Genomic DNA, 212,571 nt, shown 5'->3' on the forward strand with positions numbered 1-212,571 from the left:
TCATTGAAGAGGTTACGAGCGGGAGATGGAATTAAATGAAGCATTTTATATCAATATACGATTCTTCAGACAATTAATGAAATGATTTGCACTCTGTACATGAAAATGGAATATATTGCATTGCTATAAGCTGTTTTTAGTTTTAACAAAGTTTAAATTATTTATTTTCCATATCTTGCTACTTTTGACAGTTTTTGTAATCAGTTTATTTAAGTAATTAATGCACAACACTTACCTAAAAAAGTGCCCATAAATTTATCAATTGAATTACATTTTTTAATCCCTTAAAAATCAAAATTAAACATACAATTTTGTTTGTTTTCTCTCAGCTTTTATTTGTTTTTCTCGCATTCTGTTTTTGCACAGGCAAATATATATGAAGTTCAGAGATATACAGACATGTGGCTATGATGTAATGCTTAGAGCTACATATAATGTATAGATATAGGTGTAATATATAGCATATAGATGCATGTTTATAATATGATACATAGAGTTTTAAAAAAACACTTTGTTAATAGGTTTTCTCTATTTGTTTTTCTGTTTTTGTCTGGGCTTAGTCATAATTCGATAAGAAAACAAGCTTTTTAGGTATCAAAAAACATTTGCAGCGACTGCAAATGGGACATACATAGATTACTTGATAGATATCAGGACTATATATGGTATATTATATCATTATGCATAAGAGTGTTATGTGTCTATGTGTGATATTAGAAAAGGACTTACAAAAACTCTCGGACTTATTGATTATAATATATTATATGTGTATGGTAATAACTTGAAAAACTTCTTGTTTTAATTTTTCTATGTCTGCTTTAAAAATTTTCTTTATCAAATTTTTGTTGTTTTTGTTGTTTCAGTTACCTTTTCTAAATTATAGACGCCTAAAATGTATCACAGATAAATGTGTCAACAGATTGGGACACATTGGCATAACTTAGGCCTATAACAAAGGGATTTAGCTGGAGTTGCACAGAAATCTTGAGAGATTTGAAAGCATATGTAGCAAGAATATGTTTCAGAAATCATTTTAAATTTAATAAAATATTTTAAGATAAGAAAACACAATGTCTAGAGATTTGTGTGATACCCAGAAATCTCTAGAGATTTGAAACCTTCAAAAGTATATCAACAAAATCTATATAAACGAAAATTTCATTGGAAAATTTTCAATATATTAAACGCACATCTTTCTCTACCCTTTTAACACTTTCCAAAATACCTTCAAATCTCTCAAGATATCTGCTATACCCGAATCCTATAACTACTCCTACTAACTATGGGTTTATAGCTGGATCTCTATACTTTTTTTGGGGGGTTTTGCAGATCTCAGTTCTGCCACCAAAGGGCGCTCGTGTTCCAGATCCACGCGCCCGACCCTACTCAACGATGCTGCTGGGGATTCGGGGGCCCAAAGGCCTGCATGCTGTAGTACCGCTCGCTGTCCTCCTTGACCACACTGGTCACGTGGTGGAACTGGCACGGATGCGAAATCTGCGACTTGGGCGGCAGGGGAGCCGGCTTAACGCGCTTCTGCTTCTTCTGCTTCCTGGTTCCAGGCACAGTCAATGCTATATTCTCCGGATCACTGACCAGCCGCTCCACATGCTGCCAGAGTTCGCGGGCCGCATCCGTGGAATCAAAGCTGAAGCCGATCATCTGCTGGTGATTGCTCGACAGGCACATGGTGTGAAAAGAGGGACCCGCAATCCGGTAGTTCGAGAGATTGTCAATGCGATCCGACCAGAGCGAGAAGCAGGAGCCCCTCTCGGCCAGCACGAGGGTTACTCTGGGTATGGCCCTGGCCCGGCAGTTACCCTTATCGTGTAGAATCACTGGGATGCCGGTAAAGACCAGCCGCCAGTCGCCATCCTTGCCAGTGCCCTCGTAGAGATTCGCCAGGGCGCCACTCACATATATCTCGGTGCCCAGGCCGCCGAAAAAGCTCTCCACCTGACCCCGCTCGTAGTCCGACAGATTGGTGTTGCTCGTGGTGTCTGTGCTAATGGTGTCCGCATCGATGTCCGAGGCATTATACGAGAATGTGGTCCCATGGACGCTGCTCCGCTGTGCCGAGGACTGGGAGTGAGCCGACCAGTCGGGGTGCAGAATCAACTCGTCCCGCGGCTCCGAAGAGGAGCCGGTGCCCTCACTGGACTCCGATGGTGGCGCCGAATCGCTGACGGAGCCCAAGCGGCGACGTGTCTGCTGCAGTTGATGCGACATCTGCAAAAAAGAGGGAAAAGGGGGAGCGTGAGTGCGAAATTAGATTTCTGTGGCAAAAGCTTTTCGGCTGCGGTTTCTGCGCTTCGAGTGGAGTTAATGCAATTCTCCTTTGGCATCCGTCGGCACCTCGCCAAAGTTGGCAACCGAAAATGAAAACAATTCAGATTTAAGAGTTGAATAATGCGACCTATGAGGTACCCTGTACTACTGGTAATTTAGATAATAGAAAAAAATGCTTCTAAATAAAGTCTTACGATTTAAAATATAAAATATGCGTTCTATTTACGAATAAGTAATTTTTTTAAAGATATTTAAAGCGAAGGCCGATACAAAATCAATACTTTAAAGTTACGATATTTGTTGAAAAATTTTGTAAGACAAATAATGGAATATAAACCCCAAAAAAATATGTAAGATTTGTCGTACATTTTTGGATAATGAGATAGTTTAACTTTAAAATTGATATGCAAAATAGCATTAACTACAAGTTTACTATATTTTCAATACGAAATTGAGCCCTATAATTTCATCGATATATTGTAATGGAATCTTCCATTTGATACATGTTTGTAAGTGTATTTCTAGCTATTAGTATTATTTTTTCGTAAATTTTAATCTCTACATTTTGTAGTGTTAAATAAAGCAAGAAAACATTCGTATTTGTTCTCTTAAACTTTCCCTTAAACCCTTTGAAAACCCCTTTCCCTCCTTACTTATATACCCTTCCAGAAACTTACTACAGGGTACAAACCATTCCCATTCCCAACACGCGCTTACAGTTTTCAGTTTTTTGGCTTTTCCTTCTCTCGCTCTCTAATTTGTTATTTACTTTGTTTCTCGCTGCTGCAATTGCTGCCAAGCTAAAAACAACCAACAAAAAATATATAGTATATATACAACATTTCCATTGTGGTCGCTCTGCTGGAAATTAAATACAATCAATTTCCGCTCCAGAAACTGCAAATCGTCAACAAACAATAAAATTCGCATATTTATGCTCAACGAGCAATTTGCCAAATTTCATTTACTTAACCAATTCAGAAAAATGTTTAAATAATCATTGACAATGCATGAGTAATTGCTCATTCAAATAATTGGTTAAATATACAATAGATTTATGGAAGTACTTAATGTTTTGAGAGAATTAATTGCTCGGAAGCTTGAAAATAAATATCTTGTGTTTTGATAGGCTTTCTCTTATCTTTGAAGTATTGTTTGGTAAGGAAATTAGGCAATAAACCAATTTGCACTTCAAAACTAAACAAATAATCCTGCTTATATTTTATTTAAATTTAATTTGTCAACTTTTTAGCAGCCTACATTTCCTGCCAGAATAAAAACAAAAATACTTGGAAATAAACTAAAAGCAATTAGGAATTCCTGAACACACACTGTGATACATTTCCAGGCCCACGTGGCTAAATCTCCATATCAAAGAACTCACGTCCCATGCAAATGCCTTGCTAAAAAAAAAACATAAAGTAAAAGTCTAACCAAAAACTACGTGTATTTACAGGCAAAACAAACTTGTCGTGGGAGGACGAGGCAAAATGCAAAGCTAATGAATATAGAGCGTTAAAATTTCGTTAGCTTCTGCAGCTCAAATACCAGAAAAGTTAGTCGAGGCACGTGGACATTGGCACGTTTTAATTAGCGTCGCAAATTGCAGGTCACGGCGTAATTAAATTATTCAAATTGCTAATTTTTCGAAACTTAAGTGCTAAAATGGAAAGTGCTTTAAAGTGGCCAGCAGACAGTCATTTTGCCATAAATAATAATCAACAAATATTTGCTCGAGAAGTGGCCAACAAGGACACGCAGGAAGTGGCTGTGGAAATGTATCTCGCATCCGTCGTGGCACACTTTCAGTCGAGGCCAAAAAACTTCCGTCAACAACTTTGTTTGTTTTGGGGAGAAGAATATTTTCGGGGGGGCCGAAAGAAAATCTAGGACGCTGCAACATTAACACGGTTATCTATAATTTACACGCAACGGGGGAAAATCAGAGGGGGTTTGAGGAGTAGAGGAGCGGAGGAGCTGAGGAGCTGAGGAGCCTCTCCTTAACAGTCGTGATTTCTGACTGCCCGTTGCACATTTATTGTGCCATTACTTTTGTGGCCTGTATATGTCCCCTGCCCATCCCCATTTCCTTCCACAATTCCTATCTTAACATCCGCATCCCTGTCAGGATCCGCATCCCCAAAAGGCAGGCCAGTTTCCTCCCTTGAGTGTTTTTTTACGTGTCCTGCGTTAGCAGGCGAAAAAAGTTTATAGAGACAAGTGGGGCACGAAAAATAGGTGTTTATGAGTTAATACTATAATTTAATTTAAATTTAATAAATATTTTTTATAAAATAATTTGTAAATATTAAATAATTTAGAAATTAAAGCAAGCTATTTAGTTAAATTGTTTTTCAGAGAAGCTTAAATAATAATAAAAGTGACTCTAAAAAGGATTAACATGCTTTTGGAAATCTATTTGTTTAACACTGAATTTTCATTCTTTTTGGTATTATACAATTAATTAAAATTAAGTTTTTATTAGTAATAAATACTGTCATCAATTTGGCAACTATTAATTATATAAATTTCTAATTTCTAATACCGATTACAATAAAAACCACTAAGCCCTTTTATGATTTATGAATTATTAAATTAAATTATTAAATTATTTTTCTACTCAACTCTTTGCTATTATTTTACCCTCTATTGTCTATATATCAACTTGTATATATCTCGCAGCAAAAGATTAATTGCCTCACTTCGCCTTTTGGGGCTCTGGGCTCCAGAAACTTGGCAAATATATTTAGTGCCGAGATTTATGTGGCTTCATTACGAACCCCAGTCCCCCCCCCCACCGAAAGTGCCACCCCCCAAAGGACCCCCACACTCCTCAAGGGAACAGCAGCAGGACATTTTTAGGCGGGGACTCTATGTAAATATGTATATCGAACGCTTTTGGTCAAACAATTAAAAATGTTGTGCCTGTTGGGGCCACTTTTTATTGTCGCCATAGCAGCCGCCTGCCAAATGAATATTTAATGCCGCCTCTAAAGACCACCCACCAAATTGCACCCAATATGGCCTTGAGTATATCGAACGGAGAGCAGAAAACGGCAAGTTCAATGTCAAGTTTGTCCCGTACCATGCGGCGTATGCGTAATATTCGTTGTGCATGCTAGTCCCAAGTACGGTTCGCTTATTTATGGCCTCGTCTTGTGTATTTTAAGCTAATAATCGAGAAAAATCAACAGAGGACAATAAAGAGAAGCAGCCCAAAGGCTTGCTGTTATTTATGGCAATAATGTTTACCCATAAAAAATTTGCCAATTAATTGGAATTTGTGGTGGTGTGTGCCTTTGTTCGTGTGGAGGTTTTAAATATTTATTTTGTGGCAAAATGTAAAAAAAAAATGGTGAATAAATATCGAAGGAAAATACAGTTACCTGACTAATAATAATGTTGAAATGAAATAAAGAGATACAATTTATTTACATGTGAATAAATTAAATGTAACTAAACTGATTTTCCGAGTTTTAATTATTTATTTGCCAATTTAGCCACACAAAATCATTGACATAGCATTCTAATAAATTTATAACCCCAATAAATTCTAGCAAATCTACAAATCATTTTTAAATGTTTAAAGACTTTTATATTGAAATTCGTTGAAAGGACAAAAGCTCCAAAAATCATTTGCAGGTCAAGCGAGAAACACGCTCCTTTTTTTTTCCTTTTTGAGAGCAACTGTCATAAAATTTCCTTTTTCATTTTCTATTTTATTTGTGTCAGTTGACAAATGTTGTGAAATTGACAGCCACAAGAAATGAAACGGAATACAAAACAAGTTGTGTGGGGGTGTAGAAATTTTGAAGGCTTTTGTAGGAAAAAGTTATTTAAAATATGGTTTCAAATATCAATACTTATGTACAGGAACTGACCAGCACGGAAACTAAATAAACATTAAGCTTAAAATCAACAATAATTGATATTTTACGTTTACGTTTACATTTACGTTTAAAGTTAATTACTTTATTTTTATGCTCAAGTGTTTACCTGACCTTTCTACAATTTGAAATTAAACTTAACCTAACGAAAACCCATTAAATTGTATTTATGGGTCTCTAAAAAATCCCACAAAATTGTGTACAGTGCCCCCCAAAGAAGGTCGGAAAATGCACAACCAAATTGCGCTTTGTACTTTTCCATGGGGCAGGTCAGTGTGAGAAAATATGCTGGACATGCCAAGAGGGGGGCTGCGGGAAATCAAACAAATTGCCGGCCATGTACAACAATTGAAACCGTTAGCTTTGTGGGGGAGTTGTGGGCGTGGCAGCCGCTAACAATGCAGAGTTGAAAAAAAAAAAGATATCAACAGATACAGGTTGGGTTTGACTTCTGAGGCCTTTATGTTAATTTCTGATTCAGTTTATAGTTTCATTTTCCCTCCCCAGATCTGCGCTTTATGGAAACGCACTCAAGTGCAACTCAGCGCGGCAAAGGAGGAGGGGAGGAGTGTGGTGGCGGGGGAACCGAACGTGCTGTGATTTAATTTTTTTCCTGTGACTCCAGCGGAATGAGGGAAAAATTCAATTAAAATTCACAAAAGCCTCTCGTCTCGCCTGACCTCTGATTTTATGTATATAGTACATATATATATATTTTTTTTTCTGGTTTTCCTTCTCGGCAAGGACAAGCAATTATCGTGGCAGCGCGTATGTGGATCAAAAACTGCTTCAAGTTAAATTGAATTTGTTATAAAGAAAATAAGAAAAAAAGAAGAAAAATATACTGAAATATCATATGCAGCGCAGAGATCCTCTTCAGCTCAATTTCAAATGCAGACTTAACGCTTAACTTGAGGCTGCCGCAAATCGCGAAATTCCATTTTCTCTCTCCACTAAGCACACAGGCATTAGGGAGGGCAGAAAGATAGGGATATATATCTATATATAGATACATAAATCGGAATTTTAAAACTACAAATATGCAGGATAAACCGATATTATGTGATTTATCGAATCAATTTAATCGGAAAGAAGAGTTAAATAATATTGATAAAAATTCTTACACAATTTTCGATATTTCACGATAGTTAAAATTTCAATCTTTTATAGATTACGATGTTTTCAATATATTCTAAAAAGAATTTTCCTTTAGATTGTCATCCCTAGCGTTCACTCACATGGCAAAGCGAGACATTTTCTCTACCAACTCAATATTTTTTCGCATAAACATGCAAATTTGTCAGTCAAACTCAGGAATTGCCCTCGACGCTGCTGCACTCACTCATCTTTTCAATGAGTAATTTGCATGTAAATATATATACACACACGAACATATATATAGTATTTTTCCTGTTTGCTTTTTAGCATTTGTTCATGAACTTCAACAACAACCAACAAACTGTCATACAAAGCTTTGGCATTGTTCAAGGAAATTTTCGACGGGAGATAGAGGCAAGTTTTGGGTGGGTTTTCGGAAGGGAACAGCAGACGACTATTGCCTGACAAGTGACTGACTAACAAGTTTCGTTTTCCTTGTAAAAAAATACAGGGAAAAATAAATAGTGAATAAAAATTTTAAATTTTGATGAATTGAATTAAAGAAAAATATTGAAATATGCGATTTTTATAACAATATTTGTTGCAATTTTTACATAAACTTTTTTCAATTTTTTAAAGATTAAAAAAATTATGCCTAAGCTTCAAATACTTTAATTTTAATTTAAAAAGGGTTTCCTTGTGGATGTTTCTTTGATTTAGAAATTTAATATTAAAGTAAATTGAAGTTTTTTGTTTCAAAAATTTAATACCTACACAAAGACAATCCACTATTTTTCTTTGCCTGCATTAAAATCTTTCTCTCAAATTTCACTGCGCTTATGGGTTCCACGTTTTGATTTATGACCAAATGGAAATAGCGTACCAAATATTTACATAATATTTCAGTGGAAAAACGCACACACAATTCCATCGTATTTAGCTAAGGAAATATATACGCGACTATATCTATATTCACGAGTCGTGGAATAATTAGATTTTATATGTGGGAAACTGAACAGTACATGAAAGTGAATCGACACGTGTTTCCCTGGCTCAAATAATGCAAAACAAATGCTTTATGACTTCATAAATTTCCATATTGTATATAATGAATCACTGCCATTATGGCCAGTTGTTCATTTAGGTGACTAAAAAGCAATAAATTCATTAAAAATATCACCGCTTGAGTGGGCGGACACTTGAACGAGAAATATGGGTAAACTATAATTGAAAGGAGTTGCAAAAAAAGTTAGATAAAGGTAAAGTATGGGGTTAGGTAAGCCGATTAAGCTGATTTCTGGGAATTCAAAGGGGATTTGTTTTGAATTTTATTTTTTTAATTATCTAGAGGGGCTTATTATACACAACTTAATAATAATTAATAAGGTTTTAGGGTGGGTTATTTATTTTTATAATTAAATAATTACAAATATTATTTCTCCTAGCTGCACCTTGAAATATTCCAAATAAGTCATTTTGAATTAATTTATTTTTGAAGGTTTTCAAACGTAATTTAATTATGAATGCCTTTTTAAATTTATTTCTAAATTATTCGCCTATTAAAAATATTATATTTTATTATTTTACATTTACTTTTAAAATGTAGCAGACATTCTCTTTAACTTAATTTATTTTCTTGTTCATTTTTGAATGCAATTTAAAGTCACTTGTGCCTAAAAACGTCATGACTTCAGGAGAGTTCTTAGCCATTTTTTGAATAATTATTTTTCAACAATACAACTCCTGCTCCTATAGGATGTGTCAAGTCATTCCTGTAGAAGAGAAGAAGCCCCTGCAGAATATATTTATATATTTGCCAACTTCACTCAATTTCTGGCATGACTTGCTGATACTTCTGGCTGCTGGTCGCTGCTGCCAATATTGCCAATGTGGCTGATGGGCCATGGCAACAAGCTGTTGCTGCGCTGCCATGAGTTGGCAAAAACGGGATTGGAGTTGGAATAAAGCAATATTGAAATTGCTCTTGGCAAACACTTAATTGAAAAGGACCAATTGAGGAGGCTACGACGACGAGAAGAACCCAATGAGCTTCTAGGCCAACCTACCATATAAATGTGGGAAATTGTCTGGAATAACTACATATATAGTATAAAGCATGAATAAATATCGGGGTATATATGTAAGCAGATACTCGAGGTTCATTTAAATCAAATTCCCACAGGCAACGGCATCAATTATGTGAAGCAGCAGCAGCAACAAGTGGTTACCTTTTCCCCCTTCCTCTTTTGTGGAGCATACTGGAAAATTGCCTCCGGTGCTGCATTTTTTTTATGTCCCTGCTACCTCTCTACACAATTTACATTTTTTGCCAACTTTGGCATGCAATGGGCGTGATTAACAACTTCCCTTTTTGGCCCCGACCAGGGATTTTGCCTTCATTCACTTGGTTAGGCATTGAAATTGACACTTTCGAGGCAAAATGTGGCTAAAACGATAATTAATACCGGCAAATCTCAAAGTAAACAAGAAAGGAAGCTAACTTCGGCACGCCGAAGTTTGTATACCCTTGCAGATATCATTTCATTACATTTTACCTATACTTATTATGTTTACAGTTTGACAGTTACAGTTTTACATTCCCAGCCTTACATTTTCTCTACATCTACCGATCGTTTCTATGGCAGCTATTTGATATAGTTGTCCGATTTTTATGAAATTAATAACAAAATTCTAAAATAATAAAATAAGCTTATATCTCAGAGTAGATGAAAATGCGTTGAAAAACAACGAAGTTATATTTTTTTTCCTATTAATTTCCCGATCGTTCCTATGGCAGCTATAAGATATAGTCGTCCGATTTTCGTGAAATTTTTACCAAAATTTAGAAATAATATAGAATGGCCATATCTAAATAATGGTGCAAAAATGTTGAAAAACATCCAAGTTATAATTTTTTTTCTAAAAATTTATCGATCATTTGTATGGCAGCTGAGTATATAGAAGACTATGTGCAAAGTTTCATTCAGATAGCTTTAAAACTGAGGGACTAGTTTGCGTAGAAACGGACAGGTGGACAGACGGACAGACGGACAGACGGACATGGCTAGATCGACTCGGCTGTTGATGCTGATCAAGAATATATATACTTTATAGGGTCGGAAAAGTCTCCTTCACTGCGTTGCAAACTTCTGACTGAAATTATAATACCCTGCAAGGGTATAAAAAACACCGAAATTAGATTTTTTCTTGCAGTTCCCCGATCGTTCCTATGGCAGCTATAAGATATAGTCGCCCGATTTTCATAAAATTAAATACGAATTTCTAAAATAATAAAAAATGGCTATATCTCCAAGAAGATAAAAATACGTTGAAAAACAACGAAGTTATAAATTTTTTTCTGTTAATTGCCCGATTGTTCCTATGGCAGCTATAAGATATAGTCGCCCGATTTTCATAAAATTAAATACGAAATTCTGAAATAATAAAAAATGGCTATATCTCAAAGAAGATAAAAATACGTTGAAAAACAACGAAGTTATAAATTTTTTTCTGTTAATTGCCCTATTGTTCCTATGGCAGCTATAAGATATAGTCGCCCGATTTTCATAAAATTAAATACGAAATTCTGAAATAATAAAAAATGGCTATATCTCAAAGAAGATAAAAATACGTTGAAAAAAAACGAAGTTATAATTTTTTTTCTGTTAATTGCCTGATTGTTCCTATGGCAGCTATATGATATAGTCGTCCGATTTTCATAAAATTTATATAGAAATTCTGAAATAATATAAATTGGCCATATCTCAAAAATGGTGCAAAAATGTTAAAAAACAGCCAAGTTATAATATTTTTTCCAAAAATGTATCGAACATTTGTATGGCAGCTATATGATATAGTCGTCCGATCCGGCCCGTTCCGACATATATAGCAGTGAGAGTATATAGAAGACTATATGCAAAGTTTCATTCAGATAGCTTTAAAACTGAGGGACTAGTTTGCGTAGAAACGGACAGACGGACGGACAGACGGACAGACGGACAGACGGACGGACAGACGGACAGACGGACAGACGGACAGACGGACAGACGGACATGGCCAGATCGACTCAGCTGTTGATTCTGATCAAGAATATATATACTTTATAGGGTCGGAAAGGTCTCCTTCACTGCGTTGCAAACTTCTGACTGAAATTATAATACCCTGCAAGGGTATAAAAAGAGACGCGTAATGGAAATATTGATTGGACAAAGAGATTGTTATGAAAGTCTTTGGCTGCTAACGTGGAAACTTAAATCTAAGATTACATCATGGTTAAGTGGAAGGAAACACAGTCACTTGCGGGGCTTTTCTTTGATTGAGAAATCATTGAGACAAATCAAAGTTTTATTAGATATTTTAAATAATATTTCTAGCAGTGTGCATTTTTACATATGCAAACCTGAAACTTTCCATTTCATTTATTCTGTTGCCATGTGTCATTGTTCTACCCGGAGATGCGTAACCGCGTCTTGGTTTCATTGATAAAGATTCTTTATTCAAATCTATTCAAGCGTGTCTCATGACGCAGCAAATTTTTATATAAATAAATAACTAAATGCTGGCCACGATTCTTATCAACAAAAACAATACATCAGGGAGTGTATTTTACAGAGAGGAAAATGAGTTTGGAGAGAGATGGAATCGAGAATCAAGAACGTTGCAGCGGCAGCTTTATAAAGAAGACTAAGACTGGAACTAGTATAGTTTAAAGGTAAAGACTAATAAATGCCTATTAATATAATATTTAAAATATTAATTAATATTATTTATTATAAATTTAATCAGTTTAAGAATGGAAATTTAGAGGGAAAAGGTTTAAGATGACTTGGAAATATTATAATTTCAGTCAGGATATCCTTACTGAGTGATGGAGTCATTTCCGACCCTATAAATCATATATATTTTTGATCAGCATCAACAGCCGAATCGTTTTAGCCATGTCCGAAGGAAAAACATTTTTTAAGCAAATTTTTCAAAATTTGACACAAATTTTGATTTCGTAAAAACTTAAATTTAGTATGCAGATTTTTTAAGCTAGAAAAACCTAGCATAGAAAAGATTTCCGAATTGAAGTTAATGCTTTTTTGGCTTACTTATGAAATTTTTAACCTTAGATTTGTAAAATAAATCCTTTATTATAAATTTGCACATTTTTCCTTCTCCATTTTAAGACAATACATATTTTCTAAACCTCTAGAAGCCTTACATACCCTTTATTCTTTATACCCAGGGTACTTTTCGGTCACAAAAACTTGCCCAGACTTTGATAATGACATGGTACAGCCGCTGCTGTATAAATTACTATCAGGACGCTTCGGGCACAGCCCATAAAGAGAGCCAAAAAGAGAGATAACTGAAACAGTGTGTGATAGTATGCCCGGTATTTTTTCCAATATATATACTGTTTCTCCCATTTTTTGGATTTTCATTCCCAGTTTTTGCCTTTGTAATTATTCTTTTTTTGGACAGACAAGATTGACTTGCAGTTGTCAGTTGGCAGACGAGCGGCCGAGAAGAGCGACGCATCGATCGCTACTTTCGATTTCGTTGGGCATCGTCGTCGGAGTCGCCGTCATTATCATTCCCATCCAGGCAACTCTCAGTAATTATCTCCCAGGGCAGACGTCCTCAGAATCTGGTGTAGTTTTAGGTTTCGCTTTCGGTTTCAGTATCAGTCTTCCAGCACCCGTCGACGTCGCAACATCATCTTCAAACACCATCAACATGTGGCTGCTGCTGCCTATTCTGCTCTACACGGCGATCTTCCTCTTCGTTCGGCACATTTACAGCCACTGGCGACGCAGGGGATTCCCCTCGGAAAAGGCCGGCATCTCGTGGAGTTTCCTGCATCAGGCCTATCGCCGGGAATTCCGGCACGTGGAGGCCATCTGCGAGGCCTATCAGTCCGGTAGGGAGCGGCTGCTAGGTATCTATTGCTTCTTTAGGCCGGTACTGCTCGTTCGAAGCGTGGAGCTGGCCCAGACCATATTGCAGCAATCGAATGGCCACTTTAACGAACTCAAGTGGGACTATATCAAGGGTTATCGCAGGTTCAATCTGCTGGAGAAGCTGGCACCCATGTTTGGGTCTAAGAGATTAAATGAGATGTTCGGGCAGGTACAAAAAGTGGGTGATCATTTGGTTCAGCACTTGATGGACATGGAACAGGCGCAAGGTGGTGTTTTGGAAACGGATTTGCAGCAGATACTGAGAGTGTGAGCATCTAATTTTAACTCTAAATATTTTTAAATTAATTTATACATTTAATTAAATTAATTTCCTATTAAATCCTCTTTTAGTTATTCCATCAACATCATAGGCAATCTCATTTACGGCCTGGATATCAACAACTTTGAGCAAAAGGATCACATTTTCACTAGTTATCTAAAGCAGAGTCAGGTCACTATACAATCCTTGTAAGTAGGTCTTAATTAGTTGGATTTTCCTTTTATAAAATTCGAATTTCCTAGCACTTTGGGACGCCTGCCCCAGAAATCATCGTTTACCTACCGCCTCAGGGATCTCATTAAGCAGAGCGTGGAACTACGAGAGGATCATGGACTGATACGCAAGGATATACTACAATTACTAGTTAGATTTAGGAATGGCAATGAACTAAGTGGTGACAAGTGGCAGCTGGAAATGAATAATGGTAGATTTTTATATTTTTTTACATAAAAAAATATTTAAGAATTTATTTATTTTATATTTCCAGACCAAGAGAAATTTGTGTCTATCAAACGTTTGGCCAAAGTGGCTGAGGATCTCCTTAAAATATCTCTAGATGCAGTGGCTTCTACTATAACCCTTACACTCTTTGAAATCCTGCAAGAACCCTTGATTGTGGAGAAACTCCAAGCGGAAATCAAGGAGCTAAGCATTGAGAATGGTGAGCTGAAGTTTGAGCAGCTAGAAGGACTTAAATATATGGATATGTGCTTAAAAGGTAAGCTTAAAATATAAGAAATAATCTAAAGAATAGGTATTAATTTTTATTTTATTAAATTCCTCCAGAAACTGTACGCAAATATCCGCCTTTGCCCATCATCGAACGCGTTTGCCGCAAGAGTTACTCGCTGCCCAACAGCAAGTATACCATAGACGAGGGCAAGACATTGATGATTCCTCTGCTGGCCATACACAGAGATGAAAAGTATTTCAGTGAACCTCTGAAATATAAACCCATACGGTTCCTGCATTCCTCCAAAATGGAAGATAATTTGGATCAATTTCCCGAGAAGAGCAAGAACCATGCCTTTATAGGTTTTGGCATGGGAGGAGCGCAGTGTGTGGGTTAGTTACTGCTACAAATTCACCTTAAACAATATAATTAAGTGCTGCTCCGCCCTTAAATTACAGGTCAAAACTTTGCCAAGCTGGTAATTAAGGTGGCGCTGATCAAACTTCTGCACAACTTCCACCTGGAATTGGATGCCAACCTGGCCGAGGCCATGGAAGTAACGCATCAACCTGCCCCCTTTATACACACAAAAGACGGGCTGAAAGTCAGGTTGAAGAGACGCGAAATAAACCCAAAACATTATCACTAAACTAAGTTCGGTTTAGGGTTAGGTTAGGTACTTAGCTCTACCTTTAAGTTGTCAAGTTCTTTAATTTAACCAGCTTTTTGCAACACTTTGTCGTCTTCTGTGCGCGACACCTGGAATTATGCTATAAATAAAATTCGGTATATTATGCCTGCGTTGCTCCTGCTCCCTTGTTCTTGTTATTGTTTCTGTCTTGTTTGCTCTGTTCGCTTCGTTAACTTTTGCAAAATGCCAAAGGGTCCTCCTCGGGGCACACGGTTCGTATACGTAACAACGCCGTTGTCGTCACCAAACGCGACGCATTAAATTAGTCATTCCAATGTCTCTGTTGTTGTTTACGCCAACACACAGCTCAGGGATGTGTATATATATATATAGAGAGAGACCCGATTTAAGGATGGCAGACTCCTCGTATCACATCTCGAGCGGAAAAGACATGTGCTTCCATTTGAGTTTATCATTAAATTTGATTTGCTCTGTTGCCAATCCAACATGACAGCCGTGTCCGTATAGCTCTGGCCAAGCCTCTTCTTCTCTTACCAAAAATATGCAAAAGTCAAGTCTGTTTGTCCGTTTCGAAGTACACAGCTCATCTGGATTACACTGAGCCAAATGATATTGTAAAAGGGAGTAGTAGTTTTATAAAGAAAATATTTTTAAGGTAACTGCCAAACGCCCTTTTATCTATTTGATTTTCTTTCATAAAAATAGGTTTAAATATTCTTTTGCTTCTATTTTAATATAATTATTTATTATTCTTAGAGATAAATAATTTTACCTTAAATAAATGTAACTTTTTAATAAGTTAAAAGCTTTGTTTACTGTTTCCTATTTAAGTTTTGGTGACCTATCTCTTATTCCTTCTATATTTTTCTGCATTTCTGATTAAGACAAAAGGCAATTCATATTTAAAATAAAAAATAATTTATCAAGTTCAAATAAAATTATTATTATTATTATTATTTCCTAATTCCCTATTTCCCTTAATTTTCCGCGCGTAATCGGAAACCTAAGAAATATATATTTCTCCTGCTGACTATTACAATTTTTCCCCGAGTGTGCCAATCCACTTGGAGTGTATGCTCCATGAGAGGGACAATCAGGGCCAAGAGGCGCCCCTAATGATGCCGCAATTAGGCCGCATTATGGACACATTTATCATCCGCAAGGCGAGTCGGAGAAAAACGGAAGGAGAGATAGAGATGGAGATGTCACAAACAAACGACTCTAATGAGTGCGTAAAGTGTTTTACATTAATGAAAACTTTTTGGCCAGCCCCTGCCTCTCTCACTGCCCCTTCCTTATCCAAAAAAACTCATCAAATTAATTGAGAAGCCCAGCTGAAGAGCTAAGCTTTTGGGGATAAATGACCTGGAAAGTGTCCGAAATCGACGGCAAACTTTACGACTCTTGCCCTGACCAAAGGCATAAAAATTGAAATTCAATCAAACGAACTCGGCCATGGGATGTTGTCGGGTTACAGGAGCAGCCCAAGCAATTTAAAGCTCCTGGCAACGAGAATAGATATAGATGGAATCCACACAGCTAGAGAGACTAGAGAGGCGACAACAACAGGAGCAGCAAGTGGAGCTCTTCACATGTTCTGACCCAGTTCGCGTGGCGTGGCAAGTGTCGAATATAAATTGCATGAGATTCCACCACGGGGGATGCGAGGTATGCGGGGCAGGAGCGTATCCTGTGGCAAGTCCCTTCGGCACAATCTTCGCTGCCATTGTCCTGGTTACATTTAAACATTACTCATTCCACATTAAGCGGTCAAAATGGCAGGCACGCAGCCCCAAAACTCTCACAAGTCAAATTTAAAAAGAAATACGGCATTGTTTGTGAGCAACGACTATTGATTATCCATTAGGGATACGCTTTTGAGCTGATTTCTATAATATATAAGTATAAATACATAAATAAAAGGAAGAAAGTTGATTTTGTTAACCAATTTAATAAATTAAATCTACTAAAAGCTCTAGAATTGTTAGTGTAAAATACCCAAAGAGAGAGAGAGATGCATATCGATATTTAAAGGCCCTATTTTGTATGAAGAGTTCGAATATTAATCTTAAAACCCAATAACAATAACGTTTTAGTTGCTGATATCTATAATAGGTCAAAATGATATATACTTTGGTTTTATATATATTTTTTTTATGGATTATATTCGAAACATTATTAAAACTAACTTTCAAAATTCTTCATAAATTGTATATTTATCGGGAAAAATATATATCGATTTAAACATTTATCGCAAGCTAAAATATCGATTTAAATCGAACTTCGCTGTAGATAATCTGTGGATTTGTATACAAATCTATAGATAATCTACAAATTCAAAGAAAGAGCAATGAATAGATCATTTCAAATTTAAGGTACTTTAATGCTTTAATTAATAATTTCTAATCAACTACAATATTATTTTATTATTTATTTTTTAACAAATAATTTTATAACACTCCTAATATACTCCTCCATTCCAACTTTCAAATACCGGGTATCAAGAGTAAGTACAAAGTTGCTTTCATCGTTATGTTCTGCTTGGTTATAAATTATGCTACGCAGAAAGCATACAATTTTCATTTCTCCTCGCATAAATTATGAAATATTTTACCCATGGGGACAGGGAGACCGAGTGAGACCCTTGCTTTTTCGCGGCAAAACCCTGCTAATTTTCATGTAAAAGTTGTTGGCCAATTAGGCCTATTAACTTACCATAATTTCCAGATTTGTTTTTGGGGGTTAACTGCAATGAAAAACAAAAAGCAAAAAATCAATTAATTACATTTATTGAACTTTTGCCTCAGAAATAAAACGAGATTAAAAGCAAACTTGAACTGCAGCAAAAGTGAAAGATAAATTTGTTGTAAAGCCACAAATAAATCTCAACTTGAGACTGACACAAAAGGTTATCGTAGTTGCAGTTGCCTTTAATTAGCCAATTGACATATGACTTTTTTGTTTGGCTTTTATTGTTTTTGCTTGCCAGGTCTCGGCCAAAGTTGTGCAACATATTTGGCAGCTTAAATAAAGTGGTTTTAAATGCATTTAAGTGGCTTAACTAGGGGAAATAGAAATTTGAGCTTTTTGTTTCGCTTAGTATGTGAAATATTTGCATAAGAAAAAGCAAAAATTTCTTTGAAATGAGTTTTGCAAGACAAAGATGTTGTCATAAATTATAAAGGTATTATTTAAGCTTAAGGTACAGATTTTTAAGCAAAAAAGCATACGTTTGAGAGAAACTTATGTAATTTAAGTTGACTTCTGAATTCAAAAACTGTGTTTCTATACAAGTTTACTTCTTTTCTCCATTTGCTTGCTTTAATATAAATTCTTTTTAATTAAATACTTTTTCTTAAATACTTTTATGCCATCTTCAAGTCATTATTAAGTGTATTATTTCAAGTTTATTTTGCAGGAATTCCCTTGTCTCTTTGGTGCAGCAACTTTGAAATTGTTCTGCTTATCATCTCGTAACATTTACTTCTTGTTTTTGCTGACTCGCCCAATTATCTTCGCTAATTGGATGAGAACTTTGCTCGTCCCGAAATATTTTCCCACTTGCAGTGTGGCTAAGAAAACACAACACTTAAGTGGCGGCCATCTCATGTGTCTTGTCGCCGCAGAATTCATTCGCCCAACTGAGCTCCAAAAAAAAAAGAGAGAGAGAGATAAAACCCCAACTCGAGTAGAAGTAACCGTCGACCTCTGAGGGTCAGCAGTAGTAATAAAACCAAATAAGTGCTTGGCCTTTAATTGTGCTCTCTCTGGCACTCTTTTCTTTCTTTCTATTTTTTATGAATATTTGTTTAACAATTAAAGTCAAGCGGGGTGTGTGAGGAGTGTCTGTCTGTTTGTCATGTATGAAGATTATGATCATTAAGAGCTGGGCGACTCTCTGGGAGTCGAGGGAATGACAAATTGCAAGGGCAAATTGCAGTTGAGCATTTTGTGGAACAGTTTGACTTCGACAAAGTGGTTGGTTTCTTAATTTTAATATATTTAAAATTAAATAGAATTAGCTAAGGATGGAAAATCGATATAGCAATACTTATTTTGAATTTAGAATTTATTAAAATTTATTTTGAAATATTTTATAATTGTATTTTGTTATTTGAATGATCAGCTTTGAATATATTTATAAAATTTCTGTAGCATCTATCTATTTTGTATGAAAAGATACAGTATCTTTTATTTTTAGATACATTTTTCCTACTAAAGAATCCCCACTGTTGCTTGAAGAACCCGTCATGGTTTTGGCTTATGTTGGGTGGCAGCGACGGGTTCAGTTCAGAGTTGGTTTACTTTTTCAATTTGTGTGCACTGCATTCCCATAATTGCCGCATGGAGTTGCATGCTCAAACTGCAGACGCCTGCACACACTCCTCGGCTGCGTCACATCACATACATGGGATGAGCGACATGACGCGCAGCTTCTTTTTATTCCTAGGAGAGATGACATGGGAGGAGGTGACGGAGGAGGAGGAGGATGTGCTCTTGGTGCTTGCTTGCAGCTGTTTATTGTTGTTATTGGCGGCTCTGGTCCGCAGTTGCTTTAATTATTATTGTCAGCCAAACTGTCGCGGCTGCGGCGGCTCTTTCTTTGCTCTTTTCTTCTCTACTTGGGCTTTCCTCTTTGAATTATATATTTTTATATCTGCTTCCGACTTTTAATTAATTTATGTGTCTGTCACACAGTTACCAGGCTGCTTAAATAGTGCGTGGAATTCAGGGAGACATACTACATAGTGAAGGCGGTACTTGTAATTAATTCATTATCTCAATGGGCATAGGGGTTACAGAGTATACAATGACCAGGTGACCTGGTTTTAAATTATTTTTTAGCTTTATAAGGAAAGGTTTTAGAGGGAAATATAAGTTAAGCAAATATTTTATAATATAAGACATGGTTTCATGGTTTCTAAATTGCATTAAAAGGACCCAAAATGCAGCCATTACTAACAGGAAATAACTTTCCTTTTCATAATCTATTAAATTTAACCCAACTTGAACTCTAAAACTTGAACCCCAAAATGTAACCTTCTTAATGCCCAAAATCATTTAGCCTTCATTTTCAATTACCCAGCGTAACGAAGCGCCGCAAGCGCATTTATCAAAATGCCAAAACTAGATAACTTAATTAAAGCCCCCCGAAAATCAATCTGCATATATAAGTGTGTACATAATGTATATGCGAGACTGGAATCGAAATCTGTAAAGCCGCAAAAGCCCCTTTTGCCACCCACAAAGGGGCACAATTGGTGAGCAACAAACAACAACATCCGCTGCTTATCGCGATAAATCAAAGCCACGAGTGTTGTTAATTTTCCAGGAAATTTTTGGGGTTCCCCCCAAAATATACATATACAAAATAAGGCCGAAAAACGTGAGTGAATGTTCCTTGAATGCCTCATGGTAATAAAAACAACTTGAATTTATGTTTTCACGGCAAACAAAAAATTATCTCAAGCTGGAAAACTTCCTCTTACCATCCTCCATGCGTGTGTGTGTGTGTCTCATTTTTGTGGCAAGTTGCTAATTCTAATTAAAAGCAACAGTCTAAGGGGTTGGGCAGCACACTCAAGCAGAAAATTATCAACTCCGCGGAGAGATGTGCAGATGAAGATATGGCGGAGTTAACTAAACTTCTGCTTGGCTAGACCAAAATGATGTTGCTTGAATGGTGAAAAGATAAAAGAAAAAAAAAAAGGAAAACCGGAGGGGAAAATGAGCAAAGCCCTGGCAGCCCAGGCCAAAATTAAATTGTGCACATTTCCGTGGAGCGGAAATTGCCCGAGTTTGTCACTTGGAATGAGAGAATATCTGAGAGAGATGTATGTGCGGCAGACACACATACACATAATGGAGAATTCCCCAAAAACAGCATGTTTCCCCAAAAGCCTACCTTCCGCTTTCCGCCTCCTTTCCTCCTGCTGGCTCAATTTCAAATTGAAATTCACATCATTCACTTTAATGCGAACAGGTGTAAATTATGTGTATTAATTTATGCATTTTCTGGTCTATACACATTAAAGCCTCGCCTCACCCGCCGCGGCGAACAAAGCTTTTCCATTGCATTTAACCAGAAATTAGCGGATATATTGTGGAAAACTCCTGTGACCCGTGGCCAATTTGCACTGATAATTAAATTAAATGCCTAATTAATTACCAATAGAGGTGTACGTGTGTGTGTACCGCAGGGCAGCAAATGTGCAAAATGTAATACCCACGAACTGCGTCCAAAACTTATTTAATTTATGATCGATTATAAATCAAATTACATGCTAAATTATAACAATGCCACACCGGATGACCCAAATGCATAATGCACACACAGGTAAGTGGAGTCCAGATGTGGGTGGAATACTAAATTTGGCAGTGGAGGTAGTTTAGTATTAGAAAGACTAAATCAAAGTTCAATTTTGAAGAGTTTACCTAAAAGGAATTAAGATAAAACTAACATTTCATATGTCAAATTAATATATCTTAAATTTTAAATATGATTATATTATTATAACACCAAAACAAATGCTCTTTTTAAAGTACTTTCTTCTAAAAAAAACATGAATCCTCCTCTTCTTCTATATAATTTTCCTTGAACATCTTATAAACCCCTTCTGTTAACACTATCTTTCAGCTTTTCTGCTCATCATCCTCTCCCTCATTAATCCCAAAATCCAAAGCAACTTCATTTACTGTCTAAATTTACTCTCTTCCTTAGCCTCATAAAACCCAGCAGCAGCAGCATCTATATAGTCATCAAATTGCCTCCTTCATCGAGCTGAGCACTTCACCAGCCGGATGGAACCTTTGACTACCTAATTCCGGTTCTGAGCTATATATACCTCTATTACCCAGGGCAACCTCTGCAGCTGGTCCTGGACCTGGAAATATGCACAGCTTCTTCTCTAATTTACTCCTGGCTGGCACTCATAACTCAATCCCCGTCTTGGCCCAGCTGAGATGCATCGCGATGGTATATACTTAGACAAATGAGGGAGTACTTTCAAGGTAATGTAAAACTTTAAGAAAAGTAAAATTTAATTTACTTGTACAAAATCAAAATAGAGTTTTTGGCTATTTTTTAACTTACTGCACACCATATTTACCTAAACTTTCTAACAAGCAATTTTTTTATGGAAATTTATAGAACTAACTCTATAATTCCCAACTAGTTCTAACATCTCTGGCTTCTAGTGAAGCCTTAAGCTCTTACATATATTTTTGCTGCTCAGGAACTAGCAACTCTTTTCTAAATTGTTTTTTTCCCAAGTGTATACGTTGGTAGGAGTCTCTGGCATCTGGCTAACCCTTAAGCCACATCTAGTTGCATTGACAAAATTTCACTTTGGATGTCCCTGCTGTCTGCTATCTGCCTGCTGCTGTGGATTGCAAATGGCAAAGCTGTGGAGACTGCAGTTGGTTGCATGTTGCATGTTGCAGCTCTAACAAAAATGAAGGGTTTTTACAAAGAGTGTGGAGTTGGCATGAAGCTCTTCTACGTCGCGCTGTCACATGCCACATTCTGGCAACTCTTTTTTATATAGGGTATGAGAAGAAATGAAGGGTATGTTGGATTTTAAGAGAAATAAATACAAGTGAATATCTTAAACCAGCTTATTTGTCCTTTCTTGCTCTATCTAACACTCTAAAATAATTTTTAAAAAATATTTTATACAGTTTCTAAATTACCTTTTTATTATAGGTCACCTACTAGTCGACCCTAGCCTTTCTTAATAGTTTTTCCGTAGCTTGTCGGCATGATTTTCGCAATCAGTGGAAAGCAGCTTGAACCTCTGCAGTTGCTGCATTTGTTGCCGCTGATGGTTTGGCGTGACATTTGGCTTCCGCGCGAGGAGAGGACAAGCGACCAGGGATCGGGACCGCGTCTGGAGCTGGGAGTCATCTCCTGTGCAGCATAATCTGGCATAGCTTTATGCCCAAAGCTTTTTCTGGGTTTCCATGTCGCACGGCGTGAGGAGAGGGAGAGTCTGTGTGTGTGCCAAATGATGCGCAATTCACAAGTGAAACTAATTTGCGCCACAACAAAGTCAATTTTCCAACCCAACCGAGGGAAAATCGGGGGCGTGTGGAACCATGTTTATGGCTGTTTCGCCTTAAACTATGTCAAAAGCCGTTCAATTAAGTTTTTCGCTTGCACAATGATAAGGAACCTGAACCTCCACCTCCGCTCATAACAGAGTGACGCCAAAGGGTATTAACACGGGTCTAGATTGAGGGTTTCCGGGGGAAATCGAGGGTATACATATAGGGCATAGAGAGAGAGAGAGAGAGGGAGGAGTAAGAGTGACTGGAGGTGACTGGGGCATGTGGGGACATCAGATTGATAGCGTCGCTAAACAACACAAAACAGAAAAGACCCCAACGGGCATGTGCAGCTCCGGCTACTCCCTACTTCTAATCAAGCACGTAAATAAAGTTAAGGTTTATGCCTGCGAGGAGGGGCACCAAAGCACACACAAAGGGCCAGGCAATTTATTCCGTTAAAATGAAGTGGGGATACCCTAATTTGGCCAAGGGTTTTGGATAAAGTATATTATAAAGAATAAGAATAAAAGGTAATATTCTCAAGAGATACTTGAGAGCGTTGTTTCTTTATATCATTTTTTTTAAGGGGATAGATTTTATAGTATCCTTGGTCGCATTATTTTTTATATATTTAATATATTAAGTACACAATAAAATTTGTGGCATTTTTAAGCATGAAGAATTACCGTTTTCTGTGCAATTTTTAAACCATTTTATGGCTTATAAATATCTCTATTTTTCCTCCATTTTTAAGTACATTTTTCACAGATTTCTTGCATTTTTATTCAATTTAAATGTTTTATTTGAACCCTACATATACCTCTTAGACTTCCCTATACCCTATAATTCACAACAAATTGTTCGAATCTCGCTGGCGGGCTTGCCAGGATTGCCTTTGGGCCACTCATCATCAGATCAATGGGGTAAACACACACTGGCACACACACCCATGCTGGCCTCAACAAAGGCGGCCAAATGACAACCTCAGGTTCTATTCTCTATTCCTCTCTATATATAGAAAGGCACAAGTATGTGATGGGGTCGGAAAAGGGGCTGATGATGGGTTGTTGCTGTGTAGGGGGATCACCGGAACCGTTGTTGGTTACTGTTGCTGCCCGGCGGCGGCAAAGTACAATAAAAAAGTGCTCCAACGTTGCATGTAACATTTGATTAGCCCCGTGAATGGGTAGGAGATGCCTCCGTACTGCGGTTGGGTGCCATCATCATCCCAAGAACTGAGGAGGGAGTGGATGCCCAAGGAGAAATGAGCAGCATATTGCTGTTCAGTGCACTTGGGGCAATGGCAATTAGAGGTTAACTTGAAGTACTAACTCGGCCACAGCCCAGAACCAATAACCAACCCACTAAAGTCAACCAAAGTTCTTGCTGTAGTGGGAATTCTTTAGGTTGGAATATTTCTAAACCTTTGTTATTTTATTCAGAACCAAAATAATGTAGAAAAATCAGCTAAAATTTTAATTAAAGGAAGTTGAAGAGTAGAACAGAGCCTTTATTATGTACTTTATAAATTATAAACTAACTAAAAGCCACAAACTTAAGTTGACCAAGCTCGACTGTAATGTACTTCCCTTGGAAGCTGAGGAAGTAGAACGTTATATCGTTGGCTTGGTTAATATACGACATGTTCGGTTTCGGCCCATTTCCAAGCCAAGCACATTGTTAACTTCTCAGCCCTTCTTCGCCACCAAAAACTTCAACTTGGTTTGTGTTCAAGTGCAGTGATGTGTGCTCGGAAAATGTTAGGTGGGGGAAAATGGGGGAGGTGTTGCGATTGTGTAGTTTCTGCGGTCACAAGTGAAAACTTTGGGAGTTGCGTTAAATATATTTGTCAGCCAAGTTTATTACGGAAGTTTGCCAACTTTAAGCCAGGAGAATGGTTAAGTTAATAGCTAAATAAATGGAGGCGAACGTGGAATGATTTAAGATATAGTTTGAAGGGTATATATTGTTGCTTTGGTTTAATATGAAAAGTTGTAATAATAAACTCATTATACAACTCAAAATAATAATAGGAAGATTACCTGAAATTAAGGAGTTAATTTTTGAATCAGGGAATAAAATAAAATAAAAACTAAACAAAATGAAATGAAGAAAAAAGTCTAACTTTAGGTAACCAAATAAAACCCCAAAAGCTTAGTAATCTCTTCTTCTCCATTTGATGACACTTTGGCTTTAAAAATCGATTGAAAAATCCCATTTATCCCTTGCCAAATCCTTTCCTTCAAATCAATAAAGCATCACCAACCAGGAAGAGATCTCCGTGATTTATCCCCAAATATTGCTCCCTCACTTGCCACTTTCAATTTATCCCCGCCAGTTTCTATTTAGTCTGACTTTTCCTTCGCCCCTTATATACTATACCGCACCGCAATTTCTCAGAGCAGACGGGGCTCAAGTTTTCCACGTGAAAAATGGCATCATAAGAAAAGTTATTGTCTCTCTGTCGAGTTGCCCAACTTGGGATGAACTGCGTCTACCATGGTTGGACCCTTCTTCTACCAGCTGCAGCCTCTGCCAGTGCCATGCAGCATCATCGGCGGCAACGTCAAGAGTTTATTATGCAATGGTAAAAATTTACTGCCATTTGTTGTCAACGCGCCGAATGCAACTAAGAGCTATAAGCGAAAAATACACAGTGATGGCAAGAGTCTAGGTACAAGAAATTAGAATAAAATTTGAGCAAGTAAATATTACCTTTGATAAAATTTTAAAAATAATTTTAATGCTGATTTATAAATAGGAAAAATATTTTATGTTTTTTCGGTCTTAATTATAAATAATTATAATACAAATTAAGCGTTTAATTTTGGTCTTAAACGTTAGGAAAAATTATTTAAATAAATTATTAGATCAAAAGTAGTAAAAAATATATATTTAATCTTTTTAAATATTAAAAAAATATTTTATATAATTAATAACTTAATTATATATGCAAAATTCTTCAAGAAATGATTTATTTACTTGAAAATTTTTCTAAATTTTGTCTTCCTCCTTATCAGTACCTAGTACCTCACCTCAGGTAGTCTTCAATAATACCTTTGGCATCTCTAAAAAACAATGCCAAAATTCGACTCTGTGACTCGCGGTAGAAGCTTTCAAAGAAGAGGGCTTCGTCTGGGAGCTGACTATTCACATTTGTGCAGCCATTGTAATGAGTTTCTTGTACGAAAAGAGAGACAATCCTCAGGCAAGTCAACGTCAAATGTTGCAATATGTAAAATTAACATTGCCTTGGCTTGAGGGGGAGAAGTTGCAATGGAAGTTGAAGTTGAGTTAAACGAGATGAACGCCAGAAGATGAAGAAGTTTGAAATCGAAAAAAGTTCGGAAGCCGAAAAGTGTCGGCGGGATGGATGGCTGATGATGTTGCATGTTTATGCCACATCCCACTCCCACTTTTTTCCATTTGCCACAACAAAAAAAAACCCAAAAACTGGTTACAAACTGGCTGCTAATTGCCGCCAGGCAAGGAGTCTTTGAAAAACTCATAAAGGCAACTCGCACGAACGGAAAACAATTTTATTTCGACAATAATTGTTTCGTGTGATTGACTGACTGATTGATGAACTGACTAAATATCTGGACGTGTCACTCGTCTCTGTGTCCAATTAAAGACGAAATCTATGTTAATCAAAGTCATCAAAATCAAATTCAAAATCGAAAACAAAAGTGAAATTCCACTGGCAGCGGTCACTCTGATCTCTGCGGTTTTTGTCTTGTACCTTCTGAGGTTTCTCGTGAGATGGAGAAAGAGAGGAGGAGAGAGATCAATGCACGGGAAAGAGTGAAAGTCAAGTCCAAACATTATGTTTTATGGACACCGGGCAGCCGTCAACTTGGGACACCTTTTTTTTTGCGCCACCTGAGTGTGTTTCTTTGATTTGTGTGTTGTCTTTTTTTGTACAAAATTATTCACGCTATTCGGGCTTATTTAAATTTTATAAAAGAAACCACAAACAATTAGCTCCACCCACACTTAGGGGGGTAACATTGGAAGAGAAGTTAGAAATCGAGAAGGGGTAGGCACAAGAGTTCCAGTATAAGTTTGCATTTCAATTAATTAAAGTTTCATTACAAAATAATAATAACTACTAAATATTTCACAAATTAATAAATATTCCTTAATTTTCTTAGCTGTCTTTGTAAGTCTTAACTTAACTTAAAAAAATTCTTATAAAATTAATATCTAATTATTTTCCCCAGAACCTCATTTTCTTGGTTCTTCAACCCACATTTCCTCATTATTTTCCTTTTAGCAAACATTCTGCTCCAATAAATTCCATAAAATACTTTAATTAACTTAGAAAAACCCCTTGTTGACCGCAAATTGAAGGCTACGCCTTTGGTCTTGGTTCAAAAATAACTTTCTTTTGCCCGCCCCCAAAAGCCGCTTAAAAAATACAATAAAAACAAATTCATAATAATATAAAGAAGCGCGCATTGTGTGGCCTTTGCTGTCACTGTCACTGCAATACAAAAAACAAAATTATAACACAATATAAAAAGTGTATTTAAATTGGACAATGCAAGTCCAACAATGGCCTATCCCAAGTACAATTAACTTAACTTTTTCTGCCTCTTCAGCTTTGGCTTTAAGACCTTCAAAATGTTGAAAGCGAGACTCAAAAATCGCCGAATGTTGAATGCCGAAAAACATTTTGCCGACCAGCACAAAAATTCATCACCACCACCATTACCACCTCCATTCAACCAAGAGCTGGAGGCTTTAACCCAGTGGGTGTGAACTTATCTCTGTAAAGTTGGCCAAATGTTTGTAAGTCGCTCAAGAGACCTCCGCGTCAATCCATCAATCATTCCGCCGCCAATGCCTAATTAGCATGCAATTCATGGGAACAATTGAATAGTGTTGGTCAGAGATCTTAAATGTCATGCCCAGGCACTTGTTTTCGTGTTTGCGAGTGGCAAGGGGATTATATATGTATTATATAGCCACATTATATGGACTGACGGACTGCCGTTCAAGGGCCCCAAAGCCCCCTTCCGGAACGTGAGACGAATTTCGAGTGCGAAAATCAAAGTTGTTGTTCCTCCTCTAAGGTCGAATGTTTGTTTTGCAAATGCGGCTTGGAATTAGCATTAATTTTATCATTTTTATTTATCGAACCAATTCGAACTTTCCTTTTAGCGGGTTTGTGTGAACAGTAGAACAAGTTCTCGTTCACCTGCCATCACCAGCAGCATCATCTTTATTATCGCAGGAAAGTCAAAAAAAAATATAAAACCTGATTTTCAGTCGCGTGTTTCCTGTTTGCAGGCCTAAAAACAAGTTTCGGCAGGGAGGAATCGCATAACTCAAAAGCGGCAGGAAACATTCCTTTCCCAAAAAAAAAAAATCCTACACTCTCCAAAAAATATAATTAAAAACTCTTGTTTAAGATTTATCAGGAGATAGGAGCAGAAACCAATCAGTTACGCTTATAACTCGATGATAAGAAAAAAGAACGAATAACAAAAGTTTCAATTTACTTTAACAGAAAATCGAAATTCAGCCAAGCCTTGATTTTATTGATGTTGCCATGATAAATATGTATAGAAAAACTATATATATTTATAGGTACATGCTTGTGTATATCGTGTCAACTGCACAAGCAGAAAAATTGAGTTTGACTTTCATCAAATCACGTGACATGTCCTGAATATAGAGCACCCAAAAATTTATACGGCTTCACACATCAACTCCCCAATCTATGCAAATAAGTCGAGCAAATAGGAGGAGGGTGGTGGAGAGACCACCAAAACCAGTCACATACCGAGATTTATGCGTTTTTCATATTGACAAGGCTTAAACAATAGACTCTTTGCTGAATTATTTGCCCTTCTGCCATGGCAACTGTCGTTTATTACACTCTTCTCTGTCGTTGGCCATAAAAAAAGGCAAACCATTAACTTACATTCACCAAACTATGCTTAATGAAGGCCCGATAAAAATAGACAGAGACTTTAATATCTTTGTACAAGTCGATTTTTAAAGGTACAATATAGTAAGCATTAAAATTGTAATAAAGCTTCCTTTGAAGCAACTTTTTTATTGTCAAACTTAAAGTTTTTATTAGTTACAAAACTTCTCTGCTGATGACAAAGTTTCTTAGCTTAAATTTCTTCTTAACTTCAAGAAATGCATAATTTGTGTTACTTTTAAAGGAGATCTCTTTGCAGATAGTCATTCCCAAACAAATTTTCACTCTCTGCGCTGTAATTTCAGGTAATTTAAATTGGGTTTCAGTCATAACCTGAACAATTATGCTATAGGCCCAGACTTAAACCTAATGATGTGGTTCAATTTCGTAGGAAAATCGTGCCAAAGCGGCAATCTTGGCTTTAATTAAGGTTCAAACCGACCAAAGTTGGGACAACGCCTTAATAATAAAACACAAAAAATAGAAACCAAAAAAAACCAAAAAATGTTTATAAAGAAATGTTCACCGAAACGTTCAGAGACTGGGCTAAAGATATGGCTAGATATGGTACAGGCCGCATTCAGTTGGACGACTTTCGCCTTGTCCATGCAATTTGTATAAGCTCTAAATGATTATGGCCAATAAATCTGCACAAAAATAAAAAAAAACAAAATCATGTACTGAGAAACTGGTTAGGGTAGAAAGCCAGAAAAAACCAGGGACACCGCCCAAGCTGACCACTGACCACTGACTGACCACTTATAGCCGCCGTATCTGCGGATGATATGTAACCCAAGTGGCTGGGGACGTGCATACAGGTAAAAGTGATTTGTCTCTCTCCACAGCAAATATATATCCAAATAATCCAATCGTGTTTTGGTTGCTTGTTGCGTGAATTGAGGCGCCGGCTTCCGACAGCTTGTCATGCAAATGAACTGCTAGTCGATCCTTTCGAGTGGGAAATTGGACAGCAAACATGGCATATGGAGAAAATATCACCTGTGTTGGCCATCTACATATATTGAATATGTATTAAATACTTTTTAAGTGGCTTAACAACATGGGAATAAACATGGGAGACTTTGATTTAACAGCAGCTTGAACTCGGAGTGTTTTTAGGGAGCTGTTTTTACTGGACTATATTTATAAAAGTGTTAAAATGCCTTCAAATTTACAACAAAAAAATACTTTGCTTGCTAAATATATTATATTGTTAAAATTAATAAAAATAAACATTTTTTAGAGCTAATTTTATGTATAAATATTAAGAGTTTATTAATTTTAATAAATATATAAAGCATAAAAGACAAATTTCTGAATTCTTTTCATGAAAAAAAAAAAAATTTTAAGGTATTTTTAGAAAATGTATACCAGTTGAAAGTTGACGAAATATTAATAGTGTATCGATATTTCACCGATATATATCTCGAAATTGAAAACTATTTTCTACTTGATGTAACAAATTTAAATTTAGTAATTAAAAACAACATAAACAAATGATTTATTCCGCTATTTTTCGATAATATCAATATTTTAACTTTACATCCGATAATTTTCGATATTTTCAAATTTTAATAAAGCAAACTCTGTCTTAGTTTTGATATGAAAGTACGACTTTTTCTTATTATAAAGTACATATATATATTTATACCTGTAATAAAGTCATACATATTCTAAATAGTTTTTTTTTTTTTATTTCTTGTCTCTCCAGTCAGCAATGCTCAACTTTCTCAGCAAAGTCAGCGATTCTCCCACGTTGACACCTCATACCAAAAGACAGCAAAGCAAAATAAACAAATTAGTTGTAATGAGATGGGACAGTCTGGCCACTAGGGCGCTTCAAAAGTAAGTGTAGTCATCAGCATTTGGTCAGCTTTTCCAAAGATTTTCACTTTCACGGGCCGGCGAAAATCTTCGACCCACTTGGATTCTTGATTACCAACGCGACTGAGAGGCCTGCTTTCATTTTCATTGAGCAAAAAGCGAAACAGAAACGGAAAAATAGTGGAAGTGGATCTGGTGACAGATACGCCAACGGAGGAGAGACACCAAAATAAAAAAACACCTGGTTTGGCTGGCCTGGCCTGTGTACAGGTTGCTTAACCCAATTTTCAGCGATATCTGTTCAGGCCTGTGGGCTAAGCCAACTACGCAACTGTATTGCTTTTTTGCAAAAACAAAAAAAAGATTACTACAAATAAAACCAACTGCTAGCCGATTGCATTGAGGCGGCCTAAACGCATTTCTGTGGCATTTCAGACAAAAACTAGACTTAACTAAAGTAAAGCAATGCTGCGGTATGAATTGCACCTGTCAGTGGATATCTGGAAAAATGAATGTTGCACAAAAAAGGGGGTAATATCAGGCAATACCCATTAAGTGCAGACAGAAAAACGCTTCGAATTAACTCAATTACAAGGGAGTCTAAACCACATAATTTGGATTGGTTAAAAAACGTGTTAAGTAGCTTAGGCATTAGTGTAAATGCTGCTTATGTTTAATTTTATACTTTAAAGTTTCTCATAAAATCCTAAATTTAAAAAATATATATGATTTCAAGAGTCTAAAAATTGTAAATATTTTATTTATATATGGAAGTGTTCTATTACTTATATAAAATCATTTATAGACTCTCTAAACTGTATAAATAAATTAAATGCATCAGCAAGAACACTCAATTTATTTATAGAATATCATATAACCATATTTAATTGGTGCTTTGACCCTGCTCTCTCTCTCTCAATCAAGCTTCAAACGGATCTCCTATACACACAAAAATATAAAACCCATCTCAGCTATTTTTAAATAATACATCTCCTCTCCTAGGAACCCATCATACCCGAAAAACGTTTAAATTTTAGAAATGTTTGTGGTCGCTGCCCAGACACGCGTCGTATAATTCAATTTAAGGCCTGTCTGACTGCCATATTAAGCTTAAATAAATTGGTTTTTGGCACACAACAAAAAATAGCAACACAAAATGTATACAATGTTTGTGTTATTTGCTAAATCGATAGCTTTTGTTTATAATTTTAGGCAAACAGCAGCACAAATTCTGAACAAATAATGCCAGGGTTTAAATGAAAAACCCTTCCGCCGCAGGCGAATTGAGGCCACCCAAAAATAAAATGAATTGAAGCTTCATAAATCAAAGATTAAACGCTTAATTAATCTTGCTCACTCCCAAAGCGACGCAGAATATGTAATAAATGAAGAGACCAAGTTTTAACTGAGCGTAAAATAAATAAATTAAAATCCAGAAGACTGCTCTGATGATGATGTCATGGAGCCCAGAGAAAGGGGAAAACCAACAAAGCCTTTAATACTTGGATAAACAGAAATGGCAAAACACTAAAAAACACTTGAATAATATGCAACTTGGCAAACAACATTAACGTCATCATCATAATTATTATTTATGGTTCTCATATCATATCAATGCACAGTCTTGTTTCCCACCAAAACGGTGTGTATCTCTCGGATCTTGCCTGGTCACATTTGTATCTATCGAATGGCGAGACCCTCTGATCATCCATTGAAATATCAACGTGACACTAAACTCAAGTCAACTCAACTCATTTACAGTTATTTGCAAATGATTATTGTGCTTCCATAGAGCGAGTATAAGTATCTACAGGTTGGATAACTAGACAGAACGTGTGCGAGATATAGTATCTTCTACCTTTTTTGAGTTGTATAAGCGTGTCAGCAGGAGTGACACGTCAAAGCGATTGCATAAAGCAAAGGTTCTGTAATGTAAATTGCAAGGGAAACGAGAATTTCATGTGCAATCAGTGGAAAGCAGCACAAAAAAAAATATATGAAAATATTGACAGGGAACATATAGTATTGTAAATAAGAGCGTTGTGAAGGTGACATGAAAGTGGAAACGCTGTGACAATATCAGCTTAATAAGCCTTTGTTAATCTCAAAAATCATTGGAAAAGTTGTATAATTTATAAACGAGAGCAATAATTTAATAGTTTATTATATATTCGTTTGGATTAGGTAATTAATGTATTCTTAAAATATTTTAAGCCCAAATACCAAACAAACTTCTTAAATAGCCAAAAGTTATATCTTTTCCTTATACAAAAACCACTTCCTTTCAACTGGTTCACACAATTTTCATAACAAACCGCTTGCATAAATCAAAGTGGCCCCTTTTCGGTTTGAAAAATTCTGCTGCTACTCAATATGCAATTTAAAAATTCCCAGAATTTTCTGCCCTGACAGGTAGAAGCCAAAAACCAAAACTGCTAAGCAGCAGCAAAAATCTAAAAACAAAGAGCTACAAACAAAGAACGTTGAAACATCGTAAATTATGTCAGAGTGTTTGAGTTAAACTACAATTAGAACTCCCACGGAGGAGGGGCAAGAGACGTGTGCAGACTCATTTGAGGATTTTAAACGAGTTTCCAACCCGTTGCCGGCTAATTATTATTAGAGCCGTAAACGGAATTCAAGATCTTGTGCCTTGAAATCGCAACGATAATGGAAATGAGTAGCACATAAAATTACGCAATGAAACTTTCAAGTCTCGGAATGGGTTTAAGTCAAATGATTTTTATTTTATTTGAGAACTCACCGTTTCCGTTTTAGGAGGAGAACCAACTGCAAAGAAAAAGATCATAAAAATACAAATATTAATATTAATTTAATACAAAATTAGTTGACAAAGAATAGGAATTAATATAAACTGCGTCTGCGACTGGCACTGAAAAGATTTATCTGGGAGAAATTGCGCATTGTGTGAGGCGAAAAAAGCGGAAGCCTAGATACGAAATGAACTCAGCTCTATACTACATATAATGTATGTATTATATTTTCCCGGGCAGCAAACTCAAATCAAATGACGACAATCTCTAGACAAGTTCAAGGTGAAGCCGTCTGCCTCACTCACTGATTTATTTTTTCGTTGTTTTTTGTTCATTTTCAATTAAATTCACGGAAAATTTAAGTGTTCGCTGGGAGCAAAATTGAATCGTTTGCGCTCCGTTGGGCTGACCTACCGCAGTCATAACCCGGCCGAGCCGAACACCCCCCCTTCGTATTGCAATCTTCTCTGGGTATTAAATTTCCAACTCATTAAAATTTTGCACACTGTCTGGATGGAGTGGCAGCAGAGGATTGGACCCAGGGACTGAATATGGTTAAGGGTTGTCCTTGTTCCTGGGATCCCGCTTCCTCTCTGTTTGCCCTTGCGCTTTTCTCCAGTGGAGAGAAAATGGGGGAAAAAGGCAAACCGAGATGTGAAGGCTTGTCATTCATAAATGAAGTGCATAAAAATGCCTTCAACTGATGTGAGAAACGTGCAGGCGGACATATTTATAAAGAGTCAGGGGCCTAGAGATGGTCAGAAATGGAGGGAAATATATCGAAGTAATTATCGGAGCATTTCTTTAATCGAACGATAAAAAATTGCACACTATAAAATTTAAATTATGTATTTAAGCTTAGGAATAATCCTTTATTTAATTTCTGTTTACTATTATAAAATTTGTATATCGATTAAAATCGATATCATATTTATTATTTCATGAATTCAGTATATTTATAGATATATTAACAAAAATATACTACCCAAAATAAAATGTAGTAAAATGTATTATATACCATTTCTCTTCAGTTCCCCACTTTAAGGATTTCAGGATTTTTTTATACAAATCTTCATCCTTACCATCCCTATTTCTCTCTCTTTCTCTTTAAACTATCCCTCTCTTTCCATGGCACCCAATTATTCATGTCTGAACTTAATCAGAACCTTTTGACTTATCAATTAGGAATTCTAGGGTGATTCACTTGCCGCTTTAATTGATATCAATTGTTCAGGTTCCGGAAGGTCGCCCGGCAACGGAAGTACAAATTATTTACAGAATCTTATCTTATCCGCTCACAATCTGCGTCATATATACTACTTATATAGTCAGAAAGCATATATTGTAAATTTGGTGAGCCGCTAAAATCGAGAGCTTGCGTCAGTTCGTTGGCTCTCAACCCACGCGGAGTAAATAATAAACAATGAAACGAATACGATTCCGAGTTCGAAACCCAAATTGCGCCAAATTGAGCGTCAAGTGAACGAGATAGAGATACATTGAGTAGAAAAACCTCATAATTGGACGGGGTTCCTATACCAAAAGGTCAGCCAAGCAATTGGCAAACCACTCGGACAAAACAAAACAAAAAACAAGCCAGCTAAGAAAACAAACTGTTGAAAAAATAAAAACAAAAAGCTAATGACAAAGCGAAGCAATAAAAATTAGAAGTTTGTGGCAAGATTAAACGTTGTGTCTTGAGTGTGCGCCCTAAGGCAAAAAGGGTATAACCAGATTTCTTAGGAAGTTGGCAATGAGGAAGAAGAGCTAACCGGAAAGTACAGATTATATTTAAACTAAGTTGGGAAAACTAAATCAGGAAGAGTTGAAGCTTTAATTGTATTGCAAATTGTATAAAAAGATTTGAAATACCCTAAGATACAAACTTTTTTAAGTGAGTTATAATGGAGGTTTGTAGGAATTAACTAATTATATTTATTTAAATATTTATTGGAGAGTTCTATGCTTTATTGAAGGTTAACTACTTTTATAGCTTTAATGTAGATTGATTTGGCATTGTTTCTAAGGAAATTAGTCTAAATTTTAAGCTTTTTAAGTCAGAAAATAGCTCTTGATGAGGAAGAATAATTTATGAAATAAATTTTTGAAAATTAAATATGTTCTTAGAGAGGGTATTTAAAATTCTTCTTATCTAAAGTACCCCTTATTTTCCGCTTCCATTTTCTTCAGTTAGGTTTTCCTCAGGTTTTTTTCCAAGCCATTCTACTTGTTTCGCTTCGTTTTCTTGTTTTTACTTTTATTTTTTGGAACCACGACAGCTACTACAACGACGAGGACAAGCCCTTTTTTGCTGTTGTGCGTTCGTTCGACTTGTTCTTCTGGGGCGTTTCTGGAAGATTGGGGTGGGAAAACATTTAACTTGGCTAAAAGCGGCATTAGTGCGATGTATGGGGCGTGTTCCGGCCCCGAAGGGAAGGCGGCCAATTAATTTTTTAATGGCTTAGACGAAATGACTGACTTTTGGGTTATTACAAAAGGAAACGACAAGAAAAGCACGAGGCGGAAAAAGTTTTTCTTTCAACGGTTTTGGAAATTGTCAATTAGCAAAGTGCCTGCCAAGAATTGGCAATTTTTAAACTCCTTCGGGCCAAGCCCACACGCCCGTTCTACCATTCTTCGGCATCATGGAATCTGTAATTGACTGGGACTTGCATTTTTATCATGTTTAATCTAATTTCTGTTTAACGATCTGGGCATTTTTTACGCCGGTCGTTTGCCTAACGACCCAAGCTCACTGAAATAAGTTAACCGCAAAAAGATTTTGCCCCTGGGCTTGGTCAGCCAGGGTTTTGTGGTAGGTACGAGTGTATGGTATATTTTCTGTTCATTTTTATTTATTTAAGAGCGGAGCACCACAGGGCAGCCGCGGCGACGGCTCTGACCAGAGCAATTTGTTTTGATTGAATGAAATATCAAAAACGTGACCTGGACCCCGTGCACTTTGAGCAAACCAGCAAACCGAAAGCAAAAGAAACCAATATATATATTATTCAGGTAATAATTCAGGTAGATAGACAGCTATATTATATAGAGAGAGAGATGGATGGATGGAAATGCAGAGCAAAATTCACCGACTAAATGAAATGTATGCAAATTGAGCGTGAATAACCGCTTTAACCTCCGAGCACGTGCGAGTGATTGAGCTTAGAGCAAGGGAGGGTGGTTAGAAGGAGAGGGCTTATATACAATCGTGGACATAAGTATTTTGACACAGATTATGGGTATATTCCAGCGCGTGTCTCTTTGTACTCGTAAAAGTTACGGGATCCATTTCACTTTCCAGTAAGAGATTATATTTAAATCTTTAAAAGAGCAAAAGATGACACGGATAAGTAAATTAACTTCTTTGCTATGTCCCGTGATGTGAGAGATCATGCATTTTTGGGTGGACAAAAATATTTTGACATTGCATTCAATTAGCTCTCATTTGTTTCGTGCGCATAAAATACAGTTTATTATTATTTATAACTCGAGCTCATACATTTTTTAGCAGCTTTAATATATTTTTTGTAAATTTTCCTAATTTCTGTACCGTTATTTAATGAAAATATGGGTAAAGCACGGCAGCTAAGCCAAATCCAGCAAAACAAAATAGTAATTAAGTACCAAGCAAGTATTTCGGTGCAGAACCTCAGCATATTTTATAAAATACCCCGTCAAACAAAATTAACAAACATAAACTGACAAATTCGACGAATAATTTAGTCAGAAAAGGACGACCATGCAAAACTACGCCTAGACAAGAACGTCTAATCTTTGCAAAATTTAAAGAACATGTCCTTATTAAACCAAACGAAGTTTCAATGGAAGTTAAAAACGATTATGATATTTTAATTAGTAAAAAAACAATTGAAATATTATTAAAAGAGGCTAACTTTGCTACTTTGTGGCCCGTCAGATACCTTTCATTTCACATAAAAATGAGTTGAAACGATTAGCCTATTAGGTCGCACTTTCTTGCGAATATTTTTTGGTAATCTGCAGTAAATTTATTTTTTTTAACCATGGTACTCAAAAGGACTCTCATCGGTCCACAAAATTTTTTCCCAAAAGGACTTAGGCATGTTTAAAATTATTTGGCAAAGGCTAATCGTTTCAACTCATTTTTAGGTGAAATGAAAGGTATCTGACGGGCCACATTAGTAGCAAAGTTAGCCTTTTTAAGTCTTCTTTCAACTGTTTTTCTACTAATTTAAAAATCATAATCATTTTGAACTTCCATTGAAGCTGCTTTTGGTATAATAAGGACATTATCTTTAAATTTTGAAAGGATTACACGATCTTGCCTAGGCGTACTCTTGCAAGGTCGCCCTTTTCTGACTAAATTATACGTCGAAATTGTCAGTTTATTTTTGTTAATTAGGTAGTAAATGGTTTGTCGGGGTACTTTATAAAATAGTCTGAGGTTCTGGACCGAAATACCTGCTTGGTACTTAATTATTATTTCGTTTCGCTGGATTTGGCTTAGCTCCCGTGTTTTTCCCATATTTTCATTAAATAACGGTACAGAAATTAGGAAAATTGACAAAAAAATGTATTAAAGCTGCTAAAAGATTTATAAGTTGGAGTTATAAATAACAAACAACGTCCTTTAATGCGCACGAAACAAATAAGAACTGATTGAATGCAATGTCAAAATATTTTTGTCCACCCAAAAATTCATGATCTCTCACATAACGTGACATAGCAAAGAAGTCAATTTACATATCAGAAACATCTTTTGCTTTTTTTAAGTTTTAAATATAATCTCTTACTGGAAAGTGAAATGGATCCCGTAACTTTTACGAGTACAAAGAGACACGCGCTGGAATATAGCTATAAGCTGTGTCAAAATACTTATGTCCACGATTGTAGGTGGATAGAGAGGGGTAGAGTGGTTAGAGGGAGAGCCTAAAAAACATAGATAATTCCCCACCTATCTGTTTGAGACTGATGTTCATTGCCCGATAAGTACTCAATGATTAGTAATCGAAATGCTTCTCAATAACTCATCCACTCACTCTTTCACTCACTCTAGCTATCTCTATCGTAGACCCTGTATCCGTTTCACTCTTTCCCACATAATCGTGTTCAAGTGGCCAGTTAATCCTGCAGCTTCCTGTGCCAAGGAGTTTAGGAATGAGTGTGTTCTTGTGCTTGCTTTGAATACTTCATCATATTCATGACTTTTACATGCATTGCACTTCCGTGAGTGGCTTCTGCATATCAACGAGGGTTGGAAGAAGAGTTATTCTGAGCTTTAATTAATTTAATTTAATTAATATATATATAATTTTATAAATAGGTATTTTCGGTTTAAAAAAATGTGTACAATATTTAAAAAAAAAAAAAACAAACAAAGCCCATAAAACCACTTTATATTACCTTTTAATTATGACTTATCTGTATAGTTAAAATTAATAAGTTTTATGTATATATATTTCAAATTACTTTTAAAATAATGATTTTAGCACAAAAAACAACCAAGAAAACAAAAGTTTCCCTTTAAATCAATAAACACAAAGTAAATGCTTAATGTATTCACCATTTCAGAAATTATTTTTCACAGTTTGCAATTAATCTTTCCCCCCAAAAAAAAAGTCCCTATTAACATGCACCCCACTCAAAACGCAAATTTATCTTGCCTTGATCAACATCGCTGCTCAACAACCTCTCCGTCGTGTTTATCGACGATAATCTACATCCTTTGGCTGTCCACAGGTTATGCCAAAAACTTGGCAAAATTTATTCATCTCCAACGATGATAACTTCATCGAACCTCCCACGCGCCTGCTCGTTCCCCCCCCTTTTTTTCTTCTCTTTTTTTTTTTTGCTAAGCTCTTATGGAATGCTTTTGCCAACGCCATAACTTAACCCAAAACACCCGCTACGGAGACCACATCGCTCCAATCTTCCCCCTTTAAGGTCTGACCCATCTGTGTTGGCCACATTGTTTGGTTCTCTAGCGCGGTTTTTTTTTCTTAACGTTATTTGATACACAGAGGGAAATATTTAGGTTAGTTGAAGTGAAAATATTTTGGGGTAAGAAAATATTGTCTTTGAAATTATATACAATTATATATAATTCTTTAAACACTTTAAAATGATTTATTATAAGAAATATTGATATCAAAATTCCTCATTTTAAGCAAATTCTTCTAATTTTAATTACTATTTCTCTCAGTATTCATTTCCTGCGGGTCGCAGCTGCGGTCACACAAAACAGCGAACGAAATCTTTAGCCGCTGCCACAATTGGCAGCCAGTTGGAAGTCCGGGAGCGGTTCGGGCTTAGAGGATTGCGGATTGGGGTTTGGTGTGTGTGGTGTGTGGTGCCTGCGGTGCTGGAGGATTGGAGGACTGTTCCACTGAAGAGCTGAAGGCGTAGCCATTGGCGGAGGCCACTTGGTCGCGAGACCACAGAAGTGACTTAACTCGTTTTAAGCCTTCTCATATGTGGTGCCTCGTTTTTGTTCCATTCAACCAGCCAAGTTGCCTGCATCTATTTCATTTCAGACTCCACTAGACATGCCACAACGATGACACTTGACTGAATATTTATGGCCACAAATGGAGCGAAAATAAAATCGCCAAGTCATGGCGGCCAAGAGGGGTAAGCAGATAAAAAAATATATGTAACAGATGGAGCACAGAAAAAAGTGGACACACATGGCGATGATTTTTAGATGCGGATGGAAGATGCCATGGAGAGACCATGCCCTTTTTTGGGCCTGCCGTTAGTTCGACCGACTAAAGCGGCTAGTAAAGACTTATAAGACCCTGTCTGCATCCGACTTAAAAAGCGGGACTTTAAGCTATACGGCAATTTGGGTTTCAATTCTGATTCTTACACGGGGAAAAGTTAAAGTTTTAAAGATTCTTTAATTGCTGAAAAATATTCAAATTAAAATCAAATCAAATTAAAATGTTTATAATGGTTTATTAAAATATATAAAATATTTTAAAGGCTTAAACAATCTTTTTAATAAATTATTACTCTTAAAAAATGTTTACTTTTATTGAGACTACTATTATTTCAAAAATCTCACACACCAAACCAAGATCTTTCCCTGATAAAAGCCAAACCCTTCTGAGAACTAATTTCTATAACAAAAAAAGAACCCCTTAACCCACCTCAAGATCACAATATTGACCATAGAAAGTTCCATTTGGTTCACTGTCCAAACCTGCCTGTCTATTTGTTCCGTTGGAGTTGCCTTTTGGCGATCTCTATCTTTATCTGCTCCTAGGAGTATGTCTGCTCTCTCGTTGCCTGCCTCAAATATTTGCGCTTATTTATGTTGCTTTTGTTTTATCAGCTTGTTTATTCAATGATTATGGTGGCGTTGTTTTCCTTTTTTTTTCGTTTTATTTTTATATTTTTGTGGAGCTAAGAGCGAGCTGAGTCGACAAAGGCGGGTTCGACTACCGTATTTGGTTAGGTTTTTGGGGGGAGAAGTACTTCGGCTTTAAGCCTATCTGTATGACCGCCATGTACTCGCTCAGGCAAATATGTAATGAAGCATAAGCAATTATGATAATGTCGTTTGGGTTTGTGTTGCTCTGCTGCTCGGTTGCTTATCATCATCGAGAGCAGCATACTCAGATGCTGCGATGGGTGGTGGGGCGGTGACATTAACGGCCTCCAAAATGTTGACGGAAAAATACAAAGGGTCTGGCTTTAAGCGAAAAGTAAATACTCTCAGGGTGACCTTTAAAAAAGGGGGAAATTTATAAAAACTTTCTAAGAATATGTGGCTAAGAATTGTGGCTTAACCTAAAACGAATTTGTAGCGAAAGATTGGAATAAATTTCATTTGAAAATGTTTCTAGAATATTTCTGATATATTAATCGAATCAAAAATCATTTTATATATTGTAAATAAACAAAAGTTTCTTGTATTTAATTACATTTTGTTGACTAACAATAAAATAAATATTCTACACATGCCTCAGAGGAAATTCTTTGAAATTCAAAGTATCTTTTCACAATCAAAGAAGAAAACATTGAAGGAAAATATCAAGAGAAATAAGTGCCTGCCTGAGTCTGACTCACACAAATTGCGCTTTCATTTATCAATTTTATTCATATTTCTCTAGAAATGTTGTGTTTATTGGACATTTTCTCATGAATGTCACGTTCGCCCGTTGAAACACACAAATTGCTGTTCAAATTTACGTTTTTTTTTTGTTTCGGAGGATTGAGGTGTGTGCTTTGCCGCAGGTAGAAGCAATTTGAGGCAAAGTTTTGCCAGGAAAAGTTTCTATGGTAGTTTCGAGCAGCCTGCGGCAATTTATGCAAATCAAAATGAATCTATATCCGAAGCAATAACTCTATCGATGGCACTCGGAAAGAGAGCCTCGAGCGAGGCTAAATTAAAACTCTCGCTTTGTGGCACTTTTCACCCATTGAACCTCAGATGGCTTGACACTCGACACCCGACACCCGGTGCCTCTCATGAGCGTTTATCTAAAGTTCAACAACTTATGCAAATAATGCCTGCAGACGGGATTGATTGAACGAGTATGTGAGTGCGGGAATGAGTGTTGGATGAGTGGGCTTCAATCAATGCCAATGCCTCTGAGTCTTGTGTGTGTGCATTTAGAAGCACTTCTATGTGCAGGAATTCTCCTCATATTCCCACTCTCCCTGGTGATTACCAAACCGCATTCGTAATTCTCCACGAGCCATCTCAATCTTCTACGATTTCTGTTTCTATTTGCTGTTGGCTCTCTGCCTTTTCTCCGGATGATTAATATTTTTGATAGCTGTGGTCACAGTACATTTTGATGCGATTAGTCATGAAGGCTGTCAGTCTTTCACGTTATTTTCTTTTTACGAACTCGTGACCTCTGGCTTCATGATTGTAATAGAATAATGCAACAGCCAGACGTATGTATTTATAGAAAAAAAAATGCTTGTAATCAAATTACTTTTAAGCCCATTACATAAGGGTCTTTAGAGCTTACTTTAAAGTTGATTTTCTTAAAGATTTTTCAAAGCTAGAGTGTCACAGGTTAACACCAACTTGGAGGCTTCAAAAAACATTTGATAAAATGATTGTTTCTTCGGGTATTTGTAAATAAGAAAACATTGAGCTGGCAGCCGGTACCAGTTTATTTGTCAATAGGTAGAACAATTTGTTAAAGATATAAACCAGAAACAACACATCGAATATACAAACGTCACACTCTGTAAAACACATGTTGCCCGTAAGATTGTTTGCTGGGATAACATTAGCTTAAAGACCGGGAAATAATAATCGCTCAAGAGAAATAAATACAATTTCATATTCCCCTAGGAAATAATCTTAAACCAAAATTCTCCAAAAAAGCTGATAAATCAGAATCAAGTAAAGTAACCAAATATTTTATCAAATTTGCTTTTCTGGCGAATTCCTTTATCAAATGCAGACTCCAAATAAAAAAGGCTAGAATTACTTACAGCCTCATATATGTAGAATATATCACAAAAACATCACGTACAGCCGGCGCAGCGATAAAAACCAACCATAACTCATATATAGTAAGTACAATCAGCTCGAATTAATATTAAATGTTCGCATTAACCCCATAAGGCCCCATTATAAATTGAAGAACACTTGTCTAAATAGCGTCGAACAAGCAAAATAATTAAACAATAAATAAACAACAGAAACAGACATCAACGAGTGCGAATTGCGGTTATAATTTACGCTTGATTATACTTGGAGAGTACATACTACATATAATAAAAGCGTAAAGAAAATCCCACTTTTTTCTAATTAGAATCAATTAGAATAAAAGGGGGAAAATTCTGTGTTGAAAGGCAATAATTATACGTTTAGCTGGATATACTATATAAAAGCAGCCAACAAAATGCATTCTAAAAATTAAATGAAGCTTTGGAAATTATTAGATTTTTCCCACAAAAAAAGAGATATTTTTAATAGATTAAAGGGGTTTAAATAATAGGAATATGGAGCAAAAACAGGAAAGGAACTTCTTCAGGAAGCCGAAATTTATATACACTTGCAGTTTGACATTGCATCTTGGCATAGAATCAAAAAACGATCATAACTAAGCCAAAAATGCATTTATTTCAATTTTGAAAAACTTTTCTATGGTATATTTTTCTAGGTTTTAAGATATTACAATTTTTAAAATTTTAGCGATGTAATAATATTTTATTAAAGCTGATGAATAATATGATTTATGGGTTAAGAAATGACTCCTTCACTGCTTTGTAATCTTCTGACTAATTTTATATTACTTAGCACTGGTTTAATGAGTAATCAATTTATATATTCTAAGTATATTTTATTATCTGTTTGTTAAGGCTTAGAGATTAGTGGAAAAATAATTTATTTAAAAGTAAGTAAAACATTGTGTAGTTTTTGATTACTAATTAAGTATTTTCAGAGTTATAAATAGGAAAATATTACGATAAAATATTACATTAAGGCATGAAATATATTCATAAATGAGTTTTCTAAAATAAACAAAGAAAATATTAAATAAAAATTAATAAAAAATCAAAAGATTTGTCCAAAAGTATTTATTTCCAAAGAAAACACATTACTTTATTAATTTTTAGACAAAACCAAGCTCCTATAATACTAATTATCTCAACAGCTATATTTTCAAGAGGTTTTTCTTTTGAAAATTCCCATGCCCAGCAGAACATGACACCATTGTCTGAGATACAACTATGTATATCTAATATAGATTGACCTTGACCTTTTTGGACTGCAATCTAAGCTGCATCTAGATGCACATTGGCCGCTTATGTCACCATCTCAGCATTCAGCAGGCAACATCATTAACATCGGTTGCTAAGTAGCTGCTACTAAGCCGCTTACCCCTGACATGCTGATCCCCTTGCCTTGGGGCCCACTTTTTCCACCAGAAAACAACAAAAACTACAACACAACTGTCTCTCAATTGGTTTCGATTCGCACGGTCTCGTGCCACAAAGCGACCCAATTTCCTTTGGGGCACGTTTCTGGGTTGTGCAACGTCCACGTTCTATTACAACTACTAATTGGATTAATAATGACAGACAAACAATGGGGCAGCGCCATGTGCGAGAAATGCTCAATGGCCAGCGGGATTATGTAAGGCTGCTTTTGGCTGTCCCGACCGCCTTTTATGGCCAACAGCAGGGAAAGAAGGCAGGCAGCCAGAGGGAGCAGGAGAAAGAGCTGTCAAAATCTAGTCTTTGTTAACTGCTGGCCAGAAATTAGACAAGCCATCGCGAAAGACCAGACACAAGACAAGAAGACAAGGCATTTAGCCGCTCAAGTGATCAACTTTCGATAGGGTCTTTGGCCTAATAGGGAAATCTCTAATATCTTTTGATTCGATGGAATGAGGAATGAGGCAGATATCTGAGAGTATTTGGACATTTGGCAAATGGAATAGGAGAAACAATTGGAATATTTTTGCATTTATTATAAGTAATCAGCTTGAGTTTAGATTATGTACATTTCCCAGCTTGAAATCCCCAACTTAACTGTGATAAATATATATGAAAGCCAACCCCTTTCCTTGGTAAGTGCTTTTCTACTCAGCAAAACTTATAAATTAGTCTCTCTCCCCCCTTCTGCCAAAAAGACAATTTTCCACATCCATAGCTTCTAGCAATTTTTAGTGAGAGAAAGACTTTCCATAAAAAAGGGGAAACCCCTGGCTTCTCCCCTTACCCTCCCTTAAATCTTGTGGCACACAGCTGGCGGCAAGCTCACTTTGTCGTAAATAAAATGCATCCTCTAACCGAACTGAGTTCACTTGCCAACACTTTCGCCGGAAAGATGGGAAGAGGCCAGGGCCAGGCACTGCAGATGTTGGACGAATTTATCTCATAATTAGCCGAAACGCCTAAAAGGGGCCTAAAGTGGCAGGCAGCGAAAGAAAGTAACGCTTTGTCGCCTAATGAGCAAAGACAGAGGCTAAAAGCGAAGAATGCAGAATGCAGAATGGAGAATCAGAGTGAGCCTGCGAGGGCAAAATGCATAACAAACTAACTTGGCAAAATGGCATTCCATTATATGGCACACTATATATATTATATTTTATATATATCTACTACAAACTGCACATATTGCGGCAGGGACTGACTGACTGACTGACCCAATTTCGTAAGGGGACCCCAAAACCGCGCCCCAAAAACTAAGCATAATGAACGGCAGCAGCGGCAACCCATCCCTTAGCCTCTCCTTCTGCACGTGCTGCCAAATATATATTATTTTCGAAATGACTCCTCCTAGCTAGCTCTGCCTTACCATGTGGGCTCGTCGTTGTGTCTCGGCTGATTCCAAGGGTGTTGTTTTCGGTTTGGTTTAAAAAATTTGGGTCAACGGTGCGTATGATAATTCCTGCATTTGTCTGTGTGTAAGCCGCTGGCATAACAACAATAACAACAAAAGCGGGAACAGCAGTGGCAACAACAAATTCGATTCAAATATGCACGAAAAAGCAGCGGCAAGTGGTGGATATATATAAATACACATGTTGGCATTGGTTGCAAGGATGTGTGATAGGCTTAAATGCTCTTTTTTCTGGCTATAATATTGTTTTCTAAGGAATAAATAGGAAATATTTAAGTCTAAATATTACCTGAATTAATACAAATAATTAATAATTAATTATTTAAGCCTAAATATATTCTAAATGAACTAATCTGAATTATTTTTTAATAAAAAATCAAATATTAAAGGTTCCAAAAATATGTTAAAAGATGTCTCTTTATCATTTCCACTTGCTTTTTTTAGTTTCCCCCACAACTACTGACCAAAAAAGAACATTCGTTATCTTAAATCAAAGAAATACCCCATAATTCGCATTTCCGCTAACCGGAAGTCGACTCTCAACGTTGCCAAGCACAGTGACAAGCTAAATTCACCTTTTAAATGTAAGGATATCGCCAGGGAAACCCACGGTACGTGCAAGCATGTTGACAACGCCATCAGCTGAAACCTGACAGGATAACAAAGGCATAACAGCAGCAACAAGGACAACCAACCGTGTAGCAACAACAACAATAACAACAAGCAACGAGCAACCACAGTGTGACGTGTGACATGCACGTGCGTCAAATTCATCATACGCCATGGGTGACGCACCCCCACAACCCGAACGTGAGAGGGTTGCAGGCGAAATAAGGTAACTAAAGCATTAAAACATGAAACAATTGCTTGAAACGCACCCTGGCAAGGTCCACCTTCAGGGCAATTATGAAATTTGTCTCCATTTGTTTATGCTAATGCGGCAAAGTGTCAGGCTAACAAGTAAACTGCATGCGCATAAAACTTCATTCTTCAGGCTCTCTATATCTTGTCGTTTTTATCTTGCAGATACTTTTAGCCCGCTGCAACTTTAGAAGCTTTCAATTTGTTGAAAAACTTTACGGAAAAGTTTCGCCAGCTTCAAACAAACACACAAACAATCTGGCACGTGTTGACACTCAGTCACCTTCTATAAACCTCCTCATATTTCCCTGCCAACCTACCTATCTTAATCTTCTGCTCGTTCTCTGGTATTTTTTTTTCAACAATTTCCCAAGGATTTTAAGCGATTTTTAATTAAAATTATGGTGCGACCAGCTGACGCGCTCAACTAACTCGAACCAAACAAACAACAAGAATGAGATATTAAAACTCAGTCCGGGGGTAAGGAAGGAAGAAAAAGGTTTCGAAAGACGAAGAAAAACACCGTAAGACGATTTTTTATGAGCACAAGAACCCGCTCGATGACATCAAAATGATAAAAGTCGAACGGCAAGAGCCAACAAAGGCGGCAGCGGAAAGAGCAGAACATTAAGGAACTGACTCAGCGAAGAGTCAACAACAAACCGACTGCCTCAACAAATTGCTAAAAAAAAAATATATAATAACAATATAGAGGAGATAAACGTGGGGCAAATAAATATATATTTACACTTGGTAAGAAGGTAGTCCGGGAATTAAATATTTGGAATGAAGAATATCTTGCCTAAATTTAAATAAAATACAATAAAATAAATAATAAACTTTATTAAAAGGGGATCAAAAACATCATCATAACTAAACTTTGAAAATATAATTAGTACTACATTATTAATTTGTATTTATTTTATAACCCTTATAATTCCAAGTTCGTAATTTTTCCCCCTGTTTACACATTAGATTGCTCTGATAAATCCCTATAAATAAAGCTGAGTATTCAAATCGTTAGCGTCAACCTGTCGCTGCCATTGATGAGCTCATAAATTGCGTGGCGAAAATATAAATATAATATGGGGAACCGAATTTAATCGTATTTCTTTGTACGGTTTAGAGTCGATGGGGATTTGGAATCTTAAGGTGGCGGATTCCATAGGAAATTCTTATTTTGATAGCTTATCTAAAGCAAACACAGAGCCCCACATATTTGACTAGGCCACCAGCTCCATTGTTGCTATTGATACATGCCCATACGAATCCACCTCCATTTCCAATTCAATACAGTTCTATTCTTTGGCTGCTAACTGTTCTTCGTGTTTCCTTTTTTTTTTTTGCTGATAAAGCAATCTTGTGGTAAGTATATATACATACATATATGTACATATATATTGGGTATTAAAGCAGTTATGGCACACAGTGGAGCATGTTTAGTAATCGCTTTTGGGGTCAGTAATTTGGTAATTGAAAATCACACTAAGTATATACACCGAGCAAAATGGGTCACCATAATAATAATAGTAATACTTCTTTTGCGACGGAAAAAGAACAAAAAAAAGCGCTAGAACTGTTTATTGGAATGCCAGAGAATGACAAAGTGAAAGAGATATGATAAAGCGAAGCAGAGTGGCGAAGACATAACAATCAAAGAGCCAGACAACACTAAAAAACTTTGCTTAGAAATTGCTTCTTAACAAGTTTCAGGCGGGAGCAGAAATGTCTTAAAATTTGATTGGTATTAAGATTTTTTTTAGCTAAAAATTTACAGATCTTACTTTGCTATTATTCAGAGAAGTGGAACTATTTTATGATTAGGTATGCTCTAGATATTTTTGTTTACCAATTTGCATGGCTTTTAAAGAATTTCTTTAAGCAAAAAATTGATTAACTTTTCAATGGCTTTGATGGTGTCCAAGACTTAACACATAATTTGAGAAACTTTCTCTTTGAAATGATTGAATAATCTAACACCAATTTTCTGTTCATATTTTTATGGTTTTATACAGCATTTTATAGTGTTTTTGTATTTTTATTAATTTTTGTGGGTTATTAAATAACAGAAAGCCTTTTATTAATTTCTAAGAAATACTGTGTCTTTATAATAACAAAAATATCTCGTTTTGTGTTCATAAAGTTGTATATTATTCTCTTATTCTTGTTAAATTCATAATCATAAATATGAAATCAATATCTCTAAATATACTCTTTCAAATTAAATATTATATAATACGTAAAAACCCTCACCCTTCTTTAGTGATTTGAAAAAATTCATTAATTATTAATTGTAATTTTTCCTGACACTTGAGGAAAAGCTTTGAGCTGGCGCCTTTTCTAACCCTTTTGAATAATCAATCTCATTGACAACTTGAACGGTTTCCGCCTCCGTGGCGTTGATAGCCCAATGATAACTTCATCACCTCCAACATAATTCATTTCACTTTTCCGTTTTCACAGCCTTTTGCCTTTGCCATGTAAATGATATTTTTGGTGTGTAAGCCGTGATAAATGATACGGAGGCTTTTGGGGGGAGAGCCAAGATGTATCTCCAAGCAGCCAGAGAGATGTTTACAAAAGTTATCTTTGAGTGGTGGGGCGTGCGTGTATCGCTGGGGCTTGGGAAAGTTGTGTGTTTTTACCCAAAAAGCCCCTCCTTACCTCCCATGGGATTATGCTGATGAGGAGCCGATGCGATGCCACTCTGCTCGACCGTCTCGGGGTCAGCCCGAAAAGGTTAACGAAAAAAGTTTGGCCGGCAATCAAGAGTTGTGTTATTTTCTGTTTGCCAAACTTTCCATGGGTTATCCGAGATGTGGATCTGAATTGGCATTTAATAAACTGTCATTATTACTTGGCAGTCGTCTTGAAAAGGGATAAAGTATGGAAGGAGTACACACCCAAACGAAAACATTTGCCTCTGTATGCAATTTGTCATTGATAGGCGACACTGAAATCCGATTCCCCAACCATATTGTTTATTTATTCGTCTGAGAGACTGGGGCCAACAGCTGAGTTGGCCATAAAAGAAAGGAACGGAAGCCGCCACAGCTCACACAGCTCGCTTGAAGTTCTCAATCTCATGACCGAAAATCAATTTCTGTATCCTCAGTTTTAACACTTCAGCCAACATTGGATCGAAGGCGAACCCGAAGGAATCTAAAACTAATTTAAATAAAAACCAATCTGGCATATTTCGCTGCCACGACAAACTTTCAACCGTAGAACGATTCTCGTTTTTATGGTGACCCTCCTTGCCAGGCTTTCGCTTTCGCTGAACTTGGAGGAGATTAGAAGAGGAGGCGTGGATGTAGCCATGTGGCTCTGCATGCTGATGACTATCCGAAAAAAGTCCAAAACAGCGAATCCTTAAGCCCCAACACCCATTCAACAGAGTGCGGGAGACAAAAGCACAGCACAACACACATAAAAATGTGTAGGCAAAGAGATAAGCAAACATTTTCTTTTCGCCTTTCCTTTATTTTCCTCTGGCACACAAAACAGCGCACAATGGAAAGCGAAAGTGGAAAAGTCTGCGAGTGTTTGGGTGGTCGAGGTCTCGGCCTTTTGGATTTAGGCCTACGAATATGTCCAAGGCACAAATAGAATCACTTGTATGTATATAGGTCGAAGTCGCCAGTCGCTAGTTATGGGTCCGAAAAAAAGAACCATGGCTGGACCATAAAAAATTACAATAAACAGCAATAGCCATAGAACAGCACCAGACCAGACCGCAAAATCCAAATAAAAATGGCAGAGAGAACTCGAGGAATTTATATTGCCCGCAAATAAATGGATAGTATGTGTATACAGTGCGTATCAAAGGCAGAAAGGCGCAGGAATTTTTGTAATAATAATTGCAATTAATCTCAAGCCAGTGGAATATGTTAACAAAGTTATAGAGGGAAAAATCTGGTGGAATTTGGTTTCCAAAAATGTACAAATAATTGCCTAAATTTATTATTAAACTAAAATTTAGGAGGGTTTTTATGGTATTTATAGAAATTGTTATCAGAAGTCCTTTCAAGAAATGGTAAATAATTTTCTATATTGAATATTTATATATATATTTTCTCAATAATCTCTAAGCTTGTATATCTTTCATTAAATATTTATTTTTTACTAATGAACCGCACTGTTCTCTAGTACCTTCTCCTTGTTGATCTAACAGCTACACTCTGTCTAACATTTAACTGTCCGTCTGTCTGTCTGTCTGTTTGTCTGTCGGTGGCTCCTCTCATTCTCTCCGTCCGAAAATTAATTTGCGGCATTCTATGGTTACGCATTTCCATTTACTTGAATGGAAATTAATTAGCCACGCCGGGCTGTCGAATGCTGGATGCTGGCGGTTGGCCAGCTAATAACCACAGACGTTGCTGACTTGGTCAAGAAATTAGATTCTCCTCGGTGCAAATGAATCTTAATATTTGTTAAAGGTTGCAATTTGTGTTTTGAGGAGGAGGAACGAGATGAAGAAAGAGAAATTGATGCCCTTCGAGTTGGTATTAATGGAGCTAGACTTTTGGTAAATTATACCCAAGTGTGTGTATTAATTTATAGCTTATTTATTAAAGCTCTTAAGCTATAATGTTGATTAAGCTATTTGGAGTAAAATAAATTAGGGAAATTGTGAAAGAAGAAGGAGTTTTTTATATATATTAATTTAATAATTAATATTTGTTATCAGTTAGTATTCAGTGACTAATTTAAAAGTGCATATCATATTTATAATTTATTATTATAATTTCCATATCACAAATGTGTTATTCCCTGGCTGGCTTATCTTTTAATTTAATTTGTATTTTCACACCCCCGATATCTTTATCCTCTCTCCTTCATTATTGCTTTCAGTGCATCGACCCAACCCCTTTTCGTATTTGCATACAACTCTTATCGGGTTGCGACCAAAGCTACCATACAGAATTGATAAACTGGTCGTTACTCCGCTGAACTCTATAAAACCTTTCGCCAATTTGCAGAAACCACACACTCCCACACACACAGAAAACGTATCCTCACGCCCTCATAGAGTCCCGAAAGCCCGAAAAATGTGGCTGGCATTTGGATCGCCTCGTTTTATGGGCTGATAAAAGGACTTGGCAGCAATCAAAAACCGCAAACATGTTAACCGTTAATGCCCCCAGACACCTATAAGGGTTCCTGCCTATGTCCTGGAGTCCTTTTCCTGAGGTCCCGAGAACCGGCCTGTCCTGGCCATAAATGCGCCAAATATAAATTATATTTAAACAATATAAAGAAGGAAGCAACACCAGAAAGGCACCATCCGGTTACAGGCCGAGTTTCCCTCCGTCGCCCACTCTCTGAGATCTCAATAATTCAAAACAATTTCGTTTTATTGCCGAAAAACTTTTTTCGGAGGGGCTTTTCATTGTTGGCCTCGCATGCAGCAACGGCTGTGCGGAGGGGTTGGGGGAGCAGTAAGTGGTAAGTGGGTGTCGGCTGGCCTAAAAGGGGTAGCGGGATTTGTGTCCTCCGAGCACAGTTTAACCTCAACAAAAGCATATTGACCCTCGGCACATGGTCAACCCTTTTTAACTGTTGCGAGGGTCGCGTGAAAAGCCAACACATAAAACGAGAGTAGCGGAATTGAAGGTGTGCACAGGGAGAAAAATCTCATTTGTTCTTTGTTTTCAAATTACCGCTTTCAAAATTATAAAGATATCTACTTTCTTAGTTTATTTTCCTCATAGAAATTAAGAAATATATTTTAAGTGAGCAGGTTATAATTTTTTTTTCGTTCACATAATTTAAAAACGATCGAAAAATATTTAAAATCTTCAAGGTAATTATTTAATTCTTTAAAAAAATACATGAATACTATTCCAAGTGCAATTTGACTAATTTTCACTTATTTTCTTACACATTCAATATTTTTCAACGCGACATTAGTTCTTTAAATTCCCCACGTTTTCGCCAAGTGCAAATCAAAATGGTTGTGGGGGAATCCCTGCTAGCTTACCGTTATTCGGGCCGCTGCGGGTCTGATGACGATGAAGATGAACGGGTTCGTAATCCTTTTAGCGCCCGGTTTAATGAGAAATTCCTCCACAACAACTGAACACACACCGTAGCGCACACTCACACACACAACCACTACAACAGGCGGAAGGACTCTCTTCCCAAAACACAATTCTCCAATTTAATTATCCCAAAAAAAGGCAGGGAGCGACAGTGTGTGTGCAAAAAATATCTTTTGGCGCCCGATCAAAAATGTGCAAAAATTACCGCGATGGTCCGGCTTAATTACCGCTAATTGCACTGGCTATTATTGCTGTTATTGTGTTTTGCAACTTCGTATTTTAATTCAATCAAAAGTCGTACAGATTCAATTGACACACCGACACTTTGCCATTTAATTAATGGTCGCCGTTACTGAGCGATAAAGCGCGATAGAGCCAAGCACAAAGACGTAAAATCGGATATTTCGAATGGATTTCTCAAATCTCGGAGCAGCAGCCAAACGTGACGTCCGCACAGCGACAAGTTCGAAACGCGAATGCCAGGTCAAAGAGAAGCGGCGAAAACAAGTATGCGGCTGGAAAACAAGTATACGTAGCACAGTGGGACCGTTTGGGTTATTTTGTTGCACAAATTATTTCGTATAAACACAGGGACTTAAAAATTATAAAAAGTTTAAGCTATAAAAAAAATGTGAAATGATTAGTAATGGCTTCTCAAATTGTAAATTTGTAAATATTATTAAAAAATCATCCTTCTATTACGAAACCATTGTTAGCAATATTATAAAACTAAAACACAGAATAAGTGTGTGTTTTCATAATATTCTTAGCAAAGATGACATTTTCACAGGTTTTTACGGCTTTGCGGTCTGTTCTAAAGTTATTCATTTTCAATGGAAAAAACTCAAATGGGCTCCACTGTGCACTGTTGGCTGTTAACGGTCTGTTAGATAAGAATCCTCTGTTACGCTCTCTTTCTCTTGTTGCCATTTGTTATTGCTTGAGACCGAACCGTGGGGTTGAAGTGGAAACGCTTGTTAGTGTCTATGGATTACTAAAGCAAGTAATTCCTTTACCCACTGTGCACTCTCTCCGAGCGCTCTGTTGTTTCTCGCGTTGGCATAGTATGAGACAAAATGCGTAAAGAGAGCGGAAATCGTGTGAATGGAAGGCATGGACGGCGTCAAGGGGAGAAAATTTTGGATGTGGCACAGAAAGGGAAGAGGTAATAATAACAAGTATAACTAAAGAATGGGAAAAAACGTTTGTAAAATAAAATCTAATAAATTCCCATAAAAATATATATTTTAAAATGTTTTTAATAATAATAAAGAGGGTAAAATACTTTTACTTAAAAAAATATATTATGATACATTACATACCTATTTTAAATTTATATTTAATTTTTTTATCACCTTAATCTTAATCCACCTATCCTTGTAATTTTAAAATTATCTCTTACCAGTATACAAATATTTATCATGTGTTCCTCGTAATCTTTCACAACACAAAATACAATACCCTTTCTTTTTAACTCATTATCACTTAAAAGAACCCGTAGTTTAAAATATTCCAGATCTTAACTTGAAGAAATACCCACATATGCTCAGATCCTTCCGCCTCTGTGAAATTTTCTACCTCAAACTGATGCCGGCGGCGCCTCGTGTTAATGCAAACCTATTTGGTTAAGCCTTTCGCGGACCCTTTTTGAGAAACCTACAAAATTTTACATACCCATTAATGAATTCGACGCCATAAACCTTACACAGGAGCTACAAATTATTTAAATAAACTCTGGCTGAAAGGCGGTCAGTGATGGAAAATCGGTTCAGAATTGAATGTAATTAAAACCCTTGGCGTGAAACAAAGGACAGCCTTTACAGCTGTAAATGTTTTTGCAGGCCAAAAAGGATATGACAATAGCTACCAGCCAAAAAACAACAAATACCACCCAGTGCACAGGGAGAAATTTGTTGGAAATACGTATTTATAAAAAACAAGAGAACTTTAATATAAGAAAAAAACAATAAAATGTAGGGATGAACAAAACTCATGCACCATTACCTTTTATATTTAATATAAAAATTAATAAATAAAAAATATTGTACAAACCCAAGTAAAAAATAATATTATAATAATTAAAAGTAATATATGAGCTGTAGAATAGTTTTATTGCATGTGATATTGCAATATTTTATTTTTTTTCATCCTTTTATTTACGAAGGATACTGTAATTTCTCTCCGTGTTAAGGACTTTATAGCGTTGTCAAGACAACCCACATTGCCATCGACACCGACAATGGCCAAAGCAATTGACAACTTTTGCAGCAGCAGCAGGTAAGCAAGGAAAAGCAGCCAAAACAAAACGGAAAACGCTGGGAAAAACCCAATATTTCGGCATTAAGAAATATACGCGGTGAAAGGAAACAAGGACGACGCCTTGGCACCTGCAAAAGGAGCGGAAAATTGCAAGACAAGTGCTGTGCGGATTTTCGCGGAAAACCAGGAAGTGGGCAGAAAAAAGGAAGAAGGACCTCAAAGGAACTGAATAGCTCGAGAGTATACTCACAGCTGGAGAGCTATTTTGAATCTGAATCCCGGGCAGAGCTGGCCATGAACTTCTACGACGAGGAGATCACAATCAACGGACCCGACTCCAAGCACCTCAGCAGTGTCCAAATGGACCCGCGGAATGCCGTCCCAGGTGGCGGAAGAGGTGGTGCCGCAGGGGGAGCAGATGGAGGAGGTGCTGCTGGTGCTTCGCAAAGAGCAGCCGCAGGCAGGCATCGTCGAATGGTGAGTGCTGGTGGACGAAGTTGAGTCGAAAAATAATAAAAAAATAAATGCAAAAATAATACAAATTTAAAGTAAAGTAAAAATAAAATGACATTAATAAATATTCCCAAATATTATTATCCTTTTAGCAATTTCAAAACAACTCCACTGATGACGATGGCCTCCTGCAGGACATCATTGATCACGATGACGAGGCGGAGGACAGCGACGATGACGACGATAGCGAGATGCAGTTGCCCCAAGGCATGACCATGGGCGTGGGAATGACGGGTCTGGTTCCACGAACCCAAAAGCGACCAGATAGCACTCGCAATTCCAAGCAGTCGCAGGACGATCCCATGAGCTCCGGCAGCGATGAGGCAGCCGGCGGTGGAATGGGATCTGGAGGTGCCAGGGGAGGAACAGGAGCAACCCGTTTGCCCCACCAAAAGTTAAACCTTCCCATGAGGAGCAGTGCCGGTAGATCCGAGCGGCAGGAGGAGCAGCCCTTCAGCATTGGTCCGGAAAAGTGGGAGGATCTAACCCTGCCTGGGGAGCTCAAGGACCTGTTTCCCTATATCCTGAAGTACACACCACAAACGATCGATACACCGTTCCATCTGCAACCCTTTATCCCTGAATTTGTGCCCGCCGTGGGCGATGTGGATGCTCTGCTAAAGGTCCAGGCTCCTCCCCTCCTTCAGCCTCAGCGTCAAAGAGAACTCGATGAGCACCTGGAGAGATTAGGCTTGTGGCTGCTGGACGAGCCCTCGGGAACTCAGTCGGAGCCATCTCTTCTGAATATGAAGTTAAGATCGGTGCTAAGTGGCAGTATGGGGCGTAATCCCCGACACGCCTCCTCGGCTTCGCTGATTCCCACAGCTCGATCGGGCAAGGATATTGATAAGTGGATCTCGGAGGTGGAACAGGTGCATATGACTCAATCTATGTACGATGCTCAGCCCCGAAAGGATATCGATGCTCTTTTGGAAGATTGGCCAAGATCTTACGGCGATGAGGAGACAAAGAATGCCTTGGATCAGGCGTACAGATCCTGTCTACAGCAGAATATATCCTTGGCGGATTATGTGAGAGTGCTGTGCGAGAGGTTTGGGGTGGAGGGACCGCTGGAATCGCAAGCTGACTATATACACAATGTCCAGACACTTTTTGCTCTCTATTTGGCTGCGAGTCAAGCATGGGAGTAAGGGATTTTACATTATAAAAATTATAAAAATATGTATACCATTTAAAGAAAATATTTAATAAGAATATTTAACAAGAAAATAAAAATAACATTTAAAATATAATTCTTTGAAAAATATCTTACAATTTCCCTCAGTGGATTGGCCATACCTGAGCCCACTAATAACGCTAATGGCTTCGATTAAGTGACAGCCAGACGGCGTTTGTTTGCTCCTCTCCCTTTCCCTCTCTGCCTCTGTTTCAAAGGGGATGCCAGGGTTCCTTTATTCCACGTCTCTTTTCCCGGACCACGACACTAAATCGCTCGGAAAACGGAAAACGGTCAACCTGGAAAAGCCATAACCTTGTTTGATTTGGCGTTGTTGGGGGCAAAATGATTGGGGGAGGCATACTTAAGGTGAGTGCAGGTGAAAAAAGTACCTTTGCAGGCAGGACAAAAGTCCTTGTTATTGAGAAAATGAGTAGGCAATCAAACACTTGCCAGCATCACATCTGTAAATGTCATAATCAGTAACTAGGACCGTTCAATTTGTCAAACTAAGTCTGGGTCTGGGTCTGGAAAACAACTACTTGTATAACTACTGTATACTTGGAGAAAATAAAAATGTATTTAAGTACAAAATAAAAATGTAAATTATTTAAAGTCCTATAAGTAAATCACTTTTCCATATTTTAGCAATATTTTAAAGAAGGAAACTATTATCTCTTGACTTTTCCCTTCTTATATTATAATTCTCGTGCCAGTTCTTTATGACCCATAAATACTATACACTCATAAATACTTTAAGTTTCCAACCCCCCTTTTAAACTGAAAATTCTGCAATCCTTAAACCATAATTCAGACATATTTCAAGTAGTGTTTTTTTCGTATCTTTTTAATCTGCCGCTGGCAAAAAAAATTAAATTTATTTCAACATATTTTCCGTCGTCTCAGTTATTTTCCTTACTTGCCCCAGGACAGTCGCGAATGAAATGAAAACCATCTCGCAGACAAATAAGTTGAATGTATATTCGAGTTAAAATTAAAGAAATTATTTCATTCTGGGGGAAAAATACAGAATTTAATTTAAGAATTATGAAAATGTATTTGTTAATCTGAGAAAGAGTTTCCAGCATATTTATTGGGTTTTAAAACACTACGATTTAACCCGCGCTAATGAAGCTCTTGCCAATCCCGCTTGAACTCGTAAACCAATCATGCACTTCATTAAACATACATACATACAACAGCCGCAGAAGCAACAGAACCGTTCGGAGAAGGACCAAACTGGCGGCGATGGCTAATTAGGCCCGGTTAAGACAACACATTGGGCGGGCCGAGAGGCCAAGTCAAAAGGGGTGCAATGGGCCGATGGCTCCGAATCTGGCGGCAACGGCCTTAATTATGCGTAAGCCGTAAAGAGCCCATTAATGTCATTTTCGGTGCATTCGACATCGGTTTCTGGTCGCAGGACACTAGACACGGGGTCTATGGGAGGGCGGGATTAGACGCCTGTTTGATAATCCGACAATTTCTGAGCTCAGCAAATCCTGCGGATTCTGTTTGTGAAGGACAGGTAGGTGGGACTGCCATATTGATGTGTTATTGAATTCTAAACTAATATGGACAAATCATAATTTAGTCAAAAAGCCTTAATTTCACACAGTTGCATTCTACATTTTTAATTTTGAACATTGTAATGTGTTAATTTAAAAATATTAAAAAATTTTTTTCCGGACATGACTAGAAAGACGAGCCTGTTTATGCTGATCAGGAATATATATGATTAATAGGGTCGGAAATTACTTATGACTAAAATAATAAGGTTATAAATATTACAAAAATTTAATGGCTTCCTTTTTAATTCCACTAAATAAATGTAGAAAATTAAATAATATTTCCTTAATAAGCTTTTAAAATTATATTTATTTAAGGAGTTATCCGGGTTTAGAACCACAAAAAAAGGCCCATTTTCCAGAATTTTTTTTTAAAGATCCTATGACAATTTTGCAAATTTCATTTATTCTACATTAATACATAAGGTTTGAACTAAATTCTGTAAAATTTTGAACAAGAAATATTTACAAATGAGCCGTTGAGGGAGGGTTGAACTTAACCCTAAAAAAAATTATGTCCTTGCGGTAGGCAGGATTTCTTCGTCAATTTTGATCAGAAATCAAAAAACCAAACTTTTTCTGTTAGCTTATGTGTCTGGCTTGTCTTTGAACGAAGGATTTTTAAAAAAATTAAAAATTGAATTTTTGGGAGCGTTTCTGATGAAAAATGTCACTTTTTACGTCAATTTTGGCCATATTTTGGGTTATAAAATCGGTTCTAATTGAAGATATAAAAAATCCTTCGTTCAGAGACAAGAAAAACATGTCTAGAAGAAGTGTGGAAAATCTGAAGTCGATCGGTCCTGTAGTTTTCGAGAAATCTTGACTACCAACTTCAAGAAAGTGGTTTTGAGAAAAACGCGTTTAAAGTTTTAATTTCCAGTTGTGACTCATACGACGCGCTGGGCTTCAAATTTCCCCCATTTCTACAGTTTAGCTTCGATCGACTTGAAATTTTCGGACAACATTCCTGACACTTTGTACTATTATATAAAAAAGTTTGAAAAAAAAACATTTTTTGAAATTTCAAAACCCGGATAACCCCTTAAGTAAATTACACACTTGAAGCTACCACAGCGAACCTACCGCATTAATTAGGTACTAAGCACTGATATTTTTAAACGCGTTATTAGGCATATTCAACGAAGAGAATGCTGGGCACATAACGTAACATCCGTTTGACTCTGCAAAGGAGGATCTTTTAAGTTATTAAATCTCCTAAAAGTCGTTACTAACTGTAGGTGCCCTAATTTTTATCCCCCCGAGATAGTTGACAACAGTTGTACTTCTTTTTTTTTTAACTCAAATAATTTCATTCAGTATTTTATACTCAAACTCTACCGCCAGCTTGTGATTTAAATATTCAAAATAACGGATCTAAATAAATTGTCTTAAGTCTAAACAATAAAAACTTAATTTATAAAATGAAAAACTTATAAAATAACATAATTATATTGAAAGAAAATTACAAGCTTGTATATATGACCTAGCTGTTATCTTAATAAATCAAAGATTCTTAATCTCCTGTGTTTGCTCAGATATAAGATATAAGATTCTTAATGTAGGGGCACACACTTCGTTCAGTCCGAAATCTTCTTTGTTCTAAAAATGTTATCAATGTGTGCATATGTGCGCAATTACGAGAAGATATACATATGCACATCCATATCCATGAGATACGTATGTATCTCAAGCGTGCCGTACATGTGCTCAAGAACTCGGAAGATTCATTCGTGTTTATTTCTCTCACTGAAAGGTTCAGCCTCCCGTCCCGGCTTCCTTAAATAATTAATTCATTATTTTATTTTGATTTCGAATACAGTGAATACTTAATTCTGTCGCAGCAAAGATATGATAAGTAAATTCTTTTGGATTTTGTGTACAATATTAATAGCTGGGCAACATGTCTCGTTGGTGGCATCGGCTGGTAAGTATTATATATATTTTGATGAAAATATTGTGTGGCCAAGGGATTACATATAGATTTATTTCTTATCTACACATTGTCTTTGTGAACGTATCCTAATTATTACGGTTGGCAAAATTTGATAACGATTTGAGATATATATACAAACATCTCCTTAATATTTCTAGCTTTTATAAATTATCTCAAAACCTTGTCGCACAAGGCTGCCTATTATCTATTTATTTTCTACAGAAAATCAAGGCTATAAGTAGTTCTAAGTTGATTTATATCCCAAATTGACAGAATGCAAACTTAAAAATAAAAATAATCAGATATTAATATTTTTCTGACCTTGGAAAAATGTATATCACTTTAGGAATACTATCAAAATATATTTATATATTTGATATGATATTTATATTCCTTTTTTTCTAGGTGACATTTCGGAATATATTCGAAAATGCTGCATAAGTGGACTTCGCAATGCCCGCACTTCGGGCTCTTGTGCCACCAAGGATATGGCTCCAGCGGTAATCCCACAACTCTGGCTTGGGCTCTGCCACTCCACCTTCGAGGTGTGCTGCTCTCGGGAATTGGATCATCAGAATTGTGAGCTTGGTCGTTTGGCTGCCTTGGACGGAACCCGCTGTGATGGTGGAGAGAATGTCACCTCCCATAGTGCTTTTGCCACATGCTGCCGATCCTGTCAAATTGGTTTGGCCGTCAAGGCCAGCAAAGTGAACTGCAAGGATCCTTTATTCTCCTTTATATCCGCCATTGAATCGTACCGAGACTGCTGTTACGAAGATGGTTCTCCCTCATCGGGTTCGGAGTCTAGTTCTATAAAAAGTAATGACACTAACCCTCTGGGCCTTGATGATAATGAAAATAAGGTAATTCCTGAAACGGAAACGGATCCGGAATCGGAATCGGACCCAGATGAGGAGGGTACAATTGTACTAACTGGTGATGGTAAGTTGAAACTTCAAGTAACTCAAATAAATTTAATAAAAAATATTATTTTCAGATGACATTTGTGGCAAAATCCCCAATCTCTGTGCCCACATCTGCGAGAACACCTTTGATGCCTATCAGTGCAAGTGCCACGACGGCTTTAAGCTGGATTCTAACAATGTCACCTGCTCTGCTTTACCTGCTGGAGAAGCCAACAACAAAGTGTGTCCCAGTGGCTATGATCTGGATGAGCTTGAAAGCAAGTGCATTGACATTGATGAGTGCAAGGAATTATCTCACGATTGCAAAATATCTCAATATTGTCACAATACAATTGGCGGCTATCATTGTTTGAATGTGAAAGCTAAGGAATGTCCAGAAGGACAGCATTATGATGGTGAATTGGATGAGTGTAAAGGTGCGTTAAAAGTAAAATTATTAAATCTTTGTATCTTAAAACAATTTAGAGAATTTAGCTTATAATTTAATCCAATTTAACGGCTTAATTTTTAATATTTTCAGTTTCCAAAACAGCTTACTCTACGGAAATCAGAAAACAACCATCTTGTGACGATGGCTTCAATCTGAAGGATGGCAGCTGTACGGATATAGACGAGTGTGCCGACAATGCTACCAATAACTGTCATAGCATTCCCCACCAGGAGTGCAGGAACACCCTGGGCAGCTACCTCTGCCACTGCAAGGTGGGCTTCAATCTGGATGCCACCTCCAATGAGTGCGTGGGTAAGTGCCCAAGTGATTCCAACTTAGTTTCTTGGATTTTGTGCCTAAATTGTACATCTTATATGTGTAGACATTAATGAATGCTCGATTAACAACCACAACTGCCTGCCAACGCAGAGGTGTGACAACACGATTGGATCATATATATGCACGGTATTTCATTGATGACATTACACCAAATTGTTCATATTTCTTTTATTCAGGAATGTTTACCTATATATAATTAGCGCCTTCAAAGTTGCGGCACTGGCTACACGTTGAACGCGGAGACTGGGAACTGTGATGGTGAGAATTCTTGGAAGAAATAATAATATAATTTATACATTTTAAATATGTCTAAAGAAGCAGTTTAATCTAATTTGATTTACTTGATCTTTTCAGATGACGACGAGTGTTATTTGAAAACGCACAACTGTCCGTATAACTATGACTGCTACAATACCAAAGGATCGTTTCGTTGTTATAGGAAAACCACCACCACACGTTATACTACAACACCATCAACAACCACTACTACTACAACTACAGTGAAACCTTACTCTTGGGAAACAAGATATCCTGCTGCCAACTATGGCACCTCTTCGAGAACGCAATTGGATTGCTCTTCTGGTTTTTACAGAGACAGCTATGGGGCTTGTGTTGGTAAATATTACCTTAAATAAACTGGAAAATATATCCTTCTTTATTCTATTATTGAATTTTAGACATAAATGAGTGCTTGAGAAGCAATCCTTGTGGCAGCCATCAGCGTTGCATCAATACCAATGGACACTATCGCTGCGAGAGTCTTTTACAGTGTTCGCCAGGATACAAATCCACAGCGGAGGGAACGTCCTGTGTTGGTAAATAAAAACCCTGCACTTTTTACTACTTTTAGCTACTGCAGTCTCATAATTATATAGTTAAAATATTAATTTAAAAAATTCCCCTTTAATTAGACATCGATGAGTGCGCAACTGGCGAGCACAACTGTGGTGAAAGACAAATCTGCCGAAATCGTAACGGTGGCTATGTCTGTGCCTGTCCTACAGGACATGAACTCAAGCGTCTCTCTGCCGGCAGCAACACATGTGTGGACATCAACGAATGTGCCCTGGATCAGCGTGTATGTCCTTCGAATGCCCAGTGCTTCAATACCATTGGATCCTTCTATTGCGAGTGCAAGACGGGCTTCCAGAAGAGACCCGACGATGATAATAACACTCAATGCTTCGATATTGACGAGTGTCAAGTCCTCACGGGTCTGTGTCAGCAGAAGTGCATCAATTTCTGGGGCGGCTACAGGTGTACCTGCAACTCGGGTTACCAATTGGGACAGGATAATCGCACCTGCAACGATATCAACGAGTGTGAAGTTCACAAGGATTACAAGCTGTGCATGGGGTAATGTATTGAATCTTATAGATTTTCCAAGGATTTTTTAAAATTTAATTATTACAAATTCAAGGACCTGCATCAATACTCCCGGTTCCTATCAATGCTCATGTCCTCGTGGCTATACTTTATCAGCAGATGGAAGCACATGCCGGGATATAGATGAGTGTACCACCGAGACGGGCAGTCATGTGTGCACTGGTCGTGTGAGTGTTTTATTTATTTATTAATTTAAGATTATTATTTAAATTATCTTAATTTTATTTTTATAACCCAAAGAATGATATTTGCACAAATACCCGAGGTAGCTACAAGTGTACAACAATTAATTGTCCCCATGGATACACCATTGACCAGGAGCAGAAAAAGTAAATAAATAAATTTCTTATTTAACAAGAAAATAATTAAATCCTTTATTTCCAGCCGATGCCGTCAGAATAGTAACTTTTGCGACGGAGAAGACTGCTACACTAAGCCTTCAGCTTATACGTACAATTTCATTACCTTTGTCTCCAAGCTGATGATCCCTCCAGAGGGTCGTCCCATTTTCACGCTCAGAGGCCCTTTGTGGTACGATAACATCGATTTTGACCTCAAAATTGTTCGTATCCAAACAACCAACAATGTTCAGAAGGCCACCGATGCCAATTTCGAGTAAGTATTAGTTATAAATTATTAAAAACAATAATAAAACTTGTTTTCTTTTTTCTTACAGCACTTTAAAGAACAACAATCAGGTAAATGTCCTGTTAAAGCAATCTCTGGAGGGTCCGCAGGATATTGAGCTGGAGCTGAGTATGACAGTGTTCACCAACGGCATGCCGCGCGGAAAGAGTGTTGCAAAACTATTTTTATTCGTTTCGCAGCACACATTCTAGTACCTGAGCGAGAGAACATTTTTGTACATCAAATTTTTTATTTAAGAGCATTAATAAATACTGAGATGCCGTTGAAATAACAGAGGATTTAACAAAGTTAATTTAGTTATTAAAATTTACGTTAAAAAAAAAACATTTCAGAATCAACACTATAATGTTTCAAAACCCGTTTTCAGAGGATCATTTGACACCGCTCCTGTAGCCTTTTTTTGGTACTAAATCCCACCCGTTAGGGACGTTGGGCACACTGTATTTTATCAACAAGTTGCTTGTATCGAGTTATCGATAGACTTGCATCTCTATAAAATTTGTTTGGTTTCGTTTTTAAAAATTAAAACTTAAAAAAAATGGATTGCAGCAAATGCGAGTCGCCTGTGGAGGAGGACAACTACCTGGAGTGTATGGAGTGCCATCGCCTGGTCCACATCAAGTGCCTGCCACATGCCAGCACGCCGGGCGATTTGCTGGGCGACGTCTTCTTCGATTTCACGTGCGTGAAATGTGTGGAGGAGCAGCTGCAGGGCGGGCCCGTGCCCCCTTCCGCTTCCGTGATCAAGGAGCGCTTCATACGCCAGAGGATACCCTGGCTGCTGGTGCTCACGCTGACACTGTACAATCTGTCCATCAAGCAGAAGGGTCTCGGACACCATGGCTTCTTCCACTGGCGCACGCACATCATTAGTTTTGTGGACAAGAACTGGAACTACATCTTTGGAGCGCACGTGTGAGTGGTGTTTGAGTCTTGATTATCATTATGAGTGGATTAATATGTTTAGTCCTTCTTTAGTCGGCGTCGCAAGCAGTGGTTTGGTTCCGTTTCCGGTGCTCTCTCGCACAACAGCCCGGTGTACTTTCAGTCTGGCTTGGATGTGTTCCAGGAAAATGGCTGGTGGAAGCTGGCCAAGCCCTTCCAAACTCCACGAAGTGTGCTCAGGGAATGTGAGTTATTATAAGAGTTCAAGATATAATCCGAATTAACACCCAATTCCTCCAGATGAAAAGAAACAACTCCAAAGACTGCAACTGCGCAATGAGAAGCGCCTGCCCGCTGTGGATGAGAACAGCTGCAGCAGCGAGATCTCTGTAACCGATCATACCGAGGATAAAACCAAGATCATAAAGCTAGAACCGGAAGCAATTCAACCCGGCGAGGGCTGTGCCCGCACCATGTAAGTTATCCTAAACCACTCCACACCCAAGCCAGCTTTTCATTGAAAAACTCTTTCCTTTGCAGTCCCTATATGGGTCGCCAGCCAAAGTTCCAGGCTCCTGCCTCGCCAGTGGACCAGCAACCACCTTCTACTCCCGCTGAAGCTGCAGTTCCTCAGGAAATCCCTAATCTTATCACAGATGAGCAGGAAGAGGAGCCGCATAATCAGCCCCTGAGCAGTGTTCAGGCCAGTCTGATGGACTTCCTAGCCGAGAGTTTGGGCGGCGATGACCTGAGCATGTTCAACAATCTCCCTGGCATAATGCCAGCTCCTCTAATAGGAGCTGGCAAATCGGATTTCTTTATGACCGAAGCCTTGCTGGAACAGCCTCCAAGTACAGGAGGCTTCTTCGACATGGACAACAACTTTGGGATGCCCAACCTAGCAGAGGAAGTCCAGGAAACCAAGGAAAACAAGGAGGCGGCCAGCAAGAATTTAATGGAAGAAAGCAGCACAGAGACCGATGATGAGACCAAGGGAGGAGATGAAAATGGTCAGAAGGAGGAAGAGGAGCAAGACTACAAGCCACGCATAGTGCAGATAACAAACTTTCAGGCGCAGGAGCCGAATGTCAATGTCAAAGATGAGCCAATGGAAGAGGAAATGGAGGAAGACATCGGAGACGCAGGTCAAGCGGATGACCAGGATACCCTGATAGAACCCTGCCAGCCAAGTGGCTTTAAAAGGCAGCCGCGTAGAAATTGGCCCTGGTTGCAGGTAACCCAAGAATCCGATGACCTATCCTCTACCGGCGGGAATCTCGAACTTATGAGTGTCTACGAAGAGCAAAAGTTGTACCAGCGGCTCCACAGAATATGCTCCTTAGAGCAGGAGTGCCAGATAACTATACCCGCCTATGTGCGGCGCCTGTACCGAAAGCTTTGCCTTCGCAAGTGGAAAAGAGAGCACAATCGTCCCATATTTAACTTGGATGACCACATTGATCCCCTGGCCAGAGCCAGGCTGAAGATGCAGGGCCACCATCAATCACAGATACTGGACAGGTACCAGCTCCTAGCGCATTCGAGGCAGGATGCCAGGAGCTCTTTTCATGCCCGCCTGGCTGGTTGCACCCAGTACGAGCTATTTGAGTCGCCCTACTCCCAGAGAGTGCTGCATCCTTTCATTTTCCGCAGTGAAACCATGGTTCCTCCCTGGCTGAAGCTCATGTGCGAGCTGCAGCATCGCGTGAGTGGTTTGCATCCAACAAGAGCCACCATAGACTTTTGCTTTGTGAGACCACAGCACATACCAGCGGTGAATGCGCTTCTGCAGAGCTCCTTCTGGCCAAACATAGATGGTAATTACACTGCTATTTTCTTTTATTTCCTTTTAATTCCCATCCTTAATCCTTTAGTGAGCGAGTGCCTCAGTTACCCCGACTACAGCGTGGTGGCCTTGTACAGAAAACTGGTCATAGGCTGCGGCTTTCTGGTTCCAGATGTGGGCTACAACGAGGCCTATATCTCCTTTATGGCCGTGCGTCCCAATTGGCAGCGCAGTGGCATTGCTAGCTTCATGCTCTACCATCTCATCCAGACGTGCATGACCAAGGACATCACTCTCCACGTCTCCGCCAATAGCTCCGCTGTGATGTTGTACCAGAAGTTTGGCTTTAAAATGGAGGAGATTATACTGGACTTTTATGACAAGTATTTGCCTTTGGACTCCAAGCAGAGCAGGAATGCTTTCTTCCTGAGATTACACAGATGAGGGAGTAAGCCTCCAGGAATAAAGCAAAGCATTTCCAAAAAGAAATTTTGTAGAACCTTTATTAGTTATTTTTACTTATTTTCCTAAAAGTTTTTAAAGATTTTATGTCCAAACTCAGGCGAATATTTTCTCCTCCCGCCGCTTCTTGGTGACCACTGTGCCCGGCTTGTGCTGCGCCTCCGGGTGATTCGTCAGCTCCGGCGGACACACCGACACCGGACTGGCTGTGACGCACTGCTTCAGGTCGTAGAACAAGGCGCTGTCGTCCTTGGTGACAAAGGAAATGGCGCAACCCGTCTTGCCAGCACGACCCGTACGACCTATACGATGGGTGTAGTCCTCGATGGTCTTGGCCATGTCGTAGTTGATGACCAGGGAGACATCCTTGATGTCAATACCACGACCAGCCACATCGGTGGCCACCAGAATATCCTTGGCTCCCGATTTGAGAGCAGCCAAGGCATACTCTCGCTGCTCCTGTCCTTTACCACCATGCAAAGTGCACGAGTTGTAGCCCAGCTTCTCCAGACCCTTGGCCAAGACATCGGCGCCCTTCTTCTGGTTGACGAAAATGATAATAGGAGGATCGATCTTGCGCGAGAGGATCTCCATGAGCTTCTTGCGCTTGTCGTTCTCGCCCATCATGTACACGATCTGCTCCGTGCGCTCCGTGGGCTTGCCCACCGAGCCAATATACACCGTAGAAGGACGCCGGAGATACGACCTGGCAAGCCTCTCCACCGCCGGCGGCATCGTGGCCGTGAACATCACCGTCTGGCGGTACTTCTTCTTGGTGTAAAAGTTCTCCATCAGCTTGCTCTCGTCCTCGGCCTCCTCGGTATCCGGCTTGAGATTCGTCACCGGCATGTACTCCAGGATCTTCTGGACATCGGGCTCGAAACCCATGTCTATCATGCGGTCGGCCTCGTCGAGCACAATGTAGGTGCACTGGTTGAGCACCAGGTAGCGATTCTCCAGCACATCAATGAGACGACCCGGCGTGGCGATGACAATCTCACAGCCCAGGCGCAGGCGGAAGCCCTGCTCCTCGCGGGACAAACCGCCCACCACGACCACCGTGCGTATACCCAGCGGCTGGCCGAATTTCGTGGTCTCCTCCTCGATCTGCTGGGCCAACTCACGAGTGGGAGCCATAATAATGGCATATGGTCCCTGATCCACATCCTCCAGTCGCTCGATCTTGGGCAGCGACTGGATCCAGGACAGAAGGGGTATGAGGAAGGCCAACGTCTTGCCGGAGCCAGTCTCGGCCACGCCAATAATGTCCCTGTTCTGCAGGCCAATGGGAATGGCCTGGCGTTGAATGGGCGTGGGCTCCTTGTAGCCCACCTTGTCGATGATGTCGATGATCTCCTTGGGGAACCCGGACTCACTCCAGCTCCGGATGGGATTGGGTATCCGGCCGCCCTTGATGGTGATGTTGTAGTCCTCGCGGAAGATGCGCCAATCCCGCTCGGTCATCTCATCGTTGTCCTTCTCGGACCAGTGGCGATCGTCCCACTTTTGCTTGTCCTCCTTGCGCTTCATCTTCTTTAGGCGCACCTTCTCCTGCTCCTTCTCCGCCTCGGTCCGCCGCTTCTCGAGCAGATCCCCGTAGAACTTGCTCTGTGTGCGCTTCTGCTCCTTGATGTCGATTCCTGCCACATTGCCGCGTCCAAAGAACTGCACATGGTGGCGCTCCTTGTACAGATTGTTGTAGTCTATGGAGGTGTCCTCGCCGGCATCCCAATCAAACACAAATTTGCGATCGTTGAGACGCCGCACTCGTCGCTTCTTCTTGATGATGCCCAGATACCGTTCTCGAATAGCCTCCAGCTCCTTTTCTTTGTCCTTGTGGGTGAGGTCCTCTGCCCGCTTGTCATCTCCGCCACCGCCACGTTCTCCGCGTTCACCGCGCTCTCCTCTGTCGCCGCCGCGATCGCCACGACCACCGCCGCCGCCTCCTCCTCCACGCTCCCGACGATCTGGCTTGGGTGGCGGCGCCATTATGGCCGGCGGCGGTGCCCCCGAGGCCATGGCCGTGCCCATGGAGATGCTGACCTTGCTGGCGGCGGCCATTTGCTCGCGCGCAGCCTCGTGGGCGGCTCTTACCCGCTCCACTTCCTCTTGGCGACGCTTGAGCGCTTCCTGGGCGCGTTGCTCTTTGGTGAGGAAAACGGGCTTACTCCGGGCCTCCTCCTCGCGCTTCTTCTTGTCTAATAGTTCTTCCAGGGAGAGGGGCTCCTTCTTGAGCTTGGTGTCCTTGGTGTCGTCGTTGGGTTCATCATCCTGAACAATCAATGGCTTGGGCGGGCCACTGCCGTCTCCCCCCTCCAGCTTTGGCTTCTTCTCGGCATTGCCTCTTTCCCTGGATCGCTCACGGGCATTATCCCGGGGCCGTTGCCGTTCGGGTGACCTGCGCCTGCCACGATCCTCCCTGGAAACCACATTGTTATAAAACTATTTCATCATACCATAGAAAATAAGACTTACCGGGAACGCGACCGCCGCTGACGTCTGTCCTTCTCCCTGTCGTACGGCCTGTCCTGTCGCTCCCTGCCGCGTTCTCTATCCCGCTCCCGGTCCCGGGGATTGCCCAAGGCCGGGCGGTCGTCCCGGTAGCGTTCCCGCGACCGCGAGCGACGTTTCTTATCGTTAACCATTGTTTTTTCCGGAATTATTTTAATTTCTGTAAACTAGAGATGGGTTGAGCACTCGCGATAGTATGGATATATCGAATATGCCGAATATCGATAAAACAGCTGAGCAGTGGGTCTGTGAAAATTCCAATCAGAACTGCGTAGCAATTTTTCCCCGATACTTGTCTAGCCAAGTCTCAAACCATAACCGCTTCAAGGCGCGCTTTTTGAATCTGAAACAAAATTTTCCACTCAAGAAAACTCTCGCGTTTTGCATAGGTATAGAATTTATTTAATTACAGGTATAACATTAACATCTATATATTTTATGTATATGTATGTATAAGTTGCATTTCGCTATTGGGTTCGATTTGGGTATTACGGGCCGAGAAATCTATAGAGAGATAGAAATCGGTTTTTGTTCGGTTCTGTTTCGGTTTTGTAAACTCTATTTAAGGATTCTGGTGCAGTGTTTCCAGATCAGGGGGAACATAAGGGGGGAAGAATGTTAAGGGAAAAGATTAGGGAATATTTTTTGTAAATATTATGAAAAAATACAGTAAAAATTAAGAAATCTCAAAAATTATTGTATTTTTCTGGGGGGAAATTTAAAATATTTCAGATTTTGTAGGGGGGAAAGCCAAATTTCCATCTGGAACACTGTTCTGGAGCCTGGTTTCTGTCCTTTTGGGGGGATTTAAGAAAATTAAAAACAAAAGCAGATGTAAGAAATAAGTGTAATTTAATCGGTTTCTTCAAATTAACTTAGGAAATAACTAAAAAGTGTCTTAAAACATACAACTTATACATTAACATATTTTTAACAGCGCTTTTCCTCATCTGTTGTTCAACTTTGAAAAAGTGTGTGTTGGTGTGTGTGTGTGTGTGTTGTTTACTTGCTGCTTTCTCACTTTCTTCTCTTACTCCTACTCTCTTCCCTCTTTTCTTCTGTTTTATTTTTTTTTTTCATCCGTTTTTGTGGGCCCGAGAGAGGCTCTGATCTGCAGATCCCCCTCCCCTGGCGCCCCTCTCGTATCGTTAGTTGTGTTATATAATGTACAGTTGTTCTCTCTTTAGTTTAGTTTTAAAACATACAACTAAATACGCGCTAAACACTAATTAAACTGTATTTACATTTCATATACTTGTTTAGAGTCTAAATAATTTAAATATTTTACAATGTTGTGTTTCTTTCTTTCTCATTTAATATTTGTATTTGTATTTTTTTTTATATCTTTTCTTACTACTCAGCGATCGCCGGTGTCGTCGTCACATAATTTACAAGGGGGGCTGTGAAAACGTACGTGTGTGTGTGTGTGTTTGTGTTCTTTAAGCTTAAGGAGTGTACAGAGAGAGGGTACGGGTACTATATAGGTTGTATATTGTATCATCATATTTAGTCTGTGTGTGAGCCCGACATTCTACAAAGTTTCGCAAGCTTTCGCCAGGTTTGAAATCGTACAGATTTTAGTTTAGTGTGTTTTTGTGGCAGTGTTGTTGTTGAATTTTATAAAATAAAACAAAAAAAAAGTAGGAAAAACTAACGAAAAACAAAAGGCTTGGAAAGTTCAAAAAGCAAAGAACGCAGCTCTGTTGCAGAGCGAAAGACGTGTGTTGCTTTAAAGTAAAAAGTATTTGGCTTACAATATTCGATTATAATTAAACATACGCTTCTAGGATAAATGTATAATGTAATAATGCATAATGTATACGTGTTGTATGTATGTGTAATCGTAGGAAAAAGCCTCTGGGCGCATCGCTAAACCTATATAAAATTGTGCTTGGAACAACAGCAGGGATCAGGCCACGACTCCGAGCAGTTCTTTGGGTCTATGTGAGGTCGGCCTAGGCAGGTGGTGGCCTTCCATAGAGCCAAGGAACCGAAGAATCGGGCAGAAAGATTGTGGGCGGTTGCAGAAACTCTGTAGAACATGGGGCATTAACTATAAATTTCCTCTGAATTAGTTGAATCAAAACTTAAACTTTTGTGTGTGTTTAGGGGTTGCTTGGATTTGGATATTCATATTATGTATGGGATAGTAGTATGCATAGTACAGTTATTATGTGTGGTTTCTCTTAACATTTTTCGTTTCAATTTGTTTGCTTTTCGTGTGTGTTGTGTGTTTTACGTGTGTTTTTCTTCTTTTTTAAATTAAGCAAAAATAAAACTTTCTTTCTTGAGATCAAACTTAACGATACTTTGCAAGCTTCTGGTTAATTGTTTGGGTTTTCTTCTAAATTAGGAAAGGTTTAATTTAATAATCATCAATTTCGACAAATATGCAGCTTTCTTTCTTTACATTTACGTTGTGTTTCTGCCTTCTCTCTTGCATTTATTTTTATATTCAATAAAGTTTGCACGCGTGTGTGTCTGCTTCTTGAAGTTCTTTTAGTGTTTCGCTTTGCTTTTGTTTTAAACTTTTGCTTGTTTAATCGCTATTTTTAAAATTACTTAAAATACTAGAAGAGCGTAACTTGTTTTTCATTCTATCGTTCATGCTGGTTTCAATTGTAGTGACCGTGCAAAGAGTTTATATCCGGTTTTTAAGTCGCATCCGTTTCGGGTTTCTTTTACATCCAGTTTTTAATCTGTGACTTACACAGTGGCTATGACTATCAGGAGGTGGGCCAACTCGGCCACACGATTCTTGAGATCGGGCGCTGCACGCTCCAGGTTCTCATTGGCAAAATCACAGGCCGGGAAAATGTGCACCACATAGGCTGCCTGCTCGCTGCCTGGAATGGGTATATTCACAATGCCGGCGGCCATTTTCTGTTGCAGATAGGTTATAAATCCAGTTTGAAGGTTCCTCGAGTGCTGCAGCACATCGGCATGATCCCTACCACAGGGCAAGGCCAACAGCATGCAGTGTTCCTTGTCCACCTGAAAGGAGATTCATGTTTAGTAAATCCCTCAAAATTGATTTAGATTTCCTCCCTCTTACCTGCATCTTTTTGGCCACTCCTTCTAGCTGTGTCTGCTCTAGTCTCATTCTCTGGGCAATCCTTAGCAGCGGCGTGTTTGTCTCCGCCAAGCTGGGCAGCGAGGCTCTTGCCACATTTGGATTTCCATGCACAAAGTGCATTTGGACTGCTGCCTGATCGGTTTTCAGGGCCAACAGACCCTGCCACATCACCGGATAGCGTTGGAGTAAAGTCACCAGCGAGTCGCCGGGGGGTGGAGCCATTGTTGGCGGTGCCTGCTGCTGGGCAGACAGCTCCATGCCAGCGTGTATGACAGGTGGCATTTGCTCTTGTTGTTGTTTTACTAAAAAATTTAAAAAATAATTAACGTTAGCTTGTTCTTCTTGGTGTTTATGTTTTTTTTTTTTTTTTTGTTGACACTCACCCACAGCTGCTATCATGGACATACGCTCCATCTCTCGCTCCTCCAGCGTCATCTCCAAGGCCTGCTTGCTTCCTGGGTGCAGGACTTCGCGTCCTATAAACGGACTGCCCGCCGAGACATTGGGCATGGGTGGTGGCACCACCACGCTTATAGAGGCAGCCGGTCGATGGGCTGGCGGTGGCTCTAACTGCATGCCACCGCTCTCGTAGTAACCACCACGCGAGGCTATGTCACTGAAGTGGGCTGGCGGAATGCGGGCATTGTGCACGTAGACCTGAGCCATTTGCGGTGAGTCTGGGGGAGATTTGAAATACAAATTAATAAGGATTTCTAAAGGCACTAGATTTAGAAGAGTTTTGTCCTTACCAGCTGCTGTGCGATCTTGGGGACTCTGCAGGCTGTGCGGCACTGCTATGACTCGGGGTGGACCACTGCCAGGACGTCGCAGCTCTAGCGGGGGACTGCTGCTGATCATCTTGTCATCATACTCGCCGCTGCGCATCAGGTGATGCTGGTAGAGCATAAAGTCCCTGGAAGCGGTCACTCCGCGATACGTAGAGTCGTTCTAAAAGGGTGGAAAGGGGAAAACATTATAGAAAAAGCTTTATTTTATTCAAAATTCTATAGATTTAGGGTAAATTCTAGATGCTATCTCGATTGGTTTACGCTACTTGAAAGCTCCGCAAGTAAAACTTGTGCATTACCGGTGTGATGGGCGATGCCTGCTGATGGGCTGGCGGCGGACTCTGGGTGCGCCGTCCACTGACATAGGCGCCCAGGTCATGCTGCATCCACAAGTTAAGCAATTTTTAAATGGTAAATAGTTAAGAGTTAAGGGTTAGTAGGGGCTTTATGTATTCCAAAAAGCTTCCAAAGGAAATATATAAACTGAAACCAACTGAAAACTAATCCATTTCCCAAGAAATCATAAAGAAACTCACCAAGCTGGCATCGAAGGGCGGCACTCCTGCCATTCCTGGCGGCAGAACCAAAGGCGAGACCCTCGGCTGTCCCTGCGGACTGATGTTTGGTATGGCTGTGCGCAGCACTGAAAGAAAATCAAAGTTATTTCGGCTACAGAAAATCCTCAAAAGATGCAACTTACCCGCTGCAGAGTTAACCTGCTGCTGGGCCGACTTCAGGACAGCCGCGGACACGGGCGGCGGACTGCCGGGCAGCATCTGCGCCGCCGCCTGCAGGCTGTGCACCACGGGATTGGGCTTGCCAGGCAGCGGCGGCGAGGGTGTCAGTTGATGCTGCTGCGCCTGCAGATGTGCCGGTGGCTTCTGCTGCAACAGCATGGCCGGATGCGTAGGCAAGATCATGCCATGAGGTGGGAGACCGCTCTTCTGCTGATTGGGTGGCTTATACATTGCCTGCTGCTGTTGCTGCTGCACAGATGCCGCCGTTGCATTGGGTGGCAGGACATTCGGCGCATAGCCAAAGGTGGGCTTGCCCATCTGCAAGTGTACTCCCGATCCTGATGAGGTGGGCGGCACCACCGAGGCCTTGGAGCTCACCACATGCAGGATCTGTGGCGGAGCTGCCGGCGCCGCCTGCTTGATCACCAGCGTTTGTTGCTGCTGCTGTGGCGTGACCGTGGCTCCTGCTCCGCCCAGCTGCTGTCCAGGAATCCTAGGCGAGTGCGGCGAGTGAGCCGTTGGTGGTGGTGGCACATTTACCAGCAAATGCTGCTGCTGCTGCTGTTGCTGTTGCTGCTGCTGCATGTGACGAGCCATCATCTGAGGCTGCAAGAGCTGTTGGTTACCAACGGCATCTGTGAGCAACAAGTGGCTGCTTAGAGGCAGCTGCTGCTGATGCTGAGGATGAGGTGCTCCTGATCCTCCTGGCGGCTTGGTAGGCGTCATCTGCTGCTGTTGCTGCTGCTGCTGCAGATTCTTTTCCCTGTTCAGGACATGCGCCTTCAGTGGCTGCGGTGGCCTCACATTGCTGTGCTGGGCATGCTGCAGCACTGTTGGCAAGGGATTCTGCTGCAGGATTATGGGCTGCTTGGGTGGAACCGTCATCTGTTGTGGCGGCGGCTGTTGGATCACCAAAGGATTGGGGCTTCCCTTCATCAAGACACTCACTGGCTTGTTGAGCAAGGCTGCTGCTGCCGCAGCCTCTAGCTGCACGGATTTGCTCAAGGCTGTAATCGGAGTAGTGGCCAGAGGAGCAATCACAGTGGCACTGATCTGCTGCTGCTGCTGCTGCTGGGGAGGCTGATGATGATGTGGCTGCTGCAAGTGATGTTGATGCTGCTGCTGCTGGTGTTGCTGCTGCGGTTGGTGTGGCTGCTGCTGCTGTTGCATGGTAGGCGGCGTCTCATTGGAAGGAGCTGCTGCTGTGGCTGCCGGCAGATTGCCCTCCTTACCCTGCGGCATTCCTGCTGTGATTACTCCCGTGACGGGATCCACCAGAGCCTTGCTCACCGCATCCGCTGCCCCGCCAGTGATCTTCTGCGTGGCCGGAGCCGCTGTCTGGTGCATAGGCAAGCCTCCGCTAGGTATGGATGAGTTGTTGATGGCCTGATACGACTCAATCTCAGCTGCTGCAATGGCCTTCTTCTTGGGATGCTGTGGCATCGTAGGCTTGGCAGGCGGTGCCACGGGATGGGAGACCGCAACGGGCACAACAACAGGCGCTGGAGTGGGATTACTAACCGGAGCAGGAGGAGGAGGAGGAAGAACTGGTGGTTCCACCACTTCCTTGCTGTCCAACTGCGGCATATGTGGCTGCACAGGCACTGAAACCACCTCAGGCGCTGGTGCTGGCGGCGGCAGCAGTATCGAGCTAGGAGCCGCCGGACTGGGATTGGAGGCCATTGAATCCTCCATCATCATGCTTGCAGGCGGTTCGCAAATGGTCTTTCTGTCCTTGGAACGCCTGGGGCGACCCACTGCATTGGGTGTGGCCGTGGTGTGCGGCACTGCATCCGCCTTCTTGGCCTGGGCATTTCTGCCCGAGCGACGCGGCGGTGTCTGGGCGCCCTTTGGCAACTGCTGCTGCTGCTGCGCTCCTGTGGGTGTGTTGGTATTTCTTACCACATCCTCAATGATGTCATCCACAGTGCTGCGATCCTCCTTCTCTTGAAGGCGTCGCGACTTGCGCGTGTTGCTGGACTCGGCGCTGTCGCCGGCATTGGGATCCACCTCCTGTGGGGGCTGAGGTGTCTGACCTGACTGCTGAGGCTGCTCCATCTCGCTGCTGTTCTTGATCGAGGTCTGCGCCTTGTTGATGGTCATAATGAGACGTGGTCGCTGATCCTCGGTGGGTGCTCCAGCATTAGCGTTAGCCTTGGCCTTGGGCTCTTCGCCGGCATCCTCGTGGAACTCGTAAATGTCCTGGTTGGAGCCAGGAACTGGATTCTGTGCTTGAGCCTGCGCCTGAGCCTGCGTCAAGGCCTGATTCCTGGCCTTTTTCTCGGCGGCTGTGAGCACAGGAGTGGGCGGTGTGGGAACCGGTGCTGCCACTGGAGGAACTGCTGCTTGCGGGGGAGGTGCTGGTGCCGAGGCTGCTGACATTTCCATGGCCTTCCTCTGCAGATCCAACTGCTGTTGCTGCAGTTGCTGTTGCTGCAGGAGCAGGTTCCTCGGCGGGCGTCCCTTTCTGCCTCTGGTCACTGGAGCAGTGGCAGGTTTCCTCAGTCCTCTGGTCTGCACTCCATTGTCACCTGGCTGCAGCACCAAACCAGAGTCAGCGCCTGGAACTCCAGCTCCCACTGGGTTCAAGGGAATACCTCCCAGCTTCTTGGCTCCCCTTGGCTGGCGCCCTCGCTTGGCAGTGCCTCCTCTGCCCGGTGGTCTGCCCACTGTGGGAGTGGCTGGTTTCACGGGCGGCAGTTGTCGGGTCTCTGTTTCATCCTCTGTGTCATGGTCGTTGGATGAGCTGTTCACCACCGAAAGAGGTGTTGGTAGCGGCGTCTCCTGAGGCAGCTCCACGGGTTGTGGCGCTACTGAAACCGGGGCAACTCCTGCTTTCATCTCCAGTGGCCTCTTCTCTTCTTTGTTTACCATCGGTCCATCCAGTTTCTTGATCACCGTGTCTATATGCACCTCCTTGGCCGACCAGTAGTCACTGTCCACCTCCTTGGAGTCTTGCTCGATGAGCTCATCCTGCTTGGGCTGCGAGATCTTGATCACATTCTCCTCCGTCAGCAGGGAAGTGGGAGCTCCTGTCTTGGGAGAGATCACAGCCGAACTGGTGGTGGGAGTTGGTGTGCGTATCACCGAGACGCTCTCGGAGGTCTTGAGCTGGCCTGGCATAGTCTGTGGGGATGGTGGTTCCACTGGGGCAGACCCAGGGCTCTCCTTGCTTGGCTGATTGGTTGGAGGATAGTGTATAGCATTTGATGTAACCTGTGGCTGTGCAGCAATCTGGCTTGGTGGTGGCGCCACTATGTGCTGTTGGACTATCAACTTGGGTGCACTCTGAATTACATTGAGGGGAGAGGGATGAGGTGCAGACTGTGGCTGCTGCTGCTGGGGATGGTGTGGTGCCTGCTGCTGCTGGGGATGGTGTGGTGCCTGCTGCTGCTGCTGGGGATGGTGTGGTGCCTGCTGCAACAGTTGCTGTGCTTGGGGATTCACTCTGGTCAAGATTGCAGGCTGAGGAGGACCTTGGTTAACCGGCTTGCAGGGGGGACTGTGTTGCATATGTTGAGGTGGCAATCCACGAGGATGTTGCTGCTGCTGCTGCGCATGGTGTTGCTGCTGCTGCGCATACATTTGTGCTGAAGGCGGTGCCAAGTGAGTGGCTCCTCCCTGGGGCGAGGGCTGTTGCTGGGGGGCATGAATCTGCTGTTGCAGCTTCTGGATGTGCAACTGCTGCTGCTGTTGGGCCTGATGTTGCTGGTTCAACTGTTGCTGGGCTTGATGTTGTTGCTGGGCCTGATGTTGCTGTTGAGCCTGGTGCTGCTGGTTGAGTTGCTGATGCGCCTGAAGCTGCTGCTGCGATAAATGTTGCTGTTGGGCCTGATGTTGCTGGTTTAGCTGATGTTGCTGCTGAGCCTGGTGGTGTTGTTGCTGCTGCTGCATTTGGTGTTGCGTCATCTGAGGCGACATCTGTTGCTGCTGCTGCTGCATGTGCTGTTGTTGCTGTTGCTGCTGTCTTTGCATCATTTGCTGATGCATAAACTGCTGCACATGCTGCTGATGCTGCTTTTGGGCCATCATTTGAGGCGAATGCTGCTGCTGCTGCGCCTGGTGATGTTGCTGCTGCTGCTGAGCATTCACATGCAGAGCCTTGTGCGGGGGAAGACTTCCCAAAGGCGGCGAGCTGGCCACTTGGGTTTGGGTGGCCTGCTGCGGCTGCACTGTGACCACTTTGCTGATGATCGTGGGATGATGTGGCACTGCCATTGGAGGCATCTTCTGCAAAGGAATGGGCATCAACTGCGGCGAGGTCTGCAGCTCTATTACAGACTTGGGTGAAGGCATTTGTTGGCTCTGCTGTTGCTGCTGCTGGTTCCTGGGCTGATAGCTATTGGGCTTGCTGGTGGTCGGTGAGCTGTTGGTGGGCACGACTCGAGAAGTGGGACTGACCAGGGGACTTATGCTGCCCTGCGGGCTGGTCATCAAGGCATGCTGCTGCTGTGGATTAACCACAGGACGTCCTCCCACGGGGCTAAGTTGACCCACAACACCACGCGTTTGTACTCCACCTGCAGGTCGTCCTGGTGACAGTAGGGGACTGTGAGGCGATGGCGCTCTTATGCCCACCATAAAGGCTCCCGGCTGCTGCTGCGGATGCTGATGCGGCGACAACACCATCTGCGGCACCACAAAGTGTGGGGTTTGCTCTGGTATGGATATTGTAGGTGGCTGCATGATGAGCGACTGCGTCCGCAGTGTCTGCTGCTGCTGCTGCTGCTTGGGAGTCGAAGCCTGGGGCATGATGTGTTGGTTACCAGGAGTAGATGTGGGACTGCCAAAGGAAATGGAAGCTGAAGCTGAGGCAGAGGCTGTTGTGGAAGATGTGCTGGAGTTGGAGTTGGAGCAGTTGCTCATTACATTGGACAGATCCAGGTTGATGACTGGCGGTGGATTGCCAGAGGGATGAATGTGCGGAGGAGCAGGCAACACTGTCTGCACAGGTTGAACCAAAGGCTGTTGCAGTTTGCTGATGGTGGGTGGCTCTATCTTGGCTGGAGAAGAGGTGGCTGTGGGTTTCTGCTGTGGCTCCAGGGTTGGCAGCTTGGTTATCACCGACACCGTCTCCTGGCTGGCCTTGGGTTTGGCCTCCTTTGGACTTGTGTCCTTGACTGGCACTTCTCGGGCAGCTGAGCTGACCATGGACTTCTCCGGCGAAGACGAGGAGCTTTGGGCCGTTTCATCAATCTTTAGACTGGGTCCACTGCTATCCGCCTCGTCGGGATTCTCCTCGGTGTCTGTGTCAATCTGCAAGTCCCGCTCCGACTGCGGCGTGTCCGCCTTGATGTCCATCATGTCCTCGTGCCTCAGGCTCTGCACTGCCTTGTTGATCTCCTCGGGATCCAGCAAGGCTCCCGAACTAGCCACTGGCTCACGCTCACGCTCTGGCTCCCGCTCCGGCTCTGGTGAGGGTTCTGGTTCATGCTCCGGTTCTGGCTCCAGTTCAGGCTCTTCCAGTATACAGGCCACCGGCTCTACAGCTGCCTCAATGGCCTTGGCTGCCAATGCGGCCTCTTCATCGGGCTCTGCCACCACTAAAGCTGGCGTCTCCACATCACTCACTGAGTTCATCTCATCCATGCCATCCAGAGAGTAGTCTGCCGTTGAGGAAGTGCCAAAGCTTTCTCCCAACAAAGCGGAGACGGCACTCTCGGTCTCCTCTTGGGAAATGGTCACACGCGACTTGCTCTCCTCCATCTTTTCCTGGGGCTTTATGGCACTCGGTGGCGATGCCACCGGTATCTTGGGCTCATCTCCCAGATTATCCAGCAGCGAAGAGGTTGAGTTGAACTCTGCTGAGATGGATTGCACGGCGGATTCACTGATCCTATCATCTAGCTGACCATCAAATCCGGGTATGAAGATCTCCTTCTTCTTCTGACCTGCAGCACTGCTGGTGGGCGATGCTTCTGCTCCAGCGGTGGCACTGGCAGCTGTAGAAGATGTGGGCGTTGTGGCCAATGCCGAGGAGGAACTCACTCCGGCTCCTGTGCTCACAGGAGTCTCGGCGGACTGGGTGGAAAGCATAGAGGTGCTGTTGGTGATTGTGGGTGTCTTGGGTATGGGACTGATCAGGCGTGGTTTCTCCCGAGTAGGCGTAGTCAGACTGTCACTGCCTCGACTCGTGGGCGTGGTGGGTTTCGTGGGAAGCTTGGGCTTGTTCAGCAACACATCCTCGTCGTCATCGTCGCCCAGCAGACAAGGCAAGCTGGGCGAAGGTTTGCATAGAGGTGGCGACGAAGGACGCTTGGCTTCCATCTGCTCATCCGCAAGCTTGCTGGCAGCCTGCACATTAACCGTAAGCTTGCCAGGAGTGGGTGGCGCGGAGGTTGGTACACCAGGCTGAGGAGGCGGTGCCACAAGGGGTAAGGACTCGCGCCGATGCTGCTGCTTCTCTTCTTTGGAGCGCTTCTTTTTCTTCTTCTTGTCCTTGCTCTTGTGCTGTTCCTGCTGCTGCTGCTGTTGCTCTGGTTTAATGCTGCTGCTTCCCTGCTTGATCATGTCCAAGGAGTTGTCTTCGTTGTCGGAGAATCGGAACACATCTGCCATGTCGGATCTGTAGGTGTTGGCTGTGGATGGCGTGGCCTCCTCTTCGGGCATTAATTTGCTATCAAAGTCATTCATCAGTTGGGCCTCTAGAGCTCGTCCTGCCTCGTCCATGTCCACACTGTTGTCATCTTCAACCTTGGCATCTTGGAGCTTTGAGGATTGCTGCTGCTGCTGTTGTTGCTGCTGCTGCTGTTCTCGCTGCGACTTCTCGCGACGCTTCTTCTCGCGCTTCTCCTTGCGATGGCGTTCTCTGTCTGCATGTGAGGTTGAGCTGCTGCCTCCCGTCGCCTGGCGACTTCTCTCCTGCTGCTGTGGCTGCTGTTCCTCCTCTTGGACAGGCATTTGATTGCTTGCCTCTAGGTTCTTGACAGGTGTGGCTGGCTCCTGCTTGTAAGTCTGCAAAGCTGCCGAGACAATGGGACCTGTTGTGGAGACACAGGTGGCCTCCTTGTTGTTTTCCCCCTGTTCATCCGTGAACTGGGACTCATCCTCATCGGAAATGATGCCAAAGATGAACTCCATTTTGTCTTCGCCCCGCTTCGAAGGAGGCTGGGCAGCCAACAAGGGCGCTGAGGTGGGTGTAGCAGGCATGGGTGAGGCCGTTGGGAGCACAGAACCCGAGTTGTAAAGCCTGTTGGTTGAGGATGTGTCCAAACTCTTGGATTTCTTGGACTTTTTCAGTCTATGACGCTCCTCCTTGGAAAGTTTCTCAGAGCTAATCACCTCATTTGTAACCATTGGAGGATTGGTTGTGTTTACTGTGGTCACGCTTCCAACGGTTGCGTTGGTCTCTGTGAGGTTCCTCAGCTTCTCGCGCTTCTTCTCCTTGCGCTCCTTATGCTTCCGCCGTTCGCTGGCTGAGATGTCCACCGGCAGGGTTGCCGCAGGCTCTGTTTTCAGATCATCAAAGCTATCCAACTTGGGCTTGAAGTCCCCAACGGCGGAGGAGGTGGAATGCATATCGAATATAGAGGGTGTTGATGGAGCTGTGACCATGAGAGGCGAGGTCTCCACAGTGGATGAGGACTTTAAACGCTTCTTGCTCTTCTTGTGCTTCTTCCGGGTCTCCGGGGAGTAGTCCTTGCTGATTTTTCCCGAGTCGGAGTAGGCATAGCTACCTGTGGAGGAGTTGTAAAAGTCACCAAACTCCTTCTTGATCTCTCGCTCGGTCTTGAGCTTGCGCTCTTCCATCGAGGAGTTGGAATCGTGGCGCGACTTGAACTTTTGCTCGCTGTCTGAGAGCTGCTCCTGCTTGATCTCCTGGGGAGCGGGATTAGGCTGAGGCTCTTGCTTGATCACCAAATCAGGAGCTGGCTGGGACTGTGACTCCGAATCGGAGGCTATGCGGGTGGAGTGAGAGTTGCGCTTGCCGAGATGGTTGTGCTTTAGAACGTTCCTTCTAATCTCATCCTCGGAGCTCTCGTCGTCTCCATCGCACAGTCTACGCAGGTTCTGTTGCATCTGTCGCACCAGGTTGGCATCTGGCATGGAGCCTGCAACCTGCTCCTGCTGCTGCTGCTCCTGGTCACCCTCCTGCTCGGCATCCGAATCAGAGAAGATGCGCCTAGGCAGACGTCTCTCGTCGTCCTCATCATCCTCATCGCTGCTCGATAGGCCAGGATAGCGTCCATGGAAGCTGCTGCTACCACTGTTACGATGATGTCGATCCTCAAACTCGGTGTCCGAGTCCCCATCGTAGCTGGTGGAGCGCTTCTTCTTGGCCCGCGACTGCTTCAGCTGCGAGAACTTGGCCTTGATCTTCTTCTCCTCGGCCTGGCGTTGCATATTCTTGCAGCTCCTGGCCTTGACCTTGTCGTACATCGACACATTGGGGCAATCATCGGGAATGTCAAAGATCGAGTGCTTTTTGGAGGCATCATCCGTGTCGTCCGAGTCTGCGGAGCTTAGCATCATTAGCTTGTTGCGCAGCGACTTCGACGAGGAATGGTGACCCTCATCGGATCCCCGGGAGGATTTACGCTCCACACTCCGCCTGTGGTGATGATGGTGGTGCGGTTTCCCACTTGCCGTTGAGCTGAGTTCACCCGCTGAGCCACTGCCCGCCGCCGAGATTCTCCTGTGCGGATTATGCTGCGGCTGCTGTTGCTGCTGGGAGTGGGTAGGATGCTGCTCTTCGTCCGTGTTGGTGGACTCCGCCACCGAATGCCGCTTCTTCTCGCGATGGTGATGGTGTTCCCGTTTGCTCTTGTGCCTGGAGGAGGAGCTACTGCCGCCATGATGGTGGCTACTAGAGTGTTCTCTCTCCCTTTGCTCCTTGTCCCTTTTGGGCTGCTCCTCTTCGCTGGTATTCAAGTGCTGCTTGGCGGGATCTAGGGTCTCCAGGGAGGGATTCGTTTCGAGTGAGCTTACGCTGATCTTCTGGTGATGCTTGTCCCGGCGATGATGCTTGGACGAGGAAGATGAACTGCCTCCGCTGCCGTGCGACTTGGAGTTGTGCTGTGAGCTGTTGCTGGTCTTCTCCTCCTTGGAGCTCGTGCTCTTGTGCTCCTTGGAGTCGCGACGATCGTTAAGCCTTTGGTTAGTGTTTGCAGGATTTTGAGAGTTCTCCATGCGAATGCGCTTCACATAGTCATCGTGATGATTCTGATGACTGGGACCTCCACCACCACTGTGATTGCTATCCTGCGAACTGAGGCGTCGCTTGTGGAGGCGCACTGGCGAATTCCTGGAGGATTTGCGAGAACGATCCTTGGCGGGGTTATCCGATGGCGTTGAGGGAGTAGCACTAGCGGGTGTAGCCGGAGCAGAGGCATCCACAGCATTCTCCTTGTTGTGCTGACAGTCGCCAGAGGAGCCTGTTGAGGGGGGAAGGGTATTGTTGTGGGAATAGAAGCTGGTGGCTTCGGAGCTGGCCTCCGACTTGCTTTTGTGGTAGGAGGAGAGCTCGCGCATACGGGCCAGGCGAGCTTCTTGCTCGGCTTCCTGGGCGCGCCGCTGCTCTCGCTCTCTTTGTTCCTTCTCTCGGAGGAGTTCCTTTTCGCGTTGCTCCTTTTCCTTTTGCTCCTTCTCCCTTTGTTCTTTCTCCCGTTGCTCCTTCTCTCTTTGCTCCATCTCTCGCTGCTCTTTCTCTCGGATTTCCTTTTCTCTTTGCTCCTTTTCGCGCAGCTCTCGCTCCTCGCGTTCCTTTTCTTCCCTCTCTTCCAGTGCCTTCCTCTCACGCTCACGCTCTTTCTCTCGTTCGCGCTCCTTCTCCTCTTTGGCCTTGCGCTCCTCACGCTCTCTCTCCTCTTTGGCCCTGCGCTCCTCCCGCTCCTTCTCCTCCTGTGCAGCCTTGCAGCGCTCCTTCTCCTCGCGTTCATGCTGCTTGCGAAGCTCCTTCTCGCGCTTCTCCTTCTCCTGGCGCTCCTTCTTCTCCCGCTCTTTCTCTGCCTTTTCGGCTGACTCCTCCTGATCGGTGGAATCATCTTCAATGCGGGGCGTAGCCGACTTGGAGGATTGGGAGGTGGCCGAGTTCTTGCGCTTGTCGGAGGAGGAGGAGGATGAGCTCTTGTCGGACTTGTTCTTGCTCTTCTCCGAACGATTGTTGTGTTTGCCATGGGACTTGTCCTGGCTGCTACTGCTGCTGCTGCTCTTCTTGGAGCTGGAACTGGAGGCTTGACTGGCATTAGCACTCTTCTTTGGCTGCTCCTCCTCTGTGGAGTTTTGCGGCTGCGTCGTTGGCTTTTGTACTTGGGTGGCTGCTGATGCGGCTGCTGAGGAACTGTTACCGTTGGACGAAGATGAAGATGATGTGGTGGCTGATGCAGGGGTGGGTGCCACAGTGCCAATGTTGGTGCTTCCTGGCACTGAGGCCGACTTCTGGAGCTGCACTCTGGCCGGCGATTGAGGTGGCTGGGCTTCGGGTACGCTCAAACTCTTGGTTAGATTGCTGCCCGAAGATGTAGCTGCCTGTCTGGGCTGCTGCTTTACCATCTCCGGAGGAGGTGGTGGCGCTGGCTGCACGGCGGGCGGTGGCGCTGCTGTGTTGGGCAAAGGCGGGTGACTGGGAAACGGGTATTGCAGACCCTTGGTGGGTCCTGAGGAAGGTGAGGCGGTTGTAGAGGCATTGCTTACTACACTCGCTGCTCCTGCTGCTGCTGCTCCCACTGCCATTGTTGTGGGCTTGGCTAGCTGTGCTGCAGTTGCTCCACCCACCGAGGGCGAAGGCGATGGACTGTTGTAAGGCGACATTGAAGCCTGTGGGGAGTTCATGGGCGACAAACTGCTTAGCCTCTGAAGCAATCCCCCCGTCTTGCTTCCCGTCGACGTCGAGTTGACCACCAATCCTCCTCCACTGCTGCCGCTGGTGCTGCTGCAGTTCCCTATAATGGGCGTGGTCTTGGTGGCTGCCAGATTAGGTAATGCCGGTGAGGTGTTTCCACTGCAAAGGCCTCTCGCCACAGCCGATCCCAGTGAGGAGCCCACAATCAGGTTAGAGGAGGAACTCGTTCCCAAGGCGAAGTCCGAGCTGCTGGGCTCATACCATTGATTTTTCTTCAGCCGCTGGAAATCATCATCAAAGATACTCTTCTTGGCCAGCACGGATTTTACTATATCCGAGGGTTGCAGCTCATCAATGTCCAGGAATTTGTGACGGGAATTGCTGGTGGTGCTGGACGTTGTCCCGCTGGAACTGTTGCTGTTCCCGGAGCCAGAGCCTGAACCCGAGGAGCTGGTTTGATGGGAGTTTAAGCCACCGCTGCCGCTGCCCAGATTCATGTGCATGGACAGCTGCCAAGAGGGCGTAGAGGCGCTGGAGGGTGTGTGACTGGAGTGGCCGTGCTCCCTGCTGCTGCCTCCGCCTGACCATCGCTCGTAGTTCTCCTCAAAGTTGCGCAGGCGTTCATCCAGCGAGGGACTTCCGCCGGCATTGTGACCCTGTGGAACATCCGAATCACTCGAATTGGAGCTGAGTGATCGCGGACGCGCAGGACTGGCCATTAGGCCAGAGTTGGAGGAGGATCCTTGCTGCAACGACTGCTGCTGCTGTTGCTGGTGGTGATGATGATGCTGGTGATGATGGTGGTGCGAGGAGGAGGATGAGGAGGATGAACGCCAATAGCGCTGGAGCGAGGGGCTGGGCAGGAATGCCGATCCCGAGCCGGAGCCCACGCCCTGGCTGGCGTTTAGACTAGAGTTGCTGAGGGAGCATGCAGCATTAGCAGCGGAGGAGGCGCCAGACGACGCCCCCAGTCCGCTCAGTCCACCGCTGGAGGAGCCTGGCTGCTGCTGCTGCTGGTAACTGCCTCCACTGCCACTGCCTCGGGTCTGCTGCTGCTGGAAGAATATCACTCCAAACTTGGGCAGGGGCAGCCACATCACCTCGCGCACTCTCTCCCGCGCCCTCTCTCTGGGCGGCGGCAGGCGACGCGGCTCTGTGGGCAGTACTTCCGGTCGCTCATCGCACAGCGGCGTTCCAGGACGCGAACCATCCGCACTCTCGCCTCCGCTGGCCTCGTGCGAGTGATGGGAATGTAGCTGATGGCCCCTGCCCCGCGAGGCATGATGGTGGTAGTCATCTGTCGAAGCAAGACTTCCTATTCCCACCAAGCCAGATCCACCTCCAACCGAATTACTGCCCGAAGACGACGTTGTGGCCGACGTGCTGCTGCTGCTGCCTGGCTGCTGCATTGTGGTGGTCACCCGCCTCCGCTTGGCCGCCAGTGAGGCATTCATCAGATGATGCTGCTGCTGATCCATGCTACTGGCCCCCACCAGTCCATGCCGAAAGGCCGATGAGCTGGAGAGCGCCGTCAGAGCTCCGACATCGATCGAGGGACGCCGGCAGCTCAGCATCATGGAGGGCGGACCACCAGCAAGGGGCTGATGGCCAGGGAACTTCATGCCGGTCGAGCCACTTGTCGTCGTCGTGGTCATCGTCTCGGATACACGCCGGATCTCGCTCTTGCGATTGAGGGGATCGTGTATCACATCACAGTTGGAGGACGAGGAGGTGGAGGTGGACAGGGAGAGGGGGCTGGGCTTGATGCCGTGTTCGCCGCCAGTGGACAACTCTCCCCCGCTGGCATTGGAATGATGGTGGAGATGGTGGTAATCCATTTTGATGCGCTTTCGCGGACTGACCACGCCCTCGTCACCACTGGACGGGCATTCCTCGAGTTGTTCCGGCAAATGGAAACGTTGATTGGTTGGTTTACCGCAACGCCTCCGGTTAAGGGATCCCGATCCCGCTCCTGTCCCATCGAGCCCCTCTCCACTGGAACCACTCAAACTATTGACAGCCGGACCCAGGCGTGCAATCACTGGAGAATCGGAGCGTATCTCGTCATCCTGCGTTGGATTGTTGTACTCCTCGGAGTTGCGAAACCGCGACCGTGCTCCACCCACATCGTTGAAGTCAAAATCGATGGTATGCCGGGCATTTCTGGCCATTCGCATCCTTTGCGCCAAAGCAGCTGGCATGGAACTGGCCGAGGAGGAGGAGGACGAACCAACCACCAAGGGCAGTGCCGTTGCCGAGGTTAAAGCTACTCCTGAGGCTCCAGCTCCGCTTACAACAGCAGAGGCCAAGCTGGGAGCCGGCATGGCGTTGCTCGCAGAGGTACTGCTGTTGGAGATGCTGCTTTGGTTGGTTGTACTGCTGCTTCCACTGCTAGCTCCTCCTCCAGGAGTATTACTCGGCGAGCAGCCATCATTGGAGTTGTTCTGGTGCCGGCTAAAGGATGAAGCCCGCGAACGAGACTGCGATGAGGAGGAGGACGACTCGTAGCGAACAAAGCGCGAAGAAGAACCTGCTAGAGAAGTTTATAATTTAGTAAATAAATAAGAGTTAGCTTATGGAAAACCCTCAACTCACCTGCACTTTGCTGCTGCTGCTGTTGCTGTTGCTGCTTCTCCTGCTTATCGTAGAAGGCATCCTGGCACTCCCTCGAGGCAAAGTCCACTTGCAGTTTCCTGCCACGCATGATCGTGCCACGCATATCCTTCACCGCTGCCTGGGCATTCTGCACCTGATCGTACAAAACCAAAGCCAACTGCCTGTTGCGATCTATGCTGACCTTGGTAACAGTGCCAAAGCGCGTGAATTGGGATTGGAGAAACGACTCGGACACCTTCTCGCCAACGCCATCGATCCACACACAGTTGGTGGGCATGGACTTGCCAAAGCCAAGCTTGATCCTGTTGCTGCCCAGATGCTCGCCGTCCATTTTGCGCATTGCCTTCACCACCGAGACAATGTCCGAATACTGACAGAAGGCGTAGGCATTCAAACCCTGCTTCTTTATGTCGATCTCGATGATCTCGCCGAAGCCCTCAAAGTGCCCACGCAGTTCTCCAGCGGTTATGTCCTTCTCCAGGTTGCCTATGAACAGCGTACGCGTGGATTTTGGATGATACTCATCCAGCTCAGCTTCGTAGGGCCGGAATTCATTGTCCTCCACATCGTAGCCTTGGTACGGCTCCACCTCAATCTTGCAGCCAAAGAAGTGCTTGTCGTGAGACACCTCCAACGCCTTCTCCACATCATCGGGCTTCTTGAAGCAGACCAGAGCGTAGCGCTCTGAGTTCTGCCCCACCACCTTGACCCACGTCACCTTGCCGTGTTTTTTGTACTCATGGAAGAGACCATCCTTGAGGGATGTGTCCGAGGAACGGGCGGGCAAATTGCGGACACGTATCGCCAGCGGCCGGTTGTCTTCGGAATGCACCACGGGATTGGCTGTCAGGCAGGAGGAGGAGCCGCTCGAGCTACTGCTGCTGCTCGACGATGAACTGGAGCCGCAGCCGCCGGCGGTGCCAGCATTGCCACTGGGATTTGAAGAGTTGCCTGGAAGGAAGGAGGAAGGTAATAAAAAATTAATATAAATTCTGGATGATTCTCATCGCAAGGATATACTCACTTGTTACTGCCACAGATTGCAGGCTACGTCCACCCCGATTCTCCGCCATCATCATCGCACAATTGCCCGTAGACTGGACGGGACTGGACGCGTGCGAGTGGGAAGAAGAGTGCGAGGAGGACGAGGAGCTGTGCGAACTGCTGTAGCTGCTCGGCGAGCGCGAGTGCGAGCGACTGGAGGAGGTGGTGCTGCGTCCATGCAGGTGGTGTCGCGTCCGAATCGGATGAGACGAGGGTATTCCATTGTCCACAGAGGCAGCTGCAGCAGCGGCCAATGCAGCGGCCACATTTAGAATGTCACCGCTGGCTGCTGTCGATCCTGCTCCAGTTGCTCCAGTAGCTGCAGCAGCACCAGATGCTATCGTTGGCATCGTTGGCGTTGCCGTGTTTATTGTATTATTTAAACTATTACTACTAAAACTATTGTTTGTGATTGTACTTGTCGTCGTCATTGGAGTAGCTGCTCCTCCTCCTCCAGCTGGTGCTGCTCCTCCTGGCGATTCCGAACCAGAGCGTGCTCCGGCCGCTGATCCCGTTCCCGCTACCGCTCCCACTCCCTTGAGCAGCTTATTGAGTTTGTTGCTGTGCAGGAGCATCTTGCGCGTGGAGTCATCCGCAGCACTTCCCGCATAAGCCACACTTCGATGCACGGCCGTGGTCTGCGTGTTCTGTGTTTGTCCTTGGGCGGGAGATGGGCAGGTTCCTCCTCCTCCTGCTGCTGGACTGCTGTTGCTGCTGTAGTGCGGGTGTTGAGGATTCTGAAGATGCGGATGCGGGTGCTGCTGCTGGTGATTGTTGCTCATCATTGCAAAGCCACCGGCTGCTGAGGCGCCGGCATTGCCACTGCCACCAGGACTTTTCAATTGGGCCGTCGTCGTCGTCGTTGCAGCAGCGGCGGCTTCGTACCATGACTGTGGTGGTGCCACCCGCGCGCTCTGCTGATTCTGGTGGATATTGTGGCTGCTGCTCCGGTCGCCTAGCGCCTGCGGTGCTCCAGCTCCAACGCCCCCCGGTCCAGATCCTCCAGCTCCAGCTGTGGCTGCTGTCGTCGTCGTCGTGTTGCTGCTGCTGTTGCCGCTGTTGATACCGCCGCCACCGCTATGACCGCTGGCAGAACCATTCCTGTACAGGCGATCTCTATTGCGCGATCTCTCTGAGGATCCTCCTCCTGCTGCTGCCGCCGATGCGGATACTGATGCTGCTGCTGCCGCTGCTGCTGCTAGGGAAGCGGATGCTGACGATGGACTCGAGTTGGCGTTGGAATTGGATGTGGACAAGGAGGCGGAGTTGCCCGTCTGGTACTGACTGACTAAGCGGCTGCTGGTGCGGTCGTAGTAGTTCCTTTCGTAGCTGTTTGTCGGTGGTTCCTCTGTAGACCTGGAAACGAAATGAAAAAAAAAAGTCAGTTATTGCATATAATGAAGAATGCTATACTAGATAAAACTAATTAATAAATATTTCCTTAAATTTAATATATAAACAGTACATATTTCGTGTAATTTGTTTAAGCACAAAGCACATTAAAAGAAAAATCATACATTTGTTAACAGATTAATAAATAAATTTACAGTCTTATTTATGATTTATTTAGCACTCTTTTTTTTAGTTTTATTGTTTAAAGTTCCGCATTTAAGTTGAAAAATGAAGTCATTCAATAAAATATTATTACGTAATTAAAGTGTATTACATCACTCATTCTCAATTGTATTTATAGTAATTTATATATTTAAATAAATTCCGTTATAAAATAATAATTATTTTGTTTTCTAATATTTTTAGGGTTGCCATCACTGCAAGCGATCACCGTTATGTGGGCAATATTTGTTTTGCTTTCGGCTTGGGAGATTCCGACTATTTAGCACCGTTTTTCCAGCTTTTCCTTTATTATCACACACTTTTTATACACCTGGATACTTAACCCACCTCCGCATAATATTATTTCTCGGTTTTCGCTAGGAAAATCGAAGTCGTTTTCAACTTTTCGCGATCGTTTCGACGGCGGCTTCGGTCTGTTGTTTTCACAGACCCTGAGGCGGGCGCCCTATTAATTGCGCGTCTCATCGGGGATATCTAACCCGAATATCAATATATTTTATCCCGCGGAGTTGCTACCGACTTTGCAATGCACTTTAGAAATAAATATAAACGGCGCCAAATGGAAACGACCCAATCGCAGATTTCTTCGTTTTCTTCTTCTTGTTTTCGCTGGCCTGCGTCTGTTTACGCGGCAACACACATGCACAGATAAATAAACTCACTCACACATGGACAGACCTGGGACCAACGCACAAACACACACGCACGGAAACATGGGACACAAACACAGAGGCAGAAAAAGCCGGGACCGGAGAGCCACGTTCTTTTGCTTTTGTTGCTTTATTTCAAGAAAGCCAAGAACCGGTTTGTACTTCGCGTATTAGGTATTAAATTCGTATTTCTCTTTTCGTTTTTGCACGGCGTTCACGTTCTTTGTCGTCGCTTCGCTCTTTATTTTATTCCTTCGTCTGCCTTCTGCTTGTTTCCCACCGATTTCGCTTTGTGCCGATATTCGCGTGTAGCGCTGCCAGACTGTCTGGGGCTCAAGCAACGTAATGCCGACCATATGACGTATGTTGCCGCGCCATGACGTAAACCATGTTGCGTAGTGCTGGGTGGAATGTTTGGTATGTAAATATCGTGTAGAATGCTGAACTGTTTTTGTTGTTGGTTTGTTTTATTTAGTTTTATGGTGCTATTTGTTTATATGTTTTATTTTTTGGTTGTTTTTTATCCTTTAGATTATGTCTAATAATTTTATAAAATTTTTATTTATTGTTTCATTTTGATTTTAAGATCTTTTAATTTAAATAATCAATCTATTATTCCATTTGTAAATTTTCATATTTAAAGCCTTATTCAATAAATATATCATTTATCTTAAACGATATAAATAATGCCTAAATTTCAAATATTAATAGAAACAAATTTAAAATTTACTATTTAAACATAAAGAAAGGCACGTGTTAATATAATTTAATAATTGTTGGGTCAGATTTTAAACAATTTTCTTTTTTTTTTTAATTTAAATTAAAATCCTTCAAACCTTTAATAAATATTAACAATATTTTAATTTTATTTTACATACCAAACCAACACAATTTATAAAATTTTTAAAAATATATATAAAGTGTACGTTATAGTCCTGAGCAAGATGTAATTCCTAATAAATTTCCAGTTCGACTGTTTTCGATCGAAACCTATAGTTTATACAATTTCCTTATGGGTCACAACACACACAAAGCCAAATGTTGTTTTCACCTGGTCGTCTCCTGTGAGTGCAAGCAGGATGGATATGGGAAACGGAACCAGGTAGAAATAAGTAGAAGTTCTACCTGAGTTCCAAAAAAACAATAGAATGCCATTAAAGACGCAGAAAGCAACCCCTGGATAAATTAACGCGCAAAAGGCTCGGGAAACAAGGGTTCAGTTGAGCTCGACATATATTTACATATATATACATAGCTATATATGTATATGTACAATATATTTATATTTCGACGTTTCCCGAGGGAAGGAAAACAGGAAAACGCGACCTTTGCTAAATATTTAGGCCTTTGTGTGTTCCATTGTTGAGGCAATCGCGCATTTTAGCGAGAGATCCCTCAGGTTGGGTTCTGAATGTATTACGTTTTATTTATTATTATAATTTTTATAAATTACCATATGCTTATGTTATTTAGTGGCTGAATAAATTGATTTTCTTCTTTAAATATAATATGGAAAAATTATAAAAATATCACCAATAAGAAAATATATAATCTGGGAAATTCCCTTTAATGTAAAATACCATGAATTCCTTTACAGTCACTGCATTTTAAAATAAAACACAGCTATATATAGGTTTATATTATATATAAGTTCATCGGAATAGCTTCTTCGGAGAAGGTTTCCCACAGATTGTTTTACAATTGAGGCTTACGAACGCGTTCAATGGCATAACGAAGAAATTCTAGTACAACCTCAGAATAAGTATTTTATGATACATACATACATACATACGAGAGGCGTCGCGACGATCGATCGGATCGGATCGAATCGTATGGTATTTGATGTGTGCTAATCTCTGCTCTGTAGATAAGCAGCGACCTCGTCCCCTATTCCGCCCCTTTTGGGAACTGTGATCTGGGTTCGAGGGGTGTCATATGGAATAGCAACTTTGGAACTAATACCCAGAGGGTTGTTTATCTGCAGAATTATCTGAGGGGTATCAAACTGCAACTGCAACTGCAACTGGGAATGCTTGGGAATTTTAAAATTTCCTGTTTCTTATGTTAACTGTTATGATTTTATAAATCACATAAAACACATTTCCAAAAATGTTCTTCTGAACTCTTGAAGTTACTTTTAAAATTGTTATTTTTTTTAAAGTCATATATTTCCTTGAGTTTTACATGATTTCTTCAGACATATAAGCTTGTAATTTAATGACACTTCTCAAAACAAAATCTCTTAAAATATATTCAAGACCTTTTGTAAATCCAAAACCACATATAGTTTTAATTTAAGCCCCTCTCTCAACCAGAATGAATTTAAATGAAATTCCTGCTCCGAAACCCGTACGTAATCCAAAACCTCATTGTTATCTCATAATGCCAGAAGTCCATAGACAATAGCTGGTAGTAGTAAAGGTAATGGCAATTTTCTCGACAGCCTGCCTGCCCCCATATAATGCCCAATTTGATGAATTGAAGCCATATCCTAGTTTAGTCTGATCCCCGCCCTTTTCAAGGATCACAGAGAATGTTCTGCTCCTGGAACCAAGATTTTTTTAAAGCCGCATTAAGCGCTTTAAGCACAGCAGCAGCACTTAAAATATGGCCATATAGAACAACGCAGCCAGCCAGCAATTCACTTTACATACATACATATATGAAGGTGTGAGTGTAAGCTTATGCTGTGTATATAGCCTGGATCTGGATCTGAATCGGAAGGGGCATATATATGTTTATATATATATGTATATGGATGGGCTGCTGCAGTCGGCAGCTCTCTGCTCAGGTCACAGCTTTCATCGGGCAGAGCAGAGACAGCGACTGCAGCAGAGGGCATGGCAGACCAAGTGGCATATCTCCATCTCCTTGAAGCTCCAGTGGGTGGCACTTAAGCGGTGCACAGTGGGCATTCCTGCTAGTGGGAGTTTTACTTTAGTTTTAATTTAAAGAGAACCATTTTAGAAGATTTCATTTGACTTGAGTTACTTAATAAATGTGTATTGAATTATTAAAAATCCATAATTAATTTTTTATTTTAAATTATTTAAAAATGTAAAAGAAATACGGAATGTCAGAATTATAATCAGATTTTGAAATATATTAAATTTTGGTAGAATTCTAAAAAAAAAATCTAAAAAATAACCCGGTTCTATGAGCAGAAATCTTAGGTACGGTTTCTTTCTAGATTGAAGAAGCTCGTCTAGGTCTAGGCTCCTTTTATAAAAATGCCTTACAGAACTTAAAACAGTACTAAAGTTTAAAATCCAATATACAAATCGAATTCTCTATATATTTAATTATTAAAATAAATTAATGAAAGTCTTAATTGAATTAAATTTAATAAATAAACCCCTTCAATCAGCTAGAAAATGTAAAAGATGTATTAAACAGCTTTACTTCCGAACAAACCAAGCAACAAGTGTCTAAATGTATATTTAATAACAATTAAACAAACTAAAAGCTCCACAAAATTTATAAAAAAAACATAATTTTCCTTAAAAGACCTTTTAAATTAATTTCAAACCTACAGCGCTTTCTTTAAAACCTTAAAATATCTCCCAAAGTGCACTCTATACCAGCGACCACTGTATGTAACACCCGTAGTATCTAGGTGTGTTTCTGGGTTCGCGTTTGGGTTTGGGTGAAATGCAATCCGCAGAGGGTGCCGGAGGGGCTTGAGGAGGAGAGGTGCCTACAACATATATTGCCCGGCATGCGCAGTTGAGGCCATTGGAAAAATCAATTCAGCTAAAAGTGCGCCCAGTTCAGGGTATTGCAGGGCCAACATCCAAAACAAAAGCAACAACACATTTACTGGGCAACATTTGTTGCGCCCCACAGGAACCGAAGGATGTGGCAGAGACCAAGTAACGTTGGTGGCACCCAGATAACCACCCATTGAACCAAAAGGTGGGCGGTATACGTTTTTGGGGCGGACATTTTTGGGCGTCTGTAAATTGCATTACTGCCATGTTATGATGTGTGTGTGTGTTTTGGCCCGCTTATGTAATACATGGCCAAGAAGAAGCAGAAGCCGACCAAGAAGCGGTCGTAGTAAATGGCTAAATGCTTGCTTCCATGCACAGAAAACAAAAATAATAATGACATATAATGGCTCTGAATGGTTATTATTATTAGACTAGTTAGGGGGAAAACTTAATCACATTTTTGGCACTTTATTAATAGCAAATGAGTTGTGTTTATTAGAAGCTGGAATAAGAGGTAATAACTATTAATAACTTTAAATGCTTTAATTAAGTTCTTTGAGAGAAAGAGAACTATACAAAAGGAATCTGCTTTCCTTTTTACTTAAAAGTTTAGGATTCCTTAAATTCTTTCTGAACTACAAATAATATATACTAGAAAATATATATTTTAACTTTTTTACCGTCACAATACCCTGTAGTTTTAGCCAGAAGCTTGCAAAGCAGTGAAGAAGTCATTTCCGACCCTATAAACCATATATGTTCTTGATAAGGCGAGTCTTTCTAGCCATGTCTGGAGATTTGTTGAGCTAGATAAAACTGGCCTAGAAAAGCTTTCCGATTTGGGTGCAAGGGCTTCCCAAAGCCAGCTTTCTTTTTTTAAATTATAATTTAACCAAAAATACTTTATAAGACCTGTTAGATTATATTTTTCACATAATTTCTGATTCATCTGCATAATATTCCCTTAAAATATTTACCCTCTAAAAATGTATAAAGAAATTCCTTCCAAAATTCCCACCGAATTCCCTAACTTTGCTTATTTTTATATAGGAACCCTTACACATTCCTTCCAATTTTTCCTCACAGTGTATCCTCGCTTGGACCCAGTAAGTGTCCCCGTCGCCGCAAGTCTCCTCGTCTTTTGTCCTGGCAAAAGTTTCTCACCGAACGTCCTTGTTTGAGGTTATTTCTGTGTATATTTGACTGGGAATATATACTATATACACAGAGAGAGTAAGAGAGAGGGGCGTGGAGGAGGCATGTAGTACATAGCCAGCAGGATATACAGTACACACACACTCACACTTGCTCTCCTCTCTCCTAAAATCCTTTTTTAGCCTTTCATTCAATCATTGCTGGGCGGCGGCTCCCGTCCCACTTCTCCATTTCTCCACTGACTGCAGTCAAAGTAATTTGAGCTCGAGAGCATTCCCTGGCTGCGTCGTCTCCTCTAGGGCGTGAAATTTATCAACATCAGGGAGAGCTTGGCAGCAGCAGCAGCAGGAACAGGAGCCGGGTCAGAAGATACAGCCAGCCGGGAGCCAGGAGCCTGGCAAAAGTTGAAGGACACGGGAATGACAGGACAGAGGACGTAAACACGGCATTCTGGCCAAGGAATTAGATAAAACTTTTAACAAAAGAGACAGGACACCACCGGAGAGAGAGAGAGCCCAACCCAAAAAGCAGAGTCTACATTTTTTTTTTGGGCAAAAGGTTCTTAAACTTTTGCTGGAAACGCTCCAGGTTGTGTTGGTAAATGGCTAAAATTGTTTGGAAATCTTTTTAAAATGTCTGATTTGGGGATACAGATAAGCCGGCAAAACTCATTTTAAAGAAGCCCTCAAGTGATATGCGAAAAGATTTTGCAATATGAAATATATTTCATAGAGGGGACAATGTTAGTTTTAAATATTTTTAAGATGGTTTGGTTCCAAGAAGCTAGTAAATACAAAAATAAATTCAAATACGTTTAAAGAACTAAGCAGGAATTGATATTTTTTTAAAGAACGCTTAAAAAACAGTATTTTATCCTTTACTAAAAGTACTAACTCTTTAAAAACTCTTCTTCATTTTGTTTAGCAATCTCAAACCAATTTAAACAATTTACTTTGCATGTAAACTATTATTTATTTATAAACTTTTCACCATGTTCTGATTTCCTTTTTAGTTTCCTGCCTTATAATGTTTTTTCCCTCACTCTAATTCGTTTATCTGCCAACACATTTATTCTCTAGAGTCGCCCAGACTGCCATAAACATTTATTTCAGCACAAAAAAAATAAAGGGATATAACATTTTCCACTTCTCATTTCAAATCTGGCCAAAGCATTTGCTTTAACCGCATAAATTTAATTCTTTATGGTCGGTCGTCTCCCTCTCGAGGGAATCTGCACTTAAATTTGTTTCATTATTGTGCTCACAAAGTGTATGTATATATTTTACATAACATAATGCGATGTGCATTTAAAGCAGTGCGAATGACACGACATTTTGCTTGTTGCGAGTGGCAGCACGTTGCATGCTGCACGTTGCAAGTTGGACACGTTGCTCCTCGATGGGCTGCATTGTTGCAGCCTGGCTTTAAAATTATATAAGCCCTCCTCTAGAGGGACACGCCCTCAAGTGGGCCGCCGAGTGGGTGGTCGGTTGAGCGCGCCCATGGTTCGAATGCGGCTGTGGAATGCTAAGTGCAAAATGCCAAAAGGATATGCCACACATGAGGGGAAAAAATTCCAAAGGTAGGTATTAAGTTCTATAAAAGTTAAGGATATTATATTTAATATTTAAAATTTTTTAGGCATTTTTTATATAAAACAAATTATTTAAACAAAAAATTTACTATTACCAAAGAATTATTTATTGGAATTTTAGTTTTTAGAACATAAATTCAGAGGTTCTATTTTATTTATTAATATATTTTTATTTTCCTGTATATTTTTTAGTTTAATTTTAATTTTAAAGCTCATTTAAGTAAAATTATATCGGTGCTATTAACATATTTCCAAGGAAATGTATATTACATAAGAATTATAAACAATTTTTTATTCATAAAGAAAATCGTTCTAAGACACTTATATACTTCTAAATAAATAAAAAACGAGGTTAAAAATATATTTAAAATTGCATTAATAATTTGACATTTTATGTATTTTATTTCCCAGTTATTAAACGCTTTAATTTTGTATTATAATTCTACCTAAGTTTTTTATAATTTTCCCAGCACAATCATATAATTTTTCTTTCTGTGTTTCCTGCGGATTGCAGTCAACGCATCCTCCTGCAAACGTGGCTTATTATTAACTTCAGCTGGCGACCTCAATTAAAGTGCTGTCCTGCGAATGCTCCTGCATCCTATATACATACATATAAACATATAACCCTATACATATATAGATAGATAAATGTGTGTGCGAGAGTGTGTGTGGCCTGCGACAAAGTCAGAGGGCAAAGTTGAATAAAAGTTGAAGCTATAGGCGAAGGAAAAACCCATTGGGGGAAAAGGGAAATGGCGATGGAAATGGAACTAGTGGTGGGGGCAAATGACGCAGCGATGCTTTCCCAGGCCAAAGTGACGCAACCGGAAGCGGCAAAAAAAAAAAAAGGAAAAAGAGAAAAAAGGACCTAGGGGGAGGCCAGAAGAAGAACAAGAAAATAACGTAGTCTCTCTTTTCTCCCCAAAGAGCGAGTGCGGAGAACTTTCCCAGGCCGGCTCCAAGTATTGAATGAAAACTTATGCAAGACGAGGGCTAAAAACAGAGAACACCGAACCGAGGGGGGCTAGAGGGAAAATCAAGGAAAATCTGGGGAAAGAGGAGCTCCCAGAGAGAGGAAGAGAGTTCCTTCATATCGTTTACAGCGCCTGCGCGCTCTAAATTCCTGTACATAATGTAAAATACAAATCGCTGCGGGATACCTTACATACGCAAAATCCATATACACTTCAGGATATATATATATATATATATAAACATATATACAGGACAGCTCGGCACAGGACATGGCTTGTCTTTCATATCCTGGCTGCCACCCACAGCCGCAGGGCCACATAAAAACAACAACACAACCGAAGAACTACAATAAAAAAAAGGAAAACACAACAAACATAACATAACATAAATTGCAGGACTGAAATAAAGGAAACAAAAAGAAAATAACTAAAAATGTGCAATTGAAGCTTGCTTGGGAAACCCTATATTTCTCCTATTTCCCCTTTTACTATATAACCTAAACCTTAGAGAGGCTGCTGGCTGGGCTGGGCCGGGCTGTATGGATGGTATTGTCTGAAAACGAGGTCGTGGAAATGGAAAATGAAAGCAGTTCGAGGAGAGTGTCTCCTCTGGGCGACGCCATGTTGGTTTTTAACAGGAAGTGCCTGCCTGTCAGTCCCTCCTGTCACTGCTCTCGTGGCCCCATGGAGCTCTACATACATATCTCCCTGCAAAGCCGGCAAAAGATATATAAACTCTCATCATTTGTTGTTTGTTTTCAACTGCATAGTAGTTTTTCCTGTATTTTTTCTGCATTTTTCTTGTATTTTCCTCTGTTTTCCTGCTACTAATGAAGCTTTAGCTGGTGAATCCTGGAATTTTGCATCATTTGTTGGAAATTGCAAAACACCAATAACAACAATGTTATCTCTCTTGGGAGTGGCTTTAAAATACAGTTATACACAAAACAATGCCAACAGCAGCTGCAGAGGCAGCCGCCGAGAGTAAGAAGCAGCTAAGGGCAGCAGAGCGAAACAGGACAAAAACCATTTTCATTGCCTACTTTCCAGAGCGTGTGCAAATTATCACCTGCACTCAAAGAAAAAGTGGGATAAGCATGTAGGAGAAGCTGTAATTAATGTTTAAATTAAGGTTTAAAGTTAAAGAAATAATATTTAGATATTTAAGAAATGCAAGAAGACTTGGATATTGAGAAAAACAAATAGCAAGTAGGAATAGGGATGTTTATCGAGAGGAAAAGTTTTATATAATATATTGAATAATTTATCGGGCTCAATTTTATATCAATATTATATCATATAACAAGAAACATGGTAAAAAGCATTTAATTAGACGATGTTATTGTGGCCTCTTGTGTTTCTTAAAAAGTAATAAAGAAACACCATTAAAATTGTTAAAAAATACATATATTCTACATAAATATTGCCTGTGAAGACAGTCGCAAAATGAATCTTAATTCCGAAAAATCTGAAAATTTTAAATCTGATATTATTCAATAATTGCATATTAAGCATTGTAAAAAAAAATATATATATTTATATTCCCTGAAAGCGGAGACCTAAATTTAAAATATTCTATTTAAGGGGGTCTTCTCATTCAAAAGCCGTTTTTTGGACCCTTTTTAAAAAAATTCTTATTTGAAAACGCAAAGAATAATTGAAAACTTTTTTTATTTATTGTATTCAAAAATGTTGAAAGTAACTAAAAAAGTTGTTCTTGCCTCGATACGAGGGTTGTTCAAAGAGTAATGAGACTTCAAACTTGGTGGTCGAAAAAAAAGGTGTCGTCCTGGCGGCCACGATTCAGGGTCTCCAGAGTGTCCGAAATGAAAAATAAAAACGGGGTTATAATCAGAATAGATGTCATTTTCGGCTGACGGAACAGATTTTTTTTTTAAATTTTTAAAACAAAATGGCGGCCATTCAAAAAAAAAATTCGATTTCGGGCGTTTTTTTTTTTGTAGCTTAGTGTAAAAAAAAAATAGAAAAAAATTTTTTTTTTAAAATCTGTTCCGTCAGCCGAAAATGGTGACAATTCTGCGTTGATTCCACTTTGTTTCATGAAAATCGGTTCAGTTGAACTGGAGATATCATGGCCGCCAGTTCGAAAAACGTGGTTTCGAGATAAACGCGTTTGAAGTTTGAAAAAAGCTCATTTTGAATAGATCTTGCTTCACAAAAAAGGCTGTATCTTCTAAAGTATTTCGAATTTCTAAAAATCCTTTCGGGGACATATACACACCATCCCAAACTATAAATAAATGCAAAAAAAAAATCGAAAAAAAAAGTTGCCCAATGAGAAGACCCCCTTAAACACAAAATAGTTAAATGATTTTCTATTCCAAATTTTACAAAACTTCCCTCTTGTTTGTTCCATTTAATTCCAATTTAAGCCACATTTACTGAAATTCTAAAAATTGAGCCTGCTAAATTATTTTCGCTTGCATGACTCCAGCAATTTACAACTTAATTGGCCATTAAGCCTCCAATTGGCCGTAATTGCATTTAATTTCTGGCTGTGTAAAACGGAACTTTTGAAGGAGATAAGATACAGCAAGATGCAGCAGGGACAAAGGATTAATGCTACTGCTGCTGCTGCTGCTCATGTTATTTGTTGCAGCAATTTCCGGCACTCAACCCTTGAGAGGGAGAGAGTAATGCAAAGTAATTAAATAACAACAAATATACAATATGCATATAGTGTACACATTGCTCATGGAAATAAGTTGAGCCTAATGGAAATGGATGGGATAAAAGTAGAGATGCGAAATTGTTTCTGGCTGCATAATTTACTTACTTGCTGAATTTGCAAATAACATTAATGCATACGAAATTTTTGAGAGGAAAACTATAAAGTTAGGGAAGGGAATCTGCATAAAATGGTGGAGTTTCCAAGAAATTTAAAAATCGAACTTTAATAAATATTTTTAAAGCGAATAAAAACCTTTATTAAATTTTAAGTAATATTAACAAAATATTTTTAAATACAACCAAAAACCCACTAATTGCATTTTTGCCATATTTCATTAACCGAATTTAATTACAAATAAATCCGTATTATTTTTCCCTTTGAATTATTTGTGCTAATTAATCTTATTTGTGCGGTTTCCCAATTAAATTTGCCATCCTTAATCCATTTTGCCACGAGTTGAGTCCTGAGTTCTGAGTGACTAATTCGCATTTGCTGTACCAATTAGCATCATTTAAATGAGCTTAAATGCAAACACACATACACGAGGATGCGACTTTCATTTAGTCTGCTCTTAAATCCAATTAAATCCTGGATCCAATCTGACCGCGTGGCACGCTTAATCCCATCCACATTCGCCTCCATATATATCTGTATATTCCGCATTTAGTGTCACCATTTGGCGTCCTGGTTAGAGTCCTAATTTGTTTTGCAGCATTTAAAATGAATTCAATTTGGTTAAGGGCGAAATGGGAGCTGATGGCGGCTGGAAACACGAAGAGCTAACTTTGTATGCCAGACCCAATCAAGTGAAAACAGGCGACACTGCAATGTAATTACGCACAGAGAGAGATGCAGCAGATACATGCACAGGCAGATACGCAGATACACAGACTGGCAGATACACAGATACACAGCTACACGACTGTTCGGATACAGATACTCACAGACTGGGAGGGGAATGAATATACACATAATCACCTCTTTCGCTGGCGCTGACAATTTAATTAGAATTGATTTTCCGATCAATATTTTCCAGGGAAATTCACAGTTGCAGTTGTCTGTATATCCGAATCTATATCTGTCGCTCTTTCGGGTTATATAACTCATGTGTATATAGATTGGGGTGGAGGTAGAGGCGCCTCCCCATCAGAGATACACATTCATCAGTGTGTGAAATTTAATTGCATGTCCTCCCTCTTCGCTCCCCTCTTTCCCTTTGCAACTGGAATTTAATGAGCAATTTATTTTTCGAAGGGAAATACGAATTGTATCTATATATCTTTCCCTCTCTTCTGGGTCGTCCTGTTTTTTGCTTCAGCAAAAACCGCAGCAGCGGCAATGAAGCATTTCCACATGAAGATTGATTATGGCTCAAGTTTTCCCTCAATTTCCGTTTTTATTTTTATACCAAACACTGCTGCTCCTTTCTTTTAATGCATTTTGCAATTTATTTCAATGCATCGAAAAGGATTCAGCGGGCAGAGGACACGCCCAAAATGAAAAAGGAGCCCTCGGATGCCAATGCAGCAGCCACAGCAGCCACCGAGTCCTGGCATCCTTGTAATGGCAGGGCGATAAATAAAAAGGGGTATTGCCCCAGGAGACTGGGTACCACCACAAGGGGGTTTCTTTTGGGGGTCCTGAACCCGATATGGGAGAGACTCTAAGGCAAAATGAATCGCTGGGGCTTTCCCTTACACACCCCCCCTCTCATCTCTTTCTGGCTATCATCTGGCAGAGCCATCTCGATTCCATTCTCCTCCGAGTTTACTGCGGCAAATGGATTCTCGAAATGCAATCATTATTAATGATGAGCCCGGGATATTGTGGGTTAGATGGATATTTGAGAAGCCAGGCTTTTGGCCAAAAGCAGCTGCAAAAATATACAAGTGCTGGGTGTGAGCTAAGTGTTTCAGTGAGTTATCACGGACGTTACAGGGTTCAATTTCAAGGATTTAATTGAATTTAATTGGAAATAAAATGGTTAATCCATAGAAATTGATAGAGATTTAATAGAAATGGTTTGTAAGGGGTTTAAATATGTTGGTTTATATAAAATAATAATGTAAAGGCTTTATATATAGTGTCATACATCAAGTAATATGCCTGTCATCTTAAGAAACTTATAACTCTCCAAATGAATACTTAAAAATATTCACAAAAGTAGTAATAATAAAAGTAATAACTTGGTTAACATCTCATAAAGTAGAAAAATAAATAAATGCTTTATTATCATTGGCATAGCTTACATTTAATTCCCATATCAAGACAGCTACTTGGCATAGCCATTATTCATTCGTTTGCAGAAAACTATAACATTTAGAATGTCATAACTTATTTTTATTTAAACATAACCCGAATGTGTAATAATTTTCTCTCATTTCCTAAGAGCTATCTTCTTTATTTCTTTTTCAATTTTAAAGCCATTCTCCATTTCCTTGAAGCATCTATGCTTTTAGAGTGATTTCTCTCCACCTAACCGCAGAGTGTTCAATTGCAGTTCAAACAAGTTGGAGGCAAAATCTGCAATTTGCAAAAGCCTAAAGGGCCAAGAGGAGTAGAGAGCAGCCTGCAGGGAGAGGCAACAATTACTCTGCCAGAACCGCAACATTGCGGTCATCTTGTTAGCCCTCATTCTCATTTCAAATCTCCTCAGACTCCCTGCAATTGTGGTCATCATCTGGATGAAGCTGCAAGACTTGGCCACATCCATAAAACAGCATAGGAAACTCATGCATTTCATGCATCTTTCAAACGGCTCTAAGCTTGCTTTTAGCCCTCCCTTAGCCTTCCCTCTATGTTTATGTATTTATGGGGTCATCATAAAAGTTGGTAAAATACAGTTTTATGGCCCTGCACAAGGCTTGGTAGGTTGGGTTTCACCACAAAAGGGCGTGGCATTTTTATGTCATATATATTTTCATCATATATATAAAAATATATATATATTTCCTCTTAGTTTAATTGAATTTTTACCAATTTGTATAACGCCCTTTGCGTACATATTCATTTTAATTGGAAAGCTAAAACAAATAACAAATAAATCGAAACCGAAACCACCGATAGCCGCCACTGGGGCGTATGCGCAATGTTACGCATACGCAGCGTTGGCCCTTACTGGCTATATACAGGGAGAGATATATGTAAAAGTAGATGCACACACACACATATATATGTACATATAGGCATCGATATAAATATACGTTTTGCTGTATAAATTGGCACAGGCAACTGTCCATTCACATGTCCATTTTGAGGCATAATTTAAACTGACATTTTGCGCGCAAAAAACATTTTTCCAATTTTTGAGTCTCTCCTTCTCCCTCTATTGGAAAAGGCAGAAAGGAAACGAATCAATAGTTAAATGCACCAAGAGAATTTTTAAATATTTAGTGAACTATTTGCAGAGGTTAATTAAGATTGTAAATGATAGAATTAGTGGGTTTTTCTGGGATATATTTGAAACTTATTAGACTTTTATGCGATTTTAAAATATTTATTAACAAATTAGTTTCTTTTTATATTAAAAGCTTATATAAATGCAAACCTGCTAATTTCATGTACATTTCCCTAGGCCTAGCATATTTAATTGCAATTTGTGTGCCATTAATTTTTAAAAATATATTTAATATACATTTTATGAATCCAAAATATAAATGTAAATAATTTATTAAGCCAACTCTAGGCAAGTTCATTAATATTTCTTTCAGTGCCACCAGTGACATTTCCAGGTTAATGCAATTTTCAATTTTAAAATGCAGCCGCATTTGAGTTGTTAAATTTTTAATGCAACGCTTACTGCCGCCGCCGTAGTTATTATGGGCTGTCTCTGTTGGGCATTTTAATTAGGCGCCAAAGCTCAGTCAGTTTTCCCCTTTTTTCCGCCAGTTTTTCCATAACAAAGTAGATACATTGCATAACCGGGGCCCTCACACCCGCCCACCTGTGTTTCGCTTGATTTTTCTTTGCTTTATTTCTTATTTTATTTATTTCTTCTCTTATTTTTATTTTTTTTTGCGGCTGCTTGTGAAATATTTGCTTGGATTTTGTGTGGCTGTAGGGAGGCGTGGCAACGCCCTCACACATGCAAGAAAATAATACAAATTTTTGCACTTTTTGGCTCGCCGCCTGTCAATTATTCAAATATTTCGCGCAAAGCTTCACTGGCTCATTCATTCATTCATTCATTCATTTAGTGCCTCCCTCATTCAGTCACTAGTTTCCTCATGGTTTTCTGTGTTCAGCAAACTGCAACAAAATTTGCATACGCATTTGTTTTTCGCCTCTGGTTTTCGGTTTTTGTTTGCAGTTTTGGAGCTGCTTTTGGCTGCTGCCGGGGTGAAATTTAATGCATTTTTCGGTGGGCGCAGTTTGCAGTTGCATTGCGTAAAGCCTTAACTGGGTTAAGAGTCAGAGCTACCAACTACTACGAGAGTCTTGTGCCCATCCATTTTTTTTCCCCAGAGCCAACATATTTCTATCTCTTAACTCGGGGCCACCATCTCGGCCAAGTTGACAGCGGCTGTCAGACAAGAGACAGACTTCAAAAAGCTGATTTTTTTGGGAGGAGTTGGGGCTGAAATGTTGGTTGGAAAAATAATAGAAACAAGCCGGGGAAAAGGTGGGCATTGAACGTAAATTGAATTTCGGTTTGGCGCCCACGCAACTCAATGAGATTGAAAAGGTCCAAAGTCCATTTCCCAAGAGCTTCTACTGATTTCGTTTGGCAGATACGAAAATTAACTTCGGGCTTGTCAAGATATACAAATAGCAGAGGGGGCGGAACCTAAATCGATGGGAAATCGTTAAATCATCAAAGAAATTAATTAATTTATATGACTAAAGTGATACTGGTATTAAGTTTAATGTCATTAAGGAAGATATTGGGGTTTGTATCGATAAAAATATTGCTCTTAATATTATATCGAAAATATCAGGTGTGAATCTTGGAATTTGATATATCGAAAAGTATCAAGTTTTACAAATAGAAGTCAATAAATTATAATTACCAATATAATCGGAAGCTATAAACATTTTTTTTATCAGTATTATCGAAAAACATTAATTTTATTTATAAATCAGAAATACCTACACTAACTATAAATATCTATAGTATAGAAAAATACCCATATTATCAGAAAATATTTATATTATCGGAAAATATCAAAAATTTAATTGAAATTTTAATTATAACCGAAAAATGTCAATATTATCGATAAATATTAATGTTATTGAAAACTATCAATATTATTAAAATATGAATATTACCGAATAATATAAAAATAATGCATATTATTAAAAAATAACTAAAATGGTATTAAATTGCTTGAAGTTTTTTTATGTTAATCGTATCGATTTTTTCTGCCATCTCTAGCATATAAGTCATTAAGAGGCATTATTATAGTTATATAAACTATTTAGTTGATTATTTTCTGGGCACAAAACATACTAATAATAAAATTTAAAATATAATTTCAATGGAATATTCAGGATAAAGAAAAAGACTGATTTTTCTACTTGGTTTTTACGATATTTCCCTTTCTTTAACATAATAAAAATCGCAGTCATCTACAAAACAAGAAACTGATGCCTAAGAAACAAAGTCATTTATAGAAATACAAAAGTTTGTGTCACTAATCAAAGTCGAAATACTTGAGACTGTTTGGAAAAGTAAACTAATTAAAGGCCATACTGTTATAGCAGGAGAGCTACCAGCTTTCTCTTTGCTTCTCGTTTTCCAAAAATCTTGAGTAATTATTTTACAAATTAAAAGGATATCCACCCCAGCACCCTTACCGACACCCCCAAAATAAAGAGACTTGCACTTTAATTACGCTTGGTGTAATAAAAACATATGGCACTCCAATCCACTTCCCTTCCGCGGGAGATTTTCCATCATCTTCTTAATTCCAGCCGAAAAACTGCAGCTGCCAGAGGGAAAAACTTTTTGCGTTCCTCAACTTTTCACAGTGAATTTTCCACACAGAAGACTAATGAGCGGCAGACGCAGAGATGAGTCATGGGGGCGACGGCGACGACTCTTCTGCCCGGCGTCTAATTAATGCACAGATATTAATCATGTCGCGAAATTCGAGGCACTGGCTGTACTCTACTCGTAATTCTAAACGAACAATGGAGGATGCAACACTTGATGAACCACGAGGATGATGAGGCGGCAGGGTTGCTGTTTCACTGGCGTAATTATCAATCAAAGGGGGTTTTCAGAAGGCTTTCAAGGGGGTTTCCAAAGCATGGTTGCGGCTCTCGTTGCAATAATAATAACAAAAGCAACACAAGGCACAAATTTCATAATGCAAACACACAAAGCGTTCGCTGCGCGATGTTATTTCGGCCCATCGATTGAGTAAGAGCCCCCTTCGGGAGGGAGTGAGTTCACCCTTTCCACTGAGACACCAAGACTTCCAGCCCCTGGGTTAGTGCCACGTAACTAACGCCCCATGCTAATAAGCTGGGCGTGGCTCTTGGCCCCAAAGGAGCTTAGGGGCCGCCTTTGCTTCGTTAGCTGTCAAAATGCTTGGCACACCAGCAAGAGCTGCGGCCAATGAAGCCAAAGGATGGAGGACAGTAGAGCTTCAAATAAAAGAAAACCTTGAAAAATATTTTAAAATGGATAAAGGAACATCTACCTATAATAGCTTATAGTCGAAACTATTTTTTAATAATTATAGTACAAAATATAAACTCAAATCTTATTAAAATATTTCCATCGAGTGTTCACTGTACTCAAAGCCTGACAGAAAAGGGATTAGGAAGCCCAGAGGTTGAGGGGTTATGGCCAGAATCGCCTGGCAATCCAACAAGACCCAGCAAATTGGCTTACAACCATCATAGGAGCTCCTCTTTCCATCCTCTAAAAGGGGATGCAGGCTGTTGAGGTTTTCGAATCGAAGACGAGGTGCCATTATTAGAGCCCCAATACCTGTGTCTTTCATGATTGGCCCCGGACATTTGCCTCCGGGGATGGGGGATAACAAGGTGCCGGCAATTGCTCAGGTGCGCTTACATCCCGTTGCTGACCAATGAGGCGTATGATTAATGTCCACCCCCTTGAAGAAGCTAAAGAAAGAATATTCAAACTTTTTTGGCAAAGCTGAAAAGGCAGTTTACGCTTAGTTAGAGTTGCAAGCTAAATCCTTGTAGCAATCAAAAGAAAAAACTCTTGAGAATCAAGTTTAACTAGAGATTTGATTGGGGAATTTATTTGTTGAAGAGAAAATTTTATTTTTCGGGGGAAGAGAAATAAAAGTAGGAGAAACTAGAGACCTACTAATATTTATTAATTATGGAAATTCTTCGTACATTTTTGTGGCAAAAAACAAAAAAAAAAAGATCATTTATTTAAACTTTACTTTATATTTTTAACCAAGTACTCAATTTATTTTGAAATTGTTGTGGCCTAAAAACAACAGATTCTTTATATTTTCCTATAACTTTTAATTACTTAATTTATTTCATATTTTTGATGGCAAAAAAACAACAGATAATTTATTTAAACTGTCACAACTTTACCTTATATATTTTCATAACTATTAATTACTTAATTTCCCTAAAACCCAACCTTAATGATATCATCACTTAATTAAAAACCCTATTTCCTTCCGTTTTCTAAACCTTAATTACCTCACAACTTGAGCAATTTTCTTTGAGGTTTTACATAAACTATTATTTAATAATTACTGCATTCTCAGGTTAGTTAGTTCTAACCAGTTATTGTTAGCTGACACAACTTACATCACAAAAAAATGCAATTAAAATTTGCAAAATTCTAAAGCCGCTTATGTTACGTTTTGTTTTCAGTTTTATTCATTTTTTTTGCCACGTATAGTCGTTTGTTTAAGCAGTCTTTGTTTGCTTTATTGTTGTTAGCATTGTTGTTGTTGGCTGTGCAAATACACATCTCCATAGCTTTAGTTAATATTTTTTTTGCACGTTCTGTTTGATTATCTTGTTGAGAATTTGTGACGGCATGTAAAACCATTTTTGCCTTTGTCTTTATGCAATATTAAAGGGAGAACTTGGGGATTGATTTATTAATTAGGTAATACCTTTGATTGCTTATTTTTCTTTGTTTTAATTAATTTATGAATAAATGGGGGAGAGAGAGAGAGCAGAGTTCGAACCTCTTGAGTTTACTGTTAGGCATAAATTTTCATAATCAAAAGCTTTGGGTTCAAGTTGAAACTCCAAAAAAAGTCTATTGACCCAACTGAAAACGGTTTTTTTTTTTGTCATACTTTATTATTTTATTTTTGTTATTTTCCTGTTTTGTTTTGTTGGGTTTTTTTTTGTAGCCTCGAGCCATGACAACAACCTGAAGACTCCGAAAGAAAAAAAAAAGAAACCTTGAAACAGCTCTATTAATATTTGTTTTTAACCTTTTTTTTTTTAAATTTATTTAAACTGCGACCACACATATGTATCTACAAAGTCCGATATTGTTTGCTCAGATTTATTGACACTTTGGCTGCTCTTTTTTTGGGGTTTGGTCAACATTATTATTATTTTTCGTGTTTAATTTCCTTGTTAGAACCGGTTTTTTGGAAATCTATTAAAAACCCTAAGTGGGTCAGCCATCTTCGTGCGTTATTCAAAATTGTATCTGTCCACACAGCTACTATTCACTATTCGGCAGATATACTTTTTATGGACACATCTCCGAGTAGGTCTGTCATCAGCTGATCGCGTCAAGTGCAATCAACAAGCGAGAAGTGAAGAAGAGAAGCCCCCGAACAAAGCAAAGCCCCCGGAATTGAGCTCAATTGGAGGCAATTGGCCCAAAGCTCTCCAGCAAGAGACGAGACGGGGCACACCTCGTTGTTACATTGCATCAAGTTGACCACAAGTACCCTCTATCAAGGGTATTGCTTCTATGGGTTATCCCATATTTTTTTAAAACGACTCACAAAGGAGACAGAAATTGTTTTTAAATTCGTTTGGTTATGGCTTAATTTAATACCATTTATTTATAGCTAAATTTGCATTTAAATTAATATGTTTAACACGTGAGACAATGTTCAGGGCTGTAAAAATATTTAAATTCCCAGCCAAAACTGCATATTTAAGTTTTAAAATAATTTATTATGAAGTGACACAAGGTTTATTGATAGATTTAAGCATGGAAATTGTTTGAAATTAATCTTCATTATGGTGTTTTCTATTAGTATTTAGGTAAAGTATCCAAATAATAATAATACAAATTAGTTAAAGTGTGAAGCTTTTTGGTAGAATTTAAAAAATTTTCTTTATGATGTAAATAAATATTAATAAATGGATTTTTAGTAAGCTATTAATTTTCGTTCTATTTTTTTTTCATATATTTCCTCATTTAATTTGTTAAATTATTATTATCTACCCCAAACTATAACTAACTTCTCCTCAAAGCCTCCAAAAATATGACTCAAATCCGTGACAATAATTAGTAAACAATTTCCGGCAATCAATGACAACTTTTGTGCTCAAAAAATACTATATAGAACCCCCAGAAAACCCCACACAAATTAATATTCTCATTGACTATTTCAATATTTGAGTTTAATTTATCTCGAGTGCCAGGCAATAATTGCATAACATTGTTGTCTAGCCCACTACCACGTGTGTTTATTTGTTTGTTTCCACAGAAATTCGTAGGCATTATTTATATTGTATTTCATATAGACATAGCTTGACTAATACCTAACACCACACATTGTATAAAAATTAAGAAGAGACACTATAAATACGGCTGGTCGGAAAGGTCAACTTGATTAGCTAGTCTCTAGAGGGCCCTGCTGACCAACTGACCGACCAAACAGATATACTATATTTAAGATATATAGTTGACACGACAAAAAAGGGGACTTACATCACTATCATCGTCACTCAATGGCTGCCTCAATAATCCAGGACTTGAGGCAGGCAGTGTCGCTTCAAGGATACGCACCTGGAAATACATAAAAAAAAGAAACACAAATTAGAATTAAATACGAAAAAATTAATGGCAAACATTTGACATTCTCCATAATCCGCAAATAACATTTGCATATGAAAGAAACCATTATTGGAGGTATATATGTATATGCTATATATGTTTTCTTTAACGGAAACGGGAACACCTTTTGTCTCTATTTACACACAAAGTGCAAAAGTTCAAAAGCGTTAAATACGCTGCCAAGAAAATGGCAAAAACAGACAGATAAAAATAAATTATATGTATTTGCTTGTCATTATTTTTAGGAAAACAAAAAGCAAGAGAGAGAAGAAGAGAGGGAAAGCCAGAGGAAAACACACAGGGAAGAAAAGAAAACAAATTAGTGAAAATACCAATTGTCGAAGGAAAACCGCCATCAAAAGGTCGGAAACAGATATACTACTTAAAAAAAATCATTGAGCAAAACGTTTTGTAATTTACGAGGTAAATTAAGGTTTTGGGTTAAGATTTTTGTGGGAACTTTTGTCACGGCCATTTAGGGGTTTTAATAATTTAGAGCAGCGATGGGCACGAGATCTAACGGTTTGAGCAGCAGCTCGCTGAAAAAAAAAAAAAACAACAACAACCCCCAGCGTTGCGAACCGTCGCACCCACGCGACACACAGAATGTGCGAGCCGAGAAAATACACTGACAAAAACTTTTTGAGTAGATCAATATCTTCAGCCATTTTTACGTGCATTTATGTCCGCCTAAGAAAAACGACTGCAAAAGAAATCCAAACTTTTTTCTTTAGTGCAGAAGTCAACGCTAGCCGCACAGTTCCCTTTAAAATTGTTCTTGTTTTTGGGACGATGTGCGAGTTCGGGTCGCTTGTGTTTTGTTGTTGCAAACTCGGGATCGCGGCGATGGGCTCGCTACCTGCGCCAAAGGTCAGTGTGGTTGTTTTTGTAAATCTTCACGGTTCGCTGGTCGCGAGCACTGCACTTGTGCGTCTGCAATTGTGCGACATGCTGGCGCCTCCGAAAAAAGATAACGGTTTGAGCAGCGTGAGCAAATTGAGCCACTGCGTGCCCATCGCTGATTTAGAGGGAGGTTTTTCATTTTCCATATTTTATGGTGTTTTAAGTTATTTAAATTAATTTAGGAAAATAGAATATTTACTTTTTTTCAAAGGATTAACAAAATAAATGGAGAATATTCCATTCATTCGTTTTAGGGATAGCAGAAAAGAAGTATCGATACAAATCGATATTCCATCAAATCGATAAATAAATATCGGTCCAATAGAATCGGAAAAGGAAATAAATAATCATTTTATTGTTTGGCTATTTAAAAATTATTTATATTAAAATTAAAAACATTTTCTGAATGATATTGAGCGCCATATATACACGATTATCATATAGATAGATTGTCTAGGCTAGATAGAATTATATAATTTCCCTTTAAAATATATTATATTCCTTAACTTGCAGTAATCAAATTATAAAAAAGAATCTTCTATATTTCCTCCTTAACTCTACCTTGTAAAACTCAGCTTCAAACGACATCTTTAAAGTTTGATTAATGATTATTTTTGTAAAAAATTTTTAGCAAATGTATCTGCAATTGAACAGGCTTGATTAATGATGCCTTTGACATCTCTATTTTTCTATAGATAATGTACAAAATAATCAAAACAGCAGCTTCCTGTTAATAATAGTGCATCAAGAAATAAATAAAAGCACATATAGACCATATCACGTGATTCGCTTAATAGATGGATGAGTTTGTCATTTGGCATTTTCTATTTTTGGTTTAGAGCAGGATTTTCCTCATTATTTTTCTCCTTTGGCTTTCATCTTTCTCTGGACTAAAGATTGAAAGTTCCTTGGGTACATATTTTGGGGCAGATTTATTTGTGTTTTGCTTGCAGACAGAAGAAACTTTAATGATGATGACGCGGATTTTTCTTATTTTTTTTTTGCAAAAGCCAAAAATAACAAGAGAGAGAAATATAATATAGGAAGGAGGAAAGAAGAAAGATGATGTATTGTATATTATTGTATATATACTCTGCATGATGGTCTGTTATTATATAAATAAAGTAAAGCCGGGGCGATATGTTTGCCAGACGTTGGGATTTTTTTCCCCCCGATTTCCCCCCATCTCTGCCTTATTTATCTGTCGCAACTTTTGCTGCTTTTTCTCCGCTCGCTGTAATCTTTTCTTCATGCGCTTTAATTTGTTTTCTTTTCTCGTATTTTTTTCTTCGCGCTTCCATTTCTTGTTATTTGCCAAAAGTTTATTGATCTCTGGCTGACATTGGAGAGCAGCCGCCGCCGTCGCCGCACACAAAAGAAACAGCTAGAGGTGGCCAGAAAGAGAAGGGAGAAGAGAGTCTTATAAAACATAAAAACTTTTCCATGTGTGGAACCTGGGAACCTACAGAATTCCTTTCCAACATTTTTTTGTTGTATAAAAAAAAAATAAACAGAATGAAAACAGAAATCGTGTCAAATATTCCAAGGGCAGAGGAATGCTAAAAATATACAAAAAGAAAAAAAAGAAAATATATAATAATTGTTTAAAAAAGAAACAACATTTTCACGCAATCGTCTGAGTAGAAGGAGGCCTGTGAAAGATTGCATATGGCATAAGAACGCACTGAGGGGGGGATAAACAAAAGGCGGCATTAAAATAGCCAATTTAAGTCAAATTGGAAAATTTATGACCGTGGTAAACAAGAGAAAGGAAAAAAAAATGCTGAAAAATGTGTGAACAAAAAATGGGGAACAGCTTTGCGGTCAGCTGTTGTTGTCTGTTTATGAAATGAAAATCAAAATTTTAAGCGATTCGAAAGCCATAATACAAGGTATGCAAAAAGATGGGAAATGTCTATGTAGGAACAGAAAACAATAATAATGGAAAATGAAATATAAACAATTAGGAAAAGCTATAGTAAAATGTGAACCAAAGCATTTGGCTGTGAATTTTGTCTAAATTTATGAAAACTTTAATTTAACAGTGCTAAAGGAAGAAGTGAACATGTTGCTCAAATAAAGACAAAATGTTCCTAAAAACGTGTGAGCAACATTTAAATAAAAGCTTAATTTGGTAGAAAATATTTATTGGTGCTTTCAACAGAAATCTAAATATTGCAAAAATATTTTATTCCCAGAAAGTTTCTAGTTTTATAGCTCCCCTGTTTTTTCAGATTTTCCTTAAACTGTGACACTTATTTTTCTGCCAGTTTCCCCTCTATTTTTTATACCAAAAACTCTACCTAGTAAAATTGGTCAAGTGGAGGAAGCGACAGAACCGCTAGTTGACCCACAAATCAGGTTAAGCATATATTTTTTTTCAACTGGCAACTGACAAAACCAACAATCGGCATCCTTTTGGGGGACCCCCTCCTTTCCCCTTATAACAATAACAGTTTACAAGCAAACTGGTCGGTCAGGCCAGCAAACAAACAAAGAAAGAAGTCGAGAAACAAATAAACAACAGACACAGAGAACCCACGGCGACAAAATGCAAATGAAGCTCAGGAGAAAAAGGGGGTAAGGGGGAGAGGCAGGCCTTGCCAAAATGCAGAACAAACAAGCAGGGAGAAATCATAAAAGAAATATACCACATAATAAACCACAAACATATTAAAAACAAAAAGTAAAAACAACCAAATTTTTAAGTGCACGCAGACGGAAAAAGAGAGCGGGGACGGCGGCCACCCGCCCAGCAAAAGTCAGAAAATAAAATAAAAATCAAAAACCAAAAACAACCTAAAGAAAAAGAAACTTCCACTTTGAGCCCCGCAAAAAAGTCATTGACACGAAAAAATACAGAAGTTGAGCGGCAGCAGCAACAACAATCCGGCGAAGAAACAAAAATTAACCCCAAAGATGCAAGAGAGTTCAAACTTTAAACTCGAAGGTCTCTCTCTTTCGAATTTGCAGCTCAAGCTTTTTAATGCTTTTTGCAAAAATTATTTGCCAATCTTTTTTTTTATTATTTGCTTTTATTTGTATTTATTTGTGGTAATTTTTAGAGACACCTAACCTTTTGTTAAGCTACAAATTTCACTTGCTCTCAAATGAAAGAAAGTATCTTTTGGTTTTTGTGAGTTTTGTAAATGATTTTTGGTATACAGATAAGGAATAAAATAGATTTTTATATAAAAGAAGAAGTGGTTTTATTTTTTTTTTATTATTAATATAAAAAATACAGCAAAGATTACGATTTAGAAGAACTTTTTTTTTATAAATACTATACATAATTATTTGCTTAATTTTTTACAAAATATATAAAATATAAATTGTTAATTCTCTTACTTTTTTTAACGTCTCCTTAATTCCTATTTTAACCATATTTTTATTTCCACTTACATCTCTTTAAATTCTGCATAAATTATCCTAAACTAAATTTGCATTTTTTCTACCAATTTCTATACCAACTCCGCAACGCTGCTCCTTTTAACCGCCTTTGCATGCAATTCACAATTCACAGAGCCACATGAAAAGTTCCACAAAAAAAAAAATAGTTAAGTTCTGAACTATGCGCATATATTTTCTTTAGTTTCGTTGAACTCTTTTTTTTCCTCAATTTTATTTTTTTATGGTTACGCCCCTGGCACGAAATGCTCAACTAACGCCCACCTGCAAGGCCTGGCTAAAGCGTTTGTCGTTTTTTTTTCTGCCTGGTTTTTTGTTAGTTTTTTTTTTTGCGACAACTTTACCGTTTGGTGCTGCCATTGCAGTTGCCGTTGACAAAATTACGGTTTATTTTGGCACAACGAGAGAAACTCGCAGAAGGCCGCCACAGAAAAACAAAAATTACAAAAAAAAAACAGGAGCACGTTTGTGTACGTTAACATACAATTGGCGGAGACTGTCGGCAAGTTTACACAGTTGTAAGCTTTTTTTAAGAAAGAAAAAAAGAAACAACTTTTTTTTTTTAATATTTTACAAGAGTAATTTCAGAAAAGGTATCAATTTTTGAAAATACATTTGTTTTAAGCTACATTAAACCTTAAAACCTTAGATTCTGCAGTGAAAATGTGTTAAATTAATTCATTAAATTATTAATTAATAAATTAAATTCCTAATTTACTTTTTTATTTCAATTTAATATTTCATCAACATATTTTTTATTTATATTTTTTAATCACAAATTTCCTTTAGTTCTAATGCCTTTGTTTAATATTCTGTTTTCATAGGGTTCTATGAAAAAGCATATACAAGCTTTGAACTAGGTTTTGTATTTTTTTTTTTTTTTGGTAGCTACTACTTTAGTTTATCGGTTAATCTTTTGGTTTTGGTGTTTGCTTATGCAATTTGCACGCGTGTGTGTTTTTTACAAAAGTGTGTTGTAAAGTGTGAGCCAAGTCGCGTGCAGTTAACAACCACAACTAAAACCTACAACCTTAAACTGCACGAGAAGAAAAGGCATACAGAGAGATATTACTCGTATTACTCATACATTTGACTATATTTTAAATTGTTATTATTTATAAATTCTTTCTAGTTAGAATTGTATTTTTAATATTTTTATAAAGCCTTTCTTTTTTAATGGGAATTAATTTAGATTTTAATAATTAAATTTTTACAATTACTTTTAATTCCTTTTATTTATTATGGGCCTAAAATAATTTATATAAAACCAATAAAAAGAATTTTAAGAAATTAAATTGAATTTGGAAATGGTTCAAGTAATTGTTATAGTAATTTTTTTCTGTGCATACATGTTCGTTTTTCTTGTGTTTTTCTAGAAGTATGTATGTGTGTGCAGTGTATTGGTGAAATTGGGTTTAGTGTTCAATTCCAACACCCACGTTCTAGTTTGGGTTTGTTGGCCCCACAAACTGAACAAAATAAAAAACTAAAAAGAAGCCGGCAACAGCTTTTCGTGGCTGCAATTTTTCGTTGCAGTTGCTGCTGCTGCTGTTCTTGTTTGCAGCAATTTTCAGCTGCTGCCGTTGCCGCCACAACAAAACGAGACCCACCAAATGCAATCATGTTTAATTATGCATTCCACATTTGATTTGCTGTTGACTTTGTTGTTTACCTACTAGTTATTGTTGTTCCTCTTTTGTTGTCAAAGCTTTCCGTTACGACAAAAAAAAATAATAATAAAAGACAACGCCCCCAAAAAAAATCAACAAAAAGAATAAACTTAAATACCATCAAACAAACAGCAGGCAGCAGCTGACAAACAATAAATGATTTTTCATTTTTTGTATTATTTTGAAACTTATAATTGATTGATAAACCAATTTTCCAAGCCACTTCCCTTCCATTCGTTGACTTCCTCAATTATTGCCTTCTTTGTTCAGAAATTTATATATAGAAAAAATAATCTTGCAGGAATTTTTCAAAGAGACCTAGGTTCCCCTTTTGAAATTAACATAAAAATGTTGCACAGATTAGTTTCATAGATAAAATTGGAAAAGAGAAGCAGGAAAATCAGGAAGGGAAAAATAAGACGAGGTGGTTACGGCTAGATGGGCTCAGAAATGCATTTAATTATGGAAATTGCCTTGGGGGGGGGGGGGGAGTGGAAATAAAAGGTATAGAGGATGCGTGGGGACTTGGAGACACTTGAGAAAGCAATTTACATTGTTTTCCCAGCTTAAAGTAAGGGCTGTTCTTAATTTGCATATAAAAACTATTCCAAAAAGGTTCTTTTATTGATAGTTAATAAAGTTGAAGGAGGAAAAATAAGGATAACTTGATTGAAGAAATATTTATTGTTAGATTTTAGAAATTATGAAATAGTTTAAAGAAATTATTCTAATAATTAGTAAAACATGTTTTTCCATTAGAAAAATCATACAACTAATCAAAACAAATCTTGAATAATATAAAACTTCAATTTAAATAAATTTAACTTTAATCATTGCCTTGAAATTGCTTCAATTTAAAATCCATTTAAGAACTAGTTTCCTTTTCTTAATTAAAAACTCACCCCTCTGCTTTAAACTCAATTACATTTAAAACGTTTATAAGTGAACGTCATTAATCAGAGAAAAAAATAATTCCTAACAAGCTCATAGCTTCTTTTAATGGTGGTAATAACCATAAAACATCGACAGCTTTTCTAGTAACAAATTAATAAAAATTAATTAAGGTTTCTAATATCAGTCTCTATAAAATCAAATAGAACTGGCCAAGCTTTTGCCGCGGTTTTTATCTTTCGATCAAAGCCAGTCTTCTGCGTTTTTACTTCTTTTTTCCCCATTTGATTGTTATTGAAATTTTGGTTGAGCGAACAATTAGTTCAATGCTCAAAACACTGTACATTAAGAGGCAACATTATCATCATCATCATCGCCGTCATAACAATTTGTTTTTAATGCCACAATGATGATTATTGCTCTGTGATTGTTATTAGTGTGCAAATAAAATATTTGCAACACATCGGAGTGCGTTGCACCCGCCATTGCCGCCACATTTTGGTGGCACGCTTGTCTATCCAGGTGATACTGGAAAAAAAAGGGGGCGTGGTGGCAGCCGCATCCCACATACCACTACATATACACTTGGGAGAAAGCCACCGCTCAGATACAGATGCAGATCTGAATCTGAATGCAGATACAAGGTGGCAATTACTGCGACGATTTGCTGCAACTGTAATTTCAATTCATCCAAAATTGCATAGGGTTTGTCGTCGGGCCGTCAGTCCCTGGGATCACAGTGATCAACGAAAGTCAATGAACCTGACAATGGTCATAAAAATACATTTTTATATTTAAGAAAAATTGAACTTAAAAAAAACGGCCTAAAACTAAGAAAGTTTTTCTACAATTAATAATATATGTTTTCATGGATTTAAGGCACTATAAAATCAAGGCAAGCCACCCAAATTTTAGAGTTAATTTTTCTAAAATTAGGTAGTCTTTTCTTTGTTTAGTTTCTTTATTAATTTAAGGGCGATTTTTCATAAAAATCATGGCGGATTCGTCCTAAAATTTGGGGTAAAAAAATTTCACAAGTGAACATATAATTCCCAACTGGTTCTAACATTCCTGGATTGAAGCGATGGCCTTAGGTGGCAAGCACGTGTGGATACATGTTTGTGTTATTATATATTTTAGAAATGTGCCATTAAATATTTAATATTACATATTTTTTCCAAGATATCATTACAAAATAAAAATTAAAGCAAATACTCTACCATTAAACCTAACGAAACTGAATTCTACATTAAGTCCAAGTTGAACCTCTGAAAAAAATAAATGCATTCCACAGAAAAACACTTACTCCATTCAACCTAAAATTGAACCATCAATTCCAGCCACGCAACGAAAAGGTCCTGCCAACGAAAATGACCTCATCAGCGGCCACCTCAGCATCCATCATCAGGCCAGAGGGGGAAAAACAGAAGAAAACCTGCTGTAAAACAGTTGGCCAAGACAGGAATTGGCAAATGATTTGGCCCGGCAAAGATTTATGTGAGAAGCGAAATGAAATGAATGAAGGAAGCACACACAAAACAACACACACTCCTCAACCTTTTGCTTCCAAAAGAGGGAGAGAGACAGAGAGAGAATAAATAAATTGAATAAGTCACCAGTTGTGGCCAGTATTACTCGTTGGAGTAGTAACCGGTTCCAACTCCTTGAAAATGCAATCAGTGCAGCAGGTGGCCAGCTCAAGAAATGACAGACCAAGAACACGCGATCCGAATTCTGTCCAAAGAGTGGGACAATGCTTAATGGCAACCCACTCCATCCAGCCCCCGTCTGTGTTTATGTTTCTGTTTCTGTTTCTGGATCTCGGGATCTGGATCTCGTGTGTCTACGAGAGATCCGGTTATGCAAATGCCAGTGGAATATCATGAATACCATTCTCAGTGCAGTGGAGCGCATCTCCCAAAGAAATCCCACAAAAAACATCCTTATTTTTGTCCCTTCCCTCTTTTCTCAACCTCTGTTGAGCAATTAAGTTTGATTAAGGAAAAATATGTGAAGGGTAAATTTTTATGAGTTGAAAATGAAGATCTCGAAGGAGAAGAAATTAATTAAGCCATTTTAATTATCAAGAAGGTTTTGCAGAGACAAAGATTTGGTATTACAAATATTTTATAGAGTTTATTTAGAAGAAAACATCAACTTAAATAAATAAAATCATTTTTAAATATACATATTCGCCTCAAAAAAATCTTCAAATATGACAATTTTATTTAAATAATTCCTCAATCTGATAAAAAATCAAATTTTCGATTTTAACTTGAAATTTTATTAAACAAAAAATGTAACTCAATTAATTTTTGGTGAAATGTAGGAAATTATCAAGTTTTTTCATATAAAAATAAATAAAATCTTTAAAAAATAAAAATTCAACCTTAAATAAAAAATCAACATTTCTTTAAAAACCTCCTCAAACCCATAAAATTAAATCAAATGAAAGTAATATGGCATTTAAACTTGAAATTTTATTGAAGATAAAATAAAACTCATAGCCAGACAATTAATTTTTGATGAGAGGAAGGGAATTCTTAAGTGTTTTTGGCTCATTTCAAGTGGCTATCTGCCATAAAAGGGTCGGGCCCCAGCAGCACATCCTCTCAATGATCAGCAACTAAGTGGATCAGACAGGAGGGGGGAAAAAGGCATAAATTATGCAGCAGCCTGGCCACTCGAAAGGTAGGTAGAAAAGCCTTGGAACAAAAAATTAAAAAAATAAAACCAAGAGAAACCCATCAAGATAAGTCGTCGTCGTCTGCAGGGATAAGGAAATTTAGACTCCTCTTCTCTTCTTTTCTTCTTTATTTTCGAGTGGCCCAAAAATCATAAACAATTTCAAGGTTACGCGATTTTTTTCTTTGAGACGAACGAACAGACATAAGCGTACCTCCTTCAGTAAACAACAATAACCACTAAAAGAGTCTATGCCGAAAACAATTCCTTAAGCCAGAAGATCATGAAAAACACACTTTAATGACTTATGGCTCATATATAGTGCGTACGTGTGTGTGTGCCTGAGAAACACAAACAACATAAAATGTCGCCACTTAAGCTTTAAACTGGTTTACATCGCCAGACGAGAAGAGCTACGCTCTGGCAAGGCGAAAACAAAAACATAACTCAGTTGATACCTCTTTTTTTCCGGAGACCAAAGACTAAAGTGTTTATAGTTTAAGTGGAGAACCAGAAATCGAGTTTAAATGTAAATTTTTTTGGGGGGGGTTTGTGCATCTTGAAAGATCTAGTTTTTTCAAAGTGCAACTAATGAGGAGGATCATGGGAGAAAGAAGTTTTAGGTTCAATGAAAACTATAGCCATAAATGTAGAATAGGTTGAGATTAAAGGGTTTTCTATGTAGTTTTTGAGGGAAGATCTAAGAAGGGGAATATCTGATCTAACTAGATACAGAAGCTAGGTTTTTTATCTATTTAAATTTCTTTTTAAAATTTTATTTTTTAACCATTTTAAGATCATTTATTTTAAACAAGAAAGGAAGCTAACTTCGGCACGCCGAAGTTTGTATACCCTTGCAGATTGGTTTTCATATTTATATTATAAATTATAATGCCGAAAACAGACACTAAACGGAGTTTCATAACATTTTACCTATACTTAATATGTTTACAGTTTGACAGTTACAGTTATACATTCCCAGCTTTACATTTTCTCTACATCTACGGATCACTTATATGGCAGCTATATTATATAGTTCTCCGATTTTCATAATATTGTTACCAAAATTCTGAAATAATACTAAAAGCTCATGTCTCAAAGTAGATGAAAATACGTTGAAAAACAACGAAGTTATAATTTTTTCTATCACTTTCCCTATCGTTCCTATGGCAGCTATAAGATATAGTCGTCCGATTTTCATTAAATTTATACCAAAATTTTGAAATAATACCAGAAGCTCATGTCTCAAAGTAGATGAAAATACGTTGAAAAAGAACGAAGTTATAATTTTTTCTATTACCTTCCCTATCGTTCCTATGGCAGCTATAAGATATAGTGGTCCGATTTTCATAAAATTTTTACCAAAATTCAAAAGTAATATATAATGGCCATGTCTTAAAAATTGTGCAAAAATGTTAAAAAACATCCAAGTTATAATTTTTTTTCTAAAAATTTATCGAACATTTGTATGACAGCTATATGATATAGTCGTCCGATCCGGCCCGTTCCGACATATATAGCAGTGAGAGTATATAGAAGACTATATGTAAAGTTTCATTCAGATAGCTTTAAAACTGAGGGACTAGTTTGCGTAGAAACGGACAGACGGACAGACGGACGGACAGACGGACAGACGGACGGACAGACGGACATGGCTAGATCGACTCGGCTGGTGATGCTGATCAATAATATATATACTTTATAGGGTCGGAAACGTCTCCTTCACTGCGTTGCAAACTTCTGACTGAAATTATAATACCCTGCAAGGGTATAATGACATAAATTTGGGAAGCTGCCACTATTGAAATATATTTATATATTTAAAAATTATTTATTTATTAAAAAGTGCAAGTACAAAAACGTAAAATTAATTGCGATAATCACACAATTTTAGCAAGTTGTAATATATGAAATAATTTATAATAATTTTAGAACAATTTCCTGTAATTAAAAAGACCAAATAACGCTCTATTAAATATGTATAGACATTTTATAATTCAAATATAATTGTTATTTTATACACAATTGTCTCTAAAGGTGCAGTTTTTAATAGCTTAAAATTTTGTTTTTAAATGACAAAGATGCCCCACAATAATTCTTAGATAAATATATAATAAAAAAAAAGTGCCTAATATATTTTTGTTTTTGTTTTGTAAACTAATTATTTTGTGTTTATATAAAAATCTGACTCATTTCTAGCTCATTTTGTATTAAAACAAACCCTGAAAACTAAGTAAAACCTTTTATCATAACCCTCCAAACATTTCATAAGCTTAAAATATTTAATTCTAACTTTTTTGCACGCCTAATATGCTTTTTTTTAATTAACCTGAACCCATCGCCTTTCGGCCAGACATATGAACGCATTTTGTTTTAATTTTTTTTTATTATATTTTTTTTTCTGCAGTATTATTATTTTTTCTCTTTTATTTTTCTTGTTCATCGCACAGTGAGTTGGCAGCACCTACGTGCTGCTACGAGTGAGCCGCCAACCGGTTTCGAGACTCAAAGGTAACTTGAATAACATTTTAGCTCGCTGCTCCGTCGTTTCTTTATATTTCTTTTTTTTCTGTCTGTGTGTTTCTTTTGCTTTTTCTCAACGCACAACAGGTACATTTGTTATTGTTGTTATTGTAGGCACAGAGCTGGCTGGAGATATATACATACAATATATGGTATATACTGTGGGGGTCTGCTGTTTATATGGAGATTTCCTCTGTCTGTTCTTCTGTCATTCTTTCCGCTTGTGTGTTTGCCTTGGTCTTTTGTGGCTCCTCCAAATATATATATACAAATATATATATAAATCTGTAGAAATATATATATAAATGGGAATATATATATGCACGGCTTTGTATGGTTAGCATAACCAAAGAACTCGGCTCAAAAGCGTTCAGCATTTGCTTTGTCATGTGTTTGTTCATCGCCAACAGAGAGACAGAGGCTTATATAGTTTATATATATATATTTATATATGGCCATTATGATTTGTATATATGGGCTGTTTGCCATGCTGATTGAGCCTTTTATGAGCAGCAAGCAGCCAAAGTCCAGAAAAGGAAAAGCGCCAAAAAGGAAAAATTCTGCTAAGAAAAAAAATGTTCTTTTAGCTCTTGTATTGTATTATATTTCCCTTTAACTAATTAAAGCTCTAAACTAAATTTATTTGCCATATTTAATGGCAAATTATATTCAAATTTGTGAAATTATTTATTTACATTTATAATTTCGCTGGGCAGCAAATTAACAATACAAAATCCGGTGCTAGGCACGACTCAGAACCCCCCAAAAAAAAGAGAGATAAATAAAAATAAACAAATAAACTAAGACAGAACCCGAAATAGAATGGACAAACAAAGAAGCAAAAGAAACAGAAAAAAAAAACTAAATGTAAAAATCCCCCAAAGCTTAAAAGATTAATTGAGACAATCACTAGAAGAATATCTCAGGGGTTAAGTTTGCTTTCACTTGGAACTAGAAGATACTTCGACAAGAAGATACTTCGACTAGAAGATACCTCGACTAGAAGATACTTCGACTAGAAGATTCCTCGACTAGAAGATACTTTATTTTAAAACCAAAATGAAAGACTTACAAAAATTAATTACAAATAAAGAGTAGCTTAGTTCCAATTCACTTGAAACACCTGTTAATTTCCAAGCCTTTTGTTTTATTTATACTTTTAAATAAATTCTAATTTAACAGTATATGGCATTCCTAAACTCGGTTAATTTTTTTTTACTAATCAGTCCACGCTTGAAGGTCACCGAACAACCTTGACAAAGTTTCCTCCAGAGCTTATCAATAGCTGAACACAACAGCCAATAAACTACAAAATTTGCGAGACAAACTTAACGAGTGGTCGTGATATAATATTATTACTTCACTCTGACTAACTTGGAAGGGGTTTTTTGTATTTATTTTGTAAAAGATTCTTAATTTTCTTGTTTCTTTTTTTCCATTGCGCAGCATTTAAATATTTGCCTTTGCAAACATTCCGCAGTGCTTTCCCCTATTTCCCCCCGTTATTTTTTCTGGACTTTCGTATGAGGCAACGTTACTCACATGTCCAATTTTTCTTATCAGCCTTTTGCCTTATCTAATCGCCGCAGGGGAAACGCATTTATTCATCAACTATAATGTATGTATATGCGGACCAAAAATATACACGTAGGCTTTTACGAGCTCTAATATAAAGTACGTTTCAGTCATTTAAGGCAATGTGGGTGGGTTAGTACAGTGAGGAGATTTTAGTTAGAATTAAAAATAGGTTGGATATTTTCTCTAGAACTAAGGAAATCTGTTACAATTTTTTCTAAAATCTTTCGTTTGTATAATTATAGTTTTTATTTATTTTATATAGCTGGTTGATATTTTTCGGTCGGAAACACGCAGAATCTTGTGAAAAGTTGTAGTTAAAAGCGAAGAAGCTAAAGGAATTTGTCGCTGAATTTGCACTTGGGAATTTTAAAGTGAAAAGGAAGAGGAGATCGCTCTGACTTTTTGTAAGATTATAGATCACTTTTCATCACTAACTTGCCTTTATAAACCATTTATATTTTTTATTATAATTTTCTTAAACAATTCTCTTACCCCTTTTGCAATGTACTGTATGCACTGTATTTTTTTATGTAAGTCACGACAAAAAAAAAACGAACGCGTTAACGTCGTAATCTATCAAAATGTGCACATGTTTTCCAGTAGTGGGAGTAAGTAAGTAGTTTCAGATAGCAAAGGGGAGAAAAATGGTTCAATTTGGAATGCTTTTGTTGTGGTCCCCACAGCCCAGATAAGATAAAACTTAAGCTCTCAACGACAATCGGCTCACATTCGGCCCACTCAACACCTGTGGTGAATTAAATACACAACAATAACAAAAATCCCAAAAAGTGCCCTAGAAAGAGACAGAAATAATATTGTTTATCAGGCAGTGAAACGTATCACTTAGTCATAATACTCGGTTGCTATCAAAGAACGCTTATCGTGACTAGATTTTTTTCTTTTTTATCAGAATGGCACACATAGCACACACATTGTACTTATTTCGTATTTCGTATTTGGTATATTGTTCACTGTGGGCAGACAATTTACGGGCCAAGTCAAGATAAGTTAACTCAGCAATTAGACAGGAACAATGGCAGGCAGAGTGAGAGATAACAGCTAAAAGGCCTAGAAAATATGTAGAAGGCCTAAAATATATAGTAACCAAGAGTGATGATAAACTGGAGGGAGCACATGAGACTTTTTTTCGATTTCTGCCATATGTGGTGGCAGGGTGCGAATTATGATTAAGAGTGAGTCAAAAAAAATTATATGAGGAAGGTCAAGTCGCAGGTAAAGATACCTATTAAATGAAGGAATATCTTTAGGATAACGTGATGGCCTTTTTTATAAAGAGATATAAATAAGAATTACATTAAAAAAATCTTTCATATTCTTTAGACTTATAATCAAAATTTTGTAAGAAGAATTTTTAGAATGAAAAATACAAATTATTTAACACCTTAATTATATACCAAAATAAAACCTTATAATATTAAAACATTTCCCTTAGTTTTGGATTAAATACCTCTCCAGTATAAACCTCATTTTATCGCATCAACAATGCATTCCTTGGCCCCTCTCTCTCTCTCTTGCCAATCAATAAACCCAAACGAAAACCCATAACAAACGAATTATACAGCCTCAAAATCCATTCAGCAATTGACGTCAAAGAGAAATCGCTAAAATATCAAAACAAAAACGACTGTGAAAAATCAAAAGGAAAAAAAGCAAAAAATACTGGAATAGGATTCATTGTATCGTATGGAAATTAATGCATATACGGCGTATAATCACAAACACCAATGCCCCCAAAAAGAAAATCCATATAATGCTCACACACACATGTGTGTTATATGGAACCCTGATTTATATAGACAAAGCCCAGTGAATCAATAAAAGCATTTTAGATGCGCACATGGCACGGCATAGAGTAAATTTTCGGTTCTTGGGGTGGAAAAGCCCAGGAAATATAAGGGGGGAAAAACGTACCTCCAACAATTTGGGTTAATGAGTATTTGAATAATTGAACCATTTGGCTTCTATATAAATTCATATGTAAAGGAACCTCTCGATCAGGCCAAAATCAACCAAAAGATCTTATCTATAGACGGCGGTATTAGCCAAAATAAACTCATAAATGCCACAGATACAGATACAGTATCAGCACAACGTTCAAATGTTTTTGGACCTAAGACAAAAGCTAAAATGCTCAACTGGAAAATAGAAAAATAGGGAAAATAAACGAAAAATCAGGTGTTTTTTGTAATGTAGACTTTTATATGGTAATGTAGATATTTCCTATATTTTCCATACTATTTTCTACATATTTTTATTAAAAATATATTATTGTTTCTCTCAAAATTAGCTTTTTCAATTACTTAGCTTCAAGATATACAGCAGACAAACATCGTTGCTATTTGTAATCCTATTTAAGACCAAAACATGCCACACATTATTCAAAAGAACAACAAAAAAGAAAAAAGCTTTAAAATCCCTTTTTGGCATCGATCATAAAAATGCGAGCCAAAAGTATTCAAACAAAAACGAAAAATATATATATAATATAGTATATAGCCTGGTCATAAACAACATAAAAGCATATTTCCCTCCTCGAATGCATTTTGGCAGTTTTTTGGTAAATCAACAAATGCATTTTGGCTTCGAGGAGCTTAGGGAGGCAAGAAGAGTTAGCTAGAAAATTATTGAAAAATTCATTTGGCCCATGAAAAACTGGCGCACACACAAATATAACCACAATAAGTACGTACACAGATATAAAATCTGTTTGCTCATATTTACCAATTGTAATAATTCATGTACATTATTTTTGGCTGCATTACGACACATACCTGCAAGAAAAAGAAGAAAGAAAATGTTAGATTACTTGAAGGAACCAGAAAAATATATGTATATAATAATAGAAAAAATTAAGAAAATTTTAATATATATAAAAACACATTATATGGGTTACTTAGGAAGTATAGGATGAATGTTAAAGCTCAAACTGAATTAATAACAAAAAAACCTTTCAGTTCAAAGTTTAAATATAGATATATCGAAAGAAAAAGTCGAAAAGCAAAATATTATACTCAAAAATGAAAAAGTTTAATTTATCGAAATTTGATATATTGAAAAATATCGCATTTAAATATAGGTTTTATCGATATTAATTTATTTTATATCGTTTCTTCTTCTATTACATTTTTCCGATATATTAAACATATTTGCATATTTGTATATCAAAACGATAGATTTTAATTGTCAAATATCGGTATATTATCGATTAATATTATTTGTCATCGCTAGTCAGAAATAAGATTATTTTGTGTTTGAAATATTTACAAATCAACCAACATCTTTATCCATTCTTTAAGGTTTCTTGTCAAACCTAAGAACAAGGTCTCTCTTCTAAACCTATTCTTTAAAACTTGTCCTTGTCACATGTAAATTATTATTCTAGAGAATTCAATTAGCTTTTATTCAAGTTGCCTTTTGTGACAAAATAAGAAAAAGAAGATATCTACAAATAACAAAAGCGTTTTTGTTCAGGTCTTGAATTATGGCAGCCGCGAAGGATTGCCGGTGCTATCTTCACGCAACATTTGACAAAAATACTTGAAGGAGACCCTAGACTGAACCTCCCTATTTTTCTGTGTTGTCTGCCGGCTGCTGCTGCTTCTGCTTCTTCTGAATGGCTAAGCATTGTCTCCTCGGTTCATATATTATGTAAAGATACGCGATACGAGGCTATATATATATCGCACAAATACTATATAAATACGACGAGTAAAGGGCAAGCCTTTCAAGCAAAGGCAAACCGCAAGAAAGCAGCAAAGAGAGAAAAAAAGGGCAAGGTTGGCCACATTTGCAAAAAATATCATGTTACACAAGAGGCACAACAACAGGCAGGCAGGATGAACTAATAAACCATCAGGGATAAGGGATATATCATGTGTTATATGCCCAGCCATTAAGTATACGCCATGGTGGTAAGACAGAGAGAGCTCTAAAAACAATTAAGCGACCTCATTTGCAGCACAACCACCACCACCACCACAACAACAACAAGCAGAAACCACGACGACAATGTGGAGACATTTAGAGGCAGTTGCACAGCCACTTTGACTGACTGACAGCTGCACTTAAAGAGCAGAAGAAAAACGAGGAAAACACGGGCAAAAGATCTCCAAAGAGCCGAGTATCTCAAGAGTTGAAGCTGGGAAACAAAAAACAAAAACGCAGCAGCAGAAATCGCAAAAGAAGCAGAAAACGTTGACAGTTCACGAACCCAAAGACTGCAAACTCAAAGCTGAGCTCATTCTTCAGAGCCCCGAGATACAGATACAAAGATACGCCAGCTGCGCGCGGCTACAACAGCAAATAGCAATAATAATAATGAAAACTAGTTGCAACTAGTGCAACATCCAAACGAGTTTCACTGCACTTCAAGAGCTGGAGCCGTAGATGTAGCTGAAGTGGGTGTTCTTCGTTCTTTTCTTGCTGTGTGGGTGAATTCTTCGCCATTTTTTGTACATTTTTTTGTAGGTATTTTGAAGGAGAAACTTTAACCGGAGCTTGGGGGCGAGTGTGAGAATTCAGACGACTTCAAGATCTTAGATCTATACGAACACACAGCTGCGCTAGATACTGGAAGAAAAATCTAAGACAGTTTAAATACTTCCCAACATGTTCTTCTTACTCCTAATTTCCTTTCTCTCCGTGTACTTTGAATCCCCGTATCTGATGGATACACTTCTGCCAGCCGCCCGCATCTTTAACCATTGATGGATGTGCCTGTGTCGTGGCAGCATTATGGTTTTCGCTGATTATACCAAACGATTAAGTGCCACTCGGATTAAAACGAAAAATCCCGCAAGCCGAAAATTTAAATAATATATTTGTATGCAGATACATAAATAAGCCTCAGTCTCATAACCATAAATCTGCGACATTTTTCCGGACAAGGAAAAAGGCGCAACGAGTTTACTGCTTTGCAAAATACTTTGTGGATGAACATTAATTAATGAAAATAATAATAATGGCAATTAAAAAGCTTTAATTGAATTTAAATTGCAAGTTAATATCGAGACATGAGCACGTGAGTGTATTTAAACTGGTAGAGATTTAATTAATTGATATAGTTTCTTCAATTAATATAATATTTATAGTGGGATATTTATGCTTATTTATAGTAATTGTTGTGCTGATGACATATTTTCATTGAATACTTATTTTGTATTTAATATTAAACATTAAAAGAATATTTTCAACAATTTCCAAGAACCAATTCCGCTTTAAAAAAATACAAAAATAATAAATAATAATATTACTTTCATGAACAATATTTCTTTTTAAAATTACATAACAACCTTGAATCCCGGCTTATTAATTATCCCCCTATTAAACCAATGCTTTTGCCATAAACCATTACAAACTGTCTTATATGGCTTCGACGATACTTTCGTCACATCTTTAGCGTTTTTTGACAACCAAATATGGCACATCCATTGATCCATTCGATAACCGATAATTGCGACGCGTTTCGAACATCAGAACTCATCAAAATTCAGCGCAGAATTAACTCGCCTCTGACAGACAAGTGGCATAAAAATAATTTAGAAAAATTCAATCATCTTGACAACTATTTGTCAAATTATACAATTTTTATTTTGAACGGTTTGTCGAACATTAATCACGAAATAGCTGGCAATTTAAAAGCAATTTCACGATTGTATCTATGTAGAAATTAATTCAAATATACACATATATATATTGGGCAATTCGAGTTATAGAGAGGTGATATACGATAGAGGGTTGAGGTTGCAAAAAGAGCAGAGCAGTGGGTGTTTATTGCGGGTCTCGGTGTCTAGACAGCCGTAAAATAGATACAAATATGAAAATTGTATTTCAATGTGCATGGCGTAAAATATGCAAAAAAGCAAGCAAACAAATCACCAGCACACACATAGGTATATATATAGATATAGTGGCTATATTGGTTGAGGTATCTAGGGGGGCTTTGGCGGACTGACTGAAGCTAAAGCGAAGACGACAATTTCCGGGTGTCTAAATCGGTCGTTCTCAGTCCCGTCACAGTCGCTTGAAGTTGAGTGAAATGACGTGTAACGGGTTTAGCAGAAGCCATTATATAGAGTGCCCTTAGTCCCTATGGCTATCGGGGTAGATCCGGCAACTATATAGACACAGATGCCAGATGGTCTTTAGTTATTAAGGAAGTGTGAAGAAATGGAAGTAGAATGTTGTTAATTAAAAATGTTATTATTGTTAATATTGTGATTATTTAAAAAAAATATTTATATTTTATAGTATTTACTTGATGCATTAAGATACTTTAAAGATTTTTGTCTTTACTTTACCAAAAGAAAAAATCACAAATGGTTTTAAAACACCTATCTAACAAAAAATTTCCAAAATATTTTAAAAGTATCTTAAAGTTCATTTAAATATCTATATCTTTTTGCTTTTAAAAAGTATCTTTAAGTTTGTTTAAATATCTATAATATTTTTTTCCTTTCAAAGAGTATCTTAAAGTTCCTTCACCAGCTCTAGATACTTTTCGCATGTATTTTTGCATAGCTTTTACGTATTTCACCTACCACAGATAAAACTGACATTTGACTGCAGTTTTTGGGGTCAGTTTTTCCGCTGTTTTCGACTCGTCTATCTCAGATTCTAGATACACATCTGTTGCACTGCAAGAAGAAGCTAAAGTCAGGCAGGGCCTGGCTGTAGTTGCCGGCAATTAACCAAAAAATCAAATGTGAAATTTAATGCTACGAAATGGGATCTGCATAACTTAACATAAATCAAACGGTGAAGGCCCAGAAAAGGGGTTGAAAGTATGTGTATCTTCAGGGCGCAGCAAACAAACCGTTTCATTCATTGAATTCAGTTCCAGAAAAATACAAAAATAAAAAAACAGAAGAGGAAAATAAGTATTTCGCCTGTGCTGGCATATTTGCATTCGAGTATAATGCACAGCTGCCTGTCTGGTTGTTCCCATTTCCCGCTTCTTCCCCTCTACAGTTACTACTACATTTTTCTCCTGCTCATAATTTCCCCCTGCGCGGATTTCCGCTTGGGCATATTTTGAATGTCAAAGTTATTTGTTGTATGGCGCTGCATAATAATCAGGGGCAGGGGCATAAAAGGGTTCTATGACTGCATCCTGGGCAGAACAAGTTTGGAATTGTTGTTCCCTCTTTTAGCATTTGCACAACAAAGCCCTGTGCCAACCAGACGGAGAGGCTCAAGGTCCAAAGACCGCTAAAAGCGCGAGGAAAAATGTACAACAAAAAAATAAAAAATAGAAAACAGAATGTTGAATGTTGAATGTAGAATGCAGAAAGAGCTTTGTCTTTGTCGTCGCAGCACGCCAAAGTTTACACACTGCAGGAAGCCGCAGAGCCTCAATTTCGCATTCATATTCATATGGTTTGTGTATCTCTTTTCTCGCCTTTCGCTGGACAATTTCTGCCATTATTATCTTTGCCAGTGGCTTGGCTTTTCCTTTGTTCTAGACCCTAGACGTACGATATATGTATATATATAAATATATAACGACAAACTGGCGGATGGATATATATTTAGAGGGCTGAGCATGAAAGCGAAAGCCGCTTCAATGAGACACACATGTGTGTTCTTTAGCCAGCGCAATGAAAATGCAATTGAACTTTGGTCGGAGGGTAAAAACAAAAAAAAAAAAAAAGAAACTAAAAGATATTTACCAAGAAAGGCAGAACAGAGTCATTTCGAAGAACCTCTAAATTGGTAAAAGGTATGGTAAAAGAAAAAGGAATCCTTTTTGAGTTGGAAGCGTGTAATTATTGACGCACAAGGGGAATTCAGAGAGAAAATGAAAACATTAATGATATTTCATAAATACCCGAAAGGCTTAAAAAAAAAGGTAATTTATGAAAATCGAAAATATATATTTTATGGAAATCGAAAAATTTCGCAAATATATAATTTATTTTCGATATTATTCGATTTCACCTTTTTAGAGATGAAAAAACATGAGTGCAATCGATTGTTCCTATTTAGAAAGAAAGTCCTTAATAATTAATGCTTGAGTGGTATACATAGGATGAAGCAAATACATTTTGATACATTTATCTTAATAAAGCTATAGTTCTTAAAATAGAAATACAGAAATATGATTAATAAGTTATCGATATTTTTCTTTTTATTTATTTATTAATTTATATTTCAGAAATTTTTAAAAAACTATTATCAAAGTTTTTCAAACCATGAGAGATTTACCCTCGTAATAAATATTTCAAATAGTTACACTAAAAAAAATCAAACAAAATAAATAATTATATCGCTAGTAATACCGAGCAATATAAAACTGGCAAATTCATTTTGAAACGCCCATCGAGAGCGGACAGACTCGGACTTGTCTGGCAGTCGCAATCTTCACATTCACAGCCACAGCCAAGTCCATTTCCATTTCCAATCCCCTCACTCTCAAATGTCTGGCACGGATTGCCTAACAAGTGCAAAATATTTTGGCATTTTGCAGGTTGAGCTGGTGTCAGTCGCGTGACGTGTGCTTTTTTTTTTCTTTTGTGTTTTTTGACTGCAGATGGAGTTATCTATCTAACCGAGAGCCCACCGCCACAGAGGGAGAGCAATGACCTCACGCCGCCTCAATTCGCTTGAAATGCAATGAAAGACGGCCCTCTCATTGGCCAAAGAACCGAAGGAAGGAAACCGAACCGAACCGAACCAAGCCAAGTCAGTCATGCGGGTCGCAACGCCCTCTCACAAAACTAATCAAAAACAATTAGCAGGGGAGCGCTAGAAGAACTACAGTTGGAATACTTCTACCGAGAACTTTCTAACAAGACTAAATAAACTCCATAAAGGTAAAGGGTTTCTAGAGACCTTTATAATAATTTTCCCCTACCTAAACTCTCTTCTATTTAGATTTTATATATCATTCTATTATATTCCAATATTTTATTTATTTTATGTTCCTAATATTTTTATTCAAGAACCTAAGTGGGAGTGCCTCAAGTAAGAGCACGTGACGCGACTCTGAAATTAATAAGATAGAGGGAAATTTTTGGCTGGGCGAGTGCTTGTTGTCACCGATAAATAAATTCGATAATTGAGGGATTTTTATTATTATTATTATTGTTATAGCTCATGGGGTACTGTTGCTGTCTATAAATAATTAGCCAAACCGATTTATATCGCGGCGGAAGTTGGCCTAAAGGGAGGAGAATCTGCCAGCCATTGTCATTTTGAGATAAAAGTGTATATGATGGGTGAATGGGCGTAAGGGGAGAAAAATCAAAGTAATTTACGGAATAATTACTGAAATTATTGTCAATTATTGCAATTGCAATGGCGAAAAAACCACCTCGAGTGTGTGCCCCCCATCAGAATCCAAATTGTGGGTGAGTTTCGGTTTATTTATCATCATCATTATTGGTGCACGGGGCGTATGAGTGGATGTTGTTTTTGTCGTTAATTCAATTCTCGCTTTATGTATCTTATTTTATTGTGCGAATAAATAAATGTTCTCGGTTTTAAGTAAATAACAATTAACACACACAACCAGTGTTTATATAGAATATACTTTCCATTCAAAAATTCACGTAACAATTTAATAATCTTTTCTCCCCTTTGTATTGCATTTTTCACTTGTCAGCTGTTTCGTCGTCTGCGGGAATCGCTCTTTTGATGTAAAATACATTTTTAATCATTATTTTTAATTGCTTTGCTAATTGGAAAAGAAAAAATATATATAAAAACAAAAGCCATCGAGAACAGCGAAATGAAATGAAACATGCAAATTGCGTAAAGCGAAACATATACAATTTATGGAAAAAGTATAATAAAGAGAGATAGGATAATAAAAAAAGAAAGGCAAACGAAAGCACCACGCCTATTAAATATGTAATATTTGAAATTGGAATTGCCAAACCCATACGACTGCCTGTTATATTTGGTTTGAAAAGTTTTGTTTTATGCAATTCATAAATTGGGGAAATTGGGTTTTGGCAAATAAATTAGAAATTATATTTACCTAAACTTATATTTCAAATTCAATCAAAGGGAATTTATATTTTAATATTATTTGAAATTTAGAAAGTGGATTTCTTGGGTTTCCACTCTACGCTCAATTCCTTTATAATTATTTCCCTTAATTAATTGAATGCTTAATGCAATATCAACTTCTCTTTCACAAAAAGGAAAATAAAACTTTGTCAATTTATTTTCAATCCCCATTAATTCCCTCCAACAAAAAAAAAAACTATACAACAAATTCCCTTTTAAACCAAAGTAAATTCCCAATTTAAGACGAGGGCTCTCGACTTGACAAATAGCAAATTTGGGCAATTGCCTCAAAACGCTTTGATCTTGAGGCTTCTCTCTGTAGTGCGATTTCTTTATGCTCCCCAGATTTTTATTTGGATTTTGTACCAGCCGCAGGAGGGGAACACGAGTACGAATCTTTTGTTCCCAAAGGCGGAAACTCCCCAAAGAGGGGGGGAATGATACAGGATGAGATGTATCTCAAGATGTTGACTGAGCCTATTTATTTATTTATCAGAATACAGCGGTCGTGGGGTTTCCATTGCGGGGCTGGTCTTTAAGCACTTGTTTCCTGCCTGCTTCGCTATTTAAATTATTAAAAACAAGCCAAAAATACAAACTTTATTTTATTATTTTGTATAACTACCTTTTACTTGAATAGTAAGATTTTATTTAAATTAAATATTTTCTAAAACCTTTATGAAACATAAAAGAGTATAAAAGAACTTCGGCTTCCTGAACATAGCTTCCTTTCTTCTTTTTCCTGTTTTTTTTTTTTTTTTTTTTATTTTGTTCTTTTTCTCTTTATTTTTTTGCTGACCAAGCATGGACTTTGAATTATACATGTGTGTGTGTGGCGTTTCAAGCAGTTGCGTGTGTGGTGTTGTATGAGTGTGCATGACTCATTTGCAATTAAACGACAAAGAGAGCAGCGCTACAGAGCGAGAGCCACAGAGGGAGAGGGAGCGAGAGAGGTAGAGCGCCACAGCAGAGCGAGCGAGTGAGCGAATTTCAAGAGCCGCAAAAAAAATGCCAGCATAAAAATAAAGCAGTTGCTGTAAAAGAAGAAGAAGCACAAGACGGCGACGGCGACGGCGACGGCAAGTAAGAAGAAGAAGAAAACCTACAAAAGCAGCGACCACAAAAGCTGCTCACAAACACACACACACATAATGGCAGCAGCGACGCTGAAGCCAACGTCGACGGCGACAGCGGCTGATGTTTACACAACGTGCGGTATATTTGCAAGCTACAACAACAACCACAAGCGACTGCTTGTATTTTTTCTTCGTTCTCTCTTTTTCACGTTTCTTTTTTCGACTCTAATTGAAAACAACCAAAAGGCAAGATGTGTGCGTATAGAAAAAAAAAAAAAAAAAAAAAACAAGAAAAACAAGCACAGCGACGAGCGTCTACAGCTGGCTCTCTGCCGCCGCCGCTGCTGCTGACTCTGCCGCTATCTCTGCCTCTGCTTTGGTATATTATTGTATCTGTTAGATGCGAAATTGCAAACGAAAAAGCGACGTTGCCGCTTTTCACTCGCTCAGCTCAGCAGCACGTTCAGCACAAATTTTTTCGCTTTACGTTTCGCCCGTGTGTGTATGTCGCTTTGTAGCCATAGTTTCTTTAGTATGAATGCTGTGTATCTGTATCTTTGCAGCTCTCTGCCTGTATCTGTGTATCTGTTCTGTTCTGCCTTCCTTTATTATTATTTTTTTTATAGTTTTAATCTTTTTTTTTTGTATCTCCAAGTCGAAGCCATACGTTGAAAATTGCTGCAACAATGTCGCTTAATTTTCAGTTTGTTGCAGCTTCAGGCTGAGCGTTATTATTATTATGTATGCACCTGATCTCTTCTCGGGACTTTATAATGGGTCTTTCGGTAGAAAATAAAAAAAGGAAAACCGGTTAACAACGTCACCCGAGCCCCATCATCATCATCACCATAATCGTAATCCCAGGTCCAGGTCCACGTTCACGTCCAGTTCTAAAGTCCCAACTGGTTATCAATAAACAGAAACCGAAACGGCTACGGCAACAGAAACTACAACTACAGAATATCCAAAAAAACAGGTAACAGAACACTAAAAAAGTAAAGCAAACTCTACCCCAGAACCATCATCATCCTTCTCTGCTTTCTTTATATACTCCATTATAGCCGGGGTAACCGCAGATGAGGCTTTCATACTATACTTTGTAAATAATCTATTATTAATCATATTTCAGATACTATCCTCAGCGTACATTACTATAAACACAGATGATGCCTTGGATTACTTTTTAAATATTTAATACAGGCAGATATTGAGTTGGATGATTTATTATTTATTTAAAGAGTCATCATTCTTTTATATAGTTTTTTTTTTTTTTACATTTAAGCTCACAAATATATTATAAGCCATTTGTATCATATTTTTTGAACGAAAATATTTAAAATACACAATATATGTATTTAACTGTTACAGTTTTTTTTATTTTTAAATAAATAATCAACTTCAGTATTTCTGAAAATACATTTATTTAGCAAATATTAATTTTTTTTATAATATTTTGCAATATTTATATTTTTTAAATATTTTGAATACTTTTACAAATTTTATTAAAACATTTCAATGTATATATATATTTATTCATACATACATTTTATATTCATGTGTTAATTTCTTTATCATCTGACTTTTTTTCTATATTGTATAAAGACTCCTTAAACCTGTAAGAATTTTAGTTTATTTACCAATAAAAACTTACTTTTGCAGGATTTAAGACATTCCATTAGAATAAAATAATACCTGTCTAATTTCAGTAGCTTACTTTTCTTATCAATTATATCGATAATACAAGAAAGTCCCTACATTTTCTATAATATTAATAAACAAAATAATAATCTCAAACAACAAAGAAAGAAAGACACATTCCTGTTCAGAAGACCCTCAAATCTTAGATACTTGATTCTCCTTCTGTAAATCACAAGATTTCCACTTGTTTCGAGTTCAGTTCTTCCTTCTCCGAACGATTCTTGGCATTATTATAACCATATTCTTTCGAGCTGTTTTTTTCTTTTTTGAATAATAATCGATTTCTTGCTCTGAGCCCCTTCTTTGTCTTTCTTCGGTTTCTTCTCCGGCTCACGAACACATCCACACAATCGCCCCTTGATGATAATCTTTTGTGTGTCTGTCTGTCTGTCTGTCCGGTTCTTTAGCACCTTTTGTCACCGTGTGCCCGAGCAGCGTTGCCGCTCTTCACACCACCACATCACTCCCCTCAGAGATACATCTTCTCCAGCTCGGGAGGGGCAGGGCTAAGAGGGCTCAGCTCATGTGTGAAATTATTTGGGAATTTTCTAATTTCCCATACAAAAGCTGAGTTATCGCATCGTCGACAGACACGACGTCCTCCTCAGTTGCTCGTTCAGTTCCCTTACTTAGTAGTATGTGATATCTCTATACTCCTCCTATTGCATGGCATTTATTTCGTTTTTTTCCCCTTTTTTTTTTGGCATTTTGTTATTGTTTTTTGGCATTACGACACTGCACAAAAACACAACAATGAAATGTGCATTGCCAGGCATAAAAAAAAATGCAAAACAATAGCTATAACACGGAGCAGCACGGAATATGTTTGGCCATATGAAAAATAATTGCACAACTCGACTGAACCGCCAATAATATGACCCCCATTCCCAGTCCCCAAGTCCCCAGTCCACAGTCCCGGCTCCCCCCGATTCCGCCTATATTTGTATGGCTTGGCGTTCCTGAACGTACTGTAAATATGAATATATACACGCTTGGCGATATGCGATATGAAAAGGGGCTATAAAACGCTGTTAAGGCATTCAAAGAAAACATTGTTTAATAGAAAACTATAATAAAATTAATAGTTTTTATAAAAGTAACTAGAAACTAAGAAAATATCTTAAGAGTTTAAAAGATGTATTGTGTTTTGGGTTTTTTACTGAGATTATTTAACTGAGAGCATTTTGATATTTAATTTCCTAGGAATTTAATTAAGAAAAAAAATATATGCACAGGAAATATTAAAAGATAAGGTGGAATAAAATTCTCCGAAAAATTATTTCCTGGAAACAATTATTTATTTTTAATGTATAATTGAAAGTAATACAACCGTAATTTAATCATTCCATAAATTTTCTTATTAGTTTATAATTTTCTAAAAATAAAGTGTTACTACTTTTTTAGAAAAAAAGCTTTTCTAGTCTAATATAGAGTTTTTCCCATAAATGATTCACTGGAAAATATGGTCAGCCATGTGCTTCATTATAAATATAATAGGCAATTTTCAGATAAAATTCAAAGTCAGTGAAATAAATTATACACCCCAACCGGACCTTATCGCAAGCAAAAACAAAAATAAACAACGAGTAAAAATATATACTAACAATAATAACAATAATGGCGAACAACTGTGTGCGAGAGAGAGTGGTTATGGTTATAGAGTTCTGTTTCTGTTTCTGGATCGGGTTCTGTTCCTGGCAGCCGTCTCTTGTTGGGATATATGTATATGTGTACACACATAGATGGATGGATGAGTAACCCGAGTAACCCCCGTCCTTCGCCACCAGATCCCCCACACGGTGATAGAGCGTAAAAATAACAAAAACACGCCACAAGCAATGACTAAACATTTGAATAATTATCAAGTACGAAAGTACAATGGTATGGTAATTATTGGGAATAGAAAATAATTGACTTGCATTCTGTATTCGGCTATAGAGCCACGTATATAGATTTTAGATGTCGTGGGATAAGCACTTTTAATAACAATAAGCTACAAATTGAATACATTTTGGGATTTCCCTCAAAAAACTTGTATAAAATAATTTAAAATACAACAAGAAAAGTTGCAATTATTAGATAACTCTAAATACTACCCTAAATAGCCTCAAATAAACATTTCCCATTGCCTCAGAACGTTTATCAGTATTTATTTGTGCTTCAAAGTTTGTTAACAAGATTTTCAAAAATAGACTAGACACACAAAACAAATGAGAAAAAGTCGGAAAATAAAGTAAATGTATCTGTGGCAATTACAGGTTTCGTAGGACGCTCTGTTGTGCTCGATGCTGCCTCTATCTAATCTACTTTTTTGGCTTTGCTCCCCTCTCGGAAAATAAAGAGAGCCTCAATGCCAAAAAGAACAAACAGACACAACACAACACAGGCAGCAAAAACTATGAAAATCGAGCGCAGAATTCTCGTGTGCCTGTTGTTCGTTCAACAAAAACAATAATAATAAAAATAAAAAAATACAAAAAAAGCAGCATTAACAAGAGCAACAAATATATAAATGTAACATGACATTGAAACGAGTCAAAAGCACTACAAAAAATTGTCTACACAGACAATATACAAACACACACCTCGTTGTGTGTATAAAATGTGATATAGATCATTATTATTGTTGTTGTTTCTAGCTGCCTCGCTTGCCATCTCGTGTTAAAAAGCGAAACACGAAATTCAATTTAATAAAGTGATCCAAGTTGACGCCGGGTGTTCCGTGGGTCAGGGGAATCATCTCGGACGAGAGCGTCGCCCAGATGTGGGCCATTATTAAAACTAAAATCATTTCCAAATGCTGATCGACGGATCAAGGATTTTCTAAGAGGGGGAGGGCGACTTAAATATGTTTTTATTTAATCAATATCGAAAGTGAATTCCTGAAATGAACACCAAAAATGAATCCTTAAATAGAAGACGATAACTCAAATATTGAATAAATAATTAAAATTAAATTAATACCTTAAGTTAATCTAACTAACGAACAACTTAAATGATTAGAAAACCGAAATTGTTAAATTTAATTTAAAAAATGAACACACAAAATATAAGATATAAGCATTCTTCAAATAAATTCCAAAAATGAACTCTAAAGATGAACGCCAATTATGAATTCTAATAAGAAATGCAAAGGAATTCATTCTAGGTAATCTATATTGGAATTTCATTTATACATTAGCGGAATTTTATTTATTCATTCCGATATTCATTTTTGGGCTTAATTAGTAAGCATTCCTTTCTGGAATTTAATTTATATATAACATTAAACATCAACTCAAACAATACCTACATCCAAATTTAAAATCTCTCAAAATAGTTAAAAATACCTAGTATAATGCCAAATATTTTTAATAAATATATTTAAAGTGTTTAAGGAATTCTCTTAAAAATTTAAATTCTAAAACATACAAATAATCATTAAATTAACATAAAAAACCCCTAACAACTCATCTTAACAAATGTATTCGCTGAGAGAACTTGAAAGATTTGCACCTGAAACATGTAAAACGCACCTCAAGGTGAGAGACCACAGAAAAGCAAATACAAAAAATCAAAAACTACGCCCTAGAAAAAGTTCAAACAACAATGCTGCCTCTCTCTATTGCTGCGAATGTTACGAGATTACTCAGCTAGAAATAAACAAAACGTATCTGTGAGCTAGAGCTGGTTCGCCAGAGTGCAAAGTACTCAGCCAAAATAATGGACAAATAAAAAGAGTTAATAAAAAAAAGACCCACAGAAAAAGTGCGTAATTCAAGCTTGCAGCTGAAACTATAATTTATTTCGGGCCGTTTGTCAGGTTTTTGGGGCCTGGTTAGTGCTGGTGCTGCCTCACTTCTTGGCTTTTAGGTTCATTGTCAATGTCAGAAGCAACACAAAACAACGCGTCTGGTTTTGAACCGCGTCGATTCGACAATTTGTGTTGGTAATTACCGCAAAAACTATTAAATGCTAGGTTTGCCCGCTGCTGTTGTCTGACATTGATGCGGGTTTAATGCACCAGCAGCAGCAGCAGCAGCAGTGAGCACAACATGTGTTGGTCTAGTCTCGGCTTTGGAAAAAGCATTTCGGCGGTGACTGTGCCTAATGAAGCAATTAAAACATTTGACTTTTGCACTACACGAACAACAACAACAAAATAAACAAAATAAAATAGAGAAAGGAAGGAAGGGGACCAAAAACTTGTTTGACTCACAAACCGAAAAATATACACACAGAGAAACAGGCATAAGAACAAAACAAATTGCTCAGATAGGTTCGTTTGGGGCGCTCAAAATATAAGAAAAAATATTACGTAATAAAAAGGGAGATGGAAGAAAGAGGTAGGTAGAGGTAGAAGAGAGTATCTTCTAGGCACAGCAGCCATTGCCACATGTCCGACTATCTCTCGCCGCCTCATTCCCTTGATTCTTCTTGCTTCTTTCTATTCTCTATTCTCGGCTCTTGATTCTTTTCGTTCGCTGCTGCTGTTTTGTACACGTAGCAAAAGGCAAAAAAGCAGAAAGGTGGGATCCACTCAGGTAAAAGATACTTGGGATGCGAGTAGAAAAGCCAAGACACGACGACAAGTCAAGGTAAAAGAGTTACGCATTCTTTTTTGTTTCTTTTGGGCAGCTATTAGGCTTTGTATCTCAGGGATTGTCGCTGCTCTGACAGGCTGACTGCCTGGAAAAGCACGCTTCGTATCCCCACACACTTGATGATAAGAACGGCCTCGTGTGGGCAGCAGTAGCAGCAGCAGCAGCAGATACAAGTAGCCTACGCTGGCATCTAAAAGATACCTAGTACCATTTACATTCAAATAATATCTCTCGCTCGTCGCATCTCAGAGGTTGTTGTTATTTTTATTATTGTTTTTTGTAGCTCCAAAACTAAAACTCTGAAATGGGCAATCGTGATAACCAAGGCATTTAGGCAGACACCCACACACGCATCCATCGGATTGGCTTAGCTGCGAGTTACTGTTCAGATGCGAGTACAATCTTTTCTTGGGTCTCAGAAAAATGGTATTTTAAAAACAAAAACAGCTACAATAGGTATTCGCTTATAAATTCTGAATATTTTGAAGACCATTAAAATAAATATTTTTCTTAACGAAGAATATTAAAGATACATTTTAGAATTTTTTTATAAAAAACATGTTGATTGAAAAACAATAAGAAACGTGACAGTTCTAGTCGACAGGTGCAAAAATTCGACTCGAATTGGATTATACCCCAAAAAGCTTGAAAGACTGTGCCAGAAAATGTTAAATACTTTTGTTTTAAAGGAATAGTAACGAGAAGAGCAGAATAAAATATTATATATTATTATAGAACAGCGGAAAAGGCTCAATAAGATATGCAAGATACAATTTAAACTAAAACCTTTGTAAAAAATTAAAATTTTAGTACTTTCAAAAGAAATCCCTTTCGAAACTTACCTTTTCAATTTCTGATTATTGTTATTAATATTGTTGTTGTTATTATTATTGTTGTTATTGTTAATATTGTTGCTGCTGCTATCCACAACGAATTGTTGTTGTTGCTGCTGATGTTGAAGGTGTTGTTGGAGGTGCGGCGTCGTCGTCGTAGTTTCGGCTAATTTTCCAAAACAAATGTTACGGCTACTGTCGCGTACCATGTTTCGACAACGGAACACTCACAGCACAGAATCCACATCGATTTAGGATTAGCATTGCGCGATCGCGATCGAATGCCACGTATTTTACTTAGCGCCTGTAGGAGGGTGGGGCCCCCTTCTTCTTTTTATTAAACATTACGCACATTATATATATTTATATATATATTTAATTATATATATTTTGGATAGTTGGCTTTGTTTTGGATATTTTAAGCAGATACTTTTTTTAAACTATATTTTTCAGATTTCTTCTGCTTTATTTGCTTCACTTCTTGAACTAGATTTTTGGGAAGAAAATGAGGAAAGGAAAAATTATATTTCAATTAGATTTTTGATTTAGATATTTCCGATTTAGCCAAGATTTTGTATAGCTTTTTCTGGCACTATCACTATTTTCACATTTTACACTATTTGTGGGTATTTTATTGGAACAATGGGATTTTCTTTTATTAATTTCAATTTAACGATAACTTTACTTTTTCTCCTTTTGCGATTTTGCACTTTTATTTACACTTTTTGCTTGATTTCTCCTCTTGATTCGAGTGTGCTTTTTGTTGTTGTCACTTATGCCAATTTGCCTTAATTTAGCAACTAAAAATATGTTTTCTCATTTAATTCAACTAGATTTAATTTTTTTCAATTTAAATTTATTGAGAGATCTATCTTCAGGCTCGCCAATTTAAGCTGCAGATACAGATACAAAGATATTTTATCTTGTATAGGGCCATTTCCTCCCCGCTGCCAACAGCAACAACAAATACAATGCGAGAAGGTGGAAAATGCGAGCAGCGACGTCGACAGCACGTTATTATAATCCCCGTTCAGCTCGCCCGCTGCCACTGCCCACTGCTCGCTGCTCGCGCTGCCTTTCCACCCCCTGGAAGAAGTGGGAAGGGGAAAAGAGGGGATGGGGCAGGGGACTACTGGACTGGACTGGAGGTACAGCATGTTAAAATTCCATGCATTAAAGCAGCATGGAAACTACAAGAACAACACACGCACACAAACACTCACAACAGCTGAAGTGCGGCAACCGCGCTGAGCTCTGACTCCATGCCGCTCGCCTCCCGTGCGCCTGAGCTGAAAATCGGCAACGTTGCCCAGTGTGTTTGCTTATAATTGACGTTTGCACTGCCGCTGCGCTGCTGCCTGCCAGCCAGCCGTCTGACGTGGTTGTCAGAGCGAGATAGCCAGCCGTTGTTGCTGCTTCAGCGCACAAAATACATGGCACATGGGCGTTGTATGAGTGTGAGTGCTATGTACAGAGTGTACATAAAGAATTTATAGCTGGTACTTTTTTCGCTGGTACATGGAAAACGAGTATCTCTACTGTGCGGCTGTGTGTATATTTATAAATGGTTATGTAGTTTGTATGGGGTGCTAGCAGCAGCAGCAGCAACTTTGGCTTTGTTGTTGCACGTTCTTCCATAAATCGTGTGTAGTTTTGTAGCCCCTCTGTTTTCTACTCTGCCTCGTCGTGTCTAAATCTCCTACGTATTTTCTTTTTTGGGGGCGCAGCAGGAAATCACCCATACATTTTCTCTCTGTGTGCTGCTGTACAAACAGTGCCTGCGCACAGGCTGGTGGTACTGCTCTAACGCACGGGGGCCGTGGCCCCATCCGATCGCGCGAAAGTTTCACCCGCTGCCGGCGGCGCTGCTCGCGCCAGAAGAGCTGTTTTGTTGGGGCCGCGGAGCTGAGCGATTTTCAGTCGCTTTGTAGAACTGGTGGCGGCTCACAGCAAAAAAGAAACGGGAATAGCTGAAAAGCTGGGAATTGGAAACAAGACAGACACTTGCAAAAGAGAGGGAGGCACGGGCGAAATTCGCACAATTTCCACCACCCAGTCGCTGCCGTAGCGAAATACGATTAACTTTTGAGCAATAATCTTTGCAATTTTGCGCTGCAAATGAAATTTTCTCGTGTGCGTTGCGTTTTTGTCTCTGAGTTCGCCATTTTGAAAAATCTGAAGTAACAAATAACTTGAAAAGCCCTAAAAGGCATTTATTTTTCAGTTTTTCTTCTATTTAGGGGCGAAAAACCCCATTAAAGTCAGGCGTTTTTAACTAGAATTCATGAATATTGCCAGCAGCAGCAAGAAAAAAGAAAACCAGTTTTCGTATGTATTTAGTATGTATTTTTGTTTTTGTAGCTACGTGACCACACACCAACACGAATACATGCATAGGCAGCAAGAAGAAGCAGCCCAACTCGACCGCATTAGCCAGAAAGAGTGAGAGGGGGAGATGGATGGATGCCACCACATGCCGCGCCAACTTTGTAGTTTTTCTCTCCCCAAGCAAGCTCCATACACACACACTCTCAGTATGTGCGCACGCACACCAAACGGGTTAAGTAAGAAAAAAGCAATTTTACTGCATCGCTCTGTCCCACTCGCTCGAGCAGCAGCAGCTGTATCGATTTTTCAAAGCGACACGACAATTTCTCTCCACCACTCTTCGTCGCTCATCGGTTGTCCCGCTCGAACTCATGCAGCAACTGGCTCGCGTTCTCTTTCGCTCTGCTTGCCGTTTATTTTGCGTTGTTCGTTTTTGTAGTTTGTGGAGCTCACACACACACACATGGACAGCGGGAGCCATGTATATTCAGGGTTTATATATAGTCGCCATGTTACTTTTTCGTACGTTGGGGGAGCTGTCAGCCTGGATTTTTCGCTACAAATTTCCAACGTCTCTCTTCGCTGCCTCAGTCGGCGTCGCTGTCGTTCGTTATTTTCAGCCCGTTGCACGTCATCCGTTTCGTTGTATTCGTATACCAGACTGCGGATGTGTGCGTGTGGCTGTGTGTGTGTGTTTGAATTTCTGATGAAATTCTTTGCTTTCGAGTTAATTGCTGCCCGCTGTCGGCAGAGGCGTCGCTGCCGCGGTCGGCGTCACTGCTTTCGGGTCTGCTTCTTCTCAGTTTTTTTTTGTGCCATTTTCTTTGTACGCGCAGTACTGCCAATTGCTGTCGATCGCTAGCAGAAGACGAGTAAGAAGAAATGGAAGAATTCTTCCCAGCAAGCAAAGAATTCTTCGTGTAAATTACACGATTTTTAAGCAAGTTTTTAAACTGAGTTTTGTTAGATTTGCATTTAGGACAAATTTTATTTTTGTAGGGAAATGTAATAAAATAATTGTTTTGAAAAGTTGTTGGATTTTTGAAAGATATAAGTTGAACTTTGTTCAAACACTATACATAGCTAACACGAATTTGAATCCCAGAAAATCTTTATCTAAAACGTTTTTTAAGTCCGATTTGAGATTCCTTTCATTTAAATTGTAGTCAACACTAGTTTTTGAATGTTTTCAATTTTTCTTTGGTTAACAAAACATTTTTTTTTTAATTTATTTATTAACACTTTAGTTGTTAAATTATTGGCATCTTAGGTAATTTTATGTGATTGTTATGTTTTAAAAAATTATTCACATTTTAAACATTTTGGTTTAATCACTTTTTCATGGTATTTTTTTGTTATGTTACATATTTTTTCAGTTTAGTTGATTGTTACCAGCTTTCCTTTCTTACCATTTGCGTTGTGAGCTGCAAAGAAATGTGGAAAACACATGTGTTACTTTATATTGCGTTGCTTATTACTCCGAACTGATAGTACTGATCTTTCCCTGAATCCAAATCTATACCTAATAAGTAGAACCAGTCTAAGCTGCTGTTAATGATGGTGCCAATTCGAAGAAGACCAACTGGAAAATCGAAGAAAATCGATCCATTTGCATAGGCATTCGATTACTAAAAAACGACGTAGATATAGGGTTTCGCATTTTTACAAGTATTTGCAATAAAATCGTTTATAAAGAAATAAATCTTGACAACTTGGCAAAATATTTTAATGCCAAAATAAAAAACCATTTAGGTTTTGATTAATTTTAAAAAAGTTAGCGATAGTGATTTTAAATATCGTGGTAGTTTCTAGAGAATGTTATGCGTTACAAATTAAATGTAGCTTTTAAGCAATTAAGCAGTTTAAAAAATTTGGGTTTGGGTATTTTTTTAGAAATTGGTTTAAATAAAGCAAATTAATATATTATTATATTTTAAATGTATTTACAAAATTCAACAAATTTAGTTAATTATTTTTTAAAGACATTTCTTCTTTTAGAAAAAAACGTTAAAAATAAACACTTGAAAATTGCTCTTTGAATAAAAATAAAAAAACGAAATTGATAAAAATGTTTCATATTTCCCATAAGCTTTCTTTTTCTAGAAATCAAATGATCAATCTAATTTTCTCATAGTTTCCCTGCCTGCCTCTGGAAAATTCCCTTATTTTCTGGAGTTTTTTTTTTTTTAACTGTTGTAAAAAATACTTACACCATTTGAAGATGTTTTTCCAGACCGATGATCGTCGCGGATCCTTTCTTCGCTGGCTTTCTTTAATTTAATTAAAAACCGTATTGGACTGTATTCGAAAGTTTCGCATTTTCGATGGCTTTTCTTTTTCGAAAATCTTCAAAAAATAAGCCAGATAAACGACGCGTCGCGTTCCAAGTTCTGTGGTTCGAAAAAACCGATTTAAAACCGACCCGAGTCCAAAAAGTTTACCGATTTTGATTTATTGGAAAATTTAGTAGTGGTTGTTTATGTTGCTGTTGTGATTTTTTGGTTGCCTAATCCCTTTTCGAATTTCATTCGGCAGGAAAAGCATCACAAAAATCAATTGGAAACAATAAAAAAATTAAATTTTTATCATTTTTGTTGGCTGCCTTTGTTTTTATGTTTTTGTTTGTATTTTTTCCTTTTTTTATTGTATTTTATTTTGTGTATTTTTATATTAACTATTTTGTTGTAGCCGTTGCTGCTGCATCTGCCTTGGTATTGGTGTAATTAATGCATTTCCACACACAAACGCACTCGCGCCCGCACACACATACACACAGATAGACCGCTGCACATAGGCGCTCACACACAGACGCGAGGGGGGTATTGAAGCGAGGGAGAGAGAAAGAGGGGAACTTGCCTTCTTTTTATTTCACAGATAATAATAACAATATTTTTTTCTTTTGCTGTGTGTGTTTTGGCGGCGTTTTGTTTAATCGCCCCGCCGCCGTTTTTGTTGTTGTTACTGCTGTTTTTTTTTCCGCTCCGCAACCGACTGTTCGTTCGTTTTCCGTTCCTTTTCATCCACTTCTTTCTTATTTTAATAAATTTAGCTTTTTACACTTCTGAGAGCACTTGAACTTTCTTGATTTTTAATTTTGTGGATTACTTATTTTAACGAGACATACTGGTGATTTGTTATTGTTTTTGTTTTTTACGAAAAACCAGCGGAAAACCAAAACTCCGCTCCGCACACAACCGCCTTCGACGAGATGAAACATGAATGGACATGCCAGATGAAACTAAAAAATCTCAAAAAGAAATGATGAACATTTCCTAAAAAATCCACATCCGATATTCAAACCACACCCGATACTAAAACCTCTGGTCACCCAGACGCAGAATTATTGAGTACTAATATAAAAAAGATTTTATTAATCAATTGTGTGTAAATTTAATTTTTAAAAATCAACTTTAATTTTCTTTAATTTGAATTGAATTGCATTTTTTATTATTATTTAGTTTGTATTTATAATTAGTATTTATAAATTTAATATTTAGTAAAATTAAGCGTAAAAGTAAAATGTAGAATGTCAAATGTATGTAAAATTACCTTATCAACGAAAAGTCTGGTACTTTTGGACGGTCGTTCACAGACACTCTGGCAACGTTGGTCGGCCGAGGTGCAGTGTTGCCAGATGCAAATTTGGCTTTCCTACGTTGCCAGATCTCTGACAGAGCGCCAACAGCAGCAAGCACTTTCTGGCGGGACACGGAGCAGTGCTGGCAAAAACAAACAGTTTTAGAGCCGTTTCTGGCGGCAAGGTGGCAGCCTCGCCGAGCGGCGGTTTTTGCAGCGCGCATTTTCGAAAACTCAGCTATCTATGGCTGATCGCGAATTATACCGATATGGGTCGAAATCGCGAGTTTCCGGCGAATCATCGGTTACCTAGATTTTTTAGGGGAAAACCCGAATTTGCCCTTCACAACACTGCCTTGAAGAAGAGTGTCAGAAGAGTGAAGACGTAAACTTTTGCCAATCTCCAGAAATCGGGCTGCGACATAAAAGGATCTTTGGAAAACCCGGCCCAAGTTGTTTGCCGATCTCGTCGAAGAGGTGAGTTTTCGTCGTCAGATTTACTGCGCCCTTTCTGACGCGCCGTATCCAAACACGCCATCTTGGATGCGGTGCTTCCTCGAAAAAAGCTTAAGCGAACGATCCCCGTACAACCACGTTTTATTTAGGAAACAGGAGCATGGAGCATCTAACGGAAGAAGAGCTCTTCAACGCCGTGATCCAAGAAGAAGACGCGGAAATGGAGGAGCAAGAGCAGGAGGAACAACCCAAGCCACCAATAGTACCAGGAGACATTGGCGACGAGGATGTGCATGTAAGTGTTCTTTCAAAATTATGTCGGAACGGGCCGGATCGGCCGCCTATATCTTACAGCTGCCATAGGAAATTTACTACTGATTTTCACTGGGTTTGAGGGGATTAGACCTTTGGGTCTATTATTGGGGAACACATTTTGAAAATACATTTTGAAGAACAAATTTTGAATAACTAACCAAATTTCAATAAATTTTATTTTGAATTTTTGTGACGCAGTCAAAATTGGGTACATGTTTAATGGGTAAACATCAGAGCTTGCAAAAAACTGTCGACCGTTTCTAGTTGTCTGCATATATCTGTCTCTCTCTCACTCTTTACGAAAAGACTCAGAGAGCACCCGTTCATGAGTTCTTGGAATGAGCTCGCGCGCGTTCAGAGCGAACTCGTTTTTTTCTATTCTGCTTTGTTTCGGTTGTCCCATGAACCGTGGTCAGTGAACAAAAGTCTTTTGCGTATGTATTGGAATACATTCACACGCATAGGCAAGCAAATCCTTAAACGTTTAGTTGCGATTTAAAAACAACATTGTCTAAAACTTTTCTTTTATTTTTAATAGCATTTTGTTATATGGACACTTGTTCACAAAAATAAATAAATAAAAAAAAAAAAAACAAACAAAGGTGAAGACCGTTCGCGCTGAGCTGTTCGGTCCCTTGGTCTTTGGCTGGCTCTCTGTGTGCGAACGTTTCTCGTCCCGCTCTTTACGCACGGCTCATTGAAAGGCCGAAGTAAAAAGAGTTCAACGAAAAGCGTTCAACAAAAAACCGAAATCAAGACAGCAAAACTCCCTTGCTCTGAGCGAGAGGGAGAGAGTATGATCTTTTTCGGTTTTACTCGCAACGAGAGCACAGGAAAAACCCCGTCGACAGTTATTTGCAAGCTCTGGTAAACATAATTTAATTAAACAAGAGCTTAAAAATTCGATTTTTTAAGAAGCTAAAATAAGGCAAATTTTGTTGGAAAATAGCTATGTGCCTTGTGCTTTTGAAAACCGCCAGACCTAGCGGGGAAATTGCTAAACTGGCAACGCTGGCACCCACACTAACCACTTTTTGATAGGGAAACAAGCAAACGTTCCGCTGCGCACCACATCTTTTCGGCCCCAAATGCAAGTGCAAAACGCTCCAGCAGCGTCTGTAGTGCATCCAAAATTTAAGTGAAACCATTATTGAGACGTTGATGTGACCAGGAGCCACGAGTGATAACAGAAGTAGCTCTAGCGCCCAGTGCGTATGAAAATCGATAGCGGTTGCGTTTTGATTCAAGGTAAATCAACCGCGCGCCGTATAGATGAATGAAAACAGCCCTCTCTGCTGATTTTGGTTCACCTTGAACCCTTGAGCGCCCCGCACCCGATCAATCACTGTGCTTGTGTGTGTGTATACCTGTGCCCTGTTTCCGCTTGTGTGTGTACAAACATCAGTGCCGCCCGTGGAACAGCTGTTCGGTTTCCGTCTTGTTCTGTTATGTTTGCTGCAATCCAAACAATTCGCAAGATTTGAAAGTGCGGCGCGGGCAGGCAATGAACCACCTGACATTCTTCGCCTGGCAATCTCTTATCGATGCCTATCGCTGGTCGTGGCGGAGGTGGGGTGCAGCAAGGCGAAGGTGAAAGTCGACCGTCAGCTGGTATCCGATAAACTGGAAAAAACCCGTTATGCAGAGCAGCTGTTTGCCAGCAGTATTCCCAGTAGCAAGTGGGGCACCAAATGCCCCGGCGCAGCTTTTGGAATACACCCGGCGGGTACTTAAGAAGGCCTCGGACGGGTGTGATTTCCCAGTTATATCCGGGTAACCGCCGACGCCAGCGCTATTATCACGCCCAAAACACAGACCATTGTAAATTAGAAGCGATTGCGCGCACCCAGCTGTATAAAGAACCTAATTGATGTTCTCTTTGTTCGTTCGCAGGGTGCTGCACGGCGATTCGACTTTTATGTGATTATTACTATGAAATTGGATGAAATTGTTGCATGGTAAGAAGGCACTTTTATTTTATTGTTATCGGAATTATCTAATTCCCGGCTGCGTACCAGGTACCAAAAGAAAATCGGCACCTATGACAAGCAAGAATGGGAGAAGACCGTTGAGCAGAGGATCTTGGATGGCTTCAATAATGTCAATTTGAAGAACACAAAGCTGAAAACGGAGCTGATCGATGTTGACTTGGTGCGCGGTAGGTCCATGAGTCGATTCAACAAAAAACTTGATTACTCAATGCATAATTACAGGTTCCACCTTTCCCAAGGCCAAGCCCAAGCAATCGCTGCTTACCGTGATCCGCCTGGCCATTCTACGGTATGTGCTGCTGCCCCTTTACGCCCAATGGTGGGTCAAACAGACCTCGCCCAACGCCTTTGGCTTCATCCTGGTCCTCTACCTCACCCAGCTGGTCAACTGGGCCATCTACGTCCTGCACAGCAACAGCCCCACTGAACCGCTGCTCTACGACAAGCCCTTGAATGGCACTCTCCTCCAGGCCGGAACAGCGGGCGATGATGCCGACAAACAGGAGGAGCATGCCGACCTTTTGAGCGCCCTGCTCATCCCCTGCGCTCTAAGTCTGCTGATCAGCCTGATCCACTCGCAAATTGTGGCCACCAACACGGCGACTGGCGGAACCGGCGGAAAGAACAAGCTCCGACGATTTTCCATGACCAGTAGCATTGGTGACAAAGCCACGGTACGGGAGCATCGGTTAAGGCGGCGCAAGAAGTTTGTGAGTCGGTGAGTTCGGTTGGAATATAATTAATGGAAATTTTTCCTTACATTAACCCACTCACAGAACTCGGCAGCCGGATGCCGAGCCCAACAGCAGCAACATCTCAATACCAGCCAGACGTAACGCAAGCAGTAGTGGTCTTGAGGTGCTTTCCAGACCGGTCATTCAGACGCCAACAACAATTGCGAGTTGCGTTGTCCAACCAGACCCCATCTTGGCAGCCACCCCGCCGCGTCCCGTCGTCGTCAAGCGGAACAGCAGCGAGGAAACCTATATCACCACCACCGCCATCAGCTCACACCATCGGCCGCAGGCTACACCATCCGCAGACGGGGAACCGAAGGGCTTTGATCTCAGTAGGCAGACGGTTGGACCCAACGCCGCCGCTGCCTCCGCCGCGACTCCCGAAAGCCCCAAAAAGCGGAACGTCAACTGGCATACTCCTATCCAGATATACGCCACCTACGAGCGATCCGATCAGCCGTCCTCGAGCCAGTCTGGCAGGGAAGAAGACCAGATTGAGGCCATTGTCGATGAGCAAATTCGGGCTCTCAAGCCCTCCTATCAGACGCGTCGCAACATTGGCGAGGACGATGGCTTCGAGAGCTTAAACGGAAAAAGTTCCAGTGGCGAGGACAACAACCACTCGCCCTTGCCCAATGTGGCAGCCAGTGCGGTGGCTCCACCAGTTCCTGTCCAAAGCAGCCAACTCCGCCTGCGCTTAAACACCGCGAACAACAGCTCCAACAATAATAGCGCTCCTCCAGCGGAAAAGCTGGCACAGTCGCGAGGCAATGAGTCCACCACCAGTTGTGCCGAGTCAGACGAGTGCGACGAAGCGGACATCATTTCTAGCCCGGCTTCGACCTGCAATCAGGAGTGCACCACCTCGGCCACAGACTGGCTGGGTGTGACCACCAACAGTGAAGATTGCAGTTACACCTCCGACCTGGACCACTCAGACGGCGGCTTTAAGCATGCGGCGTGTAGCGATGAGGATCCTGGCGAGCTGGACATAACGCCAACAACCATTTTGAATCCCCACAGCAGCCTTGACCGCAGTGAGTGCCAAGTTCAAGTTGTAGCTATCCGAGGACATGAATATTTTATTTACTTTTTCCAGTTAGCTGCACCATCTGGGATCAGCGCGACGCGAAGAAGGCCCAGCTGTCCGTTCTGGAAATAGCCTCCTGCATCATTGAGCGCGTGGACTCGATGGGAGAGACCAACGATTACATCTACATAGGAGTGGTGTTCTCCTTTCTGCTCACCCTGATCCCAATCTTCTGCCGCCTGTGCGAGGTAGGACTCATCGCCGAATTGTGCCTCATTTTCATTCTGATCATGATTTGCAGATTACCCTCGGGAGTGATGCGGAGAAGGCCAGCGAAATTAGCTACTTGTATATGCCGCAACTGCTTTGGGAGAAGTCATCGGCGTCGCTGTTCAACCTCTTGAGCTTTGCCTTCGGCGAGGCTCAGTGGGAGCGCACCGTCCTGGCTCTGGGCTTTATCCAACGGCTTTGCCTGACCCTCATCCTGTTTACCATATTCGCCGTGGCTGAACGAACCTTTAAGCAGAGATTCCTGTACGCCAAACTCTTTTCCCATTTGACATCTTCACGGCGGGCACGTAAGTCGAATCTTCCGCATTTTCGGCTGAACAAGGTGCGCAACATCAAGACCTGGCTAAGCGTGCGATCATATTTAAAGGTGAGCAAACATGGTAGTAGTGAGGTTTTTTAGAAATTAGAAAATTATTATGAATGCATTAAAGTGGAATAGTTAAGTGTACTTAACTTTTCCACGAGTTTACATATGTAGTTGACATTTTTTTATTTATTATTTTTAATTGTAAAATGCGCTCGTTTAGGAATCACTATATTCCTGAATTTGGTATTCTTGATTAAAATGTCCAACGATTAGGTCAATGTTATTTAATTTTAAAAAATTTTATATTTCCGATGTCGTATAAGAGGTGAAGTACACCAAAAAGATAGATAAAATGTAAAGAACCTTAGAATTATAAATCTATGATGTTTATCAATATATAATTATATTATTTCCGTCTTCGATTATAATCGATTTACTTGTCGATTTTTTGAGAAAAAATCGATTCACTAAAAATCGATTTATTTCCAGCTTTATGGCGCATATCATAGAGAATACCGTAATTTTTAATATATACAAATTAAAGTTAAAAATAAAATCGATTCTATAATCGATTATTAGATTTTTTGTCAATTATAAGATAAATCGATTCCAATTTTTAAAATCGATAGAATTGAAAAAGTTCAATGCGTTTGTGTACTCGTGGAAAAGTTTTAATGTATCAGATTTAATTATAATTTGTGTTCTTTTTAGAGCCTTTTTTTTTCATATTATTTCATAATATTTCATATTTTCGATTTTTATTAAATACAAATATCGATAGAAAAAATGTGTAAAAGAATAATCGATTTATTTTTTAAAATTTATTTGATCGATTCACTGAAAATCGATTTAATTTTGGCTCTATTACAAATTAAATTGTAGGTTTACAAAAAATATTAGTTCTTTAAACAATAAAACTTTTTATGGTCTTCTGTAGAAACGTGGTCCGCAGAGGTCAGTGGATATAATCGTGTCCGCTGCTTTCATAGTCACTCTGCTGCTGCTGGCCTTCCTCAGCGTTGAGTGGCTAAAGGACTCTGTGCACCTCCACACGCACCTGACTTTGGAGGCGCTCATCTGGTCGATCACCATCGGAATCTACCTGTTACGCTTCATGACACTGGGCCAGAAGATCCAGCACAAATACCGCAGCGTGTCCGTACTGATCACCGAACAGATCAACCTGTATCTGCAGATCGAACAGAAGCCCAAGAAGAAGGAGGAGCTGATGGTGTCCAACAGTGTGCTCAAGCTGGCGGCCGATCTGCTGAAGGAGCTCGAAACGCCATTTAAGATCTCTGGCCTCAGCGCCAACCCATATCTATTCACAACCATCAAGGTAGTCATACTTTCGGCCCTCTCGGGCGTGCTTAGCGAGGTCTTGGGCTTCAAGCTGAAGCTGCACAAAATCAAGATCAAGTAAATCTCATAACGAGGGCGAGCGCGCTGAATGAGCATATTTTGTAGTACAACTTTTTCGAAACGCTTATTAAAAGGAAATCTACAATTAAACCTAACTTTAAATTAGTTTAATGAATACATTTAAGTGAGCCAATGTTCATGTTTGTCAAGTGATTGTTTAGCAGCGTTAACAAAAACCCACAACTGACTACGTAAATCAATATGCATTAGTATTTACCCACCCCCATTACCTTCTAGAGTCTAGAGCGACCTGCACAATCACAAATCATGTTAACTACCTAAATTGTGTAACGAATCGTATTAAGTTCAAAGAACTTTAAGCATCAAATCTATGCACCCTCATCCGTTGATCTGGTTAATCTATTCTCAGTCCCATGTTCAATTCCTACAGCGGTCTCAGCTACAGTGTTGCAATTAATAAATGTTAGAAAACCATTAAAAGTAGTTTTTATTAATAGAAGCTAAGGTCGATGTCAGTGTGAATGATATATGAGCGAAGTGAGGAGCGATATTTCGCTCAAAAAGCTTACCTGTGTATGTACAACACTCGATGTTTTTTTACGCCACTATATAAATTTCAAAATTTATTTATAGATCTAACTTTTTGAAACTGCAAAAACATAAAATATTTGGTAAAATGCTATTTTTTAGAAGTTTAACTAGTTTTTAAAGGGTTTTGCTTCTTTTTCCTCACACTTTTTTCAAAAGCTTTTCTGTTAATTTCAAAGCTGATTAGCGAATAGTCTCGGAGACCAAAAACTAATTTTCCCAATTTTTAAGGTATTTAATTTAGTTTGAATTTATTTGTTATTTTTTATTATGAATGGGCAATATCTTAAGAATATTTTGTTACATTTTCTAATCGATCATGGCAAAATTGACGAAGTTATGCGAAGGTCGTTTGGTGTTCAATGTAAGCGAATCAAAACGTATAAATCTTGAAAAGTTCTTTAAAAAATCTACCAGTTCTCACTTTTTTTAATTTTTAAATTTATTATATATTTTATTTAAAAAAGTAACTCAATATTTTACTTTTACTCTCAATATTTTACTTATTTTAAATAAAAAATATAATACATTTAAAAATTAAAATAGGTTTAAGAATTTATGTGTAAAATTTCAAAACGTTTCGTCAAAAAGCGAGATTTTGACTTCCGATTTTGATTTAAAAAAATCTATAAAAATTAAAAAAAAAAAAACGTTACGTGAGAACCTCAGGACAGTTATCCTTTAACGAATGCAATATATTTGTTGATATTGCATGATTCTGTGGTTGGGATGTGCACCGCAAACCAACTTTTTTTTAAGGAGCACGGGAGATTCCCAATTATTCCTATAGCTATTACTCTATATTTCTGAATAATTAACACAAAATGTTTTACCTCTTGTGTTATTATATGGTATTTAATTGAAAAAGCTAACTTTAGCCGTTTCGCCACAACAAATTTTTGAAAAGTGTCCCTTCTTGCACCGATATAATCATACCCCCACAGCGAAATTAAATTTGGAAAAAACTACGATTAATGCTTCACGTGGTAATATAATTACTTTACACTCAGTTGAATATTATTCAAATAACATTTTACTTAAAACTAATAAATGCAACAGTTTCGACATAAAGGCTGGCATTAAATGCCTGTAAATGCACCTGCTCCCCGAGTTCGTTTGGCACGTCATGAAAATCAGATTTACATGCGGAAAACTCCAAACTTGGTGTCCTGTCCGCCGTTGTTGAGGGCTGCTTTCAGGCTCAGTCCTAGGACCTGGCGTGTGTTGGCAGGATCAATAATGCCATCGTCCCAAAGGCGAGCCGTGCTGTAATACGGTGAGCCTTCCGCCTCAAACATCTCTACGATGGGGGCCTTCAGCTTCTGAGCCTCCGCCTCACTGAACTCCTTGCCCGCTCGCTTTCGCTGATCCTGCGTGATCTGGGCGAGAACATTGGCTGCCTGGACACCGCCCATAACAGAGATGCGCGAGTTTGGCCACATATACAAGAATCGCGGCGAGTAGGCCCGTCCACACATTCCGTAATTGCCGGCGCCGTAGGATCCCCCAATAATAACGGTGAATTTCGGCACATTTGCACAGGCCACTGCAGTAACCATCTTGGCACCGTTTTTGGCGATTCCATTGGCCTCGGCATCGCGTCCAACCATGAATCCTGATTGGGAAGATACAATGTAAGTTAGACTGTATCGTAGTAATGTTTTACGTTAACTTACCCGTAATGTTTTGCAGGAAGACCAGGGGAATCTTTCGCTGTGCACACAGCTGAATAAAGTGGGCTCCCTTGAGGGCGCTCTCAGAGAAGAGAACTCCGTTGTTTCCGACTATTCCCACGGTGTGGCCATAGAGCTTTGCAAAGCCACAGACCAACGTCTCCCCATACAGCTTCTTGAACTCCGTAAAGCGACTTCCATCGACAATGCGGGCAATCACCTCGCGCACATCGAAGCTCTTGGTCAGATTGGGGCCCACAATGCCGTACAGCTCACGAGGATCGTAGCGCGGTTCTTCCACAGCCAGTGGCGGACTAGCATCGCGGAAGTTCGATTGACTGGAGTGCACCAGTTGGTCATTGTAGGCGTTGGTGCTGGGCAAATTTAAGTTGCTCACAATCTGGCGGGCAAGGTACAAGGCGTGCTCGTCATCGACGGCATAATGATCCGTCACGCCTGAGGTTTTGCAGTGCAGATCCGCTCCGCCAAGGTCCTCCGCGGACACCTCCTCTCCGGTGGCTGCCTTTACCAGCGGCGGGCCAGCCAAGAAAATGGTTCCCTGCTTCTTCACTATCACGCTCTCATCGGCCATGGCTGGCACATAGGCTCCTCCGGCCGTGCAGCTGCCCATGACCACGGCGATCTGTGGAATTCCTTGGGCCGACATGGTGGCCTGGTTATAGAATATACGCCCAAAGTGCAGTTTGTCCGGAAAGACTTCTGCCTGGCGAGGAAGATTGGCACCACCCGAATCCACCAGGTAAATGCAGGGCAAGCGGTTTTCGAGAGCGATCTCCTGGGCACGAAGATGCTTCTTCACCGTAATGGGATAATAGCTTCCGCCCTTAACTGTGGCATCGTTGGCGACTACCACGCATTCCGTACTGAAAATATGGTTAACCGTAGATTATCAAAATATGCAGCTCAAAAATATACTTTACCATAACTGTTCTTAGTATAAATACTTTGGGTAAAGATACATTTACGAAATATGAAACTTACCCGCAAACTCGTCCCACTCCGGTAACAATTCCGCCAGAATTGACCACCTCCTCGCCGTACAACTCGTGCCCTGCCAGAGCGCTCAGCTCAAGAAAAGATGATCCCCTGTCCAGCAGCAGATTGATGCGATCCCTGGCCAGGAGTTTGCCCCGTGAGGTGTGCCGCTCGATCGCCTTCTGACCGCCACCAGTCAGCACCTGGCTGGTATAGCTGCGCAGCTCCTCGATCAGCTTTCCCATCTCTCTGGCATTTTCCTGGGCGAACGATTTTCTACTTTAGCAATCGTTGAGGATTAAGTGCGTATCTTATACCTTGTACTCGGCAGACTGTTTGTCCACCTCGCTGGGCAGAATGTTCGCCTCGCCTACGTGAAGGAGTCGCACTTGGCTGCGCAGCACATTGGAGGACAGGGAGCTCCTTAGCAGCGCATTCAACCGGATCATTTTGCGGGCGGTTTTACGGGAGTAACTGACTGGAATTTACCTGGCCGATGTTACGTCAGTATCGAGTTGTGTATGCGAGCTGATAGCGGCAACAGATGGTTGATCGCGATGGGGCTGCCACCTATCGCTGGCACAAGAATTTATGATAGAAATTCGCCAGGGCTGCAACATCTTATAGCGTTGGCTCTATGATCTTGGAAAATTGGGTTTGATACCAGTTTTGCAAATGGAGGAATTTCTAATTTTGAGGAAAATCAATTCTATTTACATATGGCTTATCACAGCAGAAAGATATATTATAAAGGAATTAGTTTTTAGAAGCAGAAGTTGGGAACGGAGCCAATATTTATTTGCCCAAAAGTAAGCTACATGGGAAGGTTAGCCAAACAAATACTCTTGTACAAATGGACGAATTTTGTTTAGATATTTTTAAAACAATGGACTTTTATTAAAGCAAGGGAAACATTTCCAATTGCCAATAACCAAACTATCATTTTAGAAAAGGTTTTACCAGTCCTGTTCATCCTGAAAGTCCTACCAGAGCCCCAGAAGCAAAAAATTCGCATTGCTTAAATCTAGATTTTAGTCAGATACTACAAATTAATAAAGAATAAACTGGTTTAGCTTATTAGGTAAGTCTTATAGGACATATAAATTTATAAAGTTAGTTTTCGGCAAGGAGCAAACCGAATTTATAGTAGTAAAAAAATTAATTTATTTGCAGTAACTTGACTTATTCTTGAAAGAAGTAAGCTAAATAATATTTATTGTAAAAAAGAATTGTCAAAATCAAAATTCTAAAGGAAATGAATCGGCGCTCTATCGGCCATCTCTAGCTACTATCGATAGCCATCCATGCCGACCTGCGCTGCGCGCCGGATGCATCAGTGTACATTTTACATCCCTAGCGCTCGTTTCATTCGTAAGACAATTTGTCAGAAAACTTGCATTTCTTTGTTTAAGATCCAGAAAACATTTAGAACACACTCAGCCCCAAGAGCCACGACCAACTGATACGGTGAGTTGACTAAGGATCCCACAGCCCATGAGTTGTCGCCCTTCCGTATGGGGGCCCCACTTCGTTCGTGTGAGTCAGTGAGCGTGCGTGCGTGTGTGTGTGTGTGGCTCCTAGCTCGGCGTTTTTTTGCAAAGAAAAAAAAAAAAAGAAGCCAAGAAGAAGAAATGGCAAAATCTAGAAGAAGCGTCAGCAGAAAAGAAAGTTCATCGGGAGCTGAGTGTGGAGTGTATGTGGCGATTTTAAAATAGCTTTGCCGAAAACTTCAAGTGCACACTTGAAGGAAATAGCTGTACACGGCGAGGAGATGCGAGATGCGTCGCTGCACATGTGTGCGTGCGTTCGTTGTATATTTAAATGTCGCCTGCTGCTGTTCCCTCCTCCAAAAATAAAATTTCGAGCGAGCGTCCCGTTCCGAGGGTGCGCGTGTGTGAGTGACTGTTAATCTTGGTCTGCGAGTGTGTGTGTGTGTGTTTGTGTACTTGCCACAGCCGCAAAACAGAGGCCGCAAAAATTCCACTGCAGCGACTAATCTGCCCCGTCATTTCCCTTTCCCGCCAGGCACACCCCGCCCTTCCTTCGGGCCACTTCCCTTCCTGGAAAGTAAGGAAACTGACCATATTTCCTTAGGCTCGTTCGTGTTTCAGGTGCAGATTGTTTTCAGATCGATGACGTCACCGCATGTGTCAACTATTTACGGTTTATCACTCAAGCCCCCGCACAAATGTGTGTGTGTCCGTGTGTGGGTCCGGCTACCAACAGTTTGGAGACTTGTTTTTGTTTTCTTTTAGATCGAGTTACTATTTATATTGGCTTAATTATCCAGTGGAGTCGCCAACGCAGCTTTCTGCTATTTTTTTATTGCTCCAACAGCTTGCCGGTTTCTTTTCGGCTTCTCCACTTAAACAAACACACTCGCACTCACATTCACATTCACGTTCACACTCTTTCAAGCGGATTTGGCTCATAATATTGGCATGTTTATTTTTTGCTCAGCGCGCAAGAGGCTGGCTTAGTGTGGTTGCCATTGTTGACACACTTCCACGGAGGAGATTGTTTCCCATTAGCGAAATTTAAATATGGATGAAATATGACGGATGATTAAGTGGGAGGCCCCATTTTGGGCAACTGGTCCCCGTTTTTCACTGCTGTTCTTGGTTTTCCCTGTTCTGCTTAATTAGTTCGTAGCCAACTTCCGCTGCACCCACCCACACTCGAGTATACAAGCGCGATCACACACACAGGCACAGCTACCCATCGACAGCGGCCTACACAGAGAAAAATATATCAGGTTGTAGATTTCATTCTAAAAGGGACTTTGTCTGAAATATTTAAATAAAAGGGAGAGTATTGTTATCTTAGTTTTTCTCCCTCCTTATATCCTATCAAACATTTTTTGAATTTTTTAAAATCACATATCTTTGTTTTAAAAATATCCTTCTTTGACTCCTTCATATAAGTAGGACCTTGTGCTGTCCTGTTTTTTTCTGTGCACAAATCTACTTGTTGTATTTGGGGCATGGCTATTGTTGTGCCTTCTGCTAGTAGGGAGCACTTAAATCAATAAAATAGCAGCAAATCGCCCCGCTTTCAAATTGGAGTTCCGCCCTTTCGGGTCAATGCACTTGGAGCGCACACACACATACACACTAAAGGTGGCGCATTACTGAAACGCTCACGGGCACAAAGCGTGGACGAAGTGAGTCGGTATATTTATAGACTGGCTCCCAAATGCCGGCTAATTCTTTATCTTGGTGGCCCACGTTCTAAGTTCTCTTTGCCCATGTTCTATGTCCCTTCTGGCCAGGCTGACATTGATAATGCCAATGAGTAATCTTTATCTGCTGCTGGCACAATGACGCTGGCGTTAGGGCAGGCAGCGGAGCGGAGCGTTGACAACGCGTCTTGTCGGAAAACAGACCAAGTTCATTGTTCGCCTGCTGTGGTCTTTGCGGATTACCCTTTACTCATTTCCCGTTTCTTCGATCGCTGTTCGGGGTTCTTGTAGGTTTTCAAGATAAATCTAGGGAACCCTTATTCCTAATAAGTGGAAGAAGGAAGTTAGCTTGCCCAAAGTAAAAGAAAATGTTGATTTATAAGCATTTACTACAAAGAAAATGGCTAAACTTTTTTAATAAGATTATCCTACAAAACCGATTAATTTAAACTCTATACAAGCTCATTGTTAACACAAATCGAAAGCTTTTAAAAACCAAGAAGCGGAATAAACTTTTCCGATAGTTTTTGATGCTCACAACTTAAATACGGTCTCAGAAAATGTTCAATACGTCAGGTTTTTAAAAAGATTTGAACATAAAAGTGCAGAAAATACAGTTTTTTTTGATATATTTAATAAGTTTTATTTTTTTTTCTAAACAATCGTTACGGCATCTTATAGAATTATTCTTGACCTTTACAATCAACTTTGGAAATTTTGAAAAAAATGTTGGTCTCCGAGATATCGTCTTTTGAATTTATATCGATGTTTTTCCATATATTTCTGAGTGTGTCGATTTTGATAATATTTATGGAAAAATAAGGATATAATTTTAAAGAAAAAAGGCAATTCGAAGATCCATAACGATTTTTTTTAAGTAAAAACTAAAAATTATCATAAGGTCAAGACAGTACCTTATGAAAGCATAACCATTGCTTTGAAAAAATAAATCGTATTGATTTTGAAGCACCTCAAAAGTGTTCATAATCCGCATTTGTTGCACTTTTAAATTGGTATATCTGAATAACCTGTCGTACAGAACATTTTTTAAGGCCATCAAAAATGATGGGAAAAGTTTATTTCGGTTCTTGGTTCTGCGATTTTCTTCAAATATTGTCGGCCTGTGTGACACTTTCTCCATAAGCTTTCCTTTACGCGGGAAAAAAAACCTTTTACTTATTCATGGCTGTAGAAAACTTGATTTCTGTAAAAACAAATATATATTTGCAACTATTCAAAATAAATATATTTTTTTTTTTTACAAAAAGAATAGGAATCACTTGAATACCTCTCTAGGTAACTACAATTCTTAAAGCAAACTTTCAAGAAAAGTGCATAATGCCAAGAGCTTCAACCGATTATAGTTTGCATTCCGGGAGATGAGTTAATTCTCCATTCGAAAAGGCCTTTCGTTTGGCTCTCGAATCTATAGCTAGTACATCCAACCCGCTAAACAACTTTCATTGGTGTGTCGGGCTAGGAATGCCCAGGCTGCAGATTCGTGGAGTGAGTGTGCAACGGTAACATGTCCAATAACAATCATTTGGCGTTCCCGCTTGCTTTGCTGATGATTATTATCGTGATCTTGATATTGAGCACGCACATGGGCCACGCTTGAATGCATCTAGAGCCAAAACAATTATTAGCTGGAGCAATTAAGAGCCGTTCATGGCAATAGCACTCCCACATGGGATTAGAGACGCTGCCCACAGAGCTCTAACCAGTCGGTTTTGTTTTATTTTTTCAGTGCCGCCTAAGAAACCAGAGGACAACACCATCTCATCATGGCTGTTAACGTTTACTCCACAAATGTGACGTCAGAGAATCTCTCGCGACACGACATGCTGGCCTGGGTGAATGATTGCCTGCAATCGCAGTTCTCCAAAATCGAGGAGCTATGCACGGGTAAGTGTGAGCTTAAGTCATCCGGAAGGCATTCTTATTGGGACGGACCCACCTTCGTTTGCCGTTTTAGGTGCCGCATACTGCCAGTTCATGGACATGCTGTTTCCCAATTCAGTGCCCGTGAAGCGTGTCAAATTCCGAACAAATCTGGAGCATGAGTACATACAGAATTTCAAGATATTGCAGGCGGGCTTCAAAAAGATGTCTGTGGATAAGGTAAGAGCAGTAATGCATGCTAGCTTTAGATTCATAGTTCCGTTTAATTCGAGATTTTTGATTTGATTTAAACCCACACACTGACACAAAAACCCGACCCAATTGCGAGACTGTGGAGTGGACTTGCAGCGCCTCGTTCCCTTGTATATTTAGCCATGAGCAGCTCCGACTGTACTAATATAACTTAATGTGTGTTGTAACTAAACTGCAATTTCCGTTACAAATCAACAACCCAATCGACTCGCTCCAAACCAACAACTGCACAGATCATACCAGTTGATAAACTGATTAAGGGACGCTTTCAAGACAACTTCGAGTTCCTCCAGTGGTTCAAGAAGTTCTTTGACGCCAATTACGACGGCCGCGAGTACGATCCCGTGGCCCAGCGAAGTGGTGTCAAGCTGGGAAATGGGAACGGCAGTAACGGAGGAAGCGGCGTGGGCAGCAGCAACAACGATCTCCATCTGATGCACCGCCGGCCCCTGCAGGCGCCCACCGGTGGTGTCAGCCGCATGCCACCACGGGCCATAGCTCACACCGGTACGGTTATGGACAGGGACTGGGCTCTGACCAGTGTTGCGGTGCTGGGAGCGGTCGTACCATTTGTTTGTCATTTCATTTTTGAGTTGCGAATTGAGCGAACGTGAAGCACGCAGCGGAGCCAAGTGAATCAATCGATCGATCTGGGATGTTCCACACCGAACACCACTCCACTTAAAACACACACACACCGCACTGATCCAAAGCAGGTGGAGCACCTCTGACTACCCAACAAGCACACACATTAAGTCGCATCCTAGCACAAAACACTTGAGTCAAAGGATCTGTTTGTTCTTGTCCCGCCTGCCAACCCACTAACCACCCGTAATCAGTGATGGGAATGATGTCCTTGGTATAACTGCAAGGATACTCGTTATAGCTTTCCAATTATTTCAAAGAATAATTTTAATGGAACGCCAATAGTTCGACCCATTCTTTAATTCCATTGAAATCGAAATTCTTCATCCTATGTGAATATTCAAGAAAAATCTAACAAGAAAAAGTCAGTAAATATTATCTATAAACAAAGTAAAATATGTAATTAAAAGAATATAATAAGAAATATATCGTCGGTTTATGGTATTACAGACATCCTGACTACCCTTTTGTCCCTCAGTTTGTCTAAAAAAACTCCATAAGACCTCGAAAAATGTACGCTAAAAATACCTTCTTTTATAGATCATATTTCCATCACTGAACTTACCTTACAACTTGGTTTTTCAATGTTTATCTGCATGGATATTACTTAGCTTTGGCTAGCCAAAGGGCATTTCGTTTGCTGTACACTCATTCGTCTATTTGTAGTACTGTATCCTTAGTTTGTTCCCAGTGCATTTGGTTTCACCACACACACTCACCTGTCTCTGCATTTTTTCACACATTTTACTTTTAGATTATACCCATTGACAAATTGATAAAAGGTCGTTTCCAAGACAATTTCGAATTCTTGCAATGGTTTAAAAAATTCTTCGATGCCAATTACGATGGCAGGGACTACGATGCCAGTGCTGTCCGCGAGGGCGCCCCAATGGGCTTCGGTTCCGGAGCGGTGAAGTCCCTGCCCGGTACTGGCTCCAGCGGTGTGGGCAGCAGCTACCGGCGTGCCCCACCGGCAACGACGCGTCCGGCGGCGACGACATCTGCAGTGAAGCCCAGTATGTTGTTTTCGGTTTGGTTCTCAAGCTCTTTATTCCCTAAACCCCAGCTTTTCCTCCTCGCATCTTCATAATGTACACAATCTACATACCCACATGATGTGTTCTACGTAGATCGCTCCCAAGCCTCTTAACAAACTTAATGCACCCCCAAAGTATACACAAACAAATGAAACGCGAAAAGTTGATCTGACTGTTTTGAGTGTGCTTCACGTTTGTTAAATCCATGAGCTTTTACTGGCGAGGTATCTGCATACTAACGCCCTCCCGTTTCCTTCAGCAGCCACCAAGGTGATTTCACGTACGAACAACGTCGCGCCAGCGAGCAGAGTAGCCGCCGCCGCCACAGGCACGGTGAAGAAGAACGATTCAGGAAGCTCAGTCAACAATCAGCAGATTGAAGAGATGTCCAACCAGGTGGGTGATAATGAACAAAACAATCAAGAATCTGATGCTAATAATGTTGATTACCAGGTCATGGACATGCGCATAAACATGGAGGGATTGGAGAAGGAGCGCGATTTCTACTTTTCCAAGTTACGCGACATTGAGATCCTGTAAGTCGACTTGCTCTAGTCCTAGACCCCTGATCCGATTCCCCCTCTCCTCCTTTCCAGTTGCCAAGAGGCTGATGACGCAGAAGGGCATCCGCTTATTCAAAAGATTTTGGACATCTTATATGCGACTGAGGTAGGTCATGTCCGTACACTTAGCCTCCCGGAGTTACAGTCCTATTCACATCTAATTCTCGATTTCAGGATGGTTTTGCGCCGCCAGACGATGCACCACCAGAGGACGAGGAGTATTAATTTAAAGCAAGAAAGGAACAACCCACGAAATTCATTTGCTGCATATATATATTCAAAACATAAGTCAAGAGCAAAATACAGGAGATGATACAAGCGAGAATAAATCCATACTAATACGTATAGTGCATGATTCACGGCGACGAGGTGTTGACAGAGCTACTGTTGTTATGAAATCGAAGATTGTTTGAGTACTAAATTAGCTGGAGCTTAAAACAATAGTTTGCAGAGTTTTCGACACAAAATTTTTGTGAACTTGATACTGCACCCTGCTATAGCGAATCTATGTAAAAACAACAACACCGAAACTACATTTTTCGTACTTTTGCAGAGTGTAATAAAAGCGAGATTCACAGCCGAAATAGTTGATTAACCATTATATATTAAGGATTTTTCGCTATTCTGTACATCACACACTTAAAAATCAGTTGTAATGCACTTATAATGTTGCTAACTATGCTTGTTTTGCCGACTTGTCATGTTTTGAGTGTTGTATTTATGTAGTGGATCGATCGAGCCGAATTTGTATAATGTATGAACTTTTGATTTCTAATGTTAAATGATTAATTATTGGCGGCTGCATAACAAAACGATTATATATAATAAGTGATTATTTGCTCTCAATGATTCAGTTCTATGTTTATGTGTAAAAAACTGGTAGAACAACGTTAAAAGTTTAAATAAAAAACGGAGCCTCTTTATAATTTCTAAAAATAAACATTTTTTTGATTTGTGGATTTCATATTTAAACGGAACTTTACGACATTGTTTGTACGACATATTTTGTAACAGTTTGCAAAGTCGTACGAAAGTAAGTTCTTAAAATAACAAGATGAGTAGCGCCATTTTAGGTTTTTTTTAGGATGCATATCTCCAGGTTGTGTTGAAAAGCAAGAGAGAACTCTAACATATTTTTTTAGAAGACTTTTAGACCTGATCTATAGCACTGGCTTAATCTTTGTTATTATAAAGTCTTTGGTCCAACTAACCTAGACCTACAGTTAGTACATGGAATGTATGTCGGTTGATGGATCACCATGTGAAGCATTCAGTAGAGTGTAGAATTGACGCTCTTTAATCTAAAATAAAAACCATATCTTGCTTGATTCAAAATTAACGCATTTTTCATTTTTACAGAATCGAATAGCAAACGAGCTTATCACATTATCCTTAAACTATTTGACGGCTGTCTGGATGTGCGGTTGCTTATGAGTGCCGTCGCAGAAGGGTCTGTGGGAGGTCTGCTTGCAGTTGCAGAGCCAGTAGTCGCCGGTTTTCTCCACTTTGAAGCGAATGGGTCTGAGAACATTAAAATTATTAGTTATAGGGCGATTCCAATGCCATAAAAAAGGAGAATCATTAAAGATATTCATTTAAATTATGGAATTGTGATTTAAGTTATCAAATCAATCGTTTATAGACCTTATTATAATAACATCTTACCTCTGCTTTATCTTCAGGAACTCATTCTTGTGCATGCCATCGCACAGGGGCTGAGATTTGGATTTGCCGCACAGGCACCAGCTGTAGGTTTTGTCTGTCGGCGAAGGCAGTGAGTTGTGGTTATGTAAACACATCTGGAGAGGCCCGGATTTTCAGGGTTGTGTGAAACATACCTTTGTCCAGGCTTATTTTGAATGGTCGCTTGTCGAAGATGGCCCCATTCTCCTTCTGCAAAACGGCGGTTTGCTTATCCTCCAGGAGGTTCTTGGGTATTGTTTTGGCGCTGGCTGCATCCTTAGAGTTGAAACGCACCTGCTGTGGTTATATGTTTTTGATGTTTATTAGGGTTCTTTCATGAATATTGGTATAAGTACCTGTAGCATCAACGATGAACGCAAGTTTAGCCTTAATATTATAGACATGTTGCGGGGGTTTATTTATTTATTTTTTATTTCTATTGGAATCTGCTAGGGATGGGCCACTGAAAGTATCGATAATTGTTCGCCGATTGCTGCTGTCTGGTCATACTACTATTTTTTTTTAACGTTTTAAGTACTTAATTTCTTGTCTGCTGCCAACTACAATTAAAATTACGTGAAAAGCACTCGAAATACATAGATTAAATCTGCATTCTTAATGAGGTTCAGCTAAAGAAAAGGTAGGATCTCTTCAGGTGGGCGGCCAGTGTTAGAAAACTTCCGAGTTCTCTGTTATAAGAAAGCTCTGTTATCGTTATCGGTGCCCAAGGTCGCCTTTCAAAAATTTGATTTCACAATTCCAGAATGCTTCACTGATAAGAGGAGATGGGATTCGGATTCGGATGCGCCTGGCAGGCACTATCACAGCTGCTCATCTGAATGGGAACTCGTACTCGTTGGGCGCCGAATACTGCTAGCTGGCAGAAGCACACGCAAGATACTCCAGATAAGACTATTTATCAAGCGGCCCCGTTAGACAAGCTGATTAGCCCCTGGCCGCTCCGAGATCTCTACGTAATACACTTTATTTTATACAAATACAAATACTATGGTGTCTAGAACTCGTCGTGGAACGGGTAGAACTTATGCCCGGCCATACCGGAGAACGGCACCGTTCGCTGGCCCGTGTGGTACTGCTCCATGCTCCGAACGTCCTCTGGACTCAGCTCGAAGTCGAACACCTGGAAGTTCTCAGCGATGCGACTCTTGTTCGATGACTTGGGCAGCGGCACCACGCCCAGCTGGACCAGGTAGCGCAGGCAGATCTGCGCCGTGGTCTTGCCGTACTTCTTGGCCAGCTGCTGGGCATGCTCGTCGTAGATGAAGGGCGGCCACTGGCGGGCAGGCTGGGGGCGAGCCAAGGGACAGTAGGCGCAGATGACCAGGCCGTGCCGCTTGGCATGTTCCCGCAGCTGGCGTTGCTGGAATCCCGGGTGGCACTCAACCTGGTTGACTACCGGGCGGATCCGACAGTTCGCCAGCACCCGTTCGGTTTGCGCCGCATTAAAGTTGGACAGACCGATGCTCCGCGCCAGTCCGAGGTCCACAAGCTTCTCCATCGCTGCCCAGGTGTCCAGATAGTCGACGTCCGTCAACTCGAGGGTGCCGTGCACGTTGCTGTCGTTGTGGAACTTCTGGCCCACCGGCATGTGCATCAGGTACAGGTCCACGTAGTCCAGGCCAAGGTTGCTCAGGCTCAGGCGGCAGGCGCGCTCCACCAGATCGGTGTCGTGGTGGATCCCGCCCAGCTTGGTGGTCACAAACACGTCGTCGCGCGAGATCACCCCCTCAGCGATCTTCTCGGCGATCGCCTGGCCCACCTCCGCCTCGTTCTCGTAGACGAAGGCGGTGTCTATGTGCCGGTAGCCCACGTCGAGGGCGTGACGCGTGGAGTGGTATGCGTCCGACTCGAACGACTTCCAGGTGCCCAGGCCGAAGATCGGCATCTCGCGGCCGTTGCTCAGCTGGACGGTGGGAGCCAGATTGGTCATCGTGTGTCGGATGCGCTGATAATTAGTGGTGTGCAAATTGAACGCTTCTGGGTCGCTGTGATTACGCTACGGGTCTCGGTCTATCTGCTCTGAGGCGGCAATCTGTTCCAGCACGTCGAAGGCTTCGCGGACAACTGTTGGCCCGCTCAGCCGGTTTCGTTGATTTTGTCACGGCGCTCGAGCAGCTGCTGTGTCATCCGATGGCGTCATTGACGACTCACGGTTATTCCCAGCGAGCGAAAGCTCCATCCCCGAGCTTTTCGGCGCGCATTTTGAATTCTAAAATTTGTAAGTATTTTCTCAGCTTCGCCTTGATGTCATATACGAAGCATCACAAATGATCCCTTGATCCTGTCCAATAAGATATCTTGCAAACTTAAAGATTCTGATACTAGGTGAGTGTACTGTACTACTGTAGGTGGAAGTCTCTGATGAACTTGTCCTGACTTGAAGACTTTTGAAGAGGCATCCGGCTTCCGTTGGGATGAATTAGAGCTATTTATAAAGGTGAACGCACTTTGTGTCTATGTTTTAATGTATGAAAAGGGAACTATATTAAGTATTTACAACAAAAACAGGACAGAAAGCATATTTGGGAAGCCGAAAGGACTTCATACATTACCACTTCATAACCCTTAAGTGTTCCTGCTAAATCGACTGAAGTAACATAATTGACTTCCTATTAAATCCAATATTATCTGTTAAATATGAAAATCAGATCAAATCATATCCTTTAGATCGAAATTCAAAGACGGAGCGGACTGCTAACACATAAATCTTTATTCGAATATTAGTTAAGTTCAAAATGTTAGACATTCAAAGATACATGGTGGTTTACACTTAGTTTCAACATTGAAGGTTTGCGTTAAAATATTTAGTTCGCTTTGCATAAATCTCACTTGGCTGATCGCATTAAGGGTGTACTTGTACAATTAATTAGTATATGTAATCTGGTGGTTAGTGGGGCTAAAAGATCTCGCACAATGTGGATGTTATTAAGTTTAGGTTGTTCTTGCTGGGAGCTCCTTCGCTCCATAAGTTACTCTATGGATTTAGTTACCTCTAAGTTGTTTGTTGGTGTTGTCTTCTTACTGTGAGCTCCGTGGAGCCGTCTCTCCGATACTGCTTTACGAACTATTTACTCTATTTCTATTTCACTATATGGTAGGTAAGTAAACTTTTGAGATTGTTTTGCGTTAGACATGTAAACACTGATTTGAACATTTAGTGGCTATTACTAGTTGCAGCTGAGACTTTCGCTAGCTGAATATAACTGATTGGCATTAGCTGTGTTTCGGGTAACGGAGGTATTTACGTATAGCTTTAATAAATCTGTCTGTGTCGTTACATTTATGCAAAGTGCCTAGGTAATATTGAAAAAATAAACGTTTGTAGAGCTATTTTTGAGATTGTCAAATCGAATCACAAGTAAAATTTGGAATTTTCTTATTTTGGAGTACTTGCATATATGTTAGATTGGTATAAGTCCTATATATAGAATATACATATGTGTATGTTTGCTGAAAGTGCACAACAATAACAAAAGGGATTGCGTATTGTTGGTATTACTCTAACATAGCAGTAGTCAAAAATATAGATACATTTGACACATGAGGGTTTTTCCTTTTTTTGGAAACATGTTCTTAACTAGACATATACGCCGCCGCGCCACGCCGCCGCCGCCGCCGATTTTTGCCTTATTTGACGCGCCGCCGCCAAATTATGAAAATAACGGCGCGCCGCGGCGCGCCGCTGGTGCGGCATCGGCGCAGCTTCAGCGCGGCCTTCAGTGTCATTGTTCTTTATAAAACTTTAAAAAAAATAAATAACTCATTAAAATGGCCTTTTTGCCTTATTTGACGCGCCGCCGCCGCCGGTTCTTTCTGACTACTACGCCGCCGCCGCCGAGTCATTTTGACCTCTACGCCGCCGCCGATGCCTTTAACCATCGGCGTAAACCTCTATTCTTAACACTGGAAAAGGTCCTACGAGCTACATGTTGGATTTTTGAATATATTCTTCTTCTACCTTTAGGCTTAAAGAGTTGTGTTACTTAGATCGAAGGTTTCCTCAGAGGATTGGTATTACGTCTACACAATTCTATGGGGATGATTGTGACACATTCTACCCGTTCTCGTAGCACATGGTGTAGATAAAGTAATTAAAGGCTTTCGAACTCTGGCTTACGAACTGTTCCATACTAAAATTGGTGTTACTTTGCATGTAAATCAATCCTAAATGTTTACACTTCTTTAATTATCAAATAAACAATATTGTTTCGTCTGACCCGGTTCGCTATATCTATAAAAGTTTCCTTGAAAATTCGTTTGCTCTTTGTATTGTTTGTATTTTATCTTTTTGTTTTGTTGGGAGAAACCACTCGATACCTAATGTCTTGGAGCTTAGTGAGGAAGAAACTATTATACTTTATACGATATTATACTACACGATGCATAGTGGTCAGAATGTAGGTTACATCTACAAGTTTTGGTTTTAATTAGTGATATATCGTTGTTTGAGAGACCTTTGTTTGGAAGAGGAGTTGGTTAAGAAAGGTAACTACGATTCTAGGGATATCTACGACTTCTTACCACAACTATCAATTGGTTCTTGCACAGGAGTCCCTGTTTTAGCTTGGGTCTCCTCCAGTTATGCAGCGAAAAACCACTTAGCTTTGCATTAGCCTGACGTTGACACTCAAAGTAATCACACCAAATATACGCATGTGAATGAATTCAACTTGCTCTACACATATACATATACATATGTACACGACTACAACTAATAAGGTCCCTCTCCAGTGTTTAATGCTTTCGATGCATCTGCAAATGCACGTTTATACCATACTTAAGGTCAGAATTTTGTACAAAATAAAACAAATAAATGTGTGGTGTAAATAAATATTAATAAATGGTTTTGTATTTCTGCGAGTCACGGTACACAGGGGGGCGTAAAGAACAACCCAATGAAAATGAAGGTCCGAAACTAAGGGTACAATAACTTATTTGCTATGTAGCTTACATGTTAATAACTAGCTTCAACTAGACTGTTTAATAGTAGGTTTTAGTTGGGGCTTTAAAAAAATAGATTCCATGCTCTCGGCTACGTTATACAATTATACAAATTATTTTACTAGCTTGCGTAGGAGTTATGTGGTAAAGTTTCGTAGGAAATTATGCAGTTTAGTGCTGTTTGTTTTGATGTTGCCTCCTCTAAATGTTTAGTATCACACACGTCCAAGTTTTGTTTGTATTCGTTTCAGCTCCCGCCGGGATTGCCGAATTTCAAATTTGTTTGCCATCTTTCGTTTTGTACTAAAGCAAAAAGTTTGTCGTTTGCATTGAAATGCATTTGGGGTTCAGTTCATTAGAAGATTGAGATAGTTTCCAAGTTGGGCCATAGATATGCCGTGGCTTAGGCTAATGCGAATGCGGATGTGAATGTGGGTGAAAGTTGGTCCGGGCTGTGGGTGCTGGGGCCCAAATTGGCATCCCGCCCGGCTAAGCTCATAACTGTGCAGCTAATTGCAGTTTGATTAACACACACTCAGGGTTAGACACTTAATACGCGCTACAAGCTAATCCGATAACGGGGCATTCGGGGCAGGGGCCCTTCCCGGGGCTTAGAGCTTCCTGGTGGGCTCCACCTTCTGGGACATGGCCGTGAGCACCCGCTGGTTGTCGATGACGCGGAAGCTACTGATGTATGACCGCACCTCGCCCTCGCTCTTCGGCGAAGGTGGCTCCAGCCCTGTCGTAAATCGAATTCAATTAGAAGACTGCCTGGGCTCTAGTAGGCCTTGGAAAACTATGCTTACCCAGACTCCTAGAGCGGCAGAAGCGTATAGTGCGCATCGTCTGGGCCATCATGTGCATCTTCTCGAAGTTCACCAGGCCGTCCAGGCTGGTCTTGTTGCCCTCGTGGGCGAAGGTCATGTCCTTGAGGAGCAGCGGCATGAATGGAATCAAAGGCGGCTGCAGCTTGCCAACGAACACGCGGTACGCCCTATGGTTCCGGCTGGGATCAATCAGCGCCTCGAATTCCTGGAAGATCTTCTTGAACTTTGAAGGGATCTTCTCCCAGGTCTGCTGCAGCCGGGTCACCGCCATATTGGACAGACCCATTACCACGGCAAAGAAGGCGTTTAGATTTTGGTACTCCTTGCAGCTAAAAAGAAATTTTGGGGTCATAAGTAATAAGTAAGTCATTTTAAATCCTCTAAAGAAAAAATCAGGGAAGAAAGCTAGGTTAAAATTCCTCCTCAATTGCCACCTTAACTTTTCGAATTACTTACTAGGCTGCAAGTTTGATGAACTTCCGCACTAGGCCGACCCTCTTGCTCAGGCTGGGCGTGGACACCAACTCAGTGACTATCCAGTACTGAACCTCGTTGAAGCGACGCAGGAAGACATCCAGGTTGGCCGTGATCTGTGGGGGGGGGGGGAAAAGAAATTCGATCAAGACGAGAACCTTGGCTGACGAAAGTTTCAAAATAGTTTCGAGCCTTCATTTAATTACGTTGAGAGGCAAAGTCTGGACTAACTTAATTTGCCAGCAGATGACAAATGGCAACAGTGTTGCGGCAGGCTAATTGCCCAAACGAGACTTCTGGGACTTTCGGCCAAGTTGTGCCCTCTTACCTTGCCAAAATGGTGCCGCCCGAAGGTGTGGTAAAGCAATTCATACTCGTGAACGGCCCAGAAGAGGTCCCACTCGAACAGGGTGATGTGGTAGGCCAGCTCCTTGGTGCTCAGAATTTCCAAGTCGATGTCCACGCCCTCAGTGGGGCATTCCTGCTCCTGCAGTTGCGTCTGCAGAAGGATATGGGTAAAGAATCTTCAAGATAGTATGGCCTCTGGGGAAACACTCACCAGCGCGTCTAGGTGATCCTTGACGGAGACAAACAGGCGGCCATTGAGCGACAGGCCTGTGGGGATGCTAACGTCGTTGTCCTTAAACACAGAGCGCTCCCCGTTCGACTTGACCTCGACGAGGACGAGGTCCTCGGGCCCCCTGTTAAGCTGCAGCTTATCGGCGGCGCAGGCCTTGATCAGCTCAGCCGTGGTGTGCATTGGGAAGCGCAGGGTGCAGTAGGTGTGGTCGGCGCAGTAGACCCGGAAAATGACTGAAAGAAACCAGAGCATTTTTGGGATTCTCCTACCGGACTAAGGATATTTTTACGTTAGATACTTACTGTCATCGTCCGGCCGTATGACTGTCTTCGATGGCGTCGCATTGCCGCTAAAGAGGCAGATGGGCTGACCATTCGGCGGCAGCTTCCACTTCTGGCCGGCGTTTTGGTTGCGGTCCTCCTGGTAACGCGCCATTTGGGTGAGCACGTTGTGCACGATGCTGGTCTCCTCGTTCAGGTCGGGATCCGCCTCTACCTCGGCGGCCAGGTCCTCGATGAAGTCGCAAACGCTGGGCTCCTCGAAGGCAGCGTGGCGAACGGCCATGACCCACTTCTGCATGAACTGGATGACGCGCTTCTTGAAGTTGATTATATACTCACGATCCTCGGGCGTTTGGGCCTCTTCGTGGGCGTCGCAATGAAAGGTGCACAGCGGTTAAGGAGAAACCAATTTCATTTGGGATTGGGAATCGGATTTAGAATGTGATTTGCCAGGGTCAGCCAGTCCCAAAGTGGGTTTACTGTCTTGGGGAATCTGTTTATTGATTTCTTTCCCGCCCTCACTCCCACCTTGTTAATGTTATTCTTGTTGTTGGTGGCGCCTGCTTATTAAACACATCACGTATTTCGATGCAGATTGTGGGATTAGTTTCAGGCATCGTTGACCAGGGCTCCCCCATCCTCCTTCATCCCCGTTCCAGGCACTCCGAAAATGCTGACCCATCGCCCTGGCCAAGTCATCATTGCGGCTTTTGTTTCTGCCGAAGTTGAACTGTTTCGAAGGCCTGAGCCTTTGCCAAACGGAAGTGTCGCTTGTTAGCGTTTTCTGCTACACTTGAACCCGGAGCCAGAGGCCAGAAAAAGCAGCACCCCTGCCGCTGGCCGGGATAGGGGTCATGTGTGGTGGCTCGCGTGCTGCCGGCACTTAAGCTGTCGCCGTGGAAATGCCCTCTATTCCAACCAGGGGAACGTGACTCGGGCGCGAGATGGACGAGCTCAAGAGCGGAGTCTATTTTTTTTTTTTTTTGCATTTTTAAAGTGCACCCTGACCGAGGCTGAGGCTAAACGAACCTTGGAAACGCATGAAGTGCTAAAGGGGTCGCACCTAAGGAGTAGGCTAAGCTCTGGGACGTGGCTGGCATTGCAAGGAATATCAAAAAGGTTTAAGGCACACTCTTTCGGTGATTTTTGTTGTTTTGAAAAGGATATTAATTGGCCAATTCATCAACCAGCTGCACAACGGGCATGAACACAATGTGCGTGAGCAGAAAGTCGTCCAGGAAGGGGTCCATTCCACCCACCGACTGGCCCAGTCGCGTCTCCAGCAGGTGCTCCAGCATCTTGGCCGGAGTGCCCGACATGACCGTGTATCTGTGTAGAATTTCAATTGGTTTATGGTTATAAATTAAATTATAAATCATAATATTTGAACACGGACGAAATGAAAATAGTCCCATTGAGGGAGGTTTCCTTTTACTATAAGTGTATCTGAATCAACTAGTTACCGCATTTAAGTATAATGATTTAGATACAGATTTAATTTAAACCTCGCCATTCCGTCACGACGGAGAAATCCCATAAAAAACAGGCACGATGCCTTCGGCTTACAATTAAATTTAAGGCACATTAAAATTTGATTGGACGGACACTTACTTGAATGCAGAATGCTGTCCCCGTTGTTTGGCCACGCGCTCGAGCACTAAAACATCCTTGCCGTGCTCCTGCAATCTCAGGGTATTGGCCTCCACATCTCGCAGTATACGGTTAAAGTGTTCCTTATCCACGCGCAGCAAGTGACAATTGTTCTCCTTGAGGACAATGGTTGCAGCTCTGGAAAATGCGAAGCGGGTAAGGAGATGTCAACTCTGGCATAAATCATTATTTAAGTAGAAATAAGTTCCCCAATACAGAAATTAGTTCACAAAACCTCCTTTGAATGGAGTCAATTTTCCATCAATAAACAAATTTCAGCTGCATTCAATGCGTGGCCGCATAAATAGCAATAAATATGAAAATGGATGCGCTTGATGGCCACCACAGGGGCTAAAAGTATTTTAAATTGGATTTCCATGGCACCTGCAGTTGGTAAATGAACACAATCGATATGCGGAATTATTCACCAGAATGCTGATATGCGATTTATTATATTTGCTAAAGGCCAACAAGCTCTCCGACAATTTTAATTAACCAAAAGGCCTGGCGTAAGCTTAAACTAGTTGGAAATTCAGTTCAATCATTTAAGGATTTTTAAAAAGTTATAGCAAAGACAATTAAGTATTAAGATGCATAAATTTCAAGAGAGCCTGCCGTTAGGCATCTTATATTATATTCTATTCGGTAAAACCTACTTCCCTTTCAACCGAATTCTGAGCTCAAGCATGATGATAATTAAGCTGTTAACAATGCCTTTTAATTAAACATATTCCTAAACAAAAACAAATTTACTTGACGCTAAACAGCTTCCCAAGAGAGACATTTCAGTGTCGCCGGAAGTCCTGCATTGTCAAAGAATATCGCCAATATTGTGAAACCAAATTCCCACTTCCAATCAGTGAAATCAAGGCTTTTTCTCCTAAACAGGCTCCTGGGTCTGAGCTGACAAACAATCGATGCGAAGGCCATTCTTCAGCAATCCTTTGATACATACATAGTTTCTGCCTTTGCTTAGGCCATGGTTTTCGGAATGGAGACGGGCCTTGGCTAATATTTTGTTTCAATTTTCAATTGTTTGCTGTAAATGGCACACAATGGCGCTTGTTATCTGTTGCTGAGCTTGTCTGCCTCTATCTGGTCCGCTGCACCGTGCCATTATTCGCCGTTCTTGCCAAGACTATTGTGTGGCTATGCGGACTCCACAATGGCAGGGCAACCCGAAAAAAAAGCCACCAGCAATGGCACAAAGAGACCCAGGGTATCGCCCAACTGTGGTGCTTAGCTTACTAAACGGTCGTCCGGTCACTTAAAAATTATTCAAGGGAAGTGATTACCCTGTCACTCACCTGGGTGCGTCGTTTATCAAGGCCAGCTTGCCAAAGTCATCGCCGGTCTTCAGAGTGGCCACTGTTCCCTTGCCGTGTATCACAACATCCACAGATCCCTTGAGCAGGATGTACCAAGAGCGTCCTTCGTCGCCTTGATTGAACACTGCAGTGGCGGACGTTGTTGTTTTTATGGTCGTAATGGGTTAAACGCGTTGGGGGATAAAAGTCGCTATTAGTGCTTATAATATTCTGGCACCCACTGGTTTATTGAGACATAATTAGTCCGGGCTTAATTAAAAAGTTTTCCGAACTTTTCGTCTGGTTCGCTCCTTGAAACTCGCTGCCTCACTATCTGCGGGGAGTTATTAATTCCGCCGCCCTATACTCACATATTGTGCCCGCCTGGGCATGAGCCTCGAACACGAATATCGACGAGAGCTCCCGCTTGATGCTGGTCGATAAATGGGAGAGGGCGGCTATGTGGACCAGTTCCTCGAACACCAGCTCCAGTTCCTCCGAAGTTCGTTCGTGCGACCTGGGTGTTGGCGAATATAAGTCTTATTTTTACTTCATACTCTCTTTTTTCTTTGAGACTAATTATGGTTTGGTGGATAAGACATTTTTATTTTTTATAGATAATTATTATTTTTTAAAAGGTTCAGCCTTAACTTTAAAGGACTTTAGGCATTGAAAAAGTTTATGTAAGACATTCGAAGGTATTAAGCTTTGACCTGAAGAGAATATAAAGAATATAAGATGCGTAACGGGCACTCAATTTTTGTGATAGAGACGAATTTCGTCTTTTCTCGCTGGTAAGAGTTACGCATATTATTATTTATATTGTCATTCCTTTTATAGGGTACTGTACCATAGGGTTTACTAATTCATTCACGTCTATATTTTAATGCTACTTACGGCTTTCGCAATATCATCCGCAAAGTAGCATCCGGTCCACGCTGGAATAGGGCGCTCAGTGCCTCACGGATGTGCTCGTTGGCCGCTCCTAGATCGTCCGACTGGGGCACCCCTGCCGCTGCTGCTCCTCCCTCCTCGTCCAGTCGAAACCGGTAGAGAAAGCACTTGTCCTTGAACGGTTGCTCCTTGTTGACTGCAAAACAGAGCAGGATTAATGCATTAGCCATTCACCTGGTGACTGGAGCTTACCATGTGCAAGAACTCCCTCCTCGACGAGCGCCTGCCACATGCCCGCCGCCTGGGCGCGGGTGTGGACGATGGGCGAGAGGTTGACCAGCCAGTCGACGAGTTCGGTGCCGGGGGCGCACTTGCGTATTAGCTTGCCGGAGACCTTTCGGACAGGAAGGACACTCGTAATTAGCATCATAAAGGCGGACTTAGCACACTCACCTTGCGATCCTTCAGACAGCTGGAGTTGTCGGCCACGAGTAGGGTGCGTAGGGCCCAGCCCATGCGGCTCATAGCAGGACTCGGCGTCTGGAAGGAAAGTCCACATTCTCACTCTCTGACTTTAGACTTCTTAAATTATCCGGCTTTCGGGGAAAGTGTCAAAGCCAGAGGAAATGGCCAGAACGAGACCCCAGAATGGGAGCCGCCCCCAAGCCTCACTCATGAATAACACATAAATATTTTGTAATTCCCTTGACAGCACCTCCTGGAGCAGCAAATTAACTCATTTGTCGTCGTCAATGTCAGGACATTACATTTATAATATTTATGTGAGTTTCAATGTGGTGCCGACTTTTTATATATATGAATGTAAACATATATATGTATATATGTAGTATACGGGAGCATTTTGTGCTTACCTCGGTAATGGGCAGCGCTGGGTTCGGATGATCCGGGCTGAGGGGTCGCTTGGTGGGCGATGTGGCTGCGGCTGCTGTTTGAACGCCAGGACCAAACCCTAAAAACACAGTCGACATCAGTATTCATTAATTAATGTTATTTCAACCGAATGGTTGGTTTAAGTGCGTTTTATATGTTGATTCAACCAATGGAGACACTCAGTAATGGATTCTGCAGTTTGATCCTTTATTTTTGAATGGTGATGATGAAATTATTACATCCTTTCGACAAAATCAATTGACGCACAATCTCTGAATTATTTGCAGTTTTTTCCATTAATCATCATGTTGCAGAAAATACTTTACTTAAGAACCCTTTATTTTAAGAACTCTTTTCTGAATGTTTTCAGTGTTATCTTGTGTGGTTTACTCACCGTTCTTAAATTTGCAATTGGTAAAAATGTCGTTCATCAACTCCTTGTTTTTCTGCAATTGAAATGAAAACGTAAATATCCATTAGTCTGTGTCGTACTTTTGTGTTGTGTGTCATAAGTGCACTGCAGATTCCTATTACGTTGCTCATTTCAAAGGCCATCGACTGCGAACGCGTCATCTGCCCACGCTGCAATTGTCGTCGCCGCTTGACGTCGGCAGATGTGGCCCCATCTGTGGCCACATGGGCTACACCCGCTCCTGCTTGCGCTTCCGCTGGCTCCAGGCTGTGCCTCCGGTAGCGAAGCAGGAGGACGCCTGAGGCGAGATCCTCGCCGGCCACAATCTGGGCGGACCAGCGCTGCTGGCTAGCTGCCATGAGCAGCCTTTACTTTCACTTGAGGGTGGCGTGCGGACTCGAAGGTAATTACTGCCAAACGTTTCTTCGCACACTAATAAGTGAGGAAGTTGACAAATGCCGAGCGCCTCTGCTCGAAGTGTGCAATTACTTATCAGCGAGGAGAGTTGTCGAAGCCCCTCGATTTTATTTTAAAAATTAACCCACTGAAGATGGGTGCTTTGTTTTGAGAAAGCTTTTCATCCTTTTTAAAAATTACATAAGTAGTTTTAGAAAGTTTTCAATACTCTTGACAAGATTTCTTAACAAATGGTGCCTTAAATATGTTAAGTAAATACTTGGAATGCATAGTTGAATCCATAAACTGACTGTAAACGTGAATATATCACGTAGCAAGCTCTAAATGCTTGCTGTGTAAATTTAAAAGTGAATAAAGTTTAAATTTTTCCAATAGCTGACAATGGGTTAAAGGCAAACCCAAGGCGCTCGGCAACTCTTGAGGCTCTGCTCTCTGATAAGGTACAATCGCTGCGTCGGCGTCGCTAATTAAACGCGCTTTGCTTATCAAACGCACAGCACGCGAGAACTAGTGCCACCCACTGGGTGGGTGTGGAAGGGGTAGCCATGGGAGGGGATAGGAAACCCCTACCAGAGTCAGAGCCAAAGCCATAACCTTGAATGCCAGGCATAATAATTGAACTGTTATGTTTGCTGGGCTATCGGGTAGTTTGTGGGAAATTTTCAATAGCTTTGAATTTTATTTTAAGCGAGGGAATAATCGCTGAATTTTAAATAAGTAATTAGTGACTGGGATCTTGAAATGTGAAGTAGTTTGGAACCACTTAAAAAATTTCTCAAATTAGCTGTTACTTTGTCGAATCAAAAGCGAATATACAGTAGGTTCTTCTTCAAGCGAGCTCTCTTAGTAGCCGGAACTTTATTTGTCGACTACACTTTAACAGTCCTGTTTCAAACTGTCCCATAGTACTTTAGTTAATCTCTTTCGATTAGCAAACTATTGAAACAGAAGATTCTGTCCTAATGAATTGAATTCTTCGAATTCCTTCTTGTCTCTCTCTTGGTAACTCAACTGAAAGGAAATCTGTGAAGACAAATAACTGCAGCGCTGAGGAGTACCATAAGTCCTGTGGATTTTCTGACAAGTGTGTTCAATGAACACGACTTCCAGCCACAGATGCAATTTAAATCGAGCACTTTGATGACTTTGATGCACACTGATGACTCAAGTGAATTTTTCTCATTTTTCAGAGCCAAAACCTTTAGAATCCTTTAGCGATCGGCCAGCGCCATACCCCTCTGTTGGGACGACTCCCTCGAGGGTTCGCATGTGCAACTTGTGTTTGTGCATAAATAAATAACCACACGGCCATGGACATGCAACTGTGCATGCCCCGGGCAGTCAATGGGGCCACCTGCAATATTTATGGGCTGGATATTACGTAGACCACATGTTTGGCAATGCCATAATTCCATTGTTGCGTCGGCATCGGCGGCTAGAACGCGATTTGCGGGGCATTAAATCGCCCCAAATTAAATGCAAATATTTGGGAATCGAGCAGCATTGAATGGCTCTGAAAGTGGGACTCGCCAATTGAGTTATATTCGCACACTCAGTGGCAATCGGCGAGTTTACCGCAAGTGCCAAGTGTAATTTCCGCCATTGATTACGCCACGCCCAGGCGGCCATGCAAGACTCACATCCGCCCCCGGGCTCGTCTACATTTTTGCAATCCCAATCGCAATCCGAAACGCAATCCCAATGCCAATCCGAATGGGATTGCTAGAGCTCTTGTCCGAAGTAATTGGCAGCCATTGAATGGTAAGTGGCCCTGCTGGCTGCTAGTTACTGGCGGGTTTCCTATTCACTTTTGTGTGCTAGTCTGCATTTGGGTGAAACTGAACTGAACTGAACTGGTAATTAACCCGAAATTCTCTCTTTCACCCGCCACCACATGGGACTACAATCGCTTTCTTTGGCATTTTCAATTTGCCAGCTCGGGCAAATATTTGCGCACAAATCAAACTCTCGACTGCGGCGAAGGATGACAACTTCCATGAACTCAATAGGTTACTATACGAGAATTTCCGCCCACACACTCCTATGGCTGCAAACACTTTTCTTACTCCTTTTCAATTTTCCCCTCTGATTTTATCGCATTTACGCAGTGCCAGCGGCAGGAATATTCCCCAGCTCGCATTTTTATGGCATTGCAACCAGCATCCATTCCACTTTCATTCCATTGTTGCACACTGCGTATACGTGACATGTGGTGCCCTGCTGTCGCAGCTACTTTGTTAGCGCTCCGTTCAGCCCTTGCCGCCTCTCGGGTTAGCCAATGTTGGCATAATGTTGCAAAATAGTATATGCCCCAATTTGGGGTTTGGCTTCCCTCCCCCTCTGTTTTCCGCCCCTAACGAATAAGGTAAACACACATCACATCTCATCCCCTGCTCTTGTGTGCGTGTGAGCGTGTGGGTCTGGTGCTTATACCTTTTGCGGCTGCCGCAGGGGATGACTTTGGGGCCCTGGCTGAATGGCATTGTTAGTGGGGTCCCCGAATTTATCAGAGAAATCCACAGAAGTCGTATCCGCATTGAGTTTTGCATTCTGACAATGTACCGAGAGAAACATTCTGGCTGGAAGGAACCGCTATCTCGGTGCTTAGTAAAATGTCAATAATAATAAAAGGTTAAGTATTTCCGGAGGGTAATAAGTTTAAGGGAAGATGTATATGATATAACTTATATCATATAAGTTGTCGATTTTGAATGGGGTCGCATCTCTTAGAGTTTTGGAAATCTTGTTAAAATACTAATCTCAGGAAACAGTGGGTTAATTGGTACTTCGAGCCAGAGAGATGTTTTTTCCCGTGTGGTACACCTCATACCGGCAATTCAGTCCAATTTGTGTCAAAAGGAGACTATGGTTAAGCCTAATTTAATTTGAGGTATTCTGAGAGTACGGCATCTATTTTCCTCAGTGCACTTTTTGTCGATTGTGTGGAATGCTCAAATATTTACAATTTGGCATATGTAAGCCATGTTGTGGCTTTCGGCTTTCTACTGCTTTAGCCACATTCCTGCCTTGTGGCTTGCCTAATGCAAATAAAATACTCTTCTGCCTTGGGTCAAACGTACTTTGCCTTGCAATTAATCATATCTAATAATATAGCGAGCCTTTCCAATTAATTAGCCTGAGTCCTGAAACTACTCCTAACTGAGCGGCCACATGCAATCCTTACATAAATGTGATGCAGTGCACTAAGGCTGTCATTACACCGTAGTGCCGGTCGCCGCACATAAACATAGACGAAACAAACGACTACTTAGCCCACAACAGAAACTAGGCTTAATTCCCCACTCTGCGGCAGAGCCAAAGCACTTAACACCGGGCACCCAAAGTGCCTGCCATGTGTTCGGGCTTAGGCCTGGAAATTCATTAGGAAAAAGCCCCTAGCATAAGTACGACCGGATCCGGGCCCGCCCCACCGAGCATCATTAAATGTTAATTGAAATTTTAATTAAATATTTTCGGAAATGACGCAGGAATACCGCAAATAGTCGAGCTCCCCGCTCCGCACATATTTATGCATATCACTTTGCCAACTCAGGCACAGCTGCTCGTCAGAGCAGATGGACGGGACAGCTCCTTGGGCAGCAGGAGCACAAATCGGTGGGAGCCGTCTCAACTCAACCCGAAACTGTGTGTCATCGCCAAAGCACTCACCTCCCAAATAAGTCGGAAGTCCTGCTGCTCCACGCGCAGCAGCTCGCAGGTCGTTTTCGTCACCACGGTGCTGTCCCGCGGCAAGTCGTGCAGTACGGACTCCCCAAAGGTGGCTCCCACGCCCAGGTTGCACAAGGTGACGGCGCTCTGTAAATAAATAAGGTCAAAGGTTCAGTAAGAAGGTGTCATTTGAGATATATACAAGAATATTGCTATTGTAAGAGACAAGTGTAAGTTTGCTTGTTTTATAATTCTATATTATGAAGTCATTGTAAAAAGCGAACTAAGAATAGTCAGAATATGAAATTAGAGAAACATTTTAAGCCCAGTTTCTATATAGCAGAAATTATACTAGAGGTTATGCCATGAGCTCTGAGTATGATAAGGTATTTAAGTCTTACTAGTTCCTAAATTTAAGTATCGAAAAACTCAACAACTTATCTATCTCTGCTTCCGATAATCTACCTAAATATGTATCTATCTATTTATAATTATCTATCTAAAGCAAAAAGTTAAGCTGCAAAATTAATAAATTTATACATAAATATTTTATTATTATTTTCTGCTAATTCTAGGCTAGATTTTGTACATAAATTATATGTAATATATATTTTATTCAACTTGTTAATACCTATTCCATGGCAGCTTGACTTCGGATTCAAACTTTTGCTGGCGCGTTGAACAATTTACGGAAATGGCAGCAATTTCTTTGCGGTGCCAGAGATAAACATTTGTTTATGTCTCACAAAACCACCGAATGGAATAAGAGTTGGCCCGAAAAGGAGCCGGAAAGTGCAGCCTGAAGAGGCGGAAGCGCAGGGCATCTACTGTCACCGGGCGCAATAAACGCGGCTTGGAGCTGGCTAACCGCAATATTGCAATGACATTTTCAATTACCCAGCCCGACTTGCATCTGCCTGCCGTCTGTTGTTTGTTTTCCCACCAGACATCTCGCAGTTCTGGGCCCTTTGCCGACTCTTGGTCCGAACTGGCAGCTGGAGCCCCGCCGTGTAATTGGCTTAACAAGACTGGCAAGCGACCGCAGAAATTGTTAAACTCGCATTAGCCGGTACGTGTATGTGTGTGTGCGAGTGTGCACAGTTATTACACCGCACAGGGCCATAAAATATACTTTAATTAATTCTCGCCGTGTGTAATTACAACTGCTGTTACGCCGTTGTTGTGGCACCTTTTCTTTTTGCCAACTCCGCAACTGTAGCCGGCATTCGGGGAGATTTCATTCGCTTTTCTTGCTGATTTATTGCGGCCTTTGTTTTTTGACAAGCGTCAAAACGAATCTCCCCGACATTAAATTTGATTGCTTTCTAATTTATTGCGGCATTAGCAGTTGACCCACAGACACAGAAACACGGGCAGCGGAAGTGGCAAGAGGACACAATTTTGTTCGCGAGCATTTTCCCTTTAGTAATTTCCCTAAGCTGGCGAGAATTGAATTGAATTTGCCGCCCAAACAATAATATTTGTTTGGAAAGCTCGCCCCAGCTTTGTGTGTCGGTCTGTGACGTAACCGAGCGAACTGGCTGGCCCTTTAAACCGATGGAGTGTGAAGTAAATAATACTCTTGTGCGCGTATCTTTCACTGGCCCGGAGAACGGAAGTATCTGGGCGATTGTTCACGTTTTATTAGATTACTTTTTAGTTGGTGAAAGTGCCCAAGTCTGCGGGTATCTTTTGAGATACTTCATAAGCTATGACACCGCGATATATTTTACATATTCAAAGATAGACGCTAATCCGTAGGCATTTCTTCACCTTAAATCACCTGAGTATCCCCCTCAAGTAGCTCATCCGTTTTAGGTCCTATTGTTCTCCCGGCCAACTCCTATTGATACCAGTCAACAACAACTATGGTTACAGCCATTCAGTTATGACCAAGTTAGCAGGGGTTTCGCTGTCTAAAGCCCCATGTAAGCACGTACATTTTTCTTGCTTTCGTTTTCGCCGCCGGATCTTTTACATAAATGTGGGGTTTGCAATGCAATGTTTTACCTTTGCATAATGTCGCGTTGATTGCTCCACGTTATACGTACAACTGCGACGGAATAGCATGTTACCTCTCTGTCTGCCACAGACAAAGTTTTCGCAGTCAGTTTTCGATTTGGCACAGTCCCCGTTCCCGCGCCGGGCGGTTTTGCATATTCAAATTGTGCCGAGCGACATTCGCAAATGCGTGGCACCTACAGAGAGATACCCACAAAAAATACAAAACACGTTACCCGAACTAGTGGCGCCGTCGACGAACGTGAGGTCAGAGGGCGGCGTAAGCCAGCACGCGCCACCAAGAAATGCCCTCTGATGGATCGTGGCTTCAGTTTCAGTTTGGGTTTCAGCGCGATTTGCCACTGCGATGTGCTATGTGCTCGTTTCAGCCCGTCTCGGAATCGTGCAACCGCGCGGCGTCGACTCGCGGAGTGAACTGAACAGAAACTGGAGTCGAAGCCAGCCAACTGACGGCAGCAGGCGGCTGTGAATCACTGGAGCCGGCAGAGGCTCTTTGTGCAACTCGGCAACTGTTGCAAGTTGCTGGAGTGTGGCCGGCAGCAACATCAACACATCCGCAGCAGCAGCGACATGGGTCGTTTGAATGACTCTGGCTAAAACTGTCAAAGAGTTTTAAGTCGAATCTTTGAATTTATAATAGTGAAACATATGACAAAAAAGAATCTGTTTTAGATCTGAGAGATGATTCAACTATGTAAGCTGTATGTTGATATATTCCTCTCAAAAAGTTCAATTAAAGTGTTATGACAACAAGTTCACTTTTCTAATTTAAACCTTTGAAGGGAGTTTTCCATTTGGCTTGCAGCTTAAAGCCTTGCTCATAGCATTTTGGCCGCCCTGACAGCCTTTGCTGTCGTTTGATGCTTGCAATTAATCCGCGCACAGGCTCCGGGCAGCAGCAATTCATGGCCATGTCCACGTACGTGCGCGTGTCCGTATCCATAACCATGGCGGTGGCGATAGGGCCAGTGAAACCCGAGCCCTTTCGGAGTCGCATGCACCTACACCGTACACCCTATACCATTGTTGCTGGCCAAATGTCCGGCATCCCACGACCATGTCGACTTTTTGTTCGCTGCTGCGCTTGAAAAACTTTTTACGCACATATGAGCACGCTTCCGTCCGTTGCAGCTGCTGCTGCTGCTGTTGTTGCTGCAACAACTGCTGCAGTTTGGCTCGCACAGCAGGCCAATCCAACTGGGCAAACAAGGATGTGGACTTAACTTTCGGCGAGGGCCGTACGAATGACTAGCTTTGAGGATGCTCGTGCTAATGGAATTTCAGATGAGCTGATGATGCTGGATGGGAACTGAAAGTTTCCAACTAAAAACCCCGAAAAGTTGTGGCTTTAAATAACCGCCGAGATACCTCATTGTTTGGGTTGAATAACCTTGACACTTTTATTTCAGTTTTCAGTTTGCTGCTCTGCACTTGTTTTGGCACATTTGTTTCTGGTGCGGCTAGTAATTAAATTTATTTCGCCCTCCTACAGTGAAGGTAAAGAGCCAAGTTCCAGACCAAGTCAATGACTGCTCACAATGCTCACAAGCCTGAGAGCCGGCGGTTTACGTATCTGTATCTGCCGGGTACATGTGTATCTCATCCACTCGAGCTATTTATTTGCTCTCATCGATTCGGGCAGGTGCCTACATAAATCACGCCCTGCGAGTCCGTTTGTTTGGCCCATTAATTATGCCAATAACTGATGATCCAAGTTGTTAATTGGAATAACTGCATTTGTTTGTGGTTTTTAACCCGCTAATGAGTCCATCAAAAAGGTAATCCATTGGCTGTGGAACTAATGCTTTGGACGATATAATTATTTTTATCACATTAAATTGTATGTTCATACTCGCATAACCGTTAAAATCGCACTCATTATGTCGCCGATTTTCCACGCCCAGGGCTTTCCCACCACCTGCCTCAATTTCCACGCGTTGCATGCGGCAATGACGTTAGATAAACATTTCCCTACCCGCATAATTAAAAAGTTCTTGTAATTATTTTAATGCAAGCGGGTATGAAAACCATTTTCTACATTTCTGTCCCATATGCTGAGCATAAAGAGCATTTCTGAATCTCTTTATTAAATTTAAAAAGCTGCACATTCTTAAATTTTTGCAAGCAGAGAGAACGGAATGAATATTCGATTGCTTGGAATTTCAAACATGCTTCACGATTTTTCTCTTTTCTGATGGCCCGGAGCACAGCTTTTGCCTGCAATTGTCAGGCAAGTCCGCATAATACATCCAAAAGTATGCAAAATGCAAGGAGAAGGAACTCTGTTCAGAAATAAAATAGTTTTTCCTTTAATCCTTCAATAGAACAGTGAATAGGGAAAGTTTCTGAGGCGGAAAACGTGTTTATCTTGAAACTTTTTACTTACTGCAAACAAAAGCTACGCTGTTTTGATATTCATACTGACAGTGTCGATAATTGTTGATTCTGCAAAGTGCGCTCGAAGTATTTCGTAATATAAAACTTATTTAAGTCACATAGTGATTAAACAAATAATATTATTTGAAGGTACTAAATGTTGCTGATAGCAGGATTTTGAGTTAAGGGAGCTTCTTATGGGTTTATCTGTCCTTTGAAAATAAAGTGGAAACCTATGATAAGACGTCACTTCACAACGGCATTGAACTCTGTCGGCGACTCCTCAACGAGGCTTTGTCATTATTTGTTGCTAAAAACACACACTGTTTAATCAGCTAGAGACACCACAATTAGCCAACTCGTGTTGCATGCTTCACCGCCATATTTTAATTTGGGGTTTCCACTGCCACGGTTGAGCAACCCAACGAGTGTGGTATGTGGTATGCAAAGCATTAGGGCGTCTGGGAGTATTAATTAATTTACCTCAGCCAAAGCACGAAGGAAAGTCATTGACTTTAAGCTACGAAGGCAGGTGTGCTGGCGATCCGAGTCGCATGCTGCCACAGTTTATGAGCTTGCACATCTGCTTGAAAGTGAAATTAGTTCACAAAACATTAATCATAAGAGATTATCGTAATGAGTTCGTAATTCCCTTATGTCAACATGTAATGAATTCAAATGATAGAAAGATAAATATGAGCATAATTCGGATTCCCTTACACTGTTAAAATGTACGCCAAGCGAATTATACGAAAATGGAATTATTATAAATTGTAGGTAGGTCTGGGAAACGTTAGGTATTGTCTCTTAATAACCTAAGAATAAGGATTTAAATTTATGATTTACAATATTTTAGACAATTTCAATTGATTAGTATTCCTACAGATTTCTTGATACCTCTGTTTAATTAATAAAGCCCAAGGGAGTTATTGGTAATTCATTTTAAAATGTTACAATGTTTTTAAATGATTGAGAAAAAGAGGTCTAGTTGTCTTGACTTAATAAATGGAAAGAAAGACTCGACTTACCTAATTTAATTTATTTTTGCTATAATTGTTATCTAGAGAAGGTACCGTGACAAAGCAATATATACCTATAGATTATATTACTTTGGCTCGGCAATAACAACTGTATATTTGCAAAACATGACAATTTACGAGAATATTAGCAAGTCCCATTCTGGACCTGCGAGTATTCCCTGATTACCTCCGACAAGATAGCACTACCTTACATGGCATCTGCCAGTGAACACTGTTCATCAGCTAGACTAGGCAAATTATCGCTTTGTAGTCATGATAACAGCAATAACGAAGGGGATGCCATTTGAGCCAAGAGTTCCAAAAGTATTCCTAACAGTGATGTGATACTACCGTACGGTTGCCGATCTTCCCAGATTAAAATATAAACAAATAAAAGAACGTTTGTTGTTAAACAAACTGTGGGTGCTATCTCTTATCATTATTTTGTTTTGCCGCCAACTTTCAGTTGTTCCTCATATAATTCCACTCATTTTCATATCAAGGTTTGGACTTTATTTATAACATATTTATGTGTGATTATTCTGAACTTTCAATCGGAATTTATTATTTATATTATATATAGTAGGTATTCGATTATTTTATCTCGTATCTTTAATATTCAGTTCGGAGACGGACTGAACGTCAATAAATTTGTATTCTAGACCTACAATTCTAATCTTTAGTCACATATTTGTATTCACGCTCTGAATAATAAGTGTTATCACAGTAAATTGCTTTTAAACAAAACAATAGATAAGGGGTCCGGCAATACGACATAGTTCTCCTCAAGTAACAAATATCAAAACTCAAGAACCCTTCCATTTGGTTTGGCAAATGTTACGTAATATACTAATACAACAATATAATCATTTATTAGGATCTAAGAAATCAAAACATCACATTTATTATACATGAAACCAGTAGCACAGGGACCACAACACTTATCCTGCTTAACATAATCTCAGATATTTACAATGGCATACAGGCACTGTCTCTAAACACGCTCCAACCGCAAGTAGATGCCTCCAACTGTTCCCAATACAAAGGACATGGGATTGTATTTCAGAGGGATCTCTGTCTGGTCGCAGACGGAGAGTTTGAACCTGCTGATGATCTGGGCCAGACCGATGCGGGCCTGCATTTGTCCGAAGCGCATTCCGATGCAGTTCCTGGGACCGTCGCCGAAGGGCAACCACTCGACGGAGTCGCGGGCGGACACCTTCTCTGGAGTGAACCGGTCCGGGTCGAAGCGCATGGGATCCGGGTAGAGATTCTCGTCCCGGTGGAAGGCACAGGCGGGAATCAGGACCTGGGTGCCCTTCTCGATTACAAACTTGGGATTGCCAGGCACCACATAGTCGTTAAGGGCCTTCCGTTCCAAGTGAGGCACCAAGGTGTATAGCCTCAGAGTTTCTGTAAGGCGATATGGGGGGGGGGGGGGGGGGATGATTAAGAAATAGCCCTGGGGTGCGTGTCACTACAACCAACCTGAGATGACCTGGTCCAGATAACGCATGGCTTTGATGGACTCGTAGGTGAACTGCCCGTTGTGCTCTTCGAGGACAGTTTCGATCTCGTTCCTCAACCTGTCCTGAATGTCCTGATTCTGAGCCAACTCATACAGGCAGTAGCTCATGGTGGAGGAGGAGGTCTCGAAGCCTGCCACGTAGAAGACAAATACCTGGGCGGCTAGCTCGCCAATGTTCATTCCCTCGACGACCTCTCCGTTGTCTAGGGTGACTTTGCCCTTCTGCTTCAGCTCGATGAGAAGATTCATGAAGTCGTTCCTCTTGAAGTTCTCCCGCTCCCGCAGGGCGATAGTGTCGTTTACCAAGCGCATGAAGAACTGGTGGACGTCCTCGGGGAAAATTCGCATCCTTAGTTTTTTGGCCATCTCGGGGAAGCTAAATATGAACATCGTGAGCAGGGGACCGTGACGCAGATCGGTGAACACCTTCTGGCCCATGGTGCGGAAATCGGTGACGGGGCGTGCGCAGCGTGTTGCACTCGATGCCAAAGGCGCAGGTGCCGATCACGTCGGTGGTGAATCTGGCCATCATCTCCTTGATCTCTATAACAGCCCCGTTCGGGGTCGCGGGTACTTGCTCCAACATCACCGTGGCGAACTCCTCGGAGACCTTGATCACGGTGGGAAACATGTACTTCATCTTGCCGGAGGTGAAGGTGGGAGACAACTTTTGGCGCATGTCCTTCCACTTCTTGCCGTCAATGTTAAACAGATGCTGGGTGAGCGGATCGTCTCTTTCGTTATGGAACTGACCGCGGTCGGCAAAGTTCGAGAAGTCCTTGATCAAGATATTTTTGGCCAGCTTGGGATCCACAATAAAGGCTGCCGGCTTGTGCAGAAAGTAGAAACCGACGAAAGGGTTGCCGCTCTTCCGGTACTTGTTGTAGTAATCGCACATAATGTCGTGCACTATCCGGTTCTTCCTGAATCCGAGCAGGTTGCCATAAAACGGATGCGGGGCATCGTGGGCCACGCCCTGGCGCTTCCAGTAGCTGAAGTTGCGGTGGAAAAGATACGCCAGCAGCGAGGCAACCGCGATCACTAGGTAAATAACCACAAACATTCTGAGTTTTCTACGGATGGCCCGTCGTTCGCATGCGTTCCGCTCGACCCGTGAATATTCTCTGATTTCACCTCGACAAGTTCGCGCACCTTTTATAGGATCTGCCAGCGTCAAGCGTTTGTCAAACATCAGCGTGACTAGGCGCATTATCGGTTCGCAGTCATGATTACAGAGCCGGCGATAACGCCACCCTGCGTAGCATGGCAAAATTCTAAAAGCACCTCATAACAATGATACGATTCCACCCTCCGCATGGTGCTTCACTGTACGATCGTGCTCAGATTAAAGTATAAACAAATGATAGAACGTTTGTTGTTAAACAAACCGGTTGTGGTGGGCCTCTCTCTATATAAGTTAGCTCATACGCAGCGGGATGTATTATCAATTATTAAATGAAAATGTTGTGGAGAGCCATATTATCAAGACTTTCTTGTAAGATACATTATGATAAGATCTTGAATTTTAATATTAATAAACTAAAATTAAATATTCCATTTAATTTAATTTAAATTAGAAAATAATAAAAAAATTTAACTTTAAAAATCACTTATATTTGATGTGACTTCGTCTTAACTCTCACTGAATTCAGTTGGTATTTAGAGTATTTTCAAACGTGTTTAACAAGTTTTTTTTTCTATTTTCAATCGGGTTAAATTATCTAAATATGTACATGCTAGAACCGACCCATATCTAAACCCCAAATCCCCTCACAAACCTATTATTACCGACCTTCCCGGTGACGCTTCCGAAAATCAATCAACTATTTAATTCCTTAATTGTCGGTCATCTTTCCAGTTGAACACAATATATATTTTATGATTATTATCTAAGGGTTATCACTTAGGTTTAATGAACAAAATCATAAGGCTCATGCACTATATTATGAAAAGATCTTACGAGCTATTTTTGTAAATCAGGTTTTGTCTTAAAGTCAACCATACCAAAATAGTATACGTTCTAAATAGGTAACGCCATTGGATTTTTTTTAAACTTGAAATTGACTAGCTCCAGACTGGCTTAGTGATCCGAACGGCTATATTCTAGGGGTCACCAAATTTCTCCGGCCGGCCTCTGCAGTAACATATATGGTATACATAGTTTCAACGTTGGTGTGGCTTCGAAGAGATCTTCGTGATCAAAACTTTTTGCAAACGTAAAATTCGTCTCCGGTTCAAAGGCTATGGGAGTTAAGAACCTTAAAGTCCCCTAGCTAAAATTCACTTAAAGGAATTCCAGGGGGAAACAAATGGTTTGTACATAAATATTATTGCTTACAGAAAATAACTGTCAGATGCTGCAAGTTTGCTATAATTTATACTAACAAAGAGCCACCAAATAAAGTGCCTATTACAATCGTAGTCTAGGTTGTGATAAGGGAAACGAAAGGAGCTGCCGCCGAAAACAAAAGTATTATAACCTGAGTTTTGAGCTCCTCACCCTACAACCCTGTGTGTTCTGTGTGCTCTTAACGCCCTGATTACGTTTACGGCTAACCACTCGCCGAGTCGCGGCCCGAAGGGATATAAGCCGATTAGGATGTGCATTTGCCTCGCGTAATCTTCCATCCTGTCGGAGAAGGGGAATGGGAACTGTAACGCGATTACGGCGGATTTCTTTGCTCCGATTGGAGGAGAAGCAAGCGGAAGCGGAAGCGGATGCGCCGCAGGAGGCGATGTTGACCTTGTGCATCACTTATCACAAGTTGCTGGAATTATTGGCGTTGTCTTAGAGCGGGAAAGGGTCCTTGTCCGGGAGTGTCCTTGGCTGTCATTGTCTGTTACGGTGAGTGCTTCAGTGGCTTAAGCGAGTATGTGCATCTGACACTTGTACGTAAACTGTCTCAATATTTTCCCCAGGAGCTGGAGCCGGAGCCAGTGCGGCAAAGTGGCATGAAAAAGTGAGCTGTGCATTTCGTTTTTTCCACTGTGTTCAAGATTGAAGTCCTCCTCGCAGCTTGACCTTGGGAAACTCAACCTCGGCCCACATGTGTCACAATATTTTATATGGTCGTGCAGCTAGGGCATTGAGGGAAACAAAAAGTAACGCGAAACGAGGCGTTCTTGGCATAATGAAGCTCACAAAAAGAAACAAGAGACGCGCCGAAGAGCCGGCCAGAAAAAACTAGATTGCCTCCCCTGACTGCACTTATGCGCTAAATAAAATGCAAATCTAAATGCAGCTAAAGAGCAGAAAAGGGCCCGAAGAAGCCAGCCAAGAAGCAAACACAAAGAAAACCCCACGCCGTCGTCGCGCACAATGCAGATTCTTCAAGAATGCTCTCGAGGGCTCTCTAAGCCGACATCCGACTGCTGCTGCTGCTGCTTCTGCTGAATCTGCCGTGATTGTTGTCTCCGGGGAGACAGCTCGGCTAATTACAGATGCTGCTGCATCTGGGAGATTTCGTGTAAACAGTCGGCTAATTGTTTGCCCTGCCGAGGTGTTGGGCCCCGCAGACAGCTCTTTCAAATGCAAATGCCTCTGTCTCTGGGGCGGGGGAATCCCCCGAAACTCTGCGTACCCGGTCCCCTCTAGTGCTGGGAGTGCGTGTGCCTTGAATAAATTAGTTTTATTTGTGTCTGGATGTCGAGCAATCTAAACAAATCGTGGGCCCAGAGACGGGCTTGTGCATTTCCTGTAAGGCGACAAAACGATGTCGCGTCTGTACATTATGTAAATCGCAATAAGAAGCTAGAATACACTGTGACAAAATACATAGTGTGATGCAAAAGCATACTCAATAAATAAATAATTATTAATATTAGGAATAAGTATTAAATATAGAACTTATTTATGTTTAATATTAAACATATTCTCCTCAATTAATATTGTGTTCAATATTTTTTTAGTAATATGTTTTTATGTTATATATTTTTAAGGGTTTTAAAAACCCTCATGATTTTTTTAGCATTCTATATACATATACAGACTTTTTCAGCAAAAACTAGCTTTCCTTAACTTTTCTGAGTGCATATAAAGAGGGATTGAAGCAAAGTGGAAAAGTCAAGGTAGGGGGAAAATCTTGTATATCAACAGAAGAACACACAACCAACATGTGGGAGAAGATTTCCTCCAGCTTCCTGCTCCAAAGAGCAAGACCCTTCTCCATTATTGTCATAACATCGATGATAACATTATAATAAGCTCCGCGTGGGAGCCTCTAACCCAAAAGACCTTCTTAGTGCAATTAAAGCCGCCCAAGGGAGCTGATATAATTAGCTGCCAGAATTCTGTTCCCTCACAGAATGACAATTGCGATTCCTCTGGCGGGATTTTTCAATCACAATCAGGCGCTGGCAGCAGCAGCAGCAGCAGCAGGATGATGGCTGATTGAATTTCTGGCCTGACATATGCGAGCCGTGATTGTCTGTGGCAGCTGCCTCCCTTAAGATACAATATGGATTCGAGGCTGATTGTGTGCCAAGGGTTTTGTCTCAGCAGCAGAGTCTTCGATGGAAGCCGTAAAAAGGGCTCTGGCGAGATGCACCGACAAGTGCTGGGTCAATGTGTCGCTGTCGCCGACACAAATTGTCACTTCGCCCGGTGGCCAAGTTGCGAATCTTTGATTTATGTTGTTGCAGCAGCAGCCGCATCTAGGACAGCAACTGGAGCGGATCGACAGAAGCAGTGCCTTTTCTTTTACGAGAGGCGATAAAACGCTCCCTGGCAAATGCCTCCGAATATGTTTGCTGATGGCACCACGTGGCGTATACGCACTTTAAACCGAAATTGCCTTTTGTGCCGCGTATAGCAGGAGCAGGAGCTGGAGCAGATTTAGCTACCTAACAAGCCGGGCTCGGGACGGAGCTGCGGAGCTCTGAGCAAATAAATGACAAAGCCATTTGTAATGAAATATTAAAGCCGGCAATAAAAAAGAAAGGCTATGCGAAGGGGGCGGCAGCCACAGCGGGAAATGGGCCGGAAAACATCAGCATAATACTTATTCATTATGCTGCTGGTCTAGGCGTAGGCGTATTCGCATTCCCATTCCCATTCCCATTCCCGGTCCGTGGGCGTAGAAGCTGGGCAACCCGGAGCGTTAACACACATTTTATTGGACACACAGCACATAAACATGATGCGGCACGGGCATTAGGAACGGGGCAGGCACATGGCCAGGGCAGGAGAAAATCGATACACATATGACCGACCATATATGCAGCCTGGAGTTGCGGCCAAGTCCGTAGAGTTGGCACAGGTGGCAAACATAAATGGATTAAATCATATGTATCAGAAATCAATTATTCAAATGAAGCCGAACTCATTCGGCGAACGCAGTTTCCACTCGAGCGAAGACAAACAAAGTTTGTGCTCCATGCGAGACTAATTGTTTCCAGCTGCCACTTTTGGCAAGACTGGTTTTGGCCCACATCAGCAAACATATAGTAAAAATAACTAGATTCCTGCGATGACAGCAGCAAATCACGATTGCCCTTTACGGGCATGTCGAGAAATAAAGCTCCGAGTACGATTGCCAACGTAAAGTAAAACCTTTTGAAGTTGTCACTGCTGTGGCGGGGTGGGTTTGCCTTTTACTGGCGGCAACAGACTCCCCCGAACCACAGCCCCCGCCAGTCTCCGCCAGCCAAGAGCTCGCCCCTTTTCCAGCCACCGAAATGTAAATTGGGCAAAACGCATGCCGAGCAAACTTTTTCCTGGCTGGGAGCCGGGCCAACAAAAAAGTCGAAAGAATATTGTTTAACTCAATTCGGCACGCGAATCTGAACCCAGCCCGATTTGTTGATAAAAAGTAAAAGTATAAAACCGAAAAGGCAACGTCACAAGGTCGAAAGTCGACTCTCCACCCACCCAACGGCAATCAAATTGAAAATTCTTCATTGTGCAAATATTGATTTTGCTCGCTGCATAAAGTTTTATGCTCCGAAAGAGAGCGATCCCAGGCCAGCCGGGGAAAGTGTGCTTTTCTAATTTCCACTGCGATAAGCAGAAAGTTGCCAGCGATTTCTCACTGAATTTCCAGCACTGAACTGCGACTGCCACAAGTGTCGGCGGCGGCAAGGTCGAATCAAGTCTAATTTTCCCCACCGACAGACTCGATCTGTGCTCTGTGTCTCGGCTAATTCAACGCCTTCTGCCCGCCGAGTCGTGCGTTCCGAGCTTTATCTTTTTCCTTAACATATTATTTATGGTAATCGACATCAAATGCTGCCATTAAGCTTATTGCCATGGCAAGCGGCAGAAGCAAAAACGATTTCATACTTCTTGCTGCTGATTTTGTTTTCTTTTTTTGTTGTTTTGCTCTTCTTTCCCACTGTTTATAGGCCTCGAACGCTAAATATATTGTACATCTGCAGGAGAAATTCAAAACGATGTCAAATTAGCTTCCCCAAGTCGAAGCTGACGATACTCTGCGAGTTTCGTATGACATTATTAGATGGCAATTATTCCTGATAGAGTTAAAAGGGAAATATTTGCTATAAATAATAGGAAAATTGTGAAAACCATTTCTACAGAAATTACTAGGGATTTTAAATGTGTTAAAGTACCAATGCTCGAAATACCAAATTCAGTGCAAGCTATTTAAGTTTAACACCTTTAGAAACGTTTTAAAGGCCTAGTAATTCTTGTAGCACTTCCGTAATTCAGCACATACCATTATTTTTCCATAAATAAATAATGTTTCAAGTCGCTACTTCAGCTAGAATATATTTGAATATCAAGGTCTTGCCTCCAAAGTCAGGGTATATTGGCAAAAATGTACATACATGCCGCGTGGGCGATTTCTCATATTTGGACCGTTTGAATTTTTTAACGCGAGCGAATTTATGACAAGCACGTCCCCCTCGACCAGCCTCTTCCCCTCTATCACCGTAATTTGTTTGTATTTGAGTTTGATTTTCGAGGCATATATTTACGTATCTGTGTGCCTGTGCGAGTGTATGTATCTTTTAGCACCTTATCAGCAGATTATTTGCATTATTTGAGAATATTTTTCCAATCCGACCAAGGTTTTCCTCGAATTCCCTGTTCAGGCTTATCTAATGAGCGGCAAACGGGAAAGGTGGGAAGTATTTGGCAATGGCGCGTGTTCAATAAGCCCTAAATACACGCTAATTAAATTATTTTAAAACTGTTAATGGGAAAACTCATGCGATAAAACGCAATTCATCGAATAATCTCTCGGTTCACTTCCGCCCCCAACTTATTTAATTATCAACTTTTTCTATGCTAATGGGAAGCATTCTCAAACTTTTCCGAGAGTTGAAAACTTATAATTGCCGAAATGGGGAGGTGGACCTGGATCTGGCGACACCTGGAAAAGGGATGGCCAAGATAATTGCGTTTCATCCGCAGTGCTCGCTAAAAATACAAATAATAAAAACCGTTTTATACTGATTAATATCTTTATGTGCCCATACACGTCCATATCCACACAGAAACTGCTTTTTAACCGCCCACGCGCACTCACTCCCGCCGCAAGCTATCAAAGATTATTAATAGCACCTCGATCCCAGCAGGAGGAACTCCTCTCCCAGGTGCCCTTCCCGGCGATGCTGCACCCCGGCACGCACGCCAAACTTGCTGATCCATAAAGAATATAAAACACGAGCATTATTAGTATTTGACGTGTATGCGTTGCGGTGGGTGCTTGGAGGGGGTGTGTTCCCGGGTGAAATGTGCAGTCAGTCGCACCTTTGACCTTTGGCAAGGTCGTGGCCGCACACTCCACTCCACTCCACTCCACTCTTGGCCCATGCCCAATTATGTTGCATCGAACTTAGAAAGCCCCGATAAACATAAATCTCAATACGAGCACTGAGAAAAAATATCGCAAGGAGTTGGTTTTTAATTCGGTTTAGGGATTACAGAACATTAACGATTCTGTATCGATATTCAACGAGAGAGATTATATACAAATCGATATTTAAATCTTCGATATACATACATATGTGTAATAAATCGATATATCGGGTCCAAAACTAATCAGGAAAGCAACTAAACGTTCGATATATCTTAACGATTTTTACGATACAATATTGTTTCTTTTATAAATGAAAATGCTTCCAACTTATTATTAAATTTTTTTCCATAATATTCCAATATTTTCCCATAGAAACACTGATTTAAAAAAAAACATATATAGACAAGAAGTCAATATTTCTTTAATTTCAAACTGTTTGTTTTTTCTCCGTGAAATATTTCCCAACGCCGCACACACTACCAATGTCTTCATCAGCGGTAGCTGTATCAATCTTTCATCTCCATCTGCATTTATTATAATGGCGCCGTCTCCCCGCCCTCCTGGGCTATTCATTTATGCATTTTATTGGCTCTTGGCTAACCTGGAGCATCATCAATCATCTCTATGGCTATTCAGTCTGATCCGCTTGGCCTTTTGTCTGTGCTTATATATTTATTTTGACTACTTCGATGGTCCAACACTCAGAAGTGGTTCACCTGTTGGCCGACTCGACCGCCTGCCTTCCAGTTTGCAAATAATTCAAATCAATTATGCAAATTCCGTTTATTGTTCCGTGATTTATGCGATTTGCGGTTACGTGCATATTGATGGCGGGTTAAATGAAACGGGATGAACTAAGGCAGACCAATCATTACTCATACATATGTGTTTCCGGAAGGATATTGCCGTGTAACATGTATAATTAGTATACATAGAAGAGCTTGTTTGAGTCGAGCTTCTATTTTAGATTCACTGCACTCTTTTAAAAAGATTAAAACCATGAGGTAGATAGGTCCAAAGACAATATGAGTTAACAAGATGCGTAACACCTTACAAATCCTTTCCATACCTACTTGCCATATTGTATACTCTATAGAGTATATAGAAAACTATTCAAAAGCAGACTTAAGCAGTAGATAATAAGCTCTCTATGGTTCTTATCTCCTTAAATATCAAAGACAAAGTACATGAATAAGATGCGTAACGCTTTAAAGTTGATTGCACTTCTACTTTACAAACATACCCCGTTGCCCTATTCAAAGGCAGTCATTTAAGCAGATAAGAATCCGTAAAGTAGATAAGATTACAAAAAATATATAAATGAATAAGATGCGTAACGCCATACACTCGAATGTCTTTGTATGTATTAGCCATATATGTAAATACAAACCAGTGTTCCAGTCAACGTTCGCGACCACCTTCCATGGAGATATAATGAATGAAATCAACTTGAATTAAATTCCACGTTATTATTGGCCTTCTCGTTTCTTGCTCTACGGTTCTGCTTCGTTTTGTTTACACACACTGCAGCTGTTGAATCACCGCGGAAACAGGCAATGTATTTTTCGGCGGCTTTGCTTTGTTTGGCTTTTGAGGTATTTAATCTTTAGCACAACTGCATTGCGTAAACAATTGCAAAACTGCACTCTTTGCACTGGATTTCTTTCGGCCGCTGGGTTGCGTGTCGATTACTTCCACTATTTTTTAACTGGTTTATTTGGATATTGCGAATAAATGTTTACACTCGCCTGGCGAACGCCCGCGCGCGAATCTTTCAGCGCAGCCCACGCACTTTTCGCGGCATCGCCAACTTCAGTTGGCGAAGAGACATGGCTTGGCCAGAAAAAGATACAGATACAGCTACAGATACGGATACGGATGCGCACTGACGGCGACGGCGGCGAAGCGAACCGCGGCGGAGCTGCGATCGAGTTGTGCGCCGCTGAAGTGTTCAGCACGTATTAATTTCTGTGGCAGCGCAAAAGTATCCGAAAGATACATTCCGTTTGGTCGCGCACAAGCGCATATGTGGGCAACTCTGCTGTCGGCGTCGCTGCCCAGATTAGCGGCCCAACTTGTTTGACAGAAAAAACCAAACACCAGCGAGAGCACAGAGCCGCTTCCCAGTCCCAGTCGCAGTCCCCCGGCGTTGTTTATATTTACATACATTCCCCGGAATCTGGACGGGGGATGATGATGATGATCGCGATGGGCCAGCGCACGAGGTCGAGTTTGATGAAAAGCGACAAATTGTTGTCACTGTCGTCTCAAGTGGCATCAGCTCTCGTTTATCTCCGTCCGCCGCAGTTGCTTTGTTTTGAGCTAGACAAGTGGCTGAGTTCATTCTAATTCCGGCAGCTGGCATGGCTTTCTTCGTAGAGTTATCTAACCACTAATTGCCAGCTGCACTCTCTGAAGTTGTCTAATCTCTAATAATTACAAGAAGGAAAGGTAACTCCAAGAAAGCATAGATATTTGTAGTAATCAATTTTCCAAGTGTATTTGTTTAATTATCTGAATGCTTAACTGTAAACACTGCCTTCGAATCTGTTGGCGATTTCCATCATATGCAAATGATTCCCATCAAAAGTGGACAAGAATGGTGCAAAGTCGTTGTGTGAGGCTAATTAAATGTCTAGGCAAACGGGGTTACTGGCAGTCCGAATGAGGCCAGAGCAGAGTATCTCTGAGTATCTCTGATTTGTATTTGCTTACTGTGGCATGTGGCTCTTGACCAAAACTCGAATGCTTCCGCTTCCAAATGCTTTGGCGGAAATTGCTCTTACAAATCAAATTCTTTGACCGGTGGTTTTGCGGCTTTTGCTCTCCATTATCTATACTTGTTCTATATTATCCAAGAGATTTCACTGCCACATCCAATTATTTATGGCTGGAGGAGTCACAACAATGGGGCTGCTTTCTCCCAGCTCCGGTCGCACAGATCACAGACACTCGAGGTCCAACACCTACGAAGTGCTTGAACTTGAATATCGATGCCATTCGGGTCGCCTTGGGTGGCCCCCCAAACTGGTCTCGAGGAAGCCCCCTACACCTGCGCCTAATGATGGCTAATTATATGTGGGTTAAGTTTCAGTTTCCGAAGCATTTTCATTAGTTTGATGGCTTTTCTGGCTGGGCGGCTCAGCTATGTGTAATTATATAATCATTTTAATTGGATCCGGCAATGTTTGCGGCCACGCCGTCGACACGTAACAAAGATTAATCGAGCTCATGTCGGCGGGCCAGGAGACAAGAGCCGAGACGAGCTCAAGTAAGAGCCCTCTTGTAGCTACTTTGTTACATGCACGCCCAGCAAGGTCAAGGAGGAGGCGGAATGCAGATTCCATTGCACGACTTTATTCAATTATAACGGCGCTCTGCAGATGCCACGCCCCCACTTGGCGTCGCCTTTGACTGCGCCTCCAAGAGGTTTTTTTGTTTTTTGTTGCAGGTCTCCGTAGACATTTATAAATTAGTTGCAATTTGTATCTGCTTCAGCTGCCTTGGCTGGCAGGGCTGACTGCTCGTATTTCATTAGAGCCAAATTGGCTTCATCACGTGATCGTGGCCGTGAGAGGGGCAGAGCGGGGAGCTGTGGTACTTCCCGGGCCAAAAAGGGGAAATCCAAACAACTGGAAACGGAACTCGCACCAAATGGCAGCCTCACATTCTCACATAAATATCTTCTTTATTTTTATGCGCCCCTTTAGCATCACCTCGAATTAATTGTGGGCCTATTGATAGGCCTCTTCTTTGTTTTTAAGGGACCGCCACTCGTATTCGTATTCGTATTCGTATTCGGTATACAGCAGTTATATTTATCCGGCATCCATCTCATCTCTGGAAATTGGGGTTTGCGTGTCGCACGCTCCACGCTCCAAGCTCCGTGCTCCATCACGAAAATCCATAACACTCGCCTGCACCGCGAAGTGTCAAAAACAGTTTCAAAGGCCCCAAACATTGTGGATTCGTTTGAATAATTTATAACGCTTTAATTGCTGACGGTTGCCCGCCGGCAAATCCATTTCGTGTTTTCCCAAAAGCCAATCAGCTGGAAAAATTGTGCGAAAACAAGATCTTCTCGGCGCATACGAAAGCAGCACTTGAAATGGGGTCATGGAGATGGGCCAACAGGAACCCACCGCTTTAAATGGGATCAGTTTAGGTATATAAACGAGAGAGTTTTCTTACTTTGACGGGGACTTATAAATTTAAATATATTTATTACCCATTAGGGGATGCATAAGTCTACCGAAACTGTATAATTAAGGCATAAAGTATATATATATTTACAGCTTCACCAAGAGAATAGCCATTTTTCTTCGATATCAGAGACTATGGCTTTAGAGTCAATTTAAATGATATCACAAATTGGGTTTACATTTATAGAAAATAAATTTATAATAAACTTCAGCAGACGTGCTTTAAAAATTTGAACAATTTGATAATAAAAATGGGAGCAACTAGACAATAGAGGTGCAATCTCTGCCTTTTGTACATTGTTCTAGGGATTCTAAATATACAGATACGGAATAAAAGTCGTAAAAGTCGATATTAAATCGATATTTCCACATGGCAATATATTTTTATGTTCGATAAATTAATATTCTTTTGAAATATCGAAACAATATAATCGTTAAAATTTAAATAAATTAAGTATAATGGATACTTTAACATGAAATGCGTTATATTTCGATATGTAAAATTTTCATATATCAAAGTATGCGATTTTTCCGATATAAAACAAAGCTTAGATATATAAAATATAAACTTTTCGCACTAGATACAATCCAAACTCAGATGGTTGGTCTAGTATCCAGCTGTGTGCTTGAACTGGGTCGATGTAAAATAATGGTGCTTACATTGATTATTTTGACTAAATCATTTGGACTAAAAGCTCCTCAAAAAAAGTGTTTTTCTTTCATTAAATTAAATGTACTTTGTATCTCACAGTCGAGCACCATCGCTCATAGATTTCTTCTTTTGTTTGTTTTTAATTAAATACGATTGCTGTGAGTAAGCACGCGATGGCTAACATAATTCAATATTGTAACCAACACGAAAATACCAAAATGGAAATTTTAAATCTATTAAAAAATTAAATTTAAAGGGACTAAGAGCCCTGATCTCAGGAAAGGTAAAGAACAGGACGACGTCAAAAGGAAGCGGTTTCATAATTAAATCAGACGGGTGGCGCAGCATTTGGCCCACATGGCCGGCACTTGCCACCAAAACCAACACTGCCAGTGCAATTTCCATAGCCACTCGCCAGGCCACAGCCACAGTCGCCGTATTAGCAAGTTGAGGTCATGCATGCTGCCACTGTCATGCCCCACTTAACCATAAATACTCGAATTTCCATTGCTGCCACTCGGGCACGGAGAGCGCTGCGAGGAACCTCAGGCCGATTCGGGCCGTTTCAATTAGCAGGAACCTCTCGGAACAGGCCATTCCGAGCATACTCGTACATATGTATGCAAAATGTACAATTTGCTCGGGCAGCGAGAACATTGGGCTGGAAAAAACTGCTGGCCAATATCCTGGCGGAAATTAATGTTGCTGTGGCAGGCACAATGCCGGCAGGAGGGGCCGGAAAGTGGGACAGCAAAAAAAAAAATAAAAATGGAATGCCACAAACCGATACGATTGGCCGGGGGCGGAGGATGGGATTCTCCGCTGTCAGCAGTTCCTTTTTCCGCTGCTCGCTTCGACGAACAAAGAGGAGGCTTAGACCGCAGCCCCGCCCGAAATCCCTGGAATATTGAGCATGCACGGAGCGCAGGATATGCAGCACGGTGCCGGATAATCGCTATCAATTATAAGGCCCAGCCCGGGCATTTTTTCGCACTCGGCGACTCTGACACTGCGCCATCACTTGGCTGCAGCAAACAGGGACTTACCTTGCCATCGGCATCGGCATGGGCGTGATACCGGACCTCCAGCGATCCACCGAGCACTGCATACCAGAAGCGACCCTGTTCGCCGGCGCGAAACACTGCACGAGAAGAGGGGGAAATTTGTTAGCTCCTCCACTGCATATTTAGTTCGGGCCGCTGCCAACACTTACGGGTGACGCCCTTCTCCAGGTCCTCGTAGAATCCGCACATGGCCAACTGTTGGAGCGCGGAGCCCGGAAGGCGACACAGCGGCTCCACGCGACGCAAGCGGCACGAGATAAGCTCCACGTCACGCAGGTTTCGGTCGCAAGGACTATAATAAAGGATTTAAGAAGAAATTAGGGGTATTTTACAAATAAATTACATATTTCTATACTTTTGAACCTTTAATAGTTTAAAAATTTCTTAAATTAAGGCTTATAGTAGATTTTTAACAGCAATATATAAAGGTAAATTGCAGGAATCTTTTGCTAATAAAGTATCTGAGATGTAATGCTACATAATTTATGTTTTAATCTGCCCAAGGTTTATGGGTTAACATTCTCTGGTTTCTAAAATACGATATATATATTTAAATACATATTTAAAAGCCTAAGCAGAGATTACCTTTTCCTTTGAACTTCCAGGAAATGAACTTTACAATAATACAATAATAATCCTTTGGCCATTGACTCGGCTTATAAAACCATTTAATGTCGGGTCCAGTCCTGTGTCACACAATAGACCCCAATACAGCCACGGGAGACCTCAAATAAGAGTCGTAACGAGTGTTTTCCATTTATAATTTATAGACTCTATGCAAAGCACTGCACTTGGATTTATTTTCTTCATTTTTTAAAGCCGGACAAGGCCAGCTTGGAGAGCGAACAAAGACAGGGAAGGGCTGGTAGGGCGAGGGAAAGTATTCCAGCAACAATGAACTCAAATTAAAAATTCCAGTATCATTTGTGCATGGTTTGTGCGCGCATTAAATATGCAAATTCTACTTTTTCCCCTCTACGTCTCTGAACGAGTCAATTGAAAAATGAATAAATAAATATAAGAGTGTCCGGGCAAGAAATTCAGCAGGAAACGGAAGGCCACCCAAAAAAATAAGAAGGAAAGAGAACAAGAGAAAGCCAAGTCGGTCACTAATTGAATGATGAAAAACTGTAAGGCAATTAGACTTATTGGGTACCCTATAATCATGAAACTGTAAGCTTAAAACTCTTATAACCCATTAGAAAATGGTAGTTTTAGGCATTAAAGAAGGAGCCTAAAGAGAGGGGACATTTTCTCCAAGTCAGGTTTAAGGTTGTCTTTACTTTAATGTTGAAATAATATGTCACATGCAACAAAAAATGCGAAAAATACTTATTCGCCTTTTGTTTTTTAACTTTAAAAATTCCGCCACCATTACCATCTCCTCTTCTCTATGAAACACCACCAATTGTAGGTTTTTCCTGGCCTGTTGCTCGGCAGTTTGTGTGCCTAACAGACTTAACTGCCCATTAAAGAAATAACAAAATTATCCATTTTGCTGCCATGTCCAACTAAAGTTTAGACAAATAAAGCAAATGCGAACAACTCTCGCCAACAATGAAGCTGTCGAAGCCTTCGAAACCGCCCACGCCGGCGACTCCTCGCTGGGCTTCCGTCTAATTAAAAATTCCATAAAATGCTGGGCGAAAGAGTGGCTGCGTGGGCCGAGGGATCTGGGGAAGAGGTGAGCTGTTGAGCTGCAGACAAAGGCTGCTTGCAAATCAGAAATAAAACACAAGTTGGCCTTCGCCAGGGCATCATCTGCATTGAGGGCTACTTTCGCAGCGAGCCGTCTACTTTTTGGCGCAGCCGTTGAGCAACTTTCAGAGGTAAGCGGCTGTCTTGCCGGCCTCATACATAATTCATTCGCCAGTGGAAGCGGCAATTTCGGGAAACCGAGGAACGCCAGCCGGGGGTTGAAGCTCCCCTTTGCTCCCACCATCCTGGCCACCAACTGTTTCTGGGTTTGTCGTTAACCAAACAGTCGGGGCCTAAGTGCTTTCGGGGCATGGGGGCGGCGCCAGGAGCCGGAAGCGCGTCGAGGCGCATCCTAGGTTCCCCGGCCAGCCCAGGGCTCGTTGTTTATTATAATGGTTTTTGCGGTTTTTAGGCACACGCCCGAAAGTTTAGTTTTGGAATTTTGTAATTGCCGTGCCGGCTTAAAGGTGCACCGCGTCACGGAATACGCGTTAAAGCTGCTATCGCACACGTGGCGCATGATAAATGCGCCTTGGCACTTGTGAGTAAGACGACTTCTTGCCGGGAAGCCATCAATATCAATTGCTGTCTGGCTTTGCCACTCTGCGTCTTACGTACTGCGATTACCTTGCCTTGTGCCTTTGCCAAGGACTCTAAGGACCCGCTCTTCGCTCTTCGTTCTCATGCACTCCCGCCCTCGAGATATCCTTGTCCTGCAGGTGTCCTTAAGCCCAGATCGCTCTTGATAAGCCGAATTACCAGCCAGCGATTCCCACGGCATGACTTTCTCTTTCTGGAGGCGGGGCTTTCGCCATTAATTCCGCCCAAATTAAATCATTTATTTTCTTGGGTTAACCTGAACGCAAGGCCATTTGTGTGAAATGCAAAGTGACTTGCCACTTGGCAGAGTGCCTGCGCCATCCATGGATTCCGTGGTGGGGGGTGGCTTTGATTATTATATTCGTTGGCGCTGCAGCCTGCATCCTGACACTTGGCTCTCCGTTTATGCGGGGCAAACAAAGGGCAGCAAACTGCAAATATTTACCCCCGGCACAAGGCAAACTGTTTGCTCTAAGCCTTTGCCACTTGACCTTTCGTTTTTGCCACCGCTGCGCGCAGTCACACGAGTGACCCGGCGACCCGCCAACTCTTGGACTCGTGTGGGAGAACCGTTTAAGCGTTGACAGAGCATGAAATTTGAAGAGATTGCCCTCTGATTGATGGTGCAGAGGGACACCACCAGAGCAATGAAATATAAGGCCACTCCACAATGGCATTCAGAGCCGCAGAACTGAACAGTCGATATGTGCCATTTAAGGTTAATGATGACACTTGCCAAGTGATTCTGCCGCAAAAAACTGGCTAAATTGCATTAAATGGCTTTCAGCATTAAATTGACCAAATTGATTTGAGCACTGAGAAAATTTGAAGCCATGGAAAGCTAATCTTGCATTACTGTCCTTTATCTTTTGACTTTTGACTAGACAAAACGAATTACTATTATCATGTACTAGAATAGTTTCTTGCAGCTTGGCTTGCAGATATCAAATTTAAATATTTCTTTAATATTTATATTCTATTACTTTGCCTTGCCTTGAGTGTAGATACTTAAATTTTTAGGTAAAATTTGTTTAGAAATTTAAACTTAAACGCATCCAAAGTATTTACCAGTTTTTGGTATTTTTCTTAACATTTTTGGCTTGACTGTTTTGGCTGCATGTTGCTCACTTAAAAATATGTTATGATTTTAGAATATTAATTAATAAATATTTAAATAATAATAAATTAATTAAATAAATGGTCTTCGTCGTCGTTTCTCTGATTGGGCTTCTGATTCTAATCTCATTTTTAAACAGACCTCCAGGTTGAGACTTTATTAAATATAACCTTAGGTTTTAGACTCCCTGTTAAACTATTCTGTTTTTTTTATGGCGAAGTAAAGAAAAGGATATTTAAAGCAGATTTTGTTGAAAGCAACCATGAGTTTTCGCCTGATTGCACAATTCTTTACATCAATCGAGGATAATTAACAGAATAGTTAACTATCCTCTGTCTTATTTTTGCATATGGATAAATATTAAAAAGAGTATGAAAACGATTTGCTTTATGATAACTTTATCTGGTTTTCTATAGTGTGTCAGATGGCTACAGTGTATGTATACACCGACCCTCTAGGCCTGCTGTACTGTATCTAAAGGAAATTTGATTGATAAATCGAAAATTTTAATTTGAATATACCAAAAAATACTTGAAAGGCTTTCTTGTTATGGCCTTATTATCTCAGTCGTAATTTTTATTAGCTTAAATTCAAAATTTTGCGCTGTGCACATATTATTCCTGCATTCAGTCGGGACTTTCTAGTCGAAATCCCGGTTATATAATTGCATTGGCCATGGCAATGGCGGCTCAGTGAATCAAAGGGAATTGGTATTGCGATTTAATAAGGCGGATAATTCGCGGCAGGCCATGTCCACAAAATGGATTTGCCTTTTGCCAGGCCAGCAGTGATGGCGGGAGATTGAGTGGGATCCAGATGTTGCCTCTTGACAAATGAATGTCGAGCATGACGGTAACATTTTAAAATGTTTCGCTTCTCGTTTGTTCTTGTTTTGTTTGTACTCCACATCGAGCTTTTCATTCCACGTACAAGTGTGTGTGTGCTCGTATGTACGTGTCTTCCTTGGGAAAACAAAAAGCGAAGGAGCTTGTGCACTCAGGTTGAAAATGTGTCTGAAAATTTAAGGAATTGTGCAACATTGAAGGTTGGATTCAGTTGGATTCCTCAAAACTTTATGTTTGACTTAGAAACTTCTGATTTCAATTAGGGAAAAGTTTTCCATTTTCATTTCATCTGGAGTTTAGCCAGGCTGTAATTATGGAATTCAATTTAAGGAAGCTGCCTTTGTTTGAAATATCTCTTAAATTTTAATTTTAATAACTTCAATTTAGGAGAAGTATCCATTTTACTCACCGTTTGTCCATTGCGGTTATCCATTCCATTGCCATTGTGTCGGTGTTTTTGCTGAAACTGCCTTGTCTGTCACGATTATGTCGACTAATTGAAACTATTTAACGCACTCTGTTAACATTCCCTAAATACCGAGTCCAAATAAACATTCAACACAAATCGAAGCGGAAGGCTGGTTCAAAGTTTTGCAAATTAATGCCGCATTGCGGGTTGGAAAAGCGAAATCAAAACACCGGAAAAACTGGCTGTCAGTTTGCGTCACCTGAACTCGCTTAGTAGTTGCCGTCAATCAGCGATTCCCTTTGAGAGTGGCTCCTCAGATGTTGCTCCTGCCGGATTCTGGTTTTAGCCCAGCATTTCACTTGAAATCCTCTTTTGGCAGCGACCGAGTTTCAAGCGAAGGGTAAACGAAAGTAACTTGTTGATTAAGCGAAAGTTGCCGAATAGATTTTAATTCGTTGCTGGGAGTTCCGTGCAGCTGCAAAGTTAAATTGGGCAAATGTGAAACAGAATTTGCTTTGGCTTTAACCCGCTACAAAGTATGTAGGTGTAGGCTAGTCCCGGGCTTGAAGGGGATTCCAGCATAATTCATTTTGAATGCCAACAGCAGATGTAAAAGTTTTTTCTCTTTTTCTCGTATATTCTTTCGGCTAAAAACTAATGTGTGGATTGCTATTGTTCGACTTGCCAAAAAGGGTTCTCCTGTGTCCACCCCCCCGTTGTCCGTCCGTCCGTCTAGTGTGTTGCCAACTGCTGACAGCTGCCCTAATGCAAGTTTGTGTGTGTTTGTGTGAGGGTTTGTGGCTATCTGTGTCCCCCAACAAAAGCAAATGTTTTGAATAAGCTTTGATGCGAGCTGCGAGGCGGGGATTGGACCAACAAACTGTAGGGGAACTAATCTAACAATAGTTCTGCCAGATAACAATAGATTCCTACCCTCGCACCCACTCTGCGTATACGTAATGCGCTGGCAATAGGCAAACTGATTTCCAGATCGCGATCCATTCCTAGTCTGAACCGAGTGTTGTTTACTCACTCGCTGCATTATCCTTATCTAAGAGTATTTAATGGCTGCGCATTTTATTTTTGCGTCAATGGAAAAACATAATTTATACCGCACCAGCAACGCAGGTGCATGGCAATGCAGGGTAGTCCGGTGCTGCATGAAGAATAATTACACAAGTTGATGGCTGGCTTGATGGGTTGACACCGCGACGGTGAGAGCCATCAGCTCGCATATGAATAATTAAGTATACGCCACCTTGGCCGGCAGAGACGCCCCGGCGTATGCCACACTTTCTGACGTGTCGCTCGCTAGCTGGCGACCGCTACACGTAAATGGCAACAGAGCTACAGAGCCCGATGGGCGATAAGATGGATATTGTCGATATTCTGCGTGGGACGATGCGATAAGAGCCCCCCTTATCGGACGTGTTCCGCAAATGGCCGCCCTCGGTTTCCGGCAAAGGGTTGAGGGGCTTGGGCTGCCAGCGAAATGCAATTAGTGTCCGGATTGGAGTTGGGCAAGTTTTCGAATCGCTCAGGAAACAGATGTTTCATGTAATTCTCACTTTAGGGTTTCAAACTTGCTTTTTAATTAACGACAGCCAGCAAGCCAAAGTTTGAGCCACTGCAAATGTGACTCAACTCTCAGCTACAGCCCTTGCTGAGGCGAAACTCAGCCGGGCCATTTAACTTGGTCATTGTGCGAGCAATTAGAGTGAATAAAACACTTACGCATCCTCCTAGGATTGGTGCACAACAAAGGGTCAGTGAGGCTCGAACCAAACAAAATGAGATCTCTCTAGTCTCGAAAAGTCCTAGATTTCACCTCAAAACCAATCACGGAGCGCGAAACAAATGTTGGACAGACGCGAGACACTGAACTGCAACGGGAACTGAAACCAGGGTGACTCGAACCGAGAGATATTGAAAATAAATGATTTCCGAAATCGTCTTCAGGCACTGTGTATATACAGTTTCTGAGTTAACATCTCAGTTCCGAACTTCCGCTGAGGCGCTAGCACGTCCGGTTCGATTGGTAGTCGCGTCGCAACTGTTTGGCCAATTTCCGAGTTCCGTGCGAAGAGCGACGAGCGATGGACGGCGCTCTTCACCATGCTCCTGTCCTGCGCCTAACAGGTGAGTTTCCGGGAAGCGGACGGGGTGCGTGGTGGGTTTTCCCAGCTCCGCTCGGCTCTGTTGTGAAAATTGTTGGGAATTACTCATTGCGTTGACTGCAGTGTTGACGGCTGCGGTGCGGTATTTTTGGCCTTGTTGTCGTCCCCGTCTGCCCCACCTCCCAGCTCCTGTGTTTTGGCGCGTTTTTTAGCAACAAGTTTGACAGTCCTCCTGGCACAGTGGTTGTCGAGCTTAAAAAAATTGTTTGTATTACTATGTAGCTTGCTAAAATTATTATTTCCTACATAAAGGGATTTCTAAGAATTTCCTTGACTTAAATTAATGTCGCAAGTGTCATCAGAGCGATTTGGGTTGGGAAATTAAAGAACATCAGGAAAACCGAATCTGTAAACTTTAAAATGATAGATAGGATAATAGTAGATATTTTGGATAGATAATATATTGCTTTCAATTTAAAATACTATTTAATATTCTAATTCTAAGTAGGGATGTTAGAAAATATTGATATTGGTATTAATAAATGAATCGAGTTCCGATATCTTGAATTATGAATGTACATATATGACATCGAGCTAACTAGTCCTTGAGCTATATAAAGCGTAATAGGATCGACAATTACACTAAAATTATTACATTTCTGAGAGTAAACAGTACAAATTAATTAGATTCCTATAATGTGTTTTCACACGTTTCTACTCAACCCCTAACCGATCGTAATTTAATGAGGCCCACTTAAAGTAAAGCAACATGGCCCACTCAACATGTTGCTGCAATTTGTTTTGCGCTCTCTGATGGGAGTTTGGCAACAAACTGTTGAGCATATTTTGGTGAGTCGACGCAGTGGCCCAGTACTTCAACAGGCAAGTGGCCGTCCGACCGGCGGTCCGACCGACCCACATCCCACCACCCCCCCTGGAGCGTGCTCCATCACACACTTGGCCGAAATTGCACATGAAATGGAATCGCAATGCGAAACAATCAACGTGTCAATTAAATAATGCAGGCCGCCAACGAAGACGATGGCACGGCACTGACAGCAACAGCTACAAATGGGCATTTGGATAGACGGACACTGGGTCATTTGGGACTGTTGGACACTCGCTGATGGTTGTCACTACAAG

The 212,571-nt window shown here is 40.5% G+C and overlaps 14 protein-coding genes across 31 annotated transcripts; 6 read left to right on the plus strand and 8 right to left on the minus strand.

Annotated features, from left to right (window-relative positions):
- Window positions 1-309: 309 nt before the first annotated feature.
- On the minus strand, window positions 310-55,151 carry MESR3 (misexpression suppressor of ras 3). Of its 2 annotated transcripts, none has more exons than XM_070286748.1 (4): window positions 55,134-55,151; window positions 33,403-33,428; window positions 17,543-17,573; window positions 310-2,229 (listed from the first exon to the last, which is right to left on the minus strand). In XM_070286748.1, exons 3-4 carry the CDS (start codon window positions 17,543-17,545, stop codon window positions 1,387-1,389), a joined length of 846 nt encoding a protein of 281 aa, XP_070142849.1. In that variant the 5' UTR covers window positions 17,546-17,573; window positions 33,403-33,428; window positions 55,134-55,151; the 3' UTR covers window positions 310-1,386. The 2 variants fall into 2 exon arrangements, with proteins under 2 accessions (XP_070142849.1, XP_017016549.1); XM_017161060.3 differs by lacking the exon at window positions 55,134-55,151 and adding an exon at window positions 52,564-53,093.
- Cyp310a1 (Cytochrome P450 310a1) lies at window positions 12,759-14,984 on the plus strand. Its single transcript, XM_070289033.1, has 7 exons — window positions 12,759-12,876; window positions 12,944-13,489; window positions 13,574-13,690; window positions 13,745-13,926; window positions 13,990-14,220; window positions 14,289-14,567; window positions 14,634-14,984. Exons 2-7 carry the CDS (start codon window positions 12,999-13,001, stop codon window positions 14,822-14,824), a joined length of 1,491 nt encoding a protein of 496 aa, XP_070145134.1. The 5' UTR covers window positions 12,759-12,876; window positions 12,944-12,998; the 3' UTR covers window positions 14,825-14,984.
- A 26-nt stretch (window positions 55,152-55,177) lies between the features above and the next one.
- Window positions 55,178-56,579, plus strand: IFT46 (intraflagellar transport 46). Its single transcript, XM_017161012.3, has 2 exons — window positions 55,178-55,360; window positions 55,489-56,579. The coding sequence occupies exons 1-2, from the start codon at window positions 55,178-55,180 to the stop codon at window positions 56,545-56,547; spliced, it is 1,242 nt and encodes a 413-aa protein (XP_017016501.1). The 3' UTR covers window positions 56,548-56,579.
- A 2,781-nt stretch (window positions 56,580-59,360) lies between these two features.
- On the plus strand, window positions 59,361-64,079 carry LOC108070543 (fibulin-1). Of its 4 annotated transcripts, none has more exons than XM_017161069.3 (14): window positions 59,361-59,378; window positions 59,964-60,068; window positions 60,483-61,019; window positions 61,075-61,419; window positions 61,524-61,745; window positions 61,816-61,898; window positions 61,973-62,030; window positions 62,127-62,387; window positions 62,450-62,587; window positions 62,684-63,128; window positions 63,193-63,325; window positions 63,399-63,487; window positions 63,543-63,773; window positions 63,835-64,079. In XM_017161069.3, the coding sequence occupies exons 2-14, from the start codon at window positions 59,993-59,995 to the stop codon at window positions 63,995-63,997; spliced, it is 2,781 nt and encodes a 926-aa protein (XP_017016558.1). In that variant the 5' UTR covers window positions 59,361-59,378; window positions 59,964-59,992; the 3' UTR covers window positions 63,998-64,079. The 4 variants fall into 4 exon arrangements, with proteins under 4 accessions (XP_017016558.1, XP_070139619.1, XP_070139625.1 ...); XM_070283518.1 differs by lacking the exon at window positions 59,361-59,378 and adding an exon at window positions 59,479-59,616; XM_070283524.1 differs by lacking the exon at window positions 59,361-59,378 and adding an exon at window positions 59,684-59,702.
- A 160-nt stretch (window positions 64,080-64,239) lies between these two features.
- On the plus strand, window positions 64,240-66,966 carry Atac2 (Ada2a-containing complex component 2). Its single transcript, XM_017161058.3, has 5 exons — window positions 64,240-64,721; window positions 64,785-64,936; window positions 64,992-65,166; window positions 65,232-66,508; window positions 66,566-66,966. The coding sequence occupies exons 1-5, from the start codon at window positions 64,345-64,347 to the stop codon at window positions 66,919-66,921; spliced, it is 2,337 nt and encodes a 778-aa protein (XP_017016547.1). The 5' UTR covers window positions 64,240-64,344; the 3' UTR covers window positions 66,922-66,966.
- On the minus strand, window positions 66,953-69,637 carry LOC108070532 (probable ATP-dependent RNA helicase DDX23). The gene is made up of 2 exons (XM_017161057.2): window positions 69,415-69,637; window positions 66,953-69,358 (listed from the first exon to the last, which is right to left on the minus strand). Exons 1-2 carry the CDS (start codon window positions 69,582-69,584, stop codon window positions 67,036-67,038), a joined length of 2,493 nt encoding a protein of 830 aa, XP_017016546.1. The 5' UTR covers window positions 69,585-69,637; the 3' UTR covers window positions 66,953-67,035.
- Window positions 69,638-70,285: 648 nt separating this feature from the next.
- spen (split ends) lies at window positions 70,286-148,255 on the minus strand. 6 transcript variants are annotated; one of them, XM_070283521.1, is made up of 12 exons: window positions 147,257-148,255; window positions 146,456-146,470; window positions 142,728-143,204; window positions 88,472-89,847; window positions 87,427-88,398; window positions 74,015-87,361; window positions 73,851-73,957; window positions 73,614-73,694; window positions 73,276-73,474; window positions 72,910-73,203; window positions 72,506-72,828; window positions 70,286-72,444 (listed from the first exon to the last, which is right to left on the minus strand). In XM_070283521.1, the coding sequence occupies exons 3-12, from the start codon at window positions 142,925-142,927 to the stop codon at window positions 72,157-72,159; spliced, it is 17,187 nt and encodes a 5,728-aa protein (XP_070139622.1). In that variant the 5' UTR covers window positions 142,928-143,204; window positions 146,456-146,470; window positions 147,257-148,255; the 3' UTR covers window positions 70,286-72,156. The 6 variants fall into 6 exon arrangements, with proteins under 6 accessions (XP_070139622.1, XP_070139621.1, XP_070139624.1 ...); XM_070283520.1 differs by having other exon boundaries at window positions 74,015-87,364; XM_070283523.1 differs by lacking the exon at window positions 73,614-73,694.
- Window positions 148,256-150,394: 2,139 nt separating this feature from the next.
- On the plus strand, window positions 150,395-155,592 carry phtf (putative homeodomain transcription factor). Of its 2 annotated transcripts, none has more exons than XM_017161061.3 (8): window positions 150,395-150,641; window positions 151,287-151,351; window positions 151,412-151,551; window positions 151,607-152,102; window positions 152,161-153,158; window positions 153,221-153,399; window positions 153,453-153,809; window positions 154,687-155,592. In XM_017161061.3, exons 2-8 carry the CDS (start codon window positions 151,326-151,328, stop codon window positions 155,170-155,172), a joined length of 2,682 nt encoding a protein of 893 aa, XP_017016550.1. In that variant the 5' UTR covers window positions 150,395-150,641; window positions 151,287-151,325; the 3' UTR covers window positions 155,173-155,592. The 2 variants fall into 2 exon arrangements, with proteins under 2 accessions (XP_017016550.1, XP_017016552.1); XM_017161063.3 differs by lacking the exon at window positions 150,395-150,641 and adding an exon at window positions 150,745-151,214.
- Window positions 155,593-156,691: 1,099 nt separating this feature from the next.
- Window positions 156,692-159,088, minus strand: Mccc2 (methylcrotonyl-CoA carboxylase subunit 2). Its single transcript, XM_017161067.2, has 4 exons — window positions 158,707-159,088; window positions 158,396-158,649; window positions 157,397-158,277; window positions 156,692-157,335 (listed from the first exon to the last, which is right to left on the minus strand). Exons 1-4 carry the CDS (start codon window positions 158,836-158,838, stop codon window positions 156,860-156,862), a joined length of 1,743 nt encoding a protein of 580 aa, XP_017016556.1. The 5' UTR covers window positions 158,839-159,088; the 3' UTR covers window positions 156,692-156,859.
- A 607-nt stretch (window positions 159,089-159,695) lies between these two features.
- Eb1 (microtubule-associated protein RP/EB family member 1) lies at window positions 159,696-166,909 on the plus strand. 4 transcript variants are annotated; one of them, XM_070284467.1, is made up of 8 exons: window positions 159,696-159,856; window positions 163,318-163,475; window positions 163,546-163,691; window positions 163,958-164,231; window positions 165,666-165,802; window positions 165,860-165,942; window positions 166,003-166,075; window positions 166,144-166,909. In XM_070284467.1, the coding sequence occupies exons 2-8, from the start codon at window positions 163,355-163,357 to the stop codon at window positions 166,192-166,194; spliced, it is 885 nt and encodes a 294-aa protein (XP_070140568.1). In that variant the 5' UTR covers window positions 159,696-159,856; window positions 163,318-163,354; the 3' UTR covers window positions 166,195-166,909. The 4 variants fall into 4 exon arrangements, with proteins under 4 accessions (XP_070140568.1, XP_017016530.1, XP_017016534.1 ...); XM_017161041.2 differs by having other exon boundaries at window positions 165,669-165,802; XM_017161045.3 differs by lacking the exon at window positions 163,958-164,231 and adding an exon at window positions 165,124-165,385 and having other exon boundaries at window positions 159,697-159,856.
- A 384-nt stretch (window positions 166,910-167,293) lies between these two features.
- On the minus strand, window positions 167,294-168,165 carry LOC108070528 (CDGSH iron-sulfur domain-containing protein 3, mitochondrial). 2 transcript variants are annotated; one of them, XM_017161046.2, is made up of 4 exons: window positions 168,009-168,165; window positions 167,808-167,949; window positions 167,635-167,728; window positions 167,294-167,490 (listed from the first exon to the last, which is right to left on the minus strand). In XM_017161046.2, exons 1-4 carry the CDS (start codon window positions 168,054-168,056, stop codon window positions 167,367-167,369), a joined length of 408 nt encoding a protein of 135 aa, XP_017016535.1. In that variant the 5' UTR covers window positions 168,057-168,165; the 3' UTR covers window positions 167,294-167,366. The 2 variants fall into 2 exon arrangements, with proteins under 2 accessions (XP_017016535.1, XP_017016536.1); XM_017161047.3 differs by having other exon boundaries at window positions 167,808-167,946; window positions 168,009-168,145.
- A 456-nt stretch (window positions 168,166-168,621) lies between these two features.
- On the minus strand, window positions 168,622-169,912 carry LOC108070525 (aldo-keto reductase family 1 member B1). Its single transcript, XM_017161039.3, has one exon. It carries the CDS (start codon window positions 169,601-169,603, stop codon window positions 168,668-168,670), a length of 936 nt encoding a protein of 311 aa, XP_017016528.1. The 5' UTR covers window positions 169,604-169,912; the 3' UTR covers window positions 168,622-168,667.
- A 453-nt stretch (window positions 169,913-170,365) lies between these two features.
- Window positions 170,366-211,354, minus strand: Epac (Exchange protein directly activated by cAMP). 4 transcript variants are annotated; one of them, XM_017161032.3, is made up of 20 exons: window positions 211,046-211,354; window positions 209,312-209,786; window positions 204,792-204,934; window positions 204,625-204,719; window positions 184,017-184,163; window positions 179,913-179,964; window positions 179,500-179,597; window positions 179,081-179,167; window positions 178,880-179,021; window positions 178,631-178,823; window positions 178,105-178,250; window positions 177,734-177,878; window positions 176,388-176,564; window positions 175,944-176,105; window positions 174,798-175,159; window positions 174,475-174,728; window positions 174,244-174,414; window positions 173,898-174,031; window positions 173,421-173,770; window positions 170,366-173,353 (listed from the first exon to the last, which is right to left on the minus strand). In XM_017161032.3, exons 2-20 carry the CDS (start codon window positions 209,344-209,346, stop codon window positions 173,226-173,228), a joined length of 3,021 nt encoding a protein of 1,006 aa, XP_017016521.1. In that variant the 5' UTR covers window positions 209,347-209,786; window positions 211,046-211,354; the 3' UTR covers window positions 170,366-173,225. The 4 variants fall into 4 exon arrangements, with proteins under 4 accessions (XP_017016521.1, XP_017016526.1, XP_017016524.1 ...); XM_017161037.3 differs by lacking the exons at window positions 204,625-204,719; window positions 204,792-204,934; window positions 209,312-209,786; window positions 211,046-211,354 and adding an exon at window positions 200,115-200,428; XM_017161035.3 differs by lacking the exons at window positions 204,625-204,719; window positions 204,792-204,934; window positions 209,312-209,786; window positions 211,046-211,354 and adding an exon at window positions 186,027-186,108.
- Window positions 190,248-192,072, minus strand: Cyp6a2 (Cytochrome P450 6a2). Its single transcript, XM_017161038.2, is given in 3 exon segments — window positions 190,248-190,846; window positions 190,922-191,420; window positions 191,422-192,072. Coding segments are annotated over 3 exon segments (1,521 nt in total). The 5' UTR covers window positions 192,025-192,072; the 3' UTR covers window positions 190,248-190,427.
- Window positions 211,355-212,571: the final 1,217 nt, after the last annotated feature.

This window comes from Drosophila kikkawai, chromosome 2L (assembly GCF_030179895.1).
Source record: "Drosophila kikkawai strain 14028-0561.14 chromosome 2L, DkikHiC1v2, whole genome shotgun sequence".
NCBI lineage: Eukaryota > Metazoa > Arthropoda > Insecta > Diptera > Drosophilidae > Drosophila > Drosophila kikkawai.

Coding starts and splice junctions, on each gene's coding strand:
- spen (XM_070283520.1), bottom strand. CDS start 142,927: ATGGTACGCGACAGTAGCCGTAACATTTGTTTTGGAAAATTAGCCGAA. Junction 73,204..73,275: donor CCAAGATCGCACAGCAGCTG/GTAAGGACAAAA, acceptor AATCTCCCCCAG/ACTCACCGCAAATGGCTCAG. Junction 72,445..72,505: donor GAGTGGCCAAAAAGATGCAG/GTAAGAGGGAGG, acceptor ATCTCCTTTCAG/GTGGACAAGGAACACTGCAT.
- phtf (XM_017161061.3), top strand. CDS start 151,326: ATGAAATTGGATGAAATTGTTGCATG. Junction 152,103..152,160: donor CGCAAGAAGTTTGTGAGTCG/GTGAGTTCGGTT, acceptor ACCCACTCACAG/AACTCGGCAGCCGGATGCCG. Junction 153,159..153,220: donor CCACAGCAGCCTTGACCGCA/GTGAGTGCCAAG, acceptor TACTTTTTCCAG/TTAGCTGCACCATCTGGGAT.
- LOC108070528 (XM_017161046.2), bottom strand. CDS start 168,056: ATGTCTATAATATTAAGGCTAAACTTGCGTTCATCGTTGATGCTACAG. Junction 167,950..168,008: donor GTTCATCGTTGATGCTACAG/GTACTTATACCA, acceptor ATATAACCACAG/CAGGTGCGTTTCAACTCTAA. Junction 167,491..167,634: donor TTCCTGAAGATAAAGCAGAG/GTAAGATGTTAT, acceptor TAATGTTCTCAG/ACCCATTCGCTTCAAAGTGG.
- Epac (XM_017161032.3), bottom strand. CDS start 209,346: ATGGCAATGGAATGGATAACCGCAATGGACAAACG. Junction 184,164..204,624: donor ATGCCGATGCCGATGGCAAG/GTAAGTCCCTGT, acceptor ATTTATTTACAG/AGCGCCGTCACCTTGTGCAA. Junction 179,022..179,080: donor GCTGTCTGAAGGATCGCAAG/GTGAGTGTGCTA, acceptor CCTGTCCGAAAG/GTCTCCGGCAAGCTAATACG.
- Cyp310a1 (XM_070289033.1), top strand. CDS start 12,999: ATGTGGCTGCTGCTGCCTATTCTGCTCTACACGGCGATCTTCCTCTTC. Junction 13,927..13,989: donor GCAGCTGGAAATGAATAATG/GTAGATTTTTAT, acceptor TTATATTTCCAG/ACCAAGAGAAATTTGTGTCT. Junction 14,221..14,288: donor TATGGATATGTGCTTAAAAG/GTAAGCTTAAAA, acceptor AAATTCCTCCAG/AAACTGTACGCAAATATCCG.
- LOC108070525 (XM_017161039.3), bottom strand. CDS start 169,603: ATGACCAATCTGGCTCCCACCGTCCAGCTGAGCAACGGCCGCGAGATG.
- IFT46 (XM_017161012.3), top strand. CDS start 55,178: ATGAACTTCTACGACGAGGAGATCACAATCAACGGACCCGACTCCAAG. Junction 55,361..55,488: donor CAGGCAGGCATCGTCGAATG/GTGAGTGCTGGT, acceptor TTATCCTTTTAG/CAATTTCAAAACAACTCCAC.
- LOC108070532 (XM_017161057.2), bottom strand. CDS start 69,584: ATGGTTAACGATAAGAAACGTCGCTCGCGGTCGCGGGAACGCTACCGG. Junction 69,359..69,414: donor CAGCGGCGGTCGCGTTCCCG/GTAAGTCTTATT, acceptor TGTGGTTTCCAG/GGAGGATCGTGGCAGGCGCA.
- Eb1 (XM_070284467.1), top strand. CDS start 163,355: ATGGCTGTTAACGTTTACTCCACAAATGTGACGTCAGAGAATCTCTCG. Junction 163,692..163,957: donor AAAAGATGTCTGTGGATAAG/GTAAGAGCAGTA, acceptor ACAACTGCACAG/ATCATACCAGTTGATAAACT. Junction 166,076..166,143: donor ACATCTTATATGCGACTGAG/GTAGGTCATGTC, acceptor TCTCGATTTCAG/GATGGTTTTGCGCCGCCAGA.
- Atac2 (XM_017161058.3), top strand. CDS start 64,345: ATGGATTGCAGCAAATGCGAGTCGCCTGTGGAGGAGGACAACTACCTG. Junction 64,722..64,784: donor TACATCTTTGGAGCGCACGT/GTGAGTGGTGTT, acceptor GTCCTTCTTTAG/TCGGCGTCGCAAGCAGTGGT. Junction 64,937..64,991: donor ACGAAGTGTGCTCAGGGAAT/GTGAGTTATTAT, acceptor CAATTCCTCCAG/ATGAAAAGAAACAACTCCAA.
- Mccc2 (XM_017161067.2), bottom strand. CDS start 158,838: ATGATCCGGTTGAATGCGCTGCTAAGGAGCTCCCTGTCCTCCAATGTG. Junction 158,278..158,395: donor GGAGTGGGACGAGTTTGCGG/GTAAGTTTCATA, acceptor CCATATTTTCAG/TACGGAATGCGTGGTAGTCG. Junction 157,336..157,396: donor CTTCCTGCAAAACATTACGG/GTAAGTTAACGT, acceptor CTTCCCAATCAG/GATTCATGGTTGGACGCGAT.
- LOC108070543 (XM_017161069.3), top strand. CDS start 59,993: ATGATAAGTAAATTCTTTTGGATTTTGTGTACAATATTAATAGCTGGG. Junction 60,069..60,482: donor CTCGTTGGTGGCATCGGCTG/GTAAGTATTATA, acceptor CTTTTTTTCTAG/GTGACATTTCGGAATATATT. Junction 63,129..63,192: donor GATTACAAGCTGTGCATGGG/GTAATGTATTGA, acceptor TACAAATTCAAG/GACCTGCATCAATACTCCCG.